General features: G+C 36.3%; 1 protein-coding gene across 1 annotated transcript; it reads left to right on the forward strand.

Moving 5' to 3' along the window:
* Positions 1–8,315: 8,315 nt before the first annotated feature.
* On the forward strand, positions 8,316–236,447 carry SGCZ (sarcoglycan zeta). Its single transcript, XM_086464148.1, has 7 exons — positions 8,316–8,510; positions 108,077–108,178; positions 161,988–162,075; positions 184,915–185,037; positions 211,384–211,456; positions 225,256–225,379; positions 236,241–236,447. Exons 1-7 carry the CDS (start codon positions 8,316–8,318, stop codon positions 236,445–236,447), a joined length of 912 nt encoding a protein of 303 aa, XP_086320274.1.
* The last annotated feature ends 51,911 nt before the right edge of the window (positions 236,448–288,358 follow it).

Below are 288,358 nucleotides of genomic sequence, written 5' to 3' on the forward strand. Positions count from 1 at the left end.
AACCACACTCTCCAAATATTTTTGAGAGTTACCGTAGCAGTTTTAACAGTGATTGATCCCAATTATACTAAACAGAAAAAAAAAAATAAATCTGACAAATACAAAATTGTCCATCAAGACAATAAGGATTTACACTGATTTCTGTTGCCAGTGACACACAATGAACTCATGTGGCTTTTATCATATCTAGCCAACAATTTATGGCCCAATGACCATTTGTACTGGGGTCAGTTGTTGACATGCTTTTGGCTGTCTTTAGAAAGGCTTGAATAGTTAATATCATAAGGAGAAGTCTTTCGCAGCTGTCAGGTGTAGCCCAGATAAAGAATTTTTCAGAGGAAGCTGCTCTCTCCCTGCAATATTTAGTTCTCTAAGAACGCAGCTCTACTGCCTTGTCAGTCTATTCAGAGTAGTTAATATAATCCTCACTAAATCAAGATGATACCATATTTTTCTATTATTTTTGTAAATCAATTGTAGAGTACCAAACCTTTGCAGAAGAGAAGAAACAATTTACCTGCTTCAACACATGCTGGAAGTGACAGCAAGAGCTTTGTATATAGCTGTTTGGCATTTTGAAAGCTTTCCAAGAAAATCCATCCTTTTATTCATAAGGCCTTTTGAAGAGATACGAGCCACTCGCTTGCCATCTTCATATTTATTCATGTATAATGAATTTATTATTGATTTAATTCAAACTCTTGACTTTAGTGTCCAGGGTGTAACATAGTAAGTATTTGTGTATTTGCTGTTTAAGAAATGTTACAGTTCTTATAACACTTCCTGCTCTGTGTGATACATTTTTCACTATGTATGGAAAACTTCCTGCTAAAGTCAATAAAGAAAACAATAAAATAATAATTCAACTGTAAGCTTAATTAATGCCACATACTGGGTAAAGTGGAAGCAAAATGAATGACCTGCTATAGTGTCATATAAAAAGAGAGCTGTCCATAGCATGAACTGGTGGCCAGAGTCTGTGTTACTGTCAGGGTAAGTGGAGAGAGCCAGCTCATTCTGGTAAATTATCTATATGATATACTGAGCTATGACTAGTTATGAGCAGACTGCTTTTAGATTTTTTTTTTTTCTCTGAATGCTGATGTGAAGAATTTTCCCTGCTAGCTATGATTTTTCTTCTATCTCTTCACCTCTACAGCTCATCTGATTGCTAATCTGTTCCTTACCAACCCAAATCATTACTGGGTCTAGATGCTGTCATACCATGTTTTTTCATTTTAACATTCTTTTATGTTTTTGATTTGGTCTATGAATTAAGAAAATAATTCACAGAGAATCAATCAGTAATGAAAATGTCTAGAAGCATTGTAATGTGCCAGGCTACAATTACAACACCTGAGGTAACAAAAATTATACTGGTTTTTTGCTTATCTGTTTCATGATGTGAGTAGTAAACAGTTTCAGATTTGTATCCGTCATATTAGATGTTGATTTCTTAGGTTTTTTGAATCTAGCTGTGATACTATCTTGTCAGACTTGAAAATTGCTTATAGCTTTAAATAAACAGTTTCCATTTATAATATAACAATTATCAAATTGTTCCCAGAAGTATGTTTCTACCACCAGTAAGGTTTTCTTACTTAAGTGTTGATATCCCTATGTCTGTAATTCCTTTTTAATAAGAAATATCACACACAAAAAATGAAGTCTCAAAAACCTAGTGACGAAAAGTAATGCTTTTTTAATATGCAAATGTTTCATAATTTTTTATATATAAATATAGCAAATAAAATAATTGTGTTGAAGTTATAAAAATATTCTAAAAAATGTTGAAAATCCTTAAAAAAAATAATGTATGGGGGAATGTCTGATCGCATCAATCTCCATTTTACTGGGAATTTGTTCAAATGGACAAATTTCAGTGAATCGACATGCTCACAAGAAGAGCACTGTTCACTGAAAATTTCAAACCACTTTTAATCATTGTGTTGATGTTTCAAACATACTCAGTTTGGTTTTTCTATTCTATGCCATTGGGAATGCAGGCAGGCTTTATTAAACATTTTTTAAAAATTTGTTACTGAATAATGTTTTTCGTAAAGGTAGGAGTATGAAAGTTTGGTTAATAGCAAGGACTGTCAAGTGAAATGTATTAAGTGAAGCTAGCAGAAAATCTGGGTAAGATTAGAGAGCACTGTGGGTCTCTAAGCAATCTGTGTTATAACATTTGCTGCAGGGATTGTGGAACTCTTGAGACCTTCAACTTGAGCTTCTCAGAAAGATAAAAAGAAACAGGGAGAGAACATGAACTAGAAAAACTAACTTTTGTCCACCTCTCACTGGAATGCCCCCAAACTTGTATTGCCTCTAAACCAGGAAAAAAAACAACCCTGAAAGCACTGCCAAATGGAAGGCAGTGGAATGAGACTTAAGTGATTCAGTTCTTCAGTTTTTCACTAGGTTGCTAATTGTCTGCGGAGAATTTTCTCTCTTTCCCTCCCTGAGCTTCCATTCCTCATATGTACAACGATGTTGACATAGATCTTGTTTGTTGTAGAGTTTTACTTGCTTGAGACATAGGTTTGCAACAGGAAAAACACTGGAGTCCCAGCCTTAATTATAAGAGAAGAATGCTTGGTTTAGATCTAAAGAAAATTGTAGTTATCCTGGCAAATAATTTATGCATTTTCTTTCTTCCCTCCTACTTTCCCCATCCCTGCTGATACACTAGGTTTTTATTAGACTGCCTGATTTTCAAGCACATAGAAGCCTTAGCAACTTGTGTAAAATCCCTCTGATAACTTTTGCTGTTTCTGTTAAGCATAATCATACAGTTCTGCAGCCATCTTTGTTTCTTAAAACACGTTGTGCTTTCATCAAAGGTATTGCACTCAGTTTAGCCTTCCACCTGTTTTAGCAGCTGGATGCACATGCAGAGAGGTGATCTTCCCAAGAGCTCCTCAGTGTGTCACAGAGAAGCTACTGCATTAATTTTTAGTTTTCAGTCAGTCAACCACACCTTGAGAAAAACTTTAGAATTGCCTTACTGGGATGGTACTACCATATGGCATCCCACCCTTATCATTTAAGATTATTCTTGCTAAAAGTATCTTTTACCACAATATTTTTTTTCTTTTTGTGTAAAATGGTAAAAAACTACCTTTTAACACATTTACTTGTATTCTTGTAAAAAACGTAGGATGAATGGAGTCAACATAGGTTTATTGTATATGTAGAACTGCGCCAGAAATAAAAATCCTATTTTGTCTACAAAATACACTAAATAATATAATTTTCTTTTCAGAAAATCAGTAAGCTGGAAGTCAAATTGCCTGCCCAGATGTTAACAGCAAATATTGGAACAATAATCCTTTTATTTCATTCCTTAGTTTTGAATCTGATTCTTATTTTGTAGCACTTAGAAAAGAGCCATTAGCCATTAAGACAAATTTATACTTGTCTAGAGAATTATTTGCAAGGCATAATCATGTTCTAAACAGTTTTTGTTAACACTTATTTAAGCAGATTGCTACCGTAACTTAAGGAATTATACCAACAATCTCACCCTCTAGATTTAGTTCATTTGCTCATTGTCTTGTCTTTCATTTTTCTGCTTTGAAAATTTACCTATGTACAAGATTTTCCCAAAGACTAAAATAAACTTGGAAATTGAGAGAAGTCTCTGCTCCATTCTTTAATTACTTTTATAAGTCTAAGATACCTGCTCCAATAGGACATTATGGCATAAAATATCAATATTTTAAAGGTCATTGGTTTGATTGCGGTCTAGACTTCAGTTTGTGTGCTTACTCAGATTCACCGGTGCCTAGTAAATATCCACAATCATATTTTTATGGCACTGACAAAGATCAAAAAGTGTAGAAGTAGCCAAAAATAAAAATCAAAAATATATGCAGGTACAGTTGTGACATGACTAAATAGTTTACAGTGTTATAATAGTTTCCTTTATCTTGTTTATGATACTAGTTCAGTGCAGTGTAAGAACTGATTTAATTTCTTTGTAGTTACTAAATAATGTATCCCATATTACATTGGATTTGAATTAGAAATCTTGTGAATTATCAGAGCACAAGAGCTTTTTTCAATTCTTTAGCATGTGGCTCTGGGTTTCTGACTTTCGTTTCTATATGTATGGTGTGCGCCATGGAGTTTACCAGTTTAAGATGCTAACATTTAAAACCTTCAACTATTTAATTGAGCACTTCTATTTAATTATTTTTGGTTTGAGACACTTAAGCATCCTTATGCCAGAAACCCAAGTGAACTTTCAAACCGTAGTTCAGGTCTCATCTTGAAATGTTGTCACCAGTCATTTCCTATTTCCAAGACTTGAATAGTGGAATTGCATTAAGCTTATACTGCAGTCAGATTTTTTTAAATGTCCATTTAATAATAATTCCTCATCAATAAGATCTGTCAGTCACCTAGTTTAGAATGTGTATTTTTATGATGTGTTTTGAAAGTTTAATAGGATGAAATAGCAACTCAATCGTCAAAAGTTTGTGTGTATATGTGCATGTGTTTCTATGGTCTCCATATATACATATTTATTCATAAATATCTGTGTGTATGGATTTTTATATAAACTACATGTGCACTTTATGAGTCAGAATTCTTGGCAAAAACTTGTCAGAGTTTTTTAGGTGTGATCAGTTTTTTGAAAGATATTTTGTCTTATTGCATGGTATAGCAAGGCTCATGCAAGTCACTTTAAAAAAATATTTTAATAACTTACTTGTCCTTCTAGTGTTCTGGAATTTCTTTGCCTTTTCATGACTTACAAACCCACAGAGCTTACAGCAGTGCCTCCTCAGTTAGAAATACTTATCTAAAATATATATTGTCTAGTACCTTTTCAGTTACTGGTGATAAAAACATGATACTAAATGGACATTTATGTGGTTTTTATCTTAGTATTTTCAACATCTCCAGGCACTAATTACCAGATCAACTAGGATTTGTTTTGGTTTTCAACGGTTCAATAATCAGCTGATGTTTTTTTACATGAGTATACAAAGCAGTAGTGAGAGTGCTGCCAATAACTGTCACTGGCCAGATTAATAACCCTAAAAATAAAGCCAAAATCACAGTAATAATTTTATATTCATAGAAAATGACAAATTGTTTGCACCTGTTTACTCTGTATATATGTGCAGTTCTTAGAAAACTGAGACCTTGATACTTGTGGGTGGTTGGGAACAACTGATGTTACATGAATTGGGTCTGACCAACTTGTCTGAGGTTTGAAGGCAGCTGGTGGTGTGTGGTTTTATATTGAACGGTTTCATAATTAAAATGTTTATTTTGGGTTTTGATTGGAAAAATATTCACCAGATTTAAGAAAAAAATTGCTTGTAGATGATTGTGATGGGTTGACCTGGGCTATCTACCAGAGGCCCACTAAGCTGCTCTATCACTCCCCCTCCTCAATTGGACAGAGGGAGAGAAAATATGACAAAAGGCTCATGGGTTGAGATTAGGACAGGGAGATCTCTCAGTACTTACTGTCATGGGCAAAATAGACTTGACTTGGGGAAATGAATTTAACTTATCGCCAATTAATAAGAGAGTATCATATCATAGAATCATAGAATACTAGGTTGGAAGGGACCTCAAGGATCATCTGGTTCAACATTTCTTGGTAAAAGCACGGTCTAGACAACATGGCCCAGAACCCTGTCCAGCCGAATCTTTAATGTGTCCAATGTTAGGGAATCCACCACTTCCCTGGGGAGATTATTCTAATGGCTGATTGTTCTCTGTGAAAAGTTTTCACCTTCTCTCCAGTTGGAATCTCCCCAGGAGTAACTTGTACCCATTATCCCTCATCTTTTCCATGTGACTCCTTTTAAAAAGGGAGTTTCCGCCTTCTTTCTAGCCACCTTTTAAATACTGGAACATGGTAATAGCATCTTCCCTGAATCTTCTTTTCTCAAGACTGAACAAACACAGTTCTATCAGCTGTTCCTCATATGGCAGGCTTCCCAGTCCTTTGATCACCTTTGTGGCCCTTCTCTGGACCCTCTCCAGCCTGTCCACAGCTTTTTGTACAGCAGGACCAAAACTGAACACAATATTCCAGGTGTGGCCTGACCAGCACTGAGTAGAGTGGGATAGTGACTTCTTTCTCTCTGCTAGTGATGCCCTTGTTGATGCAACCCAGCATCCTGCTGGCTTTCTTTGCTGCAGCAGGACACTGTTCACTCCTGTTGAGCTTGTTGTCCACCAGGACCCCTCAGTCCCTTTCCACAGAGCTGCTCTCCAGCTGGGTAGATCCCAGTCTGTGCTGCACTCCTGGATTTTCTGGGTTAAAGATTTTACGTTTGTCTTTGATGAACTTCATAAGGTTCTTATCCCCCCTCTTCCAACCTATCCAGGTCTTCCTGCAGGGTTTCTCTCCCTTGCTAAGTGTCCACTTCCCCACTCACTTTGGTATCATTGGCAAACTTCATCAGGGCACACTTGATCCCATCATCCAGATCACTTATGAAGATATTAAACAGTGTTGGGCCCAACATTGATCCTTGGGGAACCCAGGGGTAGGATAATGAGAGTACGAAAAAGAGAAATAAATCCAAATCTTAAAATCCCCTTCCCCCCACCCCTCCCTTCTTCCCAGGCTCAACTTTACTCCCGATTTTCTCTACCTCTTCCCCCTGAGCAGTGCAGGGGGACAGGGAACAGGAGTTGTACTAAGTTCATCACACATTGTCTCTGCTGCTCCTTTCTCCTCATGCTCTTCCCCTTCTCCAGCATAGGTCCCACCCACAGGAGACAGTCCTTCACAAACTTCTCCATTGTGGTTCCTTCCCATGGGCTGCAGTTCTTCACGAACTGCTCCAGTGTGGGTCCCCCATGGCACCACAGGTCCTGCCAGAAAACCTGCTCCTTCAGTGTGGGCTTCTCTCCACGAGGTCACAGGTCCTGCCAGAAGCCTGCTCCAGCTTGAACTTTCTGTGAGGTCACAGACTCTGGCACATTCACCTGTTCTGGTGTGGGGTCCTCCACAATTTGCAGGGTGGATATCTGCTCCACTGTGGACACTGTGGACCTCCGTGGTCTGCACAGGGACAACTTGCACCACGAAGCCTCACTCAGTTGAACAGTACACTCTGAGGGAACTGGCTGATGCCTGGCTGTGGTGATGGAATAAAATGTCATTGTATTTAATGATTGTGTTGCAAAGGGCATATTTCATGGGGACACGTACATCGTTTTAGGGGCAGTGCTGTCAGTCTCACAATCTGGAAGTTGGTTTTATAGGGTATTTCTTCATTTTGTGTTTTGGGGTTTTTGCCTCCTCCTGAGCACAAAGCCTATTAAACCAATCTTTTTTAATCAGTATGTTTCAGGAAGAATTTTTACATAAACAGAATGAGATTGCTTTAATTTCATTTTTAAGTAATGGAGAAAGCCAATACGTTCTAGTCTAAAGGCAATGTGACAGCTGAATATGAATACAAATATCAGTAAAAGAAAGTTAAGGATGAAAAAAATGTTAAATGTTTTCCTATTAAATACCGTAAATGTTTTTGCTCTAAAGAGGAATTAATAACTTCTTTAAGCAGTTTGGAAACCGTTACTGTTTGCTTATATGCTAGAAGAACTTAAACTTGTTCAGGAAAACAACAGATGATGGTAGTATCCGTATCTTCTAAAGAGCAAAATTAAAGCTGTGAAGGGTTCTTGTGTTTGGTTGTGGGTGGGATTTTTTTTTTTTTTTTTTTGGTGTGTAAAATATGATATACACAATAGCATGCTTTTGTGTAAAATATAGTCTATGTATAATGATGTAAATTATTAATTTAGTAAGTATGATAAAAGAGTGACAACTTTGTTTATGACAGATGCATTTCTAGAAAGAATAGATTTTTCTTCTATTTGTATGAACGAGTGTACTGGGTTCGGCTACAACCTGCTATGAAGAAAATTACCTTTATCTCAGCCAAAACCAGCATAAAAAAGTTATGTGAATTTTTCCTCCAAAACCAGATTTTACTGAATGACCTTGTAAAGGACAATAAACAGCCTTCAGAAATAGAATGTAAGATACATACAAGGATTACTTTAATATTTTTTACAGTTTCTTGCTGATAAATTTGAAATGCAAATCTAATTGAAATATCAAACCAAAGGTTTACTTTAAATTAATGAAAACCACCAAATTCTTACTAAATGCCTAGTAAAAATAACATTGATGTGGTTTATGCTGAATGAATGTATCCCTTCTGTGCCCATAATAAGTGGTTTTCTATACATTCTCAGACAGTCTTCATGTAATAAAATCTATGAGAGACCTCTCGTGCTGACATATGCTTATCTTTCTTTTGCAGATGACACGAGAGCAGTATATATTAGCAACGCAACAGAACAGCCTTCCAAGGACTGAACATCCTCAGTTTTACCCAGTAGGGATTTATGGATGGCGAAAGAGGTGCTTATACTTCTTTGTCCTTCTGCTGTTGGTTACCATGATTGTTAACTTAGCAATGACAATATGGATTTTGAAGGTTATGAATTTCACAGTGGTAAGTATCACAGTAACTTTATGTACCCTGTTTCTTGAAGTAATAACTCGTAGTTTTAGTTCTCTTTCCTTTACGATGTTATATACAAATCTTGTAATTTTGGATTAAAAATCATATATACTTCTTTGAGTGTTCATTCAGATATTTATACCTTCCGTGTATATTCTGCAATGAGTGAACCTGTGCCCTATCTATTCAGATATTTTTGTTTAATCATATCTGCTGAAAATGTATCTGGATCTTAGAATTTTTATTTTGTTTGCCCAACTAAAAGCATCGTAGTGACTGCCCTAAGCATCATTTGGTTGCTTGTCACCACTAATAGCAATCAGTAGGACTTTACTATGTCTGTTCTGTATGATATCTCTCTTAGGAGGAAACTGGTTTAGTTAGGTCAATTTAGGGTGGCTTTTTTTTAATTTATGTTGGTTTTAGTATTTTTTTAGAGTTTACTGACCATTTGGACTATGTTTCATCTAAAACTTAGAGTAGCTGTTTTGATGTTGATAAGAGGCGGTAAGTGGGTATAAAAGCCACGGGCTTTTATGAGACAACCTCTATTTGGAACGTTTAAGAGCAGCAAAGTGTTACTGAGTTTGCATTTCAGTTGTACGCCTGAAAGAACAACTGCTTTCAGTGGAAACTGTGTTATCTGTCCAGCTGTTTCCAAAGCTTTCTTTGGATGAAGGTGGTAGAAGTGCTTGTTAGTTGGCAGTGGAGTAGTGTCTTTTTGTATATCAAAAGAAAAGATAGAACACAGTTTAGAACAGAAGGGTTTCTGTTTCAGTGTAGTGTCTTTCTCTCTGGATTTTGACCTTCATAAGCCATATTTTGATGTAGCTAGTAATACATTTCTACTTCCTGGGGTCATAGCACATTTCTAGTCTCCATTAGTCTATTGGAAATAAAAAAAACAGCTACCAAAACCAGTTTTCAACATATGTCTAAAATTCTTCTATGTCTGCTAATGCTCTTTAATGCATTGTGTTATCTGAGATTGTTGCCTGGTGAGATGTATTATGCAAATACATTGCTGCATCTGTGTTGCCACTAGTGGATGGATATGTTTGATTTGTATTTTGACAACTGTGTGACTTTAATATTCATTTACTGAATAGTGTGTTAGAAGTTTGTGTGGGTTTTTTCTTGCCTTTTTTTCTGGGTGGGGGATGGTTTGTTTGATTTTGTTTTTTCTTTTTTTTTTTTTTCGGCATAATGCACTTGCAGAACAAGACACACATTTGCTTTTGCTATTTCTATTAGAAGCATATTTAGGAGTAAAATGGTCTGCCATTACTCCTTAGGAGAATTAAGTATAGAAATTTAAATAGAAATTTAAATTTTCTCTGTGCAGATTGCATTCCAGTAAAATATTGGAAACTACTGCTTCCATATCTAGGGAATGTTTGACCTTCCACACTACAACTACTATAGCACTTTCTCATTTAGAATTCTTACAATTTGAACATACAATATTTTTAAAAGAAAACCAAAAAATGTATTTTAAAATAATTTTCTTTCCCACCTGAAAAAGCTTTGTTAGAAATTTAAAGGTTTATGGTGAATGACTAAAACAGTTCAGGAATCTAGAGCAAGAAACAACTGCATTGTTTCAGCAACTCTCTTGGCTAATAGGTGGATTGAAGACCTTGCTTCTGTAGCTTGAGAGATGTATGTGTCAAAAATAACTATGAAAATGCTGGCTTAATTCACAAAAATAGTGTATGAAATGTTATGCACTTGATTTATAAACTCATTATTTTCGTTATTACGATTCAGAAATCACAAAACTTATATGTATTTTTAATAATCCTGAATTCATTATAAATACAGATAAATGGTATGCTACTGACTAGTGTGACCTAATCTTTAACCCTTCTGTTCCAGAATTAATTTTGTATGTTCACATTTACCATACTGATATGTACCAGTAAGCGATTTGGAAAACAGAAGTGGAAGATAACACTCCCATTTCATATGAAAATCCCTAAAAAATATTGTATATGCTTGGGAACACTGTTCATTTTGAAGTATCATATACCCCTTAACTACCTCAGAAATGAAAATTCCTACTTAATTATGAACTACTTGTTATGAGCAATCTGCAAAAATTACTGTTTGCAAAGGACTTTGAACTTTAATAACAGAAGCATTTTATTTAATGATCACACCACCACCAGATCATTCTTACTCAAATTTAAAGTAGTGTATCCCTGTTGACATAACATTATTAACCATTATTCTTTTAACGGCAAAATAATACATTTTTTTTTAATGAAAGCTACTGCTTCAGGACTAACTTCTTTTGCCTTCCAGCTTTTATATAAATTTATGGAATGATCTGTGGTTAAATTGTTGCAGAAAACAGAATCCGTAGCTATGAAACTGGTTTATGACCTGAAGTTGTATATCTTAAAGTGCACACATTTGTTTCACAAAGAGACTGTTAAAAATATAATAATTAAATGACATGACAATAGATTATTTAATATTTTAAAGCTACATGTAATAACTGTAGGCATGTCATGACTTAACGCTGAAAAACGAAAAAATCTGTCAGTGTGTGCTTCTGCTTTTATAAGCACTGTTACTTTGGCTCGTGTTTAAATCCATTTTGTTAATTACGCACTGAAGAATACCAGTTTTCTTCTGTAGATTCATGGAATGGTAGTCTTCTACTTGGACTAGTTAGTATTCACATTAAAGTCTCCGTATGGGTTCAAAAATCAATTGCTAGAAGATTGTCACAGAAAAAGTTCAGTAAAATCTTCCCACTTATGTCCACAAATTCACATTTGAGCACTGATGGGAAATCTGTATAAAGTCTGAAAGAGACATATTCTTAGCGACAGACATCTGAGGGTAGAATAATTTAGTTTATGAACCTATACTTTGTGTATTTAAAGAATGCAATGGCTTTGAAATATACATTTCTTCCATGTATACATATATATGTTTAGATAAATATAAACTAAGAAATTGTATTTGTATACCTGGGCAGTGATAGGAAATCAGAAGTGCAGCTAGAAACCTTTTGAAAAGCAAAATACTTTTGCTAAACTGGTTTAAAGAGTATTTGCACAAAAGAAGAATCTAGCCATGGTAAAATAATTGAACTGCTTTGACATTTTGACATTATTTTAAATTATTTGCTGTTTTAGCATAAGCCAATGTTGAGCTTTTTATGAAAACAATAGTAATTGCACCACTTCAAGGGGTCATGAAGAGCCAGGGCATGGGTTTGTCATTGCTGTCTGACAATTGCAACAGTGTTAATTTGTATTAGCTGTTGACTTTTTCTATTTTTAACTGTACAGCTGCAGCCACTGGCCAATTGGCACAGTAGAAGTCTTTCTGAGTTCAATTTAGAGATTCTCCAGTTGGAAAACTTTTCTGAATATACTGACCCTGCATGTAAAAGTTGCATTCTGAATCTGAGCTAGTTATGCCATGCTCTTTTTATACACAGAGGAGAAATAGGGTCTCCTGAAGGCCATTCATCTCATAGTAAGACAGGCAAGTGAACTGAATTGTTAAGGATGGACGTTGACTAGCTCTTCAAGTAATTAAAAAGGAAATATGGTTGATTTGCAATTGTGTAAAAACAGTACAGGCAATTTGTGGAAGTCTCCTTTTATCAGATTAAGTGGTATAGCTGGGAAAGGTAGAGAAACTTTCAGGTATACAATCTCTTCTTCCAGTGTATGATGTAAGAAAGAATCTTGGAAGATAAATACAAGTTACAAATAATTGCCTTGATGTAATATATATCAGATGAGCAAAACCAAAGGTAATTAGTATTTGTGTAGCAGAAGGAATATTAGATGGAGGAATCAGAGATATAGTAATCATTTTATGAAAGATATTCCCCCCACTGGTAGTTTAGTGTTGCTGTCCTTTAACATTTAGTCGAGATCTGTAACCTCACTGTGCTACCATCTGTTTAGAATTATACATATGAAAGCACGTAAGAAGTTCAGGACAAAGACCCTAAACATCTTCACTGATAGATGTGTGTAGCTGTTACACACCGTACTATCCTGGGTTTATGTGGAAAGTAATCATTCAGGAGTAGGCTATATTTATTAGAGGAAGATCTGATCTTGAATGAAACGCTATGCCAATAACTTAGTCCTGAAATAATCCCTGGGCTAAACTCATCATTGGAATAAAACTCTTTGTTGTCTTATGTGCCTCAAGTGGATCTACTCCGTCCTGACTGGTAAGCATAAAATAATTTGACTGCCTCTACAATAAATTGTCCCCTAATGAGACCATAAAAATCTCTGAATCATATTTTTGAATTTCAGACCTCATCTATTGTACTAAATGCTTTCCCGAAAAGTAAATAACTGCTGTCTTCAAGAATGAACTCAACTTTCCTCATGTCTCTTAACCCTGATCTTCAAAGGAGACATGCAAAACATTTTGGAAAAATCAACCCAGGAGCTAAAAGCTGTAGCTTTTGTCAATATAAAAGTAATAGACTTAGGAGACTTGAGTTGTATGGAATATTTACAATTTCCTTTCCTTGCGCTAACCTTGCCGTGTTCCACAGGCTCCCCCATGGAAATATCTGTTTTCCACTTTCCCTCAGGATGTAATTGCCTTTCACCTAGTCTAAGTTATATGTGTCTAATGAAGGTCAAAGCTGTTAGTTAGGGGTTTTTGTGTCTATACAATTAGTATTCTAGGTGTTCCAAGAAGGATGGGACACTCAAGTCATAACTAGGTAACATAACCACAGGGTAAAGTATGGATCTGTTGTGTATCTATAACATCCTGGTTATTTCACTTACGTAATATATCTTACTTTTGAAGGATAGCAAGGAAAGAAATAATTTTTACTGTGTCTGCATTCTTGTCATCTTGTATTTGTATGGTACATAGCACAGATAATTAGCTTACTTTCTCTTTAAAGATTTGATCACTTCAACATTATTCTCTGATATAATTTTTATCTTGTATCATCTTTGAGTTATTCTAACCTCAATAGAACTACAGGTTTATATAATTTATTCTTCATACAGCTGTTAACAAATAAAGTATAATGACAGTCTGCTAATCTGATTACGTAATCTGTTAAAGAGATTTACCTTACATTTTAAAACAAATACAAGTGTACAAACATGCAGCTGAAAGTTTTCTGCAGTTATTTTGAATTACAGTTTTAAAAGAGAAATTCAAAGTGTTCCTCTTACTGCTGTGAAGTGACATTGTGAAGTGACATGGGGTAATCAGCATAGAAACCTCAGTCCCCTTCGGGGGGGGGGGGGGGGGGGGGAGGGCATTTAAAATCAGTGCATTTATAAATTTTCTAATATGTACACAATTGGCATTGATATTGGCATTTACTTGATATTACATTATTGCACTGCTTATTACATTACATTGAAGTTTGGAGTTTACTAAAGCTGAAAAAATTGTAATGGTAGGAAAAATGCAAATGTGGACCCTTTAGTTCTTCAGATCTCTTTTGAGTTGGCCTGTGACTTAGCCACATATCCTAGGAAGAATTAGCACCAAATTGTTTCACTGGTTTTGGTTGTACATCTGGTTTTATGTGTCTCCATAGTCTGCTTTCCCCTTAGGAAATGATGTATGAAAACTTATTTTGTTACACCTGTAAGAATGCAGATGCCCATTTCAGATATTTTCTTTTGCTGTAGTTACTACCAGCGTTGTAGTCACTTTTGACTGCTGTCATGGCATGATGTTTTCTGTATAGATACACATTAAACTCCTCTTGCCAGTAGTACCATGGGAATTACTTTTAAGATCAGGAATGAGACAACTTATTATCTGGCTTGAGACAGTTTTTTCTCAAGGGAACTTGAACTTCAATTTAGTTTCAAACATAAGTAGAGCACAAACAGCAGTTTGAATTTCCTGAATAGAATTCAAGTGCTTCATGCTCACAATTGAACATACCCTGATTGCTGGCTGCCGAGCTCCTACTTCATGTTGTTTGGACAGCAGGTGGTTAGCAAGGTAGTTGAAATCATGTCAACTAAGCATGATTTCTTTTTATGTGACAGCATATAAAATAACGTAGATATATGCAACCATTAACTCCTCTCTGTTTGCATCTTTATAGATTCTCTCTGTATTCCTGTAGGAGTTTGACTTTTAGGGTTAGAATCTTTCAAATCTGCAAAAATCTAAATCTGAATGATAATATTTTGTTATCTTTATTTATAGAGACCAGTAAACGAAGTATATTTTCCTGGGTTTTGGTTGCTGTGCAAGAATGAGGAAATCTTTCATGTTTGTAACTTTCTGTGTTGTTGGGACACACACACACATACACGCTCTTCCGATCTTAATATCAAAACAGATAAAACGGAAAAAATACTTATAATTTCTTTAAAAGTACAGTTTGTCCATTAAAGCTATAATCTGATACTTAAGGCTTTAGTGGTACAGAACTAAAGCAGCTGTATTCAATGCTTTTATCTAGACTTATAGCAAACTGTCTTGGCATACTGTAGAGTAAGAAAATAATTTATTTGCAAAACCATACTGTAATACTCATTATCCATTTCTCAACAAGCATGACAGGGATATGAGCTGTCAGGTTTCTAAGATTCTTTGACCACTCAGATCTCCTTATTTGGTGTTTAAAACAGTATTTGTTCTGTTATCAGTTCAGTTGGTTCTGCTGGTCTATGTGATGAAGATAGTCTTTGCCCATGTCAGCTAACAGAATTTCAAGTAGAAGCAGCTCTTTTCCATTTCTTAGCTAATTTTTGTTGAGACATGTTAATTTTAGTGGATTTGCTTTTGAAATTTATGAAGTTGTGTAACAGCTGTACTTATCTCTACTCAAAAATAATTTGGTTGTTTGACAAACAGACAACAACTTCCATTTTACAAAGGCAGCAGTTTGTTATTTGGTTTTGACTAAATATTATTCTGATCTAATAGCAGCATTTGCTGGATATTTAATAAACATGTTCTGTCACATCTGCAGATTTCATTTATTTCAGTGGCAATCATTTATTGTCAATAATTTATTTCAAACTGTAAATGATCTCATTTTCAAAGCTTATTCTCTCTCCACTAGATAGAAAACTATCTACACCCCTCAGTATTTTAATTTTTAAGAATGTGATGTCCCACTTTGGGATGAATGCAAGAAAGCTTTTGTTTCCTTTTTGTTTGTTTTTCGTAGTGAGAAAGATCCAGTCCAGAGCAGGCAATGTCATTAATTATTAATGATTAAGAGACTTAGTCAAGCTATCGGAGACCAAGGTTCAAATTCATGCAGTCTCCAATATAGATCATGTGCCAGGTAAGTGTCCTACTCATAGGCTTATTAGTCCTTCTGATTTATGATGTTGCTTTTTAATAGATACATGACCTCTATCTTACTAACTTTTAGTCATCCTTGTAAAAAAATTTATTAAAAACTCCTATAAAATACCTGTATATTCCTCAAGAATATTTTCTGCTCATATTTATAATTCCTTTGTCAGACAGCTAAAATGAGTATTAGAAAACCATGCACATGTGTGCACATGCACACACACACACATGCAACAGTCTTATTTATATAATTGGCTATGTTCTCATCTCCTTTTTATGTTGCACTGGAAAACAGAAATGTAAGCTTCTTGAATGAACCTGTCAGCTCCATGCATGATTCAAATGCTTATAGCATGTCAGCCAAAGAATCTTGTCAGGAGTTAATTTTACTTGTCCTTTTTAATCCCATTTGCTAACATTTGTGTAAAAGCAAAACTGTATGGAGCTGGAGCATTTTCTGTAAAACTTGTGTCCTCTTTCATTTGGAATGCAGTGGGTAAGAATGAACTGATTTTTTCTTACTCTTTTTTGAGCGTGTCACATAGTTGCTGTCCTGAGTAAAATAAACTAATTTTAAGTATCTCTAATATCATTCTTCTAAATCACTTTTTATCTCATTTTGTACATGTACTTCCCATACTGTGTACTTCCCTTCCTAGCACTTATGGGAAAAAAATATAAAAATACATCTGCCAGTACAAGTATAGTATAGGTTTACTTGACTATATAGTAATTAATGTGCACAATCCTGATTATTTTCTGTAAATCTGTTATCTCCTTTTTTTTTTTTTTTTTCCCAATGAAAAGGAAGAAGTTAAAATCTGTTGTGTCACAGTGGAAAGGCAACTAACTTGAAACCAAGTTTGCAATCTCCTATTCGTTACATATATGCATGACAACAGTTTGCATGAACAGTCAAGCCACATTACACATATTTCGTTAGCTATTTTATAGTACTAGACATCTCATGCAAAGGTGTAAAAAGCAAGAAGGTATTGTTTAAAACAGTGCTATTTAATAGCACTTCTTAGCAAATACGAATTGTCTTGATTTGATGTGCAGGTTATGTGATTGATTCTCAGTGGCTGAATGCAGATTTTAAATATTTTATTTTATTCCTGAGATACATATCTGTACACTTTGATCTCTATTGTTACAAATTATCCCTGATGAAGAAAAAGTGAAACAAAATAAACTTCTCATTTTTATATATGTTTGGTCATGCAAATTTAATGGCAGAATACTAGCACAGTTCACAACAGAAAAAGGGAATAAAACTTTGCACCCTTCTTAACCTTGTAAAAATGTGACTCAATTTGCTGTAGGAAAAAAATAATCAGTTTATACATCAGTTTAAGCACTTTCAACCTGACCTTGCAGTGGCTTTGGAAAAATTGTACTGTAGTATCCAGAACTTGAATGCTTAGGGAAAACTGCATATAAACAATGTTTACTTTATAGAGATGCATTGAGAACATAAATAGGTATTTGCCTGTACCAGGGCACTGTTTGTTCATTTGTCTCATTGCTTCTGATTTTTTTCATGAATTGTCAGGACTGATTTAGAATCAGCTTAAGGGACACAGATTCATAGCTTGTACCTTTTATCCCATGTCAGCAGTCCAGCATAGCTGGGCAAAAAGGTAGCTTGTCCTATGTTTCAAAAAAAATGTGAATGGCTACAGCTTCCACCGTGATTCTGGAGTGCATTAAACTGACACATGCAACCTCTTGTAAGAGTCTTAACATTCAAAAAGAATGCTGAGTGTGGCTATGGAAAGTATAGAGGAGGGCAACAACGTCAATTCATGTGACAGATTAGATGACAATGAATATAGATATTTATTTTCTGTTTGTGGACATTTATGTTCTATTAAATAATAATGATGTGTTTTAGCTGAATGAACAATGTTTACTAGACAGCTTATTCTTAATCATTCACTGTGTAAACAGACTGGAACAAGTATCTCAGAAAAATTTTTCAAATATTTGCTTTAATAGAAATTGAATTAACTTAATTTCCATTATTGGCTTTTAGCTGTGTTCCCTTTCCATGTGTATTCTAGCATGACTTTAGTGTTTGTGGAAAGTGAGATTTTTCAAGAGACTATTATACAAAGATAATTTTGAATTCTTAAAGGTTTATCCAATAACACAGGTGTGACACTTAGATTTAGATTTCTCCAATTGCATAGCTTGAACAGCAGATGTTTGGAGAGAGTGGTTGATGTGTGATCATTTTTAAGGGGCGGGGGGTGGGAAGAAAACAATTTTGTATACAAAGGTTCAAGAAAATAATCAACAGAAAGTCATTACATGAAAAGAAAAGGCTAATGCATACGCATGTTTCTTTCAAATAGGGCAACTAAAGCAGACCAAGTTAATTTTGTAGTTCAGGCCAAGCAGCAATGTTTTGTAATGTTATTTAGCAGTAATTAGAAAGATATCAAACCACTTGAACAAAGTTTAGTTACTTAAAGGAACCAACAATCTGTACGAATCATGAAATGTGTCATGGTTTCTTCTTTCTCTTCTATTATTGGGATGATTTATGTGGATATCGAGTACAATAAAAAATTACAGCCTATGCTTGGAACCCTGCTTTTATTTGTACAAATCTTCCATCTTGAAATCAATACAAGTCTGTGTACAGGAGCAGAATATACTCATGTCAATCTAGCCTAAATTAGACCTAGTATATCTAGAAATTATAATAAAAAGTAAATGGGAAGAAAAGTAGTATAATGAGATGTATCTTACGTGGCGGAGTATTTCCTCTTCTTTCTTATAAGTCAGGATATTAGATGTCTGGTTGGAATCCCAGGCAGGATTAAATGATGAAAGCAAATGTTTTAAGCAACAATAATACAGCAGCAAGAAGGTGGTTTTTTTTTTTATTAAAAATGTAAGATATTTGTGTGGTCAGCAGGGGATGAAGAAAAAAAAATTGAAGACCTTTACCCAAAAGATGCAACACTGATGGGATATCTTGTTTATGTCTGACAGTCATATTTTACTGCAACACCAGATACAATCAAGGAAGAAAAGTCAGGAGATCCAATAAAAGCAGAATATAAATGATATTGCCACTGGCACTGTAGAAATAGCAGAACCACCACAAAATAGAAGTCAATGTTATTACACAATCTTAAGGCTCTTGTTTGTAATAGAAATTTGGCCGCCGTTTCTGGAAAAGCCTGGTCCAACGGACCTTGCCTAACAATTTATTATTGCAGGCAACGTGGCGCATACCCTTTCTGTCACATCAGTGTCCATCATGCCAATAATGTATTCAGTCAAGCGTCAACCCTCAGAGACTCAGTACAAATTTTTTTTACTGTGCCATTCAGTTAAGCAAAACAAATTGTGCAGAGCCTTCTGTAAGATCTTGAGAGTTTTGAGCCTATTTATTGTATCTTACAAAAAGAGAAAAAAGATCACATACGTATTTTAACATCTCTAATAATGAAATGTACATGTTTATAGTGCACAGAATTGTTTTAAATCATAGATCTTCCTTTTCTCTAACCCCATTGAAATCTGTCTACACAGTAAAGCAATACCAAGAAATGATTTCCCAAGCAGAAAATTCTAGTTACTATGTTTACTTTTCATATTATCTTCAAAGCTCAGGTTTATAAAAGTGAGGATGTGCAAGAGGGTAACAGATCTCTGTCTACTTCAACAAAACCTAATTGAAATAAGTATAATAAAAATACAATATGAATTAATATATATGAATTTTGATCAAGTAATTCAACTTTTAATCAGTAATTTTGTTTTTGTATATTGTGATAGCAAAAGTCAAAAAAGGAAAAAGAGTTCTTTTCATAGAATGAAAATCAAAATTACTATCCTGCTCTCCTTTGCTTAGTAGAGATGATACTTTAATGCTGAAGGTAGATGTATAGACAGAGAGAAAAAAAATTGTACTCGATTGTCTTCAAATTATACTTTTATGACATTTTTTATAGAGATGGAGCCCTTTCTCATTTCTTTCATTGTCTCCAGGAATATACAACTATTTAAGCCATCTTTCTGGGTCTGGGCATGCTACATAGTAGTAGAGACACAAAAATCTATTTTAGCTCAATTGGATGAACGTGCAATCCAAAAGATATTTGTTTGAAATAATTTTTGTCACGTTATATGTTAAGGCACATACTCTAACATTTTAATGTATTACCAAATGATGATAATAACTATTAAAGATCTTGTTCATTTTTTAAGTAGTTAATTTAAAAAAAGTAGTATGATGCAAACAGTTAATAATAAAAGGAAATTTGCCTGTGGATTTGTTCTCAGGGCTGATTGATATAAGCTTGTGTGTATACACACATCCAAAACTTATTTTTTCTCAAGAGGGATGTAAACTGTTTACATTTTAATTTCCTGATGGCTTCATGTTGGTTTTGGCTCTTCCATAATTAAAATGCTAATTATAAAGGGAGAGGGTTGATCTTTTTATGCTTAGTTTTGCATTATCTTCCTCTCAGTTTTAAATTTCATAAAATGATTTGCAAAGTGATTTAAAATGCTTTATGACTTAACAGCTAGCTTTAGAATCATTTTATTGATTATTATCATTATCTTGAGTGTAATATTTAATATGGACACATTAGAACACTTTAAAGAGAAACAAATTTATTAATAAAAGAGGCATAACATTTTAAAATTAAAAGATGGTATAGAATTACTCAAGCTAGAATCTAGTGTGGGTTAGCAACCACATCTTAATGGCACTTCTGAAGTTTTAATGGAAAGAATCTGGAAGACAGATAACCCTTGCTTTGCTATTTTCCATTTCAATCACTGGGCACAGAGATCATAGTACTGGTATGTGTTTTGGAAAGATTACTTATGTAAAAATACATGTTAGTGGATATTGTCATTAGTTCAGTTATGAAGACTACATTGCTACTCCATAACATTAAAATTTACTGTTTTCCTTTCTGACATTTTATAAAGCAGTTCTGTTGAAGTGATCAATGGGAGATGAAGAAGGAAAGAACTAAAGCCTAAAAGACAAGAGTTGGGCAGAGATCAAGCTTGCATCCTGAGCCTTTCTTACTGCAATTGGATATAAAGATAATAATACTGTGGAAATATACACAGAATAAAAATATGCAGAATCTTTTCCTTCTTTCCTGGCTATACTGAAAAATCCTAATAGGATGAAATAGAGTGATTCTGTAGTCTCTTAAAAAAATGCAATTCAATCTTTTTGTAGGTGTAGATCTGTTTTCCTTCTTGAGAAATAAGTTATGATAGCCTCTTCCTATTTTTTTTTTCTAACTGGGCCCATCAGGGAAGACCCTTGTAGGAAAGATCTGAATGGGAGAACTATCCATGTCCAAGTAATCTCTGCTCAGGTTTTTTGTTTGGTTTGGACCTCACGATACACAAATAATTTATTGACAAACAAGATATCCCTAAATAATAATTTTACATCAAGTAATCTGTCTGTATTATAGATAAAATTTCCAAAATTCTTATTTGATAGCTTTGTGGCTTACTGGGCATTCAAACGCCTGACTACCTGTAGTGTGCTCTGTTGAATGTGATTAGAAGTATTTTTAGAAACTTTTCCACACTTCTGTGATGTTTTTTTATGTGCTATAAGACTTGATATTTTTCTTATACACGCAACCTAAAAGGGTCAATTTTCAGGTTAGCAGTTAATGGCTTGGTTTCAAAAGTAATTGTAAGTCGATCTTGATATATATGCTGTTCTAAAAACACCATCCTGTATAGCTTTTTGCCCGTTGCTTGTGTAGAAACACCCTTCTGGAGTCATCATACATGAAATATTTCCTTTTTGAGCATTAGAGTACTCACAGTATTTTTTGTGTGTAATATGCACAGTATGCTGAGTGGACTCTGGAAAACAACAGATGTAGGATAAATAAATACTATGTTATAAAGGGTGATGAAGAGCAGTATGTGATGACTGACACAGGCTCTGAAGTCTCAAAGCATGATGCTGAAAGTACGGATTCTCATGGAAGTGGAGTAGTAAAGTATGCAAACACATCATTTCTGTACCTGGGCACGATAGTGAAGATCAGTAACTGTACTTTAAAGGTGTACATGAGTGACACAAGTCTTCCAGCTTCCTTTTCATTTAGTGACAATGCAACAATTATAGGTACTAACTCCAAGGGGAGTCCAGGGAAATATGGCAATTATTAGAGAAGTTGTCCATAAAGCGGAGAAGCAGGGTGAACAGAGAAGAGACAGCCATCTAGCCTGCACAAGGAATGTGCTATGGTGGTTAGTTACTTGGCTGGAGAGAAATTGTGAAAAATTGGGGAAAGAAAAATGTTACTTTGTCAGCATCATCTGTAGTTAATCTGTGGAGCACTTCACCACATGATGTAGCTGCTAAAAATTTATAGATGTTTAAGAATTGATTGGGCAAATACATAGGAAAAAAAAAAAGTACCAAAGGCTATCAAAATTGCTCAAGGGAAAGAGATTTAGCAAAAAATGCCTTTATCTGAATACCCTATTCTTATGTTTGGGAGTCTTCTGTTTGCTGTTGTCAGAAATGAGATATTGGACTAGGCTGACTTTTTGTCTCACTCAGAATGGCCATTCTTATGTTTTTACAAAAGCAGTGCTGAGGATGTTGTTCTCTGTTTATACATTATATTGATAAATCAAGGGTTTGTATTGTGTATTACAGTACATTGCAGTGCGCAGTAAAAGTAAGAATTTAAGGATCGCGTTTTGGCAAGAGAACTAAGCGGTTTAGTCCTGGTCCCTGGTTCTGTATGAAATTAGAAATATTTTAGGATCTTTATTTTCTCCAATAAATAGGAAAGAAAATGCTGTTTTCCTAAAATGTGTTGTGAAATAGCAGAACAAAACTAAATGGAGATACCTTGTCAAACTAAATACTGAATTTGGATCCCTAAATTAATGCTCTCTGCCATAAAAGTGTGACTTAGTTGATTAAATTATTTCCAAGCAATGCCTGCCTTCAAACAGATGAAATTTACAAAGAGATGAAAATAAATTCTGAAGAGATGGTAAAAAGAACAATGCAAGTTACTGTAATAACAGTATATGAATCTGTATAGGGAAATTTCTTAGAATTTTGAAGAGGTCTTTTGCTTCACATTTACAAATGTAATTATGTTTGTATATGTTGTATAACTTCTGAAAAAACTTCAAAATCTCTAATGTACTGTCTTTGCTAGAAAACATCAGTAAGTTGATTCACAATTTTTGCCTTTGGCTTCAGATGATATCTTAGGCAATGCATCGCACACCTGTGTAAATCTGTCAAGCAAAATTTTATAGGGTTTTTTTAATAAATATTTTGTTTTCAGTTCACTAAAATGGATTAAATCCACTTCAAATTACTGAAAAAATAAATCCATATACCTAGATTAATTTCTATGCTTATTCTCAGGTTTGTCTCTCCATCCCTCTGTTAAATTTACAAGGGGAGTGCTATAGTACTTTCTATACTACATAGTACTTTCTTAATTGCTGTTTATCACAACATGTTAGAGAAGCAAAAGCATAGTTCAGCTACCTCTACGTTTTTAGAATACATTATGGGTCTGTTACATTCTGCTGTATAACCTGTGTGCATGCATGCATGCCCTTTGTGTTTTGATATGTGTGTATGAAACATACATATTTGTACTTCTACAGGTACACACATGAATCATAGACAGTCTTTCTTATGCTGGCTGCATTTTAATATTGTCCTGTTGTTTTCCCTCGGATCTTGATCAAGTCAACATACAAGCCAGGATTTCCAGAAGCTGGTCCATACATTTGAATTTGAATATACTTTAATATTTAGCTATAGAAACATGATTTCATGAGAATTTTAATTGACTTTGCCTATGTGATTCGAGTAAGAGAGCATAATCACAGAATACGAGAATTCTGTTCATTTTGAAACTACCAATACTTGGAAAAAAAAATCCTCTGTTAATTTCTTTATAGAATATCAGTTTTTCTTCAGCTTTCAACCAAAGGAAATGAAAAATGCAATTACCTCTGATCCATATATGGCAGGTTAAAGGTATGGTATCAGTATTATTGAGATACAAGGTAATAATTTTCCAAAACTATCTAGAAACTAAAAAATACTCAGCGTAATCATAGAATCGTTTAGGTTAGAAAAGACCTTTAAAATCATTGAGTACAACTGTTAACCTAGCACTGCCCAGTCCACCACTAAACCATTTCCTTAAGTACCACATCTACAGGTCTTTTAAACAGCTCCAGGGATGATGAGTCAAGCACTTCCCTGGGCAGGGTGTTCCAATGCTTGACAACTCTTTTGGTGAAGAATTTTTTCCTAATGTCCAATCTAAACATCCCCTGGCCCAGCCTGCTATCACTTGTTGGGAGAAGAGACCAAACCCACCTCACTACAACCTCACTTCAAGTAGATGTAGAGAGCATAAGATCTCCCCTCAGCCTCCTCATTTTCAGGCTAAACTATCCCAGTTCCCTCAGCTGCTCCTCATATGACCTGTTCTCCAGAACCTTCACCAGCTTCGTTGCCCTTCTCTGGACGTGCTCCAGCACCTCAATGTCTTTTTTGTAGTGAGTGGCCCAAAACTGCACACAGTATTTGAGGTGCGGCCTCACCAGTGCTGAATACAGGGGGACAATCCCTCCCCTACTCCTGCTGGCCACAGTATTTCTCATACAGGCCAGGATGCTGTTGACCTTCTTGGCCACCTGGGCACACTGCTGGCTCATATTCAGACGGCTGTCAACCAGCACCCCCAGATTTTTTTCTGCTGGGCAGATTTCCAGCCACTCTTCCCCAAGCCTCTAGCACTCTATGGAGCTGTTGTGACCCAAGTGCAGGACCTGTCACTTGGCCTTGTTGAACCTCATACAGTTGGCCTTGGCTCAGCGATCCAGCCTGTCCAGATCCCTCTGCAGAGCCTTCCTACCCTCAAGCAGATCAACGCTCCTGCTTAATTTTATGTCATCTGCAAACTTACTGAGGAAGCACTTGATCTCCTCAGCCAGATCACTGATAAAGATATTAAACATAACAGCCCCAATACTGACCCCTGGGGAGCACCACTTGTGACTGGCTGCCAACTGGATTGAACTCCATCCACCACCACTCTTTGGGCCCAGCGATCTAGCCTGAAGAGTTTCCATAAGCTCAAAATCTTTGCCATAAGAGGCAGAACAAACTTTCCAATCTAAAATTGATGTAAAGTGAAAGCACAAAAGACTTGCATTTTTTCAATGTATTTTTTTTTATTTTTCGCTTGATAAAATGTGTCTTTATATTAAGTGCTCCAATTTTCTGCTTTTATTTATTAGATTCATTTCCTTGGAAACCAAAACAAATCTATATACTAGTATAGCAGCATTCTTCTAAGGTCCATCAAATTCTTAAAAGTGCATGAGTCAGTAAAACTTCTTGAATCTTCTGGTAATGACATCCTAATACTAGCTATTTTTCCTTTTTTTCCACTTTTATAAGTATTAACTCTTTCCTTATTTTTCCTTCATTTATGAGCTCAATCAATATGACCCATTGCCATGTGGTTATCAGCATGACGTTCATGCACTAATACTACTTTTCATTTTACTTGAATGTAGTGTTACAGTAGTGATGAGCACAAGGACAGAAACTTCAAGAATTTTATGTGAGTGGAACTATTCATATAGCTAAACTTCAGAATCTATAAAATGAAAGTAAAAAGGTGTGCAGAAAAGACATGTATTGCAGAGGGAAGAATGAAATGTAAGAGAGAAGAAAGGACTAACCCAATGTAAAAATTATGAGATCAAGAAAGAATTATAGGTTGAAAAGTTGAAATAAAGACAAAAAGCCATTTATGTTTCATATAAAATTGGTTTCTTAGCTAATAGATGTAATAGCCTCAGGCAGCAATATGTTTCAAAATTAAAAACAAGACATACTTTTTAGACCACTAAAAAATGGTGACAGCCCTAGCAGATATGATATACTGCAAAGAAGTATTCTGGTCTTCTGAGTAAATCATTGGACAAGGGCTATGAAAATCAGTTTGATTTTTTTTTTTTAGCACTCTTTGCAGTTGCCTAGCTATGAATATTAATGATTTATTACTTCAAAATCTAAGTTACTGGAAAACCCACCTGAATATAAAAAAACTAGATAATGAAATCAACATGAACATACAAGTCAGTAGGATTTTACAACTGGAGAAATATATGACCCAATGGATCAATTAAAGTATCTGTGGTTTTGGGCAGCTAGTCTATTCCTCTCAGAGGGAATGACTGCAAGATGGCTCGATTACAATGAAGTGACAAAGTATGTTTTGATCTGGGGCACGGGGGTGGTTCATTTAATTCTTATGCATCTTATGTCTTTACTCTTTCACGTTGTTTGAGTAGAAAGAGAATGTCCTTTGGTGAAGTAGAATAAGCATTTTTGTTTATTAAGATGATCAATTTTTTTGAATGACTAAAGTGCTTAGCTTTGAATATTGGTAACAAGCAGCCTTGGTGGCTTTCGAGAAGTACTTGATTCTTGCTTTTATTTCATGGATTTTTTTTCCATGCTTTTTAGTCATACACTGTCTTTAAATAAATAAACATTATAATTACAAAAGGTTTTCTGATAGTAGTCAACTTAATTATGGAAATAAGCTCTTTTAGCATACAGCTTTAGAAAGGAAAGAAAAAGGAAATAAGAGTCAAGAAAAAAAATAGTGGGAGAGAACAAGCAATAGAAAAGCAAAAAAAAAAGTGAAAAAGACAATATTAAAAGCAGGACAAAAACAATGACTGTACTCCTTATTCTTTTAAACACAGAGAGGTAGTCTGAAATACACCTAATAATTGAGATCTTGAAACGTTTCTGTCATTTTATTCACAGAGAACTATACTGAATATACTTTATTATCTTTCATTGGAAGCAGGCACTTAGTTCAACTTTCTCTGAAAGACTCTGGTAGAGGAAATACAAGTTTATTCTTATCAGTTATGATTATCTCTCATATCACTGTAAGATAAATTCTAGCGTATTTAGCAATACCAGTAATGTGTTATGTGGTGTGAGCTTTCACAGTGCCACTATAGATGCCTTCATGTGTGTGCTAGCAGAGAAGCATGAAGTACATGGCATATTCATTTTTATATGATTTATAGGTTTAAATGTATCTTGAAATATTTAAGTATGCTAGAAGTGCTTGAAATATCTAGGAGCTATTCATTAGTTGTTCCTTTATTACTTTGCCCAATTAATGAAGGGCTATAAATTTTATATTAATTTAGAAATGCATTTGGCCTCTAACCATTATGATCTTTCATGATGCTATGGTGACATAAAATAAACACAATTGCTGGATGCCTGAACAATTTTAGAAATATTTATTACTTACTATAAAACTGTCTCTAAACTCTATAATGATACTATAAAAATTACAGTACCAAGAGAGAAAAGTCTTTAGTAAGAAGTGATTTCAGGCTGATATAAGGCCGAACAAAAAGGAGGAGAATACAGGCTGAGTCTTGAAAACGAGAAAAGATTTCAAAGGAAGAAAAGGAAGGAAAAGAGAGAGAAAAGAAGAAAAGATCATCTCTTCCATACAAATTACATTGACAGTTTCCAGGTGTTGATCTGAGGCTCATCAGCCAGTTATAGGTAGCTAAACAAGCTCTAAGGAGAATAATCAGTGAGACAAAACATAGGTAAAGTTGATGGATTAGCATAAAATTATCGATTCTGACAGCCTTGTGTTTTCCAGGGAAATATTTGTGTGAAGTTAGGAACAGATGCTGAACAATATGGCACATCTGATTTCATGCTGCTCATGCAAGCTGACCCCTGGTATTCCGTGTGAGGTCAAAAGATTTCTGAAATTTCAGTCAGCAGGAACAGTGGACATGTAGGTTGATGGCTCAAATCAAGTGTGTCTTGCATTTCAGCAAGTGTCTGATGATTGTGGGTTTAAAATAAAATCTAAGGCTCAGTAGAGAACACCTGAAATGCTAGTTGTTGTAGAATTTTGCTGCTTTTGAAGATGTGCTGTATAATGTGTAGTAATTTATTCCTCTCTTCATGTGATTATTCAGGGTAGAAAATATTGTTGCAAGTTACTTTTACCATGGAGAATTAATTTCAACAAAACAACTTGTAATGCAGAGTTTGGGAAATGATATACAGAAATAAATTGCTAGAGTTTAGCTAGAATTGCATTTATTACCTGAAGCACTATAATTTTTTTTTAATCGCATAGGAAAAATAATGATTCGTCCAAATAAAGTTCAAATTTTCATTTAAAACTGTAATAACTGTTCTCTCTGTCCTAGTAATTTACATGCTGACTTTTAACATTTAAATACTGTTACTTAACCAAACCCAATGTGTTTTAGAATCATAAAATGGTTTGGGTTGGAAGGGATCTTAAAGATCATCTAGTTCCAATCCCCCTACCATGGGCAGGGACACCTTCTACTAGACCAGGTTGCTCAAAGCCTCCTTGAACGCTTCCAGGGATGGAGCATCCACGGCTTCTCTGGGCAACCTGCTCCAGTGTCTCACCACCCTCACAGTAAAGTTTTTCCTAATATCTAATCTAAGTCTACTCTTTTTCAGTTTGAAATCATTACCCCTCGTCCTATCACTACACTGCCAAGAGGACAAACCATCCTTCAGTGTTCCTAGATCACCCTCACTCCTCCCTCCAAATAATGCTACAAGTAATTCCTAAATAGGATATGAATACCTGCTTCAATGAAGGTTTCAGCTGGCTCATACATACCACTGTGACTTTCTTCTGTAAAGTACCATGCCACTTTTTGTGATAAGGTAGAGTATTATTATCAATATCAAAATGAAAAATTGGTATTTCAAAGTCAAATCAAGTTTTCCAAAAATCAGCAAAGTCCAAATTCTACATGCATTTATAAAATTATAGTTTATGAGATTAAGGCTTTATCAACCCCTGTCAGAATCAGAACTGAACTCAGAATCTGGATCAGAAAACTGCTTTCGATATTGAGAATTAAAAGAAAAGAGGAAACAATTGCCTGACATACTGTGTTTCATTTCAGTTTTTCTAAAACTGTGATTGAGATCTTCAAGGTAGTTTTGGTCATCCCAGATTACAATACTCATAAAAGGACAAAAGTATTCATGGCATATATCTGTTGTTTTGGACCATGTCTTTTCTTAATATGGATGATATTGACTATATTTGATGGCAGTATTCTAGAATAGCATTACTGCTTTCTAATAGCAATGGAACGCAACAGGTTTTTAATATTCAAGGACATATGAAGCCTGTTATTGTTTGATTCTGTTGCCATAAACTCTAGAATGTATTCATCTTCAATTGATTAAAAGATCTTGGTTTTATTTTCTGAAGTGATAAACTTTTACATACAGATGCCATTAAAATGCCATAGAAATAATCATTGCCTGAAAAAGCTAGATAGAAAATTTTATTAATTTTCTAACAAGATCAAAAAACCCCTAAGATATAATCTAGAACAACATATCAAATAGCACAGGCTGTAATAAAAACCATAAGGAAATACAACCAATTTCCTGAATTGGCAAAAAGAAACCAATATAATGAACATCTAGTGCTGGACAATTTTTAGAAAATCTCATTATTTATTATTTTTTTAAAAATCTTTCCGAATATTCTTAGTACTGTTGTAGGAAAAACAACATGTTGTAGAATGACTGCTTTGATCCTAGGCTTTCCTTATAAAGTTGATTTATTCCTACAGTGCCCTATCACACTCAAGGACATACAGTATTTATTACACTATAAAGCTGCACAGAGAGGAAATGGCAGGAGTTGTCTATGAAATTGTGCTCGTTGTTAATATCGTGATATTCCAGTTAACCTCATGAGCTCAGTGAAAAGACCTGTTGGGTTGTCAATCCAGTTATCCAGAGCAGCAACCTAGGATAGAAGACAGGAAAAGCGGGCTACCAGGGGAATGGAAACTTGAGAAGCAAAGGAGGTAGCAAAAGTCAAGCCAGTGGTGTTAGCTTTCAATTTTTTTATTTTCCAATTTTAATAACATTTTATTTTGTTTGTAGATAGACTAAAACTACATTATTGCTGTGGGCAATGTTTTGTTTGGACTTCCTGAGCTAATCATACATTAAGCAAGCAAGGAAAGCCTGCCAAATACTAAGTCTTTAACCTGTAAAGTAAATGAAATATCTGATGTTTTCCTACATACGGGAATGTGTGCTCATTAAGTCCATATCTGCAGTACTGATTCCTATGAAACAAAGATACAGATAATTTATTACAGGGAATATATTTCTGTGTTTATAACTGTGGAACTGGTTGGCCAATTCCAAGGAGTGTTCATGAAAAACAGTATGTTCCTAAAGACTGTGTGAAAATAAGGAGCTCTACAGTCAAAAGAGACTCTATAAATAGCTCAAGCAAAGAGAAGGCTTTATTTGACAGATACTACTTTAAGAGATGGGGCAGAATTCACTTTGGAGAGTCCTTCTATATGTTCAAACAACATGGAAGAGTTCCAATCACAGCTCATGCCTCCCTTAACACCGAAATTGCTGAGGTTGTCTGAGAGAAATTGTCAGTCAATGCTCAGTGAAGTGTCTGTACATTCTATGCTAACCATATGGAAGAGTGATTAGTGAGTAGATGGTGGTTTCAGCTTCATGTCAGTAAGAACTATAGGAGATTAAGAGAAAAAGCACGTGAATTACACACTCGAGTGTGGAATATCACAACTGTAGATGTAATTTCACATGGATAAATGTGTAACAAGCATGTACTGACAGAGCTGCTCAGGCTGAGTAACAGGGTTTTTCTTGACTCTTTGAGAAATAATCTGTTGAACATATATTACAGCTGAGTCAAACATGTCTGCTGAATGTATTTTCAATAGAAGTAAAATGTACTAAATAATAAATAGATTATACACCAGATGAATGCAATCTGAACAGATCTGCTGGAGATTGATTGCTTTTCTTCAAACAAGCTATAGGAATGATTGACATGAGGGGAACAAGTTTGTTCTGGACTGGGAAAACTTGCATTTAGAAAGTGACTATTACAAAGGATTCAGTCAGCCTCTCTCAAGAAGGGTAAAAAACTTAGAAGTTGTGACAAATATTAATTGTTAAACATGTTTACACAAAGATTTAATTGAAAAAGCTAATTAGGTAATAAAAAAATATACACATAGGACAACAAAAATTCTTGTATTTTGTGTAAAATCCAGAGTAGTAAATATAACAGAATGGCACAAAAGACTAACTCCTATTTAGCATTATTTTTTTTTACCATAGATGGCCGATTTCATGATTTCATTTATGATAATAATTTTAAAAAGCGTGATGCAGTATTTTTGTTTTGGATGTACGTTGAATATTTGCTGGAAAGGGTAAAACTGTTTTCTCTTCTTGGCTCTTGAGCTACTGTATTGTATACTTTCTATTGAAATCTTTATTTTGCCAAGTAAAGATTACCATGGTGTTGCTTTGGTACCTAATTGTGTGAAAACAAACAAAGGAAATAAGAGGAAACAAGAATCATGAGTAAGAGCTATGTATTAGTAACCACAATATACCCAGGGAGCATTTTAGGTATTGGGTACCATTCTACCATTCTAGATTAACTTTGGTGGCCTTTTATAACTTGGGTGTTGCGAACCATTCTAGGTTATTGTTGGTGGCCTCTTATTTCTTGAAGATGACACATATCTTGCAGGTCCTGTATCATGTATCAGTGATGATGTCTTGTATATTCCTGGGCATTTTACACGGTGATAAATTCCTACCCTCAGAACCTTGGGGTTTTTTTAATTGATTTTCCATTTTATGAGTCTTTAATGCAAGTGTTTTCAAGATCTTTTCTGATTTTTGTATTTTACTGAAAACTGAAGGAATCAAGTGATTCCAGGTGTTGAGGCACTTGGAAATGAAGGATAAAGTCCTTATACAATAGGATTTTATAGTTATAGGAGCTGGCAGGCTTTGATTGCTGGCAAAAGATGTATCTGATATATAAACCTGTTATATTATTACTATCAGCATGATAAAGGCAAATTAATTTGTCTTTTATAAAATTGAGCAGAAGATGAGCTGCACACTAAGTCATAGATCCATGCAGTCTCATAGTTTTGGAATAATCTAGGTTGGGAAGGATGTCAGGATGTTATTTGATGTGACTGCAGCTGAAGCTGGGCCAAGTTTTAGAGAATTCTGCAGTCTGACTGGTCTGTGTTGGGTTCCTCAGGGGGAGATGCATTGCTGCAGCCCTATTGGGAGGCAGCAGACCTTTCTTCTTTGAACCTAATCCTTTTAGCCTGTGATACATCCATAGAACATGACCTGATTTATCCCTTTTGCCCTTTATAGACACTTTCTGCATGTGAGAAGGTGGTAATTGCTGCCTTGAAGGAAACATTGAAATTACACTAAGTAATTACATTCTGGTCTCTCCCTAAGCCTATCCGGCTGTACTTGCCCCTGGGAAGCAGCTGGGCAATACTTAATCTAAATACATAGACAGATTCCTACCTGCAAGAACAAAGTCAGCAATGTTCATTTCAACAGACTTCACAATGATCTTAATAGGAACAGTATGCATCTGCAAGGAAAGACTATAGCCTTTCTCCTTGTGAAGTTTCTAACAGCGTAGGAAAGCTTTTCGTTAATAGAAGTTCTTTGGCGCTTTTGACTGTATACTTTAATAACACATTATGGGGATGCATGAGCATGGCAATGAAAAAATTCTTTCTAGTAATGGAAAATTGATTCATATTAAGCATGTTACACAGTTACGTGTAACATATCCCAAACAGTTATTTCTGAGATTTGAGGACATTGAAAATCGGGTGATTTGAGTCACTCTGTTCTCATAGTGCCCCTTAACACTGTGATCAAATAAATTCCCACTCACTAGAGGAGCGCAAGTAATCTACTTAGTGAAAAAAAAATTAGGTTTACTTAGGTCGTTTTAAAATTTAGTAGAGCGTCCTCTTGTGGAATAGTTGTTCTTAGCAATACAAACAAAATTAAAAAAAAAAAAGTATAGTATTAATCAGCTGTTCTTAATTCAAATCACTCAGTGTTTGCTGTTTATATGCTTCACTTTCTTTATGTTCAAGTGAGACAATGACAAGTACTTTTGGTGGCTCAGTCTCAATTTTTTAGACTATGCATTACGGCATAACTTGTCCTTAAACTGTCAGTTGGCTAAAGATACATTGCAAAATATTTGTCAATTTTCCCCACGGAAGAAAGGAAATTTTTCAACAAGTAAAATATATTTACTCATTTTACAAGGAGAATATAATTAATGCCATTCTTACACCTGCACTAGAGAATGTAAAATACATGGTACAGTTACCACAAGGAAGGTTTGTTTATCAAGTCAGATCAGATATCTCCATGTTTCAAAATAAGTTCATATAGACAGTAAAGAACAGAAAATCTCAGTGAACAGTGAGAAAACATTTGGCCCAAAATAGTTGTTTCATTTCTGACCTCATTTCTGATCCCTAATTCTAAAGGGAAACTTGCAAAATATCTTCATCAAATAAATCCTGGAACTAAAACTAGTAGCACCAAAAGATACAGCAAGAAATAACTCAGTGGAAATACTGGGTTTATCACACATTATGATTTTCCTCACACCTCTCTTTCAGATCACCCTTAATTTTCCATAGGTAATAGCTACCTTTCTCTCTCTTGCTGTTCCTCTGAAGCTAATGACTTACTCCCTTGCTAATATCTTTTCCACTCCACAGGTGCTAACCATATTTGTTTCTTACATTATCTAGCTTATTAACATAATTAAGTTAGAGTCAAAGTAATTGTACTCAATTTGTATTTGCATCTGTTTCAGTGTGAGTTCAGTTCAGTGTGTGAGTTTATCCCTTTAACTGTATCAGTTGGGCTAACAACTTTTTCCCTTGTCTTTGCCTTCTGCTTTCCAGATGGTTACTTCTGATATTTTTCATGTGTCATGGGGGAAAGGTGGTAAGAAGATCACCTACGCTTGCATATAATCTACATAATTCTTCATTGATCCTGCCAAATTATCAGAATGTAAATACAGGGGAGTGCCACAAGATAAGAGATTTAGTAGCAATACTGGCTTGTGAAATTCCTGTCCAAACTGTAATCATCACCCTTATAGCCATTACAGTTGAATTTTTGTATAACTACATGACTGAAATAAACCATCTAAAAAAAAAGGAAAGAAAAAGGCACCCTAGCCAGGGATACAGTTTACAGCGGAGCACGACTAATAGATGTGAACTATGGCTGGGGGGTGCAGATGAACAGCCAGGAAAGTTACCGCTTCAGCCTGCCTGTATTGCTTTGAACCCGGTTCTTGCTGAACTGCTAACAATCAGTTGTTTTCTGAGAGTTACTTACAGTAAGATCTAGGAAAACCAGGTTTGTAAAAAGCACTGTCACAAGAGATCTATGTTTTTCCTTTGGATTTCACATCAAGTCAGTCACAGAAGTCTCCCTATGTCATTACTACACTGTCTCACTGGATGAAAAAAATTAGCCTTATGATCCAGCACATAAACAAATGATGTTTAATTCACAATTTTCTTATGTTAACAATAATTTAGTCAAATTAATAAGTTTGATTTTATATGACAGGGTTTGTCTGTGGCCATCACACCCACATGAAAAGATCTCACAATTACAGTTAGTGCTTGTATGGTGGGCAAAACAAAATGCCCTTGTTTGGAGGATATATATTTTAAAAGTTGGGGGTAAAATGAGCTATTGCAAACTTAATAGAAGCTTTACAGAAAGGCCTTGGCCTCTGCTTTTATTCATACCTTGTCAGTTTTACAAAACCCAGAATTTTATTTTGGCAATACTGAACAGCCAGTTCACACCTCCCATAAGTGGTATTAACTTGCAAACGGTATAAGTTAAGAAGAATAGAATGCATGTTTAGAAGGTCAGAATTTAGCACCATGTATTTCAATAGGCATCTCACCTTCCCTATGGTGTGTTAAGGTCTTCTCGTTTATACAAAATCCCCACAAGAGTCTGCCACAGGGATCTACTGGCAACACAGCTGTGAACTTAGAAAAACTTGCCAAAGAAGCGATAACTTTACTGTAGACAAATAAGGGAAAATCAAACTCACTGACTCTCCAATTATCTCACTTCTGGGTATGAGAAGACATTAATACAATCCTTTTTTCATTATCTGCTTTAGAACTGAAGTAGTAGAGATTGAAACAAATTTTGAGATAACTGCATAGCAGTTGGAATGAGAGAGGACAGGCCTACTGCAATGAATTTTAAAATATTTTGAAAAATAGTAATGTATTATTAGGTCTATTTGGTATTCTCATAGGAGAAGATAATTGCACATGGTGAAAAATACCAATAATATAAACTGAGATAGAGTATGGTTGTTTGAGCGGTGGATAGATAACACAATTTCTGAAACAAAGTCAGTTCTTATTGTGCTAAAACCTTCAGCAGTTAAATAGGTATCATGTAGGTAGTGTATAACATAGTTTTGTCAAATATTATTTTTGTAAAAGCACATATGAATTATGCTGCTTGAAAAAAAAAAATAATGTATGGACTAAACATTCATGTCACTTAATGCATAGGTTCTAAAAATGAAATAGAGTACTTTCTGATGCGTTGAATCCTTAGCTACTTGTGCCAGAGCTACTCGGTAGGTAAGAAAGCACTGAGGAAAAACTGAATTGCTTGTTGCTAGCAGTAAGGTTTCAAAGCCTCCATGCTACTACACTGTAGTTTCCTTTTTCCAGGCTATTGTGAAATTAAACTGCTCGTTTGCAACTCTGAAGACTGTTCTGGGACACTAATTCTGCTTCAGAAGGAGCAGTATTCTCTTTTATGGGACTTAGTATGAAGAAATCTCTTAATAAGATTCTGCTCAATCTGCATTGTTTTACCCACCCAGGCCTACTCATTCACTTGAAATTAACCCTTTATGAAAAGATTAAGGGTGCTCTGTTTCCCTATGAACAGCAAGGAATTATGAGCCTGCAAAGAGAGAAAGTGGGGTGGGTCTGGGTCTCTCTTCAAATGCCTTCAAAGCAATGGGTGTGGGTATGGGTCTGTCCTCACAAGTCTTCCTTCAGTTTGGCACTACCCTAAAATGTAATCTCTGAAGCGGGATGGGTAACTTCGCATAAAAGAACATGCTTGTATTCAAAAGTCTGTATAGGTTCAGTAGTATAAGGAATAGAAATCTCTACAAAGCAATGGACCATGCATTTTTCAGTCAATAATTAGTAGAGACAGAATACAATCAGGAAATTGCTTCAGAAACTAAAAATGATTCAATGATAAAGCATGGATTAAAAATTATTTACTTTAGATTTTTTTAACATAACATTACATTTCCATAAGCAAAAAGAAACGTTTCCCAACAGGCGTTTTGTGGTGGCTTAGTGTCTGGCGGGGTGTTGGTAGTGGAGGAGGGGGGCTATAGGGGTGGCTCCTGTAAGAGGCTTCGAGAAGCTCCCCCGGCTCCAATTTCGGCCCAAGGCCAGACCAGTGGCGCCTCTGCGAATAACCGTTTAAGAGTGAAAGAAGAGGCTGTCTGCTGTCTTTGTTTTGTTTGTCTGTGTTGGTGAGGGGGTGAGTGGAGGGGGATGGAAGAGACACAGCCCTGCGGTCACCCCCGTCAGTGAGGCAGGAGAGGGGGAGCTGTGCCAGAGCAAAGGTTCCCCTGCGGCCCGCGGTGGGGGGGGCGGCTGAGTCCCAGCCGAGCACAGAGCCCAGCGGCGGCCCAGGGGCTGCCCGGCAGCTCGCGGAGGGCCCAGGGCCGGAGGGGCAGGGACCGGGCCCGGGCCCGGAGCGGACCGCGGCTCCGCCGGCGCTGGAGCCGCCCGTCGGTGGGAGGGCGGCAGCCCCGGGAGGGACCCGCGCTGGGGGGTTCTGGGGAGCTGCGGCCCCGCGGGAAGGACTCGCGTTGGGGCAGTTCATGGCGGGCTGTCTGCCGTGAGAGGGAGCCCGCGGTGGGGCAGGGGAGGGCTGCGAGGGCCTCTGTCTCTGAGGAGGAAGGAGCAGCGGAGACACCTTGTGCCGGACTGACTGTAACCCCCATTCCCTGCCCCCTGCGCTGCTGGGGTGGAAGAGGCAGCAGAGCTGAGCCCGGGAAGGCCGGAGGGGTGTGGGGGAGGTGTGTTGTTTTCAAGACCTGGTTGTAGCTCTCATTATCCTTGATGGTGGTTTTGTATTAAATGTGTGTTGTTATCCCCAAGTTGAGTCTGTCTTTTGCCCGTGACCATCACTGGTGGGTGAGCCCTCCCTGTCCTCTGTCTCAAGCCCTTTTGGTTGCATTTTCTCCTCCCCATCCCTTGGGACAGGGTAGGGGTGAGCGAGCGGCTGCGTGGGGATATTGGAGCTGGGTGGGCTCAAACCACGACACCTTTGTAATGTTATCTTGAATAACTGATTAGTGACTTATTTATACGTGGTGGTAACAGGATCTATTCCTTTGAGCGCTGCAGTGTTACCTTCATGTAGATCTTAGGAACTGCGCTTTTTTGTGCTTTCTGGAAGCTCTGCAAAAATCTATACTGAGTTAAAGAATGTATTCTGAAACTTTGTGTGGTATTTGTAATTTACTCCAATGTCTTTCGTGGAATTTTTTTGCTTTCATAACGTTAGAATTCAGTACTCTTAAGTAAGTTCTAAACGTAAATGAGGTTGGAAGATCAAAAGGAAGGGACTTTAACCTAAATGTTTTAACTGAAATTCTTTTATGAAGTCCAGTGGGACCTTTGCTGCAGCAAACAATGAAAAGGATGGTAAGATTTGATCCTAAAGTTTTTGAATACCTGGATATAAGGAAATAGGATATGTTTTAGGATACCCTAAGATTTTATTGGGAGTTTTTTTAACAATTTTGCTGTAACAGTTTTCAGCATAAGTAATTTATATAGCAATTATATAGTAATGTTGGAGAATTAACTTCTAATTAAACAGTCGTAAATAGTGATGCAAGGCATGGTAAAATAGTATCTTACAGAGAAGTAATACCGTCCTTTCTTTCACAATACTGTGTGGTTACTTCTTTTGATGTAGAAATACCTGAGGTTTTTAGTGGCTTTTGACAATTTGATAGCCTGTGCCTGTGTCCACCAAGAAGTGTTTACTGTGATTCATTGAAAACCGGTATATTTAAAATCTTAAAACTTAACAGCTTGTATGAATGAAAAGATTTGTAATTAGAGTTCTATGCAGTGCCTAAACAGCAGCTGATCCGAAAATACTAAATGTCGTTTGCTTAGTGACTATATGCTGTGTATTTGAGCATTAATTTTCTTTACTCTGGTTGACCCTTTCTCTGCTTAAATTTAAACCATAACATGAAAATAAGGATTAAAGTTAAAAAGTAGGAAGGGATTGCTGTAACTTATGGGCCATAGCAATTTTTCAAGTGTATTAACCTCTGTGTGAGCTCTTTACAGACTGCCTTCATCAACATCGTTGATAATCTGTTGATTTTTTTCTGAACATTCACAAAGTGCTCAGGAATATTAATCAAAATTTAGCAGGATATAAAATCCAACTGGGTAAGATGGCCTTTTTTATCCCATTAAAATCCAACTGTTATATTTATTTTGCTGTACGTTTGAAAAAGTTCTTGTTTGTCGATGACAATTTGCATTTCTGTTTTCCTTTCACAAGTATTAAATCGCCACTAAGTAGATTTAAAATTGCAGGTACATTAAAAATGTACAGATCATAAATTGCACGTAATAACAAGCATATGACAATTTGTAAATCTTCTTGTGTATGCCACTGCTTTATGTACACTCAAACACTTATTTACACAGTTCGAAACTGATAAAATAGAAAGTTTGATTGTACTGTTCAAATCAATAGTCTCCCTGCACAACTCCGAAGGTACACAATCTACACCAAAGGAAAGAGTAAGTACAGAACCTCTTCACATGTCTATTCAGACAGTGTTTATTACTGGACTCTGACACGTCATTCTGACTATGTAAGTAAAAGCAGAATTAGATATTCACTCTAGTGGCTGCTAGACAAAAAGGTTGGGATTGGTTGACTTTGATGCCGTGTGAAGCGATGGGCTACTTAGTTATATGGCATTGCTTATTAGTTGCTCAGTTCCTTCTCTTTAAATTTTCCCCTTGACTGTTCCTGTGTTACTGATGGGTTTGGCCAATTTTCCTCCCATTTTGTAGTTAACTCATCCAGTCCACATGTCCTTGGTTTGGCTACCAGGATACAGTGGGAGACTCTATCCAAAAGCTTTGCTAAGATCAAGATAAATTATATCATTTGCTCTCCCATCTACAGAACCAGTCATTTGGTTATAGAAACAGTTACTTTAATCAGGTGTGATTTGCTAAAAATCACCTTTTTGTTCTCTTTGTCCTTTAGTTAGAATATTAAATAATGTCAGCTACAAATGAGTTTAACACAATATATTTAGAATATTAAACCACAAATTTAATACTAAATCTTTCAACAGAGAAAACAGTTTGCTTTGCAATGGAATAAATTGTGCTTACTCTTAGCTTTTGACATTTTAATGAGTTACATTTAAATTTCCTTTTCACGGGAGCTGTGATTGGAGGAATAGATTACAAATAAATGAGAATTAAATTAATATGTTAATTATCAGTGCCTCTGTGCTGCTTGGTAATTAGTAGATTAAGAAAGTAGCCTTAGGGAAGCCTCTTGATATTAAGATTTAAATGCAGTTTGGGGAGGATAACTGAGTGGACCTTGGAACATCTGTGCTTGAATTGAAATTAATTACCAGAAATATAGCAGATGAACAGTCACATTGTCCTGTATAGGTTCAATTATTTTTTAGGCAATAAGTACAGTAATAAAACTTCAGTTGATATATCACGATATAGTAAGTATATTAGGAAAGTATATAGGAAGTCAAAGCATTCATGTCTTGTATTCAATATATGAAGAAACTTCAGGCAAATGAAGAATCAACACGAATAGGAAGAAGCAATTACAGTCTAAAGTTGTAACACTGGAAACATTTTAGCAATAATTTTTACAGCACTTTGGATTTCTCTGGAATCATTGTACTTTGGATAAATTAAAGGTTAGTCAGCCACTCACAAAAAAAATGAAAAAAATGACTGATCCTGTCTTTTTACTTTGAAAGTATCAGCAATGCTGCTCACAGTGAGAGACAGTAATCTACTGAAAGGTCATTCTAGTAAAAAAATGGGCATCCTTATCTGCTTTTTAGTTTTGGGGTGTTTTTTCTTCGATAGCCATATGTTAGATGTTAATGGTAAAGGAGAATGCTTTTCAGCTCTGGTCATACAGATTTCCACCATTAATATGAAAAAATATATATTTTCTTTAAATTTTATTGAGTACATTTAAATGCAAAAAGAACATAAAACTTTAGATAAATTTGGGAGAACAACTTTTATGGGCAAAAGGGCCCAAAAAAGGAGTAAATGCAACTGGTACACTGTTCATATTTATTATGAGTTGAAATTGAAGCTCATGGTCACTTATTTTGATAATATCTTAATGTGAAATTTAGGCCTGAAAGGTACAGGACATTAGATATGACTAGATCATAGAAGAAAGTGTACCACATTAAACAATTTGTCTTGAGTATTAGTCTCTGTAGGTGCCTTAGCTAGCTGAGACTCCTGCAGTGGGCAGTGTAAGTAAATGTCTGTGCCTTGTTTCTGTAACTATTACTTTGCAGATAATTTTCATTTCAGACAAAGGTTTGTTTCCATACAATGTTAATTGTGTTGGTTTATTATTAGAACTTTAATAAGGTACATCATAAACCCCAAAATTATCTTGTTTTAAAAGAAATAACCTATGCTTAACTGCTTGTGCAGCATAAAAGCCTGATAGAAGCCAAACGTGTCTTACATGAAGCTGCAAACATATTTTAAAGTTTGATCATTAACTGCTGAGATATTAACATACTTTAAAAATACTGTAGATAATAATCGTGTTTCAGGATAAACTTACAGTGACGCAAAATCTGTTACTAGAGATGCAGCAAGCTGGTAAGATAGTGGCACATTCAGTAACGCTGCTGGAGAAATGAATTTTATATTTCATGGGCCAAATTTCAGAAACTCACAGCATAAATTTTGTTTTATTTAAGTGTCATATTAGCTGTATGCCTTCATGGTTTAATTATGTAGCAGCTATTGTCTTTATAGAATGTGGTGTATGGGATAGTAGTAAGACAGAGGGAAATTCACTGGGAGAAGGGATATCTAAAGCCCTAAGAGCATTGCCAGATGCGCTGCATGCTCTGAGCGTTGGATGACTGGGAGATCTGCTATGCTGCTGCATGCTGCTTCTCCACTGTCATTTCCAGGGAGTGCAGCTGTGTCTGACATAGATTATTTTTAGATTAGTCTACATTTGTGCATGTCCTGTGTTCATTAGAAACATCTCAAAAATAGAATATAAGTGGCGATAGAATAATTTAGAACGTTTTGGAGGGAGGAAGGAAATAGCAGAATGGATTTATCGCTAGGAAAGGGGAAGAAAGGATCATTGGAAAAGACCTTTGAGATCATCAAGCCCAAGAAAGTTCACAGGAAGATTTGGAAGAGACTCCAGTGATGCTCCAAACCATGCAACTTACTGTTATGGAAAACACCGTTACAGTTGTGTTTCCTTATAAATAGAAAAAAGTCCTGTTGATCAGCATAGTGTCTTTGTAATCAGAGTAAATTTCTTTCTCCTACTTTCCCTTACGTCTCCTGCTGCTGGGGTGTGGAAGGCATGCTTGAGTGTCAGTATCTGTGTGTTTGTGGGAGACCTAGCTTTGCTGTAACCTCTTTCACCTGATGGCAGCAGGAGCAGCTTGTCCTAGTTCTTCCAGTCAGTCTAGGGCACAATCTATCTCTCTCCTTGTTTCTCCCAGACTTTGTCCTTCTTGGAATGAGTAACCTACTTCTTTCCCATCCATATTTGAGGGAAACAGTCCGCGAGGAACAAGACCGAGTACGAGGAGAGGGAACAAAGTATAACTGCTGGGCAGGAGAGCAAAGGCATCTTTGGAGACTTCTCTTGTTCCCTCCCAAAATACCCACAAGACCTCACAGTTCCTGTGTTCTCACAGACTCTATTTCTTCTCCATTGGTTTCACCACCCTGGAGTAACTCATATATTCTCTTTTCTCTGATAACAACTCCATTTTAAAGTGGTGAAGGTTATACTGATTTAGTCCTTACTGTATTTTCTAGCAGGAATTGTTATTAAGGATTATTGTAAGTATTTTAAAGGTTGTTAAAAGGTTAAGATATTAGATTTTGTCACAAAAGTTTACTGTAATGGAAGTCTGTTCCCCTGTTTTCAGACCAATGAGTTCATTATTTTCTGACTGTAAAGAAAAATACCTTATCTATGGTAACCTGTACAAAGCCACTGAGACCACAAATATCTATGAGTATATGGGTCAGAGCTGCATCTGGAAAAGAGAAGTCACCACAGTCTTTGTCAGTGAGTTGTGGAAGATATCACTGACTGTTTTAATCCTGATGAAAAAAGGAAATAAATAGAATTACATGCTAGTGAGATTGAAAGTTAATTGTACCAAAAAAAGTAAAAATTATAGACTGTGATCTGAGAATCTAAGTATATTATAATCAATTATATAAGTAATTATATCAGTAAAATTCTAGTACATGGCTTTCTTTTTAAAGTACAATTGGCAAATGAAGTAGCTAGCATTGTTGAAAGAAAGGGCATGACTCTGTAAAGGTATATAAGAAGAAAAAAATGTGAAGGCTGAAATTTCCAGGCTTGATTCTTCCTTATTCTTACCAAAATATATAAAAGCCATCCTGTCCCTTCTTTACCTTGGCAGATGCTACACTGGCACACAAGCTAGTGCAAAAGGCGGGGGGGAGGAAAGGATGCTTCCAGACTAACTGAAAGTATCAAATCCTACTGTAAATAGGAATCTTTTCCTTACAGGTTTCTCCGTCACTGATATCAAAAGTGAAACTCATTAGTTTAAACTGTAGTATTTTAATGCCAAGTCAATCATGCAGTAAGTTCTAGTCACCCTGACCACAAGACAGATAGTGTATCTGCCACTAGAAACCAATTTAACATTTAATCTGTCTATTACAGAAGTTTTACAATAGTTACTCAGGTGACATCAGTACTAATAGCTTAAATGGGAATTGCAGGGTTATAAAACAGTGGTTTAGCTGTAATAGTGCAGGTTATTGTCATCGAGATTACCAATCAAAGAATTGAGTAGAGATTGTGTAGTAAGTCCATGAGTAATAAGAAAATGTTCATATTGTTAAAGTTGCTTTAGCATGAAACAGATGGCCCAGGTTTTTGTCAGCTCTGTGGTTTCGACCATTAGTTTAACTGCAGTAATACGATGCTGTCTTCACAATGCCAACGTAATTCACCTCATTACTCCTGGGTAAGCCACACTTGTTAAAATAATGAAAAAGCTAATGTGTGTGTGTGGTTTTGTATTTTAGTGGCTGATGCAATTACTACATCAAGCACCTAAGAGAAATATTTAAAAAAAAAAATGCAGGAAATGATCTGGTTTGGATTTTAGGTAGAACAAAAGCATCTTGTGCTCAGACAAGAAGAGAACAAATGAGTAGAAAAGATAGTCAGATAGTCAGTCTTGAGTGGATGACCCTAACTTAATTTTTTTTTTTGCCACCAGACAAATTTTCAATACAGCAAAGAGTTTACAGTATATTTGGTACCTGTTTAATATTAGTCATTGAACTGAACAGTCCAGCAAGATAGCAGCACATACAATTTAAGACACAAGCTAGGTTTTCTGGTATTTTATAGAAATGATTGGAAACAATATAAATATTTTAGTCTCTGTGCGTACTTCCACTGCACTAAAGATTGATGTAGGAGGAATGTTTGCTATATCATTACAAAATAAATATATCTTAAATTAGGTGTTTTTAGACATTAAAGTCATGCAAATGTATCAGTTACTTAGAAATTCTCTTAAATCCTGACTATTCAGTCTTCTTAAGGGAGAATATACATTGTGGTGTTGCATTAAGTAGAAATTCTCTGTAATATTTCAAGGCAACGCTGGTGTCATTCAACTGGTTGAAAAATTCTGAATGAGACCTTCTTAGAATATTAGTTTTCTCTATCATCTAGTTTTCATCAAGATTTAAAAATTTTTTTTCTGTTTGTGTGAAAAATGTATTTGAAGAAATGCACGAATTCTGAAACTTTCATCTGGTGAAGGGTTGAATTTCTATATTATAAAATTTCCAAACTAGACAGAATCAAATGGTCCCAAGTGGCCATTAGAGCAGCTACCAGAGAACTCACCTAGAGCTAGACAGTCGTTCTATTGCATCCTTCCTTATATAGGGTGTGGAGTGTGGATCGATATGGCCCACCACCAGCATTGCTAGCATAGCATACAGCTAAAGAGCAGTGTGCAGAAATTCCTGATTATGCTGGTGGTATACAGATGGTCGAGCTCAATAGTTTTTACTGGACACTTGGAAAAACTATGTATCTGCACAAAATTGACTTATATTTCACCTGTCTGTAATTTCATTGTTGCTCGTGGATCTCTATTTTCGATGTTGAATAGAAAAGGTTTCTAAAAGTTAGGTTTCCATTTAAGCTGGTTCACAAAACCTGTAGATCTTTCAATTTTACTCCCATGTAGAATGTTTGCATAACCTGTTTTCTGTTAGTTTATTACATATAGAGCTAGAAATAAGTCTTTCATATTTCATCATTTTAATATTTTGAATTGGAAATGTGCTGCATGCTGGAATTAGTTATAACTAGTATTATATTTCTCATCAAAACTGGTACCATAAAACCGTATAAATCCTGGAAAGAAAGATATATTTAACCTAGTCTATAAATTTCAAGGGTAAGATTACACTAGACGAATTAACATCAAATTGTTCTTTCATTTGTCATTAACATTTTCTTTAGACTACAGTCAGATTTAGTGTTCTAAATAAATGAATAAAAATTTTTAAAGGGGACATACTTTCAAGGTAACTTGAAATTGCTTCAGGTAATGGTTAGGGAGGGGAATGTAATAGAAAAAAATGCTCAAAGTTTCCTACACCTGTACCTAGACTCTTAGTTTAGTAGATTTTACTGCTTGGATTTTTTTTTTTCCATTTCTGTCACTATCAGCTCACGTATAATTGACTGATATTAATTATGTTTAGTTGCTTTCCTTCCAGTGTAGCTATTGAAGAATTCAGATAGTTACCGGACTTAGTATCTTAGTATTTTAAATTAATTTTTGAATTCCTCCTGTTTGCAGTAACATTATTAAAATGGGGAGGGCGGGGCGGGGGGGGGGGGGGGGGCAGGAAAAATAAAGCCAGCTTCTTTCAGATAATTTTGTATGACCTGTACGTTTCTGAGACTACCACTTCCTTTTATGGGAGTTCCATCACTGCAGGAAATATTTGCTTTAAACTTTATTGTGTGAGAGCAAGAAGATCTATTAAGAGTTTATGAAATCTGACATAAGATGGAGTTCCAACCAAAAGAATAGTTTGCACAGAGCTACCACTGGCAAGGCAATCGTGTTTTCATACTTCAGAGCCTCCTTTGGCTGTCAGATTATTTCACTCTGTTGTGAAATCCCTATAGCAAAACAATGCTGAACCAATCAAAAATGTGGATGTTGAATTACATTCCTGAAAAAGATACAGGTAAGATATTAGTAACAAAATAAATAGTGGACAAAATAAAACGGGCTAATTTATTTATAAATATTGTTTTCCTAGAGGTCTCGAAGATGTCATTGATGACTATAAGGCAGCAGAGAACTCTAGATCTGACTGATCAATCATTTTATCTCCTAGTGTAAAGAAGTAAAAAGAGACTGTCTCCCTATATACTCTGTCTTCATATGAAAGGTAGAAATATCCATCAACTGTGGCAAAAGGAAGGACCAATTGAAAGAGCTAAGGTTGGGGGTTTTGTTGTTTTTAAATGCAAAGGCATCACATTTTAATTAAGTGCAAAGAAGGTTCAAAGCTGCAATTTTTCTTCCATTTCCAGAAATTGTTTGAATTGAAACAAAGTCAGAATATTTTAGACTTGGTGTTGTCTACAGGCTATTTTCCAGATTTTTTTTCATGAATGTGTGTGTGTCATGAGAATACTTTAGGATTAATTTTCCTGATGTCAATAGTACTAACGCATATTAACATAGATTCATTAGATATTATTCTGATTAACGCTGTTTTCAAAGGGACGGCATTTTAGTTCAGCAGCAGTAAGTATATGTTACAAATGTTAGAATGTTTTCTGGTTTCTGGTACCTTTACAGTTCCTTGCTAGTTCTTAGTTATAGTGAATAGCTTTGAAATTCCATTGGTTTTGTGGTGGTTTGGCCCTGGCCAGATGCCAGGTACCCACCAAAGCCACTCTATCACTCTCACCCCCTCAGCTGGACAGGGGAGAGAAAGTATAACAACGGGCACGTGGGTCAGATAAAGACAGTTTAATGAAGCAAAAGCCGCGCGCGGAAGCAAAAGCAAAACAAAAGATCTTATTCTCTACTTCCCATCAGCAGGCGATGTCCAGCCACTTCCTGGGAAGTAGGGCTCCGGTATGCGTAGCTGTTGCTCTGGACGACAAACACGAAACGAATGTCCCCTCCTTCTTCCTGTTTTCCCCAGCTTATATTGCTGAGCAGACGTCATGTGGTATGGAATATCCCTTTGGACAGTCTGGGTCAGCTGTCCTGGCTATATCCCCTCCCAGGTTTTTACCCACCCCCAGCCTACTGGGGAAATGTTGGGGAAGCAGCCTTGGTGCTGTGTGAGCCCGGCTCAGCAGTAGTCAAAACACTGGTGTGTTATCTAGCTACCACTGCACAGCACGGTGAGGGCTTCATCTCAGGCAGACCCATAACAGAAAAGTTAGGTGTAGTTCAGACGTGTAACCATCTTTCTTGTTTTGCTTTTGCTTTAATCCTTTGCTGTTGTTTTCCCAATTTCTCATTTCATTTTCTCCAGCCCCTGAAATTAAGTGGTTAGAAACTGTGTGTTCTGTTACTTATAAAAATACAGATAACTTAAAATATGCATGTGTGAGTGGTTCTGTACTTGCTGTGATTATGGAAACTGTTTCCATACATATTTGCTGGATTCAAAAAAAAATAATATAGAAGGGTAGGAAAGAAATAATTTTGAAAAACTTACTTGTCCGTAAAGTCAAAGTCTTGGCAATTACTGCAGTAGTTTTAAAGGACATAATAAATTATAAACTAATACAATTTTATTTCATGAATACCTTTCCTGGATCATGTTAACATACATTTAAAAGAACAAAAAAGCATGCAGTGTATGAGGGATTTTCATTAACATTCATAGTTAATTCTGTTACGTTTGAATTTGTTCTTGATTGTGCAGATCAGCATTGGAGATGTATAGTATAAAATTGCTATGATAATGCACTTGTTAATGTCAGTATTACTGCCTCATATTGCTCAGTTTGGTCATCTAGGATCTTTGTGTGTCATTGTGCACTACATCCATGAGAATAGGAAGAGTATGACTAAAAGAGATATCATCAAATCTTCCAAGGGTTGTTTAAGTAACAGTGTTCTTGTTCACTTCCCAATTGTGCTTTGATTTAACTTATTTTCAGCCTTCCATTTACTAAAGGAAAATGAAAATGAAGAAATTTAGTCACAGGGACTTATTTTTTGTTTCTGGGGTATTCATGAAGGTATTTAGTGTAGGTTTAAGAAAGCAGTCTGGACTGTTTCTCTGGATTGCTGATATCAGAGAGAAGTTCTGTAACTTAAAGGCTCAATAACCATCAACAAATTTGTCTGAGTCAGGAAGTCCCAATTTGGGAAGTTCAGTAATCACCTCTCAGTAAGGGAATGATTAAGTTGGGACATGGTGTCTTGAAAATGTGATGAAACCTATTAGTGCCATGCCTTTTATGTAATAGCAAGGTCTTCATGAATAGATGCACAGTATCTCAATACAGATGACTACAGAAGTCTATCATAAAAGCAGTCTCTGAAACATTTCATCAAAGACAACAAATGTTGGTACATGTCCCAAAATAACTTGGATTAGGATTTGCTGCCATACAGCTCCTTGCTGAAACAAAATCTCAAACATAATGTATTACTAATTCACACAGTCTGCATGTGGAATTGAAGTTGCCTCATATACTCTTGCTCCCACAGCTGCTTGGTCATGGCCACATTCTTGCACTTCCTGGTATGAAAGCTCCTGATACATCTGGATTTACTAATATTCCCCCTATGAGAAGTCTGAACACCATAGTTCGAAGCTATTCTTAAACCTTTATCTGTCCATTGTGTTTTTTTGTTTGCAAGACCTTTTTTTAATTTTTTCTTTATTTGTCCTAAGGAGTCTGGCGGTGTGTTGGTGAATTTGTACCTTATGATATACACTTCAAACTGGTTCACAGGGCCAGAATTATGCTGCAGTCCTATCTCACGTTCCTTAAGACACCATGGCATCAATCCTACTCCTACCAGGCCATTCCTTAATTTTATCAATAGAAGAAAGCCAAATCTAGTGTTTGCACATGGCTATGGCCATGTATGGCCCTTCAGAAAGGGAACTGTTTAATTAAAAAAAAATCTATAATTACCTGAGCAGTCTATTTGTTTTTAGATGTCTGTTATTTGCCCCCAGATTTCAAGCTTATTGCAATAGAATGCAGGCAATCTTCTGCCCCTTTCAGTAACAGGCTGGTAACTCAAGTCTTCAAGGCGACAGTGTGTCAAATAATGTATCTTGGATCTCAAGAGTTAGACCAGATATTTTCTTTTGACTACTGAGTTGAAATATGCCTCCCACCAAGAATATTTCTCAGCTGTCATCTAAGTGGGAATTAACAGTGACACATGAGGGGAAAAAAGTAGATATCCTACTATCTAGACATAATTTCTGAGTATCTTGGAGTAAAGCTTATGACTTGTTTTCTGAGTTTTTCCTCTTCCAAATCCTCACCATCAATGCACTTATAATTGTGAAGCCATGAAGACTAAAAAACTTGTAGGGTGCTTACACTATCCCAGCAAATTCTGACATTCAGTGCTTCAGAGCATGGGTTCACATATGCAGTTGGACTTTCCTACATTTTCTTTCTAAAACTTGCTAGAAGTCACGCAGTGGTAAACAGTCTAAACAATGAACTATCAAAAAATCAAATTTCCACATCTTGCAGCGTACAGATGTGTTGTGATGGGCTCTGTAGCATTCATTAGAATATCTTTTCATGAAGGAATACAATGAAGTTTCCTACAGCTGGCTAGAAATCTGTTTGAATGAAGCAAACCTCTCATTTTTACGTTCTTTGAAATGAATAATGACGCTTCTTTTTAGAGGTCTTGAAAACGGCAGAAAACTTTCTCAGGTTCTTGTCTAATAGCCTTCGTATAATGCTGTGTTCTTTCCTTCCTGAATGGCGCTACTGATTAATACAGTCATACAAGAAAGAAAACTAAGCTCCATACTTGCCGGCACAGACAAACCACATCAAGGAGCTTAATGACCTTTAACTTCATAGCTTTATTTGCAACAAAACAATGCCAATCCCAAGCTCTATTGTTATTGAGATAAAGAAGCATGTACAGATCATTGCAGGTTAATGTAGTGTAAAGCTATCTTTGACAAAAAGGTAGTGGACATGAATATTATAAGCCTATTTTGAAAATGATGTTATGATAGTAGAGTATGGAAGTACACATTTTCATTCAATGTGGGAGTACAGAAAGCCTTAGAAAATGTTGATTATGTTTTCTAATTCACTAGGGAAGTTTTTCATAATTTATTAATTCCCTAGCAGACTACTCCACTACCGATATCTTGCCAAGTTTCTCTCGGTTGAAGTATGCTCTAGGGTCACTGCTGATGGTGCTGACACCTCCTCTCATGATACATCAAAGCATCAATAACATTCTGAAATATTTGTAGAGTGATGATAAATATCCACACTGAATTCAGAAAAAAAATCAACCCGAATTAAAAAGCTTTGCTTAGATTCAAAATATAAGAAATAAAGGTTTGTCTTATTTTTCATTTATATGTAGCTGATGAATTTGTTTGTTCTCTAGGAATTTTTGAAAACTTTTCAAACCTATCCCTTGCTTTCCTCTTCTTCAAGCATGTAAAGTAAAAGACAGTTATTTGGGTTTTTTTTAGACAGAAGTTTGTTTCAATATTTTTTTTTTCTTTAAATTCTGGAGATTTATACCTCTTTGCTGGATAGGGTTAATAATGCTACAACTTGGAAGAAAATATTTTCTTAAAAACATTCTACAACTTACTGTGCTATACCACTAATGATTCACAGAGAGAATACGCACAGAAAGTTCAATGAAGGACCATAACTGGGACCTACTTAAAGGACAAACCTCATCAGTTATTTTATATCATATATATATATATCAGAAAAGGGGAGGAAGAAAGCTGCGGAGCTTTAGCTGAAGGACAGATCTGAAGCTTTCAAGAAATGTTAGAAACCATATTCAAATATCAGAATGAAGGAAATGTCATTAATTTCTTATTAAGGAAAACCACCATTGTTTTTAGAATGGCAAAATAATACTGGTAGCCAGAATCATGGATTATCACTCTAGAAATTATACTTCACAAGTTATTCCAGTATTCCATAAAATAGACAAAAAAAAATTTTAAGTGACTAAATAGTAGTAATACTAATATATTAAATTAAGATTTAAATACAGGCTTTCTGGTGCCTTATATTCAGATCATTATTTTCATCAGAGAAAATAAATGGATTTGAATTTACTTGTGTAATGAAAACAGCCTAGATTATGTATTCGTGTACAGTGGAACACAAAATTATGTATGTAGAAATTAAAAATTACTGGCAGTATCAAAAAGAGAGGAAACTGGGAAACCTAACAAGCAGATGCCATACGTAAGTTCCTTTTGCTATGCGCTAGTAGATAAAGCCAGTACATTGTGACATGCCATATGAAAATACTGTATAAGTTCTGGGATGTGATATCTGCTGTAGAGGCTATCAAAACTAGACATGATCATGAAAGTCTGACACAGGCTTAGTATATATAAAACTCAGGAAGTGTGTTTTGACCCTGTTAGTAGCACATTTCCCAACTACCACCACTACCTTAATTTTCAGAACTTGTACTGAAGAACTAATTGTCTCTGAAAATGAGAAGTTGAAGAGAGCATTGCTATTTTGGGGATAGTTGGTGTTATAATGAGTTAAAAGGTTTTATTGTCTAGAAAAGAAAAAGCAATTTGACATCCAAATAACTTCTGATGATAGAGATATAGTTAATTTACATCACTGTTTTAGTGTGTATTCTGCAGTGCTACATTTTTTTGTGGACATATTTAACTGCATTCACACATCGAAATCCACTACGGAAAATAACTATTTAAATGCATTAGCCATGTCACACTGATGCACAAACCTGCAGTGTTTGAAAGACTTTATTGTTTGGCTAGGGATTAACTACAAATCGCCATACATGATGAGGTAATACAGGAATCTGAGGCTAGGGACTCGCAAGATTATCTGTATCTGTTTCTGTCACGTGATCGGACAGGAATGAGTGAAGGGGGTGACTGGACTGTTGGCATTCACCCTCTGATAATGTCAGACAAGGCGTGGTGATGCAACCAGGAGTCATCCAGGACCAGCAGAACCTGAACCAACTGCGATGTACGCATTGTGCCTATTCAATCCCATAACCTGTGCATTGCAGTCTAAGATTACACTGGAGAAGTAATCTTGATTCTTAATAGAAACTGGCAATCAATTGTCTGTCTGCCCTTGGAAGGAGTAAACACACTGCCCCTTATGACAAGGCTGTAGTCATTTACAATTTATAAAAATAATAACACTTTTCTGCTGCCAAGAACACTATTTATTTATTTATTTGCTTCCTTGCTAACTGCACTCTAGTGTAGATGTGATTTTCCACATTGCCTTTCCGCCAATATTCCCACAGCATGTGTGTGAATATTCATGATGCTACATTTTTCTTGCTGTTCTTCGATAAAGCCAATGCCTGGCATTGAAAGGATGATAAAATCAGAGACCTTACTGAGTGAAGAATGCTACTGCTCAGTGAAAGTCAAGGGACTGGACTTTATGAGTAGGGATATCTCTTCTAGTTGTATAACCCCTGTTTTAAGTCACAACTAATGTTCCCGTCTCAGCAAATAAAAACTTATTCAGTTTAAAAACAACAAAATAGGATTGAAACAGAATCCTATTGTTTGTACGTGTCTCCCCTTGGATAATATTTTAAGGTTTAAAAATCAGGTTTTTACAGTTATCTCTACTTGTGGCATCTAAATTATTTTCATAATGATTATGCTTCAGAAATCTAAGATTTTTATGAATATGGTCTTCATCTTAGTAGAATTATGACTAATGGAATTGTCTGATGACTGCATGAGTTATATTTTGGTTGCTTTTGGTGGTTGACTCAATTCATACAGATTAGTGCTCATGTAAACTAGAAACGAAGCAGTAGAAGAGAACAAAATAGACACTATGGTATAATTTACCTCTGTTGTTTTGTTTGCATTTCTTTATAGTCTAAAACATTAGTATCTGGTATGTGACCGCATACCAAAGCTGTGTATTGATAATGTATATAGGCTATACTGGCAAAGAAAACAAAAAACAGAAAACAATAAAAATATAAAACAACATTGACAAAAATATTCCATTGTTCACCCAAGTATTATTATTACATTTTTTAAAAGCTTAGCCCAGATTTTAAAGCATAGGCTGCACTTTTGCATACAGAAAGCTCTTTTCTAACTGACATCTCCAGATTGGATTGACACATATGATAATTTCAGTTACTCTTTCTTGCTGGTACTGGAGGAGTGGCTTTGTGTAGTCCTTTGCCACCTTAGATAATGTGCCTCAGCAATGGATTCAGTACCATTGACTACTGACAAGATGTGCTTGGCAACAGTAGACTCCAGATGGTGAACTAAAAAAATTTGCTTTTCTGCAGCAGCAGTAGAATCTGGGTATGTGGCTGCCTTTCTTGTTGATTTTTGCTCAATCTACTGGGCTCATTTTCTTGTTTTATATCAACATAGATATCAAACTCCTCATGAGAAAGGCCCCTTTTGGGATGCATTTTTTTGATAATGAAAAGTGATTAACTCTTTTGACCTGCTTCATAAAGTTAAAAGTTTTGGGGTAGAAGTGGTAAAATACGAAGCATGCTTTTATTGTCATGAATCGTATTTCCCATGGACTGAATACCTGTTAGTGGTTAGAGCACTTTAGTAATTTCATTAGAAAAGAATCTGGTTTTCGTGTGCTTCGAGAATTAAGCAACGTAAGTGGGAATGATCTGGAGATAATCTTCAGCAGATCCACACCTGAACTAAAACTGTAAATTTAAATTCACCCGCAGAGTTGTTCCCAAGGCTTATGCAGGTCTGCAAGAAGTTTAGAAAATTAGTATCAAGTAGATAAGGAATATAAAGCACAGCTGTTTTGCAGTGAAATTTGGGATGCAGGAATTTAGGATGAAGAACACAGCAAATATGTCCTGCTGTATCAAGAGCTTGTTCTAGATGAAAACAAAGCATATTTTTTGTGATGGTAAGATGAAGCTCTGCAACTAGTCATCTTTCACATCAGAGTGAAAACTTGACCTGTCATTACTTTTTTTTTTTTGGTAGGAAAAAAAAAAACAGAATCTGTTTGTTGGTGTTTGACAGTTTCAAAAATGATGGAAACCCAATATTGATCAGTCCTTGAACTTTGGTAAAGATGCTTTGAAGATGCTAAGGGCGTCCACGCTAGCAATCCAAGCAAAGCCTGCCTGCAGTTGCCTGTACGCACCGCATCAGATCTCTTCTAAGACAAAACATGTAATTGATGCGGTTTAGATGTAACTGAGGGTGAGAATAGGCAGGATGCAGCCTGACAGAAGGGTTATACAGCGTGTAGATGTGTATGCAAACGCATGCAAAGAGGCAGTGAAGATCTGTACCTTCAACTTCTGAACACTTCCATTGATAGATTGGATTTGTCCACGCTTTAAGAAAATATTGTCATGGGCAAAAAAGCTGTTGTGCATCAGGGAATTCAAATTTCTTTGTTTCATTATTAAAGCAAGCGTGGTATCATATTATCAAGTTAAGCAATAATCTACTCTTGAGGTTTAGGGATGAAATTCTTAAATCATAGACTCATAGAATGAGATGAGAGTCTTGCTATTAGCCTTACTGGAACCACAGTGTTACTTATGATTTTTTCTGACTATTAAAAATCCCCAAAGAAGCTTGACAAATTAAGGTATTCAGATCCTAATTTTAGAACTCTAAAGATAAAGCACAAATTCAACTTCAGAGTTGGATTTCTTATGCCTCCATTTCACAGAAGGAGCTGTTTGGTTGCAATAGGTGGTTGAGGTGCTCTTCTGTAATAACTCATGGAAAAAGTCCAAGCATAAATGTCATTACATGTAATACTTACAAAGCAATGACAACTTTTACAGATTTATTTGTCAGGTAAAATCTCACACTTGTTATGTGTGATTGGTTTGAAAATTACGTCTTTGAGAATGGCTCTCTGAAAAGCTATAGACCTTTTCTGGTAATAATCATGCTAAATTGCTTTGCTCTTATACAAATGTTTGCTTATTGTATGCTTATGTAATTGTACACCCCATAAGCAATACAAAAATAATTCATATAAGTATTTGACTTCACAGTACATTTATCTGTCTCTCATTTATGCTGTATGTGCACTGGCTCAAATATTTCTTTTCTCAAAAACTTTTGAGTTTTTTGATTTTTTTGTGAGGTTATATCTTAAACTCTAATGTAGATGTAACGGGTCTGCGTGGCAAGGTTTTGGTAGCAGGGAGGTTACAGGGGTTGCTTCTGTACGAAGCTGCTAGAAGTTTCCCCTATGTCAGATACAGCCAATGCCAGCCGGCTTTAAGACAGACCCGCCACTGGCCAAGGCCGAGCCCATCAGCGACAGCATTTTTCGCCTCTGTGATAATGTATTTAAGAGAGTGAAAAAAGTTGTTGTGCAGCAGTAATTGCAGCGAGTGAGAGGAGTGAGAATATGTGAGAGAAACATTTCTGCAGACACCAAGGTCAGTGAAGAAGGAGGGGGAGGAGATGCTCCAGGCGCCGGAGCAGCGATTCCCCTGCGGCCTGTGGTGAAGACCATGGTGAGGCAGGCTGTCCCCCTGCAGCCCACGGACGGTGGAGCAGATGACTGCCTACACCCCGTGGAGGGCCCCCGCGCCGGAGTAGGTGGATACCTGAAGGAAGCTGTGACCCCGTGGGAAGCCTGCACCGGAGCAGGCTCCTGGCAGGACCTGTGGCCCGTGGAGAGAGAGAAGCCCACGCTGGAGCAGGTTTGCTGCTCGAGACCCCATGAGGGGGGCTCACGCTGGAGCAATCGGTTCCTGAAGGACTGCACCCCATGGAGGAGACCCACGCTGGAGCAGTTCATGAAGGACTGAACCCGTGGGAAGACTCATGCTGGAGAAGTCATAGAGGACTTTCTCCCGTGAGGGGGACCCCACATTGGAGCAGGGGAAATGTATGAGGAGTCTTCCCCCTGAGGAGGAAGAAGTGGCAGAAAACAACAGTGTGATGAACTGACCCCAACCCCCATTCCCTGTTTTCCCCCCTGTGCCGCTGTGGGGGAGGTGGGAGGAAAATCGGGATCAAAGTTATGCCCGGGAAAGGAGGGAGGGGTGGGGGGAAGGTGTTTTAAGATTTGGTTTTATTTCTCATTACTCCTCTCTGAGTTAATTCGTAATACATTAAATTTTCCTTCAGTTGAGTCTGTTTTGCACATGATGGTAAATGCTGAGTGATCTCCCTGTCCTTATCTCAACCCCACAAGCCTGTTGTTATTTTTTTTTCCTCTCCTTTCTCCTGTCCAGTTAAGGAGGGGGAGTGATAGAGTGGCTTTGGTGGGCACCTGGCATTTTGACCAGGGTCAGCCCACCACAGTAGAGCACTACGAGTTTCCTAAAGGTGTTGAAAATTAATAGATAGTGCTTGCAGAAATTGATACTGTAATAATACTAAATGCTCTATAGGCTCTGAAACCCAGAATATAATTACAGTTATTTAAAAATAAGCAAGATTGTGCTTTATGGCCACTAGTAAAGAACTGTTTATAGAGTACCAGCTTCATGTTTCTGAATACTGAAGGCAAGATTATTTAAGATACTGTTCTCCTCCAAATGACCACATTTATACCGACATGTTCTCACCAGGTAACATGGATGGCCCTCTCAATGCTGTCTTAATGTTTTTTCAATTATTTGCTTAAATTCTTAATTGTTTCTTAATTATAATTCTTAAATTCTTAAATACTTTCTTAATGTTTCCAGTAATTAAAGGGGGCATATAAGAAAAACAGAGAAAGGCTTTTTACTGGTGCCTGTAGTGATAGGACAAGGGGTAAAGATTTTAAACTAAATGAGAGTAGATTTAGATTGGGTATAAGGAAGAAATTTTTTCCAGTGAGGGTGGTGAGATACTGGAACAGGTTGCCCAGAGAAGCTGTGGCTGCCCCCTCCCTGGCAGTGTTCAAGGCCAAGTTGGATGGGGCTTTGAGCAACCTGATCTAGTGGAAGGTGTCCCTGCCCATGGCAGAGGGGTTGGAACTAGATGATCTTTGAGGTCTTTCCCACCCAAACCATTCTGTTTCTACGATTCTTCTTCAGCATTTTTTCAGTGTAAAAGGGAATAATGCACAATTTGCATACTTGTTCTGTTGGATAATGCTGCTAGAAGCTACAAAAAAAGGTAAAGTAGAAAATGAACAATGCTACACTGTTCTGTTTATAGTGGGACATCGCCTTCAAGAAATTGATTTACCTCCCATATGTACTGATACAAAGGGAATAAGGCCTGCTATTCTAATCAGACAAAACAAATTTGCCACAATAAAATAGCTCAATTTAGGACTGGAAAATGGGATTCTAATAAAGAAACAGAGAAGTGATGTGTATGCTTTTCAAGTTTTTGTATGGGATTCCATACTTGGGCTGCAGAGAATATAAAAAAGACTGGGGTGCTAAGAGGACAGTATGTGTTTGTATGCCGATATCTGCTTTGCCATTACAGGATTTTTCAATGTAACACAGATGAACGTACTTACTGTAAATAAACATGTACGGTTTAGGACAAAAACACCGTGTGGAAATGCCTTACTTTTCACTCCCTGAACAGAAAAAAAAAAAAAAAAAAAAGTGGGGTAATTACAAACAAGGGCAGGATGACTTTTGTATAATATATATAATGAAATACAGGCTGTGTGGTTTTAGTTGTTGTTATTATTGCACCACAGAAGAGAAGGCCCCCATGTCTCTCCAGAGACCTAGGCTGCTTTCTCAAGAACACTATCTGGTTCCTAACGAAAGAAAGATAATGCTGGAAATACAAAAAGATTATCGTTCTCATTTTACATATGAAATGAGGCACAAGAAGATCTTGATCTACTCAATCTCACAGTGGCAGCCTGAGGCACAGCTGGGAAGAGACTTTGTCCTGTGTTACTCATTTGCCTCATCAGCTAAAACCTCAGGGTTCCCTGAAGGGAACCTGCAATTATCAGTAGCACCATGAAACCTCTGTGAATAATTCTGAGATACATGCAAGCCAATTGGCAGCATTAACTCAGTTAAAGTAATTTTCTACTTGATAATTTTCCCCAACAGCTAGTTATAGAAGCTGTTTGTGTGTATTTGATTACACCGATGAATGGTAGTGCATACTTTTTTTTTATTGTACAGCTGAAACCTATCAAACAATTTGATATATACAGACTTGTAAATCCTGGCTCAGTGGTCACACAGAAAGAATGGCTTATCTTTGACCAGATTAGTTCTCAAATCTAGCTAAGTGCAGCACAACCTGCAGAAGTGCTGACATTGGCGCAATGAAGAGGCTGGGTCCACTTGGCCAACAGCAAAGGTGAACAGATGCTCCAGAACCAGAATCAAACCAGCATTAAATTGACTTCAACTGGTTTTATTTCAACTCAGTTTCACAAAGGGAGAAAGAAACAGCGACAACAAGTGAAATATCAAGAATGGAAATAAAACACTTATTTTAATCCTCCGTCCAAAGGAAACTGAGGCCTCTTTGTATCACTTGTAAGACAAAGGAAACAGACTTCCGCTTCAGCTCTGATCCCATTCATATCCCATTCTTTTTAGTGCAGCAGGTACTTGTCATTGTTCTGGCCTTAAAGTAATCAGGTTAAACTGAGGAGACAAGAACTGCATCCAAATACGCTAACATACTCAGGATTTGACTACCAATAGGGAGCACTCTATAGGCTGTATAGGCTGTAGAAAAATGGAAGAAATAGCAGTCTACAACACTGCCCTCCTTGACCTTCTACCCCTACTTTAGGAAGGCTTTTCTTCACAAATGGAAGTTGTTTTCTCTCATTTCACCCATATTGATTTGCTTTGCTTAATGCTTCCTTGTACAGCTTTTCTAAGCTGATCATTCAATTTACATTTCCATTGTCCAGTTGACTGTGGTAAGGGGAGATTTGGCAAAAAGCACTGAGCAGTGCAACAACTCAGTTAGTCATGAGGTTGGTCTTAATGCTTCATTTTTCTGGATAATGAGTAGATTATCATAAGTACCGTATTACTATTGATTTTGTTTGTAGTCTTTTTTTTTTTTTTTTTTAATTAATTCTTTTGGATAGTTGAATAGTGCATATCTAAACAGAGCTCCACTGTTTAAAATTCTTGGATGTTCACTGAATCAATTTAAAAGGAGTAGCCACAGCCACAGCCACTGGTACTTAAAAATCCCTTCCAAAGGACTTGTCTTTGTTAACTACAGTAGGATTCATCTAATATTGCTTAAATTCAGCTTCATAAAAATTTAAGTACAATAAGCTGCTATACTGGTTTCTGACAACATAGATTTTTCCATTAGAAACATCAGGTCTGGTTTTTGCTAGGAGATACTGTGTTCACAATTACGGGGATCAGAATATCTCATATTTTATAAGATATCAGTGGTTAGCAGAAGCGTCACTTGTAACATAACCGAAAATGTTAGCGTATGTGTATTGGATGGATATTTTGAACTTGTATTTTATGAGTTTATGTGCTGCTTGTTAAATTTTCTATGATGCCTTTTCAAGCTGCCCTGAACTTAGGGGAGAGTAAATCTACCTCTTTCCTAAAGCTACACTGAAGCTGTCATTCTGAAATAGTTTTCATCCATAGCAGATGTTCTCAGAGAACATTTTTTGTTGTCTGGGGAAAATAATAGAAAAATAATTGCCAACTTAACTTCATGTTGTCCATGATTCTCCATGGTTGGATTTCTGAGGTTGCGTTGTGGGAGTTTTTTTATGACGGAGACCACCAGAAAACTATGCTAACTGAACCTGATTTTGTGTATTGAAAGGGAGTCAAACTCCTGTGACTGTGACTTGGCAGAAATAATCATTAAAAAGGTGACGGTTTCTTTGAGACACTTGCCAAAGCATCATTGCTAAAGAAGTAATGTTCATTGAACAAGTGTCCAAATCAAGGAGTTTAAGCTGTGAGTGTAAGGAAAGAGTTACATATGTTCCCCTTCTCTAAGTGACAGAATGAAGCTACATTTTGCTGTTGTTTCAAGGCATTATTACACAAATTACACAAATGATGAAACTTTTTTTTTTTTCCTGAACATCTTACTATTTCAACATCTTATAGTAATAAGTGTTACTACTATTCTGACATTGTTGGCTATGTGTTTATTGCTAAGTTAAAGAGGACTGAAGAACAACCCCTGTCCTAGAGGCCAAGTAGCATACATTAGCTACATCTATACTACCTAGCATTTGGCTTGTCTCCCCTCTGGATCCCATATGATCCCCCCTTGATCAAAAATGCGATTACTATATTTAGCTTTTAGTTTAATTTCTCTGAAATAATGTAAATACTTTTTGTATAGTATGAAATTGAGGCAGTTGCATAACCTAATGTCTAACAGTCATTTTAAGTTTGAGGGTGCAGTTTCCTTGTCTGCTGAAGCACGGTGTGTAACAGTAAGATGCAAATCTGATTCAGGCTTGTACATGCTGCCTGCAGTAATGGTCTGAGGGGTGGGTGTGTGCTCTCCCTTGTCATTCTGCTTGTGTACTTGAGTGTAAATCTTGGGCAAAAACTGTACCAGGAGGTGTGTTAACAGTCACTCAATGTGGAGAGTTTGTGGTCCAGCTTTTGAGCTAACTCCCTAGCCCTATTTAGCGGTATAGATTTAGACGTTTCCCCACTTTTTTTTCTTTTCTAGTACATCTGTCTTTACATTTCACAGTGTTACTGCTATTACTAGGGGCACCTGAGATACTCATTAAAGGCTTTTTGGTTCAAGATTGTAGTTCAAGATGTAGTTAAGAGTTTTTAGATGTTATTTTTTTGTATACAAAATATGTATATGGGTGGTGTTCATCTATTTTGGAATCTAAGCTTTGATTTGAGTTACATATATTTGTTTATTTTAATTAGAAATGTATTTTATAGTACAAACATCATCTATTACTCCTGTTTCTTCCTTTATGTACTGTGATCAGTCTCTAAACCCAACAAGTAATTAAAGAATTATGCAGTAATTCTTTAAGGTAAGATATGCAGTCAGCATTCTGGATTTATTTTAGCTAACCAGTTTGTAGGCTAAAGTGATGGCAAACAATTTATTTAATATGCCTATATTATCTATGTACAGAACAGATGTAGGTCCTGTTTGTAAAATTGCACCCAGTCAATAATATCCTTTGCAATTTGTTGCCAGGAAACCACACTTTTGTTCTCATATATTTCTTTTACGATGTCTTATCTGTGTTCTGTTTCTAAAAGATCAGAATTGCTAAATTCTGACCACATAGAGCTTCCATTTTGGTCCTGAAGATCCGATCAGCAGTGCCTCTTTTGTTCACCTGCTCTTCAATGTACCCTTCAGAGAGGTTTAATTAGTACGATATTCTGTGAATTCAGCTATTTTATAGCACTTTTTCCATAAAGGAAACTGTACAAAAATAGGGTTATTGCTTAGAAAGTTGTGGTTGTTCTCAGCTCCCTAAAGTGGCTGTCAGGCAAGATACCTCTGTTTAACCAGTCAGTAAAAAGACATTTCACTACTTCATTGTAATCTTTCTTCCCTGTTGTGTTAATTTGCAAACATCAAAAATAGTGTTAGGTTTTATGTCTGTGTAGCAGCTATCATAATCACTGTAACGTGATTACTTTCTCTAAGCAGTACTGTAATTAAAAAAAAAAAAAAAAAATGAAAGGAGGAGGGGTATTAGTTCATCACACAGCTGTTAAAAGATCTGCTGTGGTCATTTAGTCTAACTTCCTATGAAATACATAGCAAAGAAGTACATAATTTTATTTGTATTGTACCTTGCTTTTATATTTACTTCCTAGGTACTGGAACATCATTATAGAATTTTTCTTCCAAATAATGGGTGTTTTCTTTCAGACTCTACCCCCTTAATTTTGACTCCTTTCTGTAACCTTAAAGATGGATCTCCCTGAATATTTCAAAATAAACTATGAAGTTGTGCAGTAGTTTTCCTAGTCCTTTAATAGTCACTTCTCTAAACTTTCTTTTCAATTTATCAATGTATTTCTTCTTGAGTTTCTGTTGACCTTTGTGCTTTGAATTTCATATAAAGAAGACGGAGCCAATATTTTAGCTCCCAGAACCTGGCAGGTGCCTATCTCTCTGTTCTACCATGAAGATACAGAAGAAAGTTTTCACTTTTGAGATGAACATTTTGCAGAAACTAGTTTCCCATCTTACGGTATTTTTAGTTCTGTATTGGGTTTGCGTGGCAAGGTTTTGGTAGCGTGTGGCTTCTGTGAGAAGCTGCTAGATGCTTCCTCTATGTCCAAGAGAGCCAATGCCAGCCAGCTCCAAGATCGACCCACCGCTGGCCAAGGCCAAGCCCATCAGCAATGGTGGTAGTGCCGCTGTGACAACATATCATGGACAGTTGCATCAAGTGCATCCTCAGCAAGTTTGCCGACGACACCAAGTTATGTGGCAAGGTCGAGATGCTGGAGGGAAGGGAGGCCAGCTGGAGGGAAGGGAGGCCAGCCAGAGGGACCTTGACAGGCTGGAGAAGTGGGCCCCTGTAAACCTCATGAAGTTTAACAAGGCCAAGTATAAGGTCCAGCACTTGGGTCGAGGCAATCCCAAGCACAGATACAGGCTGGGCAATGAGTGGCTTGAGAGCAGTTCTGGGGAGAAGGATTTGGGCGTGCTGGTGGATGATAAGATGAACATGAGCCAACAGTGTGCGCTTGCAGCCCAGAAAGCCAACCGTATCCTGGACTGCATCAAAAGATACGTGGCCAGCAGGTCGAGGGAGGTGATTCTGCCCCTCTACTCTGCCCTCATGAGACCCCACCTGGAGTGCTGCGTCCACCTCTGGAGCCCTCAGCACAAGAAAGACATGGAGCTGTTGGATAGAGTCCAGAGGAGGGCTACCAAGATGGTCAGAGGGTTGGAACAGCTTTCCTATGAGGACAGGCTGAGAGAGTTGGCCTTGTCCAGCCTGGAAAAGAGAAGCCTCCAGGGACACCTTCTAGCAGCCTTCCAGTACTTCAAGGGGGCCTACAAGGCAGCTGGGGAGGGACTTTTTACAAGGGCATGTAGTGATAGGATGAGGGGTAGTGGTTGGAAGCTGGGAGAGGGCAGGTTTAGACTAGATATAAGGATTACATTTTTTACCCTGAGAGTGGTGAGACACTGGAACAGGTTGCCTAAGGAAGTTGTGGATGCTCCATCCCCAGAAGTGTTCAAGACCAGATTGGATGGGGCTTTGAGCAACCTGATCTAGTGGGGGATGTCCCTGCCATGGCAGCAGGGTTGGAACTAGATGGTCTTCAAGGTGCCTTCCAACCCAAACCACTCTATGACTCTATGATTCTATGATATTTAAAAAGAGAAAAAAAAAAAACCCTGCACAACAGCAGCCAGAGAAGAGTGAGAATATGTGAGAGAAGCAACTCTGCAGACACCCAGGTCAGTGAGGAAGGAGAGGGAGAGAGGTGCTCCAGGTGCCAGAGCAGAGATTCCCCTGCAGCTTGTGGTGAAAACCATGGTGAGGCAGGCTGTTCCATGGAAGTTAATAGTGGAGTAGATATCCACCTGCAGCCTGTGGAGGACCCCACACCAGAGCAGGTGGATGCCTGAAGGAGGCTGTGACCCTATGGGAAGCTCACGCTGGAGTGGGCTCCTGGCAGGACTTGTGACCCCGAGGGGGACCCATACTGGGGCCATCTGTTCCTGAAGGACTGCACCCCGTGGATGGGACTCAGGCTGGAGCAGTTTATGAAGAACTGTAGGCCGTGGGAAGGACTCACGTTGGAGAAATTTGTGGAGGACTGTCTCTTGTGGGAGGGACCCCATGCTGAAGCAGGGGAAGAGTGTGAAGAGTCCTCCGCCTGAAGAGGAAGGAATGGCAGAGACAATGTGTGAGGAACTGACTTCAACCCCCATTCCCTGTCTCCTTGCACTGCTGCATGGGAGGAGATAGAGAGAATCATGAGTGAAGTGAAGCCTGGGAAGAAGGGAGGGGTGGGAGGAAGGTGTTTTTAAGATTTGATTTCTCATTATACTACTCTAATGTGATTGGTAATAAATTAAACTAATTTCCCACATTGAGTCTGTTTTGCCCGTGACGGTAATTGGTGAGTGATCTCCCTGTCCTTATCTTGACCCACGAGCCTTTCAATATATTTTCTCTCCCCTGTCCATTTGAGGAGGGGAGTGATAGAGCAGCTTTGGTGGGCATCTGGTGTCCAGCCAGGGTCAAGCCACCACAACTTCACTATAAAGACATATTTTGTCAGAAGTAACACCAATTATGAATAATTCTGTAATTTCTCTCATTTCCCTAACAATGCCACAGTAGCGAAATATTCTCAATTTTTCAAGAATATTCTCGAAACCTGCTGTCAAATATTTGAGTCTAAAAAGTGCTTTGTGTAATCAAAATAGTGAAAGTCTAACATGCAGTGATGATTTTGAGTAATTATTTCACTTCTAATGAAACAAGAAATGTTAGATTTGTTATCAGGTGTGTTACCAAACTTTACAAAAGTCATAAACTAAATGCTCTAAATTCATACCTACTCTTCTTGTTACATTTTGAGTTGCAGAAAAATAAAAACTTGAAAAGAAATTAGTTTCGTTAAGTTCTTTGTTCACTTGGTGCTGTAGGAAATAATTTTTTCAAACAGCTTCTGGGTAAGGACTTACAAAAGGTTCACCTATCATTGTTTTTTTTTTATTTACTTCTTGGCCTCTTATTTGATGCGGGACGATAATCTGCCTAGATCACCCGAGCTGTTTAAAAAGTAATGGCTGTAATTAAAGGTGGATACAGAGCATAGATGCCCATCTGATAGTGTACATATTTTGTATGAAGTATATATATTTTACAAAGTAAAGCTAGCAGAATTATTTCCAGGAAAACACTTTATTTAATGATTGTATCTCTTTTTACTTCATTATTTATGAATGGATAAATTCTCAGAAGTATTTTAATTCTATATCATTTATCTTGTATTATGTTTATTTAACATTCCAGATGATGTAATTACTATAGAAATCTATATCTAGTACGCAGATGTAGATATGTAAAATAATACATTCTGTGGTTAAAGATGTGAACAAGATATCTTTTATATTTCCTGTGTTTATAAGCTACTAATTTAAATAGTTACAGTTGATATTAAAACTGAATTTATTAGTACTCACCAACCAGAAAGGCCACATAAGAGATTTCTGCTCACTGAGTGAATGATTCCTGCAGCTAACATAGGTAAAGCTTGAAGGAATAGAAGACAGTATGATTCGTAACAACGGAAGTGAAAAGGAGAAATACTGTACAGCCGTGTACATATATGACCTGTAGAACGTACAAGAACTTCAATACAAAAGACTTCAATAATTACATTTTAATGACTTTAATCCTTTTTTGTAATGACAAAGAGTAATATTCCACAGTTCTATTGAGTTTTTTAAACTCAATATAGAATTAAAATACTTCTGAGAATTTATCCATTCATAAGAATTTAAAGAGTAATATGGAAGGAAAAAAAACTCTGTTACATTTTCTAGCTCCTCAGCAGAAGGCTTAGAGGTCCAATGGTGTTTCGTCATAGCTGAATTCAACATGATTAAACTTATCCTTAGGTAGTTTGTTCTTGGGCATGTAACAGAACACATGAAAGACATTAATTTGAAATCATCAGTGTTTTAGGTGAATATGTACAGATAAAGGCACATATGTATATATCCACATGTAAATTATGGGCAGGGAATTTCAGAACTTGCCCAGCTTTAAGACTGGATCAGATTAATTTTACCTCAGTAAAATGTCTTGATATCCCATCTTTATTACCTCCTCTAAGGTATTGATAAAGATACTAAACACAAGAGGCCCTTGTGGTACTCCACTTGTCAGCAGATAGGAGATGACCAGATGACCATTAACCACTATCCTGAGTCTGATTATCCAGCCTACTTTTACTCACATAGTTATCCACCCATCTACATCCTTGGATTGTCCTTTTGGCCTCTTTTGAAGTTGGGTACAACACTTGTCTTTCTGCAGTTGTTGTGGACCTTCCTTGATCTCCATGACTTTTCAAAGGTGATAGAGAGGGGCCTTGCAGGTACATCAGCCAGTTTTCTCAGCACCCACAGATTCAGCCTGTTGGGTCCTATTGACTTGTATGAGTTGTCTCAATGAGTCCTTGCTTCAGTCCTCATCCACTGCTGGTAGCTCTCCTCTTTGACCTGTTTCTCTACACGGAGAGGCCTGGGAGACCTAGCTGGTGAGGATCAGGTCCCCACTTTGTACAACATTACTTGATGTTTAAAAGGACTATGCAATATCACATTCTATGTTACAATAATTATCTCATATGTAACATTTAATATATCTTTTGTGTTTTCAGGTAAAAAGAATTGTCTCCTGTGATTTATTTTTTTTCCATCTCTTTATTATCAGTATTTGTAAAACAACATAAATCTGCTGTTTAAAATTTAACATCTACTGTTAAAATTCAGCATTTTGCAGCTATGAGAAATCCCTGTTTTGATGGCTGTATTCTTTGAATTTTTCATGTAACTGAATGATAGAATAACTGGCCTAGTAGAATCTAAGCCAAGTTTGAATTCATTACCATTGTTTGTAGGATTAGGCTTAGAGAAATAAAAGAAGAAAACAGGTTTCTGGTTTTGGTTGGTTTTTTTTTTCTACTTTAACAAAGTAAATCCTCATCAGAACCCTGCTGTTAGTGATTGCCAATTACCTGCAACTGCAGGAGCACTAGTAAAGCATTGCCTTAATTAGCGAGGCCTAAAAATGCCCTTGGGAACTAAGCAAGCATAAATGTAGCTGAAAGGTTTTGTTTCTCCTTGTCAAGAATCAGATTTTGTGCAGAAACCACTGATAAGCATTCTTGGAAATACCTCCACTGAGCAGCACGAATGTGCTATTATTCAAACTAGGTAAATTCACCATTTTGATACTAAGGTTTGGGGTTTTTTTTCTGATACTTTCGTAAAATACTGTTTTTGTAATTATGGGTAGATATACAATGCCCCTTCATTCAGGATTATTTCAGAAATGTGTTTGCTAACTTTTCTAAATGAGCAAAGGCTATTTCAGCTGATACACAGTAAAAGAGAAAAGTAAGGATAGTTGAAGGTAAAAAAAAAAATGAAACTACTTTGGGTAGTATAAAAACCTGAAACCATTAGCATTGTAGGCATAGCTGGTTTTAATGTCCGTGTTTCACTGTGTTATAAATCTTCTGATGATTGATGTTTCTTTTGGTTTTTACTTCTATGTCTTCATGTAATGGTTGAGCTTTGAGTGTGTAGGTGCCATTACATCCGACTTCTAATCAAGTCTTTTTAATGTTATGTTTGCAATATTATGATTGTGTTGAAAAGTTAGCATTAAGGAACATTTTAGCATATTTGTATTTATAGACAGAAAACTGCACTTGGTCTAGTTTATGTGGAGATTAAATTATGAAACCCTTTTGTTTCCCAAATTGAAAACTTTTCAAATTCACTTTTTATTGTAAGATATACAGTGAAGACCCATTTAATAGTGTTGATAAAAGATACAGCCTGATGCTTTGATGGACATTTACAACAGTAATTCACTTAGCTGCTCCTCAGTTATTCTCTAAACTTACTTATTTTCTGGCTGATAGAACATTTACACTAGAATGTTTCTTGCAATCAAGATGTGAAATGTATCCTTCTGTGATCTGCATTACGCGATACAGCTCTGCTTGTATTACTTTGGTAGAGCAATGGTTAAAGACTCAAGAGCAACAAGAGTTTGGGGTGGTTTTTTATTGGTCTGATTTTTGTTTGTTTGGAGGGTTTTTTCTTATTTTTTTAACTTTCAAGACTTTATTTTCATTCGAAACTGAATCAAGTGTTCACAAAGTATAGGAGATCATCTTTTCTATATACAGATCTCTAAATACTATGCGCTATGTTCAGCCATTAATTTTTAATTTGTGACAAAATTATGTTGGAGATGATGTTTGTTTCTACATATGTAAGCATCCTGTGGCTCTAGGAGGAGTGGAGCAAGCTGCATTTGGAGGAATGGTTGTGAAGGTGGAGGATGTCAGCCTGATTCTAGAGAAAGCAATGTCTTACCCATGAGGTCCTAAAATAGGTGTCTCTGACTCTAAAACCAGAAGCTAAAAAAGGTCACCAAGAAAAAAATTATTAGAAAAGAAACATCTGCACAAAGTAACTCCATTTAATTAAAAGAGTACATATTGCCATAATCTCATTTGTTTAGAACTTAGTCTAACAAAAAAGCTGCCTGGGTTCTTTTCCCAGTGCTTCTGTGGCTTTTCTGTATGAGCTGTGATAAATAACTAAGGACCAGATTACTCCTGCTGCTTTTCAAGGAGGAAGGAAGTATTAAAAGCTTTTTGTTCTCCTACACAGTATAATGTAGGTTGATTTTATATTGGTAGGTCATCTGAGCAACCAGGGTTTAACTCTTGTACTAACCGTATCTGAAAGAAGAAATATAGATAAGAACAGTAGTGGCTGGATGCCTTTTCTTTGTTTCTGGGGAAGGAGTATTTTTCTTGTGAGGATTTCTTAATTCATAGTTCTGAACTTTTTTCTTTTGAAATTAATCTGTAGGTAGACATTCCTTATTGAAATAATGATGTGTTATTTCATGTGTAGCTGAATGACAGAAAAGCAATTTTCATTAGACATGAGTATACCAGGGAATATTTTCAGAATAAAAACTTTGAACTGGCTGTTTCAATGAAGTTCCAAGTTTTAAAAAAACTTTTAATGTCAATAATAGTGGTATATTTGTATTGTTTGTATGACTTTTCTTTTTTAACCCGTATTTTGGTCTGTCTTACCTAGTATGAATCTAAAATTTCCTTGAAGCTGAGCACTAGGCTGAAAAAATAATGTAACCAAGAACTTTCTAGCCTTTATTTTTCTTCTTGGTTTTAAGTCTTTTTGTCTCTACAGTACCCTTTCATTTTTCAAAGCATTGTGTCTGTGGATTTAACATGGACATAGTTGTGAAAAGTTCACTTAGAGCATTTGAAATTGAGCTACTATTCTGAAGAAGTCCTCTGATTTTACCAGGCTTTTTGCAAAAAGGAGAATTAAATTCTTCAGTTTTGGATTTAGTGGTACTTTTATGGCTTCATGGCCACTATAGGCAGCAATTTTGTGAAGTGATGCAAAAATCAGTGTGAGGTGGTTTTTTGGGTTTTTTGTTTTTTGGGTTTTTTTGGTGGAGTGCGGGGTGGTTTGGTGGGGTTTTTTTGGTGGGATTTTTCTTTATATGAATTAAATTGTGTGGAGTATTGATTTATGAATTAGTCTGTGCTTTGCAAGTGACTAAGGGGTGACAGATTGGTGACCCTCTGAATAAGAGGGAAATCTGCCAGTAAGCCTCCTAAGCCTCACTGATTTTGGAGGAGGGGGTGTTCTCATGTGCAGCCATTTTTCTCCCTTATTTGTTATTTTATTCTGCACAACAATTGCATTTGAATATTTAAGTATTAGAATTATGAAAAAAAAAAAAATCTCTTTAACAAAATGTAAAGGGAAGCTGGGATGAAACAAAGATGTACCAGCACACCTCTCTTATAAATCGCTCAAGTGAAGAATAGGTGTATGAGCTTGGCGTTAGTTTTGCATAATGCAATTGAATGTAATCAGGAAATGTTCACACTGAGTATTTAATTAGACTCTAGGTGATCAGTCTTGGTAGGGACTTTGCTAATTATCAAGTGGCTGAGTCACCGAGAAAGTCAAAGCAGTGTTTCAGAGGACTGTACTTTGATGAGGAGTTTGGATGTGTGAAGAGAAGTGTTTGAGGTGACAAATGTTAAAGAAGGTGAATGGATTAAGAAAAGGTTTAATAAATGGTTTAAAGTTAATAATGATCCCTTCCCAGGTAGCAGGAATAATGGATGGAGGTACAGATGTATGATAGACTGGAACTGTAGCCTACAATAATCTGTATAAACTATAATTGATCATCTAAGAAGACAATGCACTTTTGAGGGCAAGTATGTAGAGGTTAAAAATAAATATACAACTTAAGAGGAGCTTGCAGTGAGCAGCAATTGTTAAGGGGCAAACCCTGTCTCTCCTGAAGAGGCTAAGTTAGCTCTGAATTACAGTGGTAGGAGTAATTCTATTTTTCTCCTACTTTCCCTTCCTTCTGCTCTTTTGTGTGTCTCCCTGACATATTAAGTGTGAATTTTATACAGCTACATATACTTATGCAAAGCAAGTGAAGTGCATGTGGACTTTCTCCCAAAAGGAGATTGCAGTTCCACTGACCACAAGAAGGGGTGGAAGAAAAACTGCAAAATCACCATCTCTGGGTCTTATCTCTTTCCCTCTCTGCCCAAAATTTATGGCATTCCTTTAAATTATGCTCCGTTTCTATGTGTCTTCTGTTAATGCCTTGCATTTCTCCACCATTCCAGTATTTTCTGGAATTTGTTATTTATAGCATCTAAGACACATGTAAAATGCTGAATTGGGACACGTCTCTTTTCTCAAACATTGAAACTACATGTTCTGTGACTCTGCCAAAAAACTTCATATCCATTGAAATCTGTTCCTGATCAACTATTGTGATCCTGACACCTCACTTTTTTTTTTTTTTTTTGTTATTGGATCCTTTCTTTGTTCCCTCAAATCCATAATTCTAGTCCTCTTGCAGTCCTGCATAAGTCATCCTTCTTGTATAAATGGTGTCAGGTTATCACCTTGCTTCCAGTTACTGTGCCTGGGTGTGAACCTAGAAATAGTGGTTTCTTGATTTCAGTTAGCAGTGACATTAGCTTTCAGGTAATTAGTTAGGAGTTTAGTTGGAATGTTACCACATTTTAAATGAAACTGTCTATGAATAACTGCCAGTTTCTTCGTCACTGCTAAGAACAGTCTATGTGTTTTCCACACCCTCCCCAGGATTCTCTTCCTGCAAGAACACTGTCCTACAGTTCGGTAGTAAAGCCCTTACCCTGTGGTAGGGCCTGCTTTCTGCTACAGTGCATAGAAAACAACTGGTGCTGAATAGCGTAAAAACTTCAGGGATTGTTGTTAAAGTGTGCTCAGTAATTAGGTTTGTTTATTGGAATTTCTAAATTAATATACTTAAAACATCTATGTATGAATAATTCTTCTGTATATGTAAATTCATATTCTTACTAATGCTTCTGTATTTTTCCATTACTTGTTTCTTGCAGCTACATTCATTATTCAACACCTATGATTTATTAGATTATGAGCTTTATGTTATAGATAGCAATTGTTTTTATTTTCACTTTGTACAATGGTAAGCACAGTTATATTTTTACCAGGTAAACTGTTAGACACTGTTCTAACACAAGTAATAGATCAAATGTAGTATATTATTGCAGTCATGGAAGAAGTAAAATTAATTTTGAAGCATTTATGCAAATAACCTGTTTTTAACAGTTCATGCTTAGACATATTCTTTTACTCTAAGAATACTGAGACTATTACTCAAAGTCTTTTAATGGGTATTTAAAGACTTCATATATATGTATATAAAAGTATTTATTTTTAAAGACACAAATACTAAACATTTGCCTAGGAAATACAGATAATTTCAGTAAGGACAGCAAAAACTAATACAGTGATAGTTTATGTGGAATGTGTAGTTTAACTTCAGTGGCTCCTTTCAGAAGATAGAGGTCCACACTTTCAGTTCTACACAGAAGAGACAGTCAGTTACTCTGCAGAGTGAAATTAAATTAGTGTGATCATAGTCCATAGGCATGATGAAATTATACTGCCTACTTTGTGTTTGAAAGAAAAATGTTTTTATAAAGCCATGAGCGGGATGCTAGTTTTTTTAAATGTTTTATTTCTTTCTTTGAATGATTTCTGTGTGATTTAATCTCCTTACTGTTTTGCCTCATCAGTTTTCATTTTACAAGGATTAGTCTAATACTTAGTTGCATTAGTGGTCACAATAGTGCGATAGAGAGCAGTCCCCCAGAGAAGCTTCTCTGAGAGTTATAAAGTTCTGGTGGGGATGGACTTCACAATTCCCAAGCCAAGAACCACCTATAAGCGGAGTGTGGTGCATTTTAGCTGACAACATAGACGGATATCTTGTGTGGGTTTTGGTTTGGTGGTTGGGGGTTGTTTGGGTTTGTGGGTTTTGGTTTGATTTTACTTTACAATAAAACAGGTATGTCTGATACAGATGTGAAAAAACTACAAGAAATTCATAGAAGAAAACTCTGTCAAGGATCGTTAAACAGAACAATATCTGCTGTAGCTCAGAATGCACCATTATCTGGATGTCTGCTGTTTCACTCTCTGCCATCCTAGCCACTCTAGTGGTCAGTTAAATTATTCTCCTATTTGGGTGTATTTTTCTGTTTTTTGTGAAGGTAATGTGAAAATATTCGATAAGCCTCATTTGGTCAAAGATCTAGTCTTGTTTTCTGGTGTTGTGCTAGATGATGTGAAAGAAGCCAAGGTGAGGCAAAGGTAGCAGTCACTATGTTTCACTGACTTTACCTGTGACATCCAGGGGTTCAAGGATAGAAGGTGGTAGTCAGCTATTTTTTGGAGATAACTTCTTCTATTTATTGAAACTTAATAATACATGAGCTAAACAACATGATTCAATTTTAAATAATGAGAAAGCAGAGGTAACCTATTTTAAGTGTTACCATCACTCAATCGTATGCAACCACCTGTCAAAGTTGCCTTATTTCATTTTCACATGTACATACATATACAATCCACAGTTCTCATGAAAAAAAGGAATTTGTACAATTTGTCTGATCAGACCCTTACATCAAACATTTAAGTAACCTCAGCTTCTATCTTGGACACAGGGCTTAGTTGTTTGCAGAGTATAAGTGCCTCCTTTTGGATGAGTAGCAGCACAGGCACATGGAATATTCACTTCTCAAATATTTTGCTTGTCACCAATATTTAATGTTCTATCAGTCTCAATTGCTCTTCTCTCCCATTAGTGTTTAAGTTTTGGGAGCGGAAAAAACACCCAAATGAATAGAAAGCAGATGGTAAGTTCTCAATTAAATACATGTGAAGTTGCTTGTTCTGTGGCAATACTTTTCAAGCTTTCACTGGTCTTCCCAGCGCAGGAGTCAGTGCTCACTGGAAGTGGGTGAGTTCGTTATACAAAGGGAGTGTGAAGCTTGTTACAGTGGAAGACAGAATTTAAAATGCCCCAGTAAAGGAGTGACACTTAAATATAGCAGAACTTTCATAACTGTTACAGAAAAATAGAGCCTGTGGGGCAAAATTGTTTGAAATTTAATCAATGTACAACAAACTAATGTGGGAAATCCATTTTAATTATCAAAATCATTGAGAGACTGTAGTGACGAAAACTTATTTGAATGCAAAGCGAAATGCTTCCAATAACTGTTGTCATGCCCCCACTTAAATATCTTCCTTAAGAACTTGATTTTCCCAGGCATTTAAGGATTGTGTTAGGAAAGCTTATGCTGAATTGTGATGCTCTCTGTCCTCGAGGCCTCTGAGTGTTTGGTAATACTGAATCTGTGCTGGAACACAGATGATTCATAATAATGGGAGCTGCTTTTCTAAAGAAATATAGGTAACTTCAGCAGCGTTTGTTTGTTTGTGTTTTTGTTTTGTTTTTTTTTCCCTGAAAATGTGCAGGCTTCCTTTTAATAACGTATATTCCATAATCATTCTTCATTTAGATCTAGAATGTTAGAGCAAAATATGCCATGCTTCTTTTAATGAGTGCAGTAGGCTTTAGTTTAGTAGTCTACAAGCTTCACCAGACTCTTGATGTAGTATTATATATGGCTACTGTAAAAAAAGGTTCAGTACTAACATGCATTTGCTTCTCAGTGTCCGTGTGTCCCCCCCTGCCCCCTCCCCTCTCCTCTTGGTGTTCTGGGTAATTCACTCCTCCTGAAACTTGGAATGGCTGCAAAATGTAATTTTATAAAGTTTAATTATGAAAAAGCGAAGTGTTGAGATTGTTTTCCCAGCTCTTTCAGTGTCACAGTGACCGATGTTTTTCTGAAGATTATCAGGTGAACTCGGGAATAGAAAATATTTTCTCTTTGAAGTGTTTTACTAAATAGAAGTATTCTTCTTTATATGCAAAACCAATTTAGCTGTAGTCTGCAGATATCTGTCTCCTGCTAAGGAAAGCGTAGTTTTTAATTATATTTAATAAGTTATGTAATGAGAAATTTAAATAGAGGAGGATAATTTGCTTTGAAATGGTAAGCACGTTTATTTGGATGACATTTATTTTAATTCCTTGACTAATTTGACTTTTTTCTGTTTTTTATGAAGTGACCAAAATGTCATGACCTCTTATATTTGAAAACTAAATGTTCATTTACAGGACAGAGGATATTATGTAGGTACACTTAAAGCTTCAAACCTGTATATGTTCCTTCATTGTGTGAAAGGCAAGTTATCTTGTTGAACTCTTCAACATCAGATAGAGGAAAAAAGATTCCCAAGCTCCACATGTGCAGAAAAACAAGAAAGTTAAGTCCTTCAGACCTTTAAATGTTTCTTTACCATATGAAGGAGTTGAAAAAGATCCTAAAGTTTTGCATTGTCTACCTAACTGTGGAAATTAACAGTGATTCATTAAGTAATACTTCAGACACTACTATTGTTATCTGAGTAAAGTTATTCTTGTTAAAAATGAAAACAAGCCAGTTTTCTTCTACAATGGAAGGTCTCTGTTTTCCACTCGCTGTTTTTTTGGTGAAGGTGGTATTCATCAAGAATACTATCGATATTTATAATAAGTTACATATTTATAACTAAAAACTTCAGGACAGTGCTTAGTCAGATAAGAAATGATGGGTTTGGAATTTATCAAGTCCTGAAAACCTGGAGAATGCTGTTATCTTACTCCATCCATCTGTACTCAAATTCCTACTGCAAGTATGCAATGAAGCTCTTCTCATTGCTTCTTAAGAATAAAATATTGGAGACATGGATCATAGCATGGAATAGCTTCCTTATGAAGAACGGCTCTCAAATGTGGAAGGAGAGATAAGCAAGTATAAACTTAGGAGTGGAAACACTAAACACATTACTTCAAATTACTTTTAAACACATTTGAGCTGTGACGATCGCAGATAGACAAATGTATAAATAGATTAAAGAAAACCTAGGTCAACTAAGAGAAGATATATCCATCAGAGATCATTAAATACAGTGATCAAGGTCTCACCTCAGTCTTTAAAGCCAGGAAAAAAACATTCTGTACTGGTCCTATTTAATTCTATTCTTAAATGCTACTGACAGCTGGCAGGACAGGGTGTGCTGCTGGACAGACTTTGGGTCTGACTCGGTACAGCAGTTTGTGAAACTTCTTATAAGACTATTATAATGTTAATCCTATTGTTCTGGATTGGATTTTTTTGGAGCAGTTTCAGAACTTTTGAAGGGTTTTTTTTTTTACTTTGTTTTGATAAAGCTATATTTTTAAACAAAACCCTCTTGCACCTATAACTGAATGTGTCAGTTTTGATGTTATTCAGAAACTTGAAAAGTTTTTTAGGTTGTGTGTGCATTTGTTTTATTTTTTCTGATTGAAGCTTTTTGACTCTATGGCATATTAAGAGTTGATCAGAGCAATACATCCACCTTGCAATGCTTGCTAGTGACCACCTTCTTCATGGGTGTTTCAGAAGGAAGTGGTGAGCTGAACAAATTACTCTGGTCTCATTAGTCCACTTCTAACTTAAACATTTTCTGTGGATTACCAGAAAAGAGCTTCCAAGCAATTTCTACAACTTGCACCTCTCTACCCCTCCCAGGAAAGGACTGGATCTCCTGTTCAACTTCAATCTGCTATACTGTGTATGTGCAGCAGATCTATGATGTAAGCAGAGAAGTCTTCTCTGTACGTATAACAAGCTGTATGGGCTATTCAGTTGGATGTATTTGAGACCACTGAACCACACAGAGATTACATTTTTATTTTAGCTGTTATGACACATTATTTTTATCTATTTGGGGGGTAAGAGAATATCAGAACAGGATTCTACCCTCCAGGGTATCTTGCATCACATGCCACAGATAAGCCCTTCATCTACAGAAATATCAGCTATTTGCGAGTGATGTGATCTGTCACTTAAGTCATTGGTACCAGAAAGTAAAACACTTAGAATAATAACAAAAAAAGCCAAAAATGTTGTGAGGGACTTTTAACAGCTCTTAATTTTTTTTCATAATAGGGAACATTCCAAAACATCACATTTCCATTAGGTAAGGGTGCTTGGTTTCCAGCTATCTTTTTTCATATATGTGTTCATAATAATTTACGTGGTTTTATATATGTATGTGTATCATTGTTGTTTGGAGTTCTTGTTTCTTCATTTTGTTATGAATTAACATAGGCATTTAACACAAAAAAGAAAATGTTGGAAAATGTTGGAAACTAGTGTAAGTGATCAGTGTTCATGTTTTCCATGCTTCAGGCAAGTTACAGTGATATAACACAAACAGAACATAATGTAATTGCTTTCCAGCTCAAAAATAATTCATCTAGTATTTTACAGTGTATCATTTTCTCAAAGCACTGACTGAACACAGCAGAATTTTTAATTAAAAATCCTTTCTATATCTCAGATTTTTCCTGTAATGATAATTTTAGCAAATATTATTGAACTTGTTTTTCCTCTTTTTGAGAAGGTAGTATAAAAGTGGAAATACTGTGTGAGTTTCTTGAAGTAGCTTCAGTACAGGGAGACTTTTATTTTTGTTTTATGTGAGAGTTATGCTGTGCACATACTCAGATATGTGTTAGAAAGTTGACATTCTCTTCTTTCTTGTTTGGGTCACCCTAATTATCCCTGAACTTAGTCAAGCACAGGATCTTCTCCTCCTCCTTGTTCATGGTGGGTTTGATGCTGTGAGGAATATGCAAAAGAGGCTTGGCATTATTGACAGTTATTCCCTGCCAGACGTTTAGCATTCATAACAGACTATATAAATGCAAGGGCTCTACCTCTTCATGGTTGGACATGTCCATTTTTGCAAAAGAATACTCTTTGAAGCTTTGTGTTGCATCTTTGCTGCATCCACAGACCTAAGCTACCTTCTGACGATAGGTTCTAAGAATATTGTTTCTCTATTGGAATTTGTATTTAAGCCAAAATTTTACCTATGCATGTATCCAATTTACAGCCTTTATTAATTTGGAATACATACTGTTTGATAAAATGGGAGTGGTAATCAATGCATTTTAAGGCTTTTGACATAATTTTATATTACGCTTTCTTATTCAATCTAAAATTAAATAGTAAGAGATGTGTTTACAAGTTTAAAAACAGGATTGTCAGTCTTGGAGCAAAAACGGATGTCATATTCTTTCAGATGATTTTATAATCAATATTTGTATTGGTGTCCTGGAGTTGATGCCAGAGATTATTATTGAAAGGTGATTGCTGCACATAGGGCATAACATAGACATTAGGTATGTGAAAATTATCAAGGATGACAAATTGCTAATAGTACATTATAACACAATGTAGATCAAACATTCATATAAATGCTGTGTTAAAACAAACAAAACTCAAAAACCTAAACCAATCTTAAATGAGAGTTATTTAGTTAGGAACAAAAAACATTGACCGTTCAACAGCTTGAGGGATGTTATCTTGAAGGAAAACCTTTCAAAAAGAATTAAAAAAAAATTATAATGGATAACCTCATGTAGCAGGTCAAGAGAGCTGGTGCTATCATGGAACGTATTTAAGAACAAACAAACCAACAAAACTAGGAAAAAACCACCGCCAAACACCCCAACTCTCCAAAACCCAATAACAAAAACCTACAACAAAACAAACAAATAAAACTCCTTACCCCACTCCCGCACGCTCTCCTGTGATTTTAATTTGAGCTTGATGCCCCAAGAGGAATACTGGGGCATTTCCTCGCAAAAGAACAATAAGCTGAAAAGAACTTTAAGGCACGACTGTGCACATGTTCAGTGCTTTGAAAATAAGTTTTAAAATTAAATACTTAAGAGCTTAATTTATTCCTCTTGTTAAGGGGAACACTTTTTTGTTTTTTAGAGGTGCTGTCTCACTTACTGAAGGCTCTGAGATAACTCTCCATCTTGTCAAGAAAGTGAATGCCATTAAAGGTGTTTATGCAAGGCTATGAGTTCTTTTAGCAAGGAAAAAAGCCCACCTGTATATCTGTAAATATACTGACTATGCCATCCCTGAAAGCTTTACTTTTTTGTTGAGAAATTAGCAATTCGAATTCCCTGTGTTCAAATCCTTTATTGTGAAAACCGTTATTGTCTTTAATTGTGTTTTATTGCCTCAATTGTCTCAGAACCATGGCCCCATTAAAAAAATCTGTAGTATCAGTCTGGGAAAACTTTATCCCCTGCCAGGTAGAAAGGAGTAAATGTCTCCAAATCTAACCGCTGAAAGTATAGCTACAAACTCCTTACATTGTTGTAATTTAAGTGACATAATTTAAGCACCTGCTCTGCATAAAATGACTCCTTAAAATACCTAAAAATCGGATATGTTGCATAAAGGGAATGTACAGCCATCATATCGTGATGACTGTACAATTGGAGTACTGCACTATTCTTTCTGCCTCCAACTAAATCTCTTGAGTCAATATTCTTTTCCTATAAAGATTGTTCATGATCAACTTGTTTCCTGATTTGTTTCCCCCTTCCTATGAAACCTGCTGGGTTACATTATGCAGTGCTGTCATTAGATTTTGTAGAATGCTTGGGTACATTTATTTGTCCCTGATTCAGGGTCTGTTCACATATTTTTGACTCTGTGGTTATTTCTAACCAGGAAATAAAAGGACATTTAGATCTTTTAAAAAGAAATTATCATGTATACTTACAGAAGTATAATGTAATAATGTATAAGGTGTACAAATATAAGATAATATAATAATTTTAATAGTCTTTGAATAAATATGGGTTCCTTTTTTCCCCTATGATTTCTTGTTTTAAAAATATGACATTCTAGATTATAATTGCTGCTAAAGCTAAATGTTGATTACTACATAGAATTTTTTTCCTGATTATACTTCTGCTTATTTAAAGAGGAGAAAATCCTCTAGAATTATTTAAACTTTAACCTGACACCTGGCCTAATGTACCAGCCAGACTGATTTTCATTTTTTGCAGTCTCTGTCATGGTTTGGAATGTCAAATAGTTTATGAAACCAATCATTTGTAATTAAAGCAATGTCATTCCTATATCTATGAAGAGAATTTTGATGCCTTGTCATCTTGATGGAAAATACTGCTTTTTTTTTTTTGTCTTGACTATACTTGCAAGCATAGTGTGCTGTTCACTGCAAACAGTTCCACGAGAGTTGGTGGTTATTGCTATTTGCTGCAATGTGAACTCCAAAACTAGGATTATAATGTTGCTCATAGAAGATGCTCTAACATCTGGACTTCAAAAGGCATAGTAGAATAAATTGTATCATCGCTTGATTTATTATTATGGAAAAAATTAAAGATCTAACTCCAGGGTCTCATCACACAGGTACTTCAGTGCTGTCAATGTTTTGAAAATTAGAAGCTGCTTCAAACCTGTCTTTTTTTGTGTGTGAGCCTTTCCACTGTTCAAAGCCTTCTCCAGGTTCAGCAGTGAACTGTCTTCCCCTACATACTGGCAGCAGCCAGTACTGGTCACAGGAAGTATTTCAGAAAGTCTGTTAGTGAATGCTCAGTTATTGAAACCCTAACTGGCTTTTCCCCCCTTGCAAATTTCTATCACTTAATGATGGGCTCATATTTTGAATCACAGGGATTTCATGTTGAACTGTGGCATGGAGTTCTACAATTTAGTTGTGTAGATAGACTTTTTTTCAAGTTTTAATTTTACTTTGCACCTCTTTTTCATACAAGAATCTATACGTGGCACTCACTTCTTTTTCTGCTCTACTTCTAGCTGTGTTTTCTCTTTCTACTATGTTCCATCTTACTCATACCATCTCTAAAATATTTAATTTTCTTTGTTCAACCTTGGATTTTATATGCAAGGCTTCCATTTCTTCATTATTTTATCTCACAGGAAGCAACAATTTTCAAAAGCTTGTACCTCTTCTTAGCAGTAAATATGTGCAGATACTTCCAATGGAATTTTTGAGCTACAAAGACTCACAGGAATAGTGGTAGAAGGAACCTCTGGAAGTCCTCTATTCCAGCCTCCTGTGTGAAGTGTCATGAACACCAAAGCAGGTTCAGCTCACCTCCTGACAATCTCCAAGGATGGAGCTTCTACAGTGTTTCTCAGTACCATGCTTGCACGCTGTCCTTCTCTCCTAGGAAAACATATTTTCCTAATGTTCAGCCTGAGGCTTTCAGGCTGCAATTTGTGGTGATGAGTCTTTGTTATATCGCCATTACTGAGGCTCCACATCTTTGTAACTGCTCCCCACAGAGTTAAAATCTGTGTTATATCACCCCTCAGCTACCTCTTCACCAGACTAAACAGCTCCAGCTCTCTCAATGCCATCTTGTAAGACCTTTGCTCTGGGATCCTGACCAACTTAGCAGCCCTGTACAGGACTTTCTTTGGTTTAAACATCACTCTTGAGCTGGGGTGCATGCAGAACTGGCCATGTATTTCAGATGTGGCTTCATCAGGATCAAGTAAGGGAGGTAGAAACTTCCTTCAAGTCTATTGGTATGTCTTTTCCTATTACTGCACCATGTGCAATTTACTTTAGTCTCAGTGAGAGCATGCTGTTGTCATGTATTCAACCTGGCACCTGCTGTAACCCTCAGGTGCTTTTCAGCTTGGTTGGTACTCAGCTAGTTGTTTACCAGCCTATACACATGCATGTTATTATTCCCAAATGCATAACTATGCATGTCTCAGTATAAACTGTCAGATTTTTGTTGCTCCCATCCTCACATTTACTAAGGTACTTCAGGACTGAAGTTCTGGTGTTCAGCATTAGAGTCTCCTCACTTATTATCCCTGCCATTAGCATCATCTGCAGATTTGCTCTGGGTGTGTTCTGTTTCCTCATCGAGGTCTTGAACAAAACTTTAAATAGTGGAGGACTTGCAGAATCATAGAATGGTTTGGGTTGGAAGGCATCTTTAAAGGTCATCTAGTCCAACACCCCTGCAATAGGCAGGCATACCTTCCACTAGATCAGGTTACTCAGAGCCCTGTCCAAACCTGATCTTGAATGTCTCCAGGGATGAGGCATCTACAGCCTCTCTGGGAAAGCTGTTCCAGTGTCTTGCCACCCTCATTGTAAAAAAATGTCTTCCTTGTACCTAGTCTGAATCTACCTTCTTGCAGTTTAAAACCATTACTCCTTGCCCTGTTGCCACAGGCCCTACTAAAAAGCCTGTCCCAATCTTTCTTGTAAGCCCCCTTTAAGTATTGAAAGGCCACAATAAGGTCTCCCCAGAGCCTTCTCTTCTCTAGTCTGAACAAGCCCAACTGTCTCAGCATTTCCTCATAGGAGAGGTGTTCCATCCCTCTGATCATCATTGCGGCCCTGTTCTGGACCCAGTCCAACATGTCTGTGTCTTTCCTGTACTGAGGACTCCAGGGCTGGACACAGTACTGCAGGTGGGGACTCATGAGAGTGGAGTAGAGGGGGAGAATCACCTCCCTCGACCTGCTGGCTCCACTTATTTTGTTGAAACCCGGAATACAGTTGGACGCCTGGGCTCTGAGTGCTCATTGCTGGCTTGTGTCCAGCTTTTCATCCACCAGTACCCCCAAGTCCTCCTCTGCAGGGGTGATCTCAATCCCTTCATCCCCCAGCCTGGACTGATACCGGGGATTGCCCTGACCCAGGTGCAAGACCTTGCACTTGGCCTTTTTGAACCTCATGAGGTTCACACAGGTCCACTTCTTAAGGTTGTCCAGGTCCCTCTAGATGGCATCCTGTCCCTCAGGCATGTCAACCACACGACTCGGCTTGGTGTCATCTGCAAACTTGCTGAGGGTGCACTCGATCCCACTGTCTATGGCATTGATGAAGGAAATCAAACAGCAGTAGTCCCAGTAGAGACCCCTGAGGGATGCCACTTGTCACTGATCTCCATCTGAATATTGAGCCATTGACCACTACCCTCTGGATGCAACCATCCAACCAACTTCTCATCCACCAAACGGTCCACCCATCAAGTCCATATCTCTTCAATTTAGAGAGAAGGGTGTTGTGGGGGAACCTGTCAAAGGCCTTAGAAAGTCCAGATAGATGACATCCATAGTTCTTCCCTTGTCCACTGATGTAGCCATTCCATCACAGAAGGCCACTAAGTTGGTCAGGCAGGACTTGCCCTTGGTGAAGCCATGCTGACTGTCTCGAATCACCTCCCTGTCCTCCATGTGCCTTAGCACAGCTTCCAGTAAGGTCTGTTCCATGATTTTTCAGTCATAGAGGTGAGGCTGACAGGTCAGTAGTTCCCAGGGTCCTCCTTTCCACCTTTTTTAAAAATGGATGCAGTGTTTCCCTTTTTCCAGTCACCAGGGACTTCACCTTTTCACCTGACTGCCATGACTTTTCAGGTGTTATGGAGAGTGGCTGGGCAACTACATCAGCCAGTTCCCTTGGGACTCTGGAATGCATTTCATCAAGTCCCATAGACTTATGTGTGTTCAGGTTCCTCAGGTGGTCATGAACCTGATCTTCTTTTACTGTGAGAGGAACTTTGCTCCCCCAGTCCCCATCTTGTAGCTTGTCTCTGTTCAGCCCATACCACGGGCTAAACTATAGCTGTTATTCTACCACCCAGTGACCCCTCCCCAGCTGAGAAGGGGAATCTGGAAAAGGAGAGGAGAACCCAAGCTTGAAGCAAGGACAGATTTAATGAAACAGTAAAACAAATAAAGCATACAAAGTTCTACTCAGCCTAGAATATCTGGCCCTCACAGTCCTCAGGAGCAGGGCAACTCCAGCAGGAGCTCCCCTTCCTTAGCAAACCTTCCCCATTTATAATGACCATGACATTATGGGATGGGCTACACCTGTAGCTAACTCAGGTCAGCTGCCCTGGCTGACTTGAAACTGCTAATGGCCTGTCCAGCATGGCTGGGCTGTGATTCTATCTGAGCCAAACCAGAACATGGCCCATCCATACAAGAGGTGTGGGAAGAGAGGTTGCCAGTGAAGAGCGAGGCAAAAAAGTTGAGTACCTCAACCTTTTCATCGTATGTTGTTATCAGCTTGCCAGTCTTGTTCATGGTGGGGTATGTTTCCTTTAACTTTCCTTTTTTTGGTTGATGTATCTGTAGAAGCCCTTCTTATTATTCTTTGCATCCTTTGTTAAGTTCAGCCTTAGGTGCGCCTTGGCCTTCCTGACCCCATCCTTACACTGGGCAGTGTCCCTATACTCTTCCCAGGATACCTGTCCCTGCTTCCACTGCCTGTGCATCTCCTTCTTGCCGTTTTGATCACCCAGCAGGTCTTGACTCAGCCATGCTGGTCTCTTGCCCTCCTTTCCTGATTTCTTACACCTGGGATCAAGAGCTCTTGTGCTCTATGGAAAGAGTCCTTAAACATCTGCCACCTCTGTTCTGCTCCCTTGTCTCTGAGGGCAGTTTCCCAACCTATTGATGTGTGGGGCACTGTTTGGAATTTGCTACCATCTGCATAGCAAACCTTTGACTACTGCCCTTTGTATCTAGTGGCCTAGCCTTTTTCTACCCAACTAGTAGTTTGTTCTTGCAATTCATTCTTCCTCAAGTTCCACAGGAAAGCATGGCGGGAGGTGGTGTCAAAAAAAAGCCTTTTCTAAATTAATGTTTTTCATTGTCTACATTCATACACATTTCCATACAGAAGTCTCTTGCTGACTATATAGAGTGTGGAGGCTTTTTACATGCAGGCTGTTGAATTTCTGGAGCCGTTTCTTTAAGCATATATGACTCAGAAGTATTATTAGTTACACTGAAATTATTTTCTGCTCTTATTGTCTGCATAAATTGACTGAAGTGTTTTCCTAGGGAGACTGGAAACTGAATATAGTGTTCATGTTAATTGTTATGGAATGCTCTATAAGTTATATAATTTTTATAGAATGCTCTATATTTCAAGCTGCTATTAAACTTCAATCAAAGATAATCTACCTCTAACAAAATTTTCAAAACATGCAATAATGTAGAAGAAAATGTTGTGATGGGTTTAATAGAGAACTACCGTGGAATGTGTCAGGGTGTTTAATTATTATTTTTGAAAGGAACCTAATATGAGACTTCTACTACAGGTAGAAGTAAAGGCTATTTCACAACCGAAAAAACCCCTCACGCATTGCTTATCTCCAAAAATATCAAGGAGAAGCATAAGCACAAAACCTTGTGGAGACTCTTACATGTAAGAGGCCTTGAATATAGCCAAACTCAATCCACTCAGAGTTTTTTGGATCCCAGAAAGTTTAATCGATATCAGGGTCATATCTAAATAAGAATGAACAATGAAAAGCAGGTCAGCTATGCAGTAACAAGTGACAAGCAATGGGTCTCCTATAGCTCACATGAAAAGTGAGTTACAGGAATGAAATGACAGGATTGAGGGGGCATGCACTAGCAGCAGAGAATCATGCAGAGGTAAATAAGGGTGAGAAATGGAGACTTAACGTGTCAAAATCCATCTTTTGTGCTAGTTTTAGGATCTAAGGAGTTATGGGGTTTTTTATATCAGCTATTTTGTATCACATCTATTAGAGCTACAGAGAAATATTTTATTTCAATTGATGAAATTAAATATCATGACTATGTGACATTAAATGTTTGTATATAAGTAAAATGTTTTAAGCATTGACAGAGGTTTGAGGAAAAACTCCTTTTAATTCCTTGCTCTAAGTATCTTTAAAAATACCATCTTTTTTCCCCCTAAATGGTTTTACAGAAAATTTAAAAATAAATTTTCAAATTAGCTTTTTTAACTTCTGATGCAAATTGGTTATGGACTTCCCTTTTTATAATGCAGCATTTTAAAAACACAATATAAGAAAATAATTTTACTATTTTAAAAAATTCTTTTAAACTCATATTCTTTCTTTTTTTTTTTTTTTAATTGGGGTGTGTGTAGGGGAATGTAATGTGCTTCTGTAATGCGCTTCTGTCCTGCTTTGCAGCTAGAATTTAGCAGAGAGTGTCCCAAGTTAAAAAGCTTGGATCAGGATGAAAATTGTTTTGTGCTTGTTTTATGTTTGTAGATATAATATCATAATGATGTATTATTCACTTTTTTGTTTAAAGTTTTGGTCTCATTTACAGTGAAAGTTGTTTTGAGATCAATGGAGTTACACACAGTACTTAGTATTTGCCTATATTTTATCAACTCTATTTCTGCACTTTACTGTTCTCCTTTTATTCCCAGGATTGAAGGAAGAGGGAGACAAAGCCAGTTAGCTAGTTTCAGTCTCTCTTTTTTTTTTTTTTTTTTTGTGCATGTCACTTCTGCATATAGTAATATTTAAAAACTTGTCATATTAATAATTTCTAAGGCTATGCCTTCACCCTTCCTCAGCATTTCTAGTTAATCATTAGCATGTACTGTCATTAAAAAGCCATTAATTTTGACGTATACTGGTGCCAATACACAATTAAATTAATCTAATAAAACAACATAGAATCTATTTCAGGCCTATGTGATAAATTTAGCCTGTGCCAAGGGGAATAATAAAACAGATGGACCTGCCAACATTTTTTAGTTATTTAAAGCTGGAAGCTGTATGATATACCAATGTAGAAGAAAAAGAAATTTGACATATAGTGTATACCTATAACAATCTTTTTTATTACTCTTGCTTTGATCTATTTCTTCCACATGTAAACATAGATTCTAATTTCAGAATGGAAATGCATATATTTCATCTCAGAATCTATAGACATAAGATGACCTCAGATTTTTTTGAGAAAATGTGGTAAAACAGAGTACATGTTAGGGATTAAAGGGCAAAAGAGTAGTCAAGATTCTAGTAGTTTGATGCTTGTTTTAATGTAGTCTTTTATTTAATACATGTTAATATTTGTTTCATTGACTAGTTTGGATTTTTTTTTTCTCCTAATATGGTTCAGTGGCAGCATTAATTCACCACATAATTGTTGAATACCTTCTTGAAATATACTATGGATTCTTAGATAACAAGAAAACTTGTTTGTAATGTAGGACACTTCAGCTAACACAGTTTGTCTTTCTAGAGTGGGTGCTGTATTATAATGCAGTTACTCGACCTTTTGTGACTGTATCTGTCAGAGCTATGCTTGTGAGACTAGCTAATGAAAAATGCAATTAAAATCTGAAAACACTCTGGAAATAGTGAATGGGATTTGCCTTTCTAAAACTGCCTAAGTTCTTGATATAATGGAGTTCTTTAAGCTCTTTATGACATTAGAAATCAGGAGCTCAGAGATAGAATACTTTGGTTGTGGGTTTTGAGGTTAACGTTTTTCCTCCTCTCATTACTACATAAGTTGTTTATTTTAGGGACTAGCTAGTTGTTTATGACAGGGACTAACATGGTTCTGAATGTTTGCAAACTTTGGATTTATAAAGACAGGGTTAGGATCTTTTAAGTCTGCATATAGTATTTATCAAAACAGTTAAGAAATACTGTGTACCATTTTTGCATGGATATTTTTAGGAAAGAAGGGTCCATGATGCAGTGGAAGATATTACTTACAGAAATGATGACTTATCCATTTCTTGCTATCACTGCATCAACAGTCAATACCTACCTGGGAGAAAAACTTCAAACAAAGTTTTAGGGAAGTTCAATGTAAGGATAACTAAGTAAAATTGAATTGCTGAAGGAATCAACTTGGGTGCTTTATGGTCTCCATTTCTGTGTGAGAATTATGATACTTCTGCACTTCTATTATATTAATATGAAATTTGAAATAAGTTTCAAATTTGACCAGGTTGTCATTATATGGTTGATACTCACTGCGGGGGGTGGGGTGTGGGGTGGGAGACAAAGCACTAGATCTCATCCTTTTTTACATTTATTCAACTTCATTGTAGAACAATAAAGGACATTAAAACTCAGATACTGAAAATTATATTGCACGTATCTGCTGAAATACTGACTGTAGTAAAATTGGTGGCAGAAATCTCAGTGCCTTCACCTGACCCAAGATTTCCCTCACTGTAGGTACTAGGAACTTCTCCATTTCTTTGTACGCACTTCATGTTAGTTCTGTATATTTCAGGTTTGAGTCTGAGTCCTTGACAATATGTTCTTTTCTCTTACTGTTTTTCTAATGTGAAAAATTGGCTTAAAATTAAGCCAATATTTGCTTAGCTTTTAAAGTTATACAAGGTGCACCCAGAAAACCTGTTTCTCCTGTAAGGTTGATCAGGCACTGAAAGAGGTTACTCAAGGAGGTTGTGGAGTCCCCATCCTTGGAGCCAGTCAAAGCCTGACTGGACAGTGTCCCAAGGAAGCTTCTCTAGCTGACACTGCTCTGAGCCCTTGAGTGGGCTGGACTAGGCAAACTCCAGATGTGCCATCTAACTGCAGTGATTCTGTGTTTCTATTGCTTTCTTAATTGACTGAGTAATATATGCATCACTACTGCATGAAAATGTGTCCTGTAATTGAAGATACACTTCTAAGTTTCCATGTTTTCTAGACTAATTTTCAGTTGTATATGAGATTAGTTGATGTTTATGCATGCTAGGCAGATCAAATGTTATACACGATGTCTTTGAAAGCTTGGTGCCCTTTCCTGTGTTTAATTCTTGCTGTTATTTGACAGATGCATTGTCTGACTATGGCATAATCTTTATAAATTTTTATTTCCACAGTATGTGTCCACCATCTGACACAAACTTTTGCATCAACAGATGTCTTCAGTTTGCAGTGCATGCACTAGTAGACTACCCACAACTGGATTTGTGCTTTCTGAGGTTTCACTTAAGTTTTCTGTCAAAAGAACATAATCAAACAGATCATTCATACTAGAATTCAAAGAAGCCTCCTGATAAAAATGCATACCACTATAAAAAGATTCCTGTGTTTGATGACACTATTATCACTTGGTATGTTTTGAGAATGTATGATTGCAGAAATGTAGAAACTCATGCTTATGAATGGACTTATATTCACTGAAATAGTAAAACTTCAGGTTTTTGCAGCCAGAAATTAATTTCTGTCTGACATCAGGTAAAGTCATTTTATAAAGAGGTTGAGCTGGACACCCAGCTAGTAAACTAAAGAAACATTTTTCTTCCACAGGTTTAACTGAGGGTCTTTTGCTTGCTCAAGATCATTTTATAAGTCTAAGCATGAAGTGTGTAGAAAGAACAGTTTTCCTCTGCTAATAGAGGGATCTAGGTAGATTGGAGCATTGGGCTATCATTAATGGGAAGGAATTCAACAAGTCCAAATGCTGGATTCTGCACCTAGGACAGTGTAATGCCGGGCACAAGTATAAGCTAGAAAAGGAGGGGCTGGAGAGCAGCCTTGCAGAAAGGGATTTGGGAGTGCTGGTTGACAGCAGGTTCGTCTGCACTGTGCCCTGGCAGCCAAGAGGGCAAAATGAATCCTGGGGTGCATCAAACACAGCATAACCAGGCAGTCAAAAGAGGTGTTTATCCTGTTGTATTCAGTGTTGGTGCAGCCTCAACTCGAGTGCGGTGTGGGGTTCTGGGCCTCGCAATTTAAAAGAAAGTGAAGTTCCTTGAATGTGTCCAGAGGAGAACAACAAAGCTGATGAAAGGGCTGGAAGGAATGTCCTGTGAGGTGCAGCTAAGGACTTTGGGTTTGTCTGGGTTGGAGGAAGGGAGGCCAAGGGGTTACCTCATTGCTCTCTACAGCTTCCTGAGGAGGGGAAGTGGAGAGGGAGGTGATGAGCTCTTCTTCCTGGGATCCAGTGACAGGAAATGTGAGAATGGTTCAAAGCTGTGCCAAGGGAGGTTTAGGCTGAGCATTAGTAAGTATTTCTTTACAGAGAGGGTGGTCAAACGCTGGAAGAGGTGTGGTCGATGCACCTATCCTGGCGGTGTTTAAGAGGCATTTGGACAATGCCCTTAATAACATGCTTAAACTTTTGGTCAGCCCTGAAGTGATCAGGCAGTTGGAATAGATGACTGTTGTAAGTCCCTTCCAACTGAAATAGTCTATTCTGTTCTACTTAGCAAGAATGGAACAAACGAGGGAACTACAAAGAAAAGTGTTAGGTAATGTATACTTTTAGTCTACATGTATGTACTTAAAAATGTAAGTTAATTTTCCACTTTAAAAGAGTGTATGCTTCTTGAGAAGTACCTGAATGACAAATGCTATCTGAGTTTTACCTAGAGTAAGACTTCTGGCTAGCTGATCCATAGCTAGAAATTAAGAAACTCAGTCTGAATAAGTGAAGGATATAGTCACAAATGCTGTCAAACTGCCAACCTAAATCATGAGATTTTTGTCTTGCATATGAACAAAGCTATAGGTATAAGACAATGTTGCTCAGTTAAATTACACTGACCAAACTTAGAGCAAAAAATGCAGTTTTGCATTTCTTCAGAGATAACCTTTGTGTAATCTGACTCTGCTCTCCAGGTGACGTGGATGAGTCCTCCCCTGATGTATAGATGGATTAGCCATAATCCCACTTCTCTCACTTTGTCAACTGTGAAACTGTGCAATCAGATAAACTGCCATAAATTATAAAAATGGCCAGCTTTATAAGAGGGAGTATTGTTTTTGATGAGACTGACTTAGCTGGAAAAACAGAAGAACTTTCAGTTCTTCACACCTAAAACAGAAACAGCAAATCTCAAAACAAAACTTCTGTAATATCATTGCTGCAAGTTATGAAATCAGTTTAAAGACTGTTTTTAAAATGCTTCCTGAGGTGTAGTAGATGTTTACTGATGTTTAGACACTTAACATGCCTTTTTTTTTTACTCTTTTTGTGTAAATAAAATTCAAGGAAACAACTGGAAAAACACTTAGCACCAAGGAAAGCACTGCTCGTATATACTAGAAATGCTGTATCAGCATTTAATTAAGTTCTGCCTATGTAGGTATAAACATAAATAAATTGGTCATTTTTTTAAGATATTAATGTATTGACTGGTAATTGTACAATTTTATGTGTGTTTTTCCTCCAGTATTTTGACAGATTAGCAGTGGTCAGTCATGCTGCTTTTTGATTATGAAAACATTTGAAGGCAGAAGAGATAGCTTAGACTCAGTACCTTGTTTGAAAATGATCGTAGTACACACTGTCCCGCATTCTGCAGAAGCATCTTTTGTCCATGACAAGGCCATTTATTCAAACACCTGGGCTGTTAGCCAAAGTCTTGTAATGTCATCAACTGCATTTTTTTTGTTGTTATAAACATCTTGGGTTTTGTTTATGTAGAATTACATTTGTTATGTGGCTTAAGTTCCCAGATGCCCTAGTTGGATACAAATTTCAAGATGGATTTCAAACAAATAAAATAGAGTTAGATTAGAAGCAAAATTTTATATTTAGAGTTTAATTACAAGTGATGTTTTATAAAAATGTGATCTCTTTCAACCTAAATTTGACCTTAGCTAACAGATCATAACTTGTAGTTTATATTAGACCTGTTCTCTAGGAGTGTTTTTACTATTTTAATAATGAATCTTACAGTATTCACCTTGTGACAATAGTGTGTAAGAGAGTTATTTTATCACTAGTGAAGATTTGAACTGCCCGTGCTGTTTTTCAAAACACCATGTGGGTAAAATAAGACAGCAGAGGGAATCAGAAATACCTATTAGATTGTCTATGCTGCTTACAAGACAACATTAGAGATATTAAATTTCCGTACTTGCACTACATTCTATTTTACTTTTGGAAAAAAGCGAATTTTTTGCTGTAGTTGTGCATGGAATTAGTATAAAGCACATAACATGCAGTTAGGGCAGGATGGTGTTTGTGTGCGGATGACTCACATAATTTGGTTTTTTTCCCCTGCTTTCTTACTTTTGAGAAAACGTTTATTGATAGTTATTTAACCTTCCTGGAAAACTGACTCTCTCTAAATGCACTTAATTTGGAAGTAGTGCTAGCAAGAGAGAATGGATGTATTGAAATGTCATTTTTTGTACCCTTTTTTTCCCCTCTTTTTCATCAACATCTTGCTGATGACCTGTTATGCAAGGGTACTTTCATATGTATTGCAAATGCATCAGTCCAAAACCTTGCATGTCTCAACAGATTGTTTCATCTTCACTGAAAACTGAAAGCTTTGGTCCTCTGCATACATGCAAATAGTTTCTGAACTGTAAATATAACCAAAAGAAGGATTACAATTTATTTCATAGGACATCAGATACAATTCCTGCTTAGGATGTGTGTTTGTGGATAATTTATCGTTTGTTCTGTTCTGAAACACATGATGGAGTTAACAGTAAAGACCCTCTTCCTTTAATATTTTTAATCTCTTATTTTATTTGTTTTTCTCATACTGAATCTTTCTTCCCTACCAAAAATACAGTCAAAATTGCGTTACAAAAATGTGGCTATTAAATCTTAGATGAGTCTCTCTTACTGGTAGTCATATAGAGTGCTACTAGTAGTGAAATTCAGCAATTTCATGACACTTGTAAGTGAAAAGAAACAACCTAATGAAAGAATATTTGTTGAACATTTTAGAGCTGTAGAGATTGTAGGCAGTTAAGGATCTTTTCTTTCTGGTTAGGTCTGTGCACATTATACTGAAGAAGTATTTTTCCTTTGAACCAAGATAGAAGAACTAAGATAATCAGCCTTGAAAAAATATACCTGTGAATGCTTCCTCTTTTAAACTAAGATATACCTCAGATTATACACCTTGAAAAATAGGTATGAAAGGCTGAGTTTTAGACATTTCAGAAGTGACTTGACGTATATTTCTCTCCATTTCATACTTTTCTTTAGTGAGTCATTGGACACAGAGTACTTATCTAGAGTTTTAACAAGTGCCAGATTTGCTGTAAAATATTTTTTTGAGTTCCTTTTGTTGAGGAAGAACAAAATGTCCTTACGTTGCAGATGGTGAAGATCACATATTTACGACTTTAAAGATTTGGGATTACCTTACTGAATTTTTTTTTTTCCTTTTTCTCCCTCCTTACACTTAATTTTCTTAATATACCTTTTTTGTGCATTCGGGAAACTTCTGTACACAGAAAGTACTGTTAGAAATTACCATAACAGCATTTAGTCTGACCTTCTTGTAAAAAGCTGACTTTCTTTCACAGTGACTAAAACCAAAATACATTAAAAAAAATTTACAAGAAAGGTGAAAAACTGTGACTCTAGTCAAGGATGATGATAGATCAAAGGAAATGTACGGTAGTTCACATTGAGGAAGGAGTATGCAAAGAATAAAATTTCTGAAATATTTTTCTCCAAGAAATGCAGAATCAAATCAGTCAGTTGTCATCTTCCTCTGGCCACCTCAGCCTTTTCTTTCTTCATTCCCAAGCCTCTCTGAGCATATGGAATGCTGAGACATGAGGTGAAGACAGAAATGCCTCTGCTATTTTCCTCCTTTAGATGCTGTAGCAGGTCCTGTCTGCACTAGCAGGATTGGTTTACCCATAAAATCTCCTCCTTCAAATCTTTCCTGTTCTTTTACTTTGATCTCTCTAAGGGTCTGTGCTCATAGACATATTTTTGTCCTTTTGTTTTATCATTATGGAACCAAATTTTCTTGCTAAAACTGACACTTACCCTGAATCTGTGTTCTCTGGATAGATTGTGCTGCATCTGCTTAATTGAATTTGGCAGTCAAAGCCTGTCACTACTGTCTGGAGAGTCACCACATTCCAACTCAGCTTCACTGTTTTCAGTCTGTTAGCCCAGTTTTCAGGACCTTCTTTCCTTCCATCCTGTATCTAAACAGGGATGCGGCTCACCCTTCTGTACATGATGAGGAATATGAGAAATGAATGTATGAAAGTGTTGATGTGAATAATTTACTGCATGTTTAACTGCACTACAGAACACCTTATGTAGGTATTCTCAAAACTGCCTTACTGTCTGTACAATAAGAAATTATGCTTGTTCCGTTACTTTACTACTGCTACAAAAAGCCCCCCACACATACAGATTATCTTAGTTATTAAGACCAGCAACAGGTACTTTGTTTTCTTGCAATCCAATAAGACTTTGTCAGTGTTTACTACTGATCAAGATGGTAATTTTGTCATAATCCTTTGAAAACAGCTTTCTTATTTCCATTTGTGTACAAATATACTCAGTAAAAATACAGAAAATACAATAAGCATGGGAAAAAATATATTCTGCAAAAAATAATAAGAAAGCGTATAAATTCCAATGTATTCTACTGTGTGTTTTGATTTTTCTTTGTGTGGCTTAGATATTTGCAGTGTTATAAAATGGACTTAAAAGAGCTTTAAATGTATTTTGTACAAGGACTTCTTCAACAAAGACAAGGTAAAAATCCAATTTTGCACCTTGTGAAGACACATACTGTGTTTAACAGTCTCTGCATGGAAATCTAAAAATAATTATAGACAGAATGACAGGAAGAGATTTCTAAAAGCCTATTTCACCTGTGCCACAACATAGCTTAAACTGTGCATCATTCTTGAGACATGAGTGTCCAAGAAGTCCTTAAAAATCTTTATAGATGGATATTGCACAACCGTGCAAAATCTTTCTGGTCCAGTTTGTAGAGTGAAAATATTCTTCTAATACCCACTTGATTCTTAATTTTAAGTTCACTGTTTATTGTTTAATTATCAGTGGACATGAAGAAAGTGTTTTCATGTTTATAGATTATTATTTTGGGCCTCCTTAATTTCTCTTCTCCAGTCTGAACAACATCATCAAGTTTAGCCCTTTCTTGTAGGTCTTTTTAAATTATTATTTAATGCTAATTTGCATTGCCCATTGTTTCATTCTTATTCTGTTAATGGCTTTTTCATTGCTTTGCATCTCATTGATCTCATGGACATCTAGCAACTTCCTACAAATAGCTTGTTTGAATATCTATTCTGCTATAGAACTCATGATATTTTTGAAAGATTTCAAGGTAAGTTGATTTTTACTGCCACTGTTTGCTTTTCAAAGATAAATAGCAATTCTGCCTTTCTGATTTTCACCTTTACAGTTTGCTCTCATCCATCCTTTACGGGCTCTCACAGACTTTGTGCTCATAGACTGTGTAATTGTGAGCCACAGAGCAAAAACTAATGTTGTGCAATATGAATGGATCAGTAGAAAAAAGCAATTTGTACCAAGGACCCAAAAGCTAGACTATAGATATGTGTATTTACTTTATGATTAATCCAGTCCTCTGGACCAAACATTGCTGTTGTACTTGTGGCTCAAAGATAGCCAAAAGAAAGCTATCTTACAAACTCTTGCTTTCAGGTGTGTAGGCTTCTCAATGTTGCTTCAGCAAGTGCCAGAGCATCCTTTCATCCATTTAGTGGAGATGACAGGAGCACGTGAGTGTTCTCATGACCTTTTTCATGGAAGCAAGTCTTAATTTTGTTCTTGTTCACTTAGGTGTAACATATAGTGGCTGCTGCTCCCTGACTCTGAATTTGAATATTGGCCAGACAGAGACTCAGAATGGAAGAAATGGTATCTTAAATGTGGTAGCATGGACAAATACTTCTGTGGTGTCCACTTGATCAATGACTGCTACACTCTCAGTTGCTCATTTGTATGAGGAAGGGGCAGGATGAATAAGAGAAGGTATGCAGAGTTTGGAGTTTGGATAGATGGAAGTGCAGAGTCCTGGGGATGACTGGCAGTAGTTGCAGAACTTAAAGATGCAAGGGACCATAGCTGAGACCCTTGACCATGGTCTGGTACTATGACTGCAATATATTGAATCTTCTATGAGATCAAAGAAGTTGGGAAGGAAAAATGGAGAAGGGGAATCATTATTAATTAAAAAAAAAAAAAAAAAGGACAGGTAAGACAAGCAATTCAGAAGAGCACCGAAAAGGAATACAGCAGTTGAAGAAAGAAAATGTATATTGAATCATAGGAGGTCTTGGTGTACTATAAAGGAAGGCCCTTAGCTAGGACCTGAAGGCATCTGTGTGAGCTGGGTACTGACCTAAATACCTTTAGCCTTTTAAGTGGCACAAGAGGCGGAAGAACACAGGAAGTCTCTGTGGTTTGAGAGCATTCTGTCAGTGCATGTGCACTTGCTACTTGCTGTGGGACTTGCTTGTGCTGCAGATCAGACATTGATTGAGACCTTTCTGTTCCTTTTAGAGACTGTTGCTGCATTTTGAACAGATCTTCTGATTTAATTTCATCCAAAAGGAATCCCCTTCACATGCAGAAAAACCCCCACAGTCTGAGCCAACATAGAGTAAGTGGGGAAACAAGGGATTGCTGCACTCTGCCGCTCTGGGCTATGTCACTGTTGTAGACACATTTTAGCTAATAATTTATGGCTTGCAGTACCTTAGGATGAAGTTCATTTTACTCAGCTTTGAAAATACCTAGCTGATACAAGTATTCACAAATGTGTTCATCCTTTCCCTGCAGGATCTTAATCCTTTATCACTAGCTCACCAATTAAAACAGAGAAGCAATTTATGTTGACCTTTTGACTAAAGGAGAAATTTAAAAAGAAAAAAAAAATGAAAACATCAAAAATGTCAATATTCTTCAGTATCTATTAGAAGCCTTTCTTCTCCTTTGGGTAAATTGGTTCATTAAGGAGCTACCATTTCACTGTAATTCTTTTTTCACCTTAGGCAAGTCTCCCAGGAAATCTAAGAGTTCTTTTACTGAAGTTTGCCTTCTTAAAATACATTGCTTTTAGTCAGTTATTTTCCTTCTAATCTAACTTTTGAGAGTTCTGTCCTTTTGTGACCAATCTCAATTATGTTACCACTTAATCTTCACATTCTTAGCTGTTTCTTCTCTGTTAATTAGAGGCAAATTTGAACCAGCCCCTACCCTCAGTATTCTTTTAATGAAAACATTTCAGGAGCTTTCTCTTCAGCCTGCTTCCTGCTGCATTCACAAAGGATGTTAGTAAGCTATGTTATGACTGCGGTCTGTGTTCTGGTTTACTCTTCACAAATACATAGTGTACTCGATCCTTCTGGTCTGGGAGGGAAACCCCAAAGTGGCAATGTTTTTATTTTAAATTTATAACTGTCCTTTGCAGTCACTTAGCTGTTCTTTCTGCCTTTTGGCGAACCTCAGAATGACTGTATTCAACCAAGGTCACTTACTGCTCTCCCTCAACAAGATGTACTACATGAATTTGAATTCTTCCATCTCCTCCTCTCCCTCCGTTGTTGTATTATTACTGTAATTACAAATGAGCTGCATGAAGTAACAATCGGATGGCTGGTGAGTCTCAAATCTAGTCAGACTTATGATTCTTGGTGTTAAGGATATATAGCTTCTTGTTTGCTAGCACTGGAATGGGTTCTTCATTTGCTATTGGGGGTTGGACCGTTGGCTGCTTCCCTAATCAGCTGCTTCTCTGGAGGTGTCCAATTTGCCATCCATGTCACGGAATCACACAGAATACCAGGTTGGAAGAGACCTCAAGGATCATCTGGTCCAACCTTTCTTGGCAAAAGGATGGTCTAAACAAGATGGCCCAGCACCCTATCCAGCTGGGGAAGTGTCCAGTGTTGGGGTATCCACCACTTCCCTGGGGAGATTATTCCAATGGCTGTTGTCATTGTGAAAAATTTTCCTTTTGTGTCCAATCATAATCTCCCCAGGAGTAACTTGTACCTATTACCCCTCACCTTGTGACTCCTTGTAAAAATGAAGTCTCCATCTATGTAGGCACCCTTTAAATACTGGAAGACCTTTCCAGCTGGTCAGCTATTCTTTTCACTGGAGGTCCTCATGCCTAGCACATTATTGATATCCTTTTGCATCATATGGGCTTCTCTGCTTTGCCACTTGGCTTATGGGTCTTCTACCAGTTTCTTAAAGAATATTTGCAGGGATTCTTTCAGTCCTTGTTTCTGTTAGAAGTGTGTAGGTCTGTGTTCCCCAGTTTGATCAAAGAACCTGGATTCCCCTCCAGGGTTCCTGTGTGGACACAACTGCAGATAGCCACCCTGTATCCACCCTGCATCCTCAGAGCTGTAGACTGAGAAAGATTTGATGACAGAGATGATCCTGATGATGTGGTTTTAAAGGGTTGAATTGTGATACTAAACTGTGCTTTCTAAAACTCCCTTCTCCAATCAGTCTCTTAAATTGCCCTGTTACAAAAAGTCAGTGAGATACTGAACTGTTGATTCACAAATACAGAGCTTTCATTGTCCTTCAGTGATCATGAGTTTAGCCATACCATAGGAGGTTTGTGATATGTGAGAACATACTATCATCCCTCAAAATGATGCAGTAAATTTGTTTTTAAGATTTCTCCCGAAATTATCCCCTTTACAAGACTTGTCCCATTTGCCAACACAACTAATAACTTTTCAAAGCTTTTTGCCATACTGAGCCATCTGCAAGGAGATTAGGTAGGTCTGTTGATCATTGTGGTTATAACGCTCCTCAAAATAGTGAAGGTTTTAATTTTTAATCCCTTTGGACTGTAGTGAAGGAACTTGAAGCTATCCATTAGGAGATGAGTGTTTTATTGAGCAGGCTATTAGAAAAAAGAGGAGTTATTTTCAAGCCACTTCATGGCGTTTCTTACACTTTCATTTCCTTTGGCCTGATAGCAAGAGACAGATCTCTGCAGCAAGCTACTTCGCTCTTAGTCCCATTTATTTTGTTGAGTGTATCAACAGAGCGAGATGTTGCTTATTGAAAGATGTGTAGTAGCTGTGTTGAAAAACATGCCATGTTTGTACTGGAATACTAAATAACATCTGTAAATTTAGATACTATAAAGACTACACTGTTAGTTACACTTGAAAATAAAATTCTACAACTACCAAGTTTGATGCAACAGTTTTTCCTCATATTAAAATAATCACTTTTGGTTTTGACAGTAATAGGTTCCCTAGGCTGTCTTGAAAATTGATTTCTTTAATGCTTTTTGCTACAGAGTGATCAAGAAAGCAGTGTAATAGCTCCTACTTAATGATGTTTGTCTTGTTATAAGGAAAGCAAACTTTGCTGAATATAAGTGCCAATCCAGAGAGTTACTGAAGGATGTGCTAGATTGTAAGTACTTCAGTACCTCTGTGGTATGTCTCATGAGGTTATTGTAAGTTAAACCTTCCTCTGTAACGAATACAGAATCACACTATAAAGAAAATATTTAGGAAGGTACATGTGCCTTAATACATGAGTGTAAAATATTAAGAAAACACAGGGTAAGAAAGTTGTGGATGCTCCATCCCTGGTTGGATGGAGCCGTGAGCAACCTGGTCTAGTGGGAGGTGTCCCTGTCATGGCAGGAAGGTTGGAACTAAATGATCTTTGAGGGCCATTCCAACCCAAACCATTCTATGATTTTTGCCTAGTTAGCACAAGCAACCCTGAAATTAATGGATCCTCATAAAATTGATAAATTGTATCTTAATACTTTTTAGGTGGCTTACCTAGTTATTCTTATTCACCTGCTGTTCCGGATTACTATTTCTTTGGATTCTGCACTCTGAATCAGGGAATATTTTAAATCTAGAACTCAAATCTGCAGATGAGAATCCTAACTTGCATGGTTTATCTTAAAATGATCCTTAAGTCTTTTCTGACGGAGCAGCACAGATTTTCTGATAATGTTAAAAGATCTCTTGAGACAAAGAATCATAGTATTAAGGGTACTGATGAGAAATGACTTAATTTTTCTTACAATAAAATATTAATTATTTATACCAACTGAATAATTGCTACTGAGAAGACAGCAATCATTAGAGTGCTGTGGTTATAACAGTTGTCATTAGATTCTAGTTGTCTCAGGCTAGGAGGAAAAAAAAATGTTGGCCCGACAGGTAAGTCCTCTAATAAGTATGTAAAGGATGAGCTATTTTCCAGCCACTTTGTGGAATCCAGTCTTTAAATTCGTTTGTTCTGATGATGAGTATGAGATTGTAAGCATGTCATAAATCAGTAACAGAACAATATTGCAAAAAACCCAGACATGCTGGAAAAAACGAGTAGGATAATTTTTCTCAGCTTAGCTAAGGTAAGTGTTCACAAGCTGTGATTGTTCTGGGGTTTTTTATTCCACTTCTTAGAGAGATGTCAATGAACTAAAGGCAGGCTAGGAGCAGCGGGAAGCATTAAATGGAAAATTACATACAAGGAAAGACGATGAACTCTGATTGTGTAGTTTAAGCAGTAATTTGTCTGAAGGACAAACAGAAGTAAAGCATTGGTGGTTTGGGTTATGTATGAAGAAAATACTTCTAACTGTAAAGATCGTTTAGATAATATGGTAAATTCCCTAAAGAAGATATAGAACAGAATCTGCCTTTAAGGAAAGGAACAAGAGAAAACCAAACTATTATGTCAGGAGTAGCTAAGGTATAGGCGATTTTGCAGTAGCACAAGAGAACAGTATTCTTTTGCAGAACCTCTCAACTAAGGACTGGAATACATGAGAAGGGGAGGTCCTAAATATTGTTTGTGGAGATTCTTAGAGAAACATCAGAGCCTCTGCTCTAACATTTTAATTAAGCCTTATGCATACACAAACAGTGGGACTGTACAAATTATTATTTCTTATAGGCAAATATTTCTTACAGATTTGTCAACAAAGATGACTGCTTTTGTATATAGCGTATTTTTTTATTGTCCTCCAATGTCAGTATGCTGGCAATCTGCAGTTTTTCCACTGTTCTTTCTGGAGTCAGGCAATCACTTATTTGAAAAATAAAATACAAGGAGAATGTGTGATTAAATTTTCAGCATGACTAAATTATCTTCAAGATGTTGTGTTGAAATAACAACCAAGCCTCAAAGGCAGGGAAGCAGATTAAATAACCTGTGCAATTTATGTAGACTAAATAAACACACCCACAACCAATAATTTATTATTAGTCTAAAAAATTAGCAGTCTTGCCAAAATAGTGTTATTAGTCCAGTTACAGTGATACTAACAGTTATCATCCACTACATGCAATTTTTCAAGCTTTCTACCAATAATTAGAATAGAATAGAATTAAAAACAATATACACAATCTTCTGTTATCCAGTCCTTTCTGTGGTGTTGGGTTTGCCCTTTTCCTGTATGGTAACGTGTCATTATCATGCTTTGCCAGCAGCAGTATGGAGTTGATGGTGGCGGATTCTTCCACCTTGGTATCAGGTCTCCCTTCTGTTATTTTTACATTTGCTGATGTAATTGTATTGCTTGATTTCTTTTTAATTAATATTTGTATTTATTTTTTTTCTTCGGCGCTCAATAAATTCCATGTTGTAGCCAAGTGGTGAAATATTAAGCTCATATTGAAATAGTTACATTTTACATTTTTTTTTCCAGACAGGAATTCTATTGAAAAAGTTACTTGATCATTTTCTGTAATCAGTTCAATTTCATGTACGGAAAGAAAGGGCGAAAAGATGATGAGTAAAGGATTTCTGCATTTACCACTTCTCAGTGTTTACTTTTGGATGAGTGACAGACCTTCCGTACCTCATCACCTCATCTCTCTGTTTTCTGTTTCCAGCCTTTTCACCTATCTTTACCTAGTTCCTGGTGTTGTGTAACTGACTCTATGTAAACCGGAAACCCTTCACTACCTTTTACTTAATAATTTTGCTGGCAATTGCAGAGAAGAAAATTTACCATTCCCTGACTCTGTTTTATACTTCCACTCCACCTGCATGAAGTATGGAGTTGTAAAGAGTCTTCTGCATTTTCTGACTTGTTATATGTTGGTTGTACGAGGCTGTATTGAGATAGAAATTATTTTTTGTTAGTCTGACCACTCATTAACCAAATCACAGAATTTTAATTCAAACAGAACATAAACTAAAATAGTAGAGCAAAGAACATGCATCCAAAAAAAAAAAGAAAATAATTAGTTTAAGAGATATTAGATAAGATTGTTCATTTCTGTACTATTTGGTCTAGACTTCATATCCTTCTCACTACATAGTTTCTGTAGGAATTGCAGGTGTTCAACGGGTCTGAAAATCTTGTCTTCATTGTTTGAATTCCTGAATGTCAGATGTTTGAGAGGAGAATTGCATAGTTAGGTTTATATTTTTTCTTATTTTATTGATTATGTTTGTTTTAAGAACATACAAATGATAATTTATTGTTAAAAACCCATTAATACTAAAAGTAAGAGTTGTAGGAATATTGTAGCTTAATCTGGAATAGTTTATGAGAACAGATCACATAGAATTCTGCCTTTTTTTATTTGGCATTAATGGGCATATCCAAATGAAAAATAACATAACTACCCAGAGCAGGGAATAAAATCAATCTTTTAACCATGAAAGATGCATTTGATCTTCTTGTCTGGTCTGGATAGGTATATACTTTTCTATAAATATATGCACATATAGACTTTAATTTCAAGATTACTTTTAAAATTGAAGAAGCCAGGCCATGCTCCATACATTGAAAAACCATTCTAAAGGACAGAATATATTCAGGGTATTCTATTTAGTTTGGATAGTAGTCTGACTTTTCTTTCCTTTTAACAGATTTTCCACTTAAAATCTCATTGTCAGTACTGAATTTCAATGGGTTACTTTTTTCCTTATTCTGTAACCCTTTAAACATCGCTGCACTGTATTATAGTGATTTCTTCCCCAGTTTTTCCATGGTATCTGCACAATGTCAGCTATTATATTCAGCAGATGGATGAAGGCAGATGTTTCCATCAATCCAGATTTTTGCCATTCCAATGTACTTTCCGGGATACATTCTGGTCATTTTACCTTTATTTTTGGCTACTGAAATTCACAGTTATCTTTCTTGGTAATCCAGGAATATACACTGTTTTCATTGCTGATACCACTACCCTTTTTATTTATGCAGGACTGTAGCTGCCTACAGTTTTTCTTTCAATTATACATCTATAACCATGTCCAAGCACCATTTTTCTCCAGCTGGAATTAAGCTCCAACTCTGTTTATGAAATCCAGCATTTTGTTCATATGAACACAATACAAATAATTTCCCTTGTCGTCTTCCTCACAACCTTTTGTGCATCTCTTCCATTTTATCAACAACATGTCTGTTAATGTCTTTCAACTTGCTAATCATCCCTATCACTGTCCTTCTATATTATTTGGAGTTTGTGCCATCATATCAAATTTAGTATTCTTTTTCCATCTTCAATATAATTCACCACTGCTACATTGCCTTAACCACCTTTGTTCTGATATCTTAGCGTCTTTTTTTTTTTGTGTTGCATAGCGTCTTTGTACACTTATAGATGTTTCATCTGTTCTCTTTCATAACACTGCAACCACATCATCCCAATTCCTTTTCATGTTTAGCCTCTGCTATGGTGCCTACAAGGCAACAGGCAGTGAATGCTTATTAATTTATAAGACCTTGTGTTTAGGCACTTTGCAGTGCTCCCCTCTTCAGACTGTGAGATTTTGGAGGCAGAATCTGTGTTTAAACATAGTCAGAAAACAAGCAGAATATCACATTTAGCAGCAGAACTTTTGGAAAACTTGAATACTATTGATAACAATGGATTTCCTGGCCCACCGACTACTTCGTTGTTCCTGCTGTAAAGTACTGAAACAGATATTTGGTGTATTTTATTATTAAGTAAAAAACAAACAAAAAAACCCCACAAAAAACCAAACACCATGCAAAACTGAAATGCAAAGTGTTATTTATTGATGTTTCAGTCGATTCAGATTAACCAATACTTAGTTTATTTTTCACTGTGCTAATGGATGTAGGTTCAAGTATATGATCCTAAGGAAAAAGCTTGCATTTTAATCAGCAGGGTCCTTCGCTGACTTCTAACTGCCTGCTTTGTGAGATGCATGAGAAAATATTGGAGGATCTGTCAGAACTCTGTTCTCAACTCCCTGCAGTTCAGGAATTAAAACTCATTATGTATCACACTCACTTACTTCTCTTCAGACTAAGGAATTTTGAATTCTGTGATCTTAAGTAGGAATTGTAGGAGTTTTTTCCACTTTCAAGTCTTTCACATAGATTTGCAGGCTTTTGTAATATTAAAGGTATGGATTTGATCCAAGTCTCGTGCAAAGAGGTTTTATTTCATCAAGGTAAAGTGAGTTGTAAGATTCAGTTACTGTCCTCCAGAAGAAATGTTATCTCCAATTGAAATAGCAGCTTGGCTTCAAAGCTGCCCTTTCTGTAGCTTAAAGATCTTCCAAGCCAGTATTGTAAATCCTGTCCTAGGTCCCCAGTTCTTGTCATATATGGCCCAGAGAGCTTGCTGTCATGCAGACTGTTAACGTATTCTTGCGTGTTCCTTGTTTATCAGCAATTTGTATAGAATTCCTTATCTACTTGTTCCTTAGAATGCTTTAGTGTTTAAATAATTTAAACATGCCACTTCAATATTTCGTTGGACAGAAATAGAACATACTATGGAAGTAATACACCCTTGCAGAATTTTCAGCACATTGTCAAGTAATAATTTAATCTTTTAAAAGATCATCCTCTCTGTTAAAGACAGTGTGAATTGACTTCAGACTTACTTATATACCATTTACAGGACCATCTGAGAACATTAATCTCTGCCCATTTATATACAGGTCAAAACTTGAAAAAGTTCTGAATGTTAGTATTAGCTGTTTGACTCCCAGAACTTTTTTTTTAATGTGTTCTGGTTCAAAGTTCTATTGTCTTTATCAGAAATTTATAATAAGTATAGTTTGGGACTTCATTGACTTTAATGTAGTGTTCAAATTCAATAAAACTATTCCTAGATTGCTGCAGTTATAAGACAAACATCAGCATAAAATCAATGTTTAATTTTCCGGTTTTAATAGCTGCTTCTTTGAATTTCTGGTGTTCATAACTGAAATGTGATGTAATATAAGAATGCCATAATATATTTATAGTGATGATTTTATTATTATTTTTAATAATATCTGTAAGGTGTTTATGGGTGTAAAGATGAGGGGATTGTTTTTTCTTAGGATCATAGTTGGGGAAGAGAACAAAATAAGTGAGGCAGGGTTACTATTTGTTTTATCTTCTTATATGGGAAAAAGGGAAAGTTATACATGGAAAATCAATCTGAGAATAATCATAAATATTAAATAATCATAAAGAAGAAATAAAGTGATGCAAAGATGATCACTCACCTACCACAAACAGACTGATGCCCAGTCTGTCTCCAAACAGTGGCCACCTTAAAAGACAATCCCTATTCTCCTCCCCACTACTTCTTCTACCACCACTTTTTATTGCTGAGCATCATGTTGTCAGTATGGAATATCGCTTTGGCCAGTTTGGGTTGGTTGTCTTATCTGTGTCATCTCCCAACTCCTTGCCCTCTCTTCTTATTGGGGTGCAAAGGGGAAAAAAGAGCAAGGTTTGATGTTGTGCAAGAACATTTCAGCAGTAGCCAAAGCATCGGTGTGTTAAGAGCGCTATTTTCACCAAAAATCCAAAGCACAGCAGCTAACTCCATCCCAGCCAGTCCCAGTACATGAACTTAACGTTTACTTATTGCAAGAAATGACTGGAATATTTGAATAAAATCAAGTCACACCAAAATGGTAACTGAGTATTCATTGCTTGGAGAGCCTAAAGCAATTTAGGCAGTTTATTTGGAAGATTAGCAGAAGGACAGCCTAAATTTAATTATACTATTAATATTGCATCAAAATCATATCTACAGAAAGGTGCAAGTATGTTTTAGGACAGAGTTCTTCTGTGATTCTGTTTATATTAATTTTCATCTTTCTGGGGGATCCTCAAAGTTAAACTGATCTTCATGGTCATAAGTCCATTAAATGAGCCAAAGAGATTGCACCTTCCTCTGATTAATCTTTTTAATCCTAATAACTTTTTAACCAAGTTATGTTACTTCTGAAACCTCTTGAATTTTTCTCTATAACAGCATAGTTCTAACTCAATTAGACAAGAAACTCTTCTTATTTCAACCCCTCTTTAAACTGGATAGGGAGTTATTGTTGAAGAAAACGTACTGGGCAGCGATTCTTTGAATGGGGAGAGGCTCATTAAACATGTTGTAGTATGTCTGACTTTTCTTTACTATTCAGTCTTATTTCATATCAATTATTACACACTTCAGGAAGTTACTTTCTGGAAGATCGTTGCATTTATCAAGCAATTGAGGTCACAGTCACCCTATTTCAGTTTTATATCTTATAACATCATTTGTGGCTTACACTCCAGAATGTAGTGTCTGTCTTCTCATATTGAATAACATAATTTTACTGAAACTAGAGTGCTCCTGTCTGTCCAGAGTCTGTCTACATTCAAACTGTTGGACTCTGGTAGGTGGGTAGCTCACTGCTGAAGAACTAAAGAATGAGGTCTTAGAAATGTCACTCGGAAGAGGTGAAGCCCTTATAGATGCAGTAGGCTCTACTGTTAGTTTGTTTCTGAGACTCTGGCAGTTTAAACTTGCTATACAAATTAACTTCCCACTGCTGAAAATAAAGAAAATATGATAAGTGCCATAAATTAGTGAATAAATTGATTTCTGTGCTTTGGTTTCCTTTCAGTAACATAAGAACAGTATCACTTAATATAAAGCCAGTGAAAGTATTTTGAAAATTAATTATTAGTTGTGAAGAACTGTGTAACTTCAGCAATAAACACTTATGAGAATAGAAGCTAAGAGGAAAACGGACAGTACTGTCTTCAAAGCAGGTTTTTAACAGTACAATAAATGCGGGGCAAAGGAAATAGTGACATGAAAGCAGAATAGTGAGTAGCTGCTGATTAAGAGTAATGCCAACCTTGTGTAGTATTAGCTGGCATTCAGGAGGGTAAATATTAGGTATAATTATAGACTTTATCATACACATAGATACAAGATGGAACTGATGGAATTTTCCTAGACAACCTTAATTTCAGCATTTACAGTTTTCTGGAAATTTGACTTTGTATTTTTTCACTTTTGTGTTTTTTTTAATAGTTTTATCCTGAATATTATTTTGTGCCTGTCAATTACAAACATTCCACAGAAACAGATAAAACAACATATTGAATTTGCCTTTTCAGTTAGAAAATATGTTTTTCTCCAAATCGAGAAATTGGTACCTAGTTCTTGTTGAGTATTTATTCACTGTCAAAAATGTTGCACGGTTGTTGTCTTTTCTCAGTTTATTCTTTCCTATTATGATTTTATATGCTATTACTATACGATATATAGAAAAATAGGATTGCTGAAATTGAGAATTAATGGGTATTAATGCAGATTGCACATTCAAAAGCAAAGTCTAATTTCTTTATCTTGGTTCCTTTTCAAAGATATTCACCACTGTCTCATATTGCACTCTTTGTTGGAAAGCCTACAAATGCCTGAGGCTTCATATGTGAAATGATTTGTATAGACATCTCTTGTCTTGATTTAAGAAAAATATTTTAAAATGTCACTTCCTTAAGAAGCATTATTTGGTAATTCAGCTGTTATAGCGTACTAGTTTTGGCTGGGATAGAGTTAATTTTCTAACTGGTATGGGGCTGGTTTGGATTTGTGCTGGAAACAGTGTTGATAACACAGGGATGTTTTTATTATTGCTGAGCAGCGCTTACACAGAGCCAAGGCCTTTTCTGCTCCTCACACCACCCCACCAGCGAGTGGGCTGAGGGTGCACGAGAAGCTGGGAGGGGACACAGCTGGGACAGCTGACCCCAACTGACCAAAAGGGTACTCCAGACCGTAAAGCATCATGCTCAGCAATAAAAGATGAGGGAAGAAGGAGGTAGGGGGGGATGTTCAGAGTTACAGAGTTTGTCTGCCCAAGTAACCTTTACATGTGATGGAGCCCTGCTTTCCTGGAGATGGCTGAAACCTGCCTGCTGATGTTTTGTTTTGCTTGTGTGTGTGGCTTTTGCTTTACCTATTAAACTGTCTTTATCTCAACCTGTGAGTGTTCCCACTTTTACCCTGTTGTGTGGGGAGTGAGTGAGTGGCTGTGTGGGGATGAGTTGCCAGCCAGGGTTAAACCACGAGATGTAGTTTCAATACAGAAAGCACTTTTTCTAACAAAAAGACAGTTCTTGCCTTTATGTAATCAGTTACAAGTTTTGCTAAACATTATGTGGAATATTACAGAGTCTGTAAATTTCTCTTGGTGCTATATTACTTTCAGAAGCATATTCTATATTACAGATAGCCTTAGCAGTAGCTCTTGTTATTCCGTATTTTCTCCACTTTAGAAAGGAGTTCTATTTATTTTCCAGCTCTGGTAGTTTCTGTTTTCATAGTCATAGGTGTCTAGGCTTCTAGTCTTATAACTGACATGTGAAGGCATGATTCCCAACAGTGTGTTCTTTGCAAATCTGTCGTAGTGTGGAAAGCTATCTATCGCTATATTCTTGTTGTGTTTGGGAAATGGTATCAGCTGAATTACATGACGTAAAATGTAATTCTTTTTGTTGTCTTAAAGAATTAACGCTTTCACAGTCTTGATTCAGATGTGTATGCAGTGGTGTCAATCAAATATCTGCCATATTGGCATCATTGTTTGTTTTAGAAAGGGAATAGCTATAGTGGTTACACTATCTTTTGATAAGTACAATGTTTAATTCAGTGCCCTCTTCCAGCTTCAGCTATGGCAGTTGGGGACACTGTTATCCAGTTGCTTATGGCTGCCTAGCAAGTGGAGGTTACTTCTTTCACAATTCAGCCAGAGCTGAAATCCAAGTTCTTGCTGTTCTGCTACACTAGAGTCAGCAATGGCTTCAAAACATTTAATCAGCAATTAGGTTAAACTTGCTAATTTTCCACCTAAGTGGATCAAGTTAAAGTTCACTGGCTGTACAGTGAAGAACTATCTTCTGTCAGGAATATAGTAACAAGCATTCAGGGATAAAAAGTCTAGAATTTCTATCAGTCTGGAAATGATGCTGTCTCTTAAGTATCAAGCAGGTTTCTTGCAGCAGGTCCTGTAGGAATACAGCTGCCGCCTTATTATGCCACTTTTCTATGCTTATATTTTATTGAACTTTGAATCATTTGGTTTGCTTGCTCATCCAGACTTGTACGATGGCCCCTTTCCTCATTCTATTCAGATGAATTAAAACAAACAAAAAATAACCCTTAGCATTTTTGAAGTATTTTGAAGCATTTTGAAACAAAAACATCTTTGCACCAGCAACATGCTCTTAGTAGTGATGAGCAACTAGTAATAAAAAATGCTTTTTCTGTCTTCCTATAGGATATTTTTCTGTGTGTTTTAATTGCTGGGAAAAGCAAAACCAGTTGATTCAAGAAATAACAATAACATAACATTTCTTCTAATATTTAACTCCATAAAATAATAATTTCTTTACCAAATTTTATCTATATTTTTAGAAATAATTAATTGTTTCACTTAGCACATATAATTAAAGATCTAGTTTCACCTCTACAGTAAAGGAATACTTATGATCTGCATTTGTACCCTTGGATTAGGTGCAGCCAAAGAAGAGTGTACACAGTTCACCATCAGGCTGTACCCTTAAATACCTCAATCTTAGGTGAAGCTTTGCTTACAAATCCCTCCATCTAGTTCCTGTCCAAGATCATCAGGAGAGCTGGGGACAGTGGGATAGCACTCATTATTTTTAGGTGTTAGGCCAGCTACTGTGTTCTTTTTAGCTTGTTCTGGATAAGGATATTTCCTAAAGTGAATATATATATATATTATTGATTGTAGGATGGAATGGGAAATTTGAGAGTCACTAAAAAAGGAATACGACTTGAAGGAATATCTGAATTTCTGCTTCCACTATATGTGAAAGAAATCCATTCCCGAAAGGTAGGTGTTTTTCATCTTTTTTCCTTAATTTACAGCTAATATAAATTAATCTCTTCAGTCACAAACTACAAAGTTTAATTCTTACACCTCCTAAATTGGCAATCAGTAGAGATTTGCTTTGAGAATGCCTTAACAGTGAAAGCATCCTTCATGTCAAAAATTCTTTTTTTTTTTTTTTCCTGAAACCTTGCTTGCCTCTTAAAAGATATGTCTTATCCTAAAGAAAGGAGATTCAAAGCATGTATATTTTATACTTCAAATGACCTCAGCACTGGAAATGGAACACTTGACTCTTCATTTGGTGTGAACTCTAGAAAAACAAGATTGGTGATGTGTACAAAATGCAGTGAAATAAGGAACGGTTTTGTATATGCTTAAGTTCTTGCTAGTACTAGTTAGTGTGATTGCTTTTTTGCTTCTTTCTTTTTTTTTCTTATTTCTTTGGGTACAGGCAATCTTGCTAAACTGCATGATGTCTCTAGGATTTAAGTTTTTCAGAGCAAACCGTTTTTTAATGTTCCTTAAATGTAATTGTTTTATCATGTAGCAGCAGGTTGTTACAGAGGAAAAAAGAAAATCAAGATATTACGTATCCAGAAATTCACTGTAGTTCACTTTGATTCATTCATTTTGATTCATTCATTTTGGTTCAGTTATGCTGTTTATATAAACATTGTGAATGAATTAAAAAAATAATTTTGAAATAGTGGAAATCTCTTAAGTTCTTTTTACCATGTGAGTGATGTCCTATGAGCAGAGAGGAATGTTACAATGGTTTTCAGTCAATCTGCAAAGAATTTTAAGGTGCATACTGCAAAAGTTGACAGGAATGAAAAGTGTGTTTACCCTAAATGCTTTTGTGGAAAATTCTGGCCGTTGAAATCAGTCTCCTGTGTATATTAAAAAAAAGTCTCAAGTACATTCATAAATGAGATCATGACAGCTTCATATTTCTCTTAATTAGTTCCTTCTTCTGTTAATAAATGTGTAAGGTAGTCTCTCTGTCCTCTTTTTCCGTAAAACTAAGATTTTCAGTGTTTAGCAGGGTAGCAATATTGTCTTAGGTAATGAAATTCTATAATATTTAAGTAACAGTATATTCCCCAACAATGTTGAATTTTGATCATTTTATTGAGCAGATATTCTTTTACTTTTCAACTCACCATGCATACAATTTGTTACAAAATCTTGTTCATGTTTCCGTTATGAAAATGGATGTATTAACTGTATTGTTAATTGCTGTAAAATTTCCAGGCTGTGTAACCTTTCAGGGAGCATACTTTGTCTTAGAGGTTGCAGAACATTAGTCATGGCTTGTGCATTTTCCCCAGTTCCTTTCTGCAGGTGGATGGTGTCTGTTATTGTTCCATGTCCTGTTGCTGTATCTGAGAGTTACAATTTGGTATATTTACTTGCCCAAGGCTTCATACTGCAGAACATTGGTTCTGTTAAAGTAAGCATGGAAACTTTTTGTTTCAAGCGAGATTAATGAGAGGCTCAAGTAGGGTCCTAATTTCACTCAGAGCTGCTAACGAATCTCAGAAAAAAAAATGCACACAAATCTAACTACTGCAAAGGAACAGGATGCAAAGCAAAGTCTACCAGTAGCCTAACACAAGGTCACATTAGTAGTGTAAGGCTCATGAAAAACAGATAGACCTCTCAGTAAGTGCCCTCAAACCAGCAGAAGAAAAGGGATAGAGTTGATTGTTAACTGGACAAAGTATTTCAACTACAATATTTTTGGTGTTACAGACCTACTTATATCTATTAACATCGAAAAACTTGTTGCCTAGATAAAAAAAGTGGTTTATATATAGTTTTGGTTCTCATCTTGCAGCGCTTGTTCCGGTCTTTTGCCAACTTGCTTTGTAGTTGTGCTAAAGTTTCAGCGAGTGGTGGTGTATGGAAATGTGAATGTCATGAAGGAATGATGAGAAAATGCTGTGGAACTTTATTAAGCTTTACAGTAGGGATTTGTGATGTCTCTGCATGGTGTTTCCCCAGGCATCTGGCATCTGCATGTGACATTAGCTGGTTTATCCCTTACAGAATTGATCTTGGTGCTGTAGAAATCTAAGGGTGAGCCAGTTTTTCTGAGCTCTCATTATAGTCAGTAGAGACCTAGTCAACGCAGTGGATTCCAAAGAGCTATCCTGCTCACGAGCCATTAGCGTTTACTCTGGGTGATACAGAGGGGAACGCTTTTCCCCACCTTTTACACAGAAGCAGTAATGATTCATGTTTGGTGTATATGGGAGTTAAAATGTACCATGGAATTGAAAACTCGTTTGAAGCTGATGTCTTTGCAGCCTTTTACATGCATATGTTGCTTATTTATTTTCTGAAAGGAAAGTTTGCTCTTTAAGCAAATTTACTCGTTCCCGTCTAAAAGAACACAGACATTAAAGTGACATCATTTGATTAACTCTTGACATGACTTGTAACATAAACAATAATAGAATCATAGAACAGTTTCGGTTGGAAGAGACCTTCAAGGTCATCAAGACCAACCTTTGTCCTAGCTCTACCAACACCACTAATAACTTTGAACAGGTGTATTTCCTCTGTGCTGGTGATATGATTTGTAGAATGGCCTCTGGGGGACCTTTGCACAGGGTGCTCAGCCCTGCGGGTCAGGGCGTCATGGCTTTCCCATTACTCAGCACAAAGCAGAGTTGGGTGGGGAGACTGATGATAGCAGCAGTGTGCAGCAGCAGATGTACTGTATTATGGCTAAGAGGCGTGTATGCTGGAGCTATCTCTTAGTTAACTAGATCTGGAGCTGATAAAATGTGTTCATTGATAATACAGGGTTCACCTCTGATTCTGATGGCGAAGTATTTCTGATAAGAGTCCTGGGCAGTCTGATGAGTAGCTAGGCTGAACTGAGCTCTCTGCTGCTGCAGTTTAAATGTGAAGGGTAGCTATGCTTGCTAGTGTAAAGTGCACGTACGCTTACAGATGCTGAAATCGCCACTTTTGCCTGTAGCATACCTGGATCCCCAAATAAGATAACTTATGCAGGGCTAAATGCAGACCTTAAACTGCCTTTGTCAGAAGAGTTGTATTGAACTTTACCTTTTATCTTGTGATTGCTTCATTACAACCCTAAAATACTTTGAGTTAAGTCAGTTGGAGAACAAATATGCATGAATTCTTAAAACCAAAACAACTTATATTTTCTATCAAGTAGCAATGGAAAATCCATTGGGTAAACTGAATATTTATTCGTGTTTTCTCTTTAGAAGCTGTGTATATGAGAAGGCTGCTCAGAGGGTGCTGTTTCCCTTGCTCCTCTTGCTTTACCCTTTCTGCTCTATTCAGTTAGCGGTGTCCGCAGAATCATGGGTTCCTAACCAAAATCTCAGGTTTATACAAAAAAGATACTTCTGTATTTTCATCAAATGACTTAACTGCATGTCAGAACTTGAACCGATACATCAGAACCTAGGCAGATGAGGGCTCATTTAATATTGGATTGACATCTTTATATCCTTGAAACAAGAGTACAAATACTCTATGAATTAGATTTACTAAGAAATTCATTGTGTAGGTAGACCAGCCATAGTCAAACTTTGATCAAATTACTGGTCTGAAACCAGTACGTTTTATCTAGACAATGTTATATTTTTCTATGTTTATATCATTTGCATTGATATGATACAAAGAAACAATGCAAACTACATTCTTTGTGATGTATCATTAATGAGATGTATGAAATCAAATAACACACAATGCAATAACCTGAATTATTACAGTATTTCGCTTCTGAACTAAATTTTTAGTCATCCTACTACTGCATCCATGCTACTGCATTTGTGAATGGAAACAATCAATGTATGGTTTTATTAGTTTGTTATATAAGAATAAAAGCAGTTTGTGGTGTTTTCTTGAGAATGTATTCTTGGCTTTTTTGCTCTTTTTCATTCGCACATGCAGTATTAAGGGTAGAAGAAAATCAAGTTTTCTTTTTTTTAAATAGTTTCCGTTGCAGATAAAGTAACTCACTCATTGTCCCTTAAACTGGGGGGGATTGCTTTGGGGTTTTCTGTATAATTTAAATTATAGTTAATGTTAAAATAACAGTTAAGAGTGTATTCTCTGAACTTAGAGAGCATGTGTTTTCCAGAGATATCGGAGAACACAGAATTTAATGATTTAGTTAAAAGTCATTAGAAAAAGGTCTAGCAAACAAGAGATACTGAACACATATAAACTTTTAACTGAACACAGGAAACTCTGTAAACTGTTTCTCTTGTATTTTTAAATACGTGATTGTATGAGCACTAAGAAACTGTAAGTAGGTTTCAAAGCAGAACTTCTTTCGGGTATTCCTTCTCTGCAGATTTTTCACTCTGAAGACAGAATAGCCTCATAAGTATGTAGGGAGCTTTGTTTTACTTTGATTCAGATTTGGAAATAAAACAATCTTGACATAAATGATTCCATAATATGCTTCTTTCTTCACTGTTTCTCTAAGTGTGTTTAAACATCAACATAGAATTAACCTTTGTTCCACCCAGCACATTGCACATATTTAGGTTTGTGGTTGGGCCTTAGATGCCTTTGTGAGAACCCCAAATTCTTTTTTTGACAGAATACCTTTGTTGAGCTTCTCTCTAATAGTGTTATAAAGGAGTATAGGAGATCACATTAAAAGCCTTTCTAAAGTTGAGGAAGGACATCCACTGCTCTTGTCCAATAAGCCAGTCTTATCATTATACAAGACCACCAAATCAGGTGCTGCTTGCTGTTCCTAAACCCGTGCTTATTTTTTTCCAGTTGCCTTCTTTTTCCTTCATCTACTTTGCAGTGATTTTCAGGGGGATCTTCTCCATACTCTTCTGAGGATCTGAAGTGAGACTGACTGGGTTGTGGTTTCCAAAGTCTTCCCTTCTTGCAAGGTGTTTGTTGTCTCTTGTAAGGTCCTGCAAGTATGTCACGTTTGATTTTTCTGGGTTGGGGGGGGGAGGAACATGTTACCCCACCCTCCCCTGAAACCTATTTTTCCAAATATTCGAGGCAGAGTTGTTTGTTATATCCACTCTCTTTTCTGGTCTGTAAGATACCCCCTTGCCATGCAGTAAAACGAGTTCAAGAGTCCTGCAGTCCTGCCACTACTGAGGTATATAGGTATGAGAGAAGTTCCAGTTGGATGTCATTGCTTACCTTTTTTTTTTTTTGATTTTTTTTTTTTTTTGTAGTACAAAGGGACCTAAAAATCTGCCTAAAAATCACCCCACACTTTATTGCTCAGTGTGAAGTGCAATGTTTGTTTCTGTAGCTACCTGTTACAATCCTCTCGGAGAAAATCTGAAATGCTCCCCAGTTCATTTTTCTAATACCTACTCTTCAGCCTTGCCCTTGAGACCACTCACCTGTCACTGAGAATAAAGTCATTATTATGGCATAAAGGACTCCTTAAGTCATTTTGGCTCTAAACATGATGTACTTCCAATGTACTGAAAGCCCAGTGTCACTTTATTGGCTATGAACAAGATAGAAGGTTTTCCTTATCACAAGCTTTGCCAAGGGACAAGTCACTCTTATATTTGTTGGTGATCTCTGTAGGGACTGACACTCTGAATTGAGTTGGCTGTGCTTGTTCTTCACTGACAGCTGATAAGAGCTTTCATGATTCATGATTTTGTCCTTGATTTGCTGTACTTCACTGAAACCTGTCTGGGGGTCATCCAATTGAACAACTCTATCTTTTGAACACATTTTTTCATGTCAACCTGTACTCTTACTATTACTGTGCCCTGTTGTTCAGTCAAGGAGGATCTCTGCTTTTTATACTGAAAATTCTGAGTTAATATTACCCAAGCATTTTACTTTTTGGTTGGTTACAACTCATGAATAAAGTCATGAGTGGCCTATATACACCCAATTTTATACCAGCCTGAGGAACTGAATTTGATTTGGGAACACTTCCTCAAAAGAATGTGGGAAAGTTAAGGAAGTAACAACTATATTTCTGGGATTTGTTGTTGGGTTTGGTATCAATTGCACTTTCAACTTTCCAAGTAATTCTTTCATGTGATACATCTGTGTTTCACTGGGGTGAATTTCAGTTAAACCATGTGATATTTCTGTTTGATGTTCATCATGTCCTGTGTCTGATCCTAATACTCATTCAATGTGAATTTGATTTGAGCTGTTTTAACTGTATGAGCATCTTAAGCTGAGGAATTACTTTTTTTTTCTTTCCTGAACAACTTTAATGTAGCTGCAATTGATAGATTCTAAGCAATTAAAGAAATACTGTATGTTTAAAATGAAGAAAACCTTTTATTAATGTTTCCATAGGAAATCTGATGCAAAGCAGGAATCTAAAAGCAGATGACTTGCAAAGAGAGTTGAGAAGGAGAAAAATCTATATCTTCCTTTATTTCTTCATGGGGGAATGTACTCATGTATCTTCATGGAGAACAACATTTATCCTTTGCATCCCATTTTATAAACTTAAGGTAGACCTGAATTTTTTCTCCTCTGTAGAAAACTTAGAACTATGGATGCACAGATAAAACTGAGGGGAAAAAAAAAAAAAATGGGAGTTTTGTGGCAGAAAAATATCCATGTAAGCCATTAAGCACAAGTCCATATTAAGTCCATAACAGAATTTTATCTGCCCAAAATACTTCTAGTCTGTTAGCCTTGGCTTGAGGGCTGCTGAGATAATTTGAAATGTATTTCTTAGAAGCTGGGTTGTGCAATGCCCTCACTTGTAGGCCATTGATAGGCAAAGACAAATTTTCACAGAAAACATTGTAAACAGTGTGTTTGTCAAGTTAAGAGAGCTACTTCATATTCAAAGACTTAGTGTATTAACAGCAAAGAATATTAATGTTGTAAAATTATATATATCTAATGCTGTTGGGAGTTGTCAGCATGGATTTCTGAAGGAGAGATCATGCCTGACCAACCTGACAGCCTTCTACAACGAAGAGTATAGCTTGCTGGATGAGGACAACTGATGTTGTTAATTTTACCTTTAGCAATGCTTTTGACTCAGTCTCCCGTGATATACTCTTAGACAAACTGATGATGCACACCCTAAAAGGAAAGGAAGTGTGCTGAAAACCGTCTAAACTGCTGGGCTCAAAGGGCTGTGACCAGTGGCATGAAGCTGGAGGCCAGTCACTAGGGGTGTTCTAAGGCCAGCATTGTTTAATTTCTTCATTAATGACCTGCACCTGCACAGTGCATTCTCAGCAAGTTTGTGTATGATACAAAACTAGGAGGAGGAGTGTACAAACAAGTAATTTCTAGAAGCAAAAGAGAAGAGAAATAATGAAAGCATTGCAGTTTTAACTGTTCAGAGCTTTAATTATTTCCAATTCATTAATAAAACACTTTTTTTTTTTCCTGTTTCATATCAGGTGAATCTCAAAAGTACCAGGAGTAATAATCAAATCAGAATTTCAAAGATACACTTTGAAAATTAATATAAGGTAGATTCTCAAGGTATTCATTCTGAAACAGGAGTTGATGTCCTAAAGTTTGCATGTGTCATTTCCAGAAGTGCAAGAAAACTTTTGTAATCAAATTATATAAAGTAGATAAACCATTCATAATCTGCAAAAATAAATATCAATAAAATTCAAACCCAAATTCTTCTTGTTACTCTAAAGGAGATGTGAGTAGTCTAATAGAAGTTGTGAAAGTATTTTTCTTTCAATGACATCTGCAGGAAAGTTATAGAAGCTTACTTCCAGAGTTTGATGATACAGTTTAGAAAAAATAATTCTTCTACTTTATTAATGTAATTTATCAGGCCTGTATTGTACTATACTGAGGGTTGTGAGTGTTTTTTCCTATTATTGTTCTCAGCATTTCTGTGTTCTACCAGTAAGAAGAAAATTCTGAGCAAGGACAGAAACTTACATTCTAACTACTGAGAAATACCATATTTTTTGGGACACTGCACACAACTTGATGTCTTATATAATAGAGAGAAATAATGAATATTCTGAAGTTTAAGATGAAAAAAATAAGAGTTAATCTTACCTTGAGCATCTGGGGTGAAATTCACAGGATGAGATACAGTGTTATCATCATATCTGTTTTGGCAGTCCCTGATTAGGACACCATTGCTTTCCTAAAGGGACAAATTGCTTGTTCCTTTGCAGCTTCCGATAGCTGACCACCGCAAGCAAATATCATAAGGATTGCATTAATAATACTGTCCATCTCCTGTTTGAAATGAGCTTTGTATTTTCTAGCTATTCAGTAAGAACTAAGCTGGATTTTACTGCTTCATAACAACATTTATTCATGTTTGAAATTTTTTTTTTTCATATGAACAGACATTTATAACTTGTGTATTTATGCACAACACTTTAAAATCACTGGTCAGTCTTAAGAAGTGCAGCCTTTTTTTTTCAGATAGCAAGCATGCTTTTTGAGTTTATACTATACAGCCCTCATTGTCATAAGAAATATATAATGCTATAAACCTCTAGTTTCAGAAACAATTTATCACCAGCAGTGCAATTTTCAGCTTTGAAAATGCTTTTAAAGAATATTTTTTGTTTATTTTTTACTATTCCCTAAAGAAGTTTCCCATCCATCTAGTACTGTGACTTAAACTTCACTCTCCTTTTCATAGTTCTGAAATCCTTCCACAATGACTTTAAAATTTCATTTCTTTGTGCTGCCAGATCAATTTCTCAGGAAACCTGGTGAACATCCATCAGTTTTGTAAGGAAGTACTTGTAATGAGGAATTATCAAGTTAAAATGAAGTAGAGAAGACAAGTAGATACAAGAAGTGCTACAAGCATTTTAATAAAGGAGTACAAATTACTAAAATATTTGTAGGAACAAGTAATGTATTTTAGAGTAAAAACTACCCTTTTCCTTTTTCCTTTTTTAGGCAGTGTAAAAAATGTGTAAGTTGTATTTTTTGCTTATAGATCTTCAATATGTGGTTATTTCAACCACTCCTTAAAAAAAGGCAGATGGAGTAATCATTCTCCTTTTCAGATGCAAAAAAAATGTACCACATTTCGTCATCTTATGGATTATGCTTTTGAATCTTTACTAACATTGTTACTCCAAAGTTTTGAATTTATTATTTGAAGAAATAAAATGGAAGCATTAATTATTCCATAACAAGGACCATGTTTTGACACCGGTCTTCATCCAAGACTGATAAGTAACTTTAGTTTAAATCCTTAGTGACTTTTAAGAGCATCCTCATTAAATAATTGTGCAAAGCTAATCAATTTATATTCTTTTCATTACCAAGTGTATGATCAGTGACTTCCTTTGAACTCATTTTATTAAAAGGTACTAAAATTTCAAATAAAAAACCCCTGAAAATTGTAACTTCTTATCTTTAACAAGTAACCTGAAATACCATGCATTCTACAGATAAAATAAAAAATAGATTGGAGTTTGACAAAATTGATGTATTCTATGCTTCCTTCCTGTTATTAACTTTGGATCTAATTATGCAGTCCTTTCTGAAGTGTAATTTCCTGTGGGCTTTGTAGATAAACATCAAAATTTTCCATATTCCAATTTTTCCATGGAACATTTCTATGAAATGTGAAACGTTATTTTCCTGTTAAGAATATTCTCCCTTTACATGAAGCTAAGGAAATGAGAAACTGACAGAATAGAGTAAAAGTTTATTTTTTCAAACCTCAGCATACTCCTTGATTTGTGGGTGACCAAAAAGTTCAATTGTACTCCTTTGCTACATCAAAAGCTGTTTCAAAAAACCTGTATGGTCTGCTTCAAAGTTTCCATAACTTCCTCTATATAAGGACCTGTCCAGATAAATTCCAATTAAATATTTATAGGTTTTCTCATCTTGCCAAATTAATACATAATGTAAATTAGTTCCCAGTGACTCTTGTAGTCTTGAAAAGATTGTTCCTAAATATTTTAAGTGGTGACCAAGTTGATTTATCTTTTTGTGTTGTTTTGGTATCTCTTCTTTGCTATAGCTATGCGATGCCTCCTACTTAACATCTTGAGTAGACAGTATTCTGTTCAGTGCTCTTTGTATTAGCCTTGGGCCTACTTCTGTTCTAGAATTGTGACCATAGTGTTTATGTTACATTTTGAACCTCAGCTGTTGCAGCAATATGCAATCTAATTTGTAGACTCACGAACTGTTTCTATATTAAGTTGGACTTTGAAATCTCAGTGTTGATCAGACTCTGCTGATTTGCTATGAGTTTTGTTGTTTGTTCTTTTTAAAGCTTAGAATTAAAATTAAAGAAAATTCTTAAGGTGGTAATTGTGTACGTTTTCCAAGGATAAATCTCCAAGCTATATGAAGACTTCAAATTAAAACAGTAAACTAGTGCATTGCTGTGTGATGTATTATTTGTGTCTCATAGACATAAAGTAAGGGTTAGATTTAATTTTTTTTTTTTTTTTTTTACAAATTCAGTTGAAAATATACACTGGTAAGAACTTCAAACTATAGATGTTAGAGTTCATGGGTGGGATTAGGATAAAGATAACTCACAAGCAAAGCAGAAGTCTTGTAATGGGAGCAGCTGAACAAGTTAGCACCCTGTACTTGAATTGGTAATTATGGTTTCAACATTACGATTGTACAACAACTGGGGATTTACAGTGAAGTTAACTCCTGGGCTTCAGCCAGAGGCTCACTTGTATCTTTAGCTGAATTCAAATTGGTTCTGAAAAGAAAGTAACTGTAGCTCACAGTTTGCTAATTTAGGGTGGCAATCTGGCATGCCAAATTCTGCACCCGCTACTGCAGTTTATAGTCTTGCTGAAGTCCTTGCAAGTGTAAGTGGTAACTGCAGTAGCATGGGTGCAAGCTGATGATGGTGAATTTTCTTTTGGTCTGGAGCCTAAGTAACTTTAGAAAATATAAAGTTATTGTACGTAATTCTCATTAGTAAAAGTGAAATTTGTGTTGATACTAAACTTGGCAATCTAGTAGCAATTTACATGAAAGATGCCACAATCATTTTTAGTAGAAAGGAAAATTATAGTTTAAGAGTATAGAAGGGCTAGATCAATATATAAATACAAGGTCTGGGCAAAGTTTATTTTTTGTACCCACCAGATCAGAATCTTCCTATACAATTGTGGTCTCTTTGAGTAAACTAAGTAATGCTTCATACTTTTGTTGTTATTTTAATAAAGTGTAGGCATTTTGGAATGTCAATTAACTCTCCTGACAATCTGAACCAAAATGCTGGCACAGAAAAGGCAGAAAGTAGATCAGCTTTTTGCAGGAGCAACTGCTGTATATTCTACAAGCAGAAAAATTGTTTAAAAAGATATTTTAATATTAATATCGTTACAACTATTTGGATCCAGGCTACTACAGTATGTTCTTCTAATTTGTAGGTGCTGCTTCTCTTATAAGATATACTCCACTAGCATGCAGTAGTTTTTTGAAACACTGTGGTTCATATTGAATAGTATACTAATTTTTGGAGTAGCTTCATTGATCGTTCAGCATGAATATGTGCAATATAATTTTGTTCTTATGAAAGTAAGGAAAATTATATTTTAGCATATGAAATGGTAGAACTCTTACACTGCAGATAAGGTGCTGGGATTACCTGAAAGCAGCTAATGCAAGAATGAACTGGTGCTTCTTTATCTTAAATTAAATGGTGGTGATTGAGTACTAGGAAAAAATTCAGGTAAGAATATGAAAAAGTCAGGTATGTTGGGGGAAAAAAAGTGTTAATACTCAGCTGTGGCGCTTACTGTTCCTTTTTATTTTCTCAATGTTTTTCTCTCATTAGTTGAAAAAGAATAGCTTGAAATGCTTCAAAATTTTTAACACACAAAACACAGAAAATTTATATGAATATCTGAAATACTGTCAGTAGAATATGCAAGAGGTCATGTTTATATTCTCCCTGTTGAAGACTACATTTTTTCTTAACTTTGTACTCGGTGTCACAGTCCACTCTGTGGACTCATGATGGTTTGTTTGCCATGATCTCGAAGCGCAAAATTAAGGTGACCACGCCAAAGGGTTTTTCTTCAATCAAACAGTGAGACTTTATCGTTTGCCTATAAAGTGATGTGCAATAGGTAAGGGGGTGAAAGGAAAGGGAAAAGTAGAGTGAAAAGAGGAAAGAGATCGATAGCTACCACCGCGGGTCCAAAGTGTCCCTATGGTCCCCAGCTCCAGGCAGTGTACTGCTGGTCCTAACGATAGTCATGATCCTTGGTGGGGAAAGCTTCCAAAGCTCAGTTGCTGAGGAGCCACCTTTTACGCCAAGTGACACACCTCGCTCCTCCTCTGTACCTCTGCCTGTTCTTGGCTCCATTGATGCTGATCAGTCTTTCCTGACAGCAGTTATGCGGCCCACCTGGTCAGCTCGGGCTAGTCCCTGGTACCGGAGAACGGTATGGCACTCTTCGTACGATGCAGCTGTCACTCCCAGGAAGTTTGTACTGCATTCCATTCTAGGGATCAGCAACTGCGTCTCAGGCAGGCCGCTGCAGACTCATGTCAAGATGTTAGCCTAACCTTTGGGGTACCTTATAGTCCATAGCCCTGATGACAAGGTTGAGACAATGCTGTTTTCTGGACCAACTCTTACAGTTGGGTCTTAGCATTTTAAGGCTTTTAACAATTTCTTTTCACAGAGTCAGAAGAGCACTGTTCTTAACTACAAAGAGAGTTGATGTTAGTATTTGTGTATTTCCGGCTATTTGTTCTGTACCTTTCTAAGGTTTGCAGTTGTTTATTGGTAGGTGGATTTCAGTGATTTGGTGTAATTGCCAATCAAAATATTGGAAGAGACACCTGGTGAAGAAGGCACAGATGCTTTATGTGTGAATTCAAGTAGTATAAATCAGAATCTAATGAAGCATTCTACAAAGAACGCTTTGTTGCATGTGGGTATTTCTGTAACAGTAACAGGCATAAATCTCGTTTTGACCTTGAGTTTAGCACTTAGAAGATGGTATCTCTTTACAGCTATATTACTTAATCTGTCCACCCGGTTTTTAGTTCAGGGACTACATATTTTACAGGTGTCGCTTAGTGCTATGAGAACCAGGTGGGCACCAATCGCCTCCTTATCTCCTATGTATCTCAGTTTCTACCCAGGAACCACCTAAGGACATACAGACTACAGGTATCTATTATGATGACAGTTTGGCCAGGATCACGAGGTGTGCCACATAATTAAAAAGGAGTTGCAGATCCATCCAGCATAATATAGCCTTGCTGCTAAATTCCCTTCCATTGAATAAACCAAGTTCAAGCTTGGAACGCAGCAAGTTGAGTAAATAAACATAAACCAAGCCTTAACTGTGGATGAATCCAAGCTAGAATCTAAGACTTGCCTCAACTTTAGCCTGAAAAAAACCCTCCTGCCCAGGTAAGAGTCCAACGCCCTTCAGTTCTCTAATACAGTAAGGAAATTATTCTTTATGAGGTAGAGACACTTGCTTCATATCATCTGAGTACCAATTACTTCTATGTGGATCTCTGTGTGAAATGCTGAGAAACAACATTTAGTTGTACATTTGGATCAAATTCCACTTCATGTACAAATAAATCTTGCTGTTGCATCACTTATCCCTTAAAGCAAACTACTCTTAGATCAAATAACTAAAAATGACGCTTATGAATGTTTCCCTTAATTTTATGAAGGTCAGTAGACACCTTTACCATTATTTTGATATTCTGCAGATTTGTGATTTTTAGTAGATTTGCTATAGTAATTTAATAATTTTTAAATTAAAATAAATATTTTAATGCCTTGTTTATTTTTTAGACCAATTGAACATTCGTTCTTGAAGATAAACTACATGTGAATGACTCCTTCCCAGTAGCTGTGCGTAGTCTCTCAGTTTCATTTTCATCTTGCATTCCTTTTCAAATGTGACTCTAGCTCCTTGAAACAGAATCTCCTCTGATCTGTATCATCATGTTTAGCATTTCAGCTTTCATCGAAAGTGTGCTTTTGAAGTGCCTCTCCTGATCCTCTCCAAATACTGCCCTTTGGTACACACGATAGCAGGTCTTGCAACAGGCAAACTGGATTCCTCTTCTGCAAAATTAAGCTGGAATATACTGCAGCATAACCTCAAAAACCACTAGTAGTATTAATGTTATGTCCTCAGCACCACAAGTTTCATTGTAGAAGTCTGTTCTGATTGGATCACGTTGCTGTAGGTATAACCAATTTCTCATTTCTACTAAACGAGCTATGCCCCTTGTTTTGCTTCCCTTCCTTAAAATGAAGCTAAGGGCCCTGCTAGTTTGTCAGACAGCCTGGAGGTTTAAGCAGAATGCTTAATTAGCATCTTCAGCTGTGATATGGAAAATGCACTCTCACACAGAGAGTTTGGGTAGATCTCTATGATTAAAATAAAGTAAAACTGATAAATCTCTAATGAGTTGAGATTTCCAAATCAGAAATGCAACTGAGAAGTCATTATCCTGAGAATAAACAAGAAGCCTTTTTTTCTTTTTATTTTGACTTCTAAAAGTTCACTAGTTTCTTAAAGTTCTTAATTACATCATCCTTTGAATATCTATTCTTCTTGCTTGTAATCTGATTTTGCTTTCCTGTACAGATAAAAAGCTATTTTAAATGAGTTTCAGTGGGCAGGGAATCTCTGTAGAATTAGAATTCAGTTCTCCATATGCATATAGTTTTTGACAAATTTTCAGAGATACCTTTCTTTTGCAGTTCAGCTATTCCTTACTAAAGGATTCAATCCTTTTTTGTTTGTCGTCTTTTTTCATTCAGCCTCTTTTGAATCTTCAGGTATCTAGTGTATGTTTAAGAAACACATTTTAGAATTTATTTTACAAATCACTCTGTCTCAGGATCATAGTGTCTTGAGAATATTTTTATTTTATTTTCACTGTTTTCATGAGAACCCTTTTGATTCATGTAATTTTTGGTGGTGAATCCTCTTTTTTGATGGACACAATGGTTTTATTTGAGCAAATATTTTTTACATGGCTTCTCCTAAACAGTGGATCTTACATATGCTGTATGTGCTTACTTATGTATGCTAGGCCTCTACCTTAGCAAACTTTACTTCTTTCAGTATCTTGGAAGAATCTTTGCTAATTCAATGTTTTAATTCTTTATTTTTTTTTTTACAAACAGAAATGCCATTCTAAACTGCATGTCATTTTGCCATACATTATGAATAAATATGTGTTAATAAAAACCAAATCATTGTACAAAGCTGGAAAACTCAGCAAGCATCTGCCTAACCTTTTGTATGTTTTGGACTTCCACCTTAAGGCAAGAATGAAGGGTAAAGTTGGTAAGACACTTTGACAGTAAACAAGTTCACCTTATTTAGATTGAGACAAGCCTTTAAAGTAAAATATCACTCCAAAGACTGTCTTGCCTCCCAGCTCCTTCATGTTTCAGACTGTTTTTGGGACCAGAGGGTACCATTTATAGGAGTTATATGAATACTTAAATTTTACTTTTGTCTTCATGCCATTTGGTTTTGTACTACAATGGGTACAATATTTAGGAGAAGCAGAACAAGATTCATTTTTTATTTCTAAAGATCTATAGCTTTTTCTAGGATTTCAGACAAGATGGCCTCTGCACCTCAATTTCTTTCTGTAAAATAGGGCTAATAGCGCTTTACTATCTCACAGAAGGTTATATGGCTAGATACTTTAAAAGATTGTGCATGCTGTTAGACAATGTAAGCAAATAAGGACATCAGGGCATGGTGCTATTAAAGTACAAAAGTATTTGTATGGAGTATTCTATATCAAGCATACTGAGATCATGCATTAACATTCAGTGCCCTCAGTTACTATCACAATTAGTATTTTGTTTCCTGTCTTGAAGCTCAAGCTTACAGGCATTGTTCTAAGCTCATCCTTCTCTTATAATTTATTTCCTGTGTGTTTTGAGACTGATAAGCTATAAATTGCTCACGAGATGTGATGCTTTTTCTAATCAGAAGATAAAAAGAGTAGAGCCTGGCATTATTTTATTGCTTTACTAAATACTTTTGCTAATGAGGCTGCAAATGCAACGTCCTCATTAGAAGATGAAACTGGTAATGATGCTGTTCCTGATTGGGAAAGATGGATAAGCAGTTTTATTATGAAGTGTTTGTAGTAAATGTCTTCATCCTTTGAGATGCTTTGGGGGCAGAGGCACTGACACTAGAAATATGAGAGACCATATGAAAGTATGCACCAGCTCTGTCAAGGTAAGATAGAAAAACAGGAAGGTTCAATTCATCCTGCTTGTCTCAAATGTTTCCTTCCACAACAGTGGAAGTAAGCTCTGTCTCTTAGCAATTGTATTTGTAGCATCATAATACCATATTTCTTACAAAAATGCATTAGAAATGCAACTTCACATCCTATAACTTTTCACAGTCCTGATGTTTCCTACAACTACTTTTGCTTGCTTCCACTCAAAAGTGAATAAAGTTTGATCATAAAGACAGTATGCAAAGAGTACCATATATACTGAAGGTGTCATTGACTTACTGGAGCCAGGCAACTTATGAATTTCTTTCCCTTCTCTATAACATGTTATTTTTTTTTCTCTATCCTTCATGAGAATTAATCTTTATCCTTTTTGACTCTCTGTGTGCAAGTACTTCTGTGTGTGTGTAAAAGAGGGAGAAAGTGATCCTCATCTCAGACAGAGCTGTGAGAGATTAACATTCTCTGATCTTAGTCAAGATGACTTATGTGAAGAGGACTGTGGTCACTAAGCTGCTGTTGTTTTTCTGGAAAGGATTCTTTTTTTTCCTGGTTTTAATTTAAAAAATTCTTTCTCTTTCAAAATTTCATTTGATTTTATGTAACAATTCCTAACTAGTTTGTTTCCAGGCACCTCTTGAATTTCCAGAATAAGTGAGGAAGCCTTACTTGATTCTTATGCTTTTAAAGCATGACAAGAAATGAAAGGCACTTTCTAAGAGAGCTTGGAAAGCTTAGAAATGGTAATTATGGAAAGTGTTAGAACTTTGACCAGTTTGCCTGGCAGTAGATGCACAGTGCCAGGCTCAGGAGAAAGTTCTATACTGTGAAAAAGTATTTGGGTTTTTTTGAGTTGGAGTTTTGCCTTTTGGAATTGTAGAAGTCAGCAAGTAGTGCTTTCTGATGTAGGTGAAAGTCTTGATTTGAAAGATAAAGGCCTGTGTTAGATGGCTTAGTCTCAGTTCCTCTCATCCTTTACTGGAAGAAGCTACAGCTGATTGTTGGCTGGCCTTTGGATCAACACTCACCTTGAGGTTGGCCATGTTTTCCTGGCTTTAAGAACCCATATCTGCAGTTTTATGTGTGGCATTTCTATGTTTGATGCCAACCACTACCATTGCAAATTTTTTTAATTGATGGAACATTTTCATGGTTTATGACAATAATCCAATTTGTAGTTCAGGCATGCATCTTGTTGCTCAGCCAGAGCAGAAGGCAAGGTCCAGGAAATTTTCTCTTCCCATTATTATACTCAACAAAAAGCGTAATGTATTGGCATACAGGCCAATGTGATAGTGAAATAACATCCAAGCTATTTCAAGCAGATACAATATTGTACACAAAATGTCCAATATAATTTGTGTTTTAAAATGTAAAGGCTCATTCAGTGACAGAAATATCTCAAGTCTGATTCCTCAGTATGCATACAATGTAAGTGAAATAAAATGATCAACCTAAATTTATTTATATATTTGTGAGTGACTTCTGTGATTCAGGTTAGGAAAGTAAGTGGTTACTTCACAGAAATCTGTAAAGATGAATTTTCCATAAAGGTTCATATGATCAGTTGACATAATTACAATAGAAGCATGTCTTTTTTTTTTCAGGAAAAACTAATTATTTGTGCCCCATGCCTCATCTCTTTCAATGGCGACAGTACTAAGCAGACATCTCTCAAACTTCAGCTATCTCTAACTCTTACTCTCCTCTTGTGTAAATTGTATATTATTCTCAGAAGCTCCTGCCTTTACAGTGTTACAGGAAATTCTAGTCGTCATTCATAGTGATATCTTCTCTTACCTACCCCATTAGGATACACTGAAAAGGCAATTAAAAGAAAACAAAATCGTGTGCTGACCTTCAGTTATTACTTTTACACCAGCTGAAAGCCATTAATTGAGTTGAAATAGTCCAGCAAATGGACCAACTTTACATAGCAGTGATTTAGAAAAAGTGTGCCAAACCTGAGGTGTTACTGTCAGCAGGTAAGTTGAAAAGCTTATCAAATAAAGACCTGCTTTTTTTCTTTATCAATTATATTAGATAGCTAATCATGCTAAATCTCTGGGAGCTTGTTTGCCTTGAACAAAGTAAGGTTCCAGTTTAAATCTATGAAGTGGAAATATTTAAGTGTTATTCAGTCCCAATACAAATCCTGACAGATCTAAATACGATCAGTTTAAGTCTTCAAAGAAATATTTATTGCTGGTAAACATGTCATGTTGCTAGCAAAATCACCTAGATTTTCTGACTTGTAAAGACCTGCAGAAGTTAACTATGCTTATGTTTGCATGCCCATGTAGGAAGGAATTAGAAAAGATTCTTACTTAGCGTTTATTTGGTTTTGATTTTTATTTAGTCATATCTGTTTTTTAGTTTGCAACTGAAAATAGGAAAATATTAAGGAAAAGAAAAAAAAAACAAAGCAAACCTGGTATTTGGGGGGAATTTGTGGGGAGTTTTGTTTGGTTGGTTTTGTTGTGTGGTTTTGTTTTTTTTTCCTTTTGGTAAGTAGTATTATATATCTACTGCATTCTTTTTAGTAGATTTGCTAACCCTGTAGTTTCTCATGGATTTTAGAATAAGGAGGCCTCTGTGGAGAAAGCAAGAAATAATGGATAAGGCTTAGATTTTGGTCAAAATACAACTGTTGTTAAGTACTAAGGTTTTAAGCTTACTCCATAATATGTTAGGATTGCTTCCTCTTTTGTAAATGAAAATTAGTAATTTTCCGTAGATGCAAAGTGTAAGACCAGGTTAAATTATTTTTTTTCCAACTTAACTTAAAATATCAGATGGGAGATACCAAAAAATTTTTGATTATCATAATATAATAATATAATAATGATATAATAACTGGCAATGCCCTTGAGCACAACAATTCCCATCACAGGTAATGCTTCTAACTGATTTGCTGTTCTAGTTTTCTTTCTCTGGAATTGTCCAACTCAGAAATCTTGAGAGTGAATCATAGAAGTATGTGTGATGTTTAATTATTATGCTGCTTGAGTCTTCCCACTTTCTGCCACTTAATGCCTGATTCAGAACCCTTAATATGAAGATTTAGATAGCTTGTTTTCTTTTTTTTTTTTTTTTAATATGCATTATCTATTGTAGCAGTAGGTGTTTTCTCTCCTTGTGATAGTCACTAATCCTTTCTTAAACTATGTAGACTGCTGTGTCTCCCTAGTATTCTCTTTGGTCAATTATTTGTTTTACAAAAAAGCCCCAAACACTGCCCCCAAAACTTAATAGTTTGAAGTTAGTTGACATTGTGCTATATTATCTATCTCTTGTTAACATATTAGAACAGAAGTGAAAGAGAAGCACTAACTTTCTTCCAGTATGCATTATAGCCTTGATTCTCTTTCCACTTAAATCAACAACAGAACTCTCAATGGTCTATGTAACTTAGCTCCTGTCAGAAATAGATACTTTCAAATCACTAGTTTAATTTTTAAAATGGGATTCCTGTATAGCCAGGTTTTTATCAGAGCTTTGTCACAGTGCAACTAAAGCAGAAGTCAAGGTATTAATTCTAAAGTCTACAGACTATAATACCGACACTTTAAATTTTCAATTATTTTTTTCTGTTAATGGCTTATTTTGAATAAATGCTTCTGTTGAAGCATTCCAGATGTGTCTCCACCAGTGGAGATGAAAAACTCAGCTATCAGCCAACAGCTCCAGTCTCTAACTTTTTGACAACTTCTCTGATGTAACTGATTTATTGATAAAAATTTATAAATTCAAAAGCTGAAAGTCTGCTGATACACTAGGATACCCTAGGTTGTATTCTGGAGCCTAATAATTCAGAATAGCAGTTGTTCTGATTTTAATTTGTATTTTCATATTTAATTCAAGAAAGGTCATTCTTAATCATAAAATAAGCTGCAATCAGATTTGTCCCATGGCACCAAAGTGCAATTGAAACCAGGAGCCTTTACCTAATAATATAGGTTCATCTGATTGTGTTGTACCTAGGTCCTTACAATATAATATTGAACATTATCTGAAATGAAATCAATAGCTAGCACCTTTTAAAGATTTACTGAACTGTAGAAGCAGTGCCCTTTAAACATGCTAGCCTTGTTGGGACAGCGTTTGTGCATCCTCTTTACTTAAATCACAGACAAATTTTGATCTCAAATACATTTAAGGTGGTATTTTGAGTTGTTGAAATATGTGTCTAAAGCTGTCTCTGATTTGCATAACTTAAACCCACTGTCCCTCTAATCTTATTCAATTACTCTACGCTTATGCAAATATGCTTTATTTATAGCATAAGCAAATTTCAGAGTCACTCTTTCCACAGCAGAGTGTGAGCATTGCTTTCCTAGTCTCTAGAGCTGCTTCTTCCATTATTTTTTATCTCTATTTATGAAGGATGGGGGAGGCAATCAAGACAGCATTGAAGATAAATTAATGTTTTGTTGACATAGAAGAAATGCTCTAAAGTATATTGTGATATTTCAAAGCTGGCATAAATAGTGATTTCAGTAGATAACTAGTTGATCATCAACATCTTATCTCTGGTTGGCTTAAATGCAATCGGAAAACATCTAATTCTGTTGTGAAAACTGTAGTCAATTAACATTGACCTGCAGGCAACTAAAGGCATGTGCCTTTGGTTCCCTTCCCAGAATTTGTAAAAGCTTTTATAGCATTTTATTAATATGACTGACATTGGAGTCTGGATTTTTGTATTCTAAGAGCATATTTTTGTCAGGCAAAGTTTCACTGACGTTTTAGCTTCAATTTATGGTTTTGGGTATTTTCAGCTTTTAGTATCTGTAAACAAAATACAGTACTGTACAATATGGGCATTTCTGCTTTCTTACCCATCTGCTAATGCTACTGTCTTACCTGTCCAATAACCAATAATTATTTGAGTCTGCATAATTTATAATTTATGCAATAACATTTTTCCTTACTAGCTTTTGTATGTAATAACTTTTTTCGCTATTAACTTTCATATCTAACAACCAGTGCAGAACACATAGCTTTATAGAACTGCCGTGACTTTGTAGTGATTTTCTGATATATCTCAGTGTCATGGGTTAGGGCTGGGCTGGGCACTAACAAATGACAGATGCTCTCCATTAACGCCTTTCCCTCCCCAGAAGGGGAAGGGAGAGAGAACAAGGGAGAGAGACTTACAAGTTCGAAAAGAAAATTAAAACAGGTTTAATGAAACAATAACAATAAAAATAAAAGATAAATAATATTAATGAGAAAATTATAAAATATATACAAATATACACAAACCCAATACCAACACCCACCCCACCCCCCTCTCCCCGATGACAATACATCACCTCTGACGCTGAAGGGCTGGCACTGAGGCAGTCCCAGGCTGTACTCTGCAGCAGATGGTAACCAGATACAGGAGCTGGATTCAGGAATGCATGGATCAGGATCACAGACACAAGAAAAGATGGAGTTGTCCTTGGATGTCAGCTGTTGAAGAAGATAGCTTAGTCCTCAGTTTTTATGCTAAAGATGACGTATATGGGATGGAATACTTAGCTGGTCAGGTTTGGGTCACCTGTCTGGCTCACTCCTCACCGCAGGTGCGACCTTTTTAGTGCTTGTGACCCTTTTCACTCCCGGCACCCCAACATGGAGTACAAGACTTAGCAGTGACTTTGGTTGCTGTAGGAGCAAGTTTAAGCAAGAACCTTTCTGCACATCATTCCTTGGTATTAACTATAAACATCAAGCGCTATCAGCTATCACTCTTAGAAGCAAATACTGTCTGGACAAACATGCTGTTGATTTCAAAATGTGCAGTTACTTAGAGAGTTGGCTAAAAAGTAAAATCACTGAACAGGTTTAATTCCGGTTTAGCTCAAACCAGGACACTCAGCTTGTCCTTTTGAGTTCAGTCCTACCCCAGAAGTCTTATCCTTTTAAAGTTGTTCTATATACTTATTTTAATGAATTAAAAGAATGAAAGAAAATTAATATTTGATGGTTATGGTATTACACAATATTAGTGAGAGTGACAGAATTAGTTGCTTGATGACTTTCTATATCTCATCTTTGAGTTGTTTACTTGTTCTGAAGTTTCCATAAAAGTCATAGTTGAAACACATTTTTCTTCACACTGGATCCAAATTTCTCTTTGGTTAAAATACCCTCGTTCTGAAAAGCAGATGAAACCTTGCTTGCACTTACAATCTTCCTGGTTGGGAAGGTGACTGTGAAATCAGAATAACAAGACATTTAATCAGTTATGAGGTGTGTTGCAGTGGCTTTCTGTCCCACCTTCCCTCTTCCTTTTTCTCTCCTTCCTTTCTCTCTCTCTCATTTGTTGGTTAGCCCCTGTCTCATTCTATGTTTCTCTGTTTTTCTTGTTTGACGTTTTTCCTTTCTTTCTCTGGGTCTCAGCGTTTCATTTTGTATAAATAATCAAATATTCTTGAGGATTATGAGGAATCGTGATTAAGCGCTCATTAATGTGATACTATGACCAGGTGAGTGTTTGGAGCATTCATCTGGAGGAGTAGCATCTCAGTTCCACTTCATGATCCAAGTAAAATTTTGTACCTTTAACAAGAACTTTGAAATGTTTTCAGCTACCTTTAGAGTTTCCTAAAATGAGTTTGTCCCAAATCTCACTCAACTACTTAGAGTAAATGCATTTCCATAAATTTCATTCATCAAAATTTGACTCATTCCCTAGAATATGAAAGATGTATAGGGCTGGCTCATCTTCACTGCAAACACTGTTGCCAGATGATTAAAAGTTCTTCCAAATACTTGAAAAGTATTTCTATTTTCTTGTCTGCATGGTGTACTCTTATTGTATAACACACGCCCCACAATGTTGCTAATCCTCTCTTGTCTCAGAAATTCCTACTAAGGACGAACTGCTTCTGTGTTTTGGACTGGAGGGATATGGTTTATGTTTGTTCTCCCTGACTATAGAAAGAAGTACTTTATCTATCTGCATCAGAGGGTATCTCTCAATTTTTCCAAAATATGTGGAGGGAAGAAGGAGGAAATACAGGGTGGGAAAAGGTTTAAAGGAGTAATAGTCCTTTTTCTCTAGCAGTCCTTTCAAACCCTTACATTGTCATTGGACTTATCAAGTACAGTTTCCAGTCTTTGATAAAAAGTAAGCAAGTAGGTCTAATCATAATCCCAACCTAAGACAACAGAAGCCATCAAATTGGATATTCTTACCACAGGAAAATGTTGCCTCCCTTTGATAATCCTGCAAAGAGATGGTTTGTCTCAAGTAGAATAGAAATTTTGAACAGACTTTAAATAGTCAGAAGGTTATTATCTTTAGGACTAAAATTTTGCAGAGCAGTCAGAGATTTCAATGTGTGTTAGCTGAAAAAGCTGTGCTCTTCCTAACTTATTAACTAAACAAGAAAAGCAAGACTAGGTATAAACAGAAATAGAAATGACAGGTTTTAGTTGAGGGAAAGGGAACAGAAAAGAGGATGTAGATACTTGGATACAAAAAACGTTATCAAATATGAACTTGTTTTGGTATAGGTATTTAGGATCCAGACAGACTTTCTTGGTCTATCAATGTAAGTGTGGTTTGGGAGGAGGAAAATACATAAAAAATCTGAAATATTGAAAAGGTCAAAAAAACATTGTTTATCTTTTAACTCCAAAATGTAAGCAGAAAACTCTTGCAGATGTGTGTAGTGAATCCATAGTTCTAAGGGTACTTTATCCTCATCTGGTCACCTCCACCATTTTGTATACCTTCCAACAGTTACAAGAAATTAAGCATGGACACTAAGTGTAACAGTCATCTTGTGCAGTTTTCATACATTATATATAGAGTTCATGACACCTATAGGAGAAAAAGCATGAAGTCATGTAATGAATGACTGTTGTAGTAGAGTGCAAAAGTAAAAAAGATATAGGTTTAAATTTGCATGAGCCATGATAATTTGGCAATTTCATGATTTCTTGACTTTGTTATGTTAACTCTATTTCACTTCTTTAGTTTGATTTCCAAGATAAACAAACAAAAAAGCAAAATGAGAAGACAATTCTGTACATTTTATTATGCAAAATCATGACAGGGATAGATTCTCAGTTCAATTTCTGCTGCTGGAGCAAAAGGATTGAATGATACATGTAATAATCTTTTGACTTCTCTATAGACCTGCCAGTAGTCACAGATAGTAAGAGCTGTATGTTAGTATGTTTTCTAGTAATTTGATGACAACAGTAGCACCATTGCTATATAGACTCTAGAATATTTGCTTCTGTTTCACATTTTAGAGGGAATGTGTTTTAGAGGTCAGAGGTCCTCTGTCTTCTATTACCTCACATCTTCTAGTACCATCCATCCTTGCATCAGAATTCATCCCCAGCCAGGGCAACCTCTCCTCTCAATGATAGTTTAGGATTGTAATTCTGTATTTCTATAATATCTAGCTCTTACTAATTTTACAAGAACTTCTTTATCTTAAGCCTCAGATAATTTCTATCATTAAACAACCAAATAAGAATGCTATTTTTTATAATCTTGATTCTAGCAGCTGCTTCTTGCCTTCCCTGGGACAATTTTGACAAAGCCAAACATGCTTTTCTGAGCATTTTCAAAAGAGGAAAGACTGTAGTAAAGGTTTTCTGAAATTGTCTATTTTTTCCCATCTGCCTGCTAGTACCACCAAAATATATGATTAGCTCGTGGGTGATTTGCACACCTTGTGTTCACAATCCTTCATGAAGAACATCTGCTAATAGGAGTACTTCCCAGGGATTTTAGAGTATTATCTAGTCAAACTGGCAAGATGTCATGGTGTTTTGAGCTCACAATAAAAACAGTATATGTTTAACAAACATTGGTAAGCTCATAACCTTATTTGGATGTGTGTGTACACCCTCCTTTCCACAGAACTGGAAGTGCATGTGTGTGGTTTGCTGCAATTTTAATTAAGATTTTCACCTGTCAATTTCTCAGAAAGAGAGGGTATGCTATAATGACCAAGAACAATAGAAAGCTGTGGCCATCTACACTGAGTCATTATAGTTTGGAAAATGTGCACTGATTCAGGGAAATTTGCTGAGAATTTAAATATACTTTCCTAGATACACTCACTAAGAACAGATTATTATGTAGATTAAGGCTGCAGCCTTTGGGTAAATATAGCTCTTTTACAAAGAGGAAAAACTATGAGATTAATCATTTGAAGCTTGAAATTAGACCCAGGGAGAGATAATGATGTAATGTGGTCTTCATTTCACTTCCTCTTCTTTCTCTTCAGTTTTATTTTTCCCATTTTCTTCTGTGCTTGCAAAGTATTGACTTAGAAGTCTACAGAACTGACTTCTTTTGGGGAGTTGCAGTCACCGCTGTGAGGCAAGCTTTTGTACCCTGTGGTGCTCCATCATCATTCACCACTTAAGCAGCTTTCAAGACAACTACTTTATTCTGTAGACGTGTTCCATCTGGCTGTACGTTACAAAAATCTTCAGGGAAGTCCTCCAAGGTAATTTTTCTGAGAGTCCTAGCCTTTAAAGAATTGGACTCATCAGTGTTTCAATCCTATATTATTCCTAATCCATATTTTAAGCACTGTCACAGTGGTTACTTGAGCTTGTCTTGGAAGTAAAGATAAAGACTGAACAGGCATCACAAGGACATATTTTGCGAAGCACTGTCCCTCCGGGTCAGTGCACACATCCATTGGATCAGTTCCCAAGCCACAGAGCAAACTCACAAATGCTCTGAATGGGACATTAATTCTTTTTGAATAGATGGTAGGAAAAAAGAACATGAAAGCAACTCATCTGTGCCTTCCCTTATTTTTGGCCATTTATTTGATTAAATAAATAGAAAGGGAAATTTACCTCTACTGGGCTGATCACCATGGTATCTGAAGATTATTGGACACTTGGAGTGTAAGCACGCTTGCTTTGTCTTGTATATCAGTGCCAGCACATATTTAGAACTGCAGTGTTTTTACTGAAGGAGGCAGTTTATTCAGTACATGGCTGTAAAAGTTCTTTCTTTTCTCTTCCTAAGAGCGTCCACCCATAATTGCTCTGTTTTTGCAATGCAGTGAGACAGTAAACTAATAGCGGACCACACTGCTTCATTTCCAGGGCCTTAGCCAAGTAACACTTCTCAGTTTTCTCCAACAGAAGGTTAGTGAGTACAACTGATAACTCCATTCATTATTTCTCTAAAATATTATAAATTTGGAATGGAATAAATAAATAATACTAATAAATAACTAAAATAAAGAAAAATGATAAATCTGGAATAAAACATTTTTTTGTGTGTGTGTTGCAAAGGGATTGAAATGGATTAGAACATACTTCTGCTTTCCTAGAATTTCCTGTGTTTCAGATTAATATATCCAATTGCTGGCTATGCAGTCCACTATTCTGAGTATTACAAAATTATAGTTGAGATTTCTGTATTGCTAGTTTGTACTAATGTAATCGTGCTTTTTCCATTGGTCTTGTTTTTGTTTCATTTTGTTAGCTTTTTCTTTACTCAAATCAGATCTTTTAAAGGTATTTATACATTAATGTTGCTAGGCAAAGTAATAGGAGCAGAAATCCAAATGCTCGGAATCTTCATTTTATATTATTTTATAATCTGAACTCTTTTTCAGAACTCTAGCTGTCAAATAACTATAAAGAAACCTGGGTGGCAGTAGTGATGAAATGAGCACATCTAGTCTCAATGTTGTATTTGTCGGTTGATGTTAGGAATTGCCCCAAGTAGCTGATAAATTGGTTTTGTCAGGACAGAGGCACCTAGATAATTCAGTTTGAAGAAGACAGTGTTACTTTTGTATATGGACAGGACCAAAAAATCTAACACCTAAGTTGGTTTTTTTGGTTTTGTTTTGTTTTTAAACAAGGAAAACACTGAAGGTACCTAAGGTACTAGTTTTGAAAAACTTTTGAGTCTGCCAGCTCAGGGGGCTGGGTACCTGGAGAACAACTGGTCTTAGTTTTAAAGACTGAGGCAAAGGCAGCAATAAGTACACCAGCCTTTTCCTCATTCTTTGTCACTATGTTTCCCCCGCATCCAATAAAGGACAGAGATTCTCCTTAGCCTTCCTTTTGTTGCTAATGTGTTAATAGAAATATTTTTTTATTGTCTTTTATGGCAGTAGACAGATTAAGTTCTAGTTGAGCTTTGGCCCTTCTCATTTTCTCCCTGCATAGTCTCACAACATCCTTGTAGTCCTTCTGAGTGGCCTGCCTCTTCCTCTAAAGGCCATAAACTCTCCTTTTTTTTTCCTGAGTTCCAGCCAATGCTCCTTGTTTAGCCAGGCCAGTCTTCTTCCCTGCCGGCTTGTCTTTCGCCCCATGGGGGCAGCCTTTAAGATTTCCTTCTTGAAGACTGTCCAGCCTTCCTGGATTCCTTTGCCCTTCAGGGCTGCCTCCCCAAGGACTCTGTCACGCAGTCCCCTAAACAGGCCAAACTCTGCACTCCAGAAGACCAAGGTAGCAGTTCTGCTGACACTCCCCCCCCCCCTGCCCATTACTTCTCCGAGAACCAAAACTCTATCACTTCCTGTTTGCTATGCCCAAGATGGCCTTCAACCATCACATCACCCACAAGTCGTTCTCTGTTCACAAATAGCAGATCCAGCAGAGCACCTTCACTAGCTGGCTCACTCACCAGCTATGTCAGGAAATTATCTTCCACACACTCCAGGAACTCCTGGACTGTTTCCTTTCTTCTGTATTGTATTTCCAGCAGACATCTAGTAAGTTGAAGTCCCCCACGAGAACAAGGACTAGCAACTGAGATACTTCTCCCAGCTGTTTATAGAATACTTTGTCTGCCCCTTCATCCCGGTTGCATGGCCTATAACAGACTCCTATCATGATATCTACCTTGTTGGCCTTCCCCCTGATTCTTACCCATAAATGCTGGACCCTGTTAAGACCACAATTAAGCTCTAGACAATCAAAACACTCACGGGGCTACCACACCACCTCTCCTTCCTTGCCTATCCCATCTGAAGAGTTTATAGCCATCCATGGCAGCACTCCAGTTGTATAAGTCATTCCACCATGTTTCTGTGATGGCAACTCTGTCATATTTTTCCTGCTGCACAGTGGCTTCCAGCTCCTCCTGTTTGCTGCCCATGTTGCTTGCATTGGTGTAGACACACTTCAGTCAGGCTATTGATCCCACCATCTTTTTGAGGGGAGAAATTCTAATTCCTGTATGGCTGTTCTCAGGTGCATTCGTGGTTTCTAACACATCAACAACCCATGTGTCTTTGCCACCACATGGATCTCCAACCCGTACCTCCACTGAGACAGCAGACCAAAGGACCTTGCTGTCACACCATCCCTCAAACATTGGCGTGCTGACCACAGGCTTATCTCTAGCAAGTCCGATTTTATTCCTTTCCCCCTTCAAATCTAGTTTAAAGCTCTTTCAATAAGCCCTGCTAAATCCTGTGCAAAGACCTCTTTTCCCCTTTGCTATAGATAATTCTGGTTCAGGTTGCTACCGGGACTAATTCGGCATAGATTTTTACTTAAAAAAAAGTCTCTTTTTATGCCAAACTGAAAGCAAGAAATTACTTTGTAGTTGGCCTCTGTGTATAAAAGTTTCCGTTCCAGTGGATGACTGTTCATAGAAGTGTTCCTTTGCTCCTTCTTGGCGACACACCTAGTGGGTGCAATAATGTATCTTCTCAGTCAGTCAGTCTGCAAAGCTAAAGCATATCTGATGTGCAGCAAGATTGAAAAAGTTTTGTGTAGCCTGCAGAATGAAAGGAACTAAGAGACAAAGGTACTTTAAAAATCAAAGAATAATTGATTTCCACTTCAGGTTAGTCTCACTGTTTTCCTGTTCTTGAATGAGGAATATCTTTTGAGTTTTTGCCACTGGTGCCAATATACGAGTATTGGTTATTTCAGAGGATTCTTTGGTAAATAAATCTACTTAAACTTTGTCAGGAAAAGCCAGATATACCATTAATGTAGTGATATTTAAAAAGCAGAAACTTTAGAATAAATGGCTGTTACAGTAAGTTAATTTATTAGCATTAATTATGTACTCTTGTCAATTGATTTAGACAACAGCATGACAATATAAGTGATACAACTCTACAACAGGCAGTTGTATTCTTCAGAAAAGGAGAGTTAAGTTTTGTCAAAGTACTTATTTACCCTGCAGCTTTTATTAGTAAACTATGTGTGTAACTAGACCAAATAAGATACTGCCTGTTTCTGTGAAGATTATCAACTTTAAGAACAACCTGAATGTTCTTTTTGGGTGCGGTTGTAAATATCAGTCTAATCCATTTAGGGTTTTTTGCACGGATAAATATTGTCTGAGAGTCTCTAATACAGTTCTGGAGGAAAGTTTATCTCAATGTTTGCCACCTGGAGATCACGTAAGTTTCTAAGGGATATGCTTTTGAAGAGCTTCTCACTGAGATATGGTGAGATAGTAGGTTTCAAGTAAAGACAGGTCTTTATGCATGAACAAATACACGAATTCTCCTTTATCCAGATTGATTTTAGTCATATTTGCTCATTTACTTCTGAGGAAAGAAAATGCTGTCAGTTGTGTGGGGAACTAAGGGACAAAACTTACTATCGCTCTGTACTTTTTTACATTCATAGTACCACTGTCCAAGTCCCCTGCTTAAAACAGGGTCAGCTAGTACAGGTTCTCCAGGATTGATCCAGTCAGGTTTTGGATATTTCCAAGGATGGAGACTCTAAAAGCTTTCTGGGCAACCTGTTGCAGTGCTTGACCACACTCAGACCATATTTTTTTCTTATGTCTAAATGGAATTTATTCTGTCTCTATTTGCGCCAAGTGCCTCTCTTCCTGTCACTGAGCACCACTAAGATGACTCTGGCTCAGTTGTCTTACTTCCTTTTATCAGGTATTTATAGACATTACATGGATCATCTGCCCCGAGCCTTCTCTTCTACAGGCTGAACAGTCCCAGCTCTCTCAGCATCCTTTCTTATGACAGATGCTCCAATTCTTTCATCATCTTTGTGGCTCTCTGCTGGACTTGCTCCAGTATGTTCACGTCTTTCTTGTACTGGGGAGACCAGAACTGGTGCTAGCACTCCAGATGGTTCTCACAAGGGCTAGGTAAAAGGTAAGGCTTCCTCCTTTGACCTGCTGGTGATGCTGTTCCTAATGCCTTTGCCTATTGAGGTCCCTCTGAATAACAGCAGAACTATTAGATGTGTCAACCACTCCTCTCAGTTTTGTGTCATATGCAAAGTTTCTGAGGTGGTACTCTGCTATTTTCCAGGTCATTAAGGAAGGATTAAACATGCTTGGCCCTAGTATAGTTCCTTGAGATATATCCCTAGTGGACTGGCTTCCAGTTGGGCTTTGTGCCACTGATCACAACTTTTTGAAGCCAGCTGTTTAGCCAGTTTTTAGTCCACTTAGCTGTAATTTTATGTAGGCCATCAGTTTGTCTGTGAGAATATGGGACACAGAGTCAAAAGCCTTAGGGTAAACAACATCCAGTGTGTTTTCTTCATCCATCAGATTAGTCATTTAATTGTAGACGGCTGTCAGTTTGGTCAGATATTTCTTCTTCATAAATCCATGCTGACTACTCCTGATCACCTTCATCAACCTGGGTTTGCTAAAACTGTCTTGAGTGTGCGGTCCTTAAATACTATCTAAGTATTTGTATGTGGGGGTGGTATGTGTGTGTGGTGATTATTCTAAGTGAACAAGAAAGAAAATAGAAAATATTGATGAAAACAGATTAAGAAATGTTTATGAAAATACTGTTCCCCTAAGGTTTTTACTTAGGTAGACTGTTGCATGCTTTGTTTTCACTGCAGAAAGATAGAGAAACGTAGAACTTTCTTTATCAGTCAAATAAGAGTACATTGAACACTAATATAAAATGTATTAATGAACTTTACCACATTAGATAATACTTCAAAATAAATAAGGCAAAAACATGACTCAAGAGATGTTGACAGCATTTCCCTCCAAGCACACTTCCAGTGTAACATCAGCAGGGAAGAAGGCCATCTGTCCATGTGTTTTTCTGTGAGGATATTCAGGCTTGTTTGGAAAACAACCAGACCCTGTCCTTGTAGAGGCTGGCAAATCTGTGATATAAAATGGAGTCATTTAACAGATTGAAGGGTTTTATGCAATTCAAGAGACTAGACTAACAGGGAAGGCAAGAGCCTTACAGTAAAATTCAGTCTATACCCTGTCCCCATCAAATAATAATAATGGTAATTCTTGGTGCTTGATAGCTCTTTAAATGTTAAATGTACAGTAAACCCTAAGCTAAGACAATATCAAGTGCTGCACTTATTTTTAAAGTTCTTAATAAGTATATTCTGAAATGACAGGGAAGGATACATATTGTTTTTCTTCTCTGCACAGCTTTGGCACTTTCAGTCCTTGTGTATTTCCTGAAAAATATTCTCTTCCTAAAGACCTTGAAAATGATGTGCGTATGTGGTATGTGTAGTTAGTATATTGAAATTTGAAGTTACATCAAGAAATAATTGGAACTGTAAAACTGATCTAGAGATCTTACACAGTTTCTGTGAATACAAGAATCTTCTTAAATGCAAGGGGAAATTTTCCTTATTTGAGAATTTTACCATCAACTTATTTATGATAGAGGATTTCAACCCAACAGCCATAGATTCTCTCACCTGATAGCCTCTTAGAGTTTATTACTAACTTACAAATCCTTGAAGCTGTACAAGAGGTAATAGTTTTATGCTAGAAAAGGGTAGATTTAGGTTGGACATTAGGAAAAAGTTCTTTAATATGAGGGTGGCGGATCCCTGGAACAGGTTGCCCAGAGAGGTAGTGGAAGCCCCATCCCCGGAGACATTGAAGGTCAGGCTTGGTGGGGCCCTGAGCAACCTGACCTAGTTAGAGATGTTCCTGCTTACTGTAGGGGGGTTGGACTAGGTGACCTTTAGAGGTCACTTCCAACCCAATACATTCTATGATTCTATGGTTCTATGTTCCTACTCGTATAATTGAGTTTGTTCTTCATAAAAAAAATATTCCAGATTCCAACTCTGCCTTTATTTTGTTTTCCTATTGAAATTAGTTCTTTCAGAAATCTTGGCCTGTATTGATATTTTAATACATATAAATAGTTTTGGTTAGTTGGGAAAGAGCCTGGTGGTTTCCTTAATGGATGCGGGGAGAAACCAATGCAGAAGTTACTGCCTTAACCTCGGTGGTACACATTATACTGAAAGGCAGATAAATTAATCGTTCTGATTTGAAAATCTATGTATATACCAATGTAACACTTTTGTCTCTTGCCAAAGAGGTGAGACATGACTTTCATAAACATCACTGTGCTCAGGCATGTCTCAAACTGTTGAGAGCAATGACTTTACCTCCTTGATAACTTTCGGCTTACAGATGCACTGTTCTTTTTTGGGTATGCTGGGTGATATATGCTAGTTTTGTGACATGTGGGAAGAGAGGCTACACTATGTAACATTTAATTTTGGTCTCCAGATTATATAGAACCTCATAGTTTTACAGCAATGCCACGTATTGTGCTCAGAAGATGAGGGTAAACCAATTTAAAATTAATGCAATATCTTCCTTGAGGATAAAAGGAGGGGAAGCTGCAATCTGTTGTTTTGGGTTCAGCTTCGGGACCCTGTAGAGCAAATTCAATTCAGCAATGATATCATAAATGCTGAAATTGTCTTGAGAAGGAAGGAGGTTTTATAAATAGTAAGCTAGGAGCAAATGAAAAAAACTACCTTTAGCTAGTTATACTTTAGAGATTTGAGCACCACACAAGTCCAAGAATACTTCTTAGAAAGGAATAACCCTGTATGAAAAATGAGCAAGATTTTTTTCGGGGACTGAAGTTGTAAGAAATTGGGATTTTTCAGATTTTAGTTTTAATCTCTCTGGAACAGTGTCACATCTGATCAAAAAAAAGTCTATTGACTATAAATTAGGAATTCATAACATTTCAGTTTATATATTTATGGCGTAACCCACAGAGAATGCAGGGACACATTCAAATTATGATATATACATGATACATGAGCGTTAAACCCCCTGGAAATGGTTTTGACATATTAGGGAATAATGACTTGTAAGTTCTGTGATTTGAAAATTAAGGGACAGGACAGCCAGTGTAGATTCAATGTGCTCATTAAGTGCAACAGAAAGCAACAGTTTGTTTACTTTAGGGGGTTTATGGTCGCTTTTTTTTAAGGGAAGAGAAGTGAGGCTGGAGGATCAGGAGACAACATTTAAAATAAATTTCTGAACAGATCAGCCCTAAAGAAATTTACTTCCATTCTTTAGTTGATAAAAGAAATCTGTTGTTTCTGATAGTATTTCATGATGCAAAAATATCAATTTTGAATCCCACATTAGACAATCCTGTGTGTTACAGATGTGAAATGTGTATTGTTTCATTTCAGTAGGTATAGGATGAAACAAGTTATTGAAAGTGAAAACAGATATGAATCATAGAAATTGAAGCATTCAGTACTATTTTTGTGTTTTCTTTCTTTCACAGATCAACCCATCTTACTCTTCTAAGACTCTTACACTGACAGTAACATTTGGGTTTTTATACATCCAAAGTTTATAACTTTAAAGAACAAACAATTGCTGACGTCTGGCCTTGTGATAAAGCCTGTCTTTGTCTTGAGAAAGAATGTTTGAAAGGGATTTATGGGCCAAAGTAATTTTCTACTAAATTGTAGCAATTAGAATAAAGATGAGTTGTCATACAATTTTGTCTTAACCTTTTGAAATCCGTGTGCAAATGGTCATACAGGACATCTGGAGCAATGGCAGCTCAGGGACACTGGTCTGAAGTATGATTCTATATTATCTCACTCTCAGTAGTGAAATAATTTTAATAATTCAGAGACATTTCTGCAAGCCCTGACACTTAGCAAAATCAAGACAATTGTAAACAATTTTCAGTATTCCAGGAGTGAGGCAGAGTTCCTTATACTCAGCCATTATGTTTCACGTGTATCCTAGGTTAGTCAGCAGCTGGACAAACGGAAGAAGCGCTTGCCTCAGAGAGGCCCTATGCACTGTGCCACCTATGGAAATTGTAAGAGCCTTTAACGCTGCCAGAATAGGTGGGCGATTTTATGTGTACTTGTTGGAATGATTCTAAAAGGCAGCATAGATCTAGCCAAAAAGGCTATGGGAAAAGTTGCCACAAATTCAGGGATTTGTCTCACTTTCCTTTAAGTCCAAGTATCTGTGTCTACAGCCTTATCCACCCTTTCCTTTTTTGCAAATGCAAGACGTCCATGGTTTTAAACACACATATATGTTCTCTCCCTATTGTTGCCTGAAAATTCTAAATGAGCTAAAATATTGTCCCTTGTTAATTTTCTAAATTGTCCATCATTCACTGAGTTAATGCTTGGTTGCAGTTTTAACTTTTTTGCTGTTTAAAATAGGTGTGAATCCAGGTTTCTGCCCCCAAATTGCTGTTTCACAGATTGGTTTCTAATGCCACACCAGTATTGCCTGCTGGTTTTTATTTATTATTATTTAAAACAAACCTGGTTTGGTTTTTTCTTTTTTTTCAATCTCAGTAATGAACTAAAAATGATACTGCCACTTCTCTGAATTAGTCAATGAAGAAATTTAAGGTAATTTAAAGTTTTCAGGCAACAAAAGGTATAGATCACCTATTGGTGTTGAAAATCCCAGCCTTTTCCAAAAATCAGAAAGTGGCATAGAGGAGGAGCCACACAGATCCAGCACCCAGCTGAATTAGAGGAGTTCATTATCAACAGTGTCAGAGCAGTGGGCTTTGGTTCTTTGAAGCTATAGTGACAAACTGGAAAAGATGGCTTAGGAAAATACTGCTGGTTTTTCTGTTCTGCTTTACTTTGTTACCTGAAAGTCTAGAAGATTTAGGTTTTACCATCTGTCTTGCCGTTACAATTTTATATCAGACATATTTCCTCATTTAAATGGAGGTGGTGTGTAGATAGTACAGATAGATCGTTGCTGCATATAGACGCTGATGTTTTGTAGTAAGCAGAGACCATTAGAAATATCCTGCATAGCAATCCCCGTGTACATGCAAGACCACTGTACCTGAATTGGCATAAAGAAACCTATGTCATCTTTAGCACCAGTCTTTCTACAACTGTTATTAGCTATTTACACCTATCAGAATTGCTGTGTAATACTTCAGCACAAAATAACTTCTGGCTAGTAAAACATCTTTGAGATTTTTGTAAGCCAGCTACTGACTGACTGATGTATGTGCCTTTATCTTTAACATCAGCAAAGGAAAGCCAGTGCTTTTTCTTCCACTTTCAGAGATGATAAAATGTATTGTAATCTAATCTATGTCAAGGAACTGAATGGAAGACTTAAGAAAACATTTTAAGTTTTTAGCAGTCTATCACTTGGTGATTGGACTTCTCATTCAAGCAATCTAAAAATTGAAAATTAAATTATACTTTAGTAATGCATTGTAATTAACACTATGAAACTGATTACTTGCATTTTCTGAAGGGTAACTTCAAAATTAACCATATTGTGCAGAACCTGATTTTACTTTTAAATTCTGTGGAATTGCAATTGAATTAATCGTTCTACTATAACACTTGAAGAAAGGTTACCCCTAATTCAATCAGTCCTCTGAGTTATGGCTTTAGAAGAGCCTCCAGGTAATATGGTAGAACTTGAATGACTCCAAATAGATCTACGTTGATGAAAGAGTACTGATAGACTTATTATAGAACACATTAGGGAAAAGAAGATATGAGACAATAAGACAGAGATATTTCAACCTTAAAAGGAAACTGTGGCATTTGTCATCATCTTACAAAGTTAAAGCAATGGCTGAAACAATTGATGCAAGACAGTTGTGCAGAAGAAGGTAAACTGCCTACATGAATTAGATTTCAATCCTTTTCTCCTGTGGAAATCTGTTTCAAAATCATCTCAGATTAAGCGTCTTGCATGAGTATCTAATAAAATCTGTGTTAGGTCCTGGCAAAACTGGGAGTGAATTCTTTTGAGTATAGGACCTCAGTTAGTGAAAAAACATGAAAGTGATGTCAGAAAAAACCTTCAATTTTTTTTTTTTTTTTTACACAGAAGTTACAACGTGGGAAATATATTTGTGTTGTGGATATCCTTTGAGAGTCAGTACTCTGTTCTGTCACTCTTCCAGCAAACTTCATCTGGAGCATGAATATGAATTTGTTTTTTGCTTCTTTACCCTTACTTTGACATAGCATATCCTAAGCGTTGATGCTGAGCTAGTGGCAGAGATCTTTGGTTTAAATGCTGAATGAAATGGAGAAAATCACCTTAGACAATGCATCATTTTTGGCTAAGGAGAAGGGGACTTCCATGACCATAAAGGACTTAATGATGAAGTCCCTTGGCGAGATCTTCATCCACTTCTTGGGAATTGGTAGCTTAGTCACCGGAAAGAATGATTAAGGGGGTAAAAATTGACAGAGTATTTGATGTATTTAGTCTTTTTCAGAACCCCTGTGAAAAAGGTGCCAAGTTGTATAAATCATGCTTCCTTTAGAGTCAAATGGGGAAGAAATTTCATGGGAGTCTGAAACAAATTTGGAAACCTGCCAAAATTGAAATGCGCAGTGCAACCTTGCAGTTCAGCTTGTCAGGAGAAAAAGCTGATAGACAAATGTGTTCTGGGACTCGGAGTGCTTCCCAGGTCTTGGGTCTTGGTCTTCTCCATTCTTGACTTCACACTGGCATGAAAGCCAGATGAACTGCATCTGTCCCTCCTTGCTCACTCTTCAGCAGTAGGAAATCCAGATGCCTGGGCCAGGGAAAAAGTGACTGCTTTTAATGATTCCTTGGAAAATGAGCCAAGGCTGTGAGGCCTGCCATGTATAACACCTGCCTTATTGTGTATACATGACATAAAAAGGGTTCATACTCCCAAAGCGATGCTGAGAGATGGCAAGATTAAAAGCTGTAACTCTGTCACTGACAGTTTGTTTAGGAATTAGCTGGGGCTTTTAAAAGGAGCATCATATCAAAGCAACTGGAGAGAAAATTATGTGGGAGAACATTTAATTTCTTTTTATTTTGACTACTTGGAATTTTCTATTTGGGCAACCTTTTGTTGGCATGATGGTATTTGGAAAATGCAGCCTTCCTGGTTTTGAAATGGGTTGTTTTTTATCTTTTTATCAAAATAGCATCTAAAAAAAAATTGCGATCAATATAGTGAAACTGAATGTTTCCTTCCTGATTTTGTGTCAAAATGAAATCAGTATGGAACCCTGTCTTATATAACAGAGTAGGAATATCATAGGTTTTGACAATTTCTGTTTCCCTTTACGTAACCTTTGACTAGTGTTCTTGTACTTCTACTGCTAGAATTCATTTTGTGTAACTTATGAGGCATGAAAGTATGGATGATATTGTTGGTTATGGTTACATTTTTTTTCCTTGCCTTTTGTGTTCTATTTTAAAAATTTCGCTTGAGCTTTTCTCACAATAAGGTACATGAACACTGGCTCAGGGTAGAATTGTTCCCACCTAGACTTCTTCCTTTTCCCTTAGATATTTGACACTTCAGAAGTGCTGACCTAGAAAGAGCACACTGTTAAAATACGGTTTTATGATAGACCCTCAAATGAGTAACTGATAGATGACTATCATTCAAAGCCTGTGGCTGATGTAGGACTATTTGTTAATGGCTGTGCAGGAAACTAAATGAAATCAAGCTCAGGAAATTGTGAAATGCAACTGTGTTTCATCATGGTTTTTGTGCTTGTATTGGTTCAAAAAAAAAAAAAAAATCCACTAGGTAATATTAGCAAGATGAAGCAAAACTGATTCTGGTGTGTTTTCCCACATCTGGTGCATGGTTCTACCTTTTAAAAAATTGGGTTTTTTGTAATTATTATTATAGATAGATGAAACATTGCATTTCTTAATTGCCAGCACACTGGCTGAAGTTACTGAATAAGAGATATGAAGAAAACATTTCAAGGTATCAAGATCATATTGGAGTATATTGTGTAGTTTTATTGTCAGGCTATTAGAGGAACCAAAATAATTTTCAAGATATATGCATGATTATATATGTTTTCATTCAAAGGCCTCCTGGTCCAAGCTGATCCATCCATTATATCATCTATACATAAAAGGCTATCTTCCATCACTCACTGAAATGTTACCACCCTTGGTAAAAAATTAATAAATTCAAAATATAGTATAAATATAGCATTTTCAGAGGATGAAAACTGAACAATTTTATATTTTCTTACTTAAAGGTCGTAGGTTAAGAAATACAGATAAAATTAACTGAAATTTATTTTTAGATTGACATTTAAACAGAGACCATTTTCTTGTATTCTTGAAATAATGCACTTAACCTTCCTCCCCCACTCCCGTGGCATTGACACAATACAACAGCAAGGATGATTAAAAGAAAATTTGAAATGCTATATATGTGTCAGTTATCTAGGATCCTTTTTAAACATGTTAAACTTTGCGAGTGATGGCAAACCAGTTGTTCCAAAAAGAAGTTTCATAAATTTTTTACAAGAAAGAGTATTTAACTGTAGAGTGAGAATCAGCTAAAAACTTGACTTTAAATGGCTTTTCGTTTTTTTTGCCTGACAATCTCATGTACTAGGGCTGCTAACCATTTGCATAATCCTCATGGCAAAATGGATAAACTAAAAACAAAAGAAATGTGCTTTTCAGGGGAGGAATTATCACACAGACAGTTACCAATTAAGAGGCAATTACAAACATATTAGAGTCCAACAGGACTGAGTTTTACTGACAGGACAGTTTTGCCTTGTAAAGACTATGCTTACAGTTCACTAGGTTTTGTTTTTTTTTTTTTTTTTCACAAAATTGGATTTTATATGGTCTGTAAGAACTTAACTATAAATGTTATATAAAAACACCAAATCACAGAATTATTACTGGCTTAAAGTTGTACGTTGTTATCTGAAGGAAAACTGGCATTCTTTAAATCAATTCTTGTTGGTCTCTTCTACGTTGAATACTTACTATCTGAAGTTGGTTTAAATCCTCAATAAATGTTACGAATGCACAGTCACATTCCGAACAAAGAAAGGTTCTGATCTAGTTTCTCCCGCTTTACCATAAATCACTTGGACAGAAACACTGTAAATATTGGAAGATTTACAGCATGGTTACATGTTAGATACTTCGGCACAGAAATATTTCTCTATTCTCAGACATAGTTTACGAAGCCTCTGCTCTTTGCTGCTCCTTGTTGGTCAACTCTATCCTTTACTGCAGGACTTCCTTCTTCCTCCTGTAAGTTCAATGGTATTAGGCAAACTGTATTTTAGAAAACAACGAAATTATCTAAGTAAACAATTTCAACTTTTTTTTTTTCTTATTGTCTGTTTTTTTGCTTTGATGAGCTAGATCATATGAGTGATGGTATGAAGGCTAGAGGTAGAACTAATGTAGGCTTTTTCTTTGCTGAGAAGGAAAAGATAACGCAAAACTGCATCCTGAGAGAAGATAAAACACTATTCCTTTCATTGTTATTTGGGCTTGGAGAAGCTGAAAATGCTGTCTTACACCATTGAAACCAGTGCAGGGAGATGTGCAGCATATGGCTTTTATTTCAGTTCTGAGGGCATGTCTTTCTGGTTTTGTTTCCTTTGTTATTTTGATTTTTTTGCAGCTGAATAAATAAAAAAAAGTCTGTACCATTTTCAGTCCAATTTTTTAACATTTTTAATGAACTTTAAGCTTCTGGGTACTACTTCAAACCTTATTATTATCTCTATAGCAGCTTCCTTTGAGAATATTTTGTCCTTAAAATTCTTGAGAATTGTCATTCCCATCAGTAATCTTTGTTAAAAAGAGTCACTAAGCCACTTTCCTATACTAAATATTTTATGAAAGTCTGTTACTAGGAGGAAAGGTTTTGTCTGAGGGCACTTGGTGTAATTAGCTTTGAGAATGTAAATCAGCTGATAGATTTGTTTGTTTGTTTAAGTGCTAAAAGCAGATTAACATATTTAAAACCGAATATGTGACAAACTAGTAAATTCTTTTCATTGCATTTTAGGATCAAATAGGAAGATACATTGATTTAATTACAAAACTAAGAGTAGGAATTGTATTAATTTTGATATTTATTAAAATGTGAATTAGTAGACTGAACAATGTCTTCACTTTGTTCTATATCAACTGAGTTCTCATGAAAAATTTTCTTGATTTTATTTCAATTGTAGGATTGAGTGTAAGGATAAAATGTTTAAAGTCACACTGTTTTTTAATGAACATAAAGCTCCAGAATCCTGGAAGAGCTGACAAGATTCAAGGAAGAAAGAAGTTAATAGACAGTCGTCTTAGGGTCTTGAAGAACTTCGAGGAAAAAATCCAGTTACATAATTTAATTTATTATAATGTTTCTTATACATCTTTTAGAGTACCTTTGGACAACTTTAGTATAATTTTCCTATATTCAAACACTTTGACAGTTCTAAACCAAAGACTTTATTCTTTAGAGTAAGCATTCTGTGAGAAGCATGAACCAAGTCTAAATTTTTTTAATTTCCTTTGTTCAAAAGTCAGAGCTCAAAACACAAACCAGAACTTTTTTCACTGCCCTTTAGGATAAACATGGGGGAAAAAAAAAAATAGAGTCTAAAGTTTCACTGGCAATAACTGAGGTGCACTGGAAATATTTTACAGAGATTTTAATAAGGTTGTAGAAGAATATTATTAAGGCTATAATGGAAACTTAATTATAATCACACACAATAATGGTTTGTACTGACACTGTAATATTCCGATACAGAATTACCTGGAATGGTTTGATCATGCCTGTACATTTAGGAGAGCTTGACTAGTTGCCAGAAACACAACATAAAATATTAAACCCTGTATTGTGCCAGTAAGGAAGAAGAAAATGCAGAACGAATTCTTAATTTTTTGATATGCCATCTGCATTTTTTCCATATGCAGAAGTATGAGAAGTACTCAAACACTAATGCAAGCCTGAATGAGATCTTTTGCGCAGTTTAACACTGTTTCTAAGGAAATACAACCACTTTTAATTTCCCATATTGCTCTTTGATCCTGAATTTAAAAGAAATTCAGTCTTAAGAACTGTACTTATTAATTCTGTAGGTTGCACAAGTGATCCAGGTCCGTGGCATTTCTCATGCTGTTTTAATCTAAATGTCGTCTGTGAAAAACTGCAAAGTCACGGCACTGTATTTGTTGTAATCTCTGTCAGTGGAGGCAAGTTTTCTTCAATATTTTAATATCTGCAGTAGAAAAGTGTTTGGTATGGAAAAGGTAGCCAGTTACTGAAACAAAGCAGAAGAGAAAGGCAAATTGTTAATTATATCCTTTGGAAAAGATCTGTGTTATTAAAAGGTGGCAATTATCTACAACTGCAAAGTTGACACCAGTGCTGTTCCCACTGAAAAATAACACACTTCCCTGAGGGGGCATGTGCTGTCTCTTCCCCTGAATGATAATCCTCCCTACAGAATTTTATTTCCTCAATTTTGACCTTCAGGGCTGGCGACTTGTTTAAGTCCGTGATTGGCAAGTCTCAAAGCAAATTTTCTAAGAGAAAGGCAATTTATTAAACCTCTAAGTAATATCCTACAATAAAGGTGGGGATGAATATCTCCTTTCCAGAGATGACATGTTTTAGAGGAGACATGAAACAAATTCTGAGCTCAGATACTGGCCAAGTTTGTGTCATGCTAATGGCAAAGCTTCTTATTAACTGTTTTGCAAGAACGTGTGACAGCAAAACCTGAGGTAATACTTTTCAAGGTCACTTTCTAGCTGTTGGTATGTCAGAATTAAAGGTGAAGGCATGATGTGTAGGGGGTGTTTGTTTTTTTTAATCTTGAAATACTCTCTTCTACCTGAAGTGTTCATGATAATGTAGGGGTTTTTATAGATTCTTCATAATTTATGGTGATAAAACATATATACTTTATTAAAAATAATAATTCAGCACAAGACCTTGTAGTGGTTCTGCCTGGAGAACTGGAAAGCAAAGACTATTCTGTCTTACTTAGTAGCTGTTCACATACCTGTTCAAAAACTGAGGAGACTGTACTAACCGAATAGGTAAGAGGCATCTTAATTCCTTTTTGTGTGAACAATCTTTATTAATAGGGGATTTAATTGTTGTCTCTTAATATGAGATAGCCACACTCTCCTCTCTTGAGTGGGAAGAAAAGTTGCCAGCAGATGTCATTTCCCTTGGGAAATTGAGAGCAGCTCTAATCATAGAATTAGGAATGTTGTGTAGTGGAGAAAGGAGGAGGAAGAAGAGGTTTTACAGGTGCAGTATCACCTAGGGAAGCTTAATGACCAAGAGGAGAAAAGGATAAGAAATAATGTGACTAATGCTTTCTTATGAAAAGTTAGGAGACTTCTTGGACCCAAATACTTCTATAATATTCTGTAATAATACTTCCTAAAAAGAAGACTGGGACTGACTTCAGGGAGTATGGAAAGGTGTAAGTCATGGTTCCATAAATAAAATAGAAGAGTTAAAAATTAGCTTCTCCTGCTCTCTTAAAGCCAGAGTGTGTGGAAAGTTATGTGATTCTTCTAGCTAGACAGACAAAAGTGAATTTTCTCAATAACACCACAGATGTTACTTTCATGAAAGAAATGCTGCAAATACATTTTTTGACTGAATTACTGTGCTTAGCAGCTGATAAAATGCATACTGAGACCTTTGCCATAAATGTTGAAGTCCTCAGCCCTGGGCTATGACAAAGATGTTTTCTGAAAATTTGAAGTATACTTTTCATAATAGGCATTACTAAATATAATTAGTGGATTATCTGTAATTCCTGTAATTGCCATTCTTAATCTCATTCTTTTTGGTGCCTTGATCAAAGCCTCATTATACCTTATGCTAAACATCCATGGAATTGATAGTGCTTGCATGAAGCAAGTGCAGTAAAGAAATCTGAAAGCATCTAACAATTGACATAATAAACAACGAGCGCATGCAGGGGAAGGCTCAGTAAAGTAAAAATAATAATAATAATATAACTTCTTTTTGGTAGGAAGTTTCAGAGTTCCTTTGAGATAAGTGTGTTTCTGGTTATTTAATGCAGGAACAGTAGAGAGAACTAGCAATGCAGAAAGCATTGCCAAGGTAATTAGGATCCAGCAGTGAGTGATTCTTCTTGAAGGAAGGCTTATCAGGAAATATCAGCATTGTAGAAACTAAAATAGCTACATGAAGAAATGAAAAATACAGATAACCATTTCAGGATTTTGCTCTTGAAGCTGCTGCTGATACTATGGTGTCATTTAACCACATAGGTTGCCCCCACCTTAACTTTCTCTAAAAGAATTTTTAATATTCACCTAAAATAAACCTTCTAGCTAAACATGTTTAAAGTTAACGACTAGTCTTCCCTTTCTTTTGTCTTTTTTTTGTCTTTAACATATTAATTTTAATATACATTAAGTAGACTTTTTAATATTTTTTATTATTAGCAAGTCTTTCTTTGCTGCTATACTGTTCATTCCAGACTTCTGCTAGAGTTTGTCTGAAATTCTATTTTGTACCTTAACCTTCCTCTAGAATTTGTTTATCCTTTTTCATCTTTAGAATTTGAAAAGATCTGTCATAGAAATCATAGTGAAAAAAACCTGGTGGTGGAAATATTGTTTCCATGTAGTCCTTTCCTGGATGTCTGCAAGGTGACACAACAGTGGAACCCAGAACCTATTGATATGCTGGAGAGTTCACATTTTTCAGAATTTCTATGTCAAATTTTCCATAGGATTAGGTAAACATAATATAATAAGTTTATTCTGGCTATTTTTTCATTTTTTCGTTTATCAGCATGTAAAACTGATGGATCTTTCCTGATGTGCATCAAGTTAACAGGGGTTAACACACTTTTCTCTGTCATAGAAATCTTGGGAAATAGGAATCTGGTAAAAGATTACATATATTCAGATTATCAGATCACTGACTACAGCATGTTGGGTTTGGGGCTTTTTCCTCTCAACTAGTGAGTTTAAAATAAATGCAATTCAAATTCTGTAGAGAAATGCTCCCTCAATAGGGAATGGTGGGAAATTACGCTTAAATGTGTGAATATACTTAAATTTGTATAAATTTTCCTGTACCGTCTTCAACCTATTCCTAGAGTTAATTGTTGCTTTATTTTAAGTTTTAGCACTTTAACTTAGAGGCATGAGAAACACTGTCTTGTTTCACTGTAATAGTATATTGTGGTTGACACCTGCACACAAACAGGAACTGACTGCTTTCCAAGATTTAAAATTTTATAACGGACTGTTAGATTACTGTTGGTCTTAAATTTAATGGCAAAAATCTATTCAATATCTGATAGACACACACTGCAAGAAATGATGGTTTGAAAGGAGTGCAGTGATTGCATCCTTAATGTTTTGACTTCAGATTTTAAGACTTGTGTTGTGTTTGTATGTTTGTCCTCATTAAACTTTTCTGGGGGCTTTGCAGCTCAGTAATATACAATTTTACTTGCTGTGTCACAAGCTTAATGACTAAGGAGTGAGCTTTGGGCATTTAACAAGCTTCCTCCAAGTACATTTGTTTTATTTTTAGCTGGGGGGTTTATATCTAATGTCCATTTGAAATTTTGTTTGATGTTTAAATCAATTCCAGAAAACTCATATGTTTTGTCTGCTGTTTAAGTATCTGTTTCTGCTTTATCACTAAGTTTTTCTATGCATGACTGAATTCTACCATAATAAAAATTTCATGGTGCATTATATGAGGAAGTAAAACAAGGAAGTTATTTCTATTTGGAGGTTATAGCCATGATCACTGTGCAACTTTAACAGTTTGTGTGACTCTCCAGAGTGCTGTCTATGATTCTTGTTGGCTACAACTATATTACTTTCGTACATGTAACTGTGTTTGGGTTCAGATTTGCTGTGTCATGAAACTGGATGATATCTGTGATTGCCTTTGGCATATCAGAAGGCTGACACAGAAACAAAGCAGAGGTTGGGAACCGAAATAATAACCTTTGATGAACAGGAATTATGTAGAAAGCATGTTTCTTGGAACCTTGTGAATACCCTCAAGTATGATATTTCTTTCAATGTCAACTAGGGTGTATTTTTTTCCAAACTATTTGCTTGTGCTTTATTTACCTGTCTTCCACAGCTTTTCATTTCTTTAGTGAGTCAATTAAATGAGGTGTATTTCCCTCCTTGATTTGGAAACAATAGAGATTGTATCTCACTGAAAATGTGGCAACACAAAAATCTAATGTGAAACTTTATTTTTGGGAATGCAGGAATATAGAAAACAGGTCAAGTGTCTAATTTAATTGGATCAATACTTACATTAACTCTTCTCATCTCAGAATTGTCCAAGAATAACTTGGACTATAAATTAGTCACTTCTCCCTATTTGAGGTACCTCTACGTTGTGGACACTACTGTCCTGACATCTTGGGAAGATTCTTGAGAATATTCTTGGAAATAATGAATATTGGTGAATATTGATTGTCACAGATGGAGTGACACACTTCACTCCTAAGTAGTAGTAATATGTTTATTGATATAAACCAATGATTTAACAAAGTTTGATTATAAGTGTGACACTGGTTTATCAAGATTCGATGGCAAGGTACTGCCATCAAGGATTGGTTATTTACTGCATAGAGAACAGGGACAGATAAAACTGTCAGGGAGACCCTCCTGTTGAGTCAGGTTCAGAAAGGACACCCTCTTCTCAGAGAGGAGTCTAGGTGTGGTTAGATGCAATCCTAGCCCCAGATTTGGTCAACTTTTTTTTGTCTAAGGGGTTAAGTATGCGCGATCAGTCCTTTGTACCACCTAGCTAAGATTTCAAAGTTTCAGCATGCTTATTCCCAATTCACTTACCGAGTAACTGGTGCGATAAGGATTCTCTTAGCCTCAAGGAATAACCTTGAGTGGCATCCTTACTCAAGAGGAGATCCTGGCATTCAGCCAGCTGACATGCAGGTTAGCTCAACGGGCCCTGGGGCTGTCCACTATTTAGTGAGTAAGATGGCTGACTTATAGTCCCATTTGCGTACCAGCTGTATTTCAGTTGGCACATGCTCAACTAGCCCTTAACTGTTGAGCAAGATTTATAGCTCCTATCTGTTGTGGTGTTATCTATCTCTTCAGAGTCCAACTTCAACCAGATGCAGCCATCGCATCCACCACTGGTGGTTATTGCTTTAGGCAGAAGGTGGAGGACGAGGGGGAAGCACACTGCTGCATTGATAAATAAGAATATTGGAAATAGTCTTGGAAAGAATAACTTGGGAATTTTCTGATGAAGAATATTTTTCTTCAATTTGTGTTTTGACAGTCCTAAGCTCTTACAAGCTTCCAAAAATTTTAACAGAGACTTCAAGGTTTTTAAGTACTCAACAGCAATTGCTGGGATTTGGAGATCTGTTTTTTCCAAATCTTTCTTTATTCAAGTTCCTTCATGTTTGTTTAGTGCTAATAATAATGATAGACAGTTTGGCTCTGAGACTCTCAGCCTTACGGATGTGTACTTTTTAGTCCCTAGAGCTTTTTGGTCTACCTGCATTAATACTTCCCCATTTGCAAGGAAAGTTACTAAGAAACATGCTGATGTTCTGGTTCTGGAAAATGGGTAAACAGCTAAGGAATACTCTCTCTCTATCCCCTCATGACTTCACATGAGGGGATGGAGAGAGCTCCCAGCTTCTTTGATCTGCTTTCTACCCCTCATGACTGACACTGTGTCCTTCATATTCTCCTTCCAAACTCTTTGCACTTAATTCCTCCAAGGCAGTCTTCACACTTGTCCCTCATTTGCCTGGGCTGCAGTCATCCATATAGTTATTACAAAACTACTTAGTTGCTCTTTGACTCACTTGTGCTGCTGGACTGACCAGAGGACTGAGTATTTTCTGTTTCTTTCAGTTCCCCTTTTGTTGCTGTGGTGTGGTCAAATAACTCATGCATTTTTGGTGCTTCTGTCCAGGTCATTGACTAGACACAGTTGATCAGCTTGTTCACTGTCACCCACAGTATGAGCCTCTAAAGCAGTAGACAAACTGTGGTGCTATGCAGCAGTGGGGAAACTTGTTCCCTGTCTGTTAAAGTCTTGCAATGCACAGCCACTGGGTGGTTGCATATGGGGAGGGCCATGGTAAGTATATCAGCAAATGAAAGTCTAACACTAGTTTTAGTATTTGCCCTTTTTTTTAGTGTAAATGTTCCTTGGAAATACAGTGATTATTCAGTCATTAGTTTATCAGAGTAGGTTTGTTAAAATAGCTCTATAAGGAATATCCTGCCATAACTTTAGTAGCTGCCCATACGTGCTCAGGTAACAGAGTAGTATATAACCTTACAGCCTCTCACAGACTGCCAACAGAGTTGGCAGTTCTAGAATCCTGCCTGCTTATTGCATTACCTTTTTACATCTCTATGACACTGTGTGGAGGTCCGGAAACCTGGAGTGGTGTGCTTGCCCAAGTACAGGAATCAAACTGTAAAAGAGCTAGTGCTTGCACTATAAGCTATGGAATACATATTGCTACTATTCCTAAAGGTGTCAAAGTGGGTGGTGTTATCATAATTAACTATCTTCTGAGCATAAGCCTGAGATTATATTTAATTATACAGTATACCAACTTACTTAGAGTAAACTAATGTTATATTAAACTAACTGGAATTAAATTGCTCCATTTAAACTGTTTCTAATTTAAAGGGTGCATTTTGGAAATACTCTTCAAAACAGCTAACTAGCTGGGATTGCCTAGTTGAATAGTGTACGAAAGGCATGAAATTTGTCCAAAATATGTTGAAAATAGTTGAACCATCTGTAAAAAATGAGAGTTTTGCTATGAATATTTTTTAGTAAAATGACTTTATAAAGCAATGTATTGGTCTCTTGTATACTTACAGTATTGAAAATTTCAAAATTAAAAGTTGACATTTATTAGTACTGCACTGTGATCTTTAGACCAAAAAAACCCAATCTGTTTTTTTCCCTAAATTTCCATTGTACTTATAACTGGATTCAGATTCAAGAAATCTTTTTGAAAATATCCCCTAAATCCATTTGTTTATTTTTCCCTTCGTGAATCCCAGCTGCAAACCTGTTTCAGATAAGAAGTGACTGTATTAACATCATGTTCACCTGGTTTACCTTTAATACACTACTGAAAATCTTGAAGTTTTAACATTTCAGGGCTTGTAAGAGGAGTCATCTCATTCAGTACCATGAGCATCAGCTAGTTCTTGAGGTCCTCCTATCTGTCAGGGAGCAGTGAGGGCTGACTGCTCCCTAACGGGTGAGGGAAGCCAAACAGGACAACTCTACCAGGAGGGGTTCAAATGGGGCTGGAATGAAATTGGGCCCCCAGGGGTGGGGAAGACCCAGAGAGGTTGGGCAGGGCCAGTAAGGGCTGGCGGTGCCCTCGTGGTCCTGAGAGCATCCATCTACAATATTTTAGTTGTTAGAATATTCTTAACAGATTTATGTTAACTGTAAGAATGTTCTTACTATGTTGCTTTTTGTTATCTACAGTATAATTTTTGAAATGGCATCACAAATCATTTACTTCCTCTTTTCTGAAGACCACTTTTGTCTAGCAGTGCAGAAATAGAAAGTTCAAGTATTAAGAGGAAGGTGTGTATATAGCCTACTACACTTCATATAAAATTATATCTGGTTTTCTTAAGAAACTATTAACAAATTAGTAACATCAAAGACATTTCTGTGTCAATGTGTCATGCATCAGATACAAAGGACTATACTTCAGAACAGAATTCAAATCAGGAGAAATTGTATTTGGAGTGAAATGTTCTTACTCTGATACATGTAATTCATTATGGATGGGGGAAAACCACAGAAAGTTGTATTCCACAAATAAAATCGTTTGCCTCAGATGTTTTCTTTTAAAAGCTTTAGCTTAAAAAAAATAGAGACCTTTCCAAGACATGAGATTCAGTATTTTATTTCACACAGCTGAAAAATGTTCCCGGTTAAGAGAAATTAGTTCAGAAATCATTTCCAGGAAAAAAAAAAAAAGCTGACATAATCTCCCATTCTGAAATTCTTTGCTGTTTTAGTTTTTTTCACGTTTGCAAAGCAGCCTTTTTATTGTCCTGTAAATAGGCAGTATAGCTGAATGAAAGCAGCTTTCCACTAAGGAACTGTCTGCCATTGGGATACACAAAGAATACTTACAAAATGGTTACACGAACTGTATGACTTATTCCACTTAAAGATTTTTCATTGGCTTTGCAGTATATGTGAAACTATTCCTGTAAATGATTAACAAATACAGGTAATCTCAGAGCACACTTTAAAGGCCATCTAGTTCCAACCCCCCTGCAGTGAGTAGGGACATCTTTAGCTGTATCATTCAACCTGGCCTTGAATGTTGCCAGGGCTGGGGCTTCTACCACTTTTCTCGCAGCTTGTTCCAGTGTTTCAACACCTCCACTGTAAAATATTTCTTCCTTGTATCTAGTCTGAATCTACGCTCTTTCAGTTTGAAACCTGATCATTATCGCTCATCCTGTCACTACCCTCCCTGATCAAGAGTCCCTCCCCATCTTTCCTGTAGGCCCCCTTGAAGTACTGAAAGGCCACTAGAAGTTCTCCCCAGAGCCTTCTCTTCTCCAGGCTGAACAACCCCAACTCCCTCAGCCTGTTCTCATAAGGGAGGTGCTCCAGCCACCTGATCATCTTCGTGGCCCTCCTCTGGACCCTTTCGAGCAGGTCTATGTCTTTCTTGTGCTGGGGGCCCCAAAGCTGGATGCAGTATTCCTGATGGAGTCTTACCAGAGCAGGATAGAGGGGGAGAATCGCCTCCCTCGACCTGCTGGCCACACTTCTCTTGATGCAGCTCAGGATTCAACTGGCTTTCTGGGCTGCAAGTGCACTTTGCTGGCTCATGTCCAGCTGCATTCTTACAGTTCAAGTTAGAATTACAAGGATTCAGAAAGAAGCCATGATTGTATGTTATGCAAAATGAAGAACTAGAGTAATTTCTGAATTTCCATGAGAGAAAGTGGGAAGAGAAAGGTCAACATTCTCGTTCCTTTTTTTTGTTTGTTTAATGTGCTGTTTATTATGGAAGAAGATGTCATAATATAGATTTCAGATTGTAGTATTTTAGAGACTACTTTTCTTCCATACTGAAAGTAGTCTGTTTCCTGTACCTCAGGAAATTCCCTGTTCAAGTGTCCCACACCGCAACTTCAGGCAGCGAGAGCAGCTTCTGAACTCGGGGGACTAGGGCTGCAAGTATGGCATGGCCTTTTCCAGGGGGAGAAAGTTTGGGATGGGCAAGAGCAACCTGCCTTTTCATTTCTTTTTCTCATGTTTTCAAATTAACTCGGTGTTAAGAAGTTGATGAACAACTTCTTCAAGGATCTTCCTTGGAGTTGCTCATGATAACTTTTACACGTATGTACACTGCATGTACAGGACTATATTCTAGATATGGAGTATGTCTGTTCCTGATATTCGTAACACCGAGCTACAGAAATACATGGAACTTGTTTTATACCACTACATTACTTTATTACATATAAGAGAAAATGTTCTTTATGTTCACCTCTGAATGGAAGATCTGATATACTTCTGTATAACGTCAGCAACAGAAGTAATAGATCTTTGCCTCTTTTTTCATGTGTAGTTTTTCAGGTATAACCTAAAGCCTTTTTCATTAAGTAAATATACATATATTATTTACTAATATACCAATCTGGGTTTTCTTTACACTTTATTATGTCAGGTGACATCAGTCTAGAAAATTTTATCAGGTAACTATGCCTGTTCCTAGGCTTGTCTGACTTCAGAAAAAATCTTGTTTACTACCAAATACTTCCACAGTATTTAGAGAGCTTAATCATCCAATATTTTTTTTCCTATTCGTTATGTTTATGTATTCATAAAAATATTTTTTTAATTTCCAATTTCCAGGAAGATAGTGTGATGACATACTTCTATGTCCCTTCTGACATCTGAATGTACAGCATTTTGTAGACTACCAAGTCTATTAAATTGCAAGCTGAAGTTCACATCAAAAGAGTAGCAGATCTAGTGATCCAGAGAGAAAATTATCTGATATTTTAATACTGTAGATATATTTGCATTCATATGACTGATACTGATCTCACTTTATACTCATCTTACAGATCTATAATTCCACTAATTTCAGCTAAGTCTTCTCTGAGTTGCTAGCTCCTCTGAGTAGACTACGTTTGAACACCTTGAACCTCTGTCTTTAGCCACTTCCTGCAGAAAACAGAAGTGCAGGTAAACAGTGTAGGTAAAACGCTGGACTGCTTAAATTGATGAGAGTTTTGCCACTGGATTTTCTTTGGTCCAGAATTTAAGCTCACAGCTCTATATTTGACACCCAGGAACTAAGGAATATAGATTTAAGTTCCTAGCTTCTTCATCCCTCTTTTTATCTTTTAAATAAGACAAGGAAATGAGAAGAAAGAAGGCTTGGCTCACCTAATCTTTCATTATCCTGTACGCGAGAATTTGATACCCAAGGTCTTCATCTACAATTAGAGCCTGAGCACAAGAAACCTGAGAGGCAGAATTTAGCCTGAGAATCTTGTTAAGTATTTTCCTAAGGTGAAAGGAAAGAAACCTTCAGATCAGACTGAACAGTGTTTGGAAGTGTAAGTTACCAAACTGTTATCTGAGCAGGCAAAAATAGGCATGGCAGCACATTCCCTTGCTAAGGGTGAGATTATTCTGAGAAGACTCTTCTCCAAATACTGACTAAGCAAAAGTGAAAAGGCCTCCTTAAAAATATACTTTGGCCATGCAGCTGTCTATCAGGATAGCTGCCTTTCCCAGAGCAGCAGTTGCCTGGACTAATGATCTTCAAAGGACCATAAGGAAAGTGGAAATCAAATCAAGTGTTGAGAAAAAGGTCCTTAGCAGCTGCTTTTGTTGCCAGAAGCTCCCTTGATTGCATCACATGTTTAGCTGAAACCAGTCACATTGAACACAGTGTCTCACTGATAATTATAGCTTTTTATCTAGAAAGATGGACAAGCCAAATAGTGACTTTCATCTGCCAGATTCCGTGATGCAGAGCTAATTGGCAGGATGTTAGAGAGGTCATAGCATGGTCCAGTGAGAGATTAAAAACACCTGAACTCTTAGAAATTAGCTCAGAATAATTTCAGACTTCCCAGGGAACTGAGTGTCTTTTAAAGTTAGTAATCATAGTGAAAACAACTGGGAAGCCTATTTCTTGCAGAGGAAAACCCTAGATTCAAAGGAAAGGTTTGCAAGGTAAGTGCAAACCTGATGTATCATTCAGGTAAAAATAAACCTTTCCTTCTCTTCTTAAAAAACTTTCAAGAGGAAGAATCAATATATTAAGTCACACACACGCAAAGTCTATCTAATCTAATATGCTCAGTCGAGGAGTGACCAATAATGGATGCCCAGGGAAGAATCTAAGAATAAAATGAGTATGTGATAATTTTCAGAAATATTTTCCTAGCCCTTACTCATTCATAGCTAAGGCATTTCCCCGTCTGTTTCTGTCGGATGTCTTATTGGTGTTGGATAAACTTACCTAAGCAGAAGTGCGTGCTAGCAAACTGCTGGAGGTGTTAAGGTACCCATGGTCTTACTGCAAGCTTCAAGGGAGGAACAGTGTGATATCAGGTGAATCCAAGGAGAAAAGTGCCTCTCTCTGCAGCTGCGCCCACCATCCTAATTTTACCTCCTCTCATACGCTCACTCCCCTCCAATGAAAGCATGATCAGTAAACTCTTTTTTTTTTTTTTTTATAGGCTGTCTTTCTCTTGGCTTTCTGTTGAAGCTCTTCCTCTTTCCTGTGCATCTGTCCTTCCTCTGGAGGAGTGGATCTGACTCCTCATTCTTCAAGAAGCAAAATTCAATTCTGTCTTAATTTCTGAGATTCCTTAAGCTGGCTTTGGACACAGGATATGACTACATGTATATATGTAAAAATTCCTCAAAAGCTTAAACAGAGTAGGATACAGATAGCAATGTAATCATGCTGCAAAATTACCTCAAAAATGTTAAGACTGTACTTAACATCATCCGGTGTTTGTCTTCATGCTACATCAGTTTGATCTCTAATAGTACTACTGGCAGTGAGTCGGGGTTGTCTGTTATATGAACTCACATTCCAGTGCTCTCTTTCTTTGCTTTTTGAGAGTAATCATACCTTTTCTCTTCAAAGAAATGCGTGACTGATTGTAAATGCAATCCAAATACTATAGGTTGTACAGATTAGTAGAATAATGTAGCATAGTGTTGGTTAGTTAGTTAGAAAAATATATCTTAGGAATAGAGGGAAACTGGTTTGTGTTAAGGCTTTTTAAATTTGTAATTTTCAATATCCTCAGGAGATAAAGTCCAATTTGTATAAATTAAGTTCAACTCTGATTTCTGAAGCAGGAATTCTATGCATAAAAATTTTAAACTTAAGATAGTATTCTTGTTATTCTTTTGTACAAAAATTTTACCTGTAAAATACTTTATGACATTATTAAAAAGGCCATTATATTTGGTAGAAGCCCCCTCTCAGCATGCATGTTTATATTTAGTTCTAACTTAATTCTACCTCAATTTGTTGTTCTCTCATTTATTGTCTTATACATGTTTCCTAGGATAGCCCACTGGTATTACAGTCTGACAGAAATGTAACAGTGAATGCAAGAAATCACATGGGACAGTTAACTGGACAACTGACAGTAGGTGAGTGTTCTTTATTGACTGTTATGTATATCAATTTAGCTTTATGAATAGGTTTCATTAATTAACATCAAAGATAAAATATTGCTGAATAGTCAGGAAAAAGATCTCATGATCATACTCAAAAAACAATACATACAGTGGATCATAAGAGCACGATTCAGCATTAGCTGAAGGCAGAGAAAGTAGGAACGCCTCAAAATAGTTAAAACAGCTTAATGAAAAATGATTATTTTTGAGACAGCTGTAAAAAAAAAAAAAAAAAAACAAAAAACCAAACACTAAAAAAAAACCTCAGCAAAACATATTTCAACAACACTTTCAGTGGGAAAATAACCATCATTTTCTTACAAGTTCTGTCAGTCTTCCACTACTTCAGTGGGAATTGGTTTGTCCCCGTTACTCTTACAATGTATTTGTATCAGCATATATTGAAAACAATTGGGGTAACAGAGTGTAAAAAAACAGAACAAAAGAAAAATCCAAATGCTTTCCTACTCACTACAATATTTAAACAGAAAGTGATCATACTGCCAGTCGTTCATTGAAATGGTGTCTGATATTTTGCAAAGTACAAAATATAGCAGATCAAAGTCCCAAATAAAAGGGAAATAAAAAATGCTCTACTTATTTATTCCACTTTTCATGTATTTTTCCCTGCTCTTATAAATTTTACCGTGTTATACTGCATTGTTAGTACAAATCATACCTATTGTGTTAGTAAATATGAAGTAATATTTTTTATGTTTTCAGTACTAGAACAGTACTGAAGATAGTGTGCTTTTTAAGAACGTTGGCCAAAAAATTCAGTACAAATTAATCTTCTAGGTTTGTTAGAAAATAATATATGTTGATTGGGAATGGGAAGAAATATATACATACATATATGTGTAAGATACTAATGTATATATGAATTTGAGGAAACACGACTACTTTTCATTTCTTTTATTTCTGGATTAAGCTGAGTTTTATCCACTCTTTCTCCTCATGTGCCACGGTTGTGCTCACAGACATTTTTAACTTAAACTCCAGTTGTAATCTACACTGAGCTTTCATACTGGCTGTAGACAGTGGCTTCAAGTTGTAAAACATCTTTGGCAAGTGCATAGAGAGTGACACCATCTGCACTGATTTCCCTGAATGACCACATCAAATGAGTGTGCAAAGCTAACCAGGCTTGCTAGCAGTTACAGATGAGGAAAATTAAGCTAACACCTGTTCTAGCCATATTGTACTTGCCCAGTGTGTTTACAGAACGTGGTTCTCTGTCATCTAGTAGCTATATTATTAAAACCTTCCACTTCAGCTGATAATTGCTAAAAGGTGAGTTGCCCATGGCAAACATTCACATTGGTTGAAACAGATATGATATTTTGATTGCTGACACCATTCCTGTTAAGTGAATCCAGCACTGAAAATGTACGTGAGTGTATTGAGACTGACCTGCTTAAAGGCATCACACTAGAGGTTAATATTCTAAAAACATAAGAAGAAAACATGTGTTCTTACATTACCATCATTAGAGTGAACGCCTGTAAGCTGCTTGGTGTGCAGCTGGTGCAGAATGTCTGGAGAGTGGACATTGCTAACTCGCAATATTGTATTTACATTATTTCTTACTTTATACCTTCCTCTTCTTTTTCGTAATGTTTATATGGCCTTTATTCTTTCTTATAGCAATGTAAAAATCTGCTTCTTTATTTTTCTTAAATTCCTTACACAGTATTGAATACATATTAAAATACTTCATATTTTCTTAGTTAATATTTAATATTTCCTACTTAGTACAGGCACTTATAACTACCAGTACAATCAGTAAAAGCCTGAACATTCTAATATTGAAAATCAAAGAAATTAACAGGCACCCAAAATTCAAAATGTATTATTCCTGCCTTCACTTGTAAAAAATTTGTTTTGTAAGGTAGAGCAGAGAAAGAAAAATTTTTGATTTTTGCCTAGGTAAAAGCATGGAAAATTCTGCTGAGAGAAAGGGAGAGGACTTTTCTATACCGGATTTGCTGACATCAGAAAATATTTTTTTTCTTTTTAGCTATAAATATGCTCTGGAAAGCCTGCCTTCTTCAGAAATGCTCTTTGTCCCTTCACTGTTGCTGCATGCTGAAGCAGCTGTGTGTGTGGCTGCCCAGTGACAGGAATGAAAATAAATAGTGGAGGAAGCACTGAGGAGAAATATTTTTAAACCACAAAAAAAGTAAATTATTATGCCTTGGGGAAAAAAATTATCTAGTTAACAACTTTGAAATGTTCTTATCTGTTATCTTCTTTTAAAAGTTGAATAATAATAATTTTTTAAAAATGGCTACAAATTTATATGCATGGCAGGAGCATTCTGAAAAGAAAGAAGGATGCCTGTACATTCAGATGGGCAATAATGCACTGAATACACCTGTGATACTATTGGCATTTCATCTGTATTTCACAGGACATAAGTGATGTTACAAGGCAATGAATAGGCTGGTCTCTTGTCTTTAAAGTTCAGATTGCTGATTATGTCCAATTTTAGGACAACTAAAAATTCTTTCTGTGGTATTCGGAATTGTGCCCTGCAAGGCTAAGACAGCCTTAAGAGAATCTAATTAAAACTGTAAGTGGAAGATAGATTAATGTAAAGATGTGGGGGTGGGGCTGGGAGGAAGAAGGCTATATGGTCACCCAGGGAGATGGAAAAACTCCAGTGAAACTCTTGATAGCAGGTATTCACTTCTGTAAGTGGCTATGGAATACAAAATATTAAGACATCTTGGAACACACTGTAATCTATGAGGACTGAAGAAAAAGTATATTTAAAAAAAAAAAAAGATAGCTAAGAGTACTGGATGATTCAGTAAGGTGGTTACATGTTTAAATGGCGTAAAGTCAAGTCATGGCTCTAGATCTTACTTTACCAAGGACGCATCCATTATTACAGTGCAATGTGTTTATATGGGCACTGAAAACTGTAAGGACAGAAAGTCACATGTGTAGCAATGCTTTCTGCTGGGATCTGTAACAACTGAGCTGGAAATGTTGGTTTGTGCTCCTGTCTATTCATGTCATACGGTCAGGAAACTGCAAGTTTGTGCTGGGATCTCCAAAACGACTCCACAGGCTTCAGTTTTTAGACATGCCATTTAAGATCAACAGAGCAGATGTAGCACAGTGATTTTTATATCTAAGCTGGATAAGGACAAGTAAACACATCTTTCCACTCCAAACCCTTACTTAAAAATGCTGTTTGCTTTATGCATTCTACTGAATTACCTTGCCACAACCTTTTCTCTCTGTTTAGTCAAAGTTTCCATAGTTTAAAAGTATATGGAAAAAGATCTTTTCTGCCAGTCTTAGAAATGTGCAACAGTTGCTCACCTCAAGCCAGAAGTCTGTTGTGTCCATGCTGTCTGCACAGATCGTATATAACTATGCCTCTTTTTGAGTGGAGGACATTAGGCTGACAAGTGCTAAACGGATCAAAATTAAATATGGATGAAAGGAGACATTTGAAACCCGCATGTGTACTTACCATAACTTCACCTTCAGTTTTGATTATTACTTTGCCAATTTTCTCATTTTTTTTTCATGAGGGTTTTTTTTTTTTTTCTTACTGTAATAATTGCTTCTGACAGGTATTTCTGCTATTGCTTGACCCTTTTCCATTCATAAGGATCCCTAGAGACATCTGAAAAGTGCAAAAATGTGCACTTTATTTTTGCTAAGCTTTGGGCTTTTTAAGACAGATTTATAACTCCCATAGAGTTCCAGAGCTGTACAAGTCACACCTTTAGAGAGTGTCTGACTCTGTATCTCTACTCATTGCAATCTCTAGAGCCATGCAAATTGAGAAAAATGATTTGAATATCAACAAAAGTTATACTACACTTTTGTGATTACTTTCTGAAAATAGCAGGCAGATGTATAATTTTCAATTACAGCACTGGTAAAGACTGATAACAGTACTATCAGGTATAGCTATTCAAATACCTTGTCAAACTGGATGACACTTTTCATCCATTTACCACAGAATGTGTTGTGTATTCAGGATTATTTTTTTTTCTTAAAAATGTGCTTGCTTACTTGTTGTGTTCCACCAAAAGTACACAGTGTATTGTGCAGAAACTATTGGACATTAGAAACTACAGGTATGTAACCTTGTGTGAGTGGAAATAGTCCCCTTCATCATTCTTAGGTATATCACATATGCCAATCACTTGTGCCTGTATCTAACAATACCTTAGAAGGTAACACATCCTGATATCCCTACACTTTGGAGGTGATTGATGTAACTCGTTACCTAAATGTTGCCTGTGGTGTTTCCTTTGCAACATCTAGACATCAAAGAAGATCTGAAGCAAGAGACAACATCTCAAGTCTTTTAGAATTACCTTGGTAGAACTTGTAATAATATGTGTGACATGTTGCTCTAAATCTTTCATATCTATTGGCAGACATTAACTTATGTAAGATTACTATGAACTTGAACTAAGTATCCGTTAAGTACTAATATGCTTAGATAATAATGGGTGAGAAATGTCTCTATATTTTTTTTAATCTTGCTTGCATACATAGTAGCCTCAAAAGTAAGGGCTTTTCTGCTAAGTGTTGCAGGAAAAGGGTACTTTCAGAGTGGTCATACACATATACCCTTCCGTCACAGCAGGAAGAGGAAACAAAAGGGCTCAACTTCTCTCTTATCTGTATGGTGGTTCTTGTACTGTTGATAGTAGGGTCCTGGGGAGAGAAGGGGTGATGTTGTTTTTCAATCCCCTGTTAACTGCTTCTACCCTTCAAGTGGGCAAATATGGATCAGAACTTAATTGTCAGGAATATGTAAAATAAAGCCATTCTCCTTTCCCTTACAGGGAGGTTTGCCTACCTGTAGTCCCAAACTCCAGAGAAATTTCAAAAATCTAAAATGTATTAAACATTCTGCTAATCTAATTTTCATATTAAAGTAATTACTCTTGTAACCACTGCGATGCAGTAAGATTATGAATATTGTTAAGAAGATACATTGCAAAAACAAAGACACATAAATGAGTTATCCATTTCTCATCGTCCTCTGAATTTGTATTCCTTTAAACCACAGACTAAAAAAAAAAATAAAATCTTGATCCTTAAAGCACTTTAGTGTGTGGAAACCAGAAATGTAAGCAATTAATTTCTACCATACCTAGATCAATTAGTAGTTCAGCTTTTGCAGTGATGTACAAACAGGAGTATTTCATATTGAACTTGAGACTGAATATGTAATAACTTAAAATCTTGTTTTGGGGCATTTTATCATTAATCAGGCTCTTCTTGTTGCAGCAAAGGTTTTTAACTTATAGTTAATTCACTCCCTCTTCCTTTTCTAATCCAAAAAAAATGAACACAGAATCTGCAATTTATGTGCTAAATTACATGCATTGCTTACAAATTTTCAGATGGTTTTGCACCTTAAATGGAATTTTCTGTTGAAAATTACTCCATTGTCTAATGTTTTCCCTCGTTTTAAGTCAGTTACTTGTCAATTCAGAGAATATTTAGATACCTTACACAGCAAAATATTATGCATTCTGAGTGTACAAGTTTTACAGTATAATGTTTCTTACCAAAGGTTTGTAGCCAGCTAAACAGGCTTTCCAGGTATAGGAATATAAACAATTTATCAGGAGGTGAAAATGCAGCTCATCTGCTATTCTGTGGTAAAAATCCATTGTCAGATCTTTTAAATGGAGGTAAATGTGAGATAACTTGCCCTTTTTTTAGTATAGGTTAACTACCTTGTACTTAGCTGCAGAGTTAAAGAATCTCTTTCATCTGGAATCACTGCAGAAGGTATGACAAAGCAGTGCCTGAGAGGCCCTATGGCTTTACGTCTCCTCCTGGCAAAGCATGTGAGATGAGCCAAGAGGCAGTCAGAAAGTAAGCCATGTTGCTCATAACAGTCAATGTCCAGCTGGAATCTGAGTCTCATCCCTTCTCATAATTTACAGTGCAATGTGACGTTGCCTCTGCTTCTGTCTGTCTAGTCCCCAGAAAAGTCTTTTTACAAACCATCTGTGCTATAACAGGTTTTGTAATAGGAGCTCACATTAGATATATTCAGATATACTCTTAATGACTTTGGCTAAGCTATCATGAGAATCTACTCCCATTAATTAATTATCTTGAAGTGTGGTATCAGGAAAATATGAAGCTCTGAAAACTGATTAAAACTTCAGCCTCTTTGCCAGCACTTTGATGGGTCTTCCAAAGTAGCCTTTTAAAAATTAGTATGTTATTTATTTGAAATTCATCCGTATTTCTCCTGCAATTCTCTGTTTGAGTCGTCTTCCAATAACAGAAAGCCTCTTGACTTGTTTATTTTGATCCAGCATCAGGAGGCAGTAATAGTTAATGGATTAATAAAAAACAGTTAAAAAAACCTCTTTTTTTAGTTTTTGCTTCTATTTCACTTCTAAATTAGTTATATCATTCTCTATGTTAATCTGCATATGTACATTTGACATTCAGCAGTGGTGACCTTTGGCTTTTGTGACTAGCCCTTGCATTAACTGGATTGAAAAATAATACTTTTTTTATACATCCATTACATAATTAACTCATCAAACTATTAAATATACTTAGTATCATCAACCATTTGCAATTTACTTTGTGCTTGGGTAACAAGATATCTTTGAAAGGGAGAGATACTTTATACAGTACTTCACATTGCTTTTAATCATTTAGGAACATTTTCAATTTTTGAGCAATATCTTTCCTAAGTTTATGATACTCTTATGTCTGCACGTAACATGTAATAACGCTACATTGAGGTTTAATACTTGAAATACCCTATAGTGTAAAATATATCTTACATCTCCCATATAAATTGCCACAGAAAACTGTGCTATAAAAACAAAGAATAATAAGCTATTTCTCTATCGCTTATTAGGAGCAAGTGGTAATTCTTTCTGGTAGATATGGCCATTATTTAACCTGAAACCTCATTCCTGAAATGCAATAGTGTATTTTGTCAGTTGATATGTCAAGAATTAAAAATTGGCCCATGAATAAACACAAATGCAAGAAGTGGTAAGACAATAATTAAATTCTGTGCAATTTCTGCATCGTTATTTCAGGGGCAAGAGTGTTTGTGTGTTATTGGTTCTAAACAGTGTAGCAGAGAAGGTCTATGCTGTGGATCTAAGATTCCTTGCTTTAAGATTTGTCATCCTCACTAGCGTGTTATACATAATCTTCTTTGAATCTTAATCACTTTTTTTAAAGTTATTTAAACACTACATCAGTGTTTCCAGAGCTGGGGTCTTGAGACCTCTTCACTTTATTTCTGTATTCAGGTTTGTTTTTTTTTTCTTTCTACCTTCTTCAGACTTTGAAAGTTTTTGACATTTGACTCTTGATGCAACTTTTCTTCTTTTTATTTCCCTCGGTCTGAGCTGAGGAAGACTATTTCTACCTCAGATACAAGGTACAGCTCATGTTAGTTATTGTCTGAAGCTGTATTGATCTAATCTGGAGAGCACCTTTTGCTCTCAGTAACTGACAGACCAAAAGAAAAACGTACTTTGTACTTTTATAACTAGTCTGATACTTCTGTCTATAATTTTTGTAGCATAGACAAAATACATGCAGGTTATTTTCACTTTCTCTATCTAAGTTTATTCATCACCTATATTTGGAAGGAATTTTGAGTTCCAGTACCTGTTTTTTGGTTTGTTTTTCTTTCCATAATCTAGAGCTGGTTTGGAAAGGACAAACACATGGAGGAAAAAATGCATTTTCAAAGTCAGAATATGTGTTCTCGAGTTTGGGATTTAGAAATCTTCCAAGGTGTATGCAGCTACTGGGCAGTGTGCTTTCTTTTTTCTTCTGCAACTGCTCCAATTTTCTTATATATATTCACTATAAATCTTAATTTTTATTGAGCTGCTGTTATGAAATTGGACGTTTCTTCTTTTATATGTGGAAAAGTTAGGAAGCTACGTCAGGGGAAGTTCAGATTGAACTTTAGGAAAAGGTGTGTCAGACCACAACAGAGTAGTCGATAACTGGAACATCATTGCTCAGGAAAGTGATCGCAGCACCAAGACTAAGAGTTCAAGGAGCATCTGGATGATGCTTTGTCGTATGGTTTAGTTTTAGGTAGTCCTGCGAGAAGCAGGGAGTTGGACTCGGTGATCCTTATGGGTCCCTTCCAGCTAGAGATAGTCTATGATTCTATTATTTTTTCAAAGGGGTACAGAATAAATCTGTGGAGGGGAGGAAGAGGGGCAAGTAGCAGGTCTTCCTCAGGTAGCCTGCTGGAAGCTAGGCTTCAAGTGAAATCTCAGCTTCCAGCTGCTGACAGTTGGTGCTGGCAGGAATAGCTGGGAATGCAGAGGACTGGCTGTGTGCTGGCTTCCCACTGGATAACCTTCAGAAAAGCAGCAGCCACAGGCCTCTTTACTGACGAGAGGGCACTAGTTAATGCTCTGTCACTTTAGACAAGATGAGAAAAGGATGAAAGGGAACTCTGATTCAGTGTTTGCCAGGCAGTGATTGTGGAAGGGGAGCAAGAGAGCAGTGGTCACCCTGTGCAGAGGGATGTCCGATACACTAGGTATAAGCCTCAGCTCCGTGTCTTAGTATTTCGTCTCAATGCTAACTTTGACTCCAGAGCATCTGTAGTGAGACTGGACATATGCTGAAGTAGATTTCAATTATCAATGGCTATTTTGCCAACAGTACAGAAGTCCTCTGCTTACTTTTCTGCTTTTCAAGCTTTTTAGTTTACCTCATTGCATTTTAAATGAAAGTTTGTATGTTTCCACTGCTTTTAGAAAATTGACACTGAAAACTAGGGAAAAGGATATTCTGTTTCAATTCTCAAATATTTGATCCTCACTATTAAGAGATATTATTTTTTTCCCTGTACCATACCAGAGGACATGGAACTACAACCAGTGGTTGAATTTAACTGTAGAAGTAGAGTCTGAGTTGGAAGAAGTCATTAGTGTTTTGCATGGTGGTACAGAAGTGTTAGTGTTTAAACATTAATCCATTGCCATCTGTCCTGCTGTTGTTACCCACACACTGTTGGCCAATATAGACAGCATAACTACTACCCAAATGTTCAGAGCAGGGAAGAAGTGATTTTCTTTTGTAGGAGAGCTTTCCCAAAAGTCAAAGAAATGGACATTATTCTGAGGTATTTAAGCAGGTTTTGAGGAATACAGCATGCATCTTCAAAAGATGGTTCTAATTCTTTGTCTTTAGCTAACTGTTAACACTTCATTTAACTGCAAGAACAGGTGCTGTGCGTGCATTGTGACATTCAGGAGGCTGCTGCTGGGTGCTAAGCATTATTAAATTGCTTACAGCATCTGGACCTTTAGCAAGTCCCTGAGAGGACATTAAGATTTTATTTTTACCCCTCTTTTTTTTCCTGATATTCAGGCAGCTCATTAATATTGGTAAGAATATATTATTCTAATAGGAGTGGCTTAGGCGAAGGGCAAAATAAGGGCAAATAAATGAGAAGCCATTTTTTATCTTAATTAAATACGAAAACATAATTTTAAAAAAAAAAATGAAAGAGAAGAGCAATGAGATCTTTCTGATGTTCTCCTTTACTTTAGAGCTACAGAGAACACTTGGAAGAAGAAACTCAACAGCATGCTGCTGCTGTTAAAGATGTTGAAGTGACAGCAAAGAGATTTATCAAAAGTACGGGTGAGAAGTAATTTGATTATAGACTTAGAGTCTTTATTTGGCTAGGTTATCTTTAAGAAGTCTGAGTTCTATCAGTTATCTTACTGAGCCAGCTGTGGGAAATTAGCCTGTTTCTGTATGTGAAAGAGATTTTTGCAAGTGGATAGTCAGGCTTCGAAATATTTGTCTCTCTGTCCATGAAAATTATTTGTCCATACAAGATCAGGAACCTCTTGAATCATAAGTTCTAGTTCATATTTGTTAGATGACTAGTATTAAAAAAATAAAACCCCTTCTATTTTCTAAAATTTCCTCTTGCATGTCTTTAGACTATCAGAATTTGCATCTCATCATTATGTTACAATTATTGTGCGTTTTTAAAAACATCAATGTCAAATTTAATTTCTATTTATTGCAGTGCTTTGTCTGAGTCCTATAAAAATATGTAGGTCCAAAACCAGCTTCAATGATGTCATGGTTTAATCCCAACCAGCAACTTAAGCACTACACAGCTGCTTGTTCAGTCATCCCCCCCACAGTGGGATGGAGAGGACAATTGGAAAAAAAAAGTAAAACTCATGGGATGAGATAAGAACAGTTTAATAACTAAAAAACCCCCATATAATAATAACAACAATAATAAAAAATACAGTGATAATGATGATATTAACAAAAAAAAAATATAACAAAAAGACAGAAATAAAGCCGAAGAAAAGAGATGCAAAATGCAATTGCTCACCATCTGCTGACAGATGCCCAAGCAGTGATCTGCCCCTCCCCACCCCACCCCCGCCCCGCCAACTCATGCCACTTTACAGTATATACTCAAGATGATGTTCTATGGTATGGAATATCCTTTGGGCTAGTTTGGGTCAGCTGTCCTGGCCATGCTCCCTCCCAGCTTCTTGTGCACCTCCTCCCTGGCACAGCATGGGAAACTGAAAAATCCTTGACTTAGGATAGGCACTACACAGCAACAGCTAAAACATCAGTGTGTTATCAACATTATTCTCACACTAAATCCAAAACATAGCACTGTACCAGCTACTAGGAAGAAAATTAACTCTATCCCAGCCAGAACCAGGACAAATATATAACACTGAAACTTTAGTAACACATTGGAAAATACCAGTTTGTATCCATAACTAGAACATAGTTGGTTTGTTGTGCTTATTAGTCAAGATAATTAGAATCATAGAATAGAGTGATAGAACAGTTTCAGTTGGAAGAGACTGTCAAGATCATAGAGTCCAACCTTTGTCCTAGCTCTATCAATGCCACTAAACCATGTCTCTAAGTACAACATCTACCCATGTCTTAAACACCTCCAGGGATGGTGACTCCACCACCTCCCCAGCCAGGTTGGTCCAATGCCTGACAACTCTTTCAGTAAAGAAATTCTTCCTAATTATTTGCCTTTTAATTATTTTGCCTCCATTCAGAACAGTATGGAGTTTCAAATTCCATATTATGCCAGTACTAGATATGGTTAATTGTGCTGTTTGTAGATGGGCAGTGCTGTCTTAATGTAATTTGTCTCAAGCACATATAGGACATTTAAAGGTGTGTTTAAAATGGATTTTTAAAATTTCTATAATACATAAGTCTATCTCTGAAAATACCTTCTTTTCCCTTAGGTTATTCTTAGGGTGATAAATACTGCAGATGCAGCTGAATTATGAACAGATGGCACTGAATTAATGATTAGCTGAATATTTTAAAATTTCTACTAGATTTCTTCCTGTGAAGAAAAGTATTCCATAAATCTGAAATTAATTAGTCACTGGGAATAGTTATCACTCACTGAATCACTAACATCAGTTATAGGTCGAAATAACACAGAGTGAGCATTTTTTCCAAATCAAAATTAATGACTACATTCCCTTTAAAATATATTGTTCCAACATTAGAATCCCCAAACTTCATGAGTTTCATTTTGTGATGTTTTTGGAGAGATATTATGTTTGGACAAGCTATTGCTCACATTTATTACCAAGGCACCTGGACTCTATACCATCTTAAAGTTGTCAGACACTAGAAGCTTCCTGCCAATTTGGTTCTGGAATAGAGAAAGTGGTTTTCTATTATGGAAGAGGATGACTGGATGGTTCTGACACTCACCTGTCTTTTAAGAAGGAAAGGGAAATTTGCTAATCTTCTGTCTCTAGTTTGGTCTTTTCTGGGTCTTTTGGTTTGGTTTGGGTTTTCTTGTTTGGTTTTAACTGCTTTTCTCTTTGCAACTCATACGTGAAGCCAGTTGCTACTTTACCACATCTTTATTTCTCTGTGGTGGAGTGATTCAAATTGACTTGCCATATTGCCAAAGCAAAAGCTTTCAGCATGTCCAAACAAAAATTCCATCTATGCTGCAAGTCTTACCGCTAAATTTATACATCTATCTGCATCTAGGTTAGATTTCTTTCTAGATACAAAATCATACATTTCTTTGAGGACATTTCAGATTTTCCTGTGATATTAAACTTGTTCCATTACCAAAAGTTCCTACTCCCAAGGGTATCAATATAGCCATTCTAAGAGTTGTATTTTAAAAGTAGACAATCTGGGAGTGATTTAAATCACAGATAAAGATGCAGAATTTAAGTGTCAGAAGGGTAGGTATCTGAAGTGAATGTTTTCACCAATGAATTGAACTGCATCTTCTGTGTTACAAGTCAATGATGAACTCCATTGAGAACCTTAATTGCAAGAGACACTTCCAGAAGCTAAGACCCCAAATCTACTTCTATTCTGCTTCTGCAGTTTTCCTGGCCCTTGTCCCACTGTCAAGGGCAAGGAGACAAGTAATTTCCTAAATGGATAATACAAAAAATCCTGAGAGCCAGGCTAAGCCACCATAATCTTGTGCCATCATCACAGGGGACACTAGTTGTTTGAAAGTCTTCAAATGCAGTTTATTGATCTACCAAGTAGCAGAAGAGCTTAAAATTATAATTTTTTTGGTCATCAGGCTATAATTATTTATTCTTCTTTTGCTATCCAGTGGTACCCAGTAGTAGCCTTTTTGTAAATGAATCCTGTGTATCTTTTAATAGCATGTATATTCTTTCATCAAATCTTTCTCAGATAAAGTGTGATTATATGAAATGCTAACACCTCTTGCATAGATACCTTCAGCATATTTGTACTCTCTAGCTAAAGAGATAACTTGAGAAACAGTCACTTTGGAAAAAAAAGATTTTATATTCCTCCCTATGTTATAGCTATTAGTGTTTAATTCATTTTATAAAAAAGAAAAAACAAAAGTTTAACATTCGTTTTCCAAGAAAACTTCTAAGTACTCTAGTAGCTTATATCCTTTGTTTCAGTCTTCTTTTCTTAAAATGTGATTAATTCAATAATTTATCTCAAAAACTTTAATTTGCATTCAGAAACATTTTAACAGTATGATTCAGTACATTATCAATAATATTATACAATATTTTCTAGTCATAACAGGTTATATTTAAAGTCCATGGAAAACTACCAAAACTATCTCGAAAAACAACTTGTATCTCTCTAATAAAATTGTAGAGGGGGAAGGAATACAAGTAAAAATATTTAAGTTAGCTTTAAATTTATATTAATAAACCATCAAAAAATGTTCAAAATACCTATAGAATAGAACCAAATTTCAGAATAATTATGTCTAATGCCTACAGAGAACATTACCGGTAAGAAGGATAAAACCTTGCTTTTCTTTTTAAATCTTCTCAAAGCAAGAGTGCACCTGTAGCAAGTTTGCTGATAACACCAAGCTGTGTGGTGTGGTTGACACACTGGAGGGTAGGGAGGCCATCCAGAGGAACCTTGATGGGCTGGAGAGGTGGGCCTCTGCAAACCTCATGAAGTTCAACAAGTGCAAGGTTCTGCTGCTGAGTCAGGGCAATCCCGAGCACAGATACAGGCTGGGCGATGAGTGGATGGAGAGCAGCCCTGGGGAGAGGGACTTGGGGGTGCTGGTGGCTGAAACACTGAATATGAGCCAGCAGTGTGTGCGCTCACAGCCCAGAAAGCCAATCACTTCCTGGGCTGCATCAAGAGAAGTGTGGCCAGCAGGTCAAGGGAGGGGATTCTCCCCCTCTATTCCACTCTCGTGAGACCCCACCTGCAGTACTGTGTCCAGCTCTGGAGTCCTCAGTACAGGAAAGACATGGACCTGGAAGGCCACGAAGATGATCAGGAGGCTGGAATACCTGTCGTGTTAGGACAGGCTGAGAGACCTGGGGTTGTTCAGCCTGGAGAAGAGAAGGCTCTGCGGGAAAGATGGGGAGGGACTTTTGATCAGGGAGTGTAGTGATAGGACGAGGGGTAACGGATTCAAACTGAAAAAGGGTAGATTTAGACTAGATATTGGTAAGAAATTCATCAGCGTGAGGGTGGTGAGACATTGGACCAGGTTGCCCCGAGAAGCTGTGGCTGCCCCCTCCCTGGCAGTGTTCAAGGCCAGGTTGGATGGGGCTTTGAGCAACCTGGTCTGGTGGAAGGTGTCCCTGGCCATGTCAGGGGGGTGGGAACTAGATGATCTTTAAGTCCCTTCCAACCCAAACCATTCTATGATTCTAATAAAGCAAGATACATAACAGTTATTAAAAATGTCACAGGGTAAATTAGGAAAAAAAAAAGTTAGGAACCGTTAGGTGACATGAATATATTTGGCTTCATTCAATTTCAGTTCCAGTCCAGTTCACCTCAGAATGATAAAGCAGGCAGCAGAAAGGTACTTTCACTATTAGCAATTATTTTAAAGCAGATGAGAAATAAGGTCTCAAAGGATGTAAACGAGTCAAATATCAGATATGGTTTTTTTAAAAAGAAAAAAGCAAGGTTGTAGAGATTTGCAGGTAAGTGATTTTCAATAGAATTTCTGGGAAATGTTTAGAACATTCAGTAGAAAAGTCAGACTAGAAGTCTGACCTAAAGGAAATACATAATGATAAATAGAAATAGTTTTAAAGAGGAATGAATGACCTTATGATCCACAAGGTGTTTTATTTCCCAAGGAGAAATGCAACATTCCTGTTTTGAGTTTCATCTGCATAATGAAGGAATTTCATATTTTCCTTACTGTCTTGTGCATATCTTTGCTATTTGTTTTGAATGTCTGTTTCTTAGCCACAATATGTAGTCTGGTATCTCATACTACATATTGTTCTGTCTTTTTTTAACTCTTATTTCTTTTCAGTGGAATATACTGTAAATAATATACTTCAGTTACTTGGCAGGCAACTTTGGATTTTCATAAAACAACATAACATTAACCTTATAGCCTACCACAACTAACAAAACAATGGAAACTTTCACACAGATTTTGTTTGGAAATGTAATGCACAGACTGCTTCTGTAAGCTTCAATTCTGAAAGCTATATGATTAAATTAGTAAATTATTTTAGTTGTAAAAACAAAATGCATCACAGAAATCTAAAAATTCTGAGGTTGAGGATAATGCTGAAAACTTGAAAAATTCTCTTAAGATTTAGTACTATTTAGGTTGCATCTAACATGGGGAAGAAAAATCTGTAAACTTTCTATTCCCATTCACGCATTGGAATATCCAAAGTACATTTGATTTATAATTAATTCGTTTGCATGAGCTGGACATTTGAGCTTGTCAGTGAAAGCTAAGTTGATAAAGGCAGCTATGAGAAGAATTTAACGGTGTGGCTATTTACTGATGTCACAATGGAAGTTTCCTGGACAGGAAAACATCCATAGGAAATAAAATGCAATAAGGCTCATAATAAAATTTAATATATATTTATTTGTAATTTACTGTAAATATATTTAACTTAATTTAATTTTAGATTTATAAATATATATATATGTTTATAATATATTTATAGTATTATATATATTATATAGTATTATGGGATAAGTCAGATAGGAAACTCATCCTCGCCACAAGCCTCAGTTTAACTATCTAGCTCATGTTTTGAATACACTAAACTTAATGAGATTATAAATAGAGCAAAGCATACAGTCTGAAGACTTATACACACGATTGGGTGGCTGGCATACCTTCCTTTGGCTTGCTTAGCTTTCCTGTCTAAGGACCCGTAGAAGTGATTAAGAGGCTAGAGCTAAAGTTACAACCTGTCAGCTGAGCCACAGGAGCAGATAATGCACATGCTTTTAGTCATTACAGAAGCAAAATAATTGTGTTAACGCTTATACAACCTTCAAGATGTACATTTTACTTTCATCCATGTGTGTTGCTCATAGCTGATGAAACCTATGTACAACTGTATCAGATTGGACCAAAGATCTGTTTAGCCACATAATTTCTGAAAGTCTCCAATAGAAAATACAATGTGATAGGGATAGTAGGATGAAAACCACAGGTTTGATTTTGTGCAGTTGTGGCCTCATATAGAAGTAGCATGGAGAATGTTTTCTGCTGCAATATTTATATAACTTTCATGTGTATTTTCATACCTGGGCTTACACCATCAAGATGCACCAGGAAGGCAGACTGAGGGAAGGATATATTCTATGAATTTCAAAGGTGACAGGCAACAGTATTTTAGGTGCATCTTTTCATGAAGTTCCTAGAAGCAAAATCTGCCTAGGAGGGCAGAATTTTCCTGTGAGCTTCTATTTGACCAAGCCCTAAACCTGTAATACCACTGATCTTTCGTGGATGACAGTGGGTGTGTAGGTCATGAAGAATGAAGACCCATGCTGCCACCATACCCGTTGTCTGGTTCAGATGGTTCTACTTAATTTTCTTTGTTCATATATATTTCTTTTATATAAATGTGAGGCTTATTCCTATGGTAATAACGCATGTTGACAGTTGGTATTATTCACTGTAGTCTGATGCTAAAAAAGGTAACGAATATGTGCACTTCTTCTGACCTAGCACTTGCTCCAGTTTCCCTTGGCTGAGTAGGTAATCATTCAGACCAGGAAACCTCAAAGGTCAGCCTTTCCTAAAAGTAGTAGCTTCCTGACATGTCCATAGCACGACCATCAATTGACAGACCCAGCTAACTGCAATTTTCACTCTTTTTTGATATAACGAAGATGGTCCCTTCCCTTCAGGACACACATAATACAGAATATGTTCTGATTGCTGTGAATGTTCGCATGTGTAGATGTCTTGCTCTCAGTTGAAAGCCCCGGTTATTCAAATTCCTCAATGCTTCTATTCATCTGGTATGAATCCTTCTTTTTCATTATTGCATTTACATTCACTGAAAAATTTGAGACCTATGGTGGCCAAAATAATGTGATATCTAACATTCCTATGAATATCAACAAAAATTGATCTAGCTGTATACTTCACAAATATTGGTTTCAGACCTGGCTGGGGGCTGAATCTCCAATCTCAGAAGCATCAACATATTCTCATAAAAGTAACTTTCTTTGTCATCCAAAAATACCTGCATTTAATAAAGGTTTAAATAACCCATTTTACATCGAAGAATCAGAAGACAGTACGTTGAATTTCATTGTGGTTTGCATTTACGAAGATCATAAATTCATGTTCATTCCCTTTGAATTCTAGGCCCTATATTTAACTTAAAGTGGTTGATTTCTTGTCTATTTCTATGTCTGAATTTGTTGTCTGCCAGGTGGACATGGAAGGTGATTTAGAAACCAGACACAACTGCTAACGTTAATCTACATCTGATATAAGCATACAAAATGTCTTTATCAACAGAAAATAAGAAATGTAACTTCTTTTGTGTTTAGTATTGTTGATAGTTACTAGTTCTCATGCATCTCGGTTTCAACTTATGTATCAGTAAGTTGAGAATGAATGGAAATGCATTGTAGATGGCTGGAAACAGACCAGAAGACAAAGCAAAGCAAAGCAAATGTTAACTTCACCCTTTTTAATATGTGTTACTTCCATTATTGTTTGTAGGAGCGGGAGTGGAATGCTTTACTGCCGAGAAAGAAGGAATGTATGATCGTCTTAATACATAGAATTAAAATCCCAAACATGTTTTGTGCTAAATGAGTAATGAGCAGTATTAAATAATCTCAAAAATCTAAAAACTAAGTCTAAAGTAATATTTGGATGGAAAGTGTTGCAACTAGGGAAATTGTTACTTTTAGTTTGTCTCTCTTATCTCTGTAGTCATGACTTTCTACATCACTTCTTATGTTCTCAAGTATCATACAAGCCGTATTGCCTCTATTATATCAATTTATGGAAAATTAGAAGGGAGATGAACTTTGTGGAGAACACTCAGGAAAAAAAGGACTTCAAACCTGAATATCCTTTCCCACAGCAAAAAATATGATACAGTGCATTATAAAGCAAAATACGCATAACCACAGAATTAGTTGAGAAAAGTTTCAGTCTGCTGGTAGAGGAAATTTGAACTGGCCAGCAAACTAATGTCTGTACATGCTTTCCAAACAGTGAAAAAACCCAATACGTGCTACTCAGGTTGAGCAGCAATTACCACAGCAATAAACGTTGTAGTAATGTCAAAAAACCCCCACCCAAAATACCTATGCACTCTTGTCACATACAGAAAATCTCATCTCATCTCTTAGCAACAACCACCAACAGTTTACACTTCTGTCATGTGATTACGGTATTATACAAATCAAGATTTTTACCTGATCAGCATTAAATCGTATTTGGTAAATGGAGTGTTTATCCTTCCATCTTTAAAATTGTATCTATATAATCATATCTAAACCTTGGATGACTGGTGAGTTCTATGGTAGTATTTATTATAATTCCAGGTAATGGTTATAATTTGTTTTCTTGAATAATACTAAAGTAGTACAAGGCATCATTGACTTTAAAAGGCAAAATGTCAAAAGCATGCATTCTTCATGATATTACTTAATAAGTAAGTCAAGACACTGCACAAATGTCAAATAGACACATTTCTTGTCTTGAAATTTACTATGTATTTAATCTGGGTTACAGTACTTTAATTTTCTACACCATATGTACTTCCCAATGTTTTCATGTAACACATCACTACAGCTAAAATGAATTATTTTATGCTTTGCACCATTTTTAATGTAGCTGGTTTAATGATAGTTTTGATTATGCAACTGCTTTGCAACAAGCATGTGTTATAAACCATTATTATATAAGATGTATGGATGAATATGAAATGCACATTTTTCATCTGCATACTTTAAATGAATGGAATTTCACAGGAACTTAATAATTTAATTCAGTATTATACAATTGAATTTATAAGTAAATAGTTTTCTTGGACGCAGGATAAGAGAGTTTGTTGTGGAGATTCCTTGATCTTGATCAAAGCTATTAAGAAACTGACTACATCTCTAGTATGAAGTAGATTAGTAGTATAGTATAAATTACACAGCTAGAAAGAACATTCTTGCATGTTTCCCTGGACTGAAGTATGCATTATTCAAACAGATATGATTGGTTGAAAATAAACCTAATGGATAGTGTGATCACTGAAAAAGTTTGAGCTAAAAATTTGAAAAAATTTGCTTTGTTCATGCATAATATTCTAAGAGGAAATTCTCCCATCATTTTCTCTAGTTAGTACTATTAAAGATTCAGACATTTTTTGAGATATGTGTGTTTGTAGAATGTTTTCGGAACACAGCAATTTGAATTACAGCTAAGAAGGTAATACACTAATACATTGCATGTGCAGCTGCTTACTCTTATTTCAACTGGGAAATGAAAATGTAATAAAACAGAATTCCATTTTGATAACATTGATTACTCTGTAGGCAGTTTAACTTTTCAAAACCATTTTCAGAGCATTCACATCTGGTTCTACGTCAAAGAGACAAACTTAACGTGTATTATGTTTTGTTAGTAATCTCTCAAGTGGCTTGAATACACTAACCACTGTTTCAGAAATAAGTGAGTAATACTAAGTTATGCACTGTTAAGTTCCGAGTGCAACATAAAGTAAAAGCCCATTTCTCTTGTCATAAAAACATAGATATATGTCCTGTAATGATATTTTGGACTAGCTGAATTCTAGGTGTACTTTTATACAATGTGATGCTGAAGAAGCACAAATGCTGAGCATCTAAAAATATACGCACTTCTTTGTAGAAGCTCCAGATCATAGTTCTGTAGATTGTTTTTCATGAAAAGCTATATTATCCTAAATACGTTGCAGATTTTAAAAGGCAATTATTGAAACATGGACTGTCACTTGCAGTGATATATAATGAGTAAGAATGTGACAGGTCTTTTTTCTCTTTGATTTCTCTCGTGTTTTCTGTGAATTTTTTTATTTTTTTTTTTTTTTTTACAGAACTGAACTTTCATGTGTGTAAATTAACAACATCACAGTACTTATAGTGCCACTTACTTTTAGGTAGCTAAGCAGTCATCAGCTCTTAAATAAACATGAAACTAGTTTGTACTAAGGTAATTGCAATCATTGTTTGGTTTCCTGTCCCTTAACTGTGGACAGGTCCAACCTTCCATCCTTTTTCAGATTTTCTTTCTTGTCCCTGCAGGATGCTGCTGCTGTTGTCAGGTAGGCAGCACACTGTGAGAGACTCCTTGCTTTGCAAGACATCACTGTTAAAAAGCAAGTCTCCTGGGCCATGACAATATACGTTGGTTGTATTGTTATTGTTTCTTTCTAATCTGTTGAGTGGAGTGTTTTGTTTTTCATACAGTCATAGAGTAGTTCGGGATGGAAGGGACCTTTAAAGTTCACCTAGTCCAACACTGCCTGCCATGAGTAGGAACATCTTCAACATCCAGCCTGGCCTTGAACACTTCCAGGTTCCTCTGGTTGCCTCTGGGCAACCTGTTCCAGTGTTTCACCACCCTCATCATAAAAAATTTCTTCCTTACATCTAGTCTAAATCTACACACTTTTTGTTTAAAACCATTACCCCTAATCCTATCACAACAGGCCCTGGAAAACATTTGTTCCCTTTGTTATGTTCTCACTACCTGTCTTCAGAAATGAGCATGGTACTTTTACAAACAGCTCTCCAGACAATGCTTCATGTAAAGCAGAGTGTGCTCAGTCCACCTGGGTCAATTAACTGTTACAGCAAATATCCTGATTGACCTTTATCTAGTTGTTGTAGGAGGGGTTTTCAGCTTTTCGTCCTCAGATTATTTCCCCAAAACCTGACTGAAGTATGCTGTGTGGCTGCTGAAGTGAGATTCAAGGGCTCTCCCTCCTCCTGCGTGATGTAGTTTCCCTCCAAAGGAAATGCAAGCACTCAGGCAGGGTGCCCAGCAAGCCCACCAGTCCAGGTGATGCCACACCAGTCCGACATGTGCAGGGGAACCAGATACTGAGCACCACGAATGCAGTTACCGGTAGGAAATGTCTGCATTTTAGGGACTGGTGGTATCCTTATGTCTTGTGCAACGTCTTTTCCTTCTGCAAAATGGGGGAAATGGGAATACCATGCTTTGTATATAGTGGTGTTTAAAGACTTTAAAGTGTGTGATCTTCTTGAGTATTTTGATAGTCTCTCAAGTGCTATATTTGATAATACGTTCTGGTATGCAAGAGCTTCACATAGAATATTATGGTAGTTTTTAAGCAACCTGAAACCATGAGGTTATTGTTTTGAAATACAAGTCATATTTCTTGTTAACTGAAATTTACTTCTACGATGGAGTTCTTACTTGTGCTTTCCAATAATAATGAAAAATGCAGCCCTCGTGAATGCAATACATTTTATTTTAAGACCTATCTTAGAATAGGATGAAATTTACAAAATGATTGAAAGCTAGACTTGTGCAGAAAAATAATAACACAATTCCAGAAAGGCTTTGAGATCTTGAACTCAAACTTGTGACTAAAACAGGAAAAATGATTGCTTCCAATTTTTCCTCAAAGGAATATATTTTAGGTCCATTTTAATATGGCTTTCATAAAGTTTGAATTAAATTAATGCTTTTTAATTGTGTGCCTCTTAAATATTTCAAGATGAAGAACAAACATTTCAAACTGAAAGTAAACACAATTCAGAAAGTATCAAAATGGGATGTTGATAGCAGCAGAATTTTTTTGAGTTCTGAAAAAAATTTCAACAGAAGTAGTATGAAAATATATATCAATGAATAAAAGCTAGGCATTGTAAAAGGCTTATGTAAAATGTAAATGGTTTCTGTGTGCAATTGTAAGGTTCATATATCATTCTGAGCATTGAATCATGCCTGTACGTAAATTATCATGTAATCATAGAATAGAATCACAGAATGGTTTGGTTTGGAAGGGACCTTAAAGATCATCTAGTTCCATCCGTACTGCCATGGGCAGGGACACCTTCCAGTAGACCAGGTTGCTCAAAGCCCCATCCAATCTGACCCTAAAGTCATCTATAATTTCTGCAAGTATTTTAAACCAGTCTATAAATTATTGTATTCCTTTCCTCTTCCAAATGAATTAAATAGTAATATGATCTGCTTTATTTCAGTTCTTATGGTAATCTGAGTTATGCGGTCCTCTCAATTTAATCAAGTAACTGGACATAGTCAACAACAGTATGATTTATTTTGCAATGGAATTGCTTTGCAGAACAACATATAAGCTTAACATATTTTCAAACTAAGAAGTAAAATTGAAAAAAATGATAAATTTATCTTCTAATTTCCTCTTGTGTTCTGATGCTGGACAGATACAAAACAGACAGGTTGACTTCAGATGATGTTCAGTTTTGGAGCTTTGAGACATGTGGGAGTTCTGTTTCATGGAATACAAGATGAATTGTGGTATCTCAGTTCATCTTTTTTATTAGTTTTTGGGTTTTTTTGTTGTTTTTTGTTGGGCATTTTTTGTTATTCTGCTGTTCAGGTTTTGTGGTAGAACAGAATGAAAAATACACCTTTTTTGCTGTGTCGATTTCTTGGTCTTTACAGAACAGGCTCATATGTTATCTTTTTTTTCCATTGGCAAGAAACTGCAATTTAAGCTGAGCAAACCCGGGAAAGATCTGTCTGAATTGTCATTTCAAGATCTCCGAGTCTAAGTACATTCTAAATTCTTGTGTTGACTTCCACACATGGCACTGAAATAGGTGTTTTTCATAGTTACTTTAAATTCTATCCTGATATGCAATAGTGAAATAGTTACTCTGTAAATCAGCAATATTTTTTAATACAAATTACCTACAAAGCTTACAGAAAGCATATGTTTTGGATATTCTATGCATGCTGATGATTACTTTTATTCTTACAAAATACCTTAGATGAAACATGAACTTTCTTGATTTCAGGAGCTGATGCTGTGGAGGCCCAGTGTAAGAGATTTGAAGTGAGAGCAAGTGAAGGTGGAAAAGTATTGTTTTCTGCAGATGAAGATGAGATTGTCATTGGAGCTGACAGACTGAAAGTAACAGGTACATTAATATTAAAGTTTCTAAATGGATGTAAACTTTTTTCTTTTCTTTTCTTTTCTTTTTTTTTTTTTTTTTAATATCCTTAGTAATAATTAATCTATCAGTCTTCTACAAAATTTTCATCCACTGGAGAGGAAAAAGTCTTATCATCAATGATTGCTTGACCAACTGAAAGATATCGCATATTCTAAAAATCAATTCCTCTAAACACGGATTTGAATTTGAACTCTGCCGGACCAGCTATAGTATAAATCACTTTTACCACGGTGATTTGGCTTTTATATGTTACCATTAAGCATTGTTTTGTGGTGCCTATGCCATTTGTTTAGGTAATGCCCCTTCACAATAAAAACTATTGTTATATACTATGACCTTTGTTTTTTCTGTATACAATGTATCAAGCCTAACTTCCATGTGAATTAAGGGTATGTGCTTTACTTTTGGAGGCTCAGCTGAGGTGTAGTAAGTAGAAACTTTGATTTACTTGAATGTTTGTTCAATAAAATAAGAAAAATAATTCTCGTTGGTATTTTACTGTAATTGTTACACACACATGTATGTATCAGTAACTCATTTGATATTAGAGATGTGTTAGCTTATTAAAAAAAAAAAAAGGTTACCTAAATTTGTTTTAGATAGATGATTTAACTTTGACTGCTTAATAATATCTTATCTGAACTTAGGCTGGACTTGAGCTATCCACACATAATCTAGAATAAGGTACAAAACTTGAATTGCTTCACCAGTCAGGGGTGTTTAGCTTTAGGCATCTATATGCGGGGATGCCTGCATTACAGAGTTTGAAATCAACCTACTAGTTTGAAGTTCAATTGTATAGAAAGTATAAGATGGGTCTGGTTTATGATGATTATGATAACATATCCCTTTCTGGTCTGTAAAGCTAAGAAATGCATTTTTAAGCCTTTTAAAAAACTATTGGGTAGTTCTGCTTCTGTGTAATGCCAGATATAGCATTAAAACAGATACAGAAAGTCCAGAGTCAAGCAATGACTGAACTTTCTTCATAAGCCTCAAGATTGTTGCTTTCCAGTGTATGTGGGATAACTTTTCTTTACCTTTAATTCCTATCTGACATTTGTCTAGCCAAGCAATCTGTTTTAACACTGCTAAACCAAAAGAAAAGGCTTTTACAAGCAGGCAGATTAGTGATGTTGCAGTATCCAATATAACAGACTAAATCATATTGGTTTACCACATTTGAGGTTAGGAGAGGGAGACATCAGTGTTTTGCTGAGTCAGCAGCAATTCTTCATAAATAGTAGTTGCACAAGAATGTTATTGTAGTAAAACCTAAGACAATCACTGGAATAACACAAGAAGAAAAGAGAATCATACTGAATCCTGCTAAGGTTCAAACTTGATCAGAATATTAAATATTGAGAAAGTTATTCTTAAACATACAATCAACACAGGAGATTTCGAAGCATCTATCATAAGATTAAAACATAGTTATCTTACTAACGGCACTAAGGATTAGATTTCCCACCATTAATAAATGTAATCATAAGTTGTAAATGTCATGGTAATTTTTTTTATCAGATTTCAAAAGCAAAACACTGCTCAACTGACTAACTTCAAAGTGGTTTGAGTTCCCACAGCACCTGTTGACGTCAGTGGTATAGGGAGCAGAACAACTAATGAGGATTTATTCAATGATACTTAGCATAGGATATAAGATTATTCCTTGTGAAAAGAACAAGATTTTCTTCTTAATTCTAGAAATACACCTGACTGTATATGTTTGTATATCAAGCTCTCCCACCCAAATTAAAAAATAAAAAAGAGTAAAGGTTAGGAAAACCTAAGTTAATGCTGCTTTGGTATCTTCGTCTGAGTTTCAGGGATTACCGTATACCTGTTGAGTCCTACCAGAGAATGTCACTTACTAGAGTTGTTTGTACAGGTAACTTTCTTCTGTAGATAAAACGAAAAATTGACAAATGTTAGGATTGACTTTTCAAAGAAATTCTGTCGTTGAACTAGAAAAATTATTTTAGAGTTGAAACAGTAAGAACTTTGACTTTAATTACTTGCACGCACCCCCCCACACACGCAAAAAAAAAAGGAAGATTTAGGCAGCATTTAAGTATCACAAAGAAAAAATGCATATTGGAGGATTTATAAGGTTCTAAGTGTTGTCAATTAGGTCATGAAGTTAAATACAATTATGTTTCATTAAATAGCCTAATGTTGAACACTTCAGGCAGTTTATTTAGAAAAATGTGTTAAGGTGTTTTTGAAAGAGTAAATTACTTTCTAAAATCACTTGAAAAATATTGTTGTCTTTTGTGTTTATTCAAAAGTAATTTAATTAATTTGGGATCGTTCTTTCTAATGTCTGAATAACCATCTTGTCTTGAAATCAGATTTCATTAGTAAACTATCTTATAATGAGGCTATAAAACGCTGGTTTCAAAATTTTATGCTTTAAATCCCAAGGGCCCACTTTAGGTTAACCCTTCCATCATCCCACAGAATGAAGGGAAGAGTGTTAGATTTCTGAATGAATGAGCATATCTGAAAGGCTTAGACAGAACAACCTCTTATCCCAATTCCTGTATCCCTAAAAGGCTTCTTGCAGCATAAGTACAAATCTGCAGCCAAATAATAAAGCTATAATGAGACAACTATGCTTTACTGTCTAAAGCTGAAAATATTCAACATAGATTTCCCAATGGCATGTGAAAGTTGTATGATCTGTGCAATCTCAAGAAAAGTATTTTAAGAAAAATGTCCCAAAGGGTAAAAAGAAATAATTCTAGCTTTGTGGAAAAATAAAATAACAACATTTTTTTTTTTTTGTATAGTATTTCTTTGAATTCTGTCCAACAATTGTGTGATCCCTTTAAATTCTTCAGCAAACACATGAAAGGTGCTAAGTCCATGTGATTTGGATCAGTCAGACTGCATTACTCTATATGACATGATATGACTGATGAAACCTGGCAAGGTGTCATAATGTCAAATGTCAACCATAAATTTTTTTTAGGGTATTTTTCTGAAGCCTGTGTTTTGATAATCATGGTGCCTTGGGGTGAATATAGGAAAGGAGTTACAGAAAAACAGAGAAAACAAAAAATTAATATCAAAATATCAAAAAGCAAAATAAGCTATGCTTATTTGGAGACAAAACTCTCACATGTAGTTAACTGTGGTACTACAATGAAAACCTTATTTTAAATCTTGCTTAGCTGTGAATAGTGTCTCTTTGGAAACACTTCACTGTGAATGGGTCCAATAAATAATACATTTTGGTAATTAATCTTCTAAAGCATGTCCATTTCATGAACATTTATAAACCACTGTGGCAATGTGGGATTTATTTTATATTATTTTTTCTTAATTCAGAAGAATGTTTTTGTAATGCACAGCTTTAAAAAGCAATCTATTGTAATGCAGTATAAGAAATTATTGATTAATAAAAACTTGAAAAATTATGTTTACAGTTTTGATTATTTTTGTAGCATTTTTTTTGTAAATTTTTATATAGGCAGCCTATTCCAGGGAGAAAGATACAGTAGAAACAAGCTAGTAATCCAGATATCAATATATTTCCCAGATCAAAAAAATATGGAGTCAGAAGCAGTACTTTTTGTTTTAGAGATATTGTAGCTATGTTTTCCCTATTATCAGTCTCTCACTTTAAAATTAGGCAGTTGGCTGATTTAATTTAGACTTCTTAGTCTTCCGTCATTACTTTTGCTTTTTCTTTTAACTGTGTTCTCTCTTTTCTACTTTATCATTCAAGGAAAGAAGAAAAAAGATTCAACCTTTGCTTTGTTAGAGCTGATAGAATTGCAACTATTGCCCCTTTGCACAGGGATGCGTCCTACTCCCAATTTTAACATGTATCATAAAGCTTTGTAGGGAGGGAAGAAAGGCATGATGAAGTAAACATATTGCCAAAGAGGTGGGAAACAAGCAGGAAAAAGGAGCTGAGTTTTTGGTGGGCTCACAGGTTCCTTTCTGGACATGATTAAACCTTTCTCCATCCCTTATATTCACCCTGTCCAAATAAATGGACAGCATCTATAGCATTGTTGAGCCTTCTTCACTACCCCTGCAGTTACAGAGCAAGAGTATGTGTTTACTTCTGTTATTTAAATCTTAATAAAAATTTTCCTGTCCTATGCTTTTATTTCATATTTCTTTTAATTGCGATATGATCTCTCTAAAATATTCTTGTAGCAGAACTTGAAGATACTATATTGGTCACACTCATCCATGAGAATACAAGCGTATATCATGACTTAGTTTTGTCCTACCAGAGTACTTTTGAGAACACAGATTAAGGCGGCCTAGCTCAGTACACATTTTTCTGAGTGTCCTGGTTTGGGCTAAATCAGAACTAATTCTGGTTTAGTGCTTTAACTTTTCAGTTAAGTCTCCTCTAACTAATGGCATTTTCTGAAACAGCAGCACGTTTTTCCAGACAGTGACTGCTTCTAGCAGTGATAAGGCCTGATGTTTATAGTTCGTACCAAGGAATGGTGTGCAAAGAGGCCCTTGCTTATACTTGTTCTTGTAGCGACCGAGGTCACTGCTAAATCTTATTCTCCGTGTTGGGGTGCCGGGAGTGAAAAGGGTCGCAAGCACGAAAAAGGTCGCACCTGCAGGGAGAAGCGAACCAGACAGGTGACCCAAACCTGACCAACAGAGTATTCCATCCCTTATATGTCATATTCAGTATAAAGCTGAGAGATCACGAGGGTCTTTCTCTCTTCTTCAATGGCCGACATCCGAAGAAAACTCTGTCTGTTCTTCTGTCATCGACCCCAATCCGTGCATCCCTGAATCCAGTGCCTGAGTCCACCTCCTGCATCCGGTTCCTGTCTGCTGGGAGTCCAGCCTGGGACTGCCCCAGTGCCAGCCCTGCAGCGTGGTGGTGACGTATCGTCATCAGGGTGGGGGGAGTTGGGTTTGGTACTGGTTTTGTATCTATTTGTACATATTGTATAGATTTCATTATTTCCTTATTCTTATTATTATCTTTTCTTTTATTGTTATTGTTTCATTAAAGCTGTTTTAGTTTTCTTTTCCAAACCGTAAAGTATCTCTCCCTTGTTCTCTCTCTCCTTTTCCCTTTTGGGAGGGGAGAGGGGTTAGTAGAGAGCGTCTACTGGCCAGCCCAGCCTCAAACTGTGACACTGAGACACTGCTACAAAAGAAGGTTCTAATTGTTCCTGTAAAAACTTTCACTGTATGTCTCTGGTAGTGTGGTTTGTCTTCCTCTTTTTTCTTAAACCAAACTTGTAGTTAGCAGCTGTTTAAGTACTAAGCAAAGTGGAGGTCGTCTAGTTATATTCTAAGCAAAACACCTTCTTTCTTGGACAATGTAATCGAGTTGTTTTCTCCTGTGACTTTTGAGGTGGTTTGCTCAGTTAAGGCTAAAAGCACATTATCATAAATATTTTTTTATTAAAATTACAATGTTTTATCTGAATTGTATAAACATTTTGATTTTTTGAAAAGAGAATTTATCTCTGTGGTTTTGGAAAGAGAAGAGACTGCAGTTTAATTCTTGTATTGTCTCCTACACATTCTTCTGATCTATGTACTTCATCTTCATTCAGACTTGGCTATAGTGTTCTTTATTTAACCGTGATTTTACCTCTGACTCTTCTTCCAAGACCCATAAAAACAGTAGCGTATTTTGATTTGTTTCAGGTTTAGGTACCTTCTAAATCAGTTGTACTTGCATATGTAGCTTTTTGATTAATCATGTTTAAAAATGGGCAAGACAAAAATGGATTTGCAAATTAAACTACATAGGTCTTCTGTCAGAAGCCATTGCTGATCTTGTCAAAAGCAGTTACATTTTCTATACAGCTGTATCACTTTTTCTAAATAACCCAGTCTAGATTGTTTGGAAAATATTACTCACCTTTACGGAGAAGTAATTGATTTTGTTTTCTATTACTTTCTTAACTGCTTGCTTATTTTCTTTCATCCCTTATTGCTGCCTGTCTGAGTGGTATAATCTGTTTTAGCACAGGACCTGAAGTCCTTTCTAGATAAAACTGAATTTTGTTATAATGATAATTAATATGTTAGTAGTGATATTTTTCCTCTAAAAATAAATAAGAAGCTAATTAAAAACTTCTCAGTTAATGTTTTACCGAGATTTAGTAACAGTTCTATAGAGTTCAACTGCTTCCATAATTTATTGAAACACAAAACTTTTCAGATATATGGACCTCCACGTCTGTAGTGTGTGAGCTGATATAATTAGCTGAAGATGACTTTGGTTCCATATTTCAAACATAATAATAGATCTCATTGTGGGAATTGCAGTTGATTTGTAGCAGTAGTAGGGGAAACAAAAAGAGGCATAAAAACTTTGCAGATCATTATGACCTCCTATGAGCCTTCTTCCTTGTCAAATAGCAAAGTTATGTAGAAAGACAGAAGTTGGAGAAGGACAGGAGATAGTATACTTCAGTTTTAATGGAAACTTTCTCAGATTAATAGCAGGACATGTGGAGGTCAAATCTACTTTGACACCAGAACAGTGCCAGAGAAAAATCTGTGAAGGGCTGCAAGTATCTTTTTCTTTACACTAAAGTATATGCTTATAGTGAGTTCAGTGTGGCTTTGATCAAAGTCATTTACTTCATTAGATGAAAGATGAGAGCCTTGATGTATCAAGGTAACTTCAGAAGATACCTACATACTTACATTCTAATAATATCCAGAATTAACATGCAGAGGAGTGCATCAATACCTCGGTTTTGATTTTAAGATTATGCTGTTGGACTGTGATTCTGCAGGTAATTGAAATATAGAAAGGTCTTCCAGAGTAGTTAAAAGGAAATGATAAAGTAGCGATATGGCTTATGGCTATAATAAGGAAATATGACAGAAATATGAAGAAATATATGTGAATTGCAGATTAGGTTGGAAAAGTAGAAATTAAATATTTATAAGTACTGAAATGTAGACATATAAATGATTATTTGATATATGTTGTTAGTACAATAGGTGTATATCTGTTGCCTTCAGAGACTGAATAGGAATTTCAGTATGTATGGGAAAGAAGACCTTGGATTTGCCATGTTCGGTTTGTGGATTGTCATTCAAGACGGATGGAGTTTGTAGAGTGAAGTGGCACAAGATGAAGGAAACACTTAATCAGTTTGAGCTGCCTTACACAACCAAATTATGTGACCACAGTAAAACTACTGTATTTGATGTTGTAGTAAAAACTTAAACCTTTAAGCAGATCTGCCAGACTCTCAGTACCCTGAATGCTGAATGAACCAGAATTCTTTCATCATCATCTGTCAGTAACAAAAATGCATTACATATATAGAATTTCTGTGTTTTCTTAATAACGGCTACATTAATATGTACTCCAAAATGTACTGGATGAATAAAGTGTCTCATAAGCTTATTTAGATCTTAAGGAAGCACTTAATGTCCAGATTTGTCTGTATGAGAGCTCTGATTGAACGATAATGTTATTTCAGGTGTCTAACCACTTGGCAACAAAGCAACCTGTCAGAGCATTGTTCTTGAGGTACAACTATAGAGCTGATTACAAGCATAGATATGTGAACTCCAAGCTGTCTATGAACTGGAAGTTTTACAGGCAGGCTAAAAGTGGTAAGACTGAATTAATAAATTTCTTATCTAGGACATTGTACAAATAGGTATAGATCTTCTAGTTAAGGGTAGAATACATCCATTTCAAGCAATGTGTACTTACATCAGCCTGCAGGTGACTGTGTAGATTGTTGGAGGACTACATTGACCGAAGGATAGTAAGTTTGTTTGCAGAAGAAATATGTTTATTTTTGGCACTTGAACAAAAACATGTCAAGGAACAGAATGATTGGTCTCAGGAATGTGTGTAAAGAGAAAGAAGCCTTGATAAAAGAAGTTTTTCTGAAAACAGAATAGACCCAAAAGCAAACAAATGTCCAAGCAATTCTGGCAGCGCAGGAAAATATGTTCAATTTCTTACAGCCATTCCTCCGAAAAGTATTCGACAAGGCTATTCCGTAGACAGAGACCTAGAAGGAGCCAGATATAGTCAGACAGGAGAAAGGAAAAGGAAGGGGGAAAAAATCCCAGCAAAATTACACTATTTTGATGTTTAGGTAGAGGAATCATCCTCTACCTAGGGAGTCAACCATTCCATAATCTATGCTTTCGGAATGCCTCTCCTTCCATGTGTGGGTTTTTTGGGGTTTTGGGGGTTTTTTTTGTTTGTTTGTTTGTTTTGTTTTTGGTTTTTTTGGGGTTTTTTGGTGTTTTTTTGTTTTGTTTTTGTTTTGTTTTGTTTGTTTTGTTTTGTTTTTTCTTTTCTCATGATAACATCAGTTATAAGAGAAGACAGATTTTAATCCTTCCCTGTCCTCTGGTCTACAATCTATTTAATTCTATTAAAGGGGGCCTATATTTTTGAGCTGACTCTCTACTTGTCTGAGCTTTTCCTTTGCAGAACCTGGCCAGCAGCTTCCCAAAGTTAGTGAAGAGAGTATTTGCTCTGTTCTAGTACAGGGTAGTATTGATCCAGAAACTGATTCTAACTTCCAGATTGAATCTGGTTTTCAGGTTGAACCTTTGATGCCAAGATTAAGTTACTGGGTATTTGTGACAAATGTAAGAATGAATGTTTATCTGCATCATATTCCATATTTCCTGTTGAAGGACTGTACAGGGTCCAGAGATGCAGTTTAAAGTAGTTTTAGTTTTGAAGAGTCTGAATTGCACAATACTAGGCAAATGCACATGGCTTATGTTATGTAAGGGTCAAAGCCCAGTGGAAAATTGCCCTATTATTAGTAAGCTGAGATAACTCTTAAATCAAATGGAATCAGCTTGTTTGGAAAATACGCACTAAACTTGATGCAGGAACTGGGTATGAATTTGGTTCATATTTTGCAGTAAAATTGTAACTCTTAAAACCTGAGCTAAGCCTGAAACTTACATGCCCTCAGGCTTTGGTAGTTTTGAAAATACACATTTAAATTACAGCAGTCAGACCCATCTCTATTTTTAAGATATAGCTACTCACAGGAGGGAAAGGTGAATCATAAAGGAGCTCTAGCATTCCCATTTTCTTTTTTTTGCCTTAAAGTACTTGTGATTTATTTCTGCCTGGAAACAAAATTCTATTGTTGGAGATAAGGGTTAGGCTGCAAAGCACTATAGGATTTAGGTTCAATGAAAAGAATATTTGGCTCCAAATACTTGTCCTATAATGATGATACTACAGGCCAAAAATATCTTGCTTTGTCCTGGAACATTATTCTCATTAGATGCTAGAAGATGAGATCATTTGGATTTCAATTTGTAAAGCCTTCAGAACAGGAGGAATACTACTACATTTTTCCCAAACAATATACAGATGTACCTTTGACTGTGAGCCATGTAATACATGTCAGAACTGCACTTTGTTTTCTCCAAATCCTATCTGAAACCGCTACCACTACAAAGTGGCTTTTTTATCTTTATCTGATCTTAAGGCAAAATTTTTACTCAACTTTCACTACAAACTAAGGTATTTAGTAGCTGTAAACTGCATGATGAGATTATACAACAATATATCATGACATATATCATACTCTCAAAACTTATGTGAATGAATGAGAAGATCTTGACTCTCAATTTAGGTAGAAAGTAGCAGAATGAATGCAGAAATCCTCACAAAGAGTTACCGTTTGAGGCTGTGGCAGTCACATTTGAAACAAATCTTTACTCAAAGGAAAAGTTAGCAGTTTTCCACCAGTGACGTCTTGGACTTCACTGTTGTCTGTAGATCTATTTATAAAGCAGGTTTGCAGTCAAAGCTGTGAAAAACATAGATTCAAATAATTTCTGCTCTGCAATACATCTCAAAGCTTATTCACAGCAGACTCCTATAAGCTAGGAATAATTTCACCCACAGGAAGCAACTCCAAAAAAATAATTATATCACCCACAAAAATATGGCCTGCAGCCTTCAGCCTACATTCTGAATTTTAATTCCTATCCTTATTGTGGCTAATGACGAGTTTACATTTCACAGTGTCTGACAGCATTAAATTCAGCACACCAAGACATGAACATAATAAGCCATCATTTTGGCTCTAGAAAAATATTATCAATGTATATAGGACTTTGTATTTGAATTAAAAGTATATAAAAATGTGCCTCAGCTCAAGGTTCAGAAAGTACAGTGTGTATGTGGTATGAAGATTAAGAAGTGTAGATAAAAATGTATGAGAATTCAGAACAGGTAGTGTAAATTCCAGAAGGAAGAGTAGCAAAACCCAACATATATTCTATAAAAGAAATTAAATTATGTGTGGTAAGAGTCATCTCATAATCAGAGAATGAAGCAAAAAACCTCAATATCCAGGCAGAAATGGATGCATGTGAAGAATGTATAACTGCTCTGAGATTCAAAATGTGAATGGATTTATAGTTCATGGGTACTGATGAAAGGGCAAAGAACCTATGTTGTAATGTTGACCAGCAAACAAAAAAGATTATGTGGATGAAGCTTTTTAAAGACAAAAAACAATCTTCTAATGCACAGTACCCCCTTCAAAGGACAGCATTTTGGAGTGTTTAGGGGCCTTTTGTTTCTTTTAACTACAGAGACAAACGTCTGTTAGGAAACAAAAATCGAGACATAAACTATACAAAAGTTTTACAGATTATAAGGATGACAGTGTTGAAAAAGTAACTTAAGGAGTGCTACTGGTCAGTGGGGAAGAACTGAGAATGTGAAGGTGGAAGGATATCTGAAAGAGCAAGCACCATGTAATGAGAACATCCCCTGTTTGAAAGTTACAAGGAAAAGACAACAGGAAAACAAAATCAAATTGACTTCCAGAGGTCAATTTTAAAACCTCCAAGAATCCATAAGTAAGACTCACAGAGTTCTCAGGAAAAGAGTTAAGAAGGATTTTGGATCACAAGCTGAAGAGCATCATGTGATGCAAGAAAGTCATCATATGAAGCTAGAATGTGTAAACAGGAGTAGAGCCTGCAGATCTTCTGCTCTACTCAACATTAGCAAGGTCCCCTCTAAAATATTCAGTCCGTCGTTCAGTAAACAACTGGATAGTCATGAGATTGACTAGTTGTCCATGAGAATGATCTCTGAGGGAAGACAGAAGATGGTGACGTTTAGCTTGAAGAGAAGAATATCAAAGAGTATATGGTATCAGTCACAAGGCCTTGTGAAAAGGCCTGTTGAAAAACAAGGGATTGTCTCTATCAATTTAAAAAAGAAAAACAAGAGGTTTTGATGGAAAAAATAGTGAAACACTGGAATAGTTTGGCTGTAGGGAGTGTAGAATTTCCTTCATTTTCTTCCAGAGAACAAATTATACCAACATCTGTTGAAGATGAGATGGTTGATCCTGATTTGGTTTTGAACTTAATGATTACAGCAAGGCATGAGCCTTAGAGGAGATCAGTTATTTTCTTTTTATCTGTAGTCGCAACCTAACTAAAGTAAATTCAATAAAATTTGTTCTTTCTAACCTTAGGAGTAATGCCCTACTCTTTGCAGCTGTCACTATTATAGGCAGGCATAATTCTCATAAGTTTCTGTTGTTTAAAAGAAACCTTTTCTGTATTAATTTTATTTTAGATGTTGTGTGTAGCTGTATTATTCACATAGAATTGTTTATTATTTTAAATAATTTTAAATGCTAAATATTTTTTATTATTGCATTTTAATACTTTATGACTAACTAGTATTTTGGGCTATTTTGAACTTTTATTTATCAGAACAGTCAGTCACTAAAGGAACCCTGCCTCATACTTCAATTTATACCAGAAGTTATAAAAAGTTCTTTCCATAAAAAACAAGATTTTTTTTTGTGGAAGAATCATTTAAAGTTGATAAATGTAATGCGCATATTATTTACTAAGACCTTATAGAAAATATGGAATTAGTAGATTATGTGAGGTTTTAATATAAACACTTGCCAAGACTAGATGGAGATCACAGACAATTTAACAAGGTCAATCAGGTTTCAGTAATGTCTAGAAGGTGCTAGCATAACAATATATCGTTGTTGCTCTACAGGCAACACTGAGAGAAGAGTCAGAATTCTGGTAGAAATTTGCACTAGAATAATTCTTACTCACACAAATTAGACACAATCCTTGTCAGTGTAGTTTTATTTATAATCTTTAAGGGGGTTTTTTAGCTATAAAACATTGTTTAGTATGAAAAAACAGATGGGTAACATGACCAAAAAGGTAGAACTCAGTATACACATTTGCACCTCGCTCTTAATTTTTATCTCTAACTATACTGCTCATGAAACCTAGCAATTGCAAACCTCTTATTTTGACTTTTCCCTAAAAATGTTTCTGTTTAAGCTAAATGTAAAGTCTTCTTTCCCTTTTATGAAGTAAAACTATAGTAAATAATTTTATTCCTTTCTTAAGATTTTCCTTTTCATTAAGCAGAGGAACACTGAGTTCTCTGTAAATCCTGGCCAAGTCATAGCACAATGAGGCATTATGAGAGAGGTGAAATATCCCTCTGCTGTAGAAGGAGGGGCATGCATCCCCAACCGATATCCAGCAAGTAATGTTTGTACAGAATCAGCACATACTTTCTTCTCTGCTGCCTTTCAGCATGTGCTTTCAGAGACAGGCAAGCCATTTGCCAGCTCCATTGTCTGCAGTTCTTCACATATGCTTAACACCTTTGCTCTGGCTTGTTCCAGGGAAGTCCTTCAGAGTTCTCATCCTTTCCACATGGCTGATGATCAGTCACAGGTTGACTATTTCTGTCAACCAGTGACTGGTCAACAGCTTTATTTCTTTACCTCGGGAATACCTTTGTTTCTTGGAAGACCTGTCATTAAGATGAGCACAAGATTCAAAATTCTTCCATCTACCAGCCAAACTGGTTTTTCTAGCAGGCACTTCTCCAGGGAGAAGCCTCCCTTTTCTGAGATCCGGTCATCAGAAAAGAATCTCAAGTCTGAATAGTATATTGTATGTGGATGCAAACAAGTTTTCCCCTTACTTGAAATCTAACTAGACGAAATCTAACTAGGCATAATCTAGCATGAATGGTCTTGAAACTAGTGATTGCATTGGTGTAGAGTAGACCCTGATCTAACCGAATTTGCCTTGACTCTCAGCAGCTGTGATATGTGATACTGTGTTTATGCCTGTTCAGACACTCTTGGCTTAGAAACACATCCTCCATAGACCTTCTCCTACTTTGTCTTCTGTTGTAAGCAATCCTGAAGCTTTTTCAAACGGGCCTTGCAGATCCAAGTGAGCATCCTTCTTGGTGAATCACTCTCAATTTCTTCTGACCTCAGCTAATCTCTTTAAGGAATTAATTTCTTTCTTAGAATTTAATTCCTAAATTTCGGTGTCACCTGGTTATTTAGGTCCAGATAAACTGATTACGACAGGGACAGTAACTTTATGGTCATAGGACTGACATAAGGGCCCCTGACAACCTGGCTTCTCCAGATGTATGAATATCACCAGGCTCAGACAAGTTTCTAAGAACAGAACTAACACATTTTTTTAAAGTTGTGTTAACCTGTTCTGTTGTAGAAATGGGTGGCTTTCCAGTTGTGAAACGTCTGTGAACAAATTGCGTTTCTCTTGTATTTAACTGTTTGAATTTCAGTAAACAATTTTTGATCGTGATTTGATCAGGATTTCTTTTTTTTTTTTTTTTTACACGTTAGGATTTGAAAAACAAGCTTTTTTGACATACATCAGAAGTATGTTTGTTTCATTTTTAGATAAGCTTAATCCTTGGAATTCAGTTGCCTGTGAAAGACTTGTGATTAAAATTACAAGATTTATTTTTCTATACTCATTTTCAAAACATTGTGATAGAAAACATACTACTCAGTAATTTCATTCTATAGAAAATTTACCGAAAGCAAATATAAAACAGATGATGCTTTTTCTCCATCCTTGCCAGCCCCCGTCAACTGGAACTAGTAGCCTGGAGCTTGAATTGAAATCAGTTTAAGGTTTGCCTTTTAATTGTATTGCAGCAAGAACGAGCCCTGAATGAATAAATTAAATTGAGGCTTAACTTCACGAAAGTTTTTTTAAAGGAGCTATGAATTATATAGATTGTTAAAATGTACATTTTTCTCACTCATGGTTTGTCATTTTAGTTGCCTCATTGGTTTAAGTACTTTTACATTTTTCAGAGCTACATTGCCAATCCTTTGGGTGTGAATTTGCAAGGCAAATAACTAAGCATTCTGGCAGTAATCCTACAGAACATTTAAATGTTGCTTGTATTTTTGTCCTATGAGTTGTACCACTGAAGCTAAAGCATATGATGAGAAGCTTTGCAAGACTGGAGTAAAAAATAGTTAGTAGGATCTTGGACCATGGCTGAGAATTTTCTGAGTTACTTCGTTTCCTTCTGCACTAATTAGTATCCCTATTTATTAATTTATAAATAATTTAACAAGGACCTCCTCATATTTCATATTTATATTCCTTGGGGAAAATTTATCTTTCCACTTTCCTTCTCTACTTTTCAATTAATCTACTTTTACTAGCATATACTTTATGCTTGATAGATTTCTGAAAGTCAATCTCATTTATTTCATTGACTGTCATTTCTAATTTTTATTATTTTTTCCAAAAGTGTTAAATCTTATTCTTTTTTTACATTATCATTTTATACTGTACAATTGTGCATAACAGTGTGCAGTTAATATTACATTTTTTCTTTGATTCATCTCCTGACAGTTAACTATCTTCATTTTACTTAAACTGAGGTACAGAGTTTTGGTATATTCTATTCCAAACCTAGGAGATCAGTGGTAATCTAGGAATTCAGACTTTTTGGTTCCTGTTTGAATAAATGCTGTCATAATCAAGTGTACTGGTCCAAACTGTATGCCTTGATGAGGTGGGCATTCCTAGGTATGATACTAAGCAAAGTTAGTGCCAAACTCAGTGTTTTGAAACAAAAAGCAACACTACAAAGCACTGTTGTTTTACAGGATTAATTCACAAAATGGCATTAGAATTCTATGAACGGAAGAACACACAATAAATGTGGCTGATTTTGATCATATCTTGGCAAATTAAAGCTTCCATGGTTAATCACATTGACATTCTAAAATAACACTATACAGCTACACTTCCATCTTACTGGAGAAAAAACGAAAATAGTTTACCTTTGGCCATAAAAAGGGACCATACTTTTGTCCTTTATTTCCTTCTGTGTACAGTTCCTCTTTGCAGAGTGTATTTCCCATACTTCTGGTTTAGAAGTTACTTTTGGTTTGTATTTTCAGTTTCACTTTAAGTAAGATTCTGTACAGTCAGGGGAAGATGAGAAAGCTGCATGAATAAGCACACTTCACTACAAGAAGGGATAGGATGAATGAGCTTAGCAAGGTAAAGCAACTAGAGACCTCTGCTTTCAGAAATCATACTGTAGTTGGTAGCCCATGCTAAAAACTAAGTGCCGGTGTTTCCTGATGGTGTATGTTATATTCATAGATAAATTGAAGTGAATATGCATACCATACATTTTACTGTTTTGATACATGAAGACTACTTGTATTGATCCTGTCAATACTGGTATCAGTAATGGGTATAGTGGGATATATTTATCTAGCTGTTCCAAGTTAGAAAGCGTTAGAATTCAATTTTATGGTAATTATTCTTTAGCAAATAACTTGTTTTTTATTGAAGCTATTAGCAGGTTTGTAAAAAAATTTGAAATATATTTTCTGCACATGCTAGAAAAAGACTGCTAGAGCATAAATCTAAGCACACACAATCAAGCACACAAATGCCTTTCAGTTCTTCCAGGCAGCCTTATTCCTTTACATATGTCAAAATGTCATTTAGCTCAAGTAGAGACTTTGCCCTTAAGTCATCATCATTCTAAACCAATCTGATACATAAGGTGGGATAGAAGTGATGGCAAGTACCACAGGTTACACCACTTACCATGTAACAAGGAACAGTGCTTTTTCATGTCCTTTTTCTGCACCACTTTCTCCAAGCCGAGTATGTTGCGGTGGTCAAAGGTCTAGATACAGCAGCACATAAAGCTTTGAAAGTACTTGGATATCATGCTAAGACACAAGATGTATCCAAGATCACAAAGCAAAATACTGACAGTAGCCAAATCCTAGGTTCACTTGAAAAATTCCTTTCACAATTTCTTATCAAAAGCATGAGGTGGGATTGGTAGTTAAATGTGAATTTCTTTACTTTTTAACATCAAAGAGAAATACCTTTTTAAAAAATATTTATTTTCCTATCAAGCAAACCAGTTGTAATATTTTTGCAATTTTTATCTTAGCAGCATTACCACATGATGGACTACTTTTTTTAATTTGTTTTTACACTCACAGTGTGGAGCAGAAAAAACGCAACAGATAAAATATACTGTGCGGAAAGAATATTTATCAACAAGTTAGTTTCATGTTTTAGCTGTCAGGACTGTTTTCAGACTTTTTATAGTTGCAATTTTTTTTCTTCTCACTGTTGCTCTTGGCCTTGCCTCCCTGATTTATATTTAGTTTTAGGATGAAAGCAAAAGACCAATTAGAATTTCTGAATTTGAATTTTTAATGAAAATACTGTATTTTTTTTTTTCTTCATGACAGCAAAACTTACAGTAACTGAAAACAATTTCATTTTGGCAAAGCATTAATGTGAACAATTAGTAGAGATATTAAAAGGAACTTTTAGTACAAAACAAAGAAAGGAGCAGAGGGAGAATCCTGCTGAAAAAAAAAGAACATACTACTTACAGTGATGAGATATCTAGAGGCCAGAGGGAGACTAAAGGACAAGGAAGGCTGAATCTAAAAGACATAAATTCCTTTGGAAGGTTCAAGAATATAAACCTTTCCCAATAAGTTTCTCTTCAATGAAAGCTGAAAGGTTGGATTGGTAAGCATCATCAGTTTGCTAACTGGATACTATAGAGAAATACCTCTTAGAGTTGATCTAAAGGAAATGCAAAAGAAGAAAGTTTTCTTTTTTTGTCTCTTAACCTATCTCTGAACCTGGTAAGGTCTTTTGTTGATAGCTGGACATAGGGAATGTATTCTTTCTCTAATTTTAACTTAAAAATGGTAAAGCAAAAGAATTGATTTAATGATGACTGTCAAATTGTAGCATGTTCTGTTCTGTATATGTGACAATCCTGGTGCCCAGAGGTGCCTATTCTGTTCTGAAAGTGCCTACAGTTTAATGTCAAAGAGGACATGAACAATGGGTTTCTCTGGCAGCTGACCACACTGAATTTTCATGCAGAAGTAAAGCCTACTTTGATTTTAGCCAAACATGCTTTGGTATGTAGAAAGGCAATGAAAAGTGTCTAAACCTTTAAAGTCTTACAGTGAAGTTATGACAAGTGTATTGCAGCAGTAATGAGAGCATGATTTTTGAGTCTCTTCTGACTCACAAACAGTAAAAGAGCAAAGACTAGACCAGGGTTATGTCACAAGACTCACAGCAGAGCTGGGCTGTTACAAGGTTTGCCAGGTAATCTGAATTGTGCTTGTAATCTTAGTCCTGATACTGCTCCTTGGTGACATAGAAGGGAGTATTGAGACTGGCGCTGATAAATTACTCTGTGACCAGCTTAGTCCCATCTTGAAAATGGAGTGGTAGATCTAGCAGTAAATTACTGCCATAAACCCTCTTCCCGCAGCCTCTGCAAGGTATGTGGTGACTCTTGAGGCTCTTGCCTGCAAAAAAATCTGTCTTTGGCAAAAGATTTGTATTTCAGCCAACTTTAGCATACTTCAGTATGCTTTAGTATACTGTCCTTTCCTGCAGAAAATGTGCTGTCTTTCCTGTGATTAATACAGATCACACACAGGCATGTATTTGCTAACTTGACCATTGGTGGTTTACAGTCATCGCAGTTGGCTGATTCAAAATACATCTGCTTCCATTTTGTTGCTAAATTAAAAGCTTTCTTCACTGCTATGCTGACTTGAAGGTGGCAATATTAAGTGACAAAATTACTATTGCACATTCACCCTCTCCCACAGCTGCAGAATTTCTATTTAAAACTGCAGTAAAGACTTATCTAAGTTAGGTCATTTGCCCTTTTGCATTGCAGTAATGCCAGGTTTGAATGTGCTGTATTTGCCTGAGTAACTTACTTCTAGAAAAAAAAAACCCAAAACATTAATAAAGAGCAGGAATAAAAAGACAGTCATAGTCGGTGACAATCAAGATAACTAGTTGTAATATCAAATAGAAACTTTTTAACAACCTTGTGAGGAGCTGATACTGTAGCTTCATTTTGTTTCTCGCATCTGCAAAAAAAACACATGTATTACTTTCAATAGATGGAGATACTAACATTTTTGTTTCATTTTGGTCTAATAGGCATCAAAATGCATTATATTAACATTTCTCTGTTTCAGCATTGTAGAAATATATGTGAGTATTCTCACATTTTTCATTTTTTCATGAATTCAAAAGTATTTGTAGGCATTTTACACAGTGCCTTTTTAAGTACATACTATATACTTGCTTATGATATACTTTTTGTATGTTTACTTTTGCCCTCTACAGGGTGCACAAATGCGCCTATTTAAAGATCTGTTTATAATTTATCAATGGCATAAAAATGCTATGGTAGAGCTATTTTAAAAATCCGGATAATAGTCCTGCTGCTTTGTGCTTCTTTTTGCATAAATAAAATGATTTACTTAATTGTAAGAATGCAGCAGTAATTATCACATAATCATTACAAGTTTTCAATGTGCCACAGTAGTGGCAAATTAGAGACAGGAATAAATGCACGTTTACATATGGCATAAAGGACTGGCCACTAAAACCTATATAAGGCACCCTATGGGTCAGTTTTAATGCTAAGGGTAACATAGATGACTTCTGATACAGCTAAGGTGAGATTTCCCAACAAATTTTCCCAATTTAGATAAAATTCAGATGTGTCAACTGCTGATCAGACGTTGAAGGCAAAAACTTCCAAGGTGCTTACGTTGTATGCATTGTTGCTCTAGTCTCAGTCTGGTATCAGTAGTTAACTAACCTCTGGAGATGCCAATTTCTCTTTTTTTTTTTTTTTTTTGGCAATAGCTAAAATATAAACAATCTGTACTTCTGACTTAGGCAACTAATGAGATGTCTAGGCTTAATGGAGAAGCTCCCGAGAAATTCCTCTGAGCTTTTGACTTTTCAAAATCAAACCATTTATTTATGGAATACTTAACTGAAGGGCAAATGCCCTTTGTTTTTATCAAAAGCTAATCATTAATTCTTTTGGTTTAGAGCTTTTTGAAGCAAATTGGATAGACATTCCTGGATAGGTTTTGTAAGTAGGCAGCAGTACATTGTGGAATTTTAAGAAAGTTTTGAAATGGGAAATTATCACTGATTGTTCTAGGAATTAGGTGAGAAATAATTTTCTCATTCTCTTATTTTTCCCCTTCAGGGGGAACATTTTTCCATAGTATTCTGTTCAAATGCATAACACTTCTCTTTCTGTAAAAATCAAGATAAAATTATAAGGTAATTTGATTAACCTCGAAGTTAAAGCCTTCAGTTTGTACTTGGGATATCCAAGTTCATGTTTCATTCTTTTACGTCCCAGCTGCGTCCCCTGGTTATGAAGCTATTGACCATTGTTTGATAGTCCTTTCATTCATTGACTCATTTATTTTTCATCAAGGAAACAGTAATTCTGTTTTGTAATTGACTAACTGTGCATTAAAGCATAAGCTTGAGTGTTCCAAATCCTAGGGTTATCTTCTACAACAAAGTGGTTTGGTCTATTAAATTAAAAATTAAACCTATTCAAATTCAATTTTTTGAATGTAGACAAGGACAATTTTGCTCTGTTTTCCACTATTGTGAACCCAGAATAATTTACACCATTTTAAGAAAAAAGCAAATCCAGCCTGTCATAGGTATCTAGGAAAAGATAATGTTTTTTTGATTTTTAGGGATTATTTACTGAGAAAAGTAAATGTGAGCTTTAAATCTATTCATATATCCAGCTGTTCTAACTTTTCAAGGAGACTGTATCACTTCAGGCAGAAAATGGTTGTAGTTAATAATTTTTATTGTCATGTTTATCTCCATCTGTCATACATCATAGGGGAAAAAAGTAAAAGATGTGAAAATTATTATTTTTAAAGCTTGTTCTTTGTAAGTTCTTTATATATTTTTCAATTTCATTCATGTTTTGATGAAATATTCAGTTTTAATGTAACTTCTCAGCAGTTTCATTTAAATGTATTGACTTTTTCTCATCCCAGAAGTAGTATTTAGAATAGCCAGTTCCAATTATTATTTCGATTATGCTGCTACTACGCTCAGTCCAAATTTTATTCAAATAGATTCGCATTTTCAGCAGACACCAAGTGGTGTCCAAACACAGATTTTGGATGTGAACCTTCAAATAAAATATGTGTATGAGCAACTGAACACATAGGCATAATCTAGTTTCATTTTCATTGCAAGCAAGAGGCGTCTTAACTCCCCACCATTAGAAAGCCATGTTTCAAAAGTTTGTACTCAATAGAAGTTAAGATGATAGTTAAGAAGATAAATACTGACTGTTGCAGTTTTGCAAGTATTTCCTGGAGCTGCGATTTGCTTTGATCAAAATTTATCACACTGAAGATGCTGTATTTTAATTTATTGGGGAACTCATGCTTCTTATCTAAATGAAAGGCTTGGTAGAAGTCTTCCTTTAGTAAGCTTTCTATACAGAAAATATGCATCAAGCATTAATCATGTTCAAGGGCCTTGAGTAATGAATTGCAATCATTCATCTTAGAATGTACTTTTCAGTAAGGCTTACCTCTGAAGACTTCAATGTTCATGCTTTAGTTTACAAGCAAACAGCTGCACCTAGTCAGGCCATACCACAGCTTTCTACCTAAAATATACTTTGAATATGGTCACATCAGTATCATATTCGAAACCTTCACTTCAGCTTTGCTGCTAAGGGACTCCTCAAGACTGAAATCCCAGCAATCATACCAATCATGTTTTCATAAAATAAGCTACTTATTTTCATTTTAGTTATGTACACCTCCATAGCAAAAATCCAGTTGTATCATGCTTTTTTTAAATACAAATACCTAGCTAAATTACAGTTCAAGCCAGTTACTAAAATGGAAAGTCTTGAAGAGCTGAACAATAAATATATGGTCCAGAAGTTGCATTCTGGATCCTTTGGGTTTCTAATCAGCCCAAGATAAATTATAATAACTGGTTTTTTAAAAAAAGAAACAACAAGCATATTCTGTGGTCTTTTTATGACCATTGATCTACCTAGTTGAGCATTTCTGTTATTTTCAGTCTGGCAGTGGTCAGTTCTTCCAAGGTCTTAGTGTTGAACAACAGCTAGCTAATCTCGCAAAGGCATTTTTAAATTTTAGCTGTGTACATATGGTAAAAGACTTAAGAATTGGGGAGTTTTTAATTGCTATCAAACTTTTAGAACAAAAAGTCTATGCTTTCAAGGTCTCTTCAGTGGTAAAGCAATCTTGATTAATTACTCATATTTCTCTGCGAAACCTGTGGATGCTTTAACTTAATAATGAGTTTGCAATGAGTAAAATCACAAGCTTCAAAAATGATAAATATTTTACAAACTCTTCTTTAAACTCTCTGACTAGGAGGACAAATTGGCATTACAGTCTAATACTTGCATAATCTTAGCACTTCATCTTATAGTTACTTGAAATTTCTGAAAAATCTAGAGAAAGATCGAGGCAGTAAGATTCAGCTGTGCCTGTGACGCTGCAATGCCATATAATTTGTACACATCAAAATGCTACACAATTTCACTGTCAGTATATTTGAGGTGATTTGCTTACAGGAATGATGCGAAGGAGTGGGATAATTCTAAAATGGCTCATTTTTCACAGCAAAATTTATTAGCTTTTGATTTTTGGCTCATCAACTCTTTAGCCAGCATTCTTTTCACAAAAAAAAATTAGCTCTGCTAATCAATATGCTCAGCTGTTGGTCTCTTCATGCTAGTCAGTTATTAAGTCACTGAAAGGTAGCAGTGTTGTTGTGTGAGCTAACTCAGAAATTATAAAAAGGTTATTTACTGGTTAAATAAATGACAAAATTCCCTCAGCATGCACATACATAAGCAAATATAATCTGGCGCTAAATACCAATGTTGTACTTCCATTGTTTTTATGAAACTTGTCATTTCTCAAAGGCTGAATTTCAGGAACCAGTAAATTGAGCAGCAATGAGTAGTTCACACTGGTCTCTCTGAATTTGGAATAGTCAGTTTCAGTGGAACACGTGACTAGTTTTTTTTGTAGCCAAAGGGTCACTGTGATTTGCTCTGTGACAAAAAAGTATGTGTTAAAGGTCTGGTGTTTATAAATCTGCTATGCATAAAGAGGTACCTCTACAAATACAGAACTGGACTTTTGGCCTTTTTCGCTGACTCATACAACTTCATTTCCTAGGTTTTCCCCAGCAACCTCTATAGCAACTGGTATTCTTTGACCAGTAGTTTGCCTTCACAGATGCCTCTGTCTTAGCAAAGTTTTTACTTAACTCGTTCTCTTCCCCTGGAAGCTGGGGTTGGGAGTAATTTTGTTCAGTTACACTTACAGTTTTGATTTTATATCCTTTGCACATAGTCTGTGCCCTTGCTATTATATTTCCTCTGAAAGGTTCACTTTGTATAGCTATCCATTCTAACTCATGTTCCTTTGAATTCAGTTCCCTAACTACTTCCTTTTGAGCTGTGCTTGAAAGGGCTTGAAGGTTCAAGTCTTTTCTTTTTATTCTTTTTTTGTATTCATTCATATCTCTCTAGAATTTCACTCATCTCAAAGTATGTCTTGGTTATGATCCTGTAAGTCAGGGAATAGAGTTAATAGATCCTTGTCTTATTTCTGTAAAAAACAAAACAAAACAAAACGTTTTAACATTGTAAATTATTAAATCCCTGAAGCGTATTTCTTTCATCAAGAAAAAAATCATGCCATTCACTTTGAATCTTGATTTATATTGTTATATTTATTATTCATAGAAAGGTATGTTTGTAGCACCATTTCCCAAGCAGTACTGAACTACATGATCTAACTTTCCCATCAAAGCACTACAGATTTCCATATAGTAAATTTAAAAAAAAAAAAAAAAAGAATACTTTCCTATAGCCTTTCTTCTGTTCTGCATTTTTCAGTAATGCTGATCGTGTCTTTTATTTGCTGTACAATCCCTTTCTATTTTTCTTGCTCCTCTGTTTAACTGCTGGAAACATGTCGGTAAATTCTGGCTGGCTGATCTTTTTCACCTTTCGTACTAAAAACAAGTTAATTTTAAGTGCCTGCTTTTCTTCCAATATAAAATAAAAGGAAATGGAGATATTCTTGAACTTGTTGACAGCATATTTTTTGAGGATAAAGCATTTACCACAAGAACTGTTATACTTTCACTTTTGAGGCAGTATGAGAAGCAGAAAACTTATGTGGGTTTATATCTTCAGATAGCAAAAGGAACATGTTTGGTTTGGTTTGAGTTTTAATTATATTTTACTTCATTATGTCAGTTTATCCTTAATTCTACCTGCCTGGATTTTCAGTCTTCTTGGACAAACTTGGTCTTCCTTTCCAAGTTTCTGCTTTGTAAGGGGAGAAATCCCTTCTCATCTTTTAAAGAAATGCTATTGAAAGTAAGGAAATACCATCGCTGGCTGAGAACCAGCTGTTATTTATCTTTTGTTATCTTTGCTTAATATTATCTTTGGCACTTCTGATTGATTTAGTGTATGATGCATACTACAATGATGTTTTATACATCTTCACATTAATTCTGCTCTTTCAAACATTACAGCGGTGGGCTTCTCATAAGTAAAGACTGGCAATTCTACATCCTGCTCAGGTATATCTTCATATCCCATTGCCACCTTCAAAAATGCAAAAAGCCCTTGGCCTTGAGACTATTTAATTTTGCTGATGAAAAAAGGTGAACGGGATCTGGAAGGATACTCTTTGATTTCTGATATTCAGCTCCCGTATAATTTCTTACGTGCCATTGTAGATGTATTTTGAGTGTCAGAAAGCTGGGCAATACAGACATGTTATTCCTGTCTCTTAAAGGTAGCAGAATTGCAAGGCAGTGTCAGATTTAAAAAGCAGATTCTGCACAGCACTTCTGTAAATACTTTTAGGTAAAAATGTATGCTGTATTTTCCCTCCTGTGGTTCTCCGTAACATGCAGCAAAGTTTGGTTATAGAAAGTGGATTTGGTTGTTTTCTTGTGAATCTTCAAAGCAGCAGTTGTAATGAAATTGTTTTCAGTATGCTTTGTCAAGATATTTGTAAAGCTTATAGATTGCTGGAGATAAAAACCCAGGACTTGACTCCATTACTCTCAGAAATCCCTTCTTCCTCTCTTGCGTACTCCATACCAGTATTTTACAATGAAGAGAGTTTTTTCTGTTTTTTCTCTTTTTTTCTTTTTTTTAGATGAAAGCCGAGTTTAGAGAATGACTACCAATGATGATTTTCTGACAGCGATTTAGTTTAATGTTTAATTAGTTTTTTTGGCTTCTTGCTCAGGATATTTTCTTTTTAACGTGGAAAGTGGTATTTTCAATTAAATATTCCATAGCCTCATTCTGCTTTCAAATCCTGTTTAACGATCAGTTTAATAAATGTTACTGGTTTACTGCAAATTGTCTAAATATCTGTCTCTGTTACCAGACAAAATTTCTGAAAATACTTGTGAAATATTTAAATAAAATATTTAAATAATTGAAAATACTTCATTGTATTTAAAATATTGTAATGATTAGAGTGGTGCCTCTGTTCTGTCGAGCACTTTTTACACAGCTACTGTGAGATACTGTTGGTATATTTTTAAGTTTACTCAAAATTCAAGGCTCAGAACACAAGAAAACTTTTGTTGAAATATGGCAATTAATCCCAGAGTATTTAGTAATCAGCTATAATTATCCCCGTTTCCTTGATCTTATTTCTAGTAATAGAAGGTAAATGCATTACCTGTTTTACAAGTGTTTTTATTCAGTTCTTTCATCTTTACTGGTGGATCTCTGCGGGAACTTTCACACAATGGTTCAAGTGTATCACACAATAGTTCTAGTCTATTTTCATCTCACAGTGCCCAGTACACCATCTTCAGAGAATGAAAGTAAATGTAAAAGCTTACAGGCACAAGGATATTGTTTGGGTTTTTTTTTTAAAAAAAAGCCAAAGTTTGTATAAGTGGAAGACAAAAATAATGGCATTGGACAAACCAGTAAACAAAAATAGACATGATGATAGGGTTCCGGGGAAAAAAAAACTTTTGAGTGCTTAAGAGCGTGGGTAGGCTATTGCTATCTGTTAAATGTAAATTGAGTGGTATAAAACACTGTTATGCATTCAATTCTTGTATCTGAGAGTTAAGAAAAATACTGATTTTATAGTGCTGTTCACAACATGTCAGTTTCTTGAGTTTTCTATTATTTCAACAAAGAACTTGCTGTAAATGGATCTTTATTAGTTTCTTTGGTCTTTTTCTCATTCTCTTTAAAAAAATGCATTTAAAAATGGATTGTGTAAATATGTCTTTTTTTGAACATTTATTTGAACTTTTTACAGAACCCTAATTTTTTTCATTGAAAAGGAGTTTTTCAATGAAAAATTTTGGTCATGTAATTCAAAATGTGGAATTATCATATGCAATTTGAACTTAGTAGTGGAAATTAAAATTCAATAGAGAATCAATTCAGTTTTAGGAAAGAGTTAGCCATTTTCTTTGCGTTGATTTTGAGTGTCCTGTAGAAGATACATGAGCATCCACTACCAACACTAGAACCAAAGGACATTCCAGATAAGTCTCTTTAATTTCTTTGAGAACAAAAGTTTTCAATAAGAAAGGTCTGATGGAAGGAAACTCTGAAGCTGTCAGATATTGAGATTCAGGCTAACATCTTCAGGTGATAGAATTCAGGTGTTATTTCAAAACTTTTGAAATCTTGTAATCTCAATTTAAATAATCAAAATGAGCACCATGTAAAAAAAAGTAGACACTTCTAAAATGTGTTTTTGTCAAACCAACCTGTTATATTCTTTTCCTTATCTGTAAAACTATCCAGTGTTGAGTTGAGCATTCGGGCAAGTCAGTGATGAATAATTTGGATCTACAAATGTTTTCAGATCGATGTGTGAAATTCATCTACTGATAAGCAGAAGTTTCACACGATGTTGTTCCAGATTTTGATATAGAAATGCAAACACAAATATGAAGACACATTGATAATCACTAATAAAAGATTCAACCAGATATTGTGTCATACATTTCAACATGTTTTTATTTTCCAAAGTAATTGTACTGTATTTTATTTATGTATTTTAGGCACGGAAGGGGCAGTGTTTGGGCACTCTGTGGAGACACCCCATATCAGAGCAGAACCTTCCCAAGACCTCAAGTAGGTGTTGTTCAAAAAGTTGTTTAAAAATCAAGTATTCTCACAAATAATTAAGTCTTGATTAAAAGCAAATATCTGTATAGTAATATATACTGCCTAAGTAATGACTTATACATATCAAAAACACTAGTAGACTCCAACTTGTTCTGACTAGTCAAAAAACCCCCACAAGCTTCTATCAAAGAATGCGTGTGATAATTTTTATAAATGACTTGCATCCTGTAACAAAATCCTTGAGAATAATATTTTCCCCAGAGACTGGAAGAGTCAGGCATTTTTAAGGTAAAATGTGTACGGTACTGTTTAACATCGGACCCAGATTTGGGTTTTTTTTATGAGCTGTTACAGTATATATAAGTCAAGTAAAAGAAAACAGTCCCAGATTTTTTATTCAAATAGTGGTTCTGGAATGTTGGGTTTTTTGAGTACTACACAAATACATTTCAAATGTTCATTACCAAGTGAGGCTACATTTGTAAATGTAAAAAATCCAGAGTTTTCTATACATAGTCGCAAAAGTGGAGACCTAAGTAAATAGTAAAGGATCAAGTCTAAAACTTACCAAAACATCTGCAGATTGAGAAAGAGAAAATTTAGAAAGGTTTATAGTGAAAGCTTTGTCTTGAAGTGCATGTATGCGCACCACTAAATACTAATCTGTAATTTATATGGGTGACTAATGAGAATGATAATAATCACGGAAAATCAAAGATCCTTCCTTTTGTTTCTCTCAGCAGAACTGGTGAGAAACACTATAGACTTTGATTCAATTCTTCTATGAATCCTAAACATTATATATCTATCACTTTAACTGCCCAGCAATGTTTACAATGAATTGCTACTGAAAAACATTGTTAAATTCCCTTCCCTGTATCTACAAAGGCATTTAGGATCATTGACTAGTAATGATGTTGCAGAAGGCATGTGCAATAAGCTGTCCATGTGAACAAGTTTGACCATTGTACGTGAAGCATAAGAAGTAAATGATTGTGATTACACTAAACATTTGAAGGTAATGTAATGGTTTGGGGTCTTCTGCAGGATCCTGCTCACTAGATTTTTATCTTAAAAATCCCTGTCCCCTGCTAAGATTCCTGTCAGTCCTTTTACTTGTAAAGGTGTTTGTTAGTGATGACCACCAAGGTGGTATGGTCTCTAATCAAAGGAGTTCAGCAGAAATCAAAGTGGAAACATAACAAGCTTCTCTCTTTTTTCAGTGGCCTAAAAATTTCAATAAGAGGGTGGAGCTTGTACCACTCAAAAGAATGTGGAGATGCTGCTTTGTCTGTTTCTTTCTAATAATTAAATAATAACAGAGTGGAAATGTATGGTAAAACAGATAACCCCTTGTCTTCAGGATTAATTTCACTAAAGTTAAAATCACCTTATGCTGCATGTGAAATTTACATATTGGGCATTCATCTCTCCTGTCTTTTGGCTCTATTTGTTGCCATTATGCCCATTGTTGCTTAATGTTTTCTGACTCCACTGTTTGTTCAGCTAATTTTTCCAAGGTAGTCTTATATTAGTAAGAATTTTCCATTCAATTTTCTGCCCTCTCATTAATAATGAACTTAACCCAAACTTTTTATTAAAAAAACCTGATGAAACGGAAACCCTTGCTGTTTGGTCAAGCAGCATTAGCTTACATGTAAATTATTTTATTCTTAATATATTCTGCCTACATTGTGTTCTGCAAGTTTTTGCACACATATGCTCTTACATACTATATATATTAGTTAGTATTCAGTGATATGCCTTTTTTAAAACTTTCAAGTCATTTTAATCTTTTAAAAATGATGACAACTACTGTTAGGACAGAGATTTCTTGGCTTTTGGCATGAATCTTTCTAGTAGGTAACCTGCAGACCCTTTTTAACCTTGAAACAACTATAAATAATCGTGAGTTTGTGTGATATTTTCTGACAGCAAAACACAGTTAGACACTCAGATCATATATATCCCTTTGAAAATTCCAGTTACTCTATACCTTTTAATCTTATTTGAAATTATTTTTAAAAACCACTACAAACCTGTTGGATTTAGTTTTGGTTTGGTTTGGTTTTTTAAGTTCAAGTCCTGCATTCATTTTCCAAAAAAAAAATATTTTTTTTTTGTTAATTTAAAAATACTTTCAGAAAACAGTGATTTATCATTTAGATGCTTGTTTGACAAATACACCCAAACAAATAGGTCACTAACATGATATTTCCCCATGGCTTCAGAAGCTACCTCTGTCACAGAAAAAAAAAACAATACCAGAATCCATTTTCTGACCTCAGGCCCAACTGATACAACTAAATTGATATTGTAAAATCATCTTACACTGATAGTTGTATCCTAAATGCTTAGTGGAAAAGTTTTTTGACCCATGCTACCCTCCAAATAGTGCCTGCAAATTGTTTGGGAGAGTTGTAACTGACTCTCAGTTGACTCTCAAATAAGCCAGCGACTATTTAGCTGCATAGATGATTTACAGTGGTGTAGTCTGGGTCCTAGCACTTTCTAATGTTTTAGTATAAACTTAGTCAAAGTGTCCAGTAGACCATACTGGCAGTCCCATAATGATGTAGAGTCTTTTTCCAAATGCCTCATCCCTGCACCTTGGGAATTCTGAAATTAACAGTAATATTGTAGAGTAGAGAGTTGACATTAAAGTTCTTTTTTTCAATTGACACAGGTGATTGCAGTTTGACAGCAAGTTGCAATGCATAAATGCAATTATATTAGGCTATAAGAATACTTGTATACAGAGTTGAAAGGTAAAATAATTTATATGAGATTCTTAATTAAAATATAAATTATGCTATATTTTTTGTATTGGATTATTAATAGTGTATTGTACTCATGTAGATATGTGTGTTGGTTTTTTTTTTTTTTTCAAATAAACATGCTGGAAAACTATTCATGACCTTGGGTATGTGGAACAATTCACTACTGAATTAAAAAAGTGGAATTCTGACCACCTCGATTACCGAGAATAAAACTGAACTATAAAATTTGGACTGAGATTTTGATACCTGCAAGGCTCATAGTGTTTGGTCCCAAAGTCCTGGGGTTTTAGCTTGATCTGATCTGGACAAGTAGCCAAAAAGAAAAAGCCAGATTCATATTAGCTTCACATATCTAAACTTTGCCTCAGCCACTCCTTATTCTACAGCCAGATTTTGAGGTCTTCAAACAGAGAAGCATCTGTAATATTCCCTATTAAAAAAGCATTGTGTAAAAATAAAATTCAGTTGAGATTTAATCTCACCACTTTAAACCACTTTGGTCACATCTTTCTCCTGTCTTATGTTTTCAAATAATAGCTAGCGAGGTTTTGCTTTCAGAAAGTGTTTTTCTACAATCCTTTGTGAAAGCTGGTAAGCCCTTTTGTGTCAAATCTCAAAAACTAATTAAACCTGACTTTCATTAGCTGGGATAAGCAGCATTAAAAAATCATGCCTTAGAATCAGGGAAATTAATTATATCTTAATAATTTAATCTTCATATTTCTCTCACTACTTTTTCTCACAGGAACACAGTTAGGAAAACTAAACTGCCAATATAATAGGTCCCCAAATATTGGTTTTAGGCTAACTAGTGCATTAAGACATGGTGCCCTAATAAGTAATATCCATGCACAAAAGAGGCAGATAGCAGGTAAATGCAGATAGCTTTGCCCTCAATAACCTCCTTAATAATAGGGTAAATTAATTTATTATTGTTATCTGGGGATAACTGCAAGATTAAATTTGATAGGTTTTTTTCTCTTCTATGTCAAGCCTTGCATACCATTGACTATCCTGCAAGCTAATGCTGGACATAATGAGATGAAAATTGATCAAGCAGCAAGGAACCACCCAAGCTAGCAGGATCCTACTTTACTTCTGTTAAGAATTAAAAATACACAGATCTTGTACAAGAGGTCTCTTTCACTCAGAGTTGCCTGATGGTTTGTAAGAGCCATCGTTTTTGGCATTTAAGGAGTGATTTACTAATAGGGTAAAATATTTGTTCTATAAAAAAAGAAGACATCAGAAGGGAATTTTGACCTTAACTTGTCAGTCCTCTGAGCAAGCTGAGAGTAACAAAAGTGTTGGGACTCCATTCATGTATTTTAGCCAGAAGTCAAATAATAAACCAAACCTCATCAAAAGCGAGAAGATGCAGTAGAGTAAAAATCCAGCTTCCTTCCTATGCTATTTTAATGATGTCAAGTTCTAGTTACTTTCTCATTCTTTTTTTTCTAATGAAGTAGAAATATTTACTGTTTATGTTTTCGGAATTTGGCATTTAAATAGTTATTTCAGTGTTTGGGCACATGCATTGACAGGAACTTACTTGTTTAGTCTTATCCCTAGCTGTGGAAAATATGATTATTTTTTTAACATACATGTTCACACAAAAATAGAGACGTGTGTAGTAAAAATTTGAAAAATTGCCAGAAGTTAGGCTTCTTTATATATTAGAAAAAAAAAAGACTTTGAAATACATAGAGAAGAAAGGCAGTAATAAAATTTTATAATTACTATGCAGATAGGACACAATAGGAACAAAAAGTAACTAGATATGGCTCTTAAACTGAATGAATAATTTCCTTTAGTGTTCAGTGATGATGGTTACATTTGACATTGGAAAAAGGAAAAGACTCTAGTAGGTACTGAGATGTGAAGGAAAAAAGTATTTCTACCACAATAGACAGCAAAAATATGGTTAAATTAGGGTGCTGGATAATCTCTGTCCCTGGTCTGTGAACGAACTAAATGTGAAATTAGGGTCAAATAGCCAAAATTTATAAGCTTTCAAACCAGATAACAGACACAGTGGGACTGATGGTTTAGTAAAGGTGGCATTTCTAGTGAAATGGATGGAAAAAAATGGGTTAAAAGAGTCAGCTAGTATGTTAGATAGTCTTTAGTCTGAACTCACCAGTAGGAAATGCTTTCCAATGTCATTTTGAAAGATTCACCAAATAAAAGAATTATTAACGGCTTGAAGATAACTAAAAATTGGAATGAAATAGAAGGTGGGTAGATTGAGCCAGTCCAAAGAAATGTTTTTTCCCTTGAAGATACCTCTTCTTCTACAAAACAGAAAATAGGTAGATCTCCCATCTGAAGCTTAAGTAAAGTATTTGATACGGTGCTGGATCTAATGAGAAATAAAAACGCAAGACAGAGTACAGTGTATTTAAAGAACTTTTAAGTGGTATATAATAAGCATGTATTGTTCAAATCCCTCCTTCAGCCTGGAGAGAGACTGCGAGGAGAGTTTCTTCAGGAATGATCTTATTTCCAGTTTTAATAACTCTCTGTGTGCTAGAAGGAGGTAGACAGGTTTGGAAGCACTGTCAATCAGATCTTGAGCACTAGAACAAGAATATTGTGAAATTCAGCAGTATGATGGTGAATATTGGATAAAATATTAGACAGAAATTAACATTCTGTCTCTCAAATGCAAGAGGTTCTGGAGTAGCCTTTCAAAAGGAACAACAGGGACAATTGAAATTCTTTATTATCAGTGAGCGGATTATGTTTGCTTTATGATTATGCTATGCCGTGGTTACAGATGAGCTCCAAGTATAGCTACCAGGCTAACATGGTTATAAATGTAAACACAATACCCTATGAATCTTATCTCAAAACCCGTATAAAGCTTGGAGCAATAGAAAGCATTTGCACAGTGCTGAGTTAATGAAAGACACTCTGCAGATTAGTGTAAAGGCAGCTGAGGATCTTTCTTTACCTGAAATCTGCTCAGGTCTAACAGCAGCCATGGACAGCAGAGGTGCTCAGAATCCCAGGGGGTGAAGCTCAGCATTTCAGTAGTGCCCTGTTGTGTGCTTTTGGCTCCAGCAAGGCTTGTTGCATCTCAGGTTGGCCCAGGGCTCTTACACTTCTTCCAGACCCAAGCTGCTGCTGTATGTTCAAGAAATTCTAGTTACACATGGTTCCAGACTTGAACTAGATACAAAAGCACATGCTTTGCTCAAGTATTTAATTTCACCGATACTGCAGGTAAAAGTGCTTGACTATTGTTTTTTAAATAAACTTGAACAACAGTCCTCAATGCCTAGGGGCTGATGTTAGTGACTCTAGAACTAATTTCTGAAATGCTTTAGACTCTAAACAAAACACAGTGTTGTTTTACCACACCCACACACTCCTTTTTGCCGTAGTTTTTCTGATGAAATGTGATTTGATATGCTACTTATAGTCCATAAACCTTGTACTAGACATCATTAAGGCTAAGTAATGCTGCTGTGTAACATTCATAATATTTTCATTTCCTGTCTTATGATTTTAAGTGAATAGGCTTCCTACTGCAATAATAAAAAGTGCTACTTATATTTTTTTCATTTGAGCAACATTTAATTACCATATTCTTTCAGTATATTAAATTTCTCCCCAGAGATTTTTTCCACTCTGGTTGTTCTTTTTCCCCTTCACAGGAGTATCTCCATTTTCTATGCCACTCTTTATCCACTTTCCCAAGAAAACAAGGCTTCTTAATTGTGCTATCTATTCTCTCACTTCATCTCCCTCATAATTTGTGAAGCAGCTAGGCAATTTCATCCATATTTGACAGAAATGCAAAAGATCTTTATGTTTCTGTGTTTTGTGCAAAGCAATACCTAACTAGAGATGCTAACAGAAAATGGGCTAGTACTATTAGTATTTACTGCTGTCAGTTTACCCCTTTGTATACACATGGCTTCAGACTGCCCTCAACTTCCGACATATCTTGCTTCATGGTCAGGTCATGGTTACAGTACGTGAAGGATGTGGAGTTTCTAGCAGTGTTGTGGTTGTGGTGCAGGGGAGGTATGGTTTGGGTTCTTGTCCTAGCACCATGTTGGAGCCAGGCAAAGGATCTGAAGGTCACACAGGCTGGGTATAAGAAAAAGGAGGTTCAGAGAATGGGGCACAGTGTGGTAGATAGTTACAGGGAGCACATGAGTTTATAAGACTATTAGATCGACAATCCAACAAACAGCTCCTATTGCTAATTCTATAATTATACAGAGAACTCCAGAGGTAGCTGAAGAAATAGAGAAGAATGAATGATTTTACATGTCTTATCCTGTAATTTTCAGTCTATCCTCAGTTGTATTTCAAGATAGAATTCACTGACAAAAAGAAAGAGAAAAGCTCTTTGGTTTCTTCATAGCCTATCACTCTATCTTGTACTGCAGAAGGTAAAATATCTCTCGTTGGTTCTGTCCAAAATGGTGCTTGTTCTCAAAATGTGACTGAAAGTAAACTCACCAAACCTTTTCTGGCTTGTTTTTTTTTGTGGGTTTTTGGTGAGGTTTTTTTTTTTTTTTTTTCTGTTTTCTTCTTGGATTGTTTAGATACAGTCCAAGTGCAAGCCATTGGAGAGTATATTCCAGGCTCTCTGCTATGCTTAATCTACAGAGGTTGAAGCAGACCTGTCAAAGGAATTTCAGCAGAATAGTTTTCCTCATGTTATGTAGTTTCCTCAAGATGGGGATCAAAATCATGTCGCAGTTTATCTCAGATAGGGCTTAAGGCCCTTTAGGAAAACATATTGAAAATATCATTAGAAGATTATAGCTGATCTAGACTGTAACTTCCTAGCCACAGGAAGTTATGGTTTTCAAAACTGAGATTTCATGTCAAGTTCTAATGTGTTTCCAGTTGTTCAAATAGCCCAGTTTGGCTCTTTAGTCTCCCCCAGGCACTTATGTTCAAATCTTACTCTTGACAGCCACTTGAGCATTATTTGTGGGCATGTTGCTTGACTCTTTCTGACAAGATAGATTTCTATTTTAAGAAAATATATTCTGAAGGGCAACTCAGGTAATGGAGCTATTTCTGGAAAGTAAATATACTTCATGTAAGGACATTTGGCAGAGTTGCAGGGCATATGTATAAAGGGTTTCAGGTCAGAACAAAAGTGAGGAAGGTTATGGGAAGGGTAATGTTTTGAGTGGAATAGAGGGAGCTCTGAGATTTCAGGACTATGAGGAATCCTTTTCCCACACCTTTTCTTAAGGCAATATTTTGGGTTGTCTCATATGAGATCTTTGTCTCACAGCCTGAAAGTTTAGACTATCAAGCATGTTGTGGTATTTCTCTAAGAAATGAAAGCTCACATTCTAAACTTTAGATTTCTACTTAATTTTCTTGATTTTCAAAGGTTTGAGTTTTAGTGGACTTTACATTCTAGAATGCATGATTTCTTTACTACCTGAGATTCCAGTTAGGTTTTTGGTTTGTTATGTTCTTAATATTGTTTCTGATTTTGATAGTTTCCCTGTCAAGCTGTTCAGCTATGCCCTCACCCACTCCAAGAGGTTAAGTTCTCTTTAACCTTCCTCACATCACCTGCTTATTTTGTCAAGCTCTTGCTTTAAATATTTGCTCTCTCCAGCACTCCTCACCTTTCCTTGATGCTTCTTCACTTTCTCTAGTACTTTAAAAACATCACTGGAAAACTCCTCAATGACATTCAATTCCTTACTTTTCCTCTTCAGTAACTAATATTTTTTATATTCTCAGAAGAGATCCTTTATTTCCCTATGTGGGGAAATTGTTTTTCTGCTTTATCATCTATGTCAAATAACATTAAAATATTCAGTTGATTCAAGTGTCACTATGATAACACAGACCCACTGAACTGAAACCAATGGCATGTAGAGGGCAATTAGAACTCAGATTTGAGCCCTATGAGGTGATTTCTGGGTTAATGAGAATTTCAGGAGTTATAATAAGTGCATGCTGACACATGCCAAAGTCAGTGACATGCTGAGTATGGACATAACATGAAACGCTATACTGAATGCCATTCTACTGTTCTGATTTAAGTCAAGAAAGTTTCCTCTTTATTTATTTTCCATGAATTGCAAAATTGGATATTAAAGAAAAAAAAAAAGTAATGTTAAAATTTACTGGTTTAGGCCATTACTTATTCCATAAAGCATTTTGTTAACTGTTTTTTACTTAAGTCTTGTGTTGTGAAGCACAAAATAGAGAGACAAATTGTGCCCTTAAAGGTTAAGTTCCCACACAAATCAGAGAGCTTAACGTGAACACATGAGAATTTTGCTTCTTGATAAAGGATAGCTGGTGATCAGCGAACAATATTAAGAATTTATGAGGCCTGCATTTACCCTTGCATTTCAATGAAAAAAAATTATTTCATCCTGAAAATATAGGTGTTTGATTAAAAACATTGGAAAACAACAGTCCTCAGGGAAAAAAAAATATTCTGGCAATGATTCACGTGCATCTTGCAGAGGTGCATATTTTGGTACGTGTATCAAAGCCAGATTTTTGGTCACTTATATATGTTTAAAACAACATCTATAACGTTGTAAGTAGTATAAGTAATGAGACTGAAATGAGTGAATAGTAATTTTATTTTCATAGCATTCCTACTGTGATGTCAAATGCAGCTAATCAAGAATCCTCTGTTTGAATAGTTAGAATATCTTAAAAAGGTTTCCAGGTGTTTTGTCACCATGATCATAAAAGTCCCTGGTTATTCTTTATGGATACTACTGGAGTTTGCAGCCTGACTTCCAGGAAATGGATTGAATGGAAACCCTAATTTTCTCACCATAAGTGTTTAGTGGCCTCATTTAAGGACTCTTGTTCTCGCTGGAGGACTCTTGAAATCAATTTCCTTGAGCGTCAGGGCAGCCAGCTGTTCTTTTCATAACAGAAATGGAAAGAACATACGTTTAAAACTGTTTGAGATCTCTGGAAAACAACATTTTCAAAGTTGTTGGTTTTTTTTAAATTCTTAATTCTTATAGGAACAAAATTATTTCAGTTGTGGAAGAGGAAGGCTTTTCTTTCTATTGGATTTCAGGGCTGGGAGTGTTTGTTCACAAGGAAGAAGTAGGAAGAGGGTTAGAGAGAGGCTTGGCACGTTATTTGTCTTTCCTTCTCCTCTTTGTGTACCTTACCTCTCTTCAGCCCCAGTCTGCCACAATTCTTTACCTACAGACAGAAAGATTGATGTCACAATCATTTTAATCTATAGACATCTACAAAAAGATTACCAAGTCAATGTCTAAATTTTCCATTGGTTTTATATTTGCAAAACTTTTTTTTTAATAACAGGATTCCTATGCTAACTGAAAAAAGCCACAACAATATATGTTGGCAAGACAAAAATACTTAATATTTGGAAGTATTGAAGTATTTCTTGACCCCAGGTGTAAAATGCCAGTAAAGGAGAAATGAGTACCTGCTTCACATGTGCGATCTCTAGTTGACAGCATATTTTCTAATCTCCTGTTTTGAACACAAATTCTGAATTGGTAGAGGTTCATATCAGTCGTTTTATTAAGTAGCATGGGTTGGATACACTGCTTAAATAGACATGAAGCCAATAAATTATTCACATCTGCACAAGGGAATATTCTATTTCCTTCTATTTTAAGAAATACCTTCAGCTAGCCAACAGAGCAAATTAACATAGATAAATTATATCCCATGTGAGTATGAGGGATAAGCAAGAGGTAAATCTCAAATACTTCCTAAAATCCAAAATGAGACCTTTTAAAAATTCTTTTTCTCTAATACAATCTAGGTCAGCTTCTAAACAGAAAATACCAAATTAAAAATAAATGTTTCTGCATTTCTGACGAGAAATATTTTAATAGCTTCAAAAGAACATATTCAAGAAATTTGAAAGATTTCCTCTTTTTAGCAATAGTTATTTAATGAGTTCAACTCAAATTCATACAGCTTTGATCCTTTTTCACAAATTAACCATTGATAATCAAAGAGTAAAAACCCCTACTTTCTCTGGATAGATAATCTGTCTGCATCACATATAGCGAATTGACAGATTATATTCTTTAAAAACCTCTTTTTAAAAGCCTCTTTGTCTTTCCTACAGCGTTGTAGTTTCTGCCTACTAATAGCAGTAGTTACCTTCTCCATCATAGCTGCTTGTAGTTTGGGAAAGAAAGATTAAATTTTATGAATAGGATTCACTTATAGATGTAAATGCCACTGCAACAGGCCATCAGTAAATCTGAAAAGAAACTAAATTCTTGATATGCTATTGTAATAACGTACTTTTCCTTGGAGAGATGAGTATTACAGTGTGGAGTGTTACAGTAGCTTTATAGTAGAGATTAAAGCTTCCAGAAATATGACAAAGAAAAAATATTATAAAGCAGCTACATATCAAACAAAATTTATCTCAAAACATTGAGGAAATATTCTCTCTATGTGTGTAGACTTTTGCACTTCCAGTAACATGCTGTAGATTGCACAGCTAAGTCAGATGTAGATCGTCCAAAGAATAATAATAAGAAAAGTAAACTGTACAACAGATTTAGGCATTCGGTTTTACTAATAGATGGGTGGTGTTTTAAAAACTACACTGCTGATCATCAGCCATTCCTCGACATTTCTACTACATAATTTGATTTTGGGAAACTGCTAAAAAAAAATAAATCTGTTGTCTGAAAAAGAAAATTCTTCTCCACAGTGTGTGAAAACCTGATATTAATAACTTCTTCTCAAGTTCAGAAATTAATTGTCCCAATGTCTTTATATTATACAAAGTGGAAGTAATTTATGTTAATGTAGTTCATGAAAACCAGTGATGAAACTAGACAAACCAGCTCTGACCTGTACATTGTCATGTGTTTGGGGGAAAAAAAAAAGTTTATCCTTCAAGCAAAATAATAATTTCTTGAAAGATATTCCTAAATACATTTTTATTGTCCACTTGCTGAAAAATTTCAGTTAGGTCTGAATGTGATTTTGATGTTATGAAACCAGAAATATTTGTGACTTTGCTAATACCCATCAATTCAACACAATAAATGTAGTTAAGAGCACTTTTGTCTTCATGGTTATGAAATGGCAGCTGAAACCACTGAGAAATGTTAATATTCTTGAAAAGTAGGTTATAAATTGCAAAAATATGCCTCTGAAAAATATGGAATGGAAGTATCCAATCATTTAACATTTATACAATTCAGTTTCCTTTTAAATTCAAAGTAAAACCTTATTAAGGCCACAGAATACTTTTGAAAACCTGATTTCTAAACTGTATAGTTTATATGTTTCTAAAAGGTTTTGGAAGCTCTTTTTCTGCTGTCCTATAGCCATTAAAAGTTCACAATCCACCACCTGAAAAACAACGATATACGTGATTAAATAATTCATGATATTTAGATTCTTCCCTGGTACAAAGAACTGGAGAACCTTCTATTAATTTCTCCCTACAGGGTGTCAAAAAAATTGAGAGAAAATGGCTGAGCCCTAACAGAAATACAGATTTTGCTACTGCTTCTATCTATATGTATCCCATGTCTGCTTTTCTTAAACAGGTAGCTACAAATAGTGTTTTCCTCTATCTGCACACTTGCTTTTAATAGTTCCTTTTTTTTTCCTTTTTTTTTTTCTTTTTTTCTCTGTTCAGGGTCAGTGACACCTAACAAACAAATATTTCACAGACACCATCTCAGTGACACCATCTCAGTGACTTACTTTGCATGCAAATATGACATTTTGGTTTCAAAATGATAATCCATCATTATTATATACAGTTAAAAAATCCAGTAGTTGAAATACACTGAAATTCTCTCATTCCATTGCTTGACAGATCTTTCATTTGGCTTTTCTGCAGCAAGTTCTTTGTCAAACTATTCTTTCCTTTATACATCTAGTACCTCATTATATTTTTGGATGGATGTGACCTAACACTGAAAATACAATTTATTGAAGAGGGAAATACAGTGTTTTCTTCAAGCTACTCATTCTAGACATTTCTATCATTAATATATTTCATCTTCCAAAAAGCCTTTGTTCAGGTAAAGTAAAACTGAGTTCTGTCATTATATTATTGGGATATAAATAGATTGAGAGACTTTTCTCCCTCTTAACAGGGCTATGCAATAATTCCGCAGCTGAATACAATCAGAATCCAAATTTTTGTTTCCTAGTTCAATACATTTTTTATCCAATCATCTTTCCTATTCAGTGTGTGAGCACGACTTCTACAAAATCCTTGCATTAGTAATTCCCTTTCAAGAGAAACCTGTACAATACTGTGAGATAAGATAGCTAAGAAACTATCATAGTTCTGCATTAAGGATGATGGAGGATCTTGCATTTAGGGTAGAGAGAAATGGAAAGACTGACAGTAGAACAGTTGCTTTGAGGAAAGATGCCAAGACACTGTGATATGCGTCTTAAACCTATTACAACAGGGTTAAAGAGCATAATTTTGCAGAACAGAAAAAGAATGCAAAAAACCTACAATAAGAGAGACATAACAGAATTTCTTTTCCTCTCTTCTTCGTAGATAATTGTGGTACACCTACCCGAAATATGAAAGGGCCTGTGAAGGCAAAGTCGTTATAATCAGTTTTACATCATTATTTAAAATTTTTAAGTGTTTTGTTTTATTTTTATTTAGTTGAACATTTGTCATCCGTTACTGAGCAGACTTTAGTTATGAACCTGTCCTTACAGAAACACTTATGGAGATGTGCGTGTTCTTAAGTACCTATATTTCAGTATTAGTACAGTCAAGTAAATTAGGTACTAATGCCAGAGGGCATCACTAAACAGACAAGCTTATATCAGTACATGCTTAAATGCTGTCTTAAATAGGAGAGGATTTAAACATATACTTAACTTCTTTCTTTCTCCACAAAGAGTAGTGACAGAATCACACTTATAACTCATTTTTACTACTTTACCTTTCAAAATACATTTGTATCTACATGCATTGTGGGGTTTGGGGATGCAGGGGGGGATTGATGGTTTGATTCAGTGCATTTTTTCTCAGTGATTGTTTTTATCTTTCAGACTTGAATCTCCTACTAGATCTTTAGTGATGGAAGCACCCAGGGGAGTGCATGTCAATGCAGCTGCAGGAGACTTAAAGGCTACCTGTAGGAAAGAACTGCACTTACAGTCCACAGAAGGGGAGGTAAGTTCAGCCGGCGTAGAAATATTCTACATATCTGCTCAGGATAACGCAAATAATGTGAGGATAGTTTATTCACTAGCAAGGTAAACATCACAAGAAGTGTTCTTCATTTGCCTACATTAAAGTAATTTTGGTTTAGCTTGCTCAATTATTAATACTTATTTGCTTCTTGCAAATATTTGAATCACTAAGTTTCATTCGTACTGAAGAAAATGTTAGTTAAATGAATATAGATAAGAATTATTTTTAATCTAAGAGTCAAGGAAAAAGCTACCCAGTCCTTCAGCATAACTGTGGGACAGAGGCAGCTAAGTGACAGTGGTAAAAAAATTACTTTGGATAAATCTGACAAACTAATAGAGAGACGTTTGGATTAATTTGGATTAATATCCATCATAACTATGATGAAGAGGTTTAACAAATTTTCTTTACATGTGGTTTATTTCCTTCAACTCTACCTTTTTAAGAGAGACAGTACTTCAATGGTATGTTCACTGTACTGTTTCATCAGTGTCTTATTTCAGTGATCAGCTCAACATAAAAAGATTTTGGTATAGATTCTTCATGTGTAAACTTCTGCAAACTCATGAAAACAATTTTAAATTGGGTCACTGGTTTGATTGGCAATCCATTGCAGAAATGCATGAAAGATTACTGGCATGAGCGTTCTTTCATCTTCAATCCTTAAAATGATATAACATTAAAAAAAAAAACTTGTGCAAGGGTATCAAAGGCTCTCAGATTTCTATTAGACACTTTGGAGAAACAGGTAGTTTTACAAATTGTTCTCAGTGGGACTTGCCAGGTTACAACATTTTTGGAAAACTGGGTGTTTAACGTAAATATCTGATTGGGAATGGAGCTCTTTATGTGCAATGTGTTTGTATTTGGTATTTTCTACCAAATGTTCCCAGATACTTTACAAACTACCCAAATAAGCCTCAACAAACAAAACCAGCACTCACATCTGTGACAGATAATCCACTGCAATGCACACTCTTTGCATTACAATGCAGACAGGAACATTTTTAGACAATATACTGCATCAAAGACCTGCTCTGATAACATTTTTATATTGATATAACTACCTGTCCTGCATAATTAAAGGAGAATATTTTCCTAATTCAGAGCCTCAAATATTTATATACCACATGCCCTATCTTATTTCTGAGTTTCTCCAAAAGCCAGCTCTTCCAACAATCTCTCATCTTTACTTACCACCTCTCTAAATATGAAGACTTTGTTTCTGAAGTTGCCAAGATAGCAATAAGGACAATCTAATCCTCTTTTAATAGTAACTGTCATCCTCCCTCACCGTTGTCCTTCCTGTGGGTATTTTTATTGCAGGGGCTACAGGTCCCTGTAACCTTTCCTGCTTCCCCTCCATAAATCCCTACCTGGCCCAATCTAGTATGTTTCCAGCATTTATTAACAAAAGTTTTTCACCTAAAATGTATTTCTTTGTTCTTTCCCTTTATGATACTGCCAGAGGGAAAAAGTAATACTCAAATGAAAATAAATAATAAAAACAAACAAACAAAACCCTAAAAAACAACAGAAAGACTTACTTTTCCTCAATCCCCCATGATCCCTTAAGCAATGTTGCATCTCTGATGTCTTGGTTTAGTATTCTCTGTGGTGCTTTGTACAAATATTCAATCTGTGGATTCATCAGACATTTTTCTCTATATCAACACTGTGAGTTTGTTGCACAACTTCTACTTTTTCTTAAGTATTTACTACAACTTACTGAAAAGCTAGTTTTGGAAATCATGTCCCATGACCTCAGTTGGACTTCGAGAATGGGAACCTAAGAGAAGTTATGATGATTGTATTATGTATTATTCAGAATTGGAATTCAATTCAGTATTACATACTTTTTAGGAAAAAATGCCAGTGTAAAGTAGACTTTAATGAACTTCATATTAAAAATCATTATATTCCTTTACATGATAAGACATCTGTGATTTCCCACATAGATGTTAGATCAATAGTCATCAGAAAAGAAGCTACCAACTTTTTCCTGCTCTTTCCCAAGAAGCCGTTCTGTAAATATACAACCAACAAAGCTCAAAGTCTAATTATCTCTTTCTTACAATTCCAGTAAGATCTGTAAAGAACTGTGTGCTAAATCCACAGAGAAATTGCATCCTGAGGTCTGACCAATGCCTTAATAGTCTGCTGTTGTTTGTCTTACACTGGAGAGGATTGGAGAAAAATGCAGAAACACTTTGGGAGGCATATGATGAACTTCCGCAGCATCACTTATCGTGCAAAGTCACTGTGGCCACACTAGGATATTGCTGAAATAATTACAGCCTGGTGTGAGGAACCAGGATAAATATCTGTTGGATAAAGTGTCTACATAACAAAATATTGACTGGAGTCCTTGTTTACAGCCCAACAGCTATACCACTAGTAGATAGTATGGAAAAAAGAAGTGTAAAGGGTTTATCATTACCCATTTTTAAGAAAAAAACATACCAAAACAAAATAAAACACCTGTGTCAAAAATAATCATTTTAGCTTAGAAATGTATGGTTTATCAGTCAGGTTGCTTTCATGAATAAAAGAATGTTGTCTGTCAATTAGATCTGTGAACCATCTTTGTGATAAGACATTTTTTGTACTAGAATAAATACAAGGTTTTTTTATTGTTCTCACAGAGGTTAACTAAATTTAACTTTTTAATGGTTTTGAGCTTATTCAAAAATTTATCAAAGATATGTGAATTAATGTTTTCCTTCTGTAGCATAATTATTGCCCTGTTATGCCGGAAAACAGGTATGTGGCATCTGGAATCAACCAGTTAAAGCCATGTAGCAGAACATTATGAATTTACTGTGGATTAATCTATGAAAGATATATTTTCCTTTTATTTAAGAATAACTTCAGAATATATTCTTAAGAATATAAATGTGTTTGTGAAATACTTTTCCTCTAGCCTTATTTCTCATGCCGTATAATCTCCAGCTTCCCACATCATAAACCAAAAGCCTCTGCAAGCATTCTGAATTCTGCTGTTTGATACTTTTTATTTACTGCAGTATTATAATAATCCTTTTAGCCCTATTACACATTATAATGCGTGATCCCCAACTGAATACTGGGGGCTGTAATTTAAACTCAGATTCTGCTGCCCTTTATAAAGCTCTTGAGCTGCACCCTTGTGAGCCAAGGCATCAGCAGAATCCTTTGATTCAATTATAGCTTGGCATTTAATTGTGAACTATGTATTATTCTATAAATAAACCATAACCAATGGTTTAAAGCAGCAATCATTTACAAGGAAAATGAAATGTGAAGCTCCAGGCTCTAGCTGAATCTGTTGATTCACATAAGAATAAAAAGAACTTTCCTTGTCTGGAAATTCAGCACAATGATTGCTAGTTGACTACTGCTTCTTTCATATACAAACACAATGCAAAAGTACAGACCAGTTTCGAATTCTGTAGACTTTGCTAGGCATAAAAATGTGTTAGAATTGAACCTGAAATATGTTATCATGTAATGATGACAAGCTTAAAGGATTATTTGATGTTGTCCACTTATTGGTCTAACAACTAATTTTAATGGTTTTGACAATACGTCACCCTTTGAAGGAGAAGGCTGCTAACTAGCCTCAGCTCAAGACTTGTGCAGCTGCTATGTATTTTTGCAAGCAGCTTCTCTGTAAGCTAGGCTCTGCACTTTCATAGCATCCCATTGACTATCAAAGACCAAGTAAATAAAAGGAGAAAGACACACAGAGGCTTCTCATTTTTGCAAACATATTCATATTCGTCACCCTGTCAGTGACCTTTTCCCTATTTACTTCTTTAGGCCCTTGCATTTCCTTGTCAAATTACATTCCTTCGTATCATCATTTGTAGACTATATTTGGTTGTGCCTGGCATAGCAAGGCTTATCCCTTGGTGAGGTTTATAGCTGTCACATTAAAAATGAGTACTCTTTGACAGACGAAGATTACTCAAAATCAGCGTAGCAGTCAAGAGGCCAAGTTTGTATTTACCATTTTAGCACAACAGTTTATGAAGCGTATACCCAAGATTATTTTGTAGAGACTAACAAATGCATATAGTACTAACATTTGATCTATAATCCTATCAGGTTTTCTCTAAGTCCAGGAGATGCATTTAACACAGAGATTAGTACTTAATAAAACCAGAGTAATCTTCACTTGTAAGCCCAACCAACCGTACCATTTTAAAGCTTTGGTTTTGGTGGCCATTCCATGAATGGTTTTTATGTTCTGAAACAGGAGGGGGAAAAAAAAAAAAGGAAAAGAAGGATTTTTTTAATTATCTAAATACACTGAAATGGAATTACTTTGTTCTGCAAGCTGCTTGCCATGACTACAGAGGAATCACTGATCAAAAGCAACATTTCCCAGATTAGTTGAATTCAGTGGAGTTATGTTTGTCTAAGATTAAGTGTTTTGCAAAAAAAATTTAAATGTTTGATATGGAGGAAGTGAGTTCAATAAAAACAAAGCAATGGCAGTTTCTAGAGCTCAAAGAACCACAATTTATTCACCAAAATTTTTCTAACAAATGTGTGCTGCATTTTGTTTTCACAGCCCTTTCTCATGGTATTAACCAGTTGACTTGTCACTGTTGTCTGGGAGGAAAGAAATTAGTGGAAATGAAGGGAAATGTTTCTGTATTTTTTTAATTACTGGTTTTGAGAATTCTTTTAAGATGTTTTGGCAGATACTGAAAATTATTAAAATGCCATGTTATTTTTAACCAAACCTTTCATTTTCAACTTAAAACAGTTATTAGTAAGTTAATTTATAGTAAAAATACACTTGTATGTAGAAGTCTACAACCAAAATACAGTGTTCCCAAACTACAAAAGTCAGGTGTTGTAACTGACATCACCCATCTTTGAATTGTTTGTTCATGGACAAATTTTGAAGACCAACACCATAAGCCATTTCATTAGGAAGAGAAAAAGAAGTGACAATGAATAATTTATTATATAAATAAAATATTTTTCCTTTAATATCATATTTTAATCTAATTCTGATTTTAACTATAATTAACTAATAAGTTTTTGTACTCAGTAGACTAAGCACAAATATTCCAAATACATTTCACTTTCCAGGTTGGGAACATAAATCACAAAGAAGTCACATCTGTCCCCCGACTGAATGAATTTGTAAAGACTTCTAATACCATGTAAAATTCGATTCTGGGAATTCTTGTTTACAAGACTACCATTGGCATTCCATAAGCTCTGGATCTTACAAACTTCTACTGGTCAACATTCACAGCAGCCCAATTTAATCATCCCTAAAAATTATTTCCTTAAGAATAAATACACTAGAAATTTTTTTCTTCAGTAGCCACTCATATAAATTGCACTTGGGTTATAACTCAGAAGTTACATTATATGCTTGTGTTTATTCAATATGAATTTACAACAATGTGTACTTAAAATGAAACGTGACTCTCATGAATGCCACTTCAGTATTGGAGAGTTAAAACATAAACTCTTCCATTCGAACAGAAACTTCACTAGTGTACAATGCTATATTTAACATATATTTATGTTAGTTTTCGAATCACTTTCAGTTGTCAGTAGTTCCAGGCATAACATGGAGGTGGGAATGGGAGCAATGTTAACAAAAGCAGAAACTTGCCAGGGTGGCTCTCTCCAGGTCTATCAGGCACAATCTTTAGAAAGAGACCATGCTTTGGCCTAAAGGCCTCATTTTTCTTGTGGTCAGTTGATCCTACTCCTGTAGAAAATACATTTTTAATACACAGGTTGTACTAGATCTTTTGGCCTTCTCTGAATATTTAAGATATTCAGTTTCATCTCAGTCATCCATTAATTTTCGCCGTTTAACTGTTCCTCAATCATTATTTCAGATATTGTGCCAGCATAGGTTCAGATTTTACAGTATATAAGTTATCAAGTAAATCTTTTAATTTTCCATTACGATTTTTTTTTTTCCTTTTTTCTAAGCATTATCTTTCAGATTTAAGCTAGTTTAGGTGAATGGTTTTTAAAAAAAATGTCAAAAACAGAGATAAGCTTTAGAACAAGTGGGCCATGTGAACTAAAGTACTGAAATTTAACCTATAGTTCATCTTCACCTTGAATGTTAAAACACACTGGCGTATGAAAATTACATGGTTGAGTCTAGTGATGCAATCTATATAATCCTCTTTGTATATATGCTTCTGATAGCACATGCGGAACAGTAAAAAGACTAGATGAAATCTTGCATTGTTATAATTCAGATTAATTTTGAAGAGCCTGAAGGAATCCAAAAGGTTTATTTAGTGACATGACATTACACTGTCTCCTCATACTGGTCCATGAAGACCAATCTTTCAGCTTTCCTTGATTTCTTCCACATTTCCTCCAGTTTCCTGCCATTTCCTATCTACATGGCCCTGAAATACACTTTTGCAGCTCTGTAGAATTGTCTAATCAAACCGTACATGAATACAGAAAATTCTTCAATGTTTATCAGTCCTAACTCTTTAATTTGTCTTTATCACTTTAGCCTATCATCTGCTTTCTTGAGAGGACTTAGTCAAGGACCCATTGGAGAACTTTTATACATGGCATTCTCTGTATGAAATTACTTATAGCAATATTTGATTTTTTACCTCATGCCTATATCTTGCCCACTGAAAGTTCTCTCCTTCAATTTAGTTCTTTGGTTTGTAGATAACCTACATTTTCTGTCTTGCCTTCCTCTCCCATTCACTCTCACAGTTCAGATTAACACCACAGCTGATGGGCAGATGACTTGCAGGTCTCCGTTAGCAAAAAATATATGTAAAGAGTACAATTGTTCTGTTCCTATCACACGCCCTATAGGCTGATTCAGTTTGCTACTTTAGCTAGTCAGAAATCAGGTCTACTTTTAAATATTATGGGAGAAATATATTTTTCATGGCACTAACTTGCACAAGGCAAAGCAGTGATCTAGGATTTCTAAACCCTCAGTACTGAGAGGGAATGATGCTGCTCAGTGCTCTGCTTTCTGTGAAATAGCATTTCTCTGAGTAGCTGCTGTCTTTTCCATATTGTAATCTCTCAGTCAGTCTCCTATAAAGTTTCAAGAATGGATAAAAAGTTTTGGTTTTATCCTTGCCTATTTAACTGGTGAGGTGAGAGACTCTCAGAAAGAGCATGACTGACTTGCATGGCCTTGATGCATATGCATACAAAGTCGTGTTCTGTTATCATACTGGCTTACCTGGTACCTTTCACAGCACAAAAGATTAGAGAAAGACTGTATATGCCAGCACTTCCATTAACTACTGTCATCTAGCAACAGTATTCCCTGGGAACATAGTACTGTTCAGTTTTTTGGTCTCGCCACTTCTTCCATTCTCTTTAAACACCTCATAACATCAGGCATAACATGGGAAGTAGTTTGAGTTTTACTGATGTTGGAGGACTTTTTGGCCATGAATTTCGGTTTTTAGCAGATGATAGGAGGGAAGAGGATATATCCTCAAATATGGGCTATGTTCCTCTGAAATTCCTTACATATTGGACTACTATGCTGATATATTTGGACCCTTGCTTAACTAATAGATAGCAATGTTGCATCTGTAAATTTAGTCTTTTGTTTATAAACTTAACAGAATAGATTGTAATGCTCGATTTAAGCCGTTGTTATTAATCCTCTTCATCACAGGCTTCCCCAGGGCTTAGCTATAGGAGTCTGTTTAAATTGCACAGACTTCCCAGCCTTCTCCAAAGGCATAGAGCTTGTTAGACTCTCTGCAGCTGATACACCCTCACAAGAAGCCATTTCAGTTTCTCTCAGACACCGTACCCCAGTATTCACGTTGCTCACCAGGTGTTCTGGGATGCATGATGGGACAGGACCTGATAGCTACTGCTCAAGATTATGACACCAGAAAAACCTGGATTGATCTACATCACAGTGTGGAATTTGTAAGCATCAGTGGAAAAGCATGCTCATCTATGCTTAAAAAGATAATTTAATTTAATGGGCAAAATAACTGAGCCACATTGCATTGTAATGCACACTGGAGTAAGGTCCACTGGATTAAAGACTTAAAGTAGTAAACTACATAAATCTACAATGAAGTGTTGCAGAAAAGTAGTTATCCTGATGTAAACAAATACACAAAAATATTGAGCTTCTGGGAAAAAAAGAGATTTAATCTAGCCTGATCTCTGACACATATGACCTCTGATTTTTTTCTGCGTTCGTTCTTGTTTGAATCAACATGTCTATAAGAACCCATTTAATTTTGATTTACAGATTTCTTATGATCCTTCCCCATCAGCACTGCAGCTAAATTGTTAAAATGGCCAGTAACAGACTCTGTGAAAGATACGAATAGCTAATCTTGTATTGTTGTTGGATTTTCTTACATGTATGTCTTCAATACTGAAGTGTCTTTTATTATCACATATATAATATTCTAATATCTCCTCCTTCTATCTTTAAACAAAAGCATAGAAATAGTCTTTTCTTTATCTTCTTTGGTATGCCAAGTGTATCAGGGCTTACTGAAAATCAGTATTAAAAGTCCAAAAGGCTACTCAGATTTTTTTTGAGATCTATATGTTAAAAGTTATCAAGAGCTGCTGATTAAAAGTGTATGACATTACAGGCTCCTGTTTAATATCCTGTTGAGTTACTGTTGAAATTGAAAGTATTTTATCAAAGTCGTGTTCTGATATCAATACTTGATCTTTCTCCAAGTACAGAACTATGCTGAGCACTATTCAGAATAAAAGATACATTTATACTTACATAGAGCTTACAGTGTTAAATGCTACTAAATTTTTATGCAATACTATTAACTCTGCCATTGCTACATGAAGAGTGGACTTGTTAACATTACTTTTATTCTTGATATGAGAAGTGAAAGAGTACTTTTTATTACCCATCACTCCACTGCTTGATGATTTTGTCTTTTATTTCCTTCCTACGTTTTGCCAATTCCTAGCTTCTAGTTTGCTATCAAATTGTTTCCCCCACCCCCTCTTATTTTGTTTTCTAATTATGCTTGCTATGGTTGCTTTCACATTTACTTCTAGTTGAGCTAATGTTTTTAAATTTGTAATCAGTCCTTTTTCAGTTGTAATTCTAACAAAACAGTATTAAATTGTTCCCAACACCGTCCACATTTCTTCCATCTAAATTATTTCTGCGGGAATTTTGACTCCTAATTATTTCAGGTCTGTGATACTGGACTTTTAAAGCAGCAATGCATGTATGTGTGAGTAAATACACCATTCCTTTGTCATATAAATTACAGAACAAAGATAATAATTTGCTGCATTTTAGTTTTGTAAGCAATTCCTCTCTCAGTCAGGGTGTGAATTCAAACAGGCATTGAGCCATTCAGTTGTCACCTGTGCCTCTGAGATTCTCCCTTTCTGTCCCTTTTTAGTGTAAATTTCCACCAAGTATCCTGATCTGGGAGCTGGAGAACTTGCAATGGTGGGGGTTATATCGTTTGGGGCTACTTTCAGCCTGTATTTCCTTCAATGATCCCAATCTTTTACAGTGCTTCTGCTGTGAACGGCAACATGACTGTGTGTCAATCCTTGTATGGGATTTTATCCAGCCTTCCTGAATTTTTTTCAGCCTGTTCTTCTTCACTTCTCTCCAGCAGGGGCTTAGTAGTGCTTCTGCTCTGTTTTCTGCCATATATCACTGATCTTATCATAAAATAATAACTGTCTCCTGTAGAAAAAAAAGCAATATATGCCATATCTCCACAGGTCCTTTACATGTACTACCAACATCGTGATATAATGGCATCAAGTTGGCTTTGTTGATTTTCTATACCTTATAAAAACCACTAGCAAGTATTTAAGGAACTGACATTTTCCTAAGCGTCATACTGTTATCTGCAGAGCTTAAAGCCATTCCTAGTCTGCACCTGAGGTAATGACTGGTCTTACTTTAGCTCTCATTTACTGCTTCCATTAATAAAAAGTGAATTCTAAGCAGCTGCAGTCTGTCTGTGTGCCAGTGGACGACATGGGTTTTTCCTGCTTTAGTTACCTAATGTCGTGACATTGTTTATTTGAAAAACCTTAAAATGTTACACAAGTGTAAATATTACAGAACTCAGTACAGATTCATGAACCCTACCAGTATCTACAGTTTCATACTGACTCATTTCCAGTGGAAGGAATTTATAAAAACCAATATTTTTAAATCATATTAGATATTCAGAAACAAATGGGAATAGCTTGGTGACCTTCTTAATAAGGCTTTAACCTGAAATCTTTTCTTCTCTTAATTTAGGTCAAATAAGATCTTGATTTTGTGCATATGACTCTGTACACTTATTTAACTATTCTCTGGATGTAGATATTGTTAAGCCCCTACAATTTAGCACAGTTCAGCACATATTTCCAGCTGCCTACAGGAACACACTGGGGAATGTACTTTAATATCACTTCACACTTATTAAAATACAAATTCTTCCAGAGCAAGTATATGCTACTGCCATGAGTGAATAAATTTTAATCATAAAATGAAAAAGTGAAAATTCAACCTCTTCAAGAATCTTGTCAAAATGTTTTTGTATGACACTGCTTGAATCTGAATAAACATGTTGTGTGAAGTATTTGCATATACTGTATTAACGGGTATACTACACAGAGTTGAAAAAAAAGAAATGTTGACAGCTTTTTATTTCTAAAAATAATTATTTCGAATCTATATTTCTAATATTTCTAATAATATTTCTAATACCTCTAATACAATAGTTCTACATTTTTAATATATTTCTAAAAAACTCATGACTGCCTCAAAGCACTTCTTTAAAATATGTCACAATGCTGAGAGAAATTTACTTACTCCTTTTTTTTTTTCCCCCTCTTGTAGATATTTTTAAATGCAGATACAATCCGCCTGGGAAATCTACCAGTGGGTTCCTTTTCCTCCTCCTCCTCCTCCTCTTTACCCAGCTCTTCAGCTCCTCGCCAGACTATCTATGAGCTCTGCGTCTGTCCCAATGGTAAACTTTACTTGTCCCCAGCAGGAGCAGGCTCCACATGTCAATCCAGTAGCAACATCTGCTTGTGGAGCTAGAGTGACTCCAATTTATCCTCACACCAGAATAGCCTTTTGTTACTATCCCTCTGCTTCACAGTTCTGCTCGATTTCCCTTGTGACAAGTTCAACACTTCAAACGGCCTGCAGAGCAACTTCTTCCAGTGTAAGCAGGAATACAGCGCTGCCTTCTCTCGTGGTTTGTGTGGCCACTCAACGTAGAGATGGGAGTGAGATATTCAGAAATCAATGTATTCTTCATCAGGAAACCTGGAACATAATATCACCTTTTGTCCAAAAGGGAGAATAACACAGGTGCCTTTGCTACATGAAGTGAAGCACATAGTTTTAGATTTTTGCAGGACCTGGATATGAACTGCACATATATGTATACAGTACATAAACAAATTTGCCCAGAATCTGATGGTGAGATGAATTGGTTCCCCCTGTATGATAAGTAACTTTACTGTCTGAAAGCACAATTTTCCATTCATCTTTTCGGATGTAAACTTTTATCCCTGAATTTTAAAATTTTGAAGCATTGTGTGATGCTTGCTTTACTAAACAATTAAATTCAGTAAATGTTTTTTAACACAAAAAGAGACAGAATCCCTCCCTGAGTTTGGTTTCTTTGAAAGTGTGTTGTTACTCTTTGTCTACTAAGTCTAGGGTTTTGTACACTAGGTAAATTTTGGAAGTGCTCAGCAATATTATCTTTCAAAGTTAAAAAGACACCTGCTCTTGTTTGTCAGATCTGAATGGCCTTATATAGTATTTTTGTGGCTACTGCATGTGAAGCAATTGCTTTAAGTAGAACATACAGTTTCTGGAAAAGAAGAACAGGGTAAAGAGCGAAATGCGAATGATATGTTTGTTGATCAGTGTATTGCTCCTTACAAGGTCTTTATAATTGGCAAATGCTAAAATGAGAAAATCTCCTAAGGCACACCTTGTCCATTTTCTAGCTATGTCTAACTTCTGCCATTTGAACACACTAAAAACATTAGTATTACATAAAGTGCAATGTTGAGAAGAAATGCACTAATAACTGGGGTAACATTCACATTTAATATTCTCTTTTGTTTACCATCTGTCACGAGTTTTTCAAAGTAATAGTAATATGTATAAAAACACATATGAAATTATGTTCAATATCAAAAAGTATATTGATATTCCATTCATTGCCTTTATCAGGTCTGTGTTTAAATTATGCAGCCCCATTTGCACTCAAATCTCTCTGCTGACTTCCTTTTTTTGACAAGTTTGATATGGGATTTCTTCCTTGTATCAATGGTCATACTTGTTTGGCTTGGTTGGCAATTGAAATCTTATAAAAAATGCTTTGGTATGCTGCTAGTAAATTTATCACAACATTGATTAACAAGAGTATCTTGAAACTTGCAGAACCCAGGAATGTAAAACAGTATAAAAATGTTTCCCAAAGATGGCTTGATTATATGAGGTAAGTGTGCTTTTTAATTCTCTCCTTTAAAATACATCACCTAGCATGTAGCTTTAGAAGCTTCTGAATGTAAGAACACCAATGCAAAAACGGCTTTTGAAGGTAAATCTAAAGTCAGGGCACACAGTGCAAGGTGGAAGTTTCTATGCATTATTTTTTTTCTCAGAGAAAAAAAAAATTAGCAAAGTAATACTGTGATTATGTTTGTAATTTATTACCACCTCAAGGTTGGTTTTGGTTTCACTTCAAGTGAAATTCACTCCTATGCAGAAGAACAGCACAAGACATGTTCATGCCTTGTCTGGTACTTGCCTTTCCATTGGCCCTCTTCAGAGATGTGAATGTCACCCCACAGCAAGAACTTTGTATTTGCAATCTCTAACAGTTAAATGAAGATTTAAAATTGATTATTTTATCTCTTCAAAAGAAGGCTGTTAACAGCTGATTTGTTATTTCTTTGAGAATTTTATTTTCGCATGGAATGAAAATATATTAGAAAATATTGCAAGAGAATATATTAGAAGCCTAAGGATTTTTGGTAAGAGGGACAGGAAGAGATACAGGTGACAAAGGTGACAATAAAACATTAGAAAGTGAAACCATACAATATACCCTTAAACTATAGGGGAATAGATGTCTTATTCTTTTGCACACAAGTAATAGATTGGTAGTGTGAAAGTCATATGGATAAATAGTATTTCAGGAGGAAAAGTATATCTATCTGTATGAGGACACATCTATGTATATTCATTATCTGTGCACCCTTACGTACACTGGTTGCTTGAAATATGAACAAACAGATTATAGTGACTAATTATTTCATTAATTAAATTGTGGGTTGTTACAAATTGTACACAAGTAGACTAAGATTTTTTCTTCTCCTCAGATAAACCCACAGGATGGCTTTCAGATACTTTGTCATGAATTTTCCATTCAGAATTTCTTATTTATTTGTTCTTCACCTTATGTGATTACTTACCTGTAATATGTATGAAAAAAGGGTTCTACCCACTGGGTGGAAGGACTCAACCTTCATAAATTTTACACAAACTTCAATGGGAATGGCAGGTAGAAAAAAATCTTTTGTACTAGATTCATTTTAACAGCAAGGCTGGAATAATTTACAACTTTGTATGAAGAAAACTCAGAGCAGAGGAGCAGATGGCACATGGGACTCAACAAAACCAAGCCAGTAAGTCCACATAGATCTGCACTGTCAGGATTTTCTGGCTTGGAGTCCCTTAGTCTGAAGTAGAGAGTATTTGAGAGCTTCAGCAACCTATGAGATAGCATAACATCTTAATATTCTGATGAGCTTTATAATATTGATGTTTTACTTTAAATCCATTGAAAACTGCAAGAAGGGAGAAATCTCAGGTTTTATTTAAAGGCTATTTCTAGCCCAGATGACTTCAGAGAATATAGGAAGAGTGATTTCAATGCATTTAGAGAACTAAAAAATTAAAACACCCACGATCTGTATGCAGCGTCATCATTCCTGAGCAGAAGGAGAAATAGACCCAGCGGTTTTAAATGTTTGGAAGATGGCAATAGTGTGAACCTCAAAAGTAGAGCTCTTCTGCTCATTGTATGCCCCCAAAATATCAGAAAATCAGAAAATACACAATGTCTTTTCAGATGGAAGGAAACTAGAAGATCTCAGCACAAATATCTGTTAAAACATGAAGCCATAGCTGTGCTATTTCAGTCCGGGTTTTACAATGTTGAAGTCATTGTGTGTAAAGCTATAGAAAATTGTTAGATTCTTTTTGTCACCTTCCTCATAGACTCCTGGCCTTTTTTCCAAGTTGCTTCAGTATTTGTTGGCCATTTATAATTGCTAATATTCAGGATATGATTAGGCCCTAGCTACTGCTTCTCTAGGTAGAGTGCTTATCTGATTGAATATTTTGATTGTATATTTTAGAAAAGAGATGTCACTACTTAATCTAGTTAAGGCAAGAGTTTTGCATTAAGAAATCACTCTGTTGTGACAATTATAGGGAAAGATTGAAGACCTTAGGATATTTTTAAGCACTAATATTAGTGCAATTTGAAATAAAAAAAACAATCAGTGGTTAAAATATTCCTCAGAAGTTTTTTATAGTATATGAATACATGTATCAAATAAAGCTTCTTTTTGTAGTAGAATGTTTGTATGGGAACCACTAAGATGGTATTGTAGCTGTTTGACTTCTTCAGGGCTATCCTTATGACAACAATGAAATATATGAAAAGACCTTATTAGCTACATGTATTTAGTATATACAATGTCTCTTCTGTAAAAATATCCATGTCACGATATTATAGGATACTGTCTCTTTCTTGTTTAAAAAAAGAAAAATAAAAGCATCAGCCAACCTCTCTGAGCGCTGTTAGCTGTATGGTTTTGTATTGCAGTTCATTCATTGGTTAAGTGATAAGACCAAAGACTGACACTTCTATTTTCTCTAACACTACGACACTGCTGCTTCTACTAATTCTGTTGGAATGAAGAGATGACAAGTTGTAATTACAACATGAAATTGTAACATAGTTTAGATTTGTGCAGCATTTTGAGCTGTAGATTGTTCACTTTTTTCCAGGGTTTACATTTTTTTGTCAGTGTGGTGCACTTACATTACTGTTCATGCGTATGAGGATCTTTTGGTGTTCCTAAGAAAACAGAAGGGTATGTATTCCAAAATGCGCCAAAACATTGCTTGTTTCAACTGAAGTTATACTGTTTTGCTTGCAAAGCAGTGGCTTGACTGGATGACAGAACTCACTTTAAACCGTTTTAGATGCAGAGGGCTATTAAGTCTGGATTGAAGATACAGCCATAAATTTTTAGAAGGATTTAATGAAGGATGTTTAAGATATTCAGTTGCTAACACCGTGTATTTTTTAATGGGTTTTTTTTTTTTAGGTTCTAAATAATTGTCTAAGTAAAAAAAAAAAACACCCACAAAAAACAAATAGACTATGGAATTGTTATCAGCTGATTCACTGTAATGCATATGTAAGTTGAATCGAAGTCTGAGTGTAATATTGGTTCAGTAAAGGTCTGCTAACCATTTTTGTTTTGTAACCTTCGTGTTGATGATTTTCTTGTGTATATAAATATATTAAAAAATGGGAACTATTTTCTTACACATACTATGCAATATGTTTGTAAAACTGCAATATTACCAAAATTACAAAAGCTGTGCTTTTGTACTGTCTTGCTTTATGTAAAACAAATCTTTTTTCTATTTAATGGACTGTCTTATAATTGTAGATAACATTATTCAAAAGCAGTACACTTAAACTTTAAGATTTTTTGTTTTATTTTCCTTGGATTTTTTGTTTTATGAAAATAATAGCAAGGTTTTGGAAGTTGGAAACTGCTTTTTCTTGGAAAGCTAGAACTTTTACAGCATGTAATTGACACAGTCGGTTTGAAATCTCTTCTGTACTTGTTTCATTTCATCTTAGCATTTTCATTTGGTGCTACTATATAACCATAAATAAATATTATACATAAAATAGGAAACATATCAGAATTCATTTCCAGAGTAATCAAGTGGGAAACTTTCTAAGGGAGATGAGAAATTTTAAGTTTTTCTGTATATTTTTATTTGACAGATTTTTTGTTAGTATGCATTTCCTTTTACGTTAGCCATATGGTAATAGCTTTAATTTGCTTTTCAATTTTTTGTCCTCACACAGAGTATACTAAAGTTTTATTTCAAAAATGTTTTTGAAAACAACAGACACTATATTTAAATACAGTACTTATGTTAAGAAAGTCCAATTTTAAAGAAGTATAGGTTTTATTTCTACACCAGTATTGGTAAAGTTAAAATTACAGTGCTGCATCTCATCTACTGTAAAAGCATATTACACTACTCAAGTTCCTTTGTACCTTGCCAGAATAAGCATAAACTGTATGCTTATGTTCAAACAATCAGTTTCAAAACTACTTAACAATTCCACAGTCATATAAGAGGTCTTGCAGTGATGTCATCAATGTGAAAAAATCTGCTCTACATTTAAATTGGGTAGCTCATCTCTGCTAACAGCATGGACTTGCACAGAGCTCTGGCAAAAAGCAGGGTGAGCATTTGGGTGGTTTGGTCGCACTGAGCTCTTTCACGCCATGCTACAATTTCAGCAATATCTACAGTAGCCAGAGAGTAGCTAGCTGTGTAATTCCTAAAAAAATTGTAATTTCTGTACAAGAGCAACAGTTGTATAGAACTATCAGTAATGTAGGTCCTGATAAGTCTCAAATGATTAAAACATGATAGCTGATACAGCAAGGAAAATTACTCTTAGCCATTTTACTCAGGCTTGGACTAGTCCAATCTGGGAAAACCAAATGACAATAAAAGATAAATAGAAGGTATAGTGAAAAAAAAAAAAAAAAAAAAAAAATCCAGCATAGATATTGGGTTGATTCAACACAGTTCATACTAAGACTAGAATTTAATACAATATCTCTGTGTAAAACAGGATCTCCTCTGAAACTGTGAACTGACCTTCAGATTATGTTGTTTGAAATTGGAAGTATTATTTGATCTTTAACCAGTACATTTCTTATACAGGCCAGGACCAGGAAATGTTTCATAACCGCCAAGGTAAAAGCATACATTATATCTCTGGTCTAATTAAAGTCAATTAGCCACAGTCAAGCCTAGACTACTTACCTAAGAAAGAAAGAAATTGAAATTAGAAAGTTTCCCTCAGTTTTGGGAAAACAAATTTTTAAGGGCAGTTGACCTTTTTAAGGAGTGTCCGGCTCCTCCAGTGTCTAAATTCTGACATGTTTAAGCACTGAGAGTAATTTATATCGAAAAACTTGGCTTAATCAAGTCCCTTTAATGCATGACTTGATCTGAGAAGAAAACGTGCCTTTTAATCACATGTATACCTCCTTGTTTGTGAGACTGTGAAGGAGAAGTTCAGCTTCCAGCACCATCTGGAGCACAATGAAGAATAGGACTTAGGCATTAGAGAAGCATTCCTGAAAGCAAGACATTTCTTTTTCTGTGCTTTATGGTATTTTGAGAACTTGCATACAGTCATTCTTCACCACTGAGAGGTCTGTGTTCTAGCATAGTAACCTGTTTCTAAGTACAGTTTTCAGAACTATTCTGGAAAAAACTCATCATTGTTTTCTTTCTAGATGATGTTTACTCAGTTTTCTTGTCCCAAACACTACAGCAGTTAGTGAAAGTAAAATCCTCCCCGTTAACTCCCGCCCACTCTTACCTCTTCAGCTGAGCTTCAGTTGTCCCCCTTAGCCTCCTTCTTTCTTCCCAAATAACAAAAAATAGACAATAGAAAGGATTTAGCTGTCACTATCAGGCTCCTTCCTGTGTAACTTCCTGGAACTGTATGAAAGGGGAAGCTTCCACCAAAGAGGAAGATTATTTGCTTTGTGAAAACAGAAGTTATTTAAGAAAGAAAACACATGTGGGTAAATATCGATTTTAGTCTGACTTACTAGAATGAGCAGTGAAAGTTTTGGACTATAAAATTCTTAATAACTTAAAATTTCTCATATGTTTTACCATTCAATGAATGTATTTAAAATACAGTAAAATAAATATGCACTGTCCTATCCTGTTACATTTTTCTTTCTTTGAAAGTAAAAAAGTAGTCACTGAGCTCATTATTTGTCCCTCTCTGCTAATGTATTTATTCACTTCTACAAATTTGAAAGAAAAGACCTAAAATGTGAAATAGTATAAATCTAACTATTAAAAAACCCTACTAATAACAGCTCATGGGTGACATTCTCATTCATCCTAAGTAACTTAAGATTCTAATATCTTTTACAATGGCATGCCTTCCTGTTGTTCTGTGTAGTCTTTGGGAGATTGGGAGCCCCTGATGACAAAGGAAACAGGGTATCTGTATAACAGTAGAAGAAGCAACTGTGATAAGATCTCCCATGCTACAGTGGAACTGAACAAGTCATGGGGGCATGTACTCATGTGAAGAGAAAGGGTGTCTTACAGCAGTTTGACATTGTGAAGACAACAGTCAGGGTGCTTTCCAGTTCTGTGCTCCCCAGCGTGAATAAGGCACAGCATTACGATAACCTTGGACAGACAGACAGAAAGGCAGTTATTTTTTTGATATGCATAGGAATGAGTAGGACAGTAGTGCATAGGCAGTAAATCAAAATGAGCCCTGTTGCAACAGTACACAATAGAAATATAGTTGAAAGCTGGATTGCATTTTATTTTTGAAGTGAAAAAACATTCACTAGACTTCTTCCTAGGCCTTATAGGACAAAGTCAGGTGGAGATTAATCATTTTTATGTCTTTATATCCATGGAACTTTCTTTTTCCTTTCTTTTCCTGACTTTTTTTTAAAAACACCGTTGGAAAGGAGAAAAACAGTAACCTCAGTATAAATTTTGTGCTTCTCAAATAGAAGGTGACAGTGAACTCTCTGTTTGCAAGTGTATCTCTCTTTATGGCAGAAAGAGCCAAAAATAGGCCAGTACACTAGAGTCGATTCAAATGCTGGTAAAGACAATAGGAAATGCTGACAAATTCCATGTCTTTGGATTAGGCTTTAAATGTTCATTAAAAGTTTATGCAAAAAACACGCCATGTCCATGACTTTTTACACTGTATTTCTAAAATGCATCATTAACATTAGTATAATTTTCCCTCAGTTCCCACTTCTAACTACAGCTTGCACTTTGACTCCCACACAAGGAGAGCTCTAAATGACTGTGCAGTCTTCACTCATTTCTCAAAACTGAATTAAGAGATTACAAGATGTCCAAAATGACTCATAAAAGGTAAAAAAACCTATTGCCTCTGCCTTTTCATATTTTGTCCCAGTGTTCTCCTTGCAGTGGAGGAGTTGCATTGTTCCTGGAAGCAATAGATTTTATATTCTGTCTTCCCAGTCACTTCTAAAGAGATTTGGCAGACCACGCTGCTTCCCTTCCCTCCTCCACAGGGCAGTTAAATTAGGGAAATGAATCCTTACCATTGGAGTCTGGACTTGATTTTTGTTGCACAATCTATGTTTAGACTTACTCTAATCTTTATTTTTGAGCATAAAGGGGAGAGAAAAATCTGATAGCAGCTACTAAAGCTGACATCATTGATTGCTGCAGGGTGAGGGTTATTGCTCGACATAATCATTTCTGGTATAGCGCAGAAAAATGCAGGGGGAGAAAGACAGCATATAAGCAAAACATTAAACAGAGAAAGAGAATGAAAAGATAATAAAGGCTTGGGAAATAGAGACAGAGAGTGGTAATAGAAGATGTTTACAGTTTAAAGGGGAAGACAATAATTTTCTGTTAAAATTTTTCTTTACTCCTCTGGCCTTGTCAAATATATCATGCTCAAAGCACAGGAAGCAGAGGAAAAGCTTCAGGATTTATTCAGAAATCATTTTCAAGACCAGAAATGTACTGTTCATAAGGAAGAGATAGTACAAACGGTATCAGAAAACCTCTGTTGCTACTCTGGACGTGATGAGAGGCACAGCTGTGGAACCTATAAGCTATGGAAGATATATAGAAGACAGAAAGTTTTATGTACAAAAGGACAGTCCTGGAAGAATAATGGAATCACTGAGGCTTACATAGCCTACAGCAGTGTAAATAGAAAATAGCTGGGACAAGAGTTAGGAAATGGCAAATAGTTTATAGGTTGATAGGGTTTATTGTTTTTAGGGTTTGGGTTTTTTTTGAGATAAGAATCTGGACTGGCAGATATTTTCTTATTTCTCTTTTTATTTTTTTTCTCCAAGCAGCATCTGAGAGCAAGCATTGACTTCTACCATGAATTATTTCACAGCACTCAAGACATATATATATATACATATATAAATATATATAAGAAAACAGGCCTACTTACAAACATTTCAGAAACAACAGCAGCCTTCTTGTATTACAAAAGGTAGATCCACAAGCTAAAGAACTGGGATGGTGAAAGCTTTTGTTTGTGTTGAGGTTTTTTTGAGCACATGATATGTTTATTTCTACCCACATAATATTTCACAGTTATAGACCCCAGATAAATCCTCTTTTTGTATCACATTGTAAAGAAATAGTTTATGTCTCTACTTATGAATTAGAACATATGCAGTGCAAATTTTACATAAGGGTATTTATTCTCTATGATGACTATTGCCACCTCCTCTTCAAGTTTCCTAGCATAAACCGCTGCACTACAGTAGACCTACCAAAATTCTGATATTAAATTATTAGTACTTCCATTTTTCTTTGGGAAAGTCTAGGACACTATACCAGTCCTTTCTACAGTGGCGTGATAATAAATGTCTCTTCTCATGCATGTTAGCAAATATTTGTGAGCAAGTCACCACACAATTAACCAGATTCCTGGAGCTGCTTCCTGAAATGATTTGTTTATTTACCTCCAGTTTCCAAAATCTTGCATGACTTTAGTATAATGTGGGTTTTATCTTTTTGTTTAATTGTAGTACATTATGTACTTTTAAAGAGATTTAAATTATATATCTAAACCACAAAACTTTATTAATGGCCATATGTTTCTGAGAACTGAAAGGGAAAAATACATTTAAATCACGTTGTCTCAGATTTTACAGAACAGTGTAATTTCAGTTGATTTAGGCAATTTTCCTATCTATTTTTAGGAAACCTAACAAGCAAACATTTAATTAAATTTGACACTGTACAGTTTGCCTAATACATATCACTTCAGTTAGACTATTGTGATGACAAAGTATTTACATTCCAAAGAAAAATTTCTAAATTGTGTATTATTCCCTTTTAGAAGTAAATAATGTATTATCATGTTGTGAAGTATGACAAGTTAAGTTATATCAATTTTTAAATAAAAGTAAATAAAATTCTTTAGTATAAACTTCTGTGAAATGTGCACCTTCAATTTATTAAACTTTTCTACTAACATAATTAATCTGGAAAATAAGCTATGTGCTAATCCTTTTCATATTTTATGTTGTTTTCCATTGTCTTGCATATCCTTTCTATGAGTGGGATATACTTTTTGATATTTGGAATTTTTTTGTGCAGAGTTCATATGTTTTTGCTCTATTATTTAATGCATAATAGCTTGTCCCTTGGATTTATTTATCCTGAACACTGTTTTTGTCACTACACTTAATATTTAGGTTAAGCTCCTTCAAAGTTCTGAATATGTATTACCATAAGTATGTGAGTTATCCCAGTAAACGTAATGGAAATTCTGAAGTTTGAAGTTAGAAGCATGATAAAATATTTCACTGGATCAGTCTTCATAAATCAAGCAAAGTAAGTCAATACCCTGCAGGTCTAAAAATTACTTACTATAAAATAATGAAGGTGAAAGGCTATTCTAAATGTTCCACAGTGCTTCACTTTGGCTTAGCTTAGCTGAGTAAAGCCACTTTTGAGGAGATACATTAATCAGTATTTCCCTCTGCAGATCTGTGAGTGACTTCTATGCACCACCGTCTGTCTGCATCATACCCATCTTTACTTCTGATTTGAATTATATCAGCATCTATTCTGCTGAAAGTGTTTTGTGCAAGTCCTAAAAATCCCTATATACTCTATTGTGTCTTTTAAGATAAGTGCCATCAATCAGCAAAGTGAATCAGTGGCATTGGGCTATGTTTCACATATACAGCTCTAGAAATGATCTATATTTGAAGCCTTGAAACACAGATAAAACCTTTACCCTGCACATAAGGGGCAAAAGCAGCTTTAATCCACAATTCATCTACCACAGTACAGTTTGCTCATCCTGATGGTCTTGTACTAAAATTGTCTTCCCAGATACATTAGATGGTGTGAGTGCACATCATCAGGCAATGAGCACCCCTTAACTCCACATGCTAGGCTGAAGAAAATAAATTTGAATTCTCAAAAGATGAAGGTAGTGCAGATGGTCATTGTATATTGCCAGCTGTTCTACAACACTGGAGTCTTGCAGAGGGATTTAAAACACAAACAAGAAATTAGTTTGTAAATTGTCACAAGCTACTGAGCTGCATGACTACCCTATTTGTTATCACAGTACACAGAAGAGCTCAGGCTCCCAGAGAATGAAGTTTTCTTTGCACCTGAAATAGTCGGTAATCAAGATATGGTGAAAAGGAGAAGAGGAAGTAAATAACAGGTTTCACAGTCTTGCCCCCATGAAAATGTCAGCTCTGTAACATAAGATTTTGTATGGGAAGATCTGGCTATCAGCTGTATAAGAATTCACTACTCTATCTGTCAGCTGTAGTCTGGGGAGAATAATTTTCTGAAAAAAAAATATTAGTTGTGTGTTTTGAATCATGATGATTGCTCTGCTAGTGCCTTCTCTTTTTCTGCCTATTAGTCTTATAACTCCTTAGGGCTCTTTCTGTAATAGTGTGTAGTAAATACTAATATTGTGAAAGTTCTCCAGGTTAATAGCCTTACTTCTCAAGTTTAATAAAATAACACACGGATGTAATGCTTCATTTCACGAGCCAGGTTTGAAGATCTTGTCATAATTCCAAATTGAATTATGCTAAAATAAAACACCTTAGATATCACTCTGCAGAGTTTTCCTGTTAGCATTCCCATTGGACTTCTGTGGACTCTGGAGAAAACACCCAATCAATGCACTTAGTCCACCAATGTCCAAGTCTAGGTCAGACCAATCTCTAGCAGTGGCAGCAGCAGATGGTATTTAGGGACAGCATGGGAGTCTGGTCAATTTAGATAGCCCCTTCCCCAGAGACTCCCCTAGTATCCACAGTTGTATTCCCCCCCCCGCCCCCCCCCCCCTCATACCTTTGGTATTGGTTTATGGATCTGTTGTCCATGAGTTTCTGTAATCCATTTTCAAAGCTGCTGACACAGATGCTTTTTGGGCCAGCAAGTTCCAAAAGTTCATCACGTGCTGCTCAAATAAAAGATTTCTTTCATCTATTTTAAACTGACCTTCAAATAATTTCACTGAGTGCCCCTAGTTCTGATATTGTAGGATTTAGAAGAGAACAGAATAGACTATTTCAGTTGAAAGGGACCTACAATGATCATCTAGTCCTGCCTGACCATTTCAGGGTTGACCAAAAGTTAAGCCTATTGTTAAGGGCATTGTCCAAATGCCTCTTTGGCACTGACAGGCTTAGGGCATTGACCACCTCCCTAGGAAGACTCTTCCAGTGTTTGACTAACCTCTCAGTAAAGAAACGCTTCCTAATGTCAACTCTGAACCTCCTCTGACGCAGCTATTTGTTCTGCAACCACCTTATCGACCACAATAAATGTTAAATGTATCCTCTTCAGCCTTTTCCAATGGCCCTTCAAACTGAAGAGTCCCAGTCTTCTCTTCAGTTTATTCTTATAGTGCTCCAGAACTCTCAGATAAATCCCATCCAGTCCTGGTCACTTACTAACACCTAATTAATTTGGTCTAGTACTTCTTGAATATGTATTCTCCAGTGATCTAGCCCCTCTGATGTACCTGCTACAGAGAACGCATTGAGTGTGGGAGTATCCCCAACACCATCAGCATCCTCTGCATTAGGCTTGTAGTCCTGGCACAGAAGCACTTGTAAATTTTGCCCTTGCTTCACTGTTTGACAATGCACATGCCAGTCAGCCGTCCTGGCTAGCACTCTGGTTTGTCTACTCTATTTATTGTGATTGTGATGTTTGTTCCCTCCTGGCCTTTCGGAGACGCACTGAACATTAACCACATCCTCTCAGAGGTCACATCAGTCTGAACCAGGTGCTCTTATGTGCCTGTTGGCTTTCACCCAGCTCCTAGCACAAATTCTCCTCTACAACCTTTTTAATTTTCAGTGCCGGCAGCCAGGCTCCATTTCGATTAAAGTGCAGTCTTAATAGGACCACTGAGGGTGTTTTAAATCTATTACTCTCAAAGTGCTGCTGCAAAGGGTACACGTGTTCCTCTGGCATTGTTCATCTCTCCTGACAACAAGGTTCCAGAGGTTCTACAGATGCATGTAACCACCCTTCCCAAAGTTCATGAATCAAGTTTTTCTGGAAAGCAAGAAAAATATGGTCTTAGGCCACTGTTTCAACCTTTTGCTCTGCTTTTCCAAATGTATATTAAAATCACACCACTGAAGCATCATTTTTAGTTTTGTTTGACCATTTAATTATTCAGCAAAATCTGGTTTAAATCAATTCCAGTCATAGTTATTCCTTTTCTAGTAATTATTTTTCTAATTTTAGTTTGCTTATCCTCATATTCCTAAAATGTTTATTGCAATAAAAGTTGTTACATATATTCAGCTAGCATATAATTTATGTTGCTCTCTGAACATGCAGCAAGCTAAGACACAAAAGATTTTTTTGCTGTAGGGTAAATGGGAGTTTAAAAAAAAAACACATTACATTTGGAGGATGTTGAAAGACACTTAGGTAATGTTAAAGGAAATTTTGTATTTTGAGCAGCTTGCTGAATTTTTCACTTTCCAAGAGTCTGACTAAACACTCACATTCTTGTTTATCCAGTGTGGTTTCCAATCCCATCAATATCATGGAAGGCTTCTCTCCCTGACTAACCCAGTGTCTCTCCAGCAAAGGTTTCTAACTCTTATCGGTCAAGCCTATCTTCTTCTCCAACCAATCCTTTAATGGTCAAAAGCTGCTTAAAGGGCTATGTGATATTTCAAGAGGTCCTGCTGGGTGTTTGTTTAGTAATCAGTGCTTGAAGTTGTTGCAGGTGGTAGCTTCTTCCTCCTGCTAGCTTTCTGTCTTCCTGACTAGCTTTGGCTCTAGTTCCTGATCAAATCTCCAGTCCTAGCTCTTGTGCTGGCTTTCACTGCTGACTTCTGAGGCAGTTGTCATGCTCTGCGTCATGGTATGCTTTGTGCCATCAGTGTTACATGTGGAGTAATATGGTAAGTACCTCTGGCGGGAAGGGAATTGTCTACCAGCAGGTGCTCTGTGGCTGGTGCTTTCTCAAGATGAGAGCTCTTCAGAGAGTTGAATAAAAACCTTTGTGTGAGCAGTCTAGAGTGTCAGGCATTCCGTCTGAGAAAAAAAATTCTACACATTTTTCATCAAAAAAAATTTTTTTTTGTTTTGAAGTTGAGTTTTTGTTGAAAATCTAGTCATTGTAAATCATTACAATATAATTGTTTAGTGTTTTCTATGTGGAAAAAATGAAGACATTTTCAAATGTTTGTTTTTCCGTTATTGGAGACCATCATAAGTACTTTGCCTTCTCTTAGCCTTTTACTAAGGTTCAAGTTTTACGAACAAATATGTGAGCCTTTAACTGCTGGTAGGCAACAATCTTCTGTAAATTTTATGAGGCTACTGGCAGGGTCAACAGCTAAGTGACCAGTATAAACATCAGTAAATAACTTTTTATTGCCTGCACTATGAGCTTTACCCAAATTCAAAGAACTAAAATAACATGCAGTGGTTAAGACCAGCTTTCTTTCTAATACCTTAGATCCAGTTTTAAGATCTGTTTTGAATTATGGTTTAAAAAACTTGAGAAAGATAATATCCTATGTGACTATATTTTATGCAAAAGCTCTTATTTCTCTTTCATGCTTGGCAAAATTTTTATCAGAAAGAGGTGGGGGATGGGTGGAGGGGTGGGACTGTAAGAAACTTTTGTCATGATTTTTTAGAGTATTTAAGTGTACGTGCTTTATCCATGTCTGCCTTATCACTTTATATGAGAACCATTGTCATTTTTTTCAATCAATGATGAACAAACTTTGAGTTTAAGAATTTGAGAATCATACGCAAGACCCTGCCAGATATGTTTTCATAACTTATCCTGACTTGTTTGGGCATGTTGTTTTCCTAGAGTGAGTAAGACTTTATGAAGGAAGACTTTTTAAATTAACTTCTTGTTATTGGTGTTTTTAAAGGACATCTGCAGTAGTCCATTTTTCTTAGATATATATAAAATAATTTGATAAACCTCTGGATTATTTCCTTACTACAAGAAAAATTTGTCATGCAGAGAAAATCGGGGGGGAGGGGGGGATATGTGATAATCCAATCAAAATTATCATATCACCAGATCTAGTGATATGAAGCAAAATCCAGAGCTAGCAAAACAAAGCAAAACCCAATAATAACCTCACTGCATGCATAAATATTTATGCCAAAGGCAAAGATTTGTGCTCAATTTCTTTATAACCTTACATGCAGGGTGTTATTTCTGAATCTTGTGTTCACGTAGTTGATATTTCTTCTCCACAAAATGTGTGTGCCTTTATTTGTGATTCCTACTTCAGTAATTAGATAAAAAAATTTATACTGTAACACATAATACATTATATGTAAATATACTATGGGTGACATTTATGACTTTGGTAAAAGGCTTATAATTTAATTTAGCTTGACCGTTTGTGAACTAGAGCTTCTCCTAAAATAAAGTTCAGAAATACATGCAGTATTGCTGTTATGCTACCATCATTTATGAAATCTCATGTCTTCAGGTATCTTAAATTGTATTTTCAATAATTATGGTGGGTAGGTATCAAAAATATAGGGATTACAGCTTAACAGTGTCAGCTAATACCATGCTTGAGTGCTGCAAATAGACCAAGGATTATTTTCATGTCTAATTGTCTACACTCCAAAGCACAACAGCTGCCACTTGTAGCAGATGCATCATCTGACTGACGGTATTCTCCAATGCATCGACAGGCTTTTCTGATGCAGCTGATTATATATGATTGTATTTGGCATAGCTGCATACCCTTAATAGACACTTTTATCATTGTTCACTGAACATTGGAATACTTTAGTCAGCTGTTTATTATGCCAGTTATAATGGACTATAAGCCAAAAATTTTCATTAAGATGACTGTTTACTGGACTATGTAAAATGAATCATTGACCTTAATGAACTAGTGTTCACATGTCAAAAATACCCTACAGTGGGTGGAAACAGCAGCCTTGGCAAGAAGTCTTTATGCAGAGAATAGAGTCTCTTCTAATCTTTATTGGTAGTTCCAGTAGTATTGGGCTGGCACATAAGTAGGTGATCATTCTAGGAAACAGCACTGCTGCTACCTGTGTGGGTTTATATATATATATAGGGCTCATTCCTGCAACGTTAACACAAAGTTCTTTGCAGCATGACCATATTTGACAGGCACTCATTTCCCAGGTTTTTTGTATGGCATTGTTCAGAGAGAGGGACAAGATGGACAGAGGGAGGGTAAAAGAAAATAAAAAAAAAAAGAAGAAACTTTATTTTTTCATATCAAGTCTAACTTCATTATCCCTTTAAAAGTGTATCTTGTGCCCAAGGAAACAAAGACCCCATGAAGGTATGCAAAGCATTGACTTATCCCATGAATAAAGAGCACTAGAATGCAAAGTTTTACAGAGAATGAATCTGAATGAGGCTTGGGAACAGTGGGAGAAAAAAATTGCCAACTTTTTTGACATTTGTAGGAATGAAGATTCCTGTGAAGTTCATATCTTGTTGTTTTGGTTATGTTGGTTTGTTTTTTTTTCATGTGGCTTGGTCCATATTCTTGATTTTCTTGAAAAGTTAATCACCCATTGCTTCATGAAGGAAATACTATAAAACATATAATGACTTAACTAACATTAGTCTGACTTCACCCATGCCCCCACCTCGCTCCTTCTTTGTCTATTTTTCTTTGAAAGCAGAGGCTTCACTTTTATTAACTACTGTAAATAGTTCATATAGCTACTCAAACTAGGTTTTTTTGATTTCTTCTTGTTTTCATGCCAGAACTCCATCTTTAAAAGTAATCTAAAAGAGAGGGTCTATAATATTAACCTCTAGTAATCTAAAAAGGAAGGACTTCCATGAATGGAAGCTGCTGCAAAATAAAATCCCAGTAGTGGACTGGGAAGCTAGATGAACCACTCTCGTGCCATCTAATAACACCCTTACAGTTTTCAGCATCCAGGAAGGAGCTTTCAGGGATTATTATCCTTCACCTGGTGTAAACTGTATGGATTTATTTAGTTCTATTGATTTAATAAATGGAAGAAAAAAGTTAAACAGATCTGGGGCAATTTTTTTGTCTCTAAAACACTGCAGTGAAAGTTTTGGAAGGAAAAAGATCAAATCACTTTGAGTTCACAAGGTCAAAAAAGTCTGAATTAAGAAATAATTGAATGATCATATTTGATACCAGAGTAATTTGGGCGAAATTGATTTTGGAACCTGTGGTAGGATAAGAGTAAGGTAATTGTTTGCAGCTGCTTCTGATAGGTGTCTTGGATAGATCTCATGCCATGCAGAGTGTGGTTTCCTGATTCCCAGAGACAGGTTAAGGCTTTTCCTTAAAATAAATAAAAAATATGGGACACAGATGGGACTTTTAATGTCAGCTACTAAAGAGGTAACAAAGCAGCGGGTTTTTGGAAGTAAGCTACTGAAGATTGATAAAGGTCTTCTAAACAGAGAGAGTGATTAGTTATAGGATCATGGCCTGCACTGTGTGAATTCTCAGATGATTTAAGTTAATAAAGTTGAAGTCTTATTAAGTCATGAGTCTTTATATCTTGTTCGTCATAAAGGGCAGGGAGTTCTCTGTAGAACAGATGTGATAGCGAGGCATCAAGATTATGTGGGCATCTGGAGCACACAGTAGTGTGTTAGACCATGGTGATCTATTAGAATTAATTAAGGAAAGCTACTTTCTACGCAAATACGTTTGATTAGTCAAAGCAAGATCTCATAAAAAAGGATACCTTTTGCATTTGTTGAGGTTAGTGGTGCAATATGAGTATATGCAGTACTTCAGATGTCAGTAGTCCAGCCTTGTGGAGGTGCAAAAATCTTTCAAAATGCTGCAAAATGCATTTTTTTATAAGGAATGTCAATTTTTAACAAGGCTAGGAGGAAGGCCTTGGTGGGATCATTAAGAAAGCCCATAGTCTGTATAAATTTTGTTTAGATTCTGAATGGAAGACAAGTTTGGGTGCAGAAGGTGAGTTTCTTATCCTGGAATAACTCTGGCTGGTAATTTAAGGGGAATTCCATGTTTTAGGTGGAACAACACAAACCAATATTTTCTCTGTAAGGATGAATTAAAGTATGTTCACTCTTTAAAATTTTCTCATATTATAATAAACATCAAAATACTGAATTTTAATAAGGAAAAAGGAGTGGTAAAACACGTTTACATTACAATGCATAGATACTGCACCAACACATGGAATATAGATTGTGTGTGTGTATATATATATATATATAAAATGCAAAGAATCTGTTAATGGGATATTGGATTACAAGCAAAAAGGTGAATTGTCAGTTCCTTGGCTTAAACCTGTTCTTACCATTGTTTCTAACATCCAAATGTGTGGGTTTTTTAAGCGCTGCATCAGTATGCACGTTTTGATGACATAAATCTATCACGGGCATTGCTTGATGTTGAGCAGCTCTGAAACTCTTTTTCATGGGCCAGTGTTTTTTACCCTATTGTTTACATTATCTTCTGTAAAAGCTTTCATTATATCCTCTGTACTAGTAACTCCTCAAACTCCAACTTTGCCATAGGCCTTTCCCTTTTGTTATAGTGTTAGCTATACATTTCTTTTTGTTAATGTATAGTTGGTAACTCAAATTCAGGGAAACTGAACTTCTTACTGCGAGTGTTCACCTTAATATTCATATTTTCCCACCATTATTTAGCATTACCATTCTTCAGCCTACATGTTAAGACATTAAAGACTTGTACATTACAGGGAAAAAACACAGCCATCTTATTTTTAACTCCAGTACTTAGCAGTTCCTGCTAAATATTCTGTCTTAAAAGGAAAAAAATGGATGTCTCCTTAAATCTATCTAAATTGTTCTTTTTTCATATTGTTGTCCTCATCAAGAAACTTTCTGATTGTTTCATTAACACTACCTAATTTCTCTGAACCTTTTTTAGAGCTCTTCACCTTTGAAGGTCTTCATTCACTTTGCTTTCAGTGTCCGTTTTTCCATTCCATCCCTTTCTGCGCTCTACAGACACTGATTTGATCCTTTTTTGGTCACCCTGCACTGGTCTCTTGTGTTTTCTAATTCCCAATAATTCCGAGGGGGTTTCTTAATTTCAGATATTGTAATGTCACTGCTATTGTGATACTTGACCATTCCCAAAGGAGATAATCACAGTCATCACAGGTTAGTAACTAACTTCTGCTATTACTTTTCCCAAGGAAATTTCAGATGCAATTCCGAAATGCTGTGTAAGAACAATACGCTGCTTAACTTCCTTATCTCAAATTTCTCTTCAGTACTTGCTTTATTTGTCACACAATGCTACTTCCCTAAATCTGAAGTTAAACTTTCAAGGAAAAAGTTAAATTCTTAATAAGGACATTAACAAGGAGAACATAAATGTGGGTATGTGTTTTTCTTTTGGCAATCATAATTTTTCTGCAATGTCTCAGTATTTCAGAGTCTTTTAGGAAGTATTTTTTACTTTTACGTTCCCTGATGCTTATTACCAAATGCTTTGTGGAAATAACTAGACCTTTAGATTTTTCAGTCGACAAACATAAATTTAACATTTTTCACTTATATAAGAAGAAGAAATAACCTTTGTCTATGGAAAGGTGTCAGACTACTTGATTCCTGTTCCAGTAGGCTATATCTTTTGGGGGAAAAAGCCGCCTTGATTTCAAATCTGCATTGCAATCAGTACCAAGCAAATTTTACCAGTGCTTAATGAATGTTTCTACTCAATGTACCCTATTTCTAGTCTCAATTTTAGTTCCACAAATTTTGTTTGAATCTTCACAGCTAGCACAAATCATTCTTTTAATACGTTTTCATTTTCAATAAATATATTGTCACATTGTGTTTAGTCATTGTTCCACCTTTTCTTTTCGTCCAAACAACCTGTTCATTGAGACTTTTCTATTTTCCCCATCAGTCCTGTATTCATTCCTGTCTGTCTTCTCTAAACGTTTCTCTACCATACTTTTAATTTTGGAAAGTTAATATTGTGTCATCAAATTAAAAAGTGATGTAAGATTTCAGGTTTTTACTCAGGATGGGTGAGACCTTTCTAGAAGGTCTAGGATGGCTTTAGGTCTGACCTCAGGAGATGGGCTACCTGGATTCTTGACAAAACAACATACCAGTGTTTTGGCTGTATTTGACACAGCTAAGATTATTCACTATTCAGGATTATAAATACTAGTCGCCATATCCTGTTCACATTCACTACTCCTTTTCACCCTTTCTGGCCTTAATAGGTATTAGCTTGCATTTTCTTTGTAAAGCATAGTCAGTGTTTGCCAGGCTCTGAATTAGCAAACGATTTGGATGACAGTGTAATTGACACCTGAGGTCTGAGAGGAAGTTTCAGATGGCAGAGCTGTGCCATCATATGTTCAGAGACAAATTTGTTGTTCTGCTCTTAGGCATGTTCCCTTAAGGATGAAGTTTAGAATCACTTGCATAGAACAGCTGTTGAAGACAAATGATTCCACCTCATTCCATTGTGGGTCATCTTATTTTGTACTGCAAATACCTCTGATTTATTTACTTTTCAGTAGAAGGAAAGACTTAAAACTATTATGGCAAAGAAAAAAAAATCGTCTATGCCCTATGAAAATACTTCACTTACTGTCTCTTTTACCATATTTTTTTGCTTCTGCATGCCACACTTATGCTTTGTTTCTCACACAACTTCCTCTTGAGATAGGAACCAGAATTCTTTCAAGCCTGTTTTCTAGATTGTTCTGGTTTCTGGTTTACGCTCATTCTGAGCACACATAATGAAGAGGCTGAGCCATACATCTCTCAGCCAATGGTCCTGACTTTACCCTTTAATAGTTCTTAAATTATTCTTTTGCATCCCCCCTGTTTCACAGACAGCTTAGCTGAGATAACTCAATGTATTCACACTGTAAACATCTCAAAGTATTTGCCAATATGCAGTATACAGAACTCACTTCGAAGCAGCTCAGATCTGTCACAGCATGATAGATAAACCTTTTGTCTGAGGGAGACACACTCACCAGCATGATATCCTTTTGAGATAAGCAGTTCACTCTACAGGCATGCTTGTGAAGAACCATCATCATTAAGTTGCTTTTTACTCCTTGTTTCTTATGCTATCCTCTGGTCTTCAGACCCAGCCTCCACATTTGGATTACTATATTTATAAAAATTAATGTCCAATTTGAATGTATGCCCTCAAATACAAGAGATTATCTTTTAATTTATGTTTAAAGCCACATGTCTGCCTCTGGTATTGTATAAATAATAAAGAAGTGTAAGACTTACCTGAATTATTAGTTCATAGGGTAAAGTTTTCCTCTTTGCTTGAGATATGCCAAGCTGTAAGGGCAAACACAGAGGGAATTAAAGGCTTTTCTATGGCACCAGGCAAGCTCCATTTTATGGAAGCTTTTTAGCTAAACTGCCTATCCTCTCAAACATGGAGGGGAAAATCAGGAAAATGTCTCTTGAAAATCATCAGAAGGACTCACTGGGGCCTTCAAAAGGTCCATTTTCTGTAAACTGGGACGCTCAGAAGAAAATAATCAGTCTCTATTTCCCTATGTTTGCTATCTACAGCATAGTGATAACGAGAGAGTGAGCAGCGTGGTGACCAGAGCAATTGCTAGGACTCCTGTTAAATATCAGCAAAGGTGGAAAACTTGTGGCTTTAGCAACCTTTGTGAAGAGTGCATACACTGAATAAACTTTTGAAGGAAACCAAAATAAATCCAGAGTTCAGTTGACAAGGACAAATTGATCAAAATATGAAGAGGGCTGTGTTCAGTTCTTCTGGGAATGCTGAAATCGGAGAGCTACAGCGTGCACTGACAGAATGTGCCAAGTAGGTCATTTCAACAGTTTGGATATTTATTTTTTTTTAAGGGAAGGCACAGTAATGTAATACAACCTTTGGCATTTGATGCAGGCATTTTTCTAGACTGAAGTCTTTGAGATTCTCAGCATTCTACATACAAAACAAAAATTCACAGCAAGCAGTGCTTACAGATATTTTTATTCTATGCTTCTGCACTTTAGCTTTTTGAAAATAGTCTGTTGGAATTCTTGTGTGCATGTGATATCTCTGCCTTCAACACCAACCCCACATGGAGTCATCCCTGCAGCGCTTTGTGAATACTTTGCTCAAGTTTCTGTATGTGGGTGCTCAGGAATCACTAGAATTAGAATTCAGTCTTGCTTAAAATTCTGTTTTTCACCTGTACAAGCAAGGCTCAAGCAAGGTAAAGATAGACCTCAAGCTGTGGAGAAAGTTCTAGTTTTCCTTGAAATAGCCTCATATGTGTGGAGAGCAAAGTCTCTGAAGATGTGCATCACATACTTGCGAAGATCAGGAAAGATTTGAAGTTGGAAAGACTTGCACTTGTGTGAATCAGAAAGAAAGGGTTGCAGCAGGCTTACCTGGCCTGAAAAGGAAGTGGACCAAACTCTAACCACAAGTCTCTCGCTAGGTTTAACTTTAAGGCATGATGAATTAGGTTTCCATCACCATCTGGAAAGCCACAGAGGACACTTTTTAAAAACAAGAACTGGTTGTCACTGAGAATAGAGATCCTGGTATTAGTGAACTATGAAAAAGCCTAGTCTGGACAGACCTACATAGTCAATGTATCAACAGACAAGGGAATGATACTTCCTTTGAACCATCTTCTGTCACAGGCACAAAAAGAGTACTATCACAGAGTAGAGGCAAAAAAGAAAGGCATGGGTGTAACATGTTTATACATTTATAAAAATCTATATAAGTGTTATAAACAAAAATGTTAGACTTATGCAGAAGCCCAAGATTAATTGATGTGAAAGTTTGTGCATACGATTTTCAATCTTAGAATAGAGTAAATAACTGAGCATTTTGTTGGAAGTCAGAAAAACTGCATAGTGACCAGAGTAAGTTTTGGCTGTGTGAAATAACAGACCAAGAAATTATGGATTGAAGCACCACAGAAAGTACTATTCTTCTGCCTGGAAATATTCAGTTCAATTCTAAATAGGATGTACCGTAGGCTCATATTTGCATCAAAGAACTTCTTTACTATTCTTAATTATGCTTGGCAATCTGCGCTTAAAGACAAGTGTATTCATTGTATGGCACAACAGCAGTGCAGATCTCCAGAGCAGTAGCACCTCTTCACAGAAGTTATTAATTAGAGGTGGTTTGCTGCATAGCAGCGACGTTTAAAATTTTCATTTGTGGTGTGCTGCCTGCACTAGTTTTATGCAGGATATTCAAAAATACCGTGTCTATCTTATCCGGTCAACAGCATATCCCTTTCAGCAGAGTTTTCATTGTGAAATCCATTGCATGTAGTAGCATCCACAAAAAAACTTCCCTTGCTGAGATCATGAGCATTTCCTACGTGCTGTTTAACCAACCAATTCGATGCCGTCGGACCAGCTTAAATCCCAGGGAGTACCTGCTGAGGAGCTGAAGGGAGTTTGACATGCAACTCCAGGAAAACATTTGGTTGGGGTTTTTTTTAAGGTTCTGAAGTGATGGCTGTGTGTTACAGATTGACATCACAGATCTGTGCACATAACAAGGCATTAAACTGCTGGTTCACTGTGACGAGTTTCTCAGAAATCATTTACAGGACTGTTTATCTTCACACACTGTCATCCTGCTCCTTGCTGTCCCCAGCTATTTGTCTTTCTGTTAGTGGGCCTTCACACTGCAAGTATTTTGCCTGAGCATGCTGGCCTTTTTTTTTTTTTTCCCCTCCCCCCAGACTCCAGGTTTTCAAAAGCAAACTCAGGACACCAAAAAAATCCACAAGAGATTGGGGTGGCGGAAAAGGAATATGACACCCCATTTCTGCTGTCAAAGAAGAGATGTCACACACATGGAGAGACCACCACTCTGTGCTGACCGGTGCAGATTGACCACAGGGCCTTCCCTGAGCAATGTTTAGGCACAGGCAGATCGATGTGGATGCAGACTGCTTGGCAAAGTTCTTTCAGGACAGTTTGCTGGCACGCTATTTCCCAGTAGAGCTTTGTGGTTTATGTAAGATTTTGATTGTGTGACTTTCAAATGGTCTCATATCCCTTGCTTGGTCTATCCATACTTTGTGGATGTTTTCAGCTGTGTAGAATTAAATAATATTTGTAGGGTCCTCCTTTTATGACCTTGTCAATTTGCAAAAGGATCAGTTTTCCTCTGTTGACCACTGATGTGAGGTAGCTCCTACTTGTCTCCCTTCCAAAGGGGACACTGGTGGTGTCATCAGCCTGAATGAGTGTCTCTAGGTTGCCTGCCTTCTCAGCTGTTAGGATGGTTGAATAATCAGCTCTTTGGACCACTGAAATAACCTGGTCTCAGTGCAGCCCACCTGATGGGCTGCTTTCTTCTCAGCTCTCTCTGGTGTTGCCCATCGCAAATTCCCCATTGCCTAAGTCAGCCAGCTCTGCCACTGGCTAGCTACCTCAGTTGTGAGAAGAAGCTTGGGGTGCATTCACAGCTGCTGGGCTCCCCGACCTGCCTGCCAGTGTGTCAGTGACGCACTGCATTTGCTAGCTTCATTGGTGGCAACTTCCCTGGGGCTACCCAGGAAGCCAGGCAGCCGGGCTAGTGGCCACCCAGATGATGGGCTTGACATCCAAACTGCTGCTTGCCAAGGACCTGGCTGAAGAGCTTTAGTTTAGATAACAAACATGGTGTATGCCTAGTGTACAAACTCTCTTGGCATGCTAATTTCTGGTTTCAATTATGCTTTTCTAGGCTTATTCTCTTGCAGAGAATTTGAATATTTACTTAGCAAAGATCAAATTACTTCTGCTTTCTGTTGATCTGATAAAATGGTAATTGTTTTTCTGAGGTACCTCATTGAGTTCTGTACATTTTGTGCTTCAATAGTTGTACAAATAACTTTGGAAGTGACGCTGAAAGCTGTATTTTAGCTTTGACCTTCAATGCTCATTGCAAGTGAAGGAAAGGATCATAGTGCAGGTGGAAAACAGATCTTCTTGTATTGTGCTTATGGCAAGCCTTTATGAGCTGACCAGACTGCTCTGGTAAAATGAGGATTTTTTTTTTTTTCTAGTGGCAAAATTGGTACAAAGGCTTATTTTACTTGTTTTGCCTTTTTGTGATGCGGGGTTTTTTTCAGTGATATCATTTATTATTTCTCTGTGTCTATGTCGACCAAGTAAAAAAGTGATCACAAAAATGTGCAGATTTGGTAGATATTGGTGATAAATCTGAAAATATTTGAAAAAATGCATTTTCTATTTCTTTATAGCTTCAGTCATAACATTACTTTGTCTCTAATGTAATATAGAATCATATAATCTTTTCGGTTGGAAAGGACCTTTAAGATCATCACTTTAACCAAGCACTACCAAGTCTACCCAACTTTTACATACTTCCAGGGATGGTGACTCAACCACTTCCTTGGGCAGCCTGTTCCAACGCTTGGCAACCCTTTCCTAATGTCCAATCTAAACCTCCCCTGGTGCAACTTGAGGCCATTTCCTCTTGTCCTATCTCTACTTACTTGGGGGAAGAGACCAACACTCACCTCACAACGACCTCATTTCAAGTAGATGTAGAGAGCAACAATATCTCCCTTCGGCCTCTTTTTCTCTAAGCTAAACAACCCCAGTTCCCTCAGTCACTCCTCATAAGACTTGTTCTTCAGGCCCTTCACCAGCTTCACTGCCTTCTCTGATCATGCTCCAGCACCTCAGTGTCTGTCTTGTAGTGAGGGGCCCAAAACTGCACACGTATTCAAGGTGCAGCCTCATCAGTGCCAAGTACAGGGGCACGTTCACCTCCCTACTCCTGCTGGCCACACTATTTCTGATACAGTCGAGGATATTATTGGCTGCCTCGGCCACCTGGGCACACTGCCGTCTCATGGCTGTTGACCAACACACCCAGGTCCTTTTCTGCCAGGCAGCTTTCAAACCACTCTTCCCCAAGCCTGTAGTGCTGCATGAGGCTGTTGTGACCAAAGTGAGGAACCAGGCACTTGGCCATGCTGAAGATGTCATATGATTGCCTCTGGCCCATTGATCCACCCTGTCCAGATCCCTCTGAAGAGCCTTTCTACCCTCTAGCAAATCAACACTCCCACCAAATTTGGTGTTTTCTGCAAACTTACTGAGGGAGCACTCAATCCCCTCATCCAGATCATTGATAAAGATATTAAATAAAACTGGCTTTATTTATTTATTATTTGAAAATACTGAGGCCTGGAGAACACCACTTGTGATTGGTTGCCAACTGGATTGAACTCCATCCACCACCACTCTTTGGTTCCAACCATCCAGCCAGTTTTTTTACCCAGTGAAGAATACACCTCACCAAGCCATGAACAGCCAGTTTCTTCAGGACAATGCTATGGAATACAGTGTCAAAGGCTTTACTAAAGTCTAGGTAGACAACGGCACAGCCTTTCCCTTATCCACTAAGCAGGTCATGTTGTCATAGCAGAAGATCAGGTTAGTCAAGCAGGACCTGCTTTTCATAAACCCATGCTGACTGAGCCTGATCACATGGTTGTCCTGTACGTGCCCTGTGATGCTACTCAAGGTGATCCACTCAAGATCTACTCCATAACCTTCCATGGCACTGAGGTCAGACTGACAGGCCTGTAGTTCCCTCAATCCTCCTTTGGACCTTCTTGTAGATGGGCATCACATTTACTAGCTTCCAGTCAACTGGGACATCCTCAGCCAGGACTGCTGGTACATGATGGAAAGTGAGTTGGTGAGGCTTCCACCAGCTCCCTCAGTACCCTTGGGTACATCCCACCTGGACCCATAGACCTGTGTGCGTCTAAGTGGTATAGCAGGCCACTAACCATTTTGCCTTGGATTATGGCGGCTTCATTCTGCTCTGTGTCCCTGTCTTCCAGTTCGTGGGTGGGTTGGTGGGGGGCGAGGGGGGGGAGGGGGTGGGGCAGGTACCTGGGGAACAACTGCTCTTACTGTTAAAGACAGAGGCAAAGAAGGCATTATAAGTACACCAGCCTTTTCCTCATCCTTTGTCATTATACTTCCCCCTGCCTCCATTAAAAGACAGAGATTCTCCTTAGCACCCCTTTTTGTTGCTAATGTATTTATAGAAACACTCCTGTTCTCTTTTTCGGCAGTAGACAGATTAAGTTCTAGTTGAGCTTTGTCCCTTCTCATTTTCTCCATGCATAACCTCATGACATCCTTGTAGTCCTCCAGAGTGGCCTGCCCCTTCCTCCAGAGGCCATAAACTCTCCTTTCTTTCCTGAGTTCCAGCCAAAACCCTCTGTTCAGCCAGGCCGGTCTTCTTCCCTGCCAGCTCATCTTTTGGCACAGAGGGACGGCCTGCTCGTGCACCTTTAAGATTTCCTTCTACAAGAATGTCCAGCCTTCCTAGGCTCCTTTGCCCTTCAGGACTGCCTCCCCAGGGACTCTGCCAACCAGGCCCTAAACAGGCCGAAGTCTGCCCTCTGGAAGTCCAAGGTAGCAGTTCTGCTGACCTGCTCCTTACTTCTGTCTTCTGAGAATTCAAAAGTCTGTCATTTTGTGATTGCTGTGCCCAAGATGGCCTCCAAACCATCACACCACCCACAAGTCCTTCAGAAACAAAGTTAAGAAGTTGCTCTAACTTTGAGTTCCCATATATTTGGATATAGATAATACAGTGGTATACAAAGTTAAACACACACAAATAATCAAGGTTTTAGCTGTTAGAAATCATATAACATATGATATTTTAAATTTAAAAGCTCTCTAGTATACATGGAGAAGTATATCAAGTAGAGCAGAAAGTCATGTTTTTCTTGTCTGCTTTTTGACATTTTCTTCATTATTTTCTCACCTGGTGTTTTAATCTGCAATATTTTGAATAACTTAAGTTTAGAGAAGAAAACTATCAGCACATGGCTACCAAAATTCTTATGTTATGACTGTAGGTGCAATAAATAATAGATGATGATGTTTTGATTCTATTTATTAGCTTTTAATTGCTTTTATTTTTCTCCTTTTTTAACCTATATAAAATTACAGAATTTGAGAATATTCACAACATTCCAGTTGTGAATAGAAAGCATGCTGATGCATGCTAAAGGGTCACAGCTGTAGTGTGTTTTAGAAGTAAGCAAAAAGAAAAAGGCTAATGGCATGTCTCATCAATGTTTTGTAGCCACGTCTGTTCAGACTTAGGGAGTAGGAACATAGAGGCTTAAAAGCCCTAAAAAGCAGATTTGTGCAGCATTGATGCAAAGCTGTTTTAGTACTTCAGTACCAGCCATTTTGTTTTAACTGTCTTCTAACCTTTTGTCTTGTCTCTTCCTTTTTGCACTTTTACAATTCATTTAAGAGAGTGGGAGGCTCCTAATATCTGCCTATAGTTAGGACTAAAAGATTTTTTCTAATGAGTTCTCATGCTCCTCCATTCCTTCTTAATTGAACAATACATCACAGAATGACTTATTTTTCACTCTTTATTTGTTTATTACTTGCAGGGTTAGCTGAGAATCCTGAGTGAGACTGGAAGTGATTTATTCTTAAAGTAGGGAACTATTATGAGAGATTTGGGTCAACAGCTGCAGTGCTCCTAAATTATGGACTCTGAGACTTGCTTATGTCTGGTAACGATGTATGGTATTTCTTCAGTTTCTATAACTGAGTTAGAAATTAATGAAAATGGTAGAGCAAAAATGTAACTAATTAATGAAACCGATATTTCTTCAAAGGGCCTAATTTTCTGCTTTCCACATTTGCTAAATAACTTTTCTGCCCTGAATAAGGGAAATGCATCAAAACACCTGACCTTAAACAGGTTTTTACCTTCAGGTTTCATCTGAATGACAAACAAATGCCTTACCCACCAAATCGTTCATTTCCCATGATAAATATGTGCAATATGTATAAACTTACAAATTACTTCTGAATCTCATATACTGAGATTTGTTTTTAATCAGGACATGTAGAGCTAAGGAAGATGGAGGTGTGTAAGTCCATGGGACCTGATGAAATGCATCAGTGGGTCCTGAGGGAAGTGGTGGATGAAGTGGCTAAGCCACTATCCATCATATTTGAGAAGTCGTGGCAGTCCAGGAAAGTTCCTACTGACTGTAAAAGGGGAAACATAACCCCCACTTTTAAAAAGGGAAAAAAGGAAGACCCAGGAAACTACAGGCCAGTCAGTCTCACCTCTGTGCCCAGTAAGATCATGGAGCAGATCCTCCTGGAATATATGCTAAGGCTCGTGGAAAATAAGGAGTTGATTGGTGATGGCCAACATGGATTCACTAAGGGCAAATCATGCCTGACAAATATGGTGGTCTTCTACAATGCAGTTACAGTGTTGGTGGATAAGAGAAGAGCAACTGACATCATCTATCTGGTTTTGTGCAAAGCATTTGACGCTGTCCCACATGACATCCTTGTCTCTAAATTGGAGAGACATGGATTTGAGAGATGGCCCACTTGATGGATCAGGAATTGGCTGGATTGTTGCACTGAAAGAGTCATGGTCAATGGCTCAATGTCTGAGTGGAGACCAGTGATGAGTGGTGTTCCTCAAGAGCTGTTTAACATCTTTGTCAGCAACATGGACAGTGGGTTTGAGAGCACCCTCAGCGAATTTGCTGATAACACCAAGCTGTGTGGTGTGGTTGACACGCTAGAGGGAAGGGAGGCCATCCAGAGGGACCTTGACAGGCTGGAGAGGTGGGCCCCTGCAAACCTCATGAAGCTCAACAAGGCCAAGTGCAAGGTCCTGCACCTGGGTCAGGGCAATCCCAAGCACAGCTACAGGCTGGGTAACGAGCGGATCGAGAGCAGCCCTGGGGAGAAGGACTTGGGGGTGCTGGTGGGTGAAAAACTGAATATGAGCCAGCAGTGTGTGCACTCACAGCCCAGAATGCCAATCGCAATCTGGGCTGCATCAAAAGAAGCGTGGCCAGCAGTTGAGGGAGGTGATTTCACTCCCTCTACTCTGCTCTGGTGAGACCCCACCTGCAGTACTGTGTTTGGCTCTGGGCCCCCAGTATAAGACAGACGTGAACATGCTCAAGCAGCTCCAGAGAAGGGCCACAAAGATGATCGGGGCTGGAGCACCCCCCCTACGAGGACAGGCTGAGAGGGCTGGTGTTGTTCAGCCTGGAGAAGAGAAGGCTCCAGGGAGACCTTCTAGCAGCCTTCCAGTACTTCAAGGAGGCCTACAGGAAAGATGGTGAGGGACTCTTGATCAGGGAGTGTAGTGATAGGATGAGGGATAATGATTTCAAACTGAAAAAGAGTAGATTTAGACTAGATATAAGGAAGAAGTTTTTCATTGTGAGGGTGGTGAGACACTGGAACAGATTGGCCAGAGAAGCTATGGATGCCCCATTATTGGAAGTGTTGAAGGCGAGGCTGGATGGGTCTTTGAGCAGCCTGGTCTAGTGGAAGGTGTCCCTGTCCATGGCAGGGGTGTTGGAACTAGGTTATCTTTAAGGTCCCTTACAATGCAAACCATTCTGTGATTTTTGCATTTTGCACATTCATGAGAGCTTTTCTTGAAGTTATGGAGATTCTTTACTGCAGTAAACCAGTTAATAAAATTAATCATTTCAGTGTTTCCATACAATTACAAATATTATAAACATTCAATGATTTTTTTGGTCATATGTTTCAGTTTAAATAGATTTGTCTTTGTAAAAGCACACAAGATACCAGTTCTTAATTTCATTCATACCAGCCTGTATCTGGGATACTTTTCAGCAGATTCATAGCAGATTTGCTTGGACACATTTGAATTTAGTATGCAGCCTGTAATGCCTAGTCCTTGCACTATGTTTCACAAAGGAGAAACAAACAAACTGTCAAAAAACCACCATAGTACAGAATTTGACAATACTCCATGATTAACGAATACTTCAATTACATATTAAATCTACCCACGAGGTGGTTGCTTCATTTACCCTCAGAATCATTTAACTGTACTGAGTGTTTTTAAATGATAATTATTCAGGTCTCATGAATCAAAGTGATTTATTAAACACTTTAAATTTTAAATACTCAAACATTTTCAATACTTTCTTGCTCCTTTTTTGTTGGTTGGGCCATTTTTATACAGATGCTCAACACTGACAAAGCATCAGTTGTAATTCTGTATTCAGTTTTGGGTGTTGCATTTAAAGAAAAAATAGTATCCATCTGGAATGAGTCAACAAGAGTGTATCAAAAATGAGTGGAGAGCTACAATATAGTACTTATGAGGAAATTATGGAAACTTTTTAATTGTGTGACCTGAGCAGGTTATGGAGTCTCCACAGCTGGTGGTGTTTTGAAACAGCTTAATGACCAGGGGTTAGACTAGATAACTTCTTTTTTGTTCTCCTTCAGCTCAATGATCCTTTATAAAACGTTAGAAAATTAAAATGTCATTGCTCTCATAGTTACCAATTTAAAAAAATGTGCAATAAAGCAGGCATTTTTAAGTCCTATAATAGTATTATTGAAAGATTCCTCAGAGACACAAGTGATGCTTAGAATTGCTCCTGACAAGCTTTTATGTGTGAGTTTTCCCTTATCCAGTTAGAACAGTTCAGCATACTTCGCCATTAGGCATTTAATTTGTGAGTATTTGTCTAGAGAGCTATTACCAGTGTTGGTGATTTGTTTCCTGGATGAAAATGGTACCAGACTATCTAATCAGCATTTGCAAGACTGTTACAGTTTTGAGGCAGGAATGGGGGAGACTCACAGGCAGGTAGCCAGCTGAGCAACTCCTGTGAAGGGCTTACCTTCCTGCTGCTAGCCTAAGGAATGTAGTACAAAGTGTTAGGACAGACAGGATGTAAGATGTGGCGCTTCACGCGCTCAGTAGGGAGCTGTCAGGAGATTGGGCATTGAGATGCTGAGAATGAAGGAAAAGAACAGTATTTACACACCTTCCGAGCCATCTCACTCTCCTCAGACACAGCTGAGGATCTGAGATGGCAGTTAATGTACAATGGAAGAGAGTAAACACTTTTGGCTCACTGCCTGGACTCCCCAGGCTGTGGGATATAAAGCCTTGATCTTGGTCTTGCTAGTACGTCCAAGCACAATGTCTCCAAAGTTCCTAAGCAAAAGAATATAACATGGAAGTATACGCATGCAAGATATTTGGGAGCCAGTTTCAATGTGTGTCTTGTTGAATGACTGGGGATCAGTGACTCCAACAGAAATCCCTAACACCTTTCTTTTACGGGCATGTTCAGATCCATGTCTTTGATTGTTGTGTTAAATATGTACGTAAACGCACTCTGTTCCTCAAGTTGTATTCAGTCCTCTTTCTATAGATCTTCTAGATTGTAATATCTTCAGAGAGAATCTTGAGGGCTAATCCTAGCACAGTTAAGCAGTTATTTGTTTCTGACAAATAACAATAAAAAGGCATTGTTAACAGAATTCTGTCTGGAACTTAGAGAAACTAAAAGTCAGGGGGCATATTGTACAAAATAACACTGCAAAACTGTAAAGCGTTCAGGGAATGTTAGCTATCCTCAGGGAAGTAGATTTTTGTGTGCGAGTCTTGCTTTACTAGGCTTTTTCAAATTAGACAGATAGCTTAGCTCTGTGCAGTGAACCTAGCACAGTAATATATGACAGTTCATCTTTTCAGGTACATTAGCCCTTTAGAAGCCTACCATAATACTTCTGGTCCCTCTGGATTAATGAAAAAAAGTATTCAGAATAAGAGACCTTTATTTTTTTCTTTGCACTGTTCTTTCACAAACTAAAGTTGTTAAAACTTTGGGAAAAAAATAGGTTAGGGATGGTTCAGCAGTTCCAATTAATTCATTGTTTCATCAACTGCTTAAAAATTAAAGGTGACACAGAAATAGCTTCTGCTTTTCTCAGATACTTGTTTTCCTACTTTTTCTGCAGGGTCCAAAAGGATATGCTTGAAACAGGTAAATCTTCATATTGGGTTTGCATGGCAAGGTTTTGGTAGTGGGGGCGGGGGGGGCGCTACAGGTGCAGCTTCTGTGAGAAGCTGCTTGAAGCTTCCCCTATGTCCGATAGAGCCAATGCCAGCCAGCTCCAAGATGGACCCGCCGCCAAGGCCAAGCCCATCAGCAATGGTGGTAGGGCTTCTGTGATAACATATTTAAGAAAGGGGAAAAAAACCCTGTGCAATTGCAGCCAGAGGAGAGGAGTGAGAATGTGCGAGAGAAACAGCAGAAACTGTGCAGACATCAAGATCAGTGAAGAAGGAGGGGTAGGAGGTGCTCCAGGTACCAGAGCAGAGATTCCTTTGCAGCCTGTGGTGAAGACCATCATGGGGCAGGCTGTCTCCCTGCAGACCACCGATGTTAACAGTAGAACAGGTATCCACCTGCAGCCTATGGAGGACCCCACGCCAGAGCAGTGGATGTGCCTGAAGGAGGCTGTGACCCCATGGGAAGACTGTGCTGGAGCAGGCTCCTGGCAGGACCCGTGGAGAGAGCAGCCCATGCTGGAGCAGGACTTGTGACCCCGTGGGGGACCCATACTGGAGCAGTCTGTTCCTGAAGGACTGTACCCCATGGAAGGGACCCAGGTTGGAATAGTCCCTGAAGAGCTGCAGCCCATGGGAAGGATTCACGTTGGAGAAGTTCGTGGAAGACTGTCTCCTGTGAGGGGGATCCCACGCTGGAGCAGAGGAAGAGTGTGAGGAGTCCTTCACCTGACGAAGAAGGAGCGGCAGAGACAACGTGTGAATAACTGACCACAACCCCCATTCCTTATCCCCTTGCCCCACTGTGGGGGAGGAGGGAGACAAATTGAGAGTAAACCCTGGGAAGAAGGGAGGGGTAGGGGGAAGGTGTTTTTAAGATCTGGTTTTATTTCTCATTACCCTTCTCTGATTTGATTGGTAACAAATTAAGCTAATTTCCCCAAGCCAAGTCTGTTTTGCCTGTGACTGTAATTGCCGAGTGATCTCCCTGTCCTTGTCTCTATCCAGGAGCTGTTTGTTAAGGTTTCTCTCCCCTGTCCAACTGAAGAGGGGAGTGATAGAGCAGCTTTGGTGGGCATCTGGTGTCCAGCCAGGGTCAACCCACCACGATCCTCATTAGTTTCTTATATAGAATAATAACTTCATAGACCTTGAATTTTACTTCTAAATTTTGAAATAATTTTTTATTAAGAATAAAATAGTAATCACATCTTCATTAGTTTTCTTTTGCTACATGAATTAAAACGGATGCTCAGGTCCTTCATATCTAATTTAAGCTCATTTTGTCACTGAGTCGCTAGCAGCTATCTTTGGGCCCATGTTAGATAACCATGAAAAGGTGGCTATACTATGGAGGTGAAAAAGAAAGGGCAAAAACCCCAATGGTCCTAAAGGCAACTGGAAGAGTCTGTTACTGCTTGCTTACAAGAGCTGGGTTGCTTTTACATGGTTGTTTCTGTCTGTCACTACTGCAAAGACGAAAGAAAAATACTATGGTGCTGTTTATTTTAAATGTGCATTATTTCTTCATTTTACAGGTACTGTCTTGTAAGTAAAGCACAAACAGGGCTTCTCTGCAAAAAGAGACAATATGGAAATTCATATTTTAGACAAGAGGTGTTGAACTGAACCCTGAGAAGGAAGACTCTGTGTCTTCTAATGTCCTAAAATGCCTTTCAATTCAGCAAATCTCCAGATTATAAACTGAAGCAGCAAAGTCTGAGATTCTTCAATGTTTCTCTTCCATTCTTTTCTTTGAATGTTCTTACAGATAAACCAACAGAATGTAAACAATATATATATGTTTTGCCTTTCATCACTGCACCTGTAATTGATGAATGCAGTCAGTTTATAAACCCCTGGTAGAAGCCAAGAGGGACTAAAAAGAACTTGAACTTTTGTGCAAAGTTTGATATTGCTTTGCCTTTAATATTACCAAGAGAAATGTCATGGAAATTATCTGTGCTTACACAAACAGTTAAAGGACTTCTTAAAAACAGAATTGCTCTTATTTACTGCATATTTTATATTCTTTTACAGTTGGTAATATCTGGTTCATATCTCTGTGGGATTTTTCCTTCTTTTTCACCAGAAATTAGAAGGAATTATTAGAAGGAACATAGTCAAAAATTTTTCATATAAAATAAGATATATTCTGGAAATATTTCAGTCTGTGTTCTGTTCTCATCAGAAGGAACATGATCCCTGAGAACAGATTTTCTGGGTGTTCAGAACCTGGCAATCATTTTCTCTGTCAATACATGTATGCATATGGTATTAAAGTAGTTTACATAAAATATAGTATTGTGAGGGAGAAGAAATGTCCTCATCATAACTTGTCATTACTTTGAGTGCTAACCCAATTCTAACACTGCTTAATGTTGTAGACAGTTTTATAGATTACTTTGGAGCATTTTCCAGATTTATTTATATATTTTTATTTACTTAAGTACAAAAGCTAGGCCATATATGGGGGTGTAGCATAGGTGGTGGTTGACATGTCAACTGTGTTGACCATGTACAATTGAAGACTGGTTGTATTTCATATGTTGTGCTATCTCAGTTGCTCAGGAGTGACAAATGAGTGGCTGGGCAAGAACACAACTTTCCCCACAGTGTTCTACATTTCTACACCGTTTTCCATGTGACAGAGACAATCTTAGTGTCCATCTTCCAGTAAGATTATGAACCTGGTGGTATTAACCAGCTAAGGAGAAGTGAAGGAAAAAGGTTATGTCCTCAACTATTCAGTACTAGCCAAGTACAATTATATTGTAACTTTTTTTAATGGTCATAGCTGCAGTGTGTTTTTTTTCTTGGATAAAGATTCAGTAGGCAACACCTGTAAAATGCTGACTGAGGTTTCCTTGCCTCACTTTCAACCTGAGTTTATATCTTTAATAGAAATTGTCCATACCTACCTCTGTAAAGTCATTAATCTACCTGGATACAGCCAGCTACGCTCTGTCACTCCACAGTCCCCTTGGCCTTTCTCCAGCCTTTTTTCCTCCTCAGCTGTTCAGCTGTCAAACCGCTGGTGGGTAGTGCTGCCTGATAAACCTATGCTCAGATTGATTGTGAATGCAAACAAGAAACAACCAACCAGAAGTCCTTGGCCTTTGAAACACACCAATATTGTCTGCCAAGAGGATCAGGTTCCCAGTTATACTGCCCTGTCCTCTGGCCATTTCCTGTTGGCTCCACAGAAGTAACTAGGTCTGGACTAAGGCTTACAATTTTGGACAGCAATAAATTATCTACGTATACTTTTTTTTTTTTTTTTTGAGGTGTTTCTATATAAACACGCGAGTTCCCAGTATGTGACAGCTTTTCGTATATGCTATGTGAGTAAGCAGTACTCTTGTATGGCCTTGGTACTATTGAAAGCAGGGCTACTTTTATAGTAGACTGATGTCAGATGATAATATTTTTTTTAACCAAATGTGATGTTGTATTCTTTCCTTTAGTGATTTTATAATTTAGTATGTCTGCCACAGCTCATAGAAATGAACATGTAACACCTGGTAGGCCCAGGACCACTGAAGATAACTACTACTGCCTGGTAACTAAATTTTGGTCAAAATTGTCTGGCTTCAAAAAAATTGATCAAATGTAGTTGAGTAACCTGATTCTGAAGGCTCTGACCTATGAGAGCGAATAAGGCACATAGAAACTTATAGTGAAAAGAAATTCTTGGCTCCAGTTATTTTATTCAGGAAGAGCTGCACTACTTTAATCTAACTCAATGGGAAAAAACAAAAAAAAATAAAAAAAAGGTAAGCAAGCTTTAGTAATTTGTTTTGCCAAAAGAAGGAAGAAGAAAGCCAAACCTCTTTCTTCTGTGACAGCAAAGACAGAGACAGAATGCATCACCAGTCATTTCACACTCTCCTGTAGAATTGAAGGGAAAATATCACTGAACAGTAAGAAAATACAGAATTCATGAGCAAAAGAACATTAGTTATAACGTTTGCTTCCTAGTGAAATTCTCAAAGCAGAAATCATGAGTCCTGCATTACGATTGTAGAGACTTCTACTGGAAAATATCTGAAGTGCATTAACACTTTCTAGTCTCCTCCATATCAATTCCTATCCAAGCATCAGTTTTCTCTCTGATAGACAACTAGCCCTTCTCTCACACCGCAGCATCCCGTGGGATTGCAACGGAAAGCCAAAACTGGTTTAAGGTGGCACTGCTGTACTTCAGGTCTGTTTTCCTTATACTTACAGGTATTCAAGTTATATTCTTCTGAAAAATATCTTTTTGCATGGAATCATTATGGCTTGTTAGAGAGTTGCTTCTAAATCGCCTCAAATACAGTAATATTAGCTCTGGCCTGACAGGAATTTTTGTGAATCCAAATTAAATAAGCTCACTGGAAATATTTTCTTCAGGCTTCTCCTAACCCATGTGCTTCCTCTTATTTTGCTGGTTAACGAAAATTCTTTTGTGATCTCTCTTTACTTTGTTCAGCGATCTGACAGGGATCATCCTGTGTCTCTTCCCACCATCCACAGTGCAGTCCCTTCTTGAGAATTCTTGATTCACCTCTACAAAAAGGAACATGAATTCCACAAAAGGTTGTTGATCTGACTTTGATTTTGCAAATTATTAGTTGTTATATAAAGCTAGATCATTGCTCTCGACATGAACACTTGTAGATTTTTTTTTTTTTTTTTGAACCATTATATGTCATGTGCTGGATCAGCAGAGCACAACTACAATTTTGCCCACTTTACAGAACTCAAGTCCATCCTTTTTATTAATGATTGCCATTTGAATGAGAAAATATGCAGTTCTTGGAGTGTTTTTGCATTAACTAGCTATCTTTAACTTATAGCTAAGCATAGGGTTTGCATTGGTTTTTTTTTGTTTTGCAAAAGAAGAAGTTTTATTCCTCTTATGGCACTGTACTGGAAAATATGGGCTTTCCTACATTTAGAGCTTGTCTCAGATGCCTTCTTGTGTACATGTGGCACTTAATCATACTTCCTAAAGTTTGGTCATACCTATGGAGTTTTAGAATACACATGCATATATACATAGCTAGTATACATCAGAGCTTTTTGTATGTCATAGATGTGGGATTTCCACTTCCCTTCAGTGTCTAAACTTTTGAAGGCAAATGTTAGCTTAGCAAGAAAAGACAGAAAAACCTTTACAGAAACTCATGCATCTGTCCTTATGAATAAGATCAAGTGACCTAAATTCGCCAGCCTCCATGGCCTGAACTCTAAAATTATTCCAAATCTGAGACAGATATTCCTGTAATAAGAAAAGAAAAACTCTTCTATAAGTACTGGTGGTTGAGGGAGGGGGGGGATAGGGTATGCTGATCTGGTTGTTTTGCACACTCTCATTTCGCAGGAAATATCTACAAAAAGTAAGAGTCACTTTACAGAATTAGGGTGGTAATAAATGGCAGGAAGATGGGACTCCAGTGGGAGATAAACAACCCAAACAAAAATGTGTGCAAATGGGAAATAACAAAGTCTGTTGCTGTTTATGCAGAGTAGATAGCTTGAGTTGATCTTCATTTGATGCTGTCTATGAAACAAACACAGCATACCAATCTGCTCAGGTTTATTCCCTATTCAATATTGTTGATTTCAAAGAGATTGCATGTGGTGTAATGCTGTGTCAAATATGGCTAAATACACTGGTTTTTCCTAATGTATAAGTCGACATTCAGTGCTGTTCAGGTGTCTATCTAAATAGTTGTCTAAATGCTTAGGGACAGGAAGTGTCTTTTTACATTTTCCATGTCTGTAATTAGAGTGAAGTAGAACTCTGATCAACATTGGAACTGATAGATGTAAGCAAATCAAATAAAATTCAGAATTTGGGGATATGTGATGAAGGCACCACAGTGTAAGAGAATAGTTGATCATCCTTGGTAACATTGTGTTGTAAGCAAGTGTTAGGTGACATGACCTGGAAGCATTGCAGGAATCTCTTCTTATCTTTATTAATATGTCAACTATATGCAACATAAACAGTTTCCGTGGTCTGACCTAATCTATAGAAGTTTGATCTGTTCTTATTAAGGAAAAAAGTATATAAAAGAACTTGGTTTAATTTCATGACAATAGAGAATTAAGCACCTGCTGAACATGTTCTTTCTCTACTGCTTTTTTATATTGTTTTCCTTTGTTTTATTTACATAAGAATGATCATTGTGTGGAAATTACTATAAATGATGCACTGTATTTCTGCGTACAGACACAAGCAGACTGAATCTGCCAGATGAGGTGTTTGAAGCAGTATATTTACTAAGTTGTTCTGGCTGCTTGCATTTCATCTTATTTTATCTCACTTGCTACTCAACAATGTGAATGGACAGTCTGACACAAAAAAAAGGTAACTAAAAAGAGAAAGAAAGTGTCAAGTCTAATCAATAAGAATATTGGAGTAATGTGTCGTCAGATGAGAAACTAAGGCAAAGATGATTATATCACTACTCCTAGTGTTATAACAGTATAGGTGACATTCGTCTCAAATGAGATTAATTTGAGAAGTAGGTGATTTTAAAAAAAATACTTGAATTCATTACTCATTTTATAAAAGGTTGTCTTGATCCAGTATAGTGGAAAATAATCTAAAAGCCATGGCATATAAGCAATCTATCACTCCAGAGTATCACTTTTTGCTACTGATAAGATCACTGAAAAAGTACGAGTGATACAAACTAAGAAGCTACAAAATAGGTAACTCTTAACAGAAAACCATTGTCATGGTTAAATCAGCATTCTTTTGGGAGAGAAACATTTCTAGGGTGCTAGTCATGCTAGTATAAATCATAAGGGAAACACTTCTTTAATTAGGCGTATGTAATAAAAAAGGGAAACACAGAGATCCTATATAATTGAGCTACTGAGCAGTTTTGCCTTTCAGTCTGAAATGTAAATTCACTCTAGCACAGGTCAGCAATTGACTGTAAAATCTTTCAATATTTCTCTGCAGTAGTTATCTGTGTCTTTCTAATTCTGGGAAGATTTGGTTTGGTCATTGGCAGAAGTTTCCAGTGTTACTTGAAATTCATCCAATTAAATGAATTCTGCATTTCTGAGTGTGAATGCAGACAGCTAAGAGCAGTGCCAACATTAATTTGTCTTTATATATGAGCATAATGTCATGGAAGGCCAATTAATCCAGTCTCTCTCCCAGACAGCACACAATTGTTACCACATTTCTGGTGGTATCTTTTCCTAGTTTAGTTGAAGAGATTATATTGTACTTTATCGTTGTGACAGGAAGGGGAAGGGATGGTTGGTGCATATCTAAGACTTTCCTTAATTTGTTTTATTTTACATCAGTGGCTACAAGGCAGGTAATTGCTACCTTATTTGCATAGAATTCCTCTATCACTACTGAATGTAAATCCCGGATTTAAAAAGAAACTTGGCCTCCAAATTATCCAGAAGAAACTAAAAATCCTTGTTTACAATCACTGTTTCAGTGCTCTTGAGGTCTTATCAACACCCTCTCAAAAAGAATAGAAAAAGAAGATTTAAGCATTTAAAGTAAACCAAGACAAAATTATTCAGCCATATTCACCATGTAGGAGCATTAAATGGACTTCCCACACCCCATCCCCCCTCCAAGTTTTCATTCCTCTTTTAGTCAGGACTCTGCTAGGTTGCCTGGAACACTCACCCAAACCACACTGTTTGGAATTTTGGCTCTCAATTAATTGTTGGGGTTTTTTTTATATTTAGCCAGTTTTTCATTCCCTGTATTATCTTAGGCTCCACATATCCATTTTTTAAAAAAATTAATCTGCTGTGTAATTGATTATGTAGTTATATAATCTTAGAAACACAATTACCATAGCAATAGCAAAACATGCTGTATAAGTAGCCTTAAAAGAGCCAAGCACCACTAATTCTAGGCAGGGAAACACATTTTTAAAACGTATTACTGTGTATTTACATCTACTGCTGGTTGTGCTTTCATCAGTAAAGAATTTAAATTACTATGACAAGTCACCTACTCCCAATAAATACCTCAGTGAGGAATTAGATCTTCAGCCTGGTTACCTTTTTTACAGAAGTAGATCAGGAGGGAGATGTACCCTATTTAAAAAAATAATGTCACTTGCATATTGAAATGATCCCTTATGAAAAAAAGGGCTTAGCATTTTTATATGGAATCAAGTTATAAAGATTTTGTTGTTAAAATTAGATTTTTAAAGGTAATTTTGGTGTTGTGAGGGAAGAATTTCATGATATGATTGCAGCACTGCATGTGGATGTTTCCATCTGGAGAATACTCAAACTGAGCTTAGAAACATCCTAGTTAAGCTTACAGGCGCCAGTCGAGAACATGTCAGATAAAAGCACACCTGTATCTGCTTTGTCAGTGTAAAGAATGCCAATAAGATGACATAGCTGAACATCAAATATTGTTCTATATCATATTAAGGAAACTATATAAGATGCCAAAAGCAAAGTGTGACAAAAATGTATTAGATCAACATAAACCCTAGGATATTTCCATCGCCAAAGGGCTGGAAATGATACCGTGATAGTGTGGTGGTTGTAAGAGCAGGTTGATGTTGAACTCACTGGGTGTCAGTATTGCTACCAGGGGCCTTGTGTCTGGTGCTCTGTTGCTCTCCTGTGCTGCCCAGGCCCATATGCCTTTGTTTCTTCCCTGCCTACGTCCTCCTTGTGTACTCACTTTTGTAGAGTTGGGTTGGTGCTACTTGCATGGCTTCTCAGCTCAGGAGCGAAAACATACCGAGCACCCCTTTCTCCTGCCTACACTTTGCCTTCCTCCCCTTAGTTTGTAAAGTGCAGAATAAGCTACCTCCCTTATTAAGTCAGCAGGGGTGGGATTCAGTTCCTAATTAAAGCTTTTGAACTGCTGTGTCTACAAATGTCTTTGTTTGACTGGGATAGAACCACAGCCCAGCCGTACCAGGCAGGCTGTTAGTAGTTTTACAGCCAGGGCAGCTGACCTGAGTTAGCTACAGGTGTAGCCCATCCCATAATGTCATGCTTGGTATAAAGGCGGAAGGTTTGCTGAGGAAGGGGAGCTCTTGTATGATTCCTGCTGGGATTCTGTCTGGTGTTCTTCTGGGGTTGCTCCTTCTCTGGCTTTTTCTGATAATGAGGGCTGCTCTCCTGTTGGTTATGATGGCTGGATATTCATTTGGCTGAGTATATCTTTGTATACCTTTGTTGGTATTGGTGGTGTTTCGTTACATCTGTTTTCATTTCAGCCCATGGATCTGCTCCCCTTTTCCTAATTCCCATTCCTGGCTGGTGAGGGGTTGTCAGGTGATAGAGAAACTGCTATAGTTTAGCCTCAGGTACAGGCTAAATGTACACAACAAATCAGGATCTAGGTGGTTCCCTCTGCTGTCAATAGCAATCTACAGTCAAGAGAAGTTGGAGTGCTTGTGTCTAAGTTTTCCCCAAAGCACATACCTAGATGCTGCTGAGGAAATTTGACCAATACTAAATGTTAGATTCCATTGATTGCACTCTCTGTATTACATTGTCTATGTTGATTACACTTCCCTTGACTAATACAGGACCTTAGATGTGCTCCAATGTGGATACTCTAATCTCAAATGAAATCTTTCTCTAGTTGTCTTTGATCCCAGAACAATGGCTGAGGACCAAGACTGAGGAAGAGTGAGGTGGAGAGCAAGGATTCTGATATCAAAAGAATGAGAAACAACAGCGAGGACGCCAGCGCTTTCTTGAGCTGATACTTCTGCCATTGATTAATTTTCCCAAAGAAAGATTGCATCTGAGCAGCTGCACTAGATTGGGTGAGAATCTGGGAGACTCTTCCCTTGTTATGCATGAAATCCTAATGACCCTTTCAAATAGGCTTAACAGCAGTAATGCAGGTAACAGTAGCACAACTTGTCCACAGTGATATTGAGAGACATGGAGTATGGTGGGTTCAAAGAATACATCTTGCACATAACCGTCCAGCACTAACATGAGTGAATGATGTTGTTGAGGGGACACGGGATTTTGTTCATTTTAAACCACTGTTTCATTGGTTTGCTCTGTGATCATGTAAGTTGGAAAGGACCTCTGGAGGTCCAGCCTCACTCAGAGCAAAACCAGTTTCAAAGATCACATTGACCTGTGAACTCTGTCGACAGTAAAATCAGGTTTGCGGGGTTGTATTTACTGTATTTAGCCCAAGCTAAGTCAAATTGTAGTGTTTGCAGGGAGCTAAAATCAGTCAGGAAGAGTCCTAACTGGGAGTTTGAGACTTCTTGTCGAGTTCCTTTGAGAAATCCCACACGGAAGCAAAGCCCTGCTGTTAGACAAATTCCTTCTCTGGTTTGCACCTGCATCCTGGGGCTATGAGGTTCAGTTTATGAAACAAGTGTAATCTGAACTATTTCTTGAAAATTAGGGAAAGAATGAACAACTGTTTCTTTAGGACTAAATAATGCACAGCTTTTTCCAACAATTACTGACAGATTTTTCTTTGAAGGAATGTCAGATTTAGCTCAAAATATTTAAGATATTTATTTCTATATTGAATGGAAATTGGTATAGATGCAGCTATTAGGTAATATAGGTTACTGGTACCAGCAACCCAGTTACTAATTCAGACTTTATCTTTGTCAAGGCCTGCTTGTAATACATATTAATTTTTTTCCTTGCCTTTTTCTTAACAGGTTCTGTTTTATATAAAACAAATATATAAATATATATATATATGTTTTATATATAAACAAATAGAGGACAAATATAAGTGCCTAAAACAATAATGATGAATATATAAGATATATGGTGGGTGGGTGGGTGTGTATATATATATATATATACACACACAATCTATATATGTGATATAAATACAAGAGTTGAGTATTTACCATAGTAGCCATTACAATTTTTCACACAATCCTTGGATAAAAGCATTTTAAAGGAAAATAATGTTTCAAAGTCCTAGATGAGAAAATTGACTGAACTTTTTTCCCTTTATTTATGCTATGATGTGTTTTGGTGTTCTAGTACAGAAAATTTGTTGTCCTGTTTCCTGTCTTTCCTGCAGCTCTTTCATTCATTGCCTACTACCACATCATTTTACACAATAAATGGTAATGATTTAAAAAATAAATACACTTATATATAAAAGTCTAAGGCTATCAAAAACCTCAAAAGAATAAAAGCAATCTGAGGGCAACAATAGTGATATAGTTTTGGTCCATGTCATAATAAATATAGAGAAGCAATACCAATTTTGGCTATGTTATTCTAACACAATCTTATATTTTTAGAAGAAATTTATACTCCATAATTTCTGTAATAGAAGAATCAGCCTTTCTTTTTAGCTGACCAAAACCTATTTACCTTTGCTTACAATTAGTTTAATTCATTTGAATTTGGCAATTTAGATAAGCATTATTTGATGTGACAAAATATTGGCTGTGTTGCTCCATTCCTACAGTTTCACATTACTTTGCTACATAATCTTAGTTTTTTAAATTGTTGTCAGTTCTGATTAGTTTCAGCAGACCATTTTGAGTGGTTTTGTAAGTAAACCTTGACTGCTTTATGTAGCACCGCTTACATATCATCTCTCTGTTGTCACTCTGAGTCTTTTCTTTCATACTGCACATAATGCTTTTATATGCTCTATAATTCAGTATATGCTGTTTTACCAGGCTGTAATATTGTTCAAAGCTATGAGCCTTTTTCAGTCATTAATTTGTTGACCTTTTTAATTTGTTTAAAAATGTGCTAAGTTTGTTATTGTGTTATTCTCTTGGCTGGAATAGAATTATTTTATTACAGGCCGTTGACCTAAAACAGTTAAGCAGAAGCTAGTATTACAGACCTGTCCATCAATGTTTAAAGCTATCAGTATAGTATTTTGAAAACTCTTCTTTCTTTCCAAATGGAGTGCCAGCACATTACATGCTGCCACATTACTAAGACTTGCAACCTGTTATTGTTATCCACCACCTCTCTAGCTGGAGCCTATGCTTTTGAATAGTTTTGTTAATCTGTTTTCCCATAGAAGGTACTAGCATGAGCTTGTAGAAAATGCATGAATTCCATCCTGGGCCTGAGAAATGGCTGCTAATTAAAAAAAGAAAGTATATTATAAAGGGGCATGTGTTCAGAAAAGTGGGGTTTTTTACTTTCCAGGATTCCAATATTTTGTTTCTGGGCTTAATCTCTCTCTTTTTCCTTCCTCCCTCCCCTTAGAAGTGGTGCAACAAATAGTGCTGCCCACAGTACAAAACCAGACAAACAAAACCGACAAACAAAACCAAAACTAAAATAAAAGTTTGAATTAATTCTGGCCTGAAATGGATTTTGATGCAGACGAGTGTTGCCCAGTTGACTGAAACTTGTATGTGGTTAGTTTTCTCTAATATTTTGTAGATTTATAATAAAATTTTCATAGATTTATAATTCAACAGTCAGCTATATATATCTTAGGATCTGGTCAAAGTTATTTTATTACTGAGTGACAAATCACTTTTGTATTAGGGAGGAAAGAATTGGCTAAGTATAGTCTACATTTCTTCTCTGCTGGTCATGAAGGTGTTGCTAAGAAACAATGGTGATTTTTACTTTCATGATCATACTTTTCATGAAGTCTGAGCAAGAAGCCTAATCATTTTGGATCTAGCTAATGTTTTTGAAACTGAATTTAAAGTGTTCTTCCTTCATGGTGGTATTCTGCTCACTTCATAATGGAGTTAAACCATATGGATTGAAAAATAAAGATGATTTCAGTGAAATGAAAAATCTGTGGGCCTTGATGGGATGAACCCACGAGTGCTGAGGGAGCTGGCAGATGTTATTGCTAAGCTGCTCTCCATCATCTTTTAAAGGCCATGGCAAAAAGGAGAGGTGCCTGAGGACTGGAGGAAAGCCAGTGTCACTCAAATCTTCAAAAAGGGTAAGAAGGAGGACCCAGGAAACTACAGGCCAGCCAGCCTCACCTCCATCCCTGGAAAGGTGATGGAACAGCTCATACTGGATGTCATCTCTAAGCATGTGGAGGAAAAGAAGATTATCGGAAATAGTCAGCATAGATTCAACAAGGGGAAATCATGCCTGACCAGCCTTATAGCCTTCTATGATGGCATGACTGGCTGGGTAGATGAGGAAAAAGCAGTGGATGTTGTCCACCTCAAATTCAGCAAGGCTTTTGACACTGTCTCCAACGACATCCTCATAGGTAAGCCTAGGAAGTGTGGGATAGACAAGTGGACAGTGAGGTAGGTTGAGAACTGGCTGAAGGACAGAGCTCAGAGGGTTATGATCAGTAGTGCTGAGTCTAGTTGGAGGCCTGTAGCTAGCAGCGTTCCCCAGTGGTCAGTACTGGATCCAGTCCTATTCAGCATATTTATCAACGACCTGGATGAAGGGATGGAGTGCAGCCTCAGCAAATTTGCTGATGATACAAAATCGGGACACACCGGAGGGCTGTCCTGTCATTCCGCAGACCAGGACAGACTGGTCAGTTGGGTGGAGAGGAATCCAATGAGCTTCAACAATGACAAGTGTATGGCCCTGCACCTGGGGAGGAATAATCCCATGCACCAGTACAGTCTGTGTGTTGACCTACTGGGGAGTAGCTCTGCAGAGAAGGACCTGGGAGTTCTGATGGACAGCAAGTTAACCATGAGCTAGCAATGTGCCCTTGTGGCCAAGAAGGCCAATGGTATCCTGGGGTGCATTAAGAAGAGTGTGGCCAGCAGGTCAAGAGAGGTTCTCCTTCCCCTCTATTCTGCCCTGATAAGGCCACATCTGGAGTCCTGTGTCCAGTTCTGGGCCTCCCAGTTCAAGAAAGACAAGGAACTACTGGAGAGAGTCCAGCAGAGGGGTACAAAGATGATGAGGGGACTGGAGCATCTCTCTTATGAGGGAAGGCTGAGAGACCTGGGGCTCTTAACCTGGAGAACAGAAGACTGAGAAGTGATCTTATCAATGCTTATAGATATCTAAAGGGTAGGTGTCAAGAAAGTGGTGTCCAGCAATAGGACAAGGGGCAAGGGCCAACAGGCACAAACTGGAACACAGAAAGTTCCATCTGAACATCAGGAAAAAATTCTTTACTCAGGGTGGCAGAGCACTTGGACAGGCTGCCCAGGAAGGTTGTGGAGTGTCCTTTTCTGGAGATATTCAAAACCCGCCTGGATGCTATCCTGTGTGACCTGCTGTAGGTGAACCTGCTTTAGCAGGGGGTTTGGACTAGGTGATCTCTGGAGGTCCCTTCCAACGCTTACCATTCTGTGAAATGGTATTCTTATGTCCCACAGTTAGGGGTTGGTGCGATAAAATTAATGCCTCAACAATGTCATGGAGAAAAACAAGAGGTATGCTTACAGTATGTATGTCTTTTATTAGATGCTATTGCATCTTTTATTCCCATCAGACTCAATTAGAAACCGACTGTTAAGTCCTTTTACTTATTCTTATTGTATGGGATACCTCTGACATAGCCAGTTCCTCCTTTCTTTTATTGTTTTTGAAAGTCTAATTACCCTTGATAACGATCAGTTTTGTCAAGGGACAGAAAAAGTAATTAAAGATGTTTATAACTAACTCATCTCTCTGCCAACAAACCAAATTGCTAAACAACTGTTTAAGAAAGACGATAACTAGATTTTATGAATAATGGAAAATTGGTCTCATATCATTTGTCCCAGTAGATGTGGTGTCGTTGCTGGTATTGATTTCCATACAACCAAACTGCAATGATTCAGAATTATAGCTATTGCCCTATTGAATACTGATGAAAGCATAAATATAGTCATCTGCATTACCATGTTCATCAGACTGTACTGGTTTGCACTGAAAGTAAAGCATTAATGCAGACAGTCATAAAGTTTTAAAAAACAACCCGTATTTTTTAAAAAAAAGTAATTGAATACCGATTTCTTTCTTGTGAAAAGAGCTAGGTAATGTGACCTTTTAAAGGACATTGAGTAATCAGTCTGTACATTTTTCTTCATTCCTCTAGATGGATGTGCAAGACTAAGAAAACTGACTTCTTGATCTCAAAGCTTAATCATTGACCCAACCTCTGTTGTATATCTTTATTTCTGTGTTTCAGAGATGGTACTTAGCAAAAATTATTATGAGAAAATTTTGGCTGTGTTTTGTAATATCATTAGCAAATACAATACAGAGTAAGTCAATGAAAATCTTAGTCATCTTCAAGACTGGAGGAGAATGGGTACATTAAAGGAACAATGTTTGCTTACATTGTGAAGTAGACAACATCAGGAGAAATATTTTCCATTTGCAACCATCATAACAAACAGAACTTGGGTATCTCACCGGGACAAATATATGTCTTATATATGTGTTATGCATTTAAATGGTAAATGTACTGCTTAAAATTTTGACACATACCAATGTGATCGCACTTAGCATGTTGCGTAAAATTGGAGCTTGCATCAATTACTTTTCTCAGAACTCCCAAAAATACTTGCTCAAAAAAGTCAATTACAGTTGGCAACCTTATTTTTTTTGTCTATCATGCTATGAAAATTTATGTCTGTACAACACTAAACAATATACCTTCAATTTCCAGGTTTCTAAAAAAAGTGAGAAATGTATCAGTAAGTGCCTGCTATTCTGTCTCAAAATTCATCTGCTTGTCCTTACAAAAGGTTCATTTGATTTTTGGTTTGTCTTCAGCATGTTTATTTTCCTAGGACTAGTTTCCACCTGAACTCACTGATATTACCTACATATGTACTTATACATATATTTGTGCGTGTGTGCTGGGAATGCTTATGGCCACTGGGCTGGAGTAGATGTACTATGCACTGGTTAAGCAAGTCAAGTAAAGGTTCTCTAACCCCAAAATCTGAAGGAAGATGACATAATACAGAGGAAAAAAAAAAAAGGTGGTGGAAAAAAATTAGTTGTTTTCTTAGCAAATGCTATACCTGCTACACCTGCTACAGTTCAGCTTTTATTCTGCCTGAAGATAGGGGCTTCCCTTAGTTACAGGGAAATAATTTGTTAATTTTACTTTATGAGTTCCCACAGCCATATATTTTTTTAAGAGTCTTCCATGCAATCAGTGTGAGTTACAAGCCTCTAAAATAATAAATAATTTAAAAAAAAAAAATACATAAAAGAGAGAACCTTTGCCAGAGCACCATACTTTGTAGGAGATTAGAGGAGGGGCAAATCTTAGTGCCTCCTGTGTGAAGACAGATTTTTTTTTTTTTTTTTATAATAGCACAGGAAAAAGCAGTGAGGGAAATTTGGAAAGAAAGAGTCATAGTAAATACATTTTTCTTCTACTTGCTCCTTTCTGATTTCCCCCTCGTCTTGAATTTCAAGTTTCACTCTGCACATATTAGTTTTGTTAGCTAGTAGCAAGTGTCCGATCAGTCAATTTTACTTTTGACAATTTCTGTCCTGATTTGTAGATAACTTAGTCTTTGCAGATACTGTACTTATATAAATTAGCACTACTAAAGGATTAACATTGAGAGGATTTCTCAACTCAAAGCTCTGGAGTACAACAGGCTTTAAACAGAAGTTCTTTACATTTCCTGGATGCTCTATTGCTAAGACTACAGAAAGTGCATGTAAAAGAACAGAAACACTGAAAAATGTAAAGGTGCAGGGTGTTAACTTGAAGATCTGCCTTGACTGGAAAAGTTCATTATATCAGACTGTCTCTCTAAGTGAATTGAAAAACCTCGACAACAAAACCCTCAGCAGAATTTGTGTGGGATTGTAATCATCCTAATTGTTCTACTTCTCAGGTAGCTGCTTCTGGTTTGGTTCCAAATTTTACTTCCCCCTCCCTGGATAGTCAGTGTTATGGCTAGCAGGCTCCAGTGGCTCTGGACTCCCACACTTCTTCTACTGATGGTTTCTACCACTGAATGCTTTCACCACACCTGCGCATGTGAGCCGTTCACGCTTTTATAGTACATTTTGATGATACACGTGAGCAGCTTTAGTAAATGTAACTGCAACACTTTAAGTAAATTTTGGTTCACCTACATCAGGAAAATCACACCCAAACCATAAATACCAATTTGTAGTCCTTATCACAACTGTAAGAGAAAAGACATGCTGCTCTTCATGTTGGGAGGATTTCTGGAAGACTTTGTTTTTCATTGAAAGAATTGTAGTATATTCCACAACAAAGCAGCAGGTCACAGATGAAGGCTTTTATACCAGGAAATTGTCTGACAGAACACCTTGTGTAGGGAAAGAAGCAGATCTCTGAGGGAAATCTCTAGCCAGGAACCAAATACTTTTTTTTTTTTTTTTTTTTTTTTTTAATGATGAATCTGATGTATCTGTTGGGAAAGGTTTCAGGAGTTCTAATAATAAAAGTGGAACAGGCAGTGGTGGGAATAGGAGAGCAGCAAAAGGAGCCAGACACCAGAGTCCTATTATAGTAAAACCCTGCTCCCATAAATTGCCAAGTCCTTGTTTGCCATACAGTTAAGTGCCTCTCCACAGAAGAAATCAGGGTTTGCAATAAATAATGTATTTTTAGCATGTTAAATAGTAGACAAGGGTGTAAGTTATGCTATATCATCTTTTCCTGTTTTCTAAAGCCCTATTAATATTTCTAAATATTTCATAGCCTCTGGTATCATCTGAAGTCCCACTTAATGATATTTTACTGCAACAACACCGAAACAAAGAAGCTGTCTTTCTCTCTCTGGCAATGTTATAAGCTAGAGGTGCTATTAATGTGATACAACGAATGCAGGCATCAGTTGCTGCTAAGGCTGAGAAGATCTAAATCCTTTACTAGGTGCTGGCCAGCACACTGCAGATTTCTCAGACTGCTCTGAATTTCTTCTTGAAAGGATCATTGATCAAATCTTGTCTCATAGTACTGTGATGGGTGAAAGGCACAAAAGAAAAAAAAGGGCTAGTATAATTCAATATTTGATGAGAAAAAGGAAAAATTACAAGACATATCAATCAGGAGAGGACAGAACTAGAACTGAGAAGAATTTTGAGTTGTAAAAAAAAAATTACCATTATGTAACAATGGAGAGTGTAATTCACATAGAACTATGGCAATTAGATTTCTAGAACACATAACCTATAAGAAAAGACTTAAAGGAACAAGGTTTAGAAGTCTTTGTCTGAGAACGAGGGAAGAGCAGACAACAGTCTCCATGTAAAACATCTAAAAAGAAAAGGGTAAATATAATCTGTTCTCTTTGTGGAAAAATTCAGAAAGGATAGGTTAGAAATTATGAAAATCCAGCTAGAAAGTTTGCTAAGTCTCAAAATGGGTTGAGTGGGTCTATTGTCAACCTAGCTACTGGAACTGCTTAAAAAGAATTTAGGCAAACAAAGTAGAAGACAAAGTAATCTAGATGCATGCAATTGTTTATACGTGACAGATTTCCTTTAAAAGACACATGGTGGGGGGGATAAATTTACCCTGTGGAGCAGGCTGCAACCAATTTTCTTTGAGTGTTTGACCCTTCCTATTGTTGTTGGTCTGAGTTTGTCCACTATTAATGCTGAAGCATTGCCATACAACTAAACCAGATGCTCTGACCTTCCAGTGTGCTACACAATGCTCAAACAAGGTGCGTTTTTTACTGCTATGTAAGTAGAAAAGAAACTACACCACAGTCAGTAAAGCAGACTGAAAATCAGTTTTGTGTAGTGCCCAAAGGGCTTAGCCTTTGACAGTATAGCACATTAAAGCTG

The sequence above is a fragment of the Leptosomus discolor genome, chromosome 4 (genome assembly GCF_034619465.1).
Source record: "Leptosomus discolor isolate bLepDis1 chromosome 4, bLepDis1.hap2, whole genome shotgun sequence".
NCBI lineage: Eukaryota > Metazoa > Chordata > Aves > Leptosomiformes > Leptosomidae > Leptosomus > Leptosomus discolor.

What these genes read in the sequence shown, in the direction of transcription:
- SGCZ (XM_086464148.1), top strand. Translation starts at nt 8,316, where the DNA reads ATGACACGAGAGCAGTATATATTAGCAACGCAACAGAACAGCCTTCCA. An exon ending in TGACAGACTGAAAGTAACAG is followed by an intron (nt 185,038 to 211,383) that starts GTACATTAATAT and finishes TATGTATTTTAG; the next exon opens with GCACGGAAGGGGCAGTGTTT. An exon ending in GAACCTTCCCAAGACCTCAA is followed by an intron (nt 211,457 to 225,255) that starts GTAGGTGTTGTT and finishes TTTATCTTTCAG; the next exon opens with ACTTGAATCTCCTACTAGAT.